A 288358-nucleotide genomic window follows, 5' to 3' on the forward strand; every position below is an offset into this window, starting at 1 on the left:
ACAAAGGTGCATCCACCGTTGCCAGATATACCGATTTATCGGTATTTATACCGATTTCCGAACTAGATACCAATATACAGATAAGGTTCCTCAGAATACCGATTTTTGAGGTGTTATACCGATTTATACCGATTTTTAAATAATCAAAATAATTATTGCCTGTCTGCACTCAGGATTTCGGAGAAAATTATTGTGTGAGACTTGTATCTTTTTGAATATCTCAAATTTTTTGAGTCTTTAAAAAAATCATCTTCAAAAATGTCTTATGGATACTCTTTCGATTAATGTTTCGATTTTCTCACCGTTTTTGGCTACCCATGAATCGATAAACAGTCGATGGCTCTTTCTGGTAATTTCGGGGGAATCAGGAAATACTTTTTAAACATTATTTAACTTCCTGGATTTTCTCCCAACTTTCCCCTGAAATTTTCTGTTAACGATTCCTCTCAGAAACTTATTTTGACTTCCCTTAGAAGCTTCTTCAGCCTTCACTCGAATGATTCTTCCCGGAACTTCAGGGATGCTGCTTCTAGATTTTGATTGCGGATCCACACTAGCTGCAGGAACTTTTAAAAAGTTCTGAAACTGAAAACACCGGAGCCGAACCAGTCTCAGACTGAAAGCATCCATAATAAAGAAAACTAACTAACTTCAGAAAAGGCCAGACTTTTAAGTAAGTTTTGATAAAATAAAGAATGTTTCAATAACTTCTGTTAAAATTCTAAAACTCGGTCCAGCGAGCTACAGTGATCTTAAGGAAACATCATTCATATTTTGTATACTTCACAAGCCCAAAGAACGTCTGGAAATTAATTCAATGGTTTTCGGGACAGTTCCATTAGTTTCAGGAGAATTGAGAGAACTTTGGGAAGCTCCGAAAACATCAGGACAATCAGATCAGATCAATAATTTCAAGGAAATCGCTGAAATTTTAAAGAAGTTCCCAGAAACTAAGGCGATTTCCGAAAATTCAGCAATGTTCCGAGGGGCTCATGCAAATTTAAGAAACGTGAGGGAAGTTACACGAACATCAGCACATTGTGAGAACATTTTATGGGAAGTTCCGTGCTTATTAATGGCAGTGTCGATAACATTTAAAAATTAGAAAAATCGGGAAGATCAGAGAACTTTAATGCTGACAATAAATTCAAGAAAATTTTGAGAGCGCTTAAAAAATTTCGCAATCTTCAAGAAAGTCTAGAGACCTTTAAAGTTAATTAGTGATATTCCGGTAGTCTCATCATAATCAGGGAAGTTCCAAGTATTTCAAAGATGATCAGAGTACTCCAAAACAGCTCGAGAACATATGGAGTAATCCTAAGTACATTTCAGGAATGTTCCAAAAACTTCAGGGCATTGCGGGGTCTTCAGGGATGTTTTATGACCATTTGGAATATTTTCTGGATAATCACATCCCACAAGAGCTCTTTTTTTCCGGAATTATGTCCTTGTTTCTTTCGACTGTTCCATTAGCGACTTCCGACTTCCTCCAGAATTTTTTTCCAATCTACATGCCAGCGTCTCTAGGAAGTTTCTTCTGTCTTCTCCAGGAAATTCATTTAAACATCTCCCAGAAATTTCTTTCGTCTAGTTCTGGAATTTTGTCCAGTTGGTTTTTTTTACTTCTATTGGAAGGTTTTTCCGAGCTTCTTCTGGCTTCCCTTGGAAAAGGCTACTTCTGGAATTTATTTAAAATTTCCGAAATCTCAATGTGAAATTTGATTTTTTTTTTTCTGAAAATTTCTTTAAATTTTCGCCAGAAGTTTTTCAATTTATGCCTCGGAAGATCCGCGGATGTTTTTCCGACTTCTCTCAGAACTTTCCTCAAATTTCCTCCAGGAGAGCTTATTTTTTCTTTCTATGGATGTTTTTTTCAGCTTCCTCCAGAAGCTTATTCAAACATTCACCGGAGTTTTCTTCCAGAATTTTCCGATCATAGTCCAAAAGTAAAAAATGTCGCTTTCAAAAACGGCAAAAATATAAAATTATTTAAAATAGTAAATACCGATAAATACCGATTTTTTAAAACCTTCGATACCGATAAGCTTTAAAACATTCTGGCAACGCTGGGTGCATCCTATATCTACACCCTAAAATATTTCGGTGTACGGCAGTGTAGCACCTGTGTAGCTACACCGCAAAAACGAAAACGACATTAGAAAAAATTACCGACTTCGGTAATTCATTTACCGAATTCTCAACAACTGAACGGTCGGTAATATGTTCGGTAATCGAGAACATTACCGACAAATCTGTAAACTGAATCAGCAAAATTAGCTGTCAAATTTACCGAACGATCGGTGACGTTTACCGAAAAAACAAACTTGATTTGTAATTGATTTTACCGGAGAACTGTAATTTTGGAGTCGATATAGAAAATGAAAATAACCGAAAGATCTTTAATTTTTAAAAAAGTCTACCGACTCAAATTTAATTCGCTTTAATATTGTTTCAAGGTGTTTTCTGGATTTTATCAATTATTTAAATTAAATACAAATACTCAGATGATTATTTTTTTAAAGTTCATTCAATGATGTCTCTGATTCACGGGTAGAACTTGCTTCATCGGCATTTCATGACCGATGAAAAGAGTTTCCCCGAGTGGATCGTTTTCCTTCGTGGTACTTCCGGCTGGACCAAAGCTTACAAGTGGATGCTTCTCAATGATATCGCGTTTTAAAGAATAGAAGTTTCTATATCTTGCATCACATTTCTGATATGTACAATCAAAAATTGTGTTTGCCGGTCTAAAATCTTTCTTTTTTATGTGGTCATTGATGTGACGGTGCAGTCCGGTAACATAACCTGGAACTTGCAACCGACAGAAAAAAACAAGCAACAGCATCGGCCATCTGTAACAATGGGTATTTATTTAGATAACGAAAGATCATTACTTATACGGAAAATATCTACGATTCGCTCATCATGGTGTTGCAGCTGGTCCATAACAGCCTCCATCATTGAACTTTTTATTTTTCACAAGTTTCCACTTACAAACTTTTTTTAAGAAGGTCGAAATGGCGAATTTGACGTTTCTCGCTGTAAAAACTACCGAACTCGGTAATGGAACGGTTAGTTTACCGGAACTTCAGTAAAATATTTCACCGAAGTCAGTGATGAAGCTGATTTACAGATCTGTCGGTAATTTTATTTACCGTCAGACGTCCAACTTCCACCAGAAACTTGTGTAAGATATGTGGGAACGTCGCCGTTGTTGTCAAAGAGGGTTTTTAAGTAGGGAGGTCGGCGTTGGTGGCGCTTGAATCGAATAAGAATCTTTACACAAGATTTTACAGAAATTTAGTTCGAGCCTCAACGTCTGTTCTCTGTGATTGAAATGAAATCACCGAAATTCGGTAATTTTATTTACAGTTTTCAGCAATAGAGCGAGAAAATACCGAAACATCTGTAATTTTTAGGAATACCCGATCTAAAACGATATTTTTTTTACCGAACTCAGAATCTATGTTTAAGTGTATCTGATCATAGTTGGACGTCTGTTCTCTGTGGCTGTAGAATAAATCAAGAGCAAATTTTCATTACGTCGAATGTAACAAAGGTAAACAAAGTCGAGCTATCAGTGTCAATCGATGCTCCTGCTATTGCACTATATACTGTCCGAATATAGGATCACATCCCATTTTTAAATTTATTTACCAGTCGAATTGCTTTTTGACGTAAACACCTTCCGATCAAAATAGTTTTCGATGTTACTTAAGTCACCCGATTTCTATGGAGATGCCGTTTGCCTTAAGTAACAGCACTGAGAAACCGGTGAAAAATGTACTTTCGTCGTTTCGCTTTCTCATTATTAAAGTGAATAAATCGAACTGTTTGTTGCTAAGATGATTTCGGTGGTCCTACAATGATGAATGGGCTGCACGTAAGGAGACGTAATTGATAATTCTCCCGAATATCCTGGTAAATACACTTTAACTTAAGTAACAATAGGGGCCACCAAACGACGTATAATAACTTTTGATTCAAAAACCAGTATTTCTTAGCATGAAAGCTAGCGATTTGCCTTTGTATGATTAAAACCTGGCTAAATATGTTAAACATTGCTATCACTATGAGATTATATGTGTTTAATTGGAAATAGGAATAACTTTTCGGTCATCAGAACAAAACTTTATTTTTCTCGGATCAGTGCGAATGTTACTTACGACATAATAAAAAAATTGCTCTTGAAATAAAGTGCCCGGATTATAATTGGTCCAGACTTTATCGGGGTGGTCTGAGCGGTAAACAACCGATAAGAATATTCTGTTTTCTTGAGGCTTTATAAAGGGTCAACAATGAACAGTTCTTTACACTTCGAAAAAAAACATGTAAATTTAGGTGCTCTGTGACTGACATATACGAGCGTCAATGTTGACATAAAATTGAGTCATACCAGACGCAAAATTCAACTCAATCAAACGTACTTTTCGTACAGTACAGCCACAGCTGCCATTGCCGATTACATTGTCGGAAATGTAACGTAATTCATGCGAAATTAAGGCCATACAAACGTATTACAAAAGTACTATTGCAAACAATGCTCATCATAGACACTGATTGTTTTACAGTACACTTGAAAGAGGTATAGAAGGCCAATAAGGTTATCTGGCAGATGAACCAATCAGTCTGAACCCATAAGACCTAAGTGTTTGCTTGATTTTTAAGTACGGATCTACGCTAGAAATGCATAGTTCTATCAGACTGCGAGACATTGTTCACACGAGTCAAGCCCGAACAGAGGGCTGTTAAATATAGTGATAACGTCATGCTCAGCACATGTTCCTGGTGATATCTTCAGCCAGACATTGGTCACCTCTTTTTGATAAATACCGCTCTATATGTTCGTCTACCAATCAAACTAATGGCACATTTGGCTCTCACGCACGGTCTTATTTTCAGGTGGTTTTCTTTCGGACATTCCTTTGTGATCGTTCCATTCTACGTTTGGAGGTCGGAATCGTTGGTTGTGTGTGGAGCCGAAGCCACAGTATCTGCTGGAGATGTTGTTGAAAGACTGCTTCCGCCGTTCATCGGAGGAGATCCTACGGAAAAAGCAGCTCGATAAAAGGCTTACAGAGATCAATCGGAAATTTATCGATTCGATGAAGATCCTGCTGCTGGGTGCTGGCGAATCTGGAAAGACGACCATCATCAAGCAGATGAAAATCTTGCACGTTCAGAATGGATTTAGCTTTGAGTGAGTTTTGCGATGGTTGTAGCATTACGAGCAAAGAGGTCTTAAGAAATTTGCTTTGTGGTTTGAATTTCAGTGAACGGTTGGATAAGTTACACGATATTATAGAAAATATTCACGAATCAATCTTCGAATTGGTTCAACAAGTGGTTTTAATGAACCTGCAGTTTGACTCGATAGAAAATGGTCGATGTGCGGAGGAAATTTTGAGAATGGGAAAACACGCCCCGTGTTTTCTGAGCATGGAATACGTTCAGCGAGTTCGAGCCCTCTGGGCCGACAGTGGGGTGAAGAGGTGCTTCAAGCGATCAAATGAATTTCAACTGATAGATAGTACAAAATAGTGAGTGATAGTTTGGTGTGAAACAAATAAAATAGGTGCGTAATTAATAGTTTGTTTTTTTAACGCTCATAGTTTCCTGGATAGAATCGAGAAAATCTCAATGCCAGGCTACATCCCCTCGAACTCGGACATTCTCAACTGCCGGAAGAAAACGACCGGTATACAGGAGGTTAGTTTTCAGATCAAAATGCCCAAATCGCTTGGCGGTGGATTTCAGGAGTTTCGCATATTCGACGTCGGTGGACAGCGAAGCCATCGGGTCAAGTGGATGCAGGTGTTCGAAGGTATCGAAGCGGTGCTGTTTATGATCGCATGCGGAAGTTTCGACCAAACACTAAGGGAAGACCCCAAGCAGAACCGATTGTCGGAAGCGTTTGAACTGTTCCGTGGAGTTTGGCACAATCGCTTCCTTGCGGACACGGGATTGATTGTGTTTCTAAACAAGCAGGATATACTGGAACAGAAGATTCTGGCGGGGAAATCGATAAAGCATTATTTTCCTGAGTACGAGGTGTACGTGGCGACGGCCGATAGTGATAATATGTGTGATGAGTTCACGCGAACGAGATATTTCATCAAATCGAAATTAGTGGTGAGTAGAATCGTAGGTTTCTTGTTTAAATATGTTTAGATTTAGGCATATCCAAATTCATTGATGCACTTAAAATAATTGTCACGTCAAAGTTACGTGAAAAATCACGTAGATCTAAAAAAAATGTTGTTTGTTGTGAGGCTACCTGACACAAGTAGAATTTAGTTGTCAGCATCTGATTTTTATCTGAAACATATTTCACATCCACCTTGTTAACCGATAACACTTACGTGAAAATCACGTACGTTGGGAACATCATCCTGCCGATACTGACAGTTCTATTTTCACGTACTTTCTACGTGTTTCACACGTATGAAAAAATAACCAACATGGCCACCGTACAAAACGCACTGCAAGAGCTGTTAAGTGATTTAGAGATCGCCGATCATTTGTTGTAGATTTTGGACGGTACATTACTTCTTCCGTGTCAAAAATAGGTTTAATAAAGATAATTCTAAACCGCTGTGAAATAGTTGAAATGAATACTTACATTGTCATTATAATAATAAACATTGGACAAATTAGCGGCTTTTGACGTAGAACTACGTCTTTGTCGACTATACTGGAGTGCAAATCGAAAAATATGTGTGGTGAAATAGTGTTACGTTTTGAACGCTTGTAACTTTGTCATTTATAGATAAAATTAAAATCCAAATACGCCAATCGATAGGATATTACTTAACGAATGTGTTGAAATAAATACTTTTCCAATTTTTAATCAAAAAACTTTTGAAAATTGCGCTAATGATAATTTTATCACTGTTTTCATGAACTAAACTTTTTTCCCAAACCCAGTCATCATAAACGAATACCACTTGGTTGCACATCATTCTGCTTGAACATGAGAAGATATAGAACAGCGCTGCTATCCTGACTCTGCTCATTACCGCTTCGGACGGCGTAGCACTAGGTCCTGCAGCAAGCAGGACCAAGTCAGCGGCTAAAGGTAGATCACGGCGTGACCATGACCACCACAATGAGGAATGAGACTTGGAAAAGTATGTGTGTAAAACCCCCACCCCTCCTTAACAACAACCTCTCTCCCCTTAACAACAACCCCCTCCCCCCCCTTAACAACAACCCAAAAAATACATGGACTTTGACGATCACTTCTTTCCGGGAAATAAATTTTAAGCAAACCATAATATAATTGTAAAACTAAAAACAATTTTTTACAGGCAGAGCAAGGCAATTTAAAAAAAAATGCTTAAGAGGAGACATACATTTAATGAATTACACACAACTGACTGTAAAACATATCTGGTACCTCTATATATGCAATTAGATTAACATCCAAAGTCCATCCTTTTTTCCATATTCTGCATAAAAGAAACGTTCTACTTCATCTTTGGTTCTACCCCGCCCCATTCTTAATAATAAGTATAATTGTCAAAAATGCATGACAAACATCAATTTTATTTGGTTCTACGTCATACTGCGGTCGTGTCTAGGACACAACCCTTTAATTTTTTTAATCCTGATAACGTTTCAATAATTGTGTAATATTCATATAGCAATTAATGCTTGCATTAATTGCTATGTAAATATCAATACAATTATTACAACATTTACTTTACATAACATCACTGCAATTCTTATAAAGAAGACAAAATTCATCAAAAATGTTATTACTTTTGATTACATTTTAACATAAATTGTATCATAAATTCATTGAAAATTTACTGAAAGATTTCGTAGATAATACTTAAAAATAACGCAATATTTACGTGAAACTCCAGTGGAAAAGGTGGGAATGGATACGTTCTTCGCTACATGAAAATCACGTAAGTTTTACGTGAAAAGTGCGATGGAAAAAATCCACATATGTTTTCACGTAGCTTTGACGTGAAAATTATTTTGAGTGTGTGATACCGATAGACTGTGTGCACTGAAACAAATCGACATGTACCGTTTATTGGATCCATCTTATAACAGAGCTATGTCAGCAGATTTATTCATTCTTTGTGATGATTGATAGATTCCATTGGACTATCACTTAAAAATTATGACTGCGATATGGAATGATTTCTATCGTAATTTCACATACTTAGTACTTGATAATACTTTGCTTCGAGCGTGGTTAGCGATAGATAAGATGTATATGAATATTTTCTGATATATTTCATGGTGAAAAACTAGTTATATGTGACATCTAGAAACTAATGGAAAATCATATAAGTTTGCAATACGAAAAAATTCAGTAAAATATACCTGTTTTCATGATGAATATTGCTCGCTGAAAGGTATATCTTATAAGATAATTATGTTTATTTTATTGGAGTTGCTTTTAACGATTTTTGACGTTTGTTGATATGTTGCGTGTAAACAGACATGTAGAAACTATAGGACAGTCATTTAACTTTGCAGTATAGGTAAACATGTATATCTCATTGTAATAGCTTTCTTTGATTTTTGACGCTTAAAGATTGTAAACATATCTATCCCAATCATTATATAGTCATATAGATTTGTCTTTTAAGAAATCCAACAGCAAACATTTGATTTGGCATGGTTTTCTGGGATGAATATCGCTCCCAATAAGATACATCTTACATGACTGTTCTTCATAAATTATTGAAACAATTTTCAACCATGTTATCGTACACTCATTAAAATGCTTAGTCGGACAAAATATAGCAAACAACAATGATACTGTATTGAATAATCCTTGTTTGTTATTGTTCCATAAGATAAGGGGTTTTCGGAAAAGAATGTATTGATATTGAAAAAAAAATGATTCTACTGCAATATTTACTTTGCTAAGATTCTAATTGTAAGCCTTCTACACACACATAGAAATTATCGCTGAACTGTTCGGTAAAAGCTAGTTTGAAACTAAATCTCTACTAAAATGACAAGATTTGATCATTTAAACAAGGTAGAACATGAGGTGGAAGCAGTACTATGACGAGCATCTCAACGGTGAAGCAGCAGAAAACGAAGGTGGCACGGCAACAGACCTTGGAGCACGCGCAGAAGACGACAGGCTACCCGAGCAAAGTCGGTTAACAAAATGAACGCAAATCGATATTAAAGTTTGCAGTTTCTATCATAATGAAAACTCATTTTGATTTCAATTGTCGCGACAGAAGTCTGATATCATATTGGGCTTTCATTATGCAGTCAAGACTTTTTTAATCTGCCGTTAATTTCGTGTTTAAAGTTTGATTTAAGTTCATCGGTCGTTGAACTAACGATTATTGTTTATTTGTTTTGTTTAACACATTTTAGGTCATTCGTGACTAGCCCGAGTGAGATTTGAGCTTAATTCTTTCAGCGTGAGAAGCATGGATGCTAACCATTTACGCCAGACCCGTATTCAGTTGAACATTATGAATGCAAAATCAGTAATCACATTGATTTCATTGAAAGCTGAATTAGTTTTCCGTTTGATTCAATAGTGTAAAATGTTGCTCTCATTTTTGCTGTGTTAACCGTTAAGTCAACCAAAATGAGATCAACTGGAGTATTCAAAATAAGTTACATCATAACAGCAAATTCTGATTTCAATTTGATCTCTAGCTTTGCTCGGGTACCGGTCCCTGATCTTCAAGAAGTTGTGGAGGAGATCGGTTGGCTGAAGAACAACAAAGCAACTTGTGTAGATCAACTACCAAGTGAGCTATTAAAATATGGTGGTGAAGCACTGGCTAAAGGGTGATACGGTCAAAATTTGGTCAAGGGAAAACGCGTGTAAATCGGTGAAATCGTTTATTTAAAAAATCAAATTAAATTTCTTTTTCAAGTTCAATTAGTATAAAATTCAGGAAAAATATTCAGTTAGGCTTCCGCTTTTCCAAATCCGAATTGCCGGGCCTTACGCTTGACCCCTGCCATCAGATTTTGTACAGCCACCTTGTCCACCTTCTTCGCCGCAGAATGTCAGTTTGCCTTGAACTGCTGCTCGCCCTTAGCAGTTTTTTGGTCTTCTTTAGGTTCCGCTTGACAATAGCCCAGTATTTCTCAATTGGGCTGAGCTCTGGCGTGTTGGGAGGGTTCTTGTCCTTGGGAACCACCTGCACGTTGTTGGCGGCGTACCACTCCATGGCCTTTTTACCGTAATGGCAAGATGCCAAATCATGCCAAAACAGTACGAAACAACCGTGTTTCTTCAGGAAAGGCAGCAGACGTTTATTCAAACACTCTTTCACGTAAATTTCTTGGTTGACAGTCCCGGAAGCTATGAAAATGCTGCTTTTCAAGCCACAGGTACAGATGGCTTGCCAAACCAGATATTTCTTTGCGAACTTTGACAGTTTCATGTGCTTGAAAACATCTCCTTTCCCCTTCCTTTTGCCGTATAAAACTCCTGTCCCGGAAGCTGCTTGTAGTCGGCTTTGACGTAGGTTTCGTCGTCCATTACCACGCAGTCAAACTTCGTCAGCATCGTCGTGTACAGCCTCCGGAATCGCGCTTTGGCCGTCGTATTTTGTTTATCATCGCGATTTGGAGTCACTACCTTCTTGTAAGTCGATAGTCCGGCTCGTTTTTTGGCTCGATGCACGGTTGTAGACGATACACCCAGCTTATTTGCGGCATCTCGGTGAGAGAGGTTAGGGCAAAGATGAATACTAAGATGAAACTGTCGGAAGAAAAACTTTCTATTTTAGTGTCGTCTTTCATCCAATGAGAACCCCCCGTATTCAAGGTAATTTTGTGGTTTTGCTGCCCCCTCTGAAGAGATGAAATTTTGCGCTCATTTTTATCAAAACAATCACACCAAAATCAGAGATGTCCCATTTTTTAATTACTCGATTAACAACTAATCGATTATTTTTTGTTCGCTGTGCTGCCATTTTTCCACCAATGAGAGTGCAGCACATGTTTGAAACGATCGGTGATGATCCTGTGGAGATGTTAATGCTTATATCGGCATGATCTAACTGATTGTAAATAGTTTACTTTTCGGTTCGTTAATCGATTAACCGATTATTCGAATGAAAACCGGACATCACTAGATGAATGTGAAACGTCATTTCAAATATAAGGCCGTTCATAAATAATGATACAATTTGAAAGGGACCGAGGCTAATCACAAATTACGTCTCCATGGTAACTGAAATAAACACGAGTGTTCACCGGTTGGTTAGGGTTTCGCTTGAAACTAACCGGCAACTCTCTTTGTCGTCTCAGCGGCTTCCGGTTTTCGATTTCCCCCCGATCCAGACTTCCTGGCTGTCGACAAACGTTCTCCAAACACTTTAATTACATTTGTAACGGTTGATTTGGCAACTTTTAGCGATTTTGCCAACTTTGCGTGCGAGTAGCTCGGATTTTCGCGATGCGCGAGCAAAATTTTGATACGCTGCTCTTCTTGCTTGGACGGCATTTTGACAACTGAAGAGTGAATTCCAAAATCAAAATAGGAGCAACATTCTACACACACACACCTTCAAAATGAGGGGTGTTCAGGTTTTTTAAATGCAAAATTTAAAGAAATACGTCAAGTTGATATTGACCAAATTTTGACCGTATCACCCTTTAGAGCGCTGCACTGGGTAATTGCAGACCCCCTTCACTCTTTGGAATTTATAGAGACAGATAACAGCGCCAATAGGTCTTTGACGATACAACGTTGAACTGCAGCGTTGGAAGAAAACACGCACACCATCATCTATACACTGAACCAATATGACATATTCCTGTTATGTGGAAATCTTATAAATTTGCGCTATAAGATAATCCATTGAAAATTATATGATTGAAAATGTGCCAGGTAAATTCTATATGAATATCTGATACATTTACAATGCTGATAATTTGGTAACTTTTATATGATCGTCGTATGATAAATGAAAATCGATCAAATTATAATAATTAACTGAAATGGATTTGAAACCCATAAGCATAAGCTACACTTTTCACCACAATATAATATATGTGTCATAAATCAATCGAAGTAAAGTTTGTGTGAAAATCACATGAAATTTACTTCTTCTTTTGACACATATATTTAATCGATTTCTAAAAATAAATCGAAAAATAAACATCAGGCAGTGGGAGCTTTCACAGTTGTGCCTTTTTTTATTGTAGCTGATTTGGGATTCGATCAAGGACTGTTGAGGTGTGATGCTTTCGGTGTCTGCGCTGGATTTCACTGGGCCACGACTGACTTCAAGATTGAGCTCGTTCAAATAGCATGAAGTAAGAACAGCTCTCCCGACATGGAATGCAGTGCAACGTTATGCTCGTTTTGCTAGAGTGAAGACAAATAGCACTGACAAATTTATGTTCCGTTTCGGCGGTGTGGTTTGTTCAAATCTTTCTTAATGCACCTGTGTGCAATAAATCAACGACTAAATTATATAAGTTGATGTAACTGGTTCATGAAGTTCGAGTACTAGGGCTGGAATCTGAATTAGCCGTGTAGAAGGCTTACAATTAGAATCATAGCAAAGTAAATATTGCAGTAGAATATTTTTTTTTTCAATCTCAATACATTCTTTTCCGGAAACAAACAAAGATTATTCAATACAGTATCATTGTTGTTAGTAGTATTTAGTTCAACTAATCATTTTAATGAGTGTACGATAACATCGTTGAAAATTGTTTCAATAATTTATAAAGAACAATCATGTAAGATGTATTTTATTGGGAGCGATATTCAGCCCAGAAAAACATGCAAAAACAAACGTTTGCTGTTGGATTTCTTAAAAGGCATATCTATATGACTATTAAATGATTGGGATGGATCTGTTTACAATCTTTAAACCTCAAAAATCAAAGGAAGCTATTCCAATGAGATATACATGTTTTCCTATACTGCAAAGTTAAATGACAGTCCAATAGTTTCTTCATGTCTGTTTACACGCGACATATCAACAAACGTCAAAAATCATTAAAAGCAACTCCAATAAAATATACATCATTATCTTATAAGATATACATTTTAGTGAGCAATATTCATCATGAAAACAGGTATATTTTACTGGATTTTCTCATAGTGCAAACTTATATGATTTTCCATTAGTTTCTAGATGTCTGTTCCCACCCATGACATATCAACAGTTTTTCACCATGAAATATATCAGACAATATTCATATACTTATTACCTATCGCTAACCACGTTCGAAGCAAAGTATTAACAAGTACTAAGTATGTGAAATTACGATAGAAATCATTCCATATCGCAGTCATAGTTTTTAAGTGATAATCCAATGGAATCTATCAATCATCACATAGAATGAATAAATCTGCTGACATTGCTATGTTATAAGATGGATCCAATAAACGGTACATGTCGATTTGTTTCAGTGTACATGTACGAACCCACACCTCTGAGCGGAGGGTACAGCATGGTACAGCCACGTACAGCTCAAATCAAAACACGAAGCGGTGTCATCACTCATCGTCATCACTCAGCTTCGGCAGCTTTAGTTTACGATTTAATTCGCCGTCATTGAAAAATACCTTCTTTATAAAATAGAAAAGTAATCATTATTCCATCGTAATTTTTGAATAGCCAATAGCGTGCAGCGTTGGCCAAGGAAGACGGCATATTTTATTACGTTTGTTTAGCAATGATTTCGATACGTTGCGTTTTTTCCATGTATACTTCTATGCAACTTCTATTATGTTGAGCAACAGCTTCATAAATCATCAATTCTCGATTACTTTTTCGAAGGGACGTATCTGCATTTATTATTGTTTTCTCAAGCTTTTCTGATGCGTATAACGTGGTAATGTTTGAAAATGGATGCAATCATAACGAAGTGAGAATCTTGCTATCCCAATATAATGATGATGACATCGATCATCCTCTTCCCTCGGCTGATCATCAACGTCCACACTGGCATATGTCATAATGACATCTGTCATTTATTGAGCCCTGGTGGTAAAGTTGGCGGGGGACTCCCAACAGTTTCAATGTGCACTCACGAGATGGCACTGCGATCACATAAGGGTGGTGTATCCATTGCCTTGTTCGAGGAATTGATTTGTGGGATATCTTGTTAATGAAATATCTTTGGTAATTGCCAAGATTTGGGAGGAGGAGATATTACCGGAGGAGTGGATGGAAGGTGTCGTATGACCAATCTACAAAAAGGGTGACAACTTGGATTGCTGCGCTGCAACTACCACGCAATCACACTGCTGAGCGCCGCCTACAAAGTACTCTCCCAAATTCTATGCCACCGCCTATCGCCATTTGCAAGAGAGTTCGTGGGACAATACTAGACGGGATTCATGGGTGCCCGCGCTACCACGGACCAAATTTTTGCGATTCGGCAGGTTCTGCAGAAATGCCGCGAATACAACGTGCCCACACATCATTTGTCCATCGATTTCAAATCCTCATACGACACAATCGATCGAGATCAGCTATGGCAGATTATGCACGAGCAAGGAATCAAAAATATCTCCAAATGACAAAATGACAAGCGATCAACGAACCGAATAATAACGCTATGTCAGTAGTGGAAAGAAATAATGATATAATCTTCTTCCTTCTTTTTCATGACAAGCAGCCCGTGCGACACAACTCACTCGGGGAGGTAGAAGGAAACGAGCAAATTGTTGGCAAGCTGCTTCACGAAGTAAAGCCGACGATGATACACGTGTTTTAATGGGATTTTTTTTTGTTATGTCTTTTCTCGATTCATATCAAGCTATGTCCTCATCCGTGTTTATTGCAACAAAGTAGGCAAGCAATATATCATTATCCTTCTACCACTCGGATCGAGCTATGTTACAGAGCGAGTTTGTCATGGTAGTCGTAGCAACCGTTTTGTCTGTATCGTTGGTTGCTTTATGTCTTTGGATTCGCTGTGCACGAGTACGGATTTCCGGATAAACTGACGCGATTGGTCAAGGCGACGATGGATCCAGTGATGTGCGTTGTTCGAGTATCGGGGACACTCTCGAGTCCCTTTGAATCTCGAAGGGGGTTACGGCAAGGTGATGGACTTTAGTGTCTGCTGTTCAACATCGCGTTAGGAGGTGTGATCAGAAGAGCTGAGATAGACACGAGTGGCACGATATTCAGATATTCCATCCAGCTCCTTGGCTTCGCCGATGACATTGACATTATGGCACGGAACTTTGAGATGATGGTGGAAACGTACATCAGACTGAAGGCTGAAGCTAGACGGATTGGACTTGCCATCAACGCAACAAAAACAAAATACATGAAAGGAAGAGGTTCTAGGGAAGAAAATGTTAGCCTCCCACCCCGAGTTCAGATTGACGGTGACGAAATCGAGGTGGTCGATGATTTCTTGTATTTGGGCTCACTGGTGACCGCCCAAAATGATACCAGCAGAGAAATTCAAAGACGCATTATGGCAGGGAATCGTGCCTACTTTGGACTCCGGAGGACGCTCCGGTCGAATAAAATTCGCCGCCGCACGAAGTTGACTGTCTACAAGACGCTGATTAGACCGGTGGTCCTCTACGGCCACGAGACCTGGACTATGCTCGTGGAGGATCAATGCGCCCTTGGTGTTTTCGAACGGAAGGTGTTGCGTACCATCTACGGTGGAGTGCAGATGGATGACGGAACGTGGAGGAGGCGAATGAACCACGAATTGCACCAGCTGCTGGGAGAACCATCCATCGTCCACATTGCAAAAATTGGGCGACTACGGTGGACTGGGCACGTCGTAAGAATGCCGCACGATGACCCAGTGAAAATGGTGGCCATGGATCGAGTAGAGTGGAGACGACTTCTTCGGACAGCAGAGGACCTGAAGGCCTTGGCCTGATTGGTAAGGTAAAGGCCGGCGCACAATAGATACGTTTTCAGGTTTTTTGGCAGTTAGCCCATGCATTATCTGTCAAAAAACCCGAAAACGTATCTATTGTGCGCCTGCCTTAAGTGAACATGTTTTGAAACTATTTTCAAATTCAATTGCCTTTAAAATCGAGGGGGGCGACACATCTAAATCTCAATTCTAGATGCTCAAAAAATCTCACACTAGCGAATAAATCTTCGAAAAATCTTCTTTCATTTCGCGCATCTACTTGCATCGTGCATCATCTTTTTGCAGGAAATCTTCAAAATCGTGATAAATCTTTTTTCCATCTACTTAACGTCCGCGCAGCTATAGCCACAGCGAAACACAATATTTCCTGCATCCTAGATAGTGTCGTCCCCCTCGTTTAAAATAAAGATCAAAGTTTTACCGAATGTTCAGTTGTTATGATTTCGGTAAAATTTACCGAACACGGAAACAATATCTTAGTGTGCACGGCTAATTCAGATTCCAGCACTAGTACTCGAACTTCATGAACCAGTTCCATGAACTCATATAATATAGTCGTTGTTTTATTGCACACATGAGCATTAAGAAAGATTTGAATACACGACACCACCGAAACGGAGCATAAATTTGTCAGTGCTATTTTTCTTCACTCTAGCAAACCGAGCATAACCGTTGCACTACATTCCATGTCGGGAGAGCTGTTCTTACTTCATGCTAATTGAACGAGCTCAATCTTGAAGTCAGCCGTGGCCCAGTGAAATCGAGCGCAGACACCGAAAGCATCACACCTCAACAGTTCTTGATCGAATCACAGAGAACAGACGTTGAGGCTCGAACAAAATTTCCATAAAAACTTGTGTAAAGATTCCTATTTGACTTAGAGACACTAATGGCGACTTCCCCACTTAAAAACCTCTTTGACAACATGATGGCGTTGGTGTTGCAAAAATTTTACTAGACACTAAGTGCTGGTAGCGCCAAGTGGCAATTTTCAACAGATAATTTATCGATACTAGCGCCAAATTGGTCAAAAGTGATAAATTTATAGAGAAAATCAGGAGATGCTAGCGCTACGTAACGGCGACGTTTCCACTTAACTTTACACAAGTTTCTGACCGAGCTTGGACGTCTGTTCTCTGTGATCGAATCCCAAATCAGCTATAATAAAAAATGATACAACTGTCTGATGTTTTTATTTTTCGATTTATTTTTGGAAATCGATTAAGTATATGTGTCAAAAGAAGCAGTAAATTTCATGTGATTTTCACATAAACTTTACTTCGATTGATTTATGACACATATATTATATTGTGGTGAAAAGTAAAGCTTATGCTTATGGGTTTCAAATCCATTTCAGATAATTATTATAATTTGACTGATTTTCATTTATCATATGACGATCATATAAAAGTTACCAAATTATCAGCATTGTAAATGTATCAGATATTCATAGAGAATTTACCTGACACATTTTCAATCATATCATTTTCATTTGATTATCATATAGCGCAAATTTATTAGACTTCCACCAAATATATTATATTAACAATATGATCCACTCTTTCGCTTAGCTGGCGAACCGAATTTTTAGCGATGAAAGCACCTCTGTGGCCAAAAAAGGCTACCAATGTATTTGTTTATCGTCACGAGGGGTAAACCAAATGAAAATTTGTTCAATATTTCAAATGAATGTATTTCAGCATTTTATTTTATTTGATGACAGTGACATGACAGTGACATGTCATGACTCTTACTTTTGTAATAAATGCTATATTCGCACCCCTCGATTGTAATTGATTTATTGTTGCTGACCTTTTTAAACGCTAGATGGTGCGTGAAGCAATATTTTGCGGGTCGCCATTGCAACATTTGGAAAAGGCATGAATGGATCATATTGTCAATATGATATATTTGCTTCCACATAACAGGAATATGTCATATTGGTTCAGTGTTGCGCCGAGTGGTAATTTTCAACCGAATATTTATCGATACCAGCGCCAAATCGGTCGATAGTGCAAAATTTATAGGGAAAATCAGGAGATGCTAGCGCTAGGTAACCTTGAAGTTCCCACTTATATTTTCACAAGTTTTTGGTGGAAGTTGGACGTCTGTTCTTTGTGACTATACTAATTAGAAGAAAAAAAAATAAATTAAAGAAATTAATGTCTAATTTGCGTTCATTATGTGAGCCTGGGATTTTAAGATCGTGCTCCGCGGAGACCTCTAAAAATGTTTTGACCAGAATTCGTAGTAAATTGTGTGAGTTCAGAGTAGAATTTGCAGATAGTTATGTAGGAATATTCATGATGATTGTGACGAGAATTCCAGGTCCATTGCTAATGAATATTCAAGTCAAGTTAAGGTGTTTTCTGCTAGAGTCCTTATTATGATCATGCTTCGCAATTTCAAGAGCATATATATCTCAGAATTTATGGGGTTTATAAATCTGTAAATTTCAGACATTTCTTGCTTCTCCGCAGCAAACAACAAGTACCTAGTAGTTACAGGTACGTGCATTAAAAAAAATCCTTAATATTTTGACTTCAGAAATTGCAAAGTTTAATGCGAAAAAGGACGCTATAAGCAAAGAGAACAGACGTTGAGGCACAGAAAACAGACGTTGAGCCTCGAACTAAATTTCCATAAAAACTTGTGTAAAGATTCCTATTCGACTTATGCGCCACCAACGCCGACTTCCCCACTTAAAAACCCTCTTTGACAACACGGTGGCACTGGCGTTGCACAACTTACACTGGACACTAAGTGCCGGTAGCGCCGAGTGGTAATTTTCAACCGAAACTTTATCGATACTAGCACCAAATTGGTCGAAAGTGGAAAATTTATAGAGTAAATCAGGAGATGCTAGCGCTACGTAACGGTGACGTACCCACTTATCTTACACAAGTTTCTGGTGGAAGTTGGACGTCTGTTCTCTGTGGTTGAGGCTCGAATAAAATTTCACTAAAAACATATCCGGAGTGATTTGAGGTTTGGGCGTATTTGTAAACAAGCAGGTCAATCGCCGATTTCTCGTGAATAAAAGCTCAATCTTATTGATGAATCTACGTTAAGGTCGACCAGCAGATGGAAATGATGATAAAATGAAAATGACGTTTTGCTACCTGTCAAATCGTATGGAATATTTTTTAGTACATCATCACTTTTGTGGTTTTGGATTTAGAACCTAGGTGTCGCATGCACTGGTGCAGTTTCGCGTAGATTCATCAATAATCAAACCATACCAAATGATAGAGGAATCATACCTCTACCTCATAGTGTTATTAGTTTTCAAAATTGAGCTTTTATTCGCGAGAAATCAGCGATTGACGTGTTTGTTTACAAATACAATTACGCCCAAATCACAGAGAACAGACATGGAGGCTCGAACAAAATTTCTCTTTAAACTTGTGTAAAGATTCCTATTCGACTCAAGCGCCACTAACGGCGACTTCCCCACTTAAAAACCCTCTTTGACAACATGATGGCGCTGGCGTTGCACAAATTACACTAGACACTAAGTGCTAGTAGCGCCAAGTGGCAATTTTCAACAGAAAATTTATCGATACTAGCGCCAAATTGGTCGAAAGTGGAAAATTTATAGAGAAAATCAGGAGATGCTAACACCACGTAACGGCGACGTTCCCACTTATTTTACACAAGTTTCTGACCGAGCTTGAACGTCTGTTCTCTGTGCAAGTTTCTAGCCGAACTTGGACGTCTGTTCTCTGTACTATAAGGAATCACCTCAAGTGTGCTTATTATTAGGAAAAGGCTCTTGCGACTCACATTACAACTAATTTCATTGTACTGTTTTTATGCAGCTTTATAAAATCGTACTGAACAGCTTTATTATCATGTTAAATATTCTCATCTCACATTAAATCTTTCGTTTCATTCTGCTTACAGGACATCGCAAACGAACCCCCTCGAAGGACGTCACTCCTGGCACGAGGGAAACGATCATGTTACTATCACTTCACGGTTGCAACGGACACAAATAATGTGCGGATGGTGTTCAACGACGTACACAATATCATACTGGCACGAAATCTTCAAAGTGTTGGCATTGTGTAGTTTTTACTTAAATAATAAGATTTCGTAAATAAAATAATTTCCGTTTTATTTTTTTTTTATTTCAACACTTTATTTTATTTCAAATTCAGATGTCACTCGCATGCATGTTTTTACGAGAGAAAAATGCCACAATGTGCGCTCCCATTCTCTCGTGCTATAAAATTGCCGGCTTTTCATTGGAAGAGCTCGCGAGAGAATGGGAGCATAAGAGAGAATGCAGCCCATCGCATAGAGAGGGAACACCTTGGAAGACGTATAGATCTGTCACTTTGCGAAAGTTTGGAGTTTTGTGCGAAAGTGTGCAAACACGCCCGGGGCCACATTCCCTGCAAACTCGCGATTTCGGCATTTATATTTTCTGCGGCTGTACACTGTTTGACAGAGAGGTAGTTTTCCGGTTTGCGTAAAGTGGAAATTTAGTGGCATTTTCTGTTGAAGTTAGTGAAACCCGATCCCGGCAAATGGTGAGAAGTTTGACGCCGCAAAGGAACCACTTTCCCTTGGTTGAGCAAATTTTATTGAACGGTTCTCACGCCGCCTGGTGCCTGCTGGATGGTCGAAGATGTGTGAGTGGTTAGTGCATTTCCTCGGTGCTAGTGTATTGGTGAATTACGATATGATATCATTCGCACACTGGGAGGTGAACGAACTATGAGGATCAAAATTCAGTGCATCTGATGTTCTCGAAACCGGTATTAAATACCATCACGATTAAATATTATCAAAACAAAATACGAATTCTTGCATGCCGGCAAGAAAAATTACCCGAAAAATTAAGTACCGCAAGTCGTACTTTTGCTGGCTATCCATGCAGATGACGTCAGAAGCGTAAAAACTGCTCTTGAAGTTTTCGAAAAAAGCATCAAAGTAAATTGAACCTTGTACCAACCCAGGGGGACTCTGGCCTATTCTGCGTGGCGAGTGAGGTGAGGTGACACGCTGTCACTTGTGAAGTGACAATTCTAGAGCAACATGTGAAAAGGGCCTATGTTTCAAATGTAAACAATGGCTTTAAACATCGATTTGTCGCAGGGGGCTGGCAACCCTGTATCAATCCTATACGTTTGACAGTAGGCAACATCACGGGCCTTATTTAAATACGGCCCGCCTGACGTATACATGGTGGAAAGGAACGGGAAATCGTGTTATAAGCAGGAAGACAAGAGCAGATGATAGCATCAAAAACATGGCCGCCAGCCAGGCCCCTGATTTGTCGTGGTTTGCGTGAACGTGTTGTGATTCATGAGCAATCGACGTTTAAAGCCATTGTTTTCATTCGGCACATAGAACATTGCCCTAGAATTGTCACCTCGGGTGAGATGACTGTCCGTGCAAATCAAATGAAAAGTCACCTTACCCGAGGTGACAATTTTCACTTCGTGGCGAGCTTCACGGTCATCTCACCTCACACGACGCGCAGAATAGGCCCATCTATGTGCATCTATCCCTGTCAACCACATAGATGCACCGTAATTCACATGATTTTGACATTTTTTTTGGGGAAACTGACAGCGGTAAAACTGACCGAGGTATGACAACTAGAAATATTTAGAGGGAGAGATAGGCGGAGAAAACAAAATACAATTCGGCAGAAGGGATTTGTACCTAAATTATCTTGCAACCCTAGAAGATGGCATTTCACATGACTTTTACTTTTGATTCGATTTACGTGTAAAACATTAATTGAGTGCATCATAATATTTTGCACATCTCTTGGTGCCATTAATTAACCGACTAAAATAAATTAATCAATAGCGTTAGAATATTGTTTTGATTCCAAAAACTAGTTGAATTTGAGAAGCACACGAAACATAAAGGTGATTGCATTTCTATTGGATTGCAATACTCTCAAATTTCATGTAGTAAGAATAATAAATCCTCGGAAAAATTCTAATGCGAATGTTCAATTGGCTCATTTGGCTCAAAACATTCTCTCCGCCCATCTCGCGTAACATTTGAAATGGGTCCAAAATGTAAACAAACCAGAAAATGAATTTTAATTTTTTCCGCCGCTATTCAATTCATATATGGGTCATTCCAGCTCAAGTGGGTACATAATTTTAAAAAGTTGTGGTCGATGTCACCGATTTGAGCCAAACTTAGCCAAAACGCTTATTTTGACTTTCTGCACACACGCTTTTTTTTTACTCTAAAGTGTCTAGATCCTTCTGGGCTACAACCCTGGATTTTCGAGATGTTTAAAAACTTCAACTTTCAGAAGAGATTACTCCACAGCCAAATAGACTATTCGTGATAATAGAACGTCAATTTGAAGGTTTTTTTTTAATGTAGATTCTTATAGATTTACTCACATTTTATTTTTGTTATAGTAACTACAGTAAACAGGCTGATTACCAGCAGATATCCAGATTGTCAAAAATGATCTATTTTCACCATGAGCGGGATTTTTATTTCTTAATATTTTCACCACACTTTGGAAAACTCTTCTACTAAATGTGTTTCCTAACGGCGCCGGTGGTGTAGTGGTAAGCGTGATTACCTCTCATCCCAGCAGGCCTGGGGCAAATGATTTGGACAAATAGTTTTTGAAATATGACCAGATGAGTGATATGAGTTTTTGAGATATGACCAGATGAATTGAGTGGTAGTTCTGGTGGAAAATCAATGCTATTTAATATTTTTTTTTATTTTTTCTTGAATTCCTTCACGCCTATGGAACAATAATATTTTTATGTTAGTTTTCACATGTTCTGGGCAGGATTCTCATTATATGAAATCATAACTAGCTCATTTATTTACTCCTGTCGATAATTTAATTGTGGACCTAAAAGTGAAACACACGTTCCTATGGGGTACAGCCAAAACGTCGTGCTTTAGAAGTACGATGAAATCAGATTGATTAGCAGGTAAAATAAAAAAGGCGTTTGTTCAGAATGCCAAAATAAGCGTTTTGGCTAAGTTTGGCTCAAATTGGTGACATAGACTTGAGCTGGAATGACCCATAGTTGAAATATTCAAAAAATCCTATGTTAGACTTTAGATAATTATTAATGTTTACATCGCGAACAGAAGAATCAGCTAAATTGATCGAATAGTCTCCGAGATCCCTGTCTCGCAAGATTTTTTTTTTTTTTTTCCTTTATTATAGAGATTTTTAGCCATAGGCTAGTTCATCTCTTAAAGTCTCGCAAGATAAAAAAGGTAGTTTCAAGAAAAACAGCACAAGGCTAACAGCGACTAACATTCATTCTGCTATTCCATACACAGCATAAAAAACATTCTAAAAGGAGGCCGAAATGCAAAAAAAAAATCGATTTTTTTAAACCCACCAACAAGTGTCCCTCCTTAAGTTCTTTTCGAATTATTATAGCTTTTAAAATTGAGCTCTCCTCAAAATTATATGATTGATTGATTAACTATAAAGAGATGTCAACCGTCATTAAGGATAGTGTCAGAATTGTATCCATATCATTCTGAAGTTAGTTGAAATTCCTTCAGCGTCGCTTGGAATTCTACTTATAATCCAGATAAAAGTATCTTCTAAACTACCTTCGAATCCACCTTTAGCTCTCCTGGTAATTTTCTTGGAATGCTTCTCAAAATTACCTGGAACTTTTAGTCCAAGTCCTTTAAAATTGTACTCAGAATTCCAAAAGAGAGTGAATTGTAGAAGACTACAATTCTCCTCAAAACTCATTTGACATTCTCATTAACATTATTCTGACAATGGTTCAATGTGTCAAAATCTTAAAATTTTATCTTAAAGACTGTATTTGGAAAAAAAATGCAACAGATAAAAATGATCACCAAAAATTCATTTTGGGTCGAATATTATTGAAACTCTTAAGGAATAAATAAACACATATTAGCTATGTTTTTGCAAACTTGGTTTATTCAACCTCCTTTCCTAGGCTAAATGCCCGCACCTTGGACTTAACGCTACCTATCAAATCCTGTACAACACTTGCACTATCTTCCTTACACACTTTCATCCACTCTTTCTTCAAATCCTTGTCGTTTTTGAAGACCTTCCCTGTTTTCCGGAGCTTGCCCTTCATAATCACCCAGTATTTTTCTATTGGGCGAAGTTCTGGCGAGTTTGGCGGATTTTCCACCTTCGGCACAAAAACAACATCGTTGGCTTCGTACCACTACATCGCCGGTTTCGCGTAATGGCACGATTCCAGGTCCGGCCAAAACAGAGTGTCACCTTCGTGGAACCGGAGGAAGGACAGCAGGCACTTCTGGAGGCATTCTTCTTTATATATTTGGCCACGGATTGTGCCGGTCGTTATGTACGGCTTGCTGAATTTGCCGCACCCACAGATCGCCTGCCACACTAAGTACTTCTTGGAAAATTTGTCGATCTTCTTCGTCAGGCACTTCTCCGGAATATTCAGGCGGGACTTGTCGACGAAAAACTTCAGGCCGGGGATCTGCTTGGCGTCCGCTTTAATGTACGTTTCGTCGTCCATTACGATTCATTTCGGCTGCACCAAACCACTCGCGGTACAGCTTCCTGGCGCGGGATTTGGCCACCGTATTCTGTTTATCGGTTCGGTTAGGCGCCTTCCTTACCTTGAAGACATGAAGTCCGGCCCGCTCATTGTCGGCTGGACGAACCAGGCTTAAGAATTGAACTTCTTGGCCACGTCCCGTATCGAAAGTTTCGGATTGCGCTTGAAGTAATCCCTCACCTTCCTTGCGTTCACGGTGTCGGTCGTCTTCGCTTTTATTCCGCTGTCAGCTCGCCGCTGGGCCGTCTGGGTCTCTTCGACCGATTTTACCACACGGGACACGGTCGAATGGTCGATTCCAAACTGTTTCGCGTACCTGGCCTGGATTTTCCACGACCGCTCCTATAATTTTTTGTCGAAGCACTTCTTGCTTTGAGCCATCACACTTGACAGATTGTGACGAGATTTTGCACATGTTAACATTCCATTCTAAACTAGTTTTACTCAAAATTTCATCTATTTTTATTCATGCAATAAAAGGGTATGCACAAAAGAAAGTGTTGCATTTTTTCGAGTACAATCTTTAGTTAAAGTTCTACGTTTTGTTTAATCTAAGATCTTAAAAAATACGCCATATTTAAAATTTTAGTTTTTTTTTAAATGAAATCTTGAAAAGTTCACATGAATGTAAAGTAGTGGCCTGCCTCAAATTTTCTCAAGTTAAACAAAATCTTATATCACTTTATAACAGCATTTTTCAACCGGTGGGAATTCTTCCTCAGTGGATATATTCGTTGAAAAATTACAGGAAAACTGTAAAAAATCACCTGAACGTTCGGTAAACAGTAAAATAATCTTAGTATGTAGGGTTACTAGAAGTTAAAATTAAAAGTAACCTCCGTTAATATGAATATGCACGCAGTGTCGTTCAGATTAACGGGGGTTCACGGTATTGCTATTTAATTTCTTAAATCCAGTAGCCCCTCTGGTTGAATATGCGGTGATTTATTACAGGCTATATATATCTTTCATTTACAAATTCTTTATTTCCCACGTTATCACATCAAACATCCAGAATCCCACTGTATGGATCTTACATAACTCTCTGCAAGCACATCCCATCCCGCATCCGCCGAACAAAACAAAAAATTACCCGGGAGATTTTCCGGAATCGGAAAAGCTTGCGCCACGTTTTTCTCCAGAATACATCCATTCATTATGCTACAGCAACATGTACATATACGTAGCGAAACAAGACCGGTGTTGTAGCTATGTGCCAACGTACCTATGTCTATGTGGGATTCGTCGAGGTAGATCAGCTGCCAGTCGCGCCCGTTCATAAGCTATCCAGAAAACGAGCGGACCCTTGAAGTGTCGCTTGGGGGGAAGCAGACTAGTGATATACGTAACCGATAAGCTTACAGCGGCAATACCGTCTTTCGTCATGTGCTTAATGTTCCCCGTCTCAAATTCGCACTGCTAAGAAATTTGCCAAAAAAATAGTTTGGTGTGTGATACGAGATATCATCGATGCCAGAGCTTTATATATACATATGCGAAAGTTTTGTTCGGACGCTGGAGATGAGAGCTAGGACGTCGGTAAAGAGAGAGGAGAGTTACCATGGAGCATAGGCATATAAAAGCGGAGAAAAGAGAACCTGTATTTCACGTTGGATATCGTACGATTTCTGTTTGTTTGAGTTTTAGTGTTAGTGAATAAAAGGGTGGATCTTAAAATGTTGACTCGAACACAGTCAGTTTTTATTTTAGAAAATATTCTTACTAAACAATCAACGTTTTCCAGTTCTAACGGGTGTTCAATAAAAAATGAGAATTTTTTCAGTCATATAGCTAGTGAAAAAAAATTCAACAAATTCAGTTTTTTTTATTAAAAACATAATGTTTATTCTTCAAAAAACGTCAATGAATATTGGAAAAGGGGCCCTGGTCAGCCGTACGACGCAACTTAGTCGCGATGCTCTCGCAAGAGCGCTGGACGGCATTGAAAACATTCTCATTTTTTATTGAACACCCGTTAAGTAAAATGTAGTAACATTTTTTAAATAGCGACATCTGCAGCAGTGCTGCGATTTGTCATTGTCATTGACAGACTTTCGCGCGATACTGAAAAAAATGTTTCTCACATAGTCACTGACAGACTTGATCCTCAAAAAAACCTTCGTCTCATTTATTTTTTCTTCCATGACAAAGATTCAACTGGTAACAAAAAGTATAAATTCGTGCAATCTGTGTCACATTATTGTTATCCAAGCAGATCAGAACGAAGATGCCTGTTCACTTTAACGGGTCAGTGTAATTGTTTGGCTCAAGTCATTTAATTTCGTTACAAATTCAGGTAAAAAAAATAATCTGCACATGTTCGTCGCTGACAGCATTGTCACTGACAATTGACATGGTTTGCCTTGACAATGACTGTTAGCTCAAATGAGTGACCAAAGCAAATTTTTTAATATCGCTGTGTATTGTCGAGATTTGGCAGCACTGCTCGTGGCCCCAATGATGGATAGTTAACACTACTGACTGTGATACACATAATATACAAAAATATACTATAATCTAAAAACTGCTCGTTACGATTCGTTCTCCAAGAATGTAGAGCAGAAAATTTTTGTGCCAGTAACTGACATGACACGTGAAAATCAAACACAGATGCAACTTTTTTGAATAATCTTTGAAGACCGATGAACTTCGTAGTTAGTACTAATCAAAGGGGCATGCAAAAAATCTAATTGTTGCGCAAGAACCTATGCTACACGTTGATGTTCATTTGTTCCAATACAGCTGGGCAATCATCTCGATTCTGCAGAACGTCAGCAAAAAACATAGCTCTTAGAGTGTTGAGAGGTTCTAGGTGTATTAATGAAAAACGTTCCTAATAGGGGGGGCGGCAGTCCAAAAAGATCACGCCACGGTAATCACCGAAGTGCGTAGCAAATGAATCTGCGTTTAACTGACACTTGTTGATGTCGTGTAAAAAATAATTTCAAGATGTTACAGGAATATCACAAGTGGGGGCCTCAAGGTTTTCTTCCTTAACTCGAAGTTTTCCGCTGCGAAAATTAAAATTTTGTTTTGGCACGTATTGATTTTTTTTAAATATTGTAAAAAGATATCAAAAATCCAAAAACATCAGGTTTACCTATGATTCTTAAAAAAATTACGTCCAAATATTTTCTTTTCTTTTTCATGATATAAAAAAATGGCTAAATAATTAAAACGTACGGAATACTTTTTACGTATTTTATACCCAAAAAGCAAAACTGTTTATTTTTCGCAGGCGTCGGTAAGCTTCGTCGTTAAGGTCCAAAACAAGCGTAAAAGTGGTCAATCCACGAAACGAATCCAAGAGCGTCACGGTTTTTTTTTAAAGCACTTCTTAATGCGTTGCCAGATTTTTTTTAAATCTTTATTAACGAGACTTTTAGCCGACAGCTAGTTCAGCTCGGATGTTGCAAGAAAACATTCGAAATTGTGACCGGAATATGAACCCTTGAGGTCACAAAATCCGGAACAACCGTAGAGCTGGGAATGCAATATGCACCCGGGGGGTGGTTCTTTCGGATTCTCCTGATAACGTATCAATAAGTGCAGTTTCATGAACTGACCACATTTACGGTTGTTCCGGTCCTTCTGGAAGTTCACCCTGTAGTCTTCAGGTTCCATATTCCAGTAACAAAATCTGAAATAATGCTGGTCCCTTAAGTTCATGTTCCGGTTACAACTTCAAGTTCATTCTGACAACACACCAAAAAGTTCCTTAAAAAAATCGTTAAGCTCTAGGACCTGTTTCATGAACATACCACTTCTACGTTCGTTCCAAATATACCAGAAGAAAATACTGTAGCCCTCAAGGTTTATTTCCCGGTCACAATTTGAAATTCACTCTGATAACACATCAATAAGTACTTTCGAAAAAAAAAACTGCGAAGCTTTAACCCCGGTTTTATTAATTGGCCACGTTTACAGTTGTTCTGGATCTTCAGGAGGGTCACACTATGGCCCAGGATCCTTATTCGGGTCACGACTCTAAATGGTTACGTTTTCTTTATTATGGAGGTATTCAGCCTGAGGATGTTTCGCCTCCAGACGACTCTAAATTAATTCCACTGTGCAACAAAACTTTCTAGGACTGAGAAAATTGACCATATTTGACTTTCTTGTTGTCCCCGGAGTAAAAGTCTAGAACATACTTATACGGGTCTGTACAAATACGCCACTGATGATCCTTGTACTTAACTGCATCTAAAATCTGTTTAAGACTATCGTAGGGTTCTTTTGTGTTTACGCAGGTTGCAATTGGCACAGGATTTTTCGAGTTATCAACGTATAGTAGAACAGCTTTAAGTGAAGTTTTACAACCATCGATAAAAAGGCGCCAATCATCTGCCCGATATTCATCTTCCATTTCAGTCATTAATCCATTGATGTCTATACAGTATGCGAAGGTATTTTCTCTGTTGCTCTTAAAAAGTGGAACAAATGATTTCTGGCGATGTCGGAAGGATGTAGTACTAACACCGGTAGCCAGGATATTAACTGATTTCAAATGACCTGCCAATAATTCCGCTTCGCGCTGGTATAGATTCAGTTGTCGGACTATTTTGTTCAAGTGATCTTGTGTTTTTTCGACATGGGTACACGGTGCACTAATCTGGGATGGTACATTAGCAGAGTAACTTTGTTGTTGTCAATGATGATAATGAGGCTTGTTCGAAAATTACATTGTATTGTAGGTGTTTTGGAACAGGAATAGCTTCCGAATGCGGCATTGGAATTTGAGCTGACGATACTTCTTTAAAGGTGATATTATCTCTCGAAAAGCCCAACACTTTATTTGTGCATGCATAACAGTTCTGTGTACACAGTGTACAGCTCCGTATCATCGGAGCTCCAAACGATAAAGGTACAGCTCTCCCGCATTCCCATTCTCTCAAGCTATTGTCACACGAAGTACACACAACGTTAGGAACCCAACGTACACCCGAAATTACAGGCATGTGAAAATACTGCTGGTATTTTTCGGCAAACCGTGATGAGATTGAACTTCTACTGGGCGCTATTATAAACTTGCTACAAGCGTAGCAAAACATTTTAATATTTTTCGGACAGTCACCCATCGTTTGCATTGAAGAACAGATCACGATACTCCGGTACACAAATACGACACTTATGTGTCGTTTAACATGTGTGGATTTGATGCAATGTGATATAGAGGAGGTGAAGAGATATTAGTGATATAGTTATGAGCAGAGCAAGGTGTGGTTTCATCATTACAGAGTCCTTCTTTTAGTTCCAGAACTTAGTGTAATATTTTATTTGGAAAATCATCAAAATGAGAGATAAAACGTTAAGATAATATTTACAAATTAAGATAGGGCGGGAATTATGGCGTAACAATTACTTCTCTCGATGATTTCTAGGAATTCAAGGCACGCCCACGCAAACCAACATAACCGTCGGATAAGGGAAGTCTTCCCCTACCCGATGGTGATGTTGATTTGCTTTGACGAGCCTTGACTTTCTAGAATTCATCGAGAAAGAAGTCATAGTTTACAAAAGCTGTTACGCCCTAATTCCAGCTCTATCTAGGAATGTTCAAGAAAAATGTTGTCGCAGAATTTTTTTTACAAAATACACTATACTACAACAGCACAATTATAATCTCAACATCCCATCGCATCCCAAAGTTGTTTACTGTAAATTTTCATGGATTTTAGATTTTGACGAGGATATCCAATTTGAAAAGATGGCGAGATATCGTTTTCAAATGTTTTAGGAAAGTGATTCTCTAGTAACTTCCTACAATAAACTTTTGAACGAAAATGTCATAACATACTTTAGCTAGGCAATATACTACCATCAACGGGACAACATACCAAAATTCATAAAGATGGCGGTACCAAAAAATTAGGACGTGTTAGCATATAAGTATGTTCTAGACGTTTACTCAGGGGACAACAAGAAAGTCAAATATGGTCAATTTTCTCACTCCTAGAAAATTGTGTTATTCTCATAATCAGGCAAAGCCAATAATATTTTTAAATTGAATAAAATACCAATAAAGTATGAATAAAATCATCGGATTTAGAGTGTTTTCTTCTTTTGGGATGTTGAAATAATTTCTTTATGGAGATCTCAACATACCAGCACATACTATGGTTTTTTTTACAGTGAATTTCCATGAATTTTAGATTTTTACAACGCGGTATAGTTTTTAAATGTTCTAAAAAAATGTTTTTCAGGTCATTTCCTACAAAAAACTCTTTGACGGTAATGTCGTAACATGCTTTAGTTAGGCAGTATACGACCGACATTGGGACAACATACCAGAGGGCGGTACCAAACGGACGTATTAGGATGTAGGTATGTTCAGTACTTTTACTCAGGGGACCACAAGAAAGTCAAATATGGTCAACTTTCTCAGTCCTAGAAAAAAAAGTTCCGATTTGTTCCAGTGTTCTTACAACACATCTATATGTGCTTTTAAAGAAAAAGAAAAAGCGAAGCTCTAGGACCAGTTTCATAAATTGACCACCTTTACGGTTGTTCCGGATCTTCCGGAGGAACACGCTTAGACCCTCGATGTCCACCACTTAAAATTAATTATGATATCGCATCAAGAAGTGCTATCGAAACAAATACTGTGAAACTCTAGGACCAGCTTCATGAATCAACCACATTTACAATTGTTCCGGAATTTTCAGAGGGTCACCTTGTAGCCTCCAGCGCCCATGTTCCGGTCACATTCATTCTGAAAACACTTCAAATAAAAGGGAAAAAGCTAAAAAAAAAACATGCCAAAAAATGTCCCGATTTTATCAACCCTAAATGCAACATGGGGCTGACAACATCGGGACATCACTGTATTTCAAGGTTTTAGAACTCTTAATATCCCTTTGAAGATGCTCTTTACAATTGCCATTCAGCATCAGCAATCGACATTCAATAGGTTGTAGTTGCGAACAAGTTGAATTGGGCGCTCTGAGCAAAAATCTAAATGTTTATTATTTTTCCAATTTTCAGCAAAAATGACGTACAGAATTGATGTCAAATTAGGCTAAAAACAATTGAAAATGCTGGTGTTTTCTTCAAAGTCTTTTCCATGGATGCTAAAGCTACTACAGGGCTGGTAGCGAGTCACTTTTTAGTGACTTGGTCACTTTTTCAAGTCAGTCTCTTTTTTTTAAGGCCAAGTCACTAAATTCACTTTTTCTTGTAATAAGTCACTATTTTCAACTTTTTCAGCGTGAATTTATTTCAAAATTGATTATTCTTTGCGTTGTGAAGTTTAATTGTCTTTCTCTATATACAGGATGTCTCCTCATTTTTCTGAATAAAATTACCTTTGTTTTCCAAGTAAGTAAGTCCAAGATCTAAAAATATTCAACGTCTTGAAGTTTCGTATTCCATGTACACGTTCAAGATATTGAAAATATTCAAAGTGCCAGAATTAAGTAAAAAAAAAAATATTTCAAGTTCGTAATTAACTTTATGAAAGACTAGAGATCTTCAATGCAGTTCCATTAACTTTACAACAATTGTAGGAACTTTGGAGAAGTTCTGAGAAATGAAAGGAAATGCTGAGAATTTCAGTGAAGCTCTATAAACAAACTGCAGGAAGGGAAGTTAACACGCTGAAAATATGGGAAACTTACTGGAAGCTGTAAGAACCTCAAAGCGGTTATTTCAGCATTCGAGACTTTTCAGGAACTTTTATGAAGTTAGGGAAAAAGTAAAGGGAAAACTTTATGGGTATTGTGCAAATTTTTAAGAAGTTCTAAGCACCTCAGAGAAGCTAGATAGATTAAAAATCTATAATCCTAAATTTAGATAAATGCAAGATAGTCACATGATGTGCTGAAAAACAAATCGAGAACAAGTACAGAGACCTTCAGAGAATTTATGAAAACTCCAAAAATATTTCGGAAACTTCACAGAAGTCCAGATAATTTCCGGTAAATTTAAAAGTGTTTACGGGAATTCTATTTATTTCCGAGCAGAACCGAGATTTTCAATAGAACTAAGAGCTTTTTGGAAGCTTCAAGAACATCAATACAGGTCAGAGAATCAAAGGGCAGTTCAAATAGTTTCAAGGAAATATTAGAAACTTTAAAGAAGTTTTGAGAAACTCAGTGGATTTCCGAAAACTTCTGCAAAGCTCCGAGAGAATTCCTGAAAATTTTATGAACATCCGGAAAACGTGAGAGTATTTAGCTAAGTTAATTAGAGAACATCAACGAAGTTCCATTAAAAAAAAAAAAAAAAAACGAGAACTTTTAGCAAGCAGCGATATCTTCAAGAAATTCCAGAGTACTAAATTTAGATATGTTTAGATAGCTTAATGATATTTAGCGAACTTCCGAGTACTTCGAGGACGATCAGACTGCTTCAGAATAATCCAATTAACTTAAGCAAATTTGCAGCGACTTACAAGGAGTTCCGTGGAATTATAGGTTATTCCAAGAATTCTATGATTAACCCTTAAACGTCAGAAGCGTCAGGGAATTATGAATATATCTCAGAAAATTATTAAATTATTAAACAAATTTAGAGAATTTCAGGTAAGCATAGATAAGCTCTGGGAAAAGCGAGTGTTAATAATGGTTATAATACGTAAGGAAAATTTTCGAAACTTCAAGGCAAATTAATTAATTTTAGTAAAGTTGCGGGTTCTTAAAAAATACTGATAAATTCAGGGCAGTCTAGAGAACTTTAAAGAAATTCAGTAATCGTTTAGGTACCAGGAAAGCCTAGACTATTGAAGAAGTTTTAAATGAGTGTCGATAATTTAAGGGAAGTTTTATGAACTTCAGAAAAATCTTTTGAACTTCAGTGAAAATCATAGAACTATATTAACTATTTCGTTCTAATTCCATGAAAATTGCGGAAGCACAAAAGTTCCATAAATTTAGAAAAACTTCGGAAACTTCACAGAAGGACAGTGGTCTTCAGAAAGCAACTGTGTATCTTTAATGTTCCAAGTGCGAATGAGAATAACGAGAAAAATTAAATGGTTGTATTTTAAAATTCATTATTTTCTTTAAATTATCCTTAGTAAGATTTTTTTTTAACTCTTCGAGACTTCCAGGTATTTTAAGGAAACAAAAAACTTCCTAAGGATTCCTGGTTTTCCTAACTAATAAACTACACGTGGGTTTGGTTATAAACTTTCTATTGAATCTTTCGCTTTAAAGGCTCATATCGTTCATAAGTGTTGAATAAATCTAAAACATCAACCATTTATTTGATGCGCCTTCTCTTAGGTCACTTTTTAGTCACTATTTTCACAACAATAAGTCACTATATGGTCACTTATTGATTGAACATGGTCACTAAAATCACTATTTCTGATAGCAGTGATCGCTACCAGCCCTGTACTAAGATCATGGAACAACTAAAAAATAAATATTTACCATGTGTACAAAAAGTGCGAAAAACCTGTTTTGTCACGCTGTACAAAATTTCTAAGAAGACCGAAATCTTTCATAAAGGTAGGGGAAAAGTTGGCTTCGGCAATACCTTAACCTATTATCGTCAGGGGGGGTAAACAACGTTCTTGAGAGCTCAATTTTGGCATGTGGATACAATGTGTTTCAGAGCAACTATTGGCCAAATTTGAGTGCTCTAGGACTTTGTTTACCCCCTGACAATAATAGGTTAAGGTATTGCCGAAGCCAACTTTTCCCCTACCTAAAAAATAGTTTTTTATTTGTTTTTTTTTGTGATGAACCTTTTTTTTCATTTAAAAATTTGTTTTATGGGCTGAAAACAAATATGTTTACAACTTATTTTCGATACAGTCTTTATTGTTTCTATTAGCCTATTCTATACATTTTTATGGTTATGTTGCTTAGGTTCGGTGTATCATCCAAACCATTTCACACTGGGTAAAAATTGACAAAACCGCGACTAAATTGAATATCTCGGCTGCCAAACGGTTTCAGCCAACATGTTATAGGGGAATTTACGTATTCTCGGCAGCCTAAGCAGCGACCTTCTTTCTATAGCCTTTTTCTCTATGGAACGCACACATATGCAGTATTGGTTTGTTTACAATCTTTTGCTGCCAGCTGCTCTAACAATTTCAGTCGAAAGAATTGTCAAAAACTGTTTTGAAACGTTTTTACAAAGCTCCAATCTTCTCTAGTGAGAGCGAGTATTGTCGGCAACCAGTTTTTCTTCGGCAACCGTTCCATTTGAACTGCATGTAAATCTGCTGTTCTATTATCGGCAACTCGAAATCAGCTACAATTTGTAGTGCGTGTGTTTCATTTCAAGAAAACCTTGCTAGATTGCTTTTTCTCAGTGGTAAAAATATAGTCAAATTGAAGCTGAAAGCATAAAGAATCGTTTGCATGCATTCAGCGAAGTGTTTTCGTAAGAAAATCCAGTGAAAATAGTGTTTCAATTTGGGTTGCCGAAAATAGCATGCCGAAGCCGTCATTTCCCCTACATATTCTCAAAGCAAAAATTCTGCTAAATCGATTGGCGGTGGTGGTCAATTTATCGGTCAATCCAGATTATCCGGAGAACCAGAATATGGCCACTATACCCCAAAATATAGTTTCCATATAAAATACGCTTTGATCATCTCTTGATTCTGTACAACATAGAAAAAATCACATGGTTCTAGAACAATTTTTATAATGTGGCCACTTTATCGGTCAATCCAGATTATCCGGAGAACTAGAATATAGCCACTATACCCCAAAATATAGTTTCCATATAAAATACGCTTTGATGTCTTGATTCTGAACATCATAGAAAAAATTGAAAGGTTCTAGGACAATTTTTATAATGTGGCCACTTTATCGGTCCTTCCGGATCCTCCTTTAGGCCAATAGAGTTTACCTGAGGGCGTATTTGGTGTCTTTACGCCATATATACTTAGTACTATCAATTTCCAGTAATATACGTTAAGTAAAGTGTAAAATTATGTCGATAAATAGTGGCATTTCCAACTTTACCGGGAATTCGGGTTGATCCCGGCCCTCTACCTCGGTACGCAAAAGTCTCCGGTCAACCACCGCCAATCGATTCAGTAGAATTTTTCCTTTGAGATTATGTATAATATGTTGACTGAAAAAAAAGCGTTGGAGGCGAACCAGCCCAAGGCTGAAAGCCTCCTTAATAAAGCTAAATAATAATAATGTTGACTGAAACCGTTTGGCAGCCGAGATATTCAATTTAGTCGCGGTTTTGTCAATTTTTGCCCACTGTGCATTTGTGGAATAGTTCTATCATTTGGGTGGTTTATTTAGTTTTTATTAGGGTAGTATATTTTTCAAGGGGTAAATAAGTTAGCTTTTCGAAAACCATTTTTTGCGACACGCGATGACCGGATAGGGTTAACTACCCCATTTCCGGCCTATTAAGTACAACCCACACTTAGTCTTTCTTAATCTAGCGCAATTTAGCACCAAACAGAAAGTTATTATTACTGATGGCTTCTAAATTAATTTACCTGTCCGTAAGTACCGTAAGATTTGATAAAGAGAGACCAATCGTTAAGATATTGTCAAAAGTCTAACACTGCTTCTTGACGCCAAACTCGGCCTAACGCATTGAAACGCCAATGAATTCACTTCAGCCTATCGGATGAAAATAAAAATTGATTAGGTCGGAGCGCTGCTTTTGTTTTTGGGAATAATGGGTGCAAACCGTCATATAACGCATTCTCATTCACTTCGTTTCGTAGCTTATTAACTAAAGTATCGTACCAAATGCATAATTTACTTGTTAACTCTGAAATCATAGATTTATTTGAAGTTTTCTGCTCGATAGGCCCAAAATGGGCGATTAGGCCGAAGTAGTTCCTACCCTACTACTTCTGAAACGCCTTTCCCATTACCCTCAAATGCTTCGCCATTTATGCATGTTACCCTTCAGCAGGCGACGATTTGTAAAAGACAATATTTTTTAGAAAAATCAAACCGAACTATAACCAATAAAAAAAAAGGACAGCGGTAAACTTCGCGTTGTAAGATATGCACATAGATATATTTTCAGAACCACCCCAGTGTACCAGTTACGGTCACAGCACATGTCTGCGTGCATGCAGCTCTGCTCTTCTGAATGCGTTTCGCGGGCATTCGCTCTTTCTGTGCTCAGCGTTTTGCTCGCTCCAGGTACTGTGCCTGAATCATCATCCACCTTTTGATTAGCGGCATCTGAGAGCTTACCAAGCGGCTGCCAATAGTTATTCTCCCTCTCTTGCACCGGAGCGCGTGTGGTGTTCGGAAAAGTTTTATAAAACCCCTCGCAACATAGCGTGACCGAGAGGAGTGCTAGCTTAAAATTGTGACTTGGCTCGTTCAACTTCCAGTCAGTTATCGACCGTACAACTGTAAACCGCACAGTGTAGGTTCCACACCGCTATCCACGCAGGAGTAGGGAGTACGCTGAGGACCTGCATCTAGGAGAAGTAATTTCAACCTTTTAAGTTTTCCAGGTGTTTAAATGTCCTGGTTTGGATTCAGCTCATATCATCAGTGTGCAATTTTTCGCTCCCTTATGGCAATAAATCATATCAGCAAGTTTGGTAGATAATCTCCCGGAAACTTCCGGTTGCTCTCCAAGGGAAAGTGGTATTTGTGAGTGGCTTTTATTCTTCCTTTTGTGCGATTGGCGTTATTCAGTAGACAAGGTCAGACACCGAGGTCTAGGATTCAGTTGTGCAAGTGAGCCTGAAGAATGCCAAGTCTGGCGAGCGAAAAATTTCTCCCAAGCCAAACAGGAAAAAGTGATCGCGTGTGTGATATAAGCTCTATCGAAGACGACTAGGCCTACGTGTGTGTCTATTTCAAAGAAGAAGAAATCACCACTATTTCTCTCTTTTTTCTCCACTGACAAGCGAAACACTCTTCTCTTTGGATGCCCCTCTATAAGTTCGGCTAAACGTGAAATCGATTAATAAATTTATGTGTAATCCTTTCGTGACTGCTTTCGGTTGCCGTAGACGCGAAGTTATTCGAGACACGAAACTTAATTGTTTCGAAACTTTGCATTAATTTAAAGAAATTTTCGGCTTCACGTTTAGGTAGGTGGTACGATGGGACATGCTGCTGCCGGCAACGGAGTTGAAAATATCCCCAAAAAAATAGTCGAGATTCGAGAGAAAATAGGAGAGATAGTGGTGTGGTGATCGTGGCACGAGAAGCCCATTGGTCTCTATCGATGTGTTGTTAGTGCTCGATAACTTGCAGTGAATGGAAAGAGTGTTGAAAACTAGTTCAAACGGTTGGATAATCTGTGAAGGCCGAGTGTAACAAAAATATTTTTTTTCTACTTTTTAAAGCACGGGGTTGTGATTAATTCAATAAGCGTGGCTAAAATCCAAAATCCAAAGTGATATAAGAAGAAATAAAAATCCATCTGGGGTAAAAAATAGTTTGGCAACCGCAGCACGCTAACAAGTGTTACCAAAAATAGTTTAACCAGCAACAGCACCGACGCAACAGTCAGCATCAAAACACACCCCTGAGACTCCGAGTACAACCACCGTCAGCTCCGGCACCACCACCAGCAGCAGCAGCAGCAGCAAAGATGATCACGCCAAACTATTCGTACATTTTCGACTTTGAAAATGAATTCATCCACCAGGATACTCGGGTCTGGATGGTCAAAAACTGGACCTACGTGTTCTACTACTGTGGAATCTACATGGCGGTCATCTTCGGAGGGCAACATTTTATGCAAAATAGACCGAGGTAAGTGGACGCAAACCTTATTCTACTGTCATGTGGACTGATAAGAAAAGATACGTTTCACAGCTGATTTATGACCGTGGCGTCACACTCGAGCGAGCGATTGTTGGCACAAGGTTTACAACAGGTGTTGTGGTGACTAAAAGTTAAGCTTTTGAGAGTGTGGCTTTTTTTTATTCTCATGAATGACCACACGCTATATCGTTCGAGTGAGGTTGAGAAAGCGACAGCCGTAATCGGTTATGAATTTTATGAATCAAAGACTGGTTTTTCAAGACGAGCCACATGGCTTCTCGTGGACGAGGATCTATTACCTTGGCTGTCATCCCCGAAGTGAGCTTCGGAAACCTTGCATAGTTTCATCGTTGCATATATGATTTATATTCTTCTTCTTCTTCTTGTTTGGCTTATACGTGCCAAATGGAACTTACCATCTGGACTTAACAATATTCTTTGAGCTTGTTGAGTGAAAGCTTTCTAAAACGGTGCCCTGTGTTTACATTGAGAGATTGTTTAGCACAAATTTGTTCTATGCCCAGGGATGAACGGAAATTTTTCAATCCCAAAAATAAACTTTGACGCCTTTACTGACGAAGTAATTGGGAGGCCCCTCATGACTCACATGAAGGTAGGAATATCCGCGAAATCAGAGAAATCGCCTAAGGAAGACGAACTATTTTTTGTTCATCCCTTAAATGCGCAGTCCTCTTTGTAAACAACTCTTTTAACGTGAAAAAATCGGCGAAAATCAAAACATTCTAGGAAACGTAAATTAGCTACATGCAAATTATCTGAAGCAATCACCTTCAACTGATTGTGTCCATTGTGTCGAAGACCTTCGAAATAAAACATGCACAAAGGTTGGAAGATCTGACAACCTCAAGTCCAGTTAATAAACACATAAAGATAGAATATGATTTTCAGAATGTTTCAAGTGCAATACGATGTTTAGTGATGAGGCATTTAGGAAAAGCATCAGGCAGAATGCGATGAGGCCAAATGGGCAACAAGGTCAAATGGGTCATAACACTGAAATTTGAAATATCATCGATACTTCGTCATTCGAAATCAGTATGCTTCCAATCATAAAACAAAATACATGGAAAAATGATGTTAATGGATAATCAATCAACGACCAAACACAAAAATCATTTCTACAAACCAGTCTTAAATTTTAGTGTTTTTGCAAGTTTCAGACACTTGAAAACAAATGTATGCCTGGAATCGTGCAAAATTTTCTATGTCTGAATTACTTGGTTATTTTCCTTGGAATTTTTCATAGTATTTCCTTGGATCCTATAATTTTTCTTTGTTTTCAGATTTCTTCTTGAGATTCTCTGTGGTATTTCCTTCTAATTTTCTCGATAAAACTCTAGAAATTATCTGTAGATCACTCTTTCTCCAGAACTGACTCTACAATCCTCTTTGAACTGTTATAAAAAATCTATAAATCTAAAATATATCGTCAAGCAAAAGTGGACTACATACAATGATTGTTTTACTGAAATGCTATGCATTATTTCTATTATGTTTTAGTCAGTTCTTGATTTATTCTTTTGACATAGTGATGCCAATGACTTCCCAATGTAGATTACCCGAGCAAAGTAAAATAACAACCTGATATCACCTTGAAAACAAGTCTTGTTTTTCCAGATATCATTTTGTTTTCAATTGTTATCGCATAACTAATTTAGTTATCAACCTCGACTAATTTTGTTATCAGTTGATATCATGAAATAATATGAAATGATGCAAGGTTAGTTCAAAACTTCAAATATTATACACATGGTGAGAAAAAAAAAACACTGCCAACCATATTTCAGTTATCAGCGTAAAGCTTTACTACCAAATCGATAAAATAATTTGGAATTTTGTTGAAAAAATTGGCATGGATCACAGGATTTGTTATCAAGATGTTTTCAATAATAACTAAATTAGTTATTTTTGTGATATCCCTGAAGTATTCTTTTGTTTTAATTTTTGTTATGTTGGCTGTTTATTCAACCACAAAGATAACATGTTCACTTATCAAATCTTGATAACCTGGTATCAGAACTTGTTATCAATTTGGTATAATCCTGTCGTATCATTGGATTGAAAGGGTTATTTTCTGTATAATTTGCTCTGTGTGGCTGAGAATAATTTCCGTGCCGACAGGGTGTGTAAAAGTTTAATTGTGAGAGTAATTCTGATGATTCTATTCGTTATGAAATAATGTCATTTATGAAAAAAAGCATTGCAAATTCGTGGCGTTCTTTGACTGTTTGAAAGTTGACGAGCATGCAGCGTACTTTATATGATGTACATGTGTATTCATATGCTTCATATATGTAGGGGAAATGGATGTAATGCCGGCCTAAATGTCCCTAATTTGGGCCAATACATTAATTCAGCAATCGACTAAATTTTCACTAGCGACCAAAAATATCCATTAGTACGGTCCCAATGACGCGTTCATCTAGATAAAATTGATAAATAGCAGGTTTTTAGCGATGGGCTCAATATTAGATCCATAGGTCAACATTAGAGCCATTTCCCCTATATGATGTAGTATTGCGTTACATTTTGTTACGTTGAGTTGGAGTTGACTTTTACTACACCAAGTGTAAAAGAAGTGGATTTCATTCTGGAATTCTTCTGCGTCGCTAGAATTACTTATTTCCATGAAGAGCTTTACGTCGTCTGCATATATAAGTACCGTAAAACGGGGTAACATAATAGTTTTTTAAAGTATATTCTAAATATTTTTTACGGCAATGAATGTTTTTCAAATTTTATATTTTTAAAACAAGTACTGAGGATCCAAGAGTCAATTCGTGTGTAATATGTTTAACGAAAATTAAAGCATTTGCACTATTTTTTAATTTTGTGACCGAACTTTAGTTTTTTGATTTGGGGTTACTTTGATAATGCTCGATGAAATGGGTGAAACTCAAACAATTTAGTTCTTTAAATATGAAACTTTGAAAGAGTATGTAATCAGAACATATCATAAACAATAAGAATACCACATTGAATTTGTGATGGCTATATAGGAAAATTCATTTCATAAGTGATGGTTTGAGTGCTTTTTCAAACAGGCGAAAACTCGAAAATTGTTTTTCAATACGTTTGTAAAATATGTAACACATACCATACAAAAACTGTACACGATATCAACGGAAATACCCTAAGCTACAATATCGAACCAATGTTTCTAGTTTGGAAAAAGCGCATCGACTAAATTTAATCTTTACATTATACTATCAAAGTTACCCGCATTATCAAAGATACCCCGTTTTACGGTACTTTTATTTTTTTAAGTATGTAGGAAATGTCATTTACGTTCAAAATGTAAAGAATTGGGTCTAAATTAAAACCCTGAGACACCCCAGAGGTGACCAAAATGGGTTCTGAAAGTTTATTTGTTTGCGTTATGTTAAGAATGATTGGAGCCAATTCAAAAGTCTAGATTTCATTCCTATTTTTGCAATTTAAAAGTAATAATGGTATGTAGATTCGGTACACTGAAAATAAAATTTCGTTTATACAACGAAATCGCTCGTTTGTTTTACGAATTTATTCGTTGTTTTCTGCAAGGAAATTGATTTGTACATTGTATGAAGCTAGTTTCGTTAGAACTGCCACACTCGCTATCGCTAGACCCAACCAGGGAGCCACAAGTGTTGGTTGTGGAGACCGAAAAATGTGGAGTGTGTTAGTGACGGTGGGTAAAAATAACTTCATCATTGGAAGGAATAAACATGACAAAAAATTAAAAAAAGTCTTCAGACCGGACTCGAATCATGAACTTTGTGATAGTTATAATTGTGCTTTATCCATCGCTCTATCTGTGGTACGAGTAATGGTAAGGTTAAAGGCAAATATGAAGCACTCATAGAACTTTAATTAGATTTCGTTTGCTTTTTCTGCTGCTTGTATGTATTTTTTTTGGCTGGCATAAAACCACCGCGACCAGTAATTTGATTTATTGTGGTAGCTTTGCATGTATTGGTCAAACCGAAAATATTTCAAGAAAAAAAGTAAGCATCTCCAACACTTTATGAGACAAAAAGCGCAGTTGTTGTTTGATTGTACGAAGTTGAATTTGTATATTATACGAATAAGGCGTAATACTAGCATTGCGCCATATGACAGGAAAAACGAATGTTTCGTACCATTTATGAAAGATGTGCTTTATGTACGATATTCATTTTTACGAAATGGTTTTCAGAGAAATAACGAAAATACATTTGCAGTGTAGAATGCTTTACTGAAGACAGTATAAAGAGCTTCTACGCGCTTGCCATTGTCCACTGAGTTAAGAATGAAGGTTACAAATTCAAGAAGATTAGAAGTAGCTGAGTGCAGGCATGGAAAATCATTTGCATTCATTTCGTGCATTCATTTACATTCATTTGCCTCTAACTTTTTTATTCAACAGCATTCCGCAAAATGATGTATAGAACTTTTGTAGGTTTTGTTATTAGCTACAACTTTTGTTAAGAAGCCAAATCCGTATCTCTTATGCATGACGAAGCAGAGTGAACAGAAGCCACTACTGTTTTTCAGTGAATGTATTTTACATTCACTGAAAAAACTGTAACAAGTTCTGCCCGCTCTAGTTCGTGATGCATAAGAGATACAGATTTGAGTTATGACCAAAACTTATAGCTAATAATAAAACCTACAAAAGCTCCATACATCATATTGCGGAATGCTGTTGATGAAAAAAGTTAGAAGCAAATGAATCTAAATGAATGTATGAAATGAATGCAAATGGTCTGTTTAAAAAATGTGGCATATACATACTTCATGAAATAAATTTGCTAAGAGATTTCACATTTCAGAAGGATTTTCACCAACATTTCCGTCTAAATGAATTCGTGACGGAAAATTATTACGTTTCAATTTCCTTGAAAAACTTCTTGGGACATAATTTGACTTCATTTTAGACTTTACTTTTTCTATAAAACTTATGAAATTCTCTGTAGATCACTCCAGGATTTCTCTCCAGAACTGACTCTACAATTCTCTTCGTGCCAGAAATCACTTAAATTAGATACATCTTCATAATTATCTTTAAAATTCTGTAGAATATGTCCCAGATTTCCCTGGTCGCCCTTACATAATCACCTTCAAATTCTTCTTAGAGTTGCTTTCTAGGAGTTCACCTCAGAATTTCTCCATAGTTCTGTTTAAGGGGAAGGTTACCGGCCCGAAAAAAAAAATCGGTCCGTTTTTATTTTTCTAAAAATATTGAGGAAAATTATCAAAAATCCAAGAAAATGAGTTTCTTTCTTAGATTTTTGTCAAAAATTATATGTGAACATATTTTTTTCTATCTCATCATGAAAAAAATGGACTCTCAGCAAAACCGAAAAGTCGATGTTTTGTGGTTTTTTGATTCCAACTTTATGCCATAATGACTTGTAAAAAATGTTTTTGCACGTGAATTATCTTTGAAAAATTAGAAAAAAATGTGTTTTTCCAATATTTTTAGAAAAATCAAAACGAAATTATTTTTTTTTCGGAGCGGTGAACTTCTTCTTAAAATTTCCTTTATCCTTCAAGTTACCTCAGAAATATCTAGGAATTAACCTCAGAGTTGCTTGGGAATTTTCTTCAGAATTATCTTTGAATTCTCTTCATAATTTTTATGAAAATTTCCTTGGAGTTCTATCCGCTGCATTTCCGATGTATTGTACCGAAATTCCCTTGAAATGCTCGCTGAAATTCCCTTGGAATTCAATCAGCAATTCCCTTGGAACACTCCCAAAAATTTCCTTGGAATTCTTCGCAGAATTCATAACACAACACTTGAGGTATTTTCTGCAAAACTTTCAACAAATTATCTCCATGATACTCTAGGGAATAATTCTACTATTCTCTTTGAACTACAAAATATAGTCAACTCAACTCTCCCATACTCGATATTTCCCAAAGGAGCGACCCCCTCCCCTCCCCTGCGTGATCAATCATCCACATATTTCTTTTCAAATTTGTATGGACCGTGGACATTTGTCAACCCCTAACTCGAGGGAAATCCAGGCTACTTATACCTTTTTTCTCATTCAAATTTCAAAAAATTTCCTTCTCAACTCGATAGGTACTTCAATATCGTGTTAGGGAGAGTTTACTGTATTATAATTCTATCAAGAAATCGCTTAAACTGTAATGTCCATCCGTAATGTTCCTTAAAATTCCCTGGAACATGCATCATATTTCCTTTACCCTTGCAGAGTTGTCTTCGAATGCTCCTCTGAATTTTCTAGGAATTATCCTCAAATTATTTAGGAATTTCGTTCAAAGTGATGGAACTCTCTTCAGAATCTTTCTGAAAATTTCCTTGGCAGTCTTTTCTTAGAATTTCCTACATATTTTCCTAAAATTCTCGAAAGATTTTTTCCCAGAACAGGGTACTTTTTAGGGCGTCCCACTGGTGGTGTATTAACCAGGTTCACAGCTGGGAGATTTTCAGAAAATCTGTGATTTCTCTACAAATATTGCTTTGTTATATGAACAAATTCCTACATTTTGTTGGTTGTTGTAAAAGTGATATGATGATAATTATTGATAGTTTTAATTAACAGTGAATTTCGCCATACAGTATAAAGTCGATTTTCTACCAGCCCTTTGAAATCTATTCTGGAATTCTCCAGAGAATGCATCTAGAATGTTTTGGAATAATATTTATAACTAACATAGAATTCTCATTGGAATTCGTCAGAAGTCTTCCTCACAATTCCATTGGAGTCTGTTGAATTTCCATGAAATTTACAAATTTAAATCTGAACTTTTAATAAAAAAAAATCCAATTTGCCATTATTTTAGAGCAGATAATTCAGAAGCCTCGATAGTTTGCCTAGGCCCAGTATTTAAATTACTTTTTAATTCCAGAACTTACAAACAAGATTGTAGGCTTGAAATCTAACAAAAAAATCGTACTATCAAAATCTGCACAAATTTATTTAAGTCTCAGAGCCTTGAAAATGTTCACAATTTCTAGAACCATAATATTTTTTCCTAGTCCGTAATCTTTAAAACCTAATCGAAGTTTATGAACGTCCTTTTCTTTTCACGTAGGACTACGTCTGTGATTTCTATATGGGGGTACACTTTGTGAAAACCGAAAATGGAACATGTAACAAAATTATGAAAGATTCCCCTAGACCAATTTCAATAATTTTATCACCAATTGATCAGAAATATTCCTATATATCAATAACAATGCTTCCGACTGATGATTCTCAACAAGAAACAATGTCAAGCATTTTCCAATGTACAAATAAAAAGTGATAATTTTATCACTGTTTTCATGAAATAAACGTTATTCCCGAACCCAGCCGTCATAATCGAGTACCACTTGGTTGCACATCATTCTGCTTTAACCTGAAAAGATATAAAAGAGCGCTGCTGTCTAGCCTCAACTCATTTTCGCTTCGGACGGCGCGGTGAGCAGGAAGCAGAAGCAGCAGTAGAAAGGTGGTGTAACCTGCCGTCCGAAGCGAAAATGAGTTGTAATCCACTCTTCTACATAACAAGCAACAATGACTGGTCGTGGCTAAGGAGGAAAAGGTCTTGGTAAAGAAGCCGCCAAGCGTCATCGCAAGGTTCTTCCTTGATAACCGCCATCCGTCGTCTGGTTCGGCGTGGCGGTGTCAAACTTATCTCCGGTCTGATCTACGAAGTGTGCTGAAGGTGTTCCTGCAAAATGTGATCCATGATGCTGTCACCTACTAAAGGGTGTCCACGATGAAATTGCCACACACAAAATTGATTCGCAAAATTCGAGTTTTCATCCGATTGCCATCAAATTTTCAGGGATTGAGAAATAACTATTAAACTTCATTTTACGATTTTACTTGTATTTTATTTACAGTCCATACGCAAATGCCCGCACCTTGGCCTTAACCCCGGCCATAAGATTCTGCACAACCTGTGAATCAACCGTTTTTTGCATGTAAACCCATACTTTCTTCAGTTCCTCGACTGTCTTCACTACCTTAGGTCGTTTAAGAAGGTGCTGCTTCATAATCGCCCAGTACTTCTCGATGGGGCGGAGCTCCGGAGTGTTGGGAGTACGTCCTTGGAGTAGTGGCATGAGGCCAAATCCGGCCAGAAGATTGTTGGGACGTTGTGGGCCTTCAGGAGAGGAAGCAGCCGCTTCTGGAGGCACTCTTTTATGTACATCTGTCCGTTCATCGTGTCCTGGGTCACGAAAGGTGCACTCCGCTTCCCGCACGTGCAGATGGCTTGCCAAACCAGGAATTTCTTCGCAAATTTGGACATCTTCTGAGTGCGGACATGCTCCGGAACGCTGAACTTATCCTTGGCCGTGAAAAACAGGTTGCCGGAGATCTGTTTGAAGTCGGCCTTCACATATGTTTCGTCGTCCATGATGCAGCATTCAACTTTCGTCAGCATGTTGAGGTACAACTTCCTGGCACGGGTTTTGGCGGACTTGTTCTGCTTCTCGTCGCGATTAGGGGCCTTTTGTACCTTGAACGTTCGAAGCCCAGCCTTAGTTTTGGCCTTCTGGACAACACTTCGGCTTAGGTGCAGCTTCTTAGCCACATCCTTAACGGAGGCGTTCGGATTTCGGTTGAAGGCCCCAACTACGCGGTTGTGATTTTTGGTGTTGTACGGAATACTTTTTCCTTCACTTCTGGGCTTTCGATCGGTGGTCAACCGTTCCTCGAACCGCTTAATCACTCGCGACACCGTGGAATTCGCGATTCCCAACGTTTTAGCGATGGAACGATGCGAGAGATCCTTGTTCTCGTGATGAATGCGCAAGATTTTATCACGCACGAGCTGTTCTTTCGACTCCTTTTCCGCGAGTTTTGATCACAGGACTTTAAAACTTGCAGGATGTAAATAATGCACTATGAACTAAATCCACCCAAATTTTCATTAAATTCTACCCAACGGTTAAAAAGTTAGAGCAATTTCATAGTGTGGCAATTTCATCGTGGACACCCTTTATGAACACGCCAAGCGCAAGCGGCCATCGATGTTGTATACGCTTTGAAGCGATAAACGCACTCTGTACGGTTTCGGAGGTTAAATCATCACCAACTTTGGTAGCAAAATGATCAACAAGTTTATTACAGCAAAGAGTTGGAATAGTATATGTGCCTGTTTGTCCATATTCAGCGCCACACGCCCACAACGACCACACAAAATACTCTCCAGAGTTGTAATCTTGTAACCAAACTTGGAAGCAGGGGTGCAAGTGATTTTGATCGATTCTCTTCATAAATTTTCCCTTTGAAAAAAAAAAATACTTCAAATTTAGTACGCCTACAATTCGATGCGTGTCCTATTTTTGCATTAGTATATTGTGTGGCAGGTACAATCATACTCTATGCCCAGAGAATTCGAACCAGAAAATATCCCAGACCGGACCGGGAATCGAACCCAGCCACTTCCAGCATGGTTGTGCTTTGTAGCTGCGCCTTTACCGTCTCACCAAAGTTATCAAACTGCAGTCTTGGAAGAATATTTGCGAGATGTCATTTATATTTTCTAACAGATCTTCAGAACTTGATCAACCTGAAGTGTTTGGAAAATATCCAGAGAACTTTACTAATATCTTCGTCTATCTGGAGATCTTTTAAATATTTCCTGCTGTCTAGGGAGGATGTCTGTTATTCTTATGCAAAGTTCGCTGAACATCTTAACACGCTTAAATTAAGTAAATATGATGCCTGCAGTTCTTAGAAGATCGCTGAATTATTTTTGGATCTTCTAAAAATTCCCTGCATTTATCTGAAGTTAAGTGCAGCTTCTCAAAATGGTAGGAAATTCGCAAAACTTATGATATTAAATCATGTTCCCTTAACTTCTACGTGTGCTTGGCATATACAGTTTTGGTCATGAACTGCTCATTTGCTAATAACTTTGCACAGAGTTAACGAAACATAGTTCTTTTTTAAGCAGTCGATAGAATAGAGTTTAAGCTTGTTATAAATATGTAAAAAAAGTAGTTTTTAATTCTAGTTATAAACTGTGTTTGATTTTGCGTTGCAAAAATGAAGTGAGAAATGCTCGCTGCACATCTCGGATTTTAAGTGTAAAAATTCATTGCTGTTGATTCATTTGTTAAGATTTACCTAGTCTTTGCACATGTATAGTAAACTATGATCCTAATCTATCAATTACTTTAAAGAAAAATAAATTTCAACAACTCAGTGAAATGTTATTAACTAATGAGCAGTTGGTGTGTATAAGTTGTGAGCAGTCGGTGTATATTGGTTTCCTTAATTTCTACGATGTGATCTTTTTGGAAGCCCCTAGTTTTAGGTAGTTCCCTGAAGTTAAAGATAAATTCCAATTCGGCCAATTTTTAGAGCCCGGAGAATTTTAGTTGGGCAGTTGGAGGCAGCCTTGATTGCTAGCTGCTTGCGGGGAGCCTTTCGTTGTGTACTGGGGAACACCACTACTCACCACGCGGTGATTGAATAAACATCGTTCGATGAGGCCGGATGGAAGTCAACTTTGAAATCTGTATTAGGGAAAGCACTTTTTGCAGGAAATCGGTGATAATTTTAATTATCATAGCAACAGTTGCACATTCGTGCAATTTTCAATAGTGACATTTTGAAAAATGATAAAGTCTTAATTTTAAAAGATTCGTAAAAATAGAAAAAAAATCCTATCGATTGGCGTATTAAGAATTAAAATCCATCATCTTTGGATCAAAATCAGACCAGATCAGAGAAATTGCACCTCCAATGTTGCTTTAAAATACATGGTATGTTAGATTTAAATCCGATTGATCCGATTAATGACCGCGACAAATGTCCAAAAAATACTGTTTAACATATTTATGGTGGTCCTGAAAAGGACAGTTTTGTCGTGATGGTTGAGTAATGCTGAGCTATTAGGGTGTTGACACAGAACAGATGAACAGATGTGGCTGGTGAGCTGTGTGTTGCTTGGAATGAGAGTGACGCTCTTGGCATAGATGGCCCACAGCGACTCACGAAGAGCTACTGATTCCGATCAACAGCGGTACGGCTTCTTCCTCCTTCTATGGATGCTCATTAGACTGATGCAAAATTTGAAATTTTCGCTCCACAGTGTTCAAACGGTTTCAAATCGGGTCCTGATTAGCCTCCGAAAAGTTTAAACACATTTGATAAAAAAATGACTGATATAGAAATTATTATGGGAAAACAAAACTTTTTGTTCATTGCATTATAGTCTTTTACATATTGTACTGTGAACAAATTCTATTGCTATTCTTATGGGATTTTTTATTAGCTGGAACTTTGCAGAAAATCGTTTTTCAGCCAAACGTCAAATTAAATAGTTATTAATTGTTTAAGAGATTGATAATCTTATGGCAAGATTAAGCAACTGTATTGTGGGCAATATTGTATTCTGCAGTGTGACATAGTAGCCATGACTTTTGTCCTCTATTCTACGCGCCAGAAACACCAATGTTGCCTGCTGAACAGTTGATTGAGCATAATCATGAGACATCAGTGACTTGAATCATTAATAATTTTTGTTCCTTACATTTGATCGAAAAGTGGTCTTTAACAAGTTGTAGCTGAGAAAATTTTCAACAAGCTCAGCTATCCTTTCTAAAGTAGAGTGAATTGGTGAATTTTGAGATAGATATGAACCGAAATTATGTTATCTCCATAGTAATTCCCATTTAAACTTCAAATGGTTTGTGCCAAGTCAGTTTCTCACTAAACGAGTTTAAATTTTGGGAGGCTAATCAGGGCCCAATTTGGAACCGTTTGAGCACTGTGGCGTGAAAATTTAAAATTTTGCATCAGTCTAATGCTCATGTGGGCTACAGCTTGCTGCTTGCGGCAGCCTTTCGTTGTATACTGGAGAACAATGTTCAACACAACGCACTGAAAGCACTACTGCTGCCGCTGCTGATGTCGACGACTGGACACCACCACACACGGTGATTGGAACTGAATCCGATCAGCGGTTGAGGGCAGCCTTGATAGTTAGCTGCTTGCTGGGAGCCTTTCGTTGTGTACTGGAGTACTCACCACGCGGTGATTGAATAAACACCGTTTGGTGAGACCGCATGGAATTCAACTATGAAATCTGGGAAACTGGGAAATCGCTTTTCGTAGGCAATCGGTGCACATTAGTGCACGTCCTAAATTTAAAAGATGCGTAGAAATATTTCTGATCGACTGATGATAAACTTATTGAAATTGGTCCATGGGCAGCTGAGTTATTAACGTTCAAAATCTTTCATAATTTATTACATTACATTTCATTGTTACATGTTCCATTTTCGGTTTTCACAAAGTGTACTATCATATAGAAATCACAGACGTAGTCCTACGTCAAAACAATTATAAGTCAACTAATGACGCCTTGCAAAAAAGTTAATGAAGATCATGTGTCAAATGAAATGTATAAACTATCACACATACCGTTTATGCATGCTTATAGGACCTACGTGATGTTTTGGCAAAAATGTGGAAGTGAAGCATATGAATAAAATAATTAATTTTTGTTTCGTGTAGATAATTCTGGAGGAGGCGTGATCCCTTTCCACCCCCATTGGTAATCCATTGTAAAAAAATAGTGCACCTTTGATTAATTAATGGTACGACACATCAAATCACATGAGAATTCAACACCAAATGAAGAATCGGAAAATCTCCACCTTCTCCGATTTTTATGAAACATTGGGTAGTTGTTTTTTTATGGACAATGACACTTTTGATAAAATTCGGTCATTTTGGATCTTGTAAAATTTTCAAAATAGCGCCTTTGATTTTTTTTCAAAAAATTGTAGCCCGAAAACGGCACTTCTGATCGAAATGACGTCTGAAACAAATTTGTAGAGAAAAATTATGTTATTCTGGAAAAGTATACAAAATATGCTTTTCGAATTTCAAGTAAAAAAAAATTAAACAGGGGAAATGTCGGTTTCGGCAATACCTTAACCTATTATCGTCAGGGGGTAAACAAGGTCCTAATGCACTCAAATTTGGCCAATAGATACTCTGAAACACAATGTACCCACATGCCAAAATTGAGCTCTCAAGGATGTTGTTTGCCCCCTGACGATAATAGAATAAGTTATTGCCGAAGCCGTCATTTACCCTATCTCAAAACGGCGTTATTCGATTTTTGAAACTTATTTTTAAAAAGACAGCTCATGAAAAATGCAAACTTCTGGAATATATAAAATGATGGACGCCTAAAAATTCACAAAAATCGTAATACAAGAACTTATGGTCAATTTTTTTAACTTTATGATGAATATTTTTTCATGTGATTTATACTCAGAAAATAATGTTTGAAAGATTTTCAACACTTTTCTGTGAAAATATACACAACAAATCATACTAAAAAAAAGTTCAAAAAATAATACCAAAAGTTCTTGTTTCACGATTCTTGTCAGTTTTCAAGTGTCCATGGTTTTGAACATTCCAAAAGTTTGCATTCTTCATTAATTTTTTTTGAAAACAAAAATTTCCAAAATCGTTCAAAGACATGTTAAAATATTTTGGTTTACGCATTTGCTTTTTTTTTAATTTTTACTGTTTATTAAAAAAATGTATATTTTTTTCCCATGAAGACATTATTTTTCTCTACAACATTGTCTAAGACGTCATTTCAATCAGAAAAGCCATTTGCGTGCTAAATTTGTTTGAAAAATTTCAAGTTTGCCATTTGAACATTTTACAAGATCAAAAACGGCCGGATTTGATCAAAAATGTTAATTATTGTCTTAAACAAACAACTACGGAAATTTAAGAAGGTCGCTTCAAAAATTCAAATTTTTGCGCTGTTTTGCCTAGAACTACTTCATTGGATGTTTTATTGCGAGTCTAGGACCGTATTTAAAACACATTTTTTTTGGGAGCCCCTAAGGAAGTGGCCATAATCTTAAATAAAGCAAAACCATTTCATTCGAGCAGTTTGCACCTAACTTAACTATGACTATTAGTTAAATGCACTATCTTGAAATGCTAGATAGATCGACCCGAGACCATTACGCAATATAATTTACATCTCTATGAGTGATCTAATAACTAGTCTAATCAGTCTCACATTGTCTCACAATCCAATACGTGCAACTGGAGTACATGTGTTGCTGAAATTCCTCCCGCACTTGAAGCGATAGATACCTGCAAGCAAGTCAAGTTCAAAGTCAAGACGCCATCATCAAAAGTGATGACTGTACGGAAAGCGACCAAGCCGCAACAGCAACATCATTTTCCCAACGATTTACGATCGCTTTGTGCAAGCTTCAGCAAGTGGCGACTAACGATGTATGTTTATGTTTACATCGCCACCGAAAGTTCCACCATAGGGTTTTAATTACATGATGACACTTTTAACGACGTTGTTATATGGGGCTTACTACCCTGCTTTTTGGTTTATCTAATGATTCTTACAAGCTGTCGCTTAATGAATTTTGTGGCACTTCTGAACATTAGTAGTCCGGAGTGTGAAAAAGTACTACGGATTGCCGGTCATCCTTGAAAAGAGTTCTTCCAATATCGAAGCAAAAACTGCATAGCAGCCGAGCCGAAGTGTTAGAAGCATCAAATGTAAACAACCTCTTTCAAAGTCACGTGGCTAAGTGGTACACGCGCGTCAGTGATCTAATCTCTTCCGTCACTTTTTTATTTGCTTTTGTTGTTTAGATTTTTGACGGTTTTTTTAGATACAAAACTAGGATAAGCCGAATTTGTCAACCTTAATTCAATGTACACTATTCAAACAATAGCGTAAATGAGTATTCAGCTCATTAAACACGTTTCGGTGGCGATTACACTCAGTGTTCTTCCACCGAGGCTGTCATGGGAATTATAAATATGATTCCGCACACGCAAGCAAGTATGTACGTAGTACTGGGATAGTAACGCGGAAAAGCTTTTCAGATCAACTGCTGCTCGCTCTATGAATATGTCTGATGGTGTTACTCCGCGGGCATCCTCCCTCGGCCGAGCGAGAGTGCCATCATATTATACAACGTCGAGAGGAAATGACCAATAATAATTCGCACATATGACTCGTCGGACGTTGTCGTCATGGTCTACATTGCAGTATTCGGAGCGCGAGTCGTTATCTCCTGACCCCCTATCACATTCGAGTGTGGTTCTGGTTGATACCTGGTTCATACCGGTTGAACGCAAAATTGAGCGATAGTTATTCCAGAAGTATTGTAAAATTTTCCATTCCGGAACTTCCGTCGAAATGAATCAACTTGTTATCGGAATATAGGTTATCTACCATTGCAATGGGTCGATTCCGTTTGAGTCGTTTTTTTTTGCAGGCCCGATTAACGTCTTTGTATGTAGGTATGTGTATTGGTTCAACAACACAGAAGCGTATATGCGATTCAACGTCACGTCAATTTATGTTTGAGGAATTTTAAGCTCATTGTTTCTGTCATGCATGTTTGAAGCTATGGTAGTAGCAATTTACATAATTGAATCGCTTTGCGCCTGCTGCCAAGCGTTCCAAATGCAAATTGAAAGCCGTCTAATTCGGCTGAGTATATCGCGGAACGTCAACCGATGCTAAAACATGGGTGATAAGCTGGTTTCTCGAATCGAGCCAAATATGTCCTCTAAACAAAAATTACTCAAAATAATGGTACTCTTAAAATTTAATGCGATGTATAACAAAAAAAAAATCACAATATTCTCGAATTAACCAAAATTTTCTAATTTTTTAAAACGATACTTGAAGGCAAGCAAGAACATGTGATTGGATGGTGAGATCCAAATTAAGAAAATTTATTTTGTTACTGAGTTATAGTAGCGTCTCGTACCCTTACTTTTTACCTGTGCACCAACTTTTCAAACCAGATTTAATGCCATATTCATACTCGAATCGGTTGAAAAATACACTTAATCTTCTAGTTTACTCGATATCTATTCAGTGAAAGCAATATTTTGTTAATTGTTTATGTTTTGAGAGTTGGGAGATTGAAGTAGGCCGTGCTGCGAAAATGACGTGTTTTTGTTTTGCTGCGTCGTTTTCGTTCTAGTGAAAATATTATAAATTTACAATTTCATTTTTAAAAAGTACAGAAGTGATGTTGAAAAGTGCATTAATTGCTAAGTTTTATTTCGTTCCTCTGTCCTCGATAGGAAATATCCATCTAATTCAAGACGATTATTTCAAAACTTACTAAATACGTGTCAATCAAGTATTGCACTACTGCTTGATTGAAAGTTTCAGTACATTATCAATGGTGTATATTTGCATCGATAATGTATTGGAGCGGGGCTTATCATGTGTGAAAATAGCTTCGGAATGCTTGCGTTCTTGAAATGGGCTATTGTAGCTGCGGTAGAGCTGTCACCTTCTAACTCCCGGGTTCAAGCTTCTTTGCATTCATAAGAATTGATTGCAGGCAGATTTTATCCACAATACCACTGCCAGACAGTAGGAGTTAGACCAAGGGCAAATCTTCATTCTAATCTACGATTCCACATACTATTAATAACCTTTTATACATCAGAATGAATTGTGCATATGTTTAGGATCAACAAACATTTTCAGGCGCAAAGGAGCAACAGGATCGAGCTGATAACGTTTCTTAATTCCAAAATCTGAAGACTGTTTTGAATAATATGTTTAGGTAATGGGCAGCAATAACGGACAGATAAACTACTTACAGCTTCTATTTATTAAATGCCTGATATAACGATTGCCAGCAACGCCGGCTGGGCGTATCCTATGGCTTACCCTCCCGACTAACAAAAATCCACCCTTCCCGTGACACTTATGAGGGGTCGTAGAGTTCTCTGCATCTCTCTTAAGTAAGTGTCGAACTAGCATTCCTCCCCTTTCCCCACCAGATGCAAGGACGTGGCCAGGACAGCTCTGGTTTGTTGGAGGGAGACACATCCTTTATCTAACAGGTAGTAATTAATCACAAATTACTATCTAACAGCAACGGATGAAGGTGGGTCTCCTTCTTAACAACAGTCTGGAGCTCGTACCACCTACGACATTGTGCAACCTGGTTTATGCTATGCTATGCAATGCTAATTGTTTATGTTTTGAAAGTTGGTGCACAGGTAGATTGAGGTTAAGGAAATGCCACAGCTGAGTTAGGAGGCTTATGGTAACCCTTCCTCCGTTAGGGTGCTTCATTTTGGGAAAGAAATGTTTGGAAACATTTGTCACAGGGTAAATGACGGCTTCGGCACCCACCCATTGACTGTTTTCGGCAACCAAAATTTAACCGGCCGGTAATTTCACTGCATTTTCCCACCAAAACACTTCACTTAATTTATTCAGACGATTCCTTAGTCTTTCTGCTTCAACCTGATTAGAGTTTACGACTGAGAAAACGCATTTGGTCAGGGTTTTCTTGAAATGAAACATACGCACTACAATTTTAAATGCAGCCGATAATAGAACCGCAGATTAACACGCTGTTCAAATGGAAAGGTTGCCGAAGAAAAAGAGGTTGCCGACAATAGTAACACTCACGTGAGAAGCGTTGTAAAAACAATTGATTTTTCTAAAAAAAGAAAATTATGTGTTTTCTGGCGAAACAATGGGGAGTGTGGGTAAGGTTGACACCCTGTTGGAGTAAAACCGACAAACCTTATCGGGGCCATATCGACACCAGCTGAGGTAAAACCGACACACCTCAAATCAACGCACACTGGGCGAAAATTTACAAAACCGCGACTAAATAGCATATCTCGGCTGCCAAACGGTTTCAGTCAACATGTTATACATATTCTCAAAGGAAATCTACTGAATCGATTGGTGGTAATCTCATTAGTCGGAGACTTTTACATAGATAGAGGGCCGGGATCATCCCGAGTTCCCAGTAAAGTAGGAAATGCCACTATCTATCGACATAATTTTACACTTTAACTAACGTATATTACTGGAAATTGATAGCACTAAGTATATATGGTGTAAAGACACCATATACGCCCTCAGAGAAACTCTACTGGCCTAAAGGAGGATCCGGAACGACCGATAAAGTGGCCACATTATAAAAATTATCCTAGAACCTTGTGATTTTTTCTATGTTTGTTCAGAATCATGAGATCAAAGCGAATTTAATAAAGAATTGAAATTTTGTGGTAAAGTGGTCATATCCTCCGGAAAATCTGGATTGACGTAGAAGTTGTCATAGCATGTAAATAGTCAACTTAAACTTATTTTAATCTTTTAACTAATTTTATTGAAGCACAATGTACTGAATCAGCTTTATTTCTCATGTGTAGTCAAAACATTGACCTTTGAAACATCGTGAGCAGATTTAAATCAAATCTAAAGCTTTTCTAAGAAAAAAATTTTGACTTCAAATATATAAAATTTCAGGTAATTCGGTGGAAAACAGTAGGCTGTGGAGTTTTGACGTATTCAGAAAAGTTGTTTATTTTATCAAGATAAACAACTTTGCTGAAGTCGTCAGGTCTTCAAAAGGCCAAAAATGCATTAAAAAAAAGTTATTGAAAAAAAAACATGTTTCACTAAAATGAAGAAATCTCCAAAACACCAAAATATACTTCTCTCAAATTTTGATATTTTGTTGATCGAGTATTGCTTAATTTTTGTTGAAAAGGTCAGGTTGCGATTTTTTGCGCTTTAAGAGATAATAAAGTAAAAAAATAGTTCTTTTTTTCGCTTTTTTTCAACAATATCTTCAAAATTTGAAGCTTAAACCAGTATGTTTCTTCACAAAAGTTATGTATTTAAAGCATCTGCATAAAAGAAAAATATAACATTATACGGTTGTAAGCAAAAAAACAAAATAGAAAGAAAAAACCATATTTTCGACCTTTTTTTTAACTGCATACAAATCGGAACCAGTAGGATGTGAAAATTTTACGTCTTTAAAAGATTTGTTTATTTTGTCATGATAAAAGTAGAAGGGTCTGTGCCTAGGGGCACGAACGGAAGCTTGACGTAGGACCGCTAGTGGACGGAACAAATGTGAACATTTAGTTCTTTTAATTGATCAATAATCAATTATCTTAACTCTTTCCGTTTTATATTTGTAAGCGTATCAAATTTGTAGTATTTATTTCAAAGAGAAAGTTGATGAAGAGAATCCAAGGGACGTCAACTTGAGTATTTTCGATTCATCTACCCGACTTTAAAAGGTGTATTTTGATTTTTTTGTTATTTATGAATTTTTAAGTTTTGTGCATTTTGGTATTAAAGTGTATTCAATTCAACCCTCACAGGATTTCCTTGCGAATTATATGAAAGGGGCGGGGCGGAAAATATCGCTTGTGCAGAATATGTAAAAAGGAGGGACTTCGAGAGATTGAACTCGTGAGAGCTAATTTTCTCACAAATTTGATTGTATTGGCTTTCTGGGGACTGAATATACACTAGAGTGATGCAAAATTTGAAATTTTCGCTCCACAATACTTAAACGATTCCAAATCGGATCCTGACTAACTTCTCAAAATTTGGACCCATTTGGTGAGAAACTGAAATGGCACAAACCATTTGAAGTTTGTATGGGAATTACTATGGTAAAACCAAGATTTTTGTTCATGTCTATCTAATAATTCACCATATCGGTCTGCTTCAAAAGCTTTCAATTTTACTTGTAGGAAATTTTCCCAGCTACAACTTTGCTCAAGACCACTTTTTGATTAAATGCAAGGATCGAAAGTTATCAATGGTTCAATGCGCTGATGTCTTATGATCATGCTCAATCAACTGCTCAGCAGGCAACATTGGTGTTTCTGGGGCTTTGAATAGGACACAAAAATCATGGTTACTATGTCACACTGCAAAATACAGTGTTGCCTACAGAGCAGCTGCTTGATCATGTCATAAGTTTACCAATCTCTTAAATAATTAATAACTACTTCCTGTCTCGTTTTACATAGAAACAATCTTGAGCAAAGTTGTAGGTGAGAAAATTTTCTATAAGAATAGCTATCGAGCTGTTTCGCAGCTCAGTATGGAAAAAGACTAGAAGAAAATGAACAAAAAGTTGAGATTTCCCATAGTAATTTACATGAAAACTTCAAATGGTTTGTGCGAAGTCTGTTTCTAACCAAATGAGTTGTAACTTTTGGAGGGTAATCACGACCCGATTTGAAACCATTTAAGCACTGTGGAGCGAAAAAGTCAAATTTTGCATCAGTCTAATATACACCCAAAGCGAATTATTCCCACTTCTCTCAAATTCTATACTTCCTACCAGCGTGTTCTGGAAAATGGTCGGACGATGATTAATCTTACCAATACATTCGGTCCTACAATTCCACACCTTCTATGGAGACCAGGTTGAGCCTTGATAGCTAGCTGCTTGCGGGAACTGATGACCTTGACCAATGTCCAAATAATACTCTTTAACAAATTTTTGGTGGCCCTGAAAAGGACCGTTTTGTAGAGTAATTCTGAGCTGGGTGTTCAACACGGATGAGGCTGTCGAGCTGTATGTCGACCCGAAATGACTCACGAAGAGCTACCGACTCCGATCCATAGCATAGCGGGGCAGCTTCTTCCTCCTTTGATGGTTGCTTATTTGGGCTCTGCAGCTCGCTGCTTGCAGGCAGCCTTTCGTTGTTACTGGAGAACAATTTTCAACGCCACATGCCGAAAGCACTGCTACTGCTGCTACTAAATTCGACGACCGAACACCACCACACAGTGGTGGGGTCGTTGGGAGCGTGTGGTTCTTAGTATGGCGATGAGTGTGCAAAATATTACGCAATTCCATTCTCCCTATTCGCACGCGCCCGAGGATCGGAGGCGAATGCCAGCCACTTCGACTTGTTTCATCTACTTACTACTCTCTGACGACTGTGCTGGGAAAGCAGCATATGCATGTAGGTAATTGGTGGATTTGTTGGTTAATTCGACGCTTTTGGACAATGCTGGAAATTTACAAGTTTTTCAATAGTTTCTTGTTGAACATAAACAGTCAATTGTTATCGCATTGTTATCAATGCGTAGTCATATTTCTGATCGATTGGTGATAAAATTATTGAAATTGGACCAGGGGCAGCTGAGTTATTAACGTTCAAAATCTTTCTTAATTTGTTACATGTTCCATTTTCGGTTTTCACAAAGTGTACCCCATATAGAAATCAAAAAAACTTTGCCCAAGGCATCAAGTCTCCAAAACGTCAGAGAAAGAAGTTATATTGTGGCGCCATCTTTGCGGAAGAGTTTTGAACTATTTGTTTATGTCTATATATATTTGTCTTATTATGGTTCTTATTATGATGGGTAACTTTGCTCAAGACACCAAGTCGCGGAAATGCTTCGTTTCGGAGTTATTATTTTCCTCCGCTAGATTGCATTCCTGGCCCAGTGTGAATCGATTCAGCAGATTTTTTCCTTTGAGAATATGTATAACAAGTTGACTGAAACCGTTTGGCAGCCGAGATATTTAATTTAGCCGCGGTTTTGTAAATTTTTGCTCAATGTGCAACGCCTTATAAATATCAAATGAACGTTTGTCGTTAATGATCTACAAGGTATCTACAAAAAAAATGAAGAAAACACAATAATTTTGCATTATACTTAAGGCATATCCTGTTTCTGAAGCATAATGCAAATGTCGATTTTCCGCCGACTGAAAGTGTCGATTTGACCCCGAATGAACTAAACATCTTTGAACAAAGTTTTTGAGAGTATATAAACTAAAAATCAGCAAACTTCGTACAGAATAATAATCTGAAAATTCAAAGGGTGTCAGTATTACCTACAGTGTCAGTTTTACCCGGATTTCCCCTAGCAGTAAAGTAGTAGTGAAATTACGTTTATGTCTGTTGATTATGATTTTACATTGATTTAACATTTCAATTGGTTAGCCTATCTCCTATCTTTGTTTAATTTGTTATTCTAATTTACGTTAATGAGTTTACGTTATTCAACGATTTAATTTCCTTACCTTCTGCCAGCTGTATAACGCTGCTCTGCTCCGAAAAACACGAGAAAAACTGTCTATTGGAAGTCTTGTGACGTGATGCTCGATCATCCATTTGCGAGATGAAGGCTTGTCCACTGCGGTAAAATCAATAGATCGACCAGTCTCCTCCTCTTGCTGGGTGACAATGTTTGCTTTCGAGTATGCACCATTTCTCTCACAATTAACGAATTTCTGTTCCTCCGCTAGTCTTGAAACATACTTCCAGCAACTCTTCCGAATATGTCCCGTCTTTCCACATTCAAAGCAAACACGCTGCTCGGATGGTACCATAGTGAGTTTTCGTTCCTTTGTAGGGGAGAACATCCCATAATGCACCCCTTGCGTAAAATGGCCCCGTGCGGTTTTTCGTTTTTGCTTTCCCATTAAATACCATGTGCCAGAATGTTAGTTCAAGCACTGAACTAGCAATGCTGATTGTTAAATTCACGAATTGACAATCGGAAAGCTATGAAAAACGACGCAGGGCCATTTTACGCCAGAGGTGCGTTTTGAACCATCCTTCCCTACTTGCAGCCTTTAGCGGTTTCTCCTTCTTAATGGTTAGTTTCTGCTGACGTTTTTCAAATTCATTCAGGAGTTTTGCCTTCAAGGATCTCATAGATAATCCACTTTCCTGTCCCTCAAGCATTGTAACGAAACCATCATATGATTCTGGCACGCGAGCCATGATGGAGCTTCCTTTCATCTCCTCCGACACGTCGCAGCCAGCTTCCTTCAGCTTATCAAGCAACTGCTGTTCGTAGTTCAAAATAGTGCTTTAAAAGCTATTTTTAGATGCAATTTTTATAAAGTTAGCTGAAGAACCTTTGAAGAATCTTAATCTTATGCATAAGGAAAAATTTACACATTGTGCATTAGCGGGTCAAAAAAGACTCAACTTGCAACTTGCTCCCAAAAATCCATTTTTGAACCGGTTTATGATCTATTAGCCTCAAATAAAAGATGAAGGTTTCTAAAATGGCACTCTGCCCACGATTTCTCCAATTTGACTATTTATGCTGCCTGGTACCGGTTCCGATAGGGCACACAAGGACACTTCGAAAACCTCATGTACTGGTAGCGTACGGCTCAAAATTTATGATTTTTACCAGGAAGTAAATAGACATCACGCCATGGACCGTAAGGTTAATTTGACCACTTCCGGATACCCGAAATCGGTTCCGATAGGGCTTCAAAAAGGACACTTCCTGAACCTAATGTACTGGATCGTCCAACGGCTCAAAATTTATGATTTTTCATCCAAAAGTAAATAGACATCATGCCATGGACCGTAAGATGAATCTGACCACATCCGGATTCGCAGAACCGGTTTTGGTAAAGCTCAAAAAGGACACTTCTTAATCATCATGTACTGGTACCGTCCGACGGCTCAAAACATTTGTTTTTTATCTATAAGTAAATATACATCATGTCATAGATTCCCGGAACCCGGTTAGTTCATGGCATAATGACAGGGTGGCCAGCAAACCGGGAAAAACCCGGGAATTCGGCAAGAGAACCGGGAAAAATAAATTAACCACACCATAGGAACAAATGTTTACACCAGAATTTAAGAATAAGCCAAAGAAAACAGATCAGATGTAAAGTGCATGGTCCTTAAAAGAAAATATTGAAGATGCTGGACTTTGGAAATAAATATTTAAAAAACGAAACTGAATTATTCTATTCCGGGGTTTTAATTTTTCGTTGTTCAAAATTCTCATGATATGAATTCCAGAATTAATTTGGAATTCTGTTCTGAATTATCATATAATTCTTCTGAAATAAACCAGGAAACACTCCGCGTAATAATTACCGTTGAATTCTTTTTGGAATTTCCTTGCCACCCCCTCCTGAGAATTTAGAATTCCCTTGAACCTATTCGGAGACTTTGATTCCTTTGAAAATCTTTTCAAAAATTATTTTAACTCAATTCAACAGAAATCTTTCGAAACTTTATTTAGAAACCCCTTGGAGTATTTTAAAGAATTTCTTACTATTTATCAGTAATTTTTTTTGCAATCAATTTTGTTGGAATTCTGTGATGAATCTTTCGCACTAGTGTTGAAATTATTGCCAGAACACTTACACACTTCGTATTTTCTACCGACCTCGGCTGTGCAAATCTCGGCAAAAACAGTTTCACTGAGATCTCAGCAAACATTTAATTTGTTTGCTGAGATTCAGCTAAGCATCTCAGTGAAACTCATTTTTGCTGAGATTTGCACAGTCGAGCTCTATAGAAAAAAACTAAGTGTGTATAACTCTGTTTCTTGTTGAATTCTGATCATAATTCTCTTGGATTCCTTCTTAAAATTCATCTGTCATTTTCCTCATGATCCGCTTACAAATCTCCTCAGAATCACGTAGGAATTTTCCTTGAAGTTTTGTTTTTCACAACTCCTTTTGAAATCTTCTAAAATTACCAAAGAATTTTATTTAGAACTTGCATTTTTCTCCACAGAAATCCCTCCAAATTCATCTAACAATTTCCAAGGACTTCATGTCAGAATAATTCTGGAATTCTGCTCAGAATTTTTCCTTCGAAAACTGTGTGGGAATCCTTCTCAATATTTGTTTGAAGTGTTGAATTCTTTTAAATTTTACTGAAAATTCCAGGATTTGTCCGCTAGATTGTATAGATTGTTCTGTAATTTGTTCTTCTTCTTCGTCGTCTTCTTCTTCTTTTTCTTCGAATTTCAAGCTTATTGCATATCTCATATTAGCTTATTGCGTGCTCTCAACTTAGTGTTCTAGATGCACTTCCACAGTTATTAATTGAGAGCTTTCGATGACTGTACCATTTCTGCATTAGTATAATTGTGTGGCAAGTACAATCATACTCTATGCCCAGGGAAGTCGAGATATTTTCCAACCCGAAAAACTCCTAGACCGGACCGGGAATCGAACTCAGCCACCTCCAGCATGGTCTTGCTTTGAAGCTGCGCCTTTACCGACTGAGCTAAAGGAGGCCCTTCTGTAATTTGTTATAACCCTTAAAATGCTCCCAAGTCTCAGAGCGTGACAATTTTGACTCCACGACTCATAAGTATGATTTTTTTTTCAAATCTGTGATCTTAATTTTTTTTTCAAAATCTCACATTTTTATTATTGTTTTCTTTAAATCTTGCATCACTAAGATTGTTATTAATTACAAATTTTGAAGAAAAGTTCTGGTTTTAGACTCTACACATTTCAGTCTCAGAATCTTGGGAATCTTCTTAATTTTTTTTTTATCCTTTCAGTATGTTCAATTTTGTTTTTTGTAGAATATTAACAACCAGGAAATTTTTTAAGATTTGAACCGGAAAAAAAACCTGGATGATCAATGTTGAGCTGTTGGACGGTACGGTTAGGTTTTGGAATTGTACTTTTTGGGGCCTTTCCAGAACCGGTTTCAGGTATCCAGATGTAGCCAGATCCACATTTTGGTCCATGGCATGATAACTATTTACTTCTGGATGAAAAATCATAAATTCTGAGTCTGATCTTCAAGTTTTGTTAGCTTCAAAGGCTCCTTAGGCTCTGGAAGTTTCTGGAATTTTCGAATATTATGAGGCTATCGAACTAGTAATAGAAATTACTGGTGTATCTGCAATGGAAGCATTGCCATGAATTCCACATGCTGGTCTTCCGGAAAGTCCGCACAAATTAAAGTTATGAAGCTAACCCAAGAGCTCCGCGATTGGTTCGAAAACAGTGGTGGTTGTGATAGTAGAAGTAATTTGGAATTCTCATATGAATATAGAATAAATAGATGATTCAGATCAACATCAAAAGTGTACATGGCCCTATTTGTACACTTGTAGTTGTTTGGAATTGTTACCTGTTTTGGAATTATGACCTGAATATAGACTCTGCAAATCAGTGGATTAGTTCTGTAAACACCTGGAAAACTTCTACAGTTTAACATTCTTAAACAAAAATCGTCGCGCCTAGGATCAGTTTCGGTGGAGAAATTCCGAAATAACAACAATTTTATAAGTTCTGGTTTCTTGGAAAATTTTGAAAATCTCTGCATTAGAATCTTGTTTAAGATTCTGCAGCTGTTAAACTGAGATTTTAGAATTTTAGAACAAATTTGAAGGTCCAATTCCAACATTTCAACATTCTGTAACTCCTAAACCATTTTTTTTTATCTAGTTCGTTTATTTGGAAGGCTCAATCGCGTTAGCTTTACGGAGCCGATAATTCATTGTTCACTGTGTGTAACAAGATTCACTTAATTCTATGTCTAGTAGGAGTTGGGCCGATTACTCGCGGCTTACTCGAGGTTAGAAGGGTACATTTTCGAAGGATAGGATCAGGGGAGGAGCTTGGGGTAGGGTTTCGTTGTCTCATCAGAGCGTTGTCGCCAGTATGAACGGTAGTGCTGTTCTAGCTTCGTCCGGAGTTCGACCGGCTATGGTGGGTGACCAGTGGGCGACGATGAGACTCATCGAGACGGGGGACAAGACAAACAAAAACTAATAAAGAGAGACAAAAGACAAAAGGAATTAAATTCTTATACTAGACATTTGAAGAAAGACATAAACGGACTGCATATAGCAGAGATCACGGGTTGCCAACACGTCTCTGATAGGAACATAGGGTTGTCTTCCTTGGGCCTCGAGGGTATTCAAAAGTCGCTCTCTGGCGGCGTCATTATCCGTACATTGCCAAACTGCGTGTTCGATGTCATCGTAACCGTTTCCACACCGACAGATGTTGCTGTCCACGAGGTTTATTCTATTGAGATGAGCATCTAGCGAGTAGTGGTTGGACATAAGTCTACTCATCACGCGAATGAAGTCACGACTTAAGCCCAAGCCTTTAAACCACGCTCTCGAAGAAACATTAGGAATAATTGAATGTAACCACCGTCCAAGATTTCCAGTGTCCCAATCGGTTTGCCAACTCGAAAAGGTACTCTGACGCACTAAATGGTAAAATTCATCGTGTGAAATTTGCCTGTCATACAATTCGCCTTCCTGCGCGCCCACCTTTGCGAGAGAGTCCGCCTTCTCATTGCCTGGGATTGAGCAATGTGAGGGGACCCATACAAAGGTAATCATATATGATCTTTCGACCAGCAAACTCATCTGCTCCCTTACCTTTGAAAGGAAATAAGATGAGTGCCTACCTTGTTTCATCGACCGAATAGCCTCAATCGAACTGAGACTATCTGTGAAGATGAAGTAATGGTCTGCGGGCATGTTGGAAATCATCCCCAATGCGAAGTTGATTGCTGCCAGCTCAGCAACAAAAACGGAACAAGGTTCCTGAAGTTTGCGGAAGGCGCTAGAGTTTTCATTGAAGACACCGAAGCCAGTGGATCCATTGAGACGGGACCCGTCTGTAAAATATCTTTTCATGCAATTGACTTGTTGGTACTTTTCAGTAAAAATACGCGGAATAATAATAGGTCGAAGTTGATCGGGAATCCCATGAGTTGCTTGTTTCATGGTCAGATCATATTCAATTGAGGAACTGCGATTGGTGAAGTGAACACGGTCTGGAGTATAACAAGGAAGACACATATCTGATGATATGTAGTGGTGGTAGATTCTCATAAATCGAGATTGTGTGTTCAGCCCAAGAATTTCTTCAAAATTAGCAATTATAAGTGTGTTCGTCACTCCGCATTTGATTAGTATTCTGAGAGAGAGCTCCCAGAAACGGTTCTGGAGGGGTGTTACTCCTGCCAGAACCTCGAGACTCATGTTATGCGTTGAGTGCATACAGCCTAGAGCAATACGCAGACAACGATATTGAATTCGTTCCAATTTTATTAGGTGACTTTTTCTTGCCGAGAGAAAGCAGAAAGAGCCGTACTCTAGAACAGAGAGAATAGTTGTTTTATAAAGCGTTATGAGGTCTCCCGGATGAGCACCCCACCATGTGCCGCAAATTGAACGGAGAAAGTTGATCCTCTGCTGACATTTTTGCTTCAAATACGTAATATGGGCATTCCAAGTGCACTTTGAATCAAACCAGACCCCAAGGTACTTGAAAGACAATGATTGGGTAATGTTTCTGCCCAAAAGATTAAGCTGCATTTGGGCTGGGTACCGCTTTCGAGTAAACACTACCAGTTCAGTTTTCTGCGGCGAGAATTCGATCCCTAGATTCATAGCCCAAGAAGACAAGTTATCTAAGGAATTTTGCAATGGTCCTTGCAAGTCCACGGCATGTGGACCTCTTACGGAAACCACACCGTCATCTGCAAGTTGTCTTAGCGTGCATTGTTCTGCCAAACAGTTGTCGATATCTTTGACGTAAAAGTTATAAAGAAGAGGGCTGAGACATGAGCCTTGGGGCAGGCCCATGTAGCTAATTCTGGAAGTTGTCAGTTGTCCAAGGGAAAAGTTCATTTGCTTTTCTGACAACAAATTGTACAAGAAATTATTTAAAATTCCAGAAAGTCCACATCTGTGCAGATTGTCTGACAGAATTTCAATGGAAACTGAATCAAAAGCCCCCTTAATGTCCAAGAATACTGAAGCCAATTGCTCCTTGTGTGCAAAGGCCAGTTGAATATCTGTGGAAAGCAGCGCTAGACAATCGTTTGTTCCTTTGCTCTTGCGGAACCCAAATTGTGTATTTGATAGCAAGTTATTTGATTCGACCCAGTGATCGAGTCTCCGAAGGATCATTTTCTCCAACAATTTCCTAATGCACGAAAGCATAGCAATCGGACGGTATGAGTTATGGTCAGACGCTGATTTGCCAGGTTTTTTAATGGCTATTACTTTGACCTGTCTCCATTCAGGCGGTACAATGTTGTTTTCTAGCAAGGAATTGAATAAATCTAGCAAGCGTCTTTTAGCGATATCTGGGAGATTTTTCAGAAGATTGAATTTAATCATATCGCTTCCCGGTGAGGAGTTGTTCGATGAAAGAAGAGCCATAGAGAAATCCAGCATTGAGAATGGTCTATCCAGAGAGCCGCCGCTAGGAGACGCTTCTCGAAGAATATTTTGTGCTGGAACTGAGTCCGGACAGACCTTTTTAGCGAAATCGAATATCCATCGGTTGGAGTATTCTTCACTCTCATTGAAAGATGAGCGGTTACGCATGTTGCGAGCCACCCTCCACAAGGTGTTCATTGAGGTTTCTCGTGAGAGTCCCTCGACGAAATTGCGCCAATAACCGCGTTTTTTTGCTTTGATTAATTGTTTCAGCTTTGTCTCAAGCTTTGAATATTCCTCGAAGTATGTGGAGGTTTTGTGTCTACGAAAAGCTTTGAAAGCATCAGATTTTTCTACATACAGTTTTGTGCATTCTTCGTCCCATCCAGGTGTGGCTGGTCTCCTTTTGAAGGGCGCACTTGGAACTTTTCTTTTTTGTGCTTCCAGTGAACTTTTGTAAATCAAATCGGCGAGGAATCGATATTCTTCCAATGGTGGAAGCGTATCTATTGATTCGACACCGATTGTCACCGCCGTTGCATATTTCTGCCAGTCGATGTTCCTTGTAAGATCAAATGGAACCCGAGATGGTTCTGCAGAGTGAGGGCCACACTTTATTGAAATGATGATTGGCAAATGATCGCTACCATGGGGATCATTGATAACCTTCCACTGACAATCCAATGATAGCGATCTTGAACACAAAGATAGGTCGAGTCGGCTTTCTCGAGCCGGAGGTTTTGCTATACGTGTCGCTTCACCAGTGTTCAAAATAGTCAAATTGAAATCGTCACATAAATCGTAAAAAATAGCCGCTCTATTGTCGTCATATAGATCGCCCCACCCAGTACCATGGGAGTTCATATCACCCAGAATTAATACTGGGGATGGAAGAATCGAAACTAGATTCCAGAGTTGACTACGGCTAATGGAGGTTCTTGGTGGAACGTATACTGAAGCTATGCAAAGATCTTTGTTCTTCACATTTATTTGGCAAGCAACGATTTCGACGCCGGATAGAGCAGGAAGGGAAATTTTGTAGAAAGGGTAGCACTTTTTGATCCCTAAAAGTACTCCTCCATAAGAATCGTCTCTATCCAGGCGTATAATGTTAAAATCGTGGAAGTTGAGTTCTTTATCGGAAGAAAGCCATGTTTCACAGAGAGCAAATATATCACAATCAGAATTGTGAAGTAAAAATTTGAACGAGTCTAGTTTAGGCACTAGACTACGGCAGTTCCACTGTAGCACAGTGATCATATCTTCAACCTCGTTCGACGAATTATCCATCGAAAGATATGATTGATGCAAGGAGGGGCCATGAAACAGTCAATTGCTTAAGATATGATTCTAACGTTGGAAGCAAGGCAGAAACTAAGCTTCTTAGAGGGTCTTGTATGTTGAACATGTTTAATATGAATTCCACAATGTCCGAAAAAGCTAGCAAACCTCGTTCGGACTTGGATTTCTTTTGAGAAGTTTGAGGAGCAGCTTTTTTATTTTTTTTATCTTTGTTGGGCAATGGCGGAAAATTCTTGCTGCATCCAGGGATTGGATCAACAGGAGCCTTCGGTTTTGTTTTTTCATCCCCATTACCCTGGGAATTTGGCAATCGTCTGGAGGTGACTTTAGTTTTCTTACGGCGCACTTTCGGGGAGGGGCATTTTCTTTTTGAGGAACCGTCTATTTTTGAAGGTGCGTGTACCACCGTAGAATCACCTTCATCGGATGAGTCAGAGTCCGATTCTTCAACTGACAAAACCGAAAATTGGTTTGCATCTTGGACGGCTGATGCAGCCTTCAACATTTGAGCATATGTCTGCTTGGAGCGTCCAGAGATTGAACGCTGCACTTTATCGGAGTGCTGTTTGTACATCGGGCACTCCTGCAAGGGGTGAGGATTCTCGCCACAGTAAGCGCATTTTACTGATTCTTTGTGGCAAGAATCCTCTTTGTGGTTTTCACCACATTTGCCACAACGAGTTTTGTTGCCGCAATGGCTGGCCGAGTGTCCCAGCCTTTTGCAGTTGGTACAATTATATACCCTCTGTACAAACAACCGCACCGGAAAAAAAGCACCATCAATTTTAACAAAGTTTGGGAGAACTGAACCTGCGAAAGTCACCCGGAACGAGTCTGAATGTTGATAAACTTTTTTACCGTCTAGCAAAGATGCTGAATGCAGTTGCCTTACATCCAGTATCTTCACTAGCGCGGTAGCGAATGTCGAGTTTTTAAAAGTTCCCGAGGCATGTTTCAAGTCCTCGACAGTCAGACTCGCGTCGGAGACCACGCCTTCTATCTCCACATCTCGAGAAGGGATGTAGATGTTGTACTCAACACTAAACAACTCGTGATCAGCAATTTTATTTGCCACATCATAAGTCGGTGCTTCTACACGCAGTTTGTTGAATCTTTCTTTGTGTACCAAGATTCCCGGATACTTACGCAGCAAATCTCTCGTTATGTCGAGAGTTTTCAAAGGTTTATTTTTGGGCCGAAAAAAGACAACCCATGGTCCTTTCGAAGACGGTTCATAGTATCTGGTTCGCGTAACGTAGGCATCGGAAGATGCCATAAGTGTTGCGCAAAAGCGGTGCGCAACCACTTAAGAAGGAAAAAAAAAATAAAACCTTCACTAATTAATTAATTTTAATTACTAGTAATTAAATTTTTTACCCGACGTACGAACAAATCAAAAAGAAAAAAAAAAATCGAAACAAAAAAAAAACTTATATCTACTTGCAAAAAGTTGTCTCACTATGACCCATACTCCCCTACCAGGGGTGAGAAACAGAGTCACGCGCCACGAGGCAAAATTAAACTACAATAGGGAGGCAATGGACTTGCAAAATGTATTGTCTAATACTTATGCCGGTTGTAAACAACCTATCAGCCGTTGCAGCTAGATGGTCCGTTTGCTGCTGCTGCTGGTGATGATTGGTGTTGGTGGGTCGGCACGATGATGAAAAAATGGCTTGACGACCGGATGGATTACCGGGGTGGATTAAAGCTGGATGGCAACTCCAAGGGGCTCGGCCCATGGAATTCCACTTCCTCTGTTGCACACTGGTCACTTGGGGCACCCAATGGGGGGGGTGAAAAAACCGCTCGGGCGGAAAAAACACCGAAAAAAACTAGATGCCGCGCGACTGAGACCGGGACGTTGTTAACCGACTGAGTGTTCAACTAGGAATCAACTCCTAAACCATGTTTACCCATATGTTTAAGGTTTAAGCCAAGACATCATATCAAGAAGATACAGACAGATACAGTACCATAGTAGCACGCTTGTCACAAATCGGATGTGGCAACTTCTATACAACTTATATCAGTCATAAACAAGTTGCTGCATGTGACGGAAATGTGCTATTCGGGTAGCGCTGCACTTGAGTGAAAGTGGAAGCAACGCATAAAAAAATGAGCAAATACACAAACCTTTCTTCTGAGGATATAATCTTTGCTATCAAATTCGTTCGAAGCATTTACCTTTGAGCGGCAGATGACGCAATTGAACCTGTCTCATAGCGGTCGTACGAGAAAATTGAAGAGTTGCCAGTCTTCTTGATATGTTGTCTTCGGTTTAAGGCTTATTCGCAGGGGAAGAAATCCGATCTGAGACTCATAATTAAAGTTTAAGGCTGTTGTATTCCTAATCTGTTGTGAGTATTCGAGTTGTAAATTAAATATTTTTTCTATGACGTAGATTTGGCATCCTGACGCGGATGTCGTGGATCAAATTAGGAATTTCTGTATCCATCCTGCATTAGTCATTGTGATACATATATTAGAAATTCGCTACTAAATGTCATCGCAGTTGTGTACGAAATTGCATTGGAATGATTTTGAAGTTTTTCGTGAAATACTCCCAAGCTTTCTATAATAAAACAGCAAAAGGGTTTATCTTCCATTTAATTCCACTTAATTAATTTTGGTATCCATGACAGATACGTATTTCGACTACAATGTGCAGTCTTCATCAGTGTCATTCCCACTAAAGAACTTATCAAAATCTAACCCCCTTAAGTACTCATCCCCTAGGTAAAAAAGTCAAGATCATAGGTATAAAAATGAAACTACAATGTGTTGAATCGGAACCTACCTAACTAATAAAAACCAAAGATTTAAGTAAGCTAAAGGGGAAAAATCTATACAACTCTCTAATAAGGAAAATCCCCAAAGGCTTGGTAGCCATCATAATGAAGTAATGAAATTGGGTTGTTAGCGGAATGCTAAATAAAACAGCAAAAGGGTTTATCTTCCATTTAATTCCACTTAATTAATTTTGGTATCCATGACAGATACGTATTTCGACTACAATGTGCAGTCTTCATCAGTGTCATTCCCACTAAAGAACTTATCAAAATCTAACCCCCTTAAGTACTCATCCCCTAGGTAAAAAAGTCAAGATCATAGGTATAAAAATGAAACTACAATGTGTTGAATCGGAACCTACCTAACTAATAAAAACCAAAGAATTAAGTAAGCTAAAGGGGAAAAATCTATACAACTCTCTAATAAGGAAAATCCCCAAAGGCTTGGTAGCCATCATAATGAAGTAATGAAATTGGGTTGTTAGCGGAATGCTAAATAAAACAGCAAAAGGGTTTATCTTCCATTTAATTCCACTTAATTAATTTTGGTATCCATGACAGATACGTATTTCGACTACAATGTGCAGTCTTCATCAGTGTCATTCCCACTAAAGAACTTATCAAAATCTAACCCCCTTAAGTACTCATCCCCTAGGTAAAAAAGTCAAGATCATAGGTATAAAAATGAAACTACAATGTGTTGAATCGGAACCTACCTAACTAATAAAAACCAAAGATTTAAGTAAGCTAAAGGGGAAAAATCTATACAACTCTCTAATAAGGAAAATCCCCAAAGGCTTGGTAGCCATCATAATGAAGTAATGAAATTGGGTTGTTAGCGGAATGCTAAATAAAACAGCAAAAGGGTTTATCTTCCATTTAATTCCACTTAATTAATTTTGGTATCCATGACAGATACGTATTTCGACTACAATGTGCAGTCTTCATCAGTGTCATTCCCACTAAAGAACTTATCAAAATCTAACCCCCTTAAGTACTCATCCCCTAGGTAAAAAAGTCAAGATCATAGGTATAAAAATGAAACTACAATGTGTTGAATCGGAACCTACCTAACTAATAAAAACCAAAGATTTAAGTAAGCTAAAGGGGAAAAATCTATACAACTCTCTAATAAGGAAAATCCCCAAAGGCTTGGTAGCCATCATAATGAAGTAATGAAATTGGGTTGTTAGCGGAATGCTAAATAAAACAGCAAAAGGGTTTATCTTCCATTTAATTCCACTTAATTAATTTTGGTATCCATGACAGATACGTATTTCGACTACAATGTGCAGTCTTCATCAGTGTCATTCCCACTAAAGAACTTATCAAAATCTAACCCCCTTAAGTACTCATCCCCTAGGTAAAAAAGTCAAGATCATAGGTATAAAAATGAAACTACAATGTGTTGAATCGGAACCTACCTAACTAATAAAAACCAAAGATTTAAGTAAGCTAAAGGGGAAAAATCTATACAACTCTCTAATAAGGAAAATCCCCAAAGGCTTGGTAGCCATCATAATGAAGTAATGAAATTGGGTTGTTAGCGGAATGCTAAATAAAACAGCAAAAGGGTTTATCTTCCATTTAATTCCACTTAATTAATTTTGGTATCCATGACAGATACGTATTTCGACTACAATGTGCAGTCTTCATCAGTGTCATTCCCACTAAAGAACTTATCAAAATCTAACCCCCTTAAGTACTCATCCCCTAGGTAAAAAAGTCAAGATCATAGGTATAAAAATGAAACTACAATGTGTTGAATCGGAACCTACCTAACTAATAAAAACCAAAGATTTAAGTAAGCTAAAGGGGAAAAATCTATACAACTCTCTAATAAGGAAAATCCCCAAAGGCTTGGTAGCCATCATAATGAAGTAATGAAATTGGGTTGTTAGCGGAATGCTAAATAAAACAGCAAAAGGGTTTATCTTCCATTTAATTCCACTTAATTAATTTTGGTATCCATGACAGATACGTATTTCGACTACAATGTGCAGTCTTCATCAGTGTCATTCCCACTAAAGAACTTATCAAAATCTAACCCCCTTAAGTACTCATCCCCTAGGTAAAAAAGTCAAGATCATAGGTATAAAAATGAAACTACAATGTGTTGAATCGGAACCTACCTAACTAATAAAAACCAAAGATTTAAGTAAGCTAAAGGGGAAAAATCTATACAACTCTCTAATAAGGAAAATCCCCAAAGGCTTGGTAGCCATCATAATGAAGTAATGAAATTGGGTTGTTAGCGGAATGCTAAATAAAACAGCAAAAGGGTTTATCTTCCATTTAATTCCACTTAATTAATTTTGGTATCCATGACAGATACGTATTTCGACTACAATGTGCAGTCTTCATCAGTGTCATTCCCACTAAAGAACTTATCAAAATCTAACCCCCTTAAGTACTCATCCCCTAGGTAAAAAAGTCAAGATCATAGGTATAAAAATGAAACTACAATGTGTTGAATCGGAACCTACCTAACTAATAAAAACCAAAGATTTAAGTAAGCTAAAGGGGAAAAATCTATACAACTCTCTAATAAGGAAAATCCCCAAAGGCTTGGTAGCCATCATAATGAAGTAATGAAATTGGGTTGTTAGCGGAATGCTAAATAATACAGCAAAAGGGTTTATCTTCCATTTAATTCCACTTAATTAATTTTGGTATCCATGACAGATACGTATTTCGACTACAATGTGCAGTCTTCATCAGTGTCATTCCCACTAAAGAACTTATCAAAATCTAACCCCCTTAAGTACTCATCCCCTAGGTAAAAAAGTCAAGATCATAGGTATAAAAATGAAACTACAATGTGTTGAATCGGAACCTACCTAACTAATAAAAACCAAAGATTTAAGTAAGCTAAAGGGGAAAAATCTATACAACTCTCTAATAAGGAAAATCCCCAAAGGCTTGGTAGCCATCATAATGAAGTAATGAAATTGGGTTGTTAGCGGAATGCTAAATAAAACAGCAAAAGGGTTTATCTTCCATTTAATTCCACTTAATTAATTTTGGTATCCATGACAGATACGTATTTCGACTACAATGTGCAGTCTTCATCAGTGTCATTCCCACTAAAGAACTTATCAAAATCTAACCCCCTTAAGTACTCATCCCCTAGGTAAAAAAGTCAAGATCATAGGTATAAAAATGAAACTACAATGTGTTGAATCGGAACCTACCTAACTAATAAAAACCAAAGATTTAAGTAAGCTAAAGGGGAAAAATCTATACAACTCTCTAATAAGGAAAATCCCCAAAGGCTTGGTAGCCATCATAATGAAGTAATGAAATTGGGTTGTTAGCGGAATGCTAAATAATACAGCAAAAGGGTTTATCTTCCATTTAATTCCACTTAATTAATTTTGGTATCCATGACAGATACGTATTTCGACTACAATGTGCAGTCTTCATCAGTGTCATTCCCACTAAAGAACTTATCAAAATCTAACCCCCTTAAGTACTCATCCCCTAGGTAAAAAAGTCAAGATCATAGGTATAAAAATGAAACTACAATGTGTTGAATCGGAACCTACCTAACTAATAAAAACCAAAGATTTAAGTAAGCTAAAGGGGAAAAATCTATACAACTCTCTAATAAGGAAAATCCCCAAAGGCTTGGTAGCCATCATAATGAAGTAATGAAATTGGGTTGTTAGCGGAATGCTAAATAATACAGCAAAAGGGTTTATCTTCCATTTAATTCCACTTAATTAATTTTGGTATCCATGACAGATACGTATTTCGACTACAATGTGCAGTCTTCATCAGTGTCATTCCCACTAAAGAACTTATCAAAATCTAACCCCCTTAAGTACTCATCCCCTAGGTAAAAAAGTCAAGATCATAGGTATAAAAATGAAACTACAATGTGTTGAATCGGAACCTACCTAACTAATAAAAACCAAAGATTTAAGTAAGCTAAAGGGGAAAAATCTATACAACTCTCTAATAAGGAAAATCCCCAAAGGCTTGGTAGCCATCATAATGAAGTAATGAAATTGGGTTGTTAGCGGAATGCTAAATAATACAGCAAAAGGGTTTATCTTCCATTTAATTCCACTTAATTAATTTTGGTATCCATGACAGATACGTATTTCGACTACAATGTGCAGTCTTCATCAGTGTCATTCCCACTAAAGAACTTATCAAAATCTAACCCCCTTAAGTACTCATCCCCTAGGTAAAAAAGTCAAGATCATAGGTATAAAAATGAAACTACAATGTGTTGAATCGGAACCTACCTAACTAATAAAAACCAAAGATTTAAGTAAGCTAAAGGGGAAAAATCTATACAACTCTCTAATAAGGAAAATCCCCAAAGGCTTGGTAGCCATCATAATGAAGTAATGAAATTGGGTTGTTAGCGGAATGCTAAATAATACAGCAAAAGGGTTTATCTTCCATTTAATTCCACTTAATTAATTTTGGTATCCATGACAGATACGTATTTCGACTACAATGTGCAGTCTTCATCAGTGTCATTCCCACTAAAGAACTTATCAAAATCTAACCCCCTTAAGTACTCATCCCCTAGGTAAAAAAGTCAAGATCATAGGTATAAAAATGAAACTACAATGTGTTGAATCGGAACCTACCTAACTAATAAAAACCAAAGATTTAAGTAAGCTAAAGGGGAAAAATCTATACAACTCTCTAATAAGGAAAATCCCCAAAGGCTTGGTAGCCATCATAATGAAGTAATGAAATTGGGTTGTTAGCGGAATGCTAAATAAAACAGCAAAAGGGTTTATCTTCCATTTAATTCCACTTAATTAATTTTGGTATCCATGACAGATACGTATTTCGACTACAATGTGCAGTCTTCATCAGTGTCATTCCCACTAAAGAACTTATCAAAATCTAACCCCCTTAAGTACTCATCCCCTAGGTAAAAAAGTCAAGATCATAGGTATAAAAATGAAACTACAATGTGTTGAATCGGAACCTACCTAACTAATAAAAACCAAAGATTTAAGTAAGCTAAAGGGGAAAAATCTATACAACTCTCTAATAAGGAAAATCCCCAAAGGCTTGGTAGCCATCATAATGAAGTAATGAAATTGGGTTGTTAGCGGAATGCTAAATAATACAGCAAAAGGGTTTATCTTCCATTTAATTCCACTTAATTAATTTTGGTATCCATGACAGATACGTATTTCGACTACAATGTGCAGTCTTCATCAGTGTCATTCCCACTAAAGAACTTATCAAAATCTAACCCCCTTAAGTACTCATCCCCTAGGTAAAAAAGTCAAGATCATAGGTATAAAAATGAAACTACAATGTGTTGAATCGGAACCTACCTAACTAATAAAAACCAAAGATTTAAGTAAGCTAAAGGGGAAAAATCTATACAACTCTCTAATAAGGAAAATCCCCAAAGGCTTGGTAGCCATCATAATGAAGTAATGATATTGGGTTGTTAGCGGAATGCTAAATAAAACAGCAAAAGGGTTTATCTTCCATTTAATTCCACTTAATTAATTTTGGTATCCATGACAGATACGTATTTCGACTACAATGTATAATAATGTATAATACTTATGCGAGTGAGGATTTTTTTTTTGCCTTTTCTAAACCGTGTTATTCAAATGGGAACTGAGTTCCCGGGTAGCTCGTCACGCACGTAGCTAATAAAAATCTTTCCAAATAGGGGAAATGGATGTAATGTCGGCCTCCATATGGGCCCATACATAAATTCAGCAATCGACTTAATTTTCAATAGCGATCAAAAATATCCATTAGTACCGTCCCAATGACGCGTTCATCTAGATAAGATTAGATCCATAGGCCAACATTAGAGCCATTTACCCTATATCACAGAATATTTTGTAGTAGTCTTGCTTCTTATGATTGCACTTTATGCAAATAATGAGATGTCAGAACAAATCCTCTAAATATCATTACCATCGTTTTTCTCCGACAACCTCAGCCTAAGGCTGAAAGTCTCGTTAATAAAGGAAAAAAAAATTTCTCCGACAATATTTACAATATCACAGCAAAAAGCTTCAATTACGTCTTCCAGTCCTAAGTTAGTTTACGCAGCCTCCACGTGATCAATTACCGATTTGTTTTGTATGTTTTCCATTCTCGTCAATCATATCCGGGCGAGATGTTTATCAAAAGAAACTTCAAGTGAATGATGACGACGACGAGCAACAGAACTTCATCTCGAGTACTCCGTCGCATTCGATAGGGTGAGCAAATGTTTGGCTAGAATGTTTACCTTGTGATTTGCTTCACACCCAACAAAGATGCTTGGATTTCACGTTGGAACGTTGCAAAAAAATAAAAAACGGCCATGATAGTGCAATATTTCTCTCTTCCATTCCACACGTTGAGTAAATGAAAGCCTTTTGAAAATTTAAATTGAAATCGAAACCGAGCAGGAAAACGAGATTGCATAGAAATCCAATTACGCTAATTGAAACATGGAGCTAAACCGTTTCGTTCGAACTAACACGAAAAAAGCAGTTCAAGAACAATCGAATTACTTAATAGCATCTCTTGCTGTTTCGACGTTTGTGTTGTTGCTGACCGGTATACTCAAATTGGTCCGTGTTTTGTAAAGAGAGAAAAGCACCTCTTCTGTCAAACCCAGGAGCATGCTGTGGCTGTCAAATCCAATATATAATTCTTCAACCTCTCATTAATTTTGGTACTTTGCGTTTTTGGTACCCACTTTCTGGTTGGTTTACCCCAAAACTGGTGCAACGGGAAAGGACTCATTGAGATCAAAGAATTATTCTCGGAATTTGGAAAGGAACATCAAAATCTTTGAATCTTTGATCAATAGGCAAAATTTTGTTCTTGACATTCCCCTGGTCAAAACACCCACGAGCTACACTATAGACCATACACACATAATCATAGTGGTCTGTTGTTGGGGGCGGCGAATGTTTTAATTCGATAATGTGTCTAATTTCATCAAAATGAAGTAATGAAGCCAAGCAACACGAGAGGCACGTATATGGCGATGTGAGAAAATGCCGGGTGTTCTGTTGTTAACCTCGACATCGACATCAACAACTGACCAGCGCTTACCGGCCGCTCGATCAAACGGGGAGGGGCGGGGGCTGAAATGATGGACACAATTAAAGTGCCATTCGGTGTCCACCCGTTCGGTCGGTGATGCTACCGTGCGGTATAGATTTTAATTAAAACGGTAAGATGTGGCGACGCAATGGCATAATCTGTTGCAATTTTCATTAAGTGTGTTTTAAATTAGGCCCACGCTGAGCGGTTCTATCGAACGTTAGATTAAATAGATTGAATTCCTGGAGGCACAGGACCGATTTGTGTTCCTAATAGATGCGTCCGGTACCGATGTTTTGCTGCCCCATACTGAGCGTTTGATGGATTAACATTACGTTCTGTGGAAACAATTCCCCAGTTTACCGATGAATACTGGGACCTATTAAGCTAAAATTACAACAGATCCCAAGGCACCAATAAACAATAGCGTGTGTAGGATTCAACCAAATGCGTGGTGAATGAAAGAGAAAGTGGCAAACTTGAGTTGGTATTAGATGCAAGAAGCTTGAAATGATTTTCATATTAATAAAACTTTTCAAAATAGTATTGCGCATTTTGCACCAGTTAGACTTATGTTTAATGCAGATACCTAATGAGGTCCAAATTCTGCAATATGCTTTCAAATTATAAAGGTTGAACACGAAAAAATCCGGACACGAAAATCTTGTTGGGGTTTGAAAATGCGTTTATTTTTCCTTTCCCCTAAAAAAAAATTTATGTAAATTTAGGTACTCTGAGACTGACATATACGAGCGTCATTTTTGACATAAAATTGAGTCGTAATAGACGCAAAACTCAGTTCAATCAAACGTACTTTTCTTCGAGTACCGAACTTTTCAGTCTCGGAGCACTTAATTTTACACGACATGTTTGTTTACGTCTCATCCTTTATGTCAAAGATGGATTCCGTCACGTGTAAAATTAGGTATTTCTAAGTGTGTAGTTCAATTTAACAGCTATACATTAGTAGGTATTATGCTTATTGTAAGACCATTGTTTCAGTCTTCCTTCTGTCTGTTCGAACTTTTCTTCGTACACGGCCCATAATTTTTTGCACGAGCCCTGTTTCCACTTGTTGGGCTGCCAAATTCCATTTCCGCTTGAAATCCTTCAGGTCAATTGTAGTTCCACCCTTTTTCTATGTGCTTCATAATTGATCAGTATTCCTCAATTGACCTTAGTTCCAGAGTATTTGCCGGATTCATCTCCTTAGGAACCAATGTGACGTCATTTCCGAGGTACCACTGTTTTGTGGAATTTGAGCAGTGGCAGCTTGCCAAGTCCAGCCAGAATAGGCAATCCACCTCATGCTGCTCCAGAAAAATCAGTAGTCTCTTCCGTAGGCACTTCTCCTGGTAAATTTGCTAGTTCATAGTCCCAGAAGTAACATATGTTTCGCTTTTCAGCAAACAACTACAGATTGCTTACCAGACAAGTAACTTTTTTTTGGGAATTTCGACTTCTTTTTGAATTTCATTCTCCCGGAGCACTATTCAAGTCAACCGAGGTATACTATTTCTGCCCTGGAATTTGATCCAAAACTGCCAGGAGCGGATAGACCGGGATTTTCGTTCCGATCGTGCAGGATCGAATCGCGGCGTGCATGCTCCGGTGAAGCCATGATGTAAACAAATGAACTTATCCTGACAACCAATGCCTACTGTGATTCTATAAACTCAGTAATTGTTCCGAAGGCTTAAACCAAAGTTGAATCACTTGAGCCGGCGCCGGTGGTGTAGTAGTAAGCGTAACTGCTTTTTCACCCCAGTGGGTCTGGGTTCAATCCCAGCCGAGGTCGGTGGGATTTTTCTGAGGCATAGAAATCTCTGGTCACGTCTTCCTTCGGAAGGGAAGTAAAGCCGTTGGTCCCGGCCTATGTGTGTTTGAATGGGTGCGATATCCTACGCAGGTTTGGAAGCTGCCTTCCTGCACATTCGATTATCGTCAATGGATGGCAATCGATGTCCGTCGGTCATTGGCACTAAATTGCGGAACAGAGACCGACGTTAAATAAATGAAAGAAGAAGAAATTTAAATCACGTTTTATTTTCTAATATAACAAATACAGTCGAAATTCGCTGGTTGGGCCCAACTAACGAATTTGATTAAGTGTGTCTGTCTGCCCGAATCCAAATCCACCCCCCAAAGCTATCAGATGGTCGACAACTCAGATACACATTTTTCCTAGCAGAACAGAGGCTGGTGATCCGAAAACCCAGTTTGTAATTGTAAATGAAAATAATCGATCTAATTTGATCATAATTTTAAGTACAGTCACGACATCAATTAATATACTTCCTATTCATAACTAGACCTGTGCGCCGCCACGCCACGCCGCCGCCGCCGACGATTTTCATACGCCGCCGCCGCCGATGAAATTGAACCGGCGCGCCGCCGCAGTAATATTGATCACGCCGCCGAATAAATTTATGTCACGCCGATGATAAATCCGCAACACCTTTTCGGTAAAATAGAAATTATGAAACTATGGGATATTGAAATAATAATTTTTATATGTAAGATACAAGAAGAGGAGGTAAACCTTGTGTAGGACACATAAAACCTGTCAATGTCACTTCCAGAGTGTCGCAATCAGCTATTAGTTATAACGAAGGGTATTCACTCATTGAAATCAAGGTTGCAAAGACCCATTTCAGCTAAAATAATGTTTTTCGGAATAATAAAACCAAAAGATGGTATGATGGCATGTTTTACTTGTAACTTACAAGAAGAGGTTACAAAGTATGCGAAACCTGTAAATTTTGCTTTCTATGAGTCACAAGCAGCGATTTGCTGATCGCTGAGTGAGTGAGTGAGTGAGTGAGTGAGTGAGTGAGTGAGTTAGTGAGTGAGTGAGTGAGTTTGTGAAAAATCGCTGATTGTGACTCTCATGAAGTGAAATAAACTGGTTTAATATGTCAAACACATTCTTTGCAACCTCTTCTTCCTACCAATTCAAAATTTGATCATGGCATCTAATTATTTCATAATTTAGAAAAACATTGTTTTAGCTGAAATGAGTCTTTGCAACCTTGATTGAAATATCTCATAAAACAGCGAAAGGGTTTATCTTCCATTTAATTCCACTTAATTAATTTTTGTATCCATGACAGATACGTATTTCATTACAGCTAAAATAGCTCATTGTGACCCTGTGAATGCAAAATTGACAGGTTTTATGTGTCCTATACAAACTTTACCTCCTCTTCTTGCATCTTACATAAAAAAATGTTATTATTGTTATATCTCATAGTTTCATAATTTTGAAGAGTGGCGTTTTAGCTGTAATGAGATTTTTCAAGCCTGCTCACAATTCCAGTTTGTTTCTTTTTGAGGGCTGAAAACTCAAAATTGAGATCCGCCTTTATTTATTTATTGTTGAGTCAATGTTGCTCATATTCAGAAATCCCAACTACTCATGCTTTGACGTTTCAAAAGAAGTTATGAAAATGAAAATGTCTGACTCATGTTTGAGTAACCTCAAACAAGCCTGAATGAGGCAACTATTTAGCGTCATTTATAGCGAATTCGTTTATTATCAGTTTGAAATCGAACTTTTTGACAGTGCGAACGTGAACCGGAGCTGGGTTTTAAAAACAAACGAGCAAACTGACGTTTGTCAGAAAACAAACAGACCTAATTTTGATACCCGATCCAGATTGGAACTGAATAATTGGCGTTGACGGCGACTCTGTAGCTCTTTACTCCTATGAGAAAATCCATAAGCAAACGTCAGACTGTGCGTGAAACATGGCGAACTTTGTACTATCCTTTCACTCCACCGAAAATTCCCATAAGAAACTATCTAAAATTTGCTGAAAAAGCAAATTTTTCGACGGTGCCGTCAACGCCAATTGGCGTTGACGGCACCGTCGAAAAATTGTCTCTTCTAGAAAAGATTGACAGTTTCTTATGGGATTTTTTAGTGGAGTGAAAGGATAGTACGAAGTCCGCCATGTTTCACGCACAGTCTGACGTTTGCTTACGGATTTTACCATAGGAGTAAAGAGCTACAGAGTCGCCGTCAACGCCAATAAACGAATTCGCTATTAGTTTTTTGACGTTTGTACGCACTTGCTCTATCTAGAGTCGGTGTATAATGAGTCACGCCAAGAGAAAAACAGTTGAACTCGCATCACGGTTTTCGAAAGATTCCAATTCTTTTCACTTGGCAACAGAGGACTTCTACAACAACTTCAAATGACTTCTAGCGAGAGAAAAAATACTGCGGCTGTAGTAAATCATTATATCAGTGATTTTGTCAAATTATCTTAACAAAAATAGTAGAAATTCTCATTACTAATCATTACCGAGCGTATCCCATGACAATTTAACGCTCACTGCGTGTTTATGCTCATTTCTTCGATTATATTTTATATTTTATTGCAATACCTTTCGTGAACCTTTCATAGCATCGTAATGTTTATTTACTTTGCACGATAGGTAGCCGCTTTGACAGTTCAATAGGTAGACTTGGCTTCACTCTTGGCGTGACTCATTATACACATTATCTAGCACACAGGGATGATTCACTATTTCTAGAGTAACATTTGAAATGTCCAAAACGTAAACAAACCAGAAAATGACTTTTAAATTTTGACCGCCATTATTCAATTCATATTTAAGAAAATTGAAGTATTTTAGGCATTTATATTGTTCACAATAACAATAGTAACTGTATCTCAGTATACAACAGCCAAAATATACGAAAAGCTTTCAAAAATATATGAAAATCGATATCAATATAATTTCATAAATTAATAAGCCTTTTTTGTGAATCTTTCGTGGATAGGCCCTTTTTGTTAAGCGGTTGTGCTTGTCAGCAGAAATGGTAGGCCCTTTGCTAAGCCTTTTCGCAACGTCAAATAAATTCAAAACAAATCATCGGCCCTGCCTCAAGCAGTAGGGCCTAGCTTTGGTTTGAAATTTTTCAATCATCGGCCCTTCTACGTCACTAGGCTTATCAATGAAATAAAATAAATGAATGCTTGGCCGTTTCAGCGTGCGGGCCTATTAATGAATAGAAAAATTTCGTTGATCGGCCGTTTCGAAAATCGAGTTATTTTTAATAATTTTTCTCGATTATGCGGAACTTTCTTACACGATTAGTAGCTATCAAGCGGTGCTAAAGAATGGTATCAAAACCCGATTTGTTTACGTTTTGGACATAGGCCCATTTCAAATGTTACTCTAGATTGGTCCTTCTGCTCGTACCTGTTCGAGATTGCGTTTTGGTACGCTGATCAAACGTCAAAAATCTCAGTTCACTGGTTTCGTCTCGATGAGCAAGAACGGCCAGATCTACAGGTGAGGCAGAAGGAAACTAGCCGACTCTTTCTTTCTCTCGATCCGACGAGAACACCGGATGAATGAAACAGTCGACTTACGTTTCCTTCTGCCTCACCTATAGATCCTGCGCATCGGTCTCGTTTTTACGCATTTGATTTTTGGAGGTTTTGTTTCCATTCACGACGCCTTCCGCGATGTCGAATTTGAATTTAAATAAAATTCCCTTGAATTTTCTGTCGATTGATACTTCGAGAGGAAAAAACCTTTCAAGTGAATCGTGGAAAGACTGACGTGAAAATACATATATTGAAGGAGAAAGTGATATGCTTGTTATGCATGTCAGAGGCTAAGAAGAGGTCGGGTGATACCGAGGTCGGGAATTGTAAGTCGAAATGGATAAAATAAACTTAACCGATATCGAAGAATCTGGAGATGGACTGGATATGGATTAGCAAAACTTGTTATTTAGTATGGAGGAGGAGCTAAATACTCAACTTCCGAGTTTGTGTGAAACGAATGTAAATGTTCCGTCAAGGACCTAAATAAGCCCCAAAACTTAAAACAATCAGCGTAACACGTTAGCATTACTAACGTAAGATGATGAAAAGTCTTGAACTAAATAGAGCTGGTGTGAATGCTTTATTGAACCGTCTCACGATCTCATATTCACAGCACATGAGTGGGCGCTAGTTGACTACTTCCGAAACTTTCTTGAGCCGTTTGAGGTGAGTTTCTGAAACTATTATTGTAAACTATTGTTGCTATATCTCTAGCAACCATGCCTACTAATAAGTTCCATCTAATCGATTGGTGACCATATAGGGTTTGAAAATTAATATCCAACCAGTGAATTGAAGATCATATGTTTGTTTACTGATACACTAGACATTCGATAGCTGAGAAAATAATGTTTGATTTTCACCTAACGAACGGAATTCACTAATTTAAATGCATTTAAAAAGCATCAGTGTTCATCCAATTCATCTTGACATTTTGAAATTGCATCATTTTGAAAGAAAATGTACTTCAACTGACAAATTGTCTCAGTTAGCGGACAAGTTAAAAACGTGCCAGTTAAAAGTCGATCACGTAGCGAACGTCTAGTGTGAAAAGTTTCATTTTAGTTCCAATGTGATTTTATTCTAGTCTGTTTCTAAGACATGGTGGTGAAAAGATTGTAGTAAAATTCCGTTTTGGTTTACAGATTATAGTAACTCTGTTGTCTGCTGAAAAGAATGCAACAGTTAACATTGTCATGCTCTTGCGATCTGAGATTGAAGCCCTTATCAGTGAAAAAAATGAGGACTTGCTTGCCATCACACACATGAATCTGGGGATGAAGGAGCGTCTGAATCGAAAGTTTCCTGTTAAGGACCTAATTTTGATTTCGACTTTACTTGACCCTCGATTTATGAACCTGAAATGCATTAAAAGTGCTTTGGATGAACGCTCGATTGCCAATTTCTTGTACCTGATATGAATTTATTGTACGGACATCATTAAAAAACGAATATTCAAATGGGTTTCTAATCGGTAACTACATCAGATGAATGCGATGAACTTCCTTCTAACTCATCTTTCTGCTCAGTCTTGCTATGAAGCACTCAAACGTTGAAGATAGTGTGACCTCTGTCATCGAGAAAGAGTGCACCGCATATTTGATTACGTCATACCCGAACAACGTTGTAGATGGAGATATTCTCTGCTTTTGGAAAATTAGAAAGCTTGGCAGCCTTGGTTCGCAAGGTCTCGCGAAAAGTATTGTGTGTGCACACCAAGTGAACGAGTTTTTTAACATAGCTGGGCCGATCGTATCTGCACGTCGGTCAGGCATCCACCATAAGAATGTGGATAAAACAATCTTAATTCATGACAATTACAGCATTTGCAAAAATAGAATTGTGCAATAATCACTGGCTTACTGACACAGGTCCAAGTTGTGCGGGATTCTACGTATATTCGAAAGACTACAAATATGCATCAGAGTAATAAAAGCACATCATTTATCACTATCAACATATAAATAACGTGTAATGCTCAATAAATGATAAAAGATTGCTTTTCAATACTATCCTCCTCTACATAACGTACTTTTCTTATGCTTAATAAAAAGGTAACGTAGATCACCCATAGAATGAGTCAATTTTCCGAGGAAAACTTCTCGAATATGAGGAAAACTGAATGTGGTTGTAGTCGTTCCACTAGTGCACTTCTAAACGTGTGTAAAATTTTCTTAAATTTTCCACATATTTAAGAAGTTTTTCCCGGGAAAGTGTCGCAAAATTTATTCACACTATGAGTGTCCTACGTTTTAGCGATTTTTAGTAATCCGAACTCAAATGTGGGTAGCATTTTTTGTACATGTGGGATTAGTTTGAAAAATATTTTTTTCTAAATCATTAAAAATAAACTCACGCCGACCCACGCCGCCACGCCGCCGCCGCCGAAATCAAACAGCGTGACGCCGCCACGCCGCCGCCGCCGGCAGAAAATAACATATCACGCCGCCGCCGAAAATATTTTGATCGGCGCACAGGTCTATTCATAACAAAAAAAAATGGCGCTAATTGTGAATTCGTTAGGCAGAACCGGAAATTCGGATCAATATCGACTGAAAAGAATACACCAATGGGGATAGGTCACGCAAACATTGCCCATGTAGCAATCACCTGGCGCCACGAATATTGACAACGGCGACGGCAAGGAGTCAACCAACCTGGGTTCACTTCGATGACTGTAATTTGAGGAAAAACATCATTACCGTGACTTACACGCGAGCATATTTGTCCAGTGCAGAAGGTATTTGCACGACTGTCATTGATTGACACAATTTCGTGACGTCTCGGTGGTCATGGGTCATTGGTTCTCGCTACCCTGCAGCAAATGCTTATCCAGGAGTAGGCAATTTGAATTATTCATTGCCACAAAGCTTGCCCGATTTGCTTCGTTTTTTTTTCATGCTTCAACATTGACTGAAATAGATTTCATATCGCTCAACAGGGTTCAATCAAGTCTTACCATGCAGCTAACCACAAAGCAATCGCTTCGAGTGTGGTGTGTATAAGTTGAGGTTATGTTACGTCAAAGCGGTTCGTTGTTTTTTTTTCGCGCCCGATGGCGTGCAGCGAATGGACCTTGTGTCATGCTGAACAAATCTTCGGCAAGATAAACACATGTCCATTGGCCAGTATATTAGATAACATCTACCGTAGTATGCACTACAATCGATACTCATCTGGTCCAAAACGAATGCCGATTTAGAGTGGATCGAGTCAAATTACTCAACCGTCCTATACCATCGTGGACAAATCTGGTCTATGCTTTGCTTGATATTGCGAGAGATTTCAGGGGGCTTGAATCGTATGCGTCCAGTTAATTGACTTCAATGGGCGTAAGTCTAGCGGTATTCGATTACAGCTAGGAATCTTTCAGCTTCAATTCGGAGGAATTTTATAACGAGCTTAGGGAACTTCAGGCGGATTTGGTGGTTTTTCTTGATGAATCTACAGGACATCGCAGCAGAGACTGATACATGTTGGGTGCGAGTCTGAAGACTTTGAGACTGGCGCAGTTTTATCAGAGTCGGTGAAATTCGGGACATATCGGTGAGGACGTATTGCGCTTCGAAACAGGTGTGGAATACTTCATGCAAAGGTCCGGGAGAGCAAGTTCAGTGACTCGACTAAACAAATTCAAATTAATCCCTACATCTACAGGATTTTCTGGTAGATTGAAAATTTACCACTGATTTTTTATGGATGCACACGTAACTTTTTCATATTTTTAACAATTACTTTATACACAGAAATACAAATATGCCTACATGTTCACTTATTATGTAAAAAAAAGCGGTAAAATACCACTACTAAGTGAATTAAAATTATTAGAATACTGTTTTGAGAAAATAGTGACATGAAATTTTATGTCAGCACAGTTCGATAAACTTGTGTCCTATGCACATGCACATAAATAACGTGTCATATACAATATTATATTATAGATTTGATAAATTTTATAACAATATTCGTTATCTTTATAGTTTGCATGATAAGAGATACAAATTTACATAAATTTTTACATCACCAGTAATATTTAGATTCCTCGAATCACAATAGATTAGATTTTGAAGTTTTCTGAAGTATATTCTGAGATTTTTTTTTCTCAACCTTATTCTGAAATTCTCAAAATCTAATTTTGGGATTCTCTTAACTATGTACTAAACTTATCTGAACTTCTCTGGAATTCTCATATCTCTAAACTTTATTCTGGATTTAACTACATTTCTTCAAGGACTCTTTGAATCTCATTCTGGGATTCTCTTAGTTTTATCCAGGGATTCTTTGAATTTCATTCATGATTTTATGAATTTCATTCTAGGATTCTTTGAACCTTATTTTGGGATTATCGGAATGTTTTTCTGGGATTCTCATTTTATTCTAGGGCTCTCTTAATTTCATTCTAGGATGTTCTAGGATGGTTTGATTCTAAGATTCTCATTTCGAGATTATCTTAATTTCATTATTGAGTTCTCTGAATACCATTTAGGGATTGTCTGAATTATATTCTGAGTATCTCTACATTTTATTCTGGGGTTGATTGAACTTCATTTTAAGATTCTCTGAATCTCATTTTGTAGAATCAAATTACACAAATTACACAATGGGATTCTCTCTTGATTTTAATTATATTCTGGTTTTATTTTTATTATTATTATTATTATTACTACTAGGGTATATGTCCCTAACCTCTGTCTAATATGAAGCGCTGTCATATCTAATTTAATAATTAAGCTGCAATCGATATTTCACTGTCAACATGCAAGTTTAGATATTCTTATTATTTGGATATTAATTAGGCAAGATGGAAAATTAAAAATTCACTATTTTATCCTTGATTTTAACAGGAAAACTTCCCAGGTACGTGGATGCAATGTCAGTCTACTGTACTCATATTGGGTCTATAAATGGATGCAACTTCTTCCTATCAAAGATGACCCGCGATCTACGAAGGTTCGGCATGTGGAATTGTGCTTCTTTTTCACTCCTTATCATTCATAAGTAACTTCATTGTAGAGTTCACATTTACTACTCGCGTAAGAACTGATGAGGAAGAAAGAGACAGTGTTTTCCTTTTTGTTGATCCAGATAGCATAAAGCACATTGCTTTCAGAGTCCAAATAAAAGCCAAATAGATCATCTCACTACCATACATACAAAAAATGTTAATTCAAGTGATAGTTCTGGAGCAACAATAGAAAAGGGCCCATCAGTATTTGTAAACAAACCGTTCTAAATCTCTTTCCTCAGAAGTCGAAGGCCACCCAAACAAACCAACAACATCATCGTGTAGGGGAATCTTTCCGAGGAAAGGGTCTAATCTGAATTACTATATAATGTACGACCCATGAGATTGACTCAAAAATGAGTGGTTTTTCTTTCAAGATCGCAAAAACGTAGGCTACTCATAGACTGAGTAAAATTGTCCTCGCTTTTCCTCAAAAATCTGCTCGACTAAGCAACAGTTCCATTTCAAATGACGATTTTTTTTTTTAATTTTTTGATCGACCTTCTACGATTATGTTGAAACTTTGCACAGTTGTTTGTCTAATCACACCATATCAAAGATATTCGATAACTGTAGGTAGTATTTTGGAAAATATTACTTTTTCAAAAATTCATAACTTTTTTATCCATGAATTGCCCAACAAATACTTATTGTCAGTGAGTAGCACTTTATCTAAACTACAATATAAATATTAAAAAGAAATTAAAAAAAAATGCAATTTGAGTAATTTAATAAAATAATTTTGATTTTTTTTTGTAAATAATAAATAATTTTTTTCCAGTGTATATTTTTCCTTGAAAGGCACAATACCTGTCCGCAACTTCGCCCAAGACACCATCTCGATCAAACAAATCGTTCGCGAGATATGTGTTTTTCTATTGATGCGGATCATTTTTTCATAATCCCTTTTCAAGTGTTTTTTTTTCCACTGTTCGGGACATAACACCACTGCGACCAGTAATTTGATCTATTGTAGTATATCCCGTGTCCTTAGTTTAGTGCATGTCGTTTTACTCCATCACTATTGAGAAATGATGAAGTATTCGATTTTGATACAGTTGTCATTCTTGCCTTCATCGCACGGAATCGATTCTAACTGAAAGGTTCCGCTATTTATACCCTTCGGAGTGTTGAAACACCCTCCAAAGGCGCTTTGTCAGTCAAAATTGGATTCCTTAACAACAAAAACAAGCTATGAAACCGATAATGACCATGCATCAGAACCCTAGACTTAACCACTTCAAACTAGGGAACAACGAATAGAAGATTAGGAATCACATACATAGGTGAATGATAACTAACTCATTTTTTCCTTGTTTCAAGATCATCCTCGGTCCAGGCAACCCGAGGACTTATCACTATCAACAAGGCATAAAAAGTAACAAGGACTAAGATATGTTCCTTTGATTACTGAAAAAAAAAACCTGTTCCCCTAGTTTGAAGAAGTCAGGACTATGAATCGGTGGTAGATCTTACATCCCGTAACGTACCACGAAAAGGTGATCTACCCACGTTACGGGGCGAGTGTTAGTCGTGTACAAAACTAGGGAACCAAATATGTAAAATGACATGTTGGACAATAATAAACAACTGTGTAAAATAACAAGTAATTCTAAAAACGAATCTGTGTGGAACTACTCTATGAAGAAAATCGACTAAAATTCTACTTAGTCTAGTATACTGATTGAAACCTTCCTCGATTTTCCTCATAATCGAAAAGTTTTTCCTGGAAAATCGAGGAACATTTTGCTCAGTCAGTGAGTAGATCCTACTCAAATTTGGGTTGTTTAAAAATAGCGTTTAGTGTGTACTGTTGCTGATTGAATGAATTATTTGCAAGGCTGACATTACATCCCGTAACCCTATATATTAGTCATCGCACTTTGTATACTACTAATGAAATTAGTAATGTTATGGGAAATGCCGGTTACTTGGCGTAAATATCAACGTAACATAAAATAAACATGATAACAAATGTATATACTGCAGTGAAAATAAACAGATGTATAATTTAGATATCTATCATTTTAAACAACCCACGTCGTCAGTGATGAAATGGAAATCGAAGATAAAATCCGGTACCATAATCCTTACAATTTAAGAGCAATGGAAACTTACCTATTCAATAAGGAAGCATCGTCCATCATATCATATCGGTACATTTGGTGGTTGAATGTTTTCACAGTATAGTTAAAGTCTAAGAGGATGTAGACTTCGTTAAACCGAGCCGGTGGGTAAGATTATGAAGGCCGTACAGGGAGCTCCGGGGCTCAAGCAGCAAAAAATCCGTTAACAAAGCGATCGTCCAGGAAGTTGAGTTGACCTCATCGGGATTATAATGAGTCAGTTTCTCCCGTGATAATTTTGACAACAAACATTACTTGGGCAATATTCCGTCACTGTTCCAGTGTCTGCAGTCCCAACAATCTGATCTTCATATTGTGTTAGGTTCAATGGATCTCGCCACGAAAGGGGTCGTAGGGCATATCTCACGAATTTTCTCTGAATTGCTTTGATCTCAGCTGTCCAACTTGCTGGTATGAGCACCATACTGCAGAGTTGGATTCCAAAATAACTCGCACCAGAGCGCAGTACAGAGACTGATGGCAGAGAGGATCGTTCAATATCAGGATATTTTGAAAATGAATCCCAGCTGTCGGTTCGCTTTGCAGATGATATAATTGTAATGTAATCTGAAAGTCAGCGCTGAATCCAGGATGACGCTAAAATCACGAACTTGATGAACACTCAAGGGTTGTTTGAATAATCGCGCCTTTTCGATTTGATGATGCAATGGAACGATATAATATTGCATGCTTGAATGGCCAGTTATGGAAACGTTAGATTAATGCTCTTTAAACCTTGGAAAAAATAATCTTTTACTGCGTAGCTACTCAGATTTACTGTCCTGACTGTGTTTTTTTTTAGTCAGGGGAGCGGAGCGACGGGTAAGCGTTTAGAATGAGATTAAAAAAGATGCTTATTTTATCATTTTCGTAAAAAGCTTCTTCTGGAAGCTTCCTCTAGAATCGATGCACTAAAGAATCTTCTTAAAATACATCCTCTAGAATCTTCTTAAGAAGCTTCTTTTAGAACCTTCTTTAGAAAAAAAAGCAGGATAAGAGCATTTTCTCAAGATTTATGGAGCATTTCATTGTTTTAATATTTCCAAAACCATTTTCTCGCGATGAAATTGTTCGGAAACAGCTCAACATGCAATGCACAACATCCTTTCGTTTGAAGATGACGAATTTCAAGATTTTTCATCAATGTCTGCGTACTTTCGCTTGATTTCATATGCTGTAGGGTTTGTAAAGAAAACGGTCCACTTAGAATTTGAACACATTGAACCAGGTGTTTCTCGGGATTGTTTTGACGTGAGAAAAATGTAATTTAGTCAAAATTAAGGTATTTTATTATTATTTATAAGAAAAAATGCAAAATTACTCCGACGGCGTTCGGATGAACTAGCGGACTTTTTTTAAATTCCCGCCATCATCTGCCGCATATTGGACTGGTCAACCTCAGCGGCCATTTTTTTTCCAACATCAAGCCACTTGTGCAGCGTCCTAAGTCGTATTCCAGATTTTCTTTAACTTCCGCTTGATAATTGCCCAATACTTTTCGATTGGGCGGAATTGTGGGCAGTTGAGTGGATTGACATCCTTGTCGACGAAATCCACCTTATTGTCGCGGTACCACTGTAGCACCTCCCGGCTGTTGTGGCAATTTTTAAAATCTGGCCAGAACTTCACTCGACTTTTGTGAGCATTAATGAAAGGTAATATACATGTCTCTCCAGGCACACTTGCTTATACAGAATCGAGTCTATCGTTTTGTTGGTTCGCAGCTGCAAATTCCTTGGCAGATAATCAATTTCGGGGTGAATTTATCGTCAAAAACAAACTTAAATTTGCTGGGAAAATCATAAGATAAAACTTTTGTCCGGGAACCAGCCTGATATCCAATTTTTTAACTTTTTCGCGATATTTCGAATTGACTACGTTGGGTTTTCGACGTGGGTGTGCAGAATCAATTTTCTTTTAGTTTTCCATCTAGTACAACTTTTTTAATACTGCATGTATCAAGGCGAATCTTTTACCACTGAAACACGTGTACTTTCAAAACAAATCGCGGTCAGAACATTACAAATCCGACCACTAGAGGCACTGCTATAGAATCAATAAAGTGTCCGTATTCTAGGTGGGCCAGTGGCGTCGTGTAAGCTCTCTTTTTACCTGTGCACCAAGTTTGAAAACCAGATTTATGGCAATATAGTCGATTTGACGACCAAATAGTCTATTTGACGATTCTGTAAAAAACACTAAGTTATGGGTTACTGTAACTTCCTAGCTTGGACGTAATAGGCAATATAAAGTAGAAGAATATAAATTCAATATTATAAAAACACTACACGCAGAGCTTCAATCAACACATTTTTAAAGTGCCAACAGACACCCAAGACGGCGGTACTGTAAGAAATAGATCTAGCGAGCAAACAATTCAGTTCAGTTCAAGGCAGTTACCTACCTTGTATTGTAAATCAAAATCAAGAGCATGCAAACACGAATAAATGACAACATGTTTAAATTTTTGCAAATGGAATCCATTTGTGCAAATACGCACATCAATGGGTGCGTTGTTTGTGTTTTGCTTTTCTTTGCAAAACATCGAACACTAACGGATTGATTGTTCGCATTGCCGAATTGTACGCGTTCGTACGTTGCTACATAACGAGGCAGTCAATGTATGCATTTCGTATGTGTTAATGAAAGGTGAGACGGACGGACCTCTTCTCGATGCATTGGCCACTGCACTGGTTGTTGTTGTTCACCTATTGCTCACTGGATGTTCGTCGAAAGCATGGACTTGAGGTAAAGTAGGTCAATCGCCTTGCGCGTATCGTAATGCTTTCGCACATACCTACACACATTATTCGCGAGTGAGCGCTCAACAACAAAAAGGCAGCACAACGAAAACACGTCTGCCTGTCGAGGTTAGGTTAGGATAGTGACAGTCAATGTAGAGGTATGTACAAGCGAACTCGACTGCGGTCTTAAGAAAGTGATTGGCTGGGGCCTAGTAGGGTGTGAAGCAATCAGCTGAGCGAATGTTGATTATAACTGGCAGTAGGCACATGCTTTTAGCGATTGGTCGTCGTTAATCGGTCATTTGCTTAAGTTTCTAGACCTGGCAGGAGCTTGTGAAACTGTTGTTTATATACGTACCGTTTTTTTTCTTAATTAAGATGAATTTATTTACTAGACTATTTTCCAAAATGTAACGTGGCATTTTGGTCCTTGTTAATATTATCCTTATGGGGCATAACTTATAGATTCATAATATGTGAAATAATTCTATTGCCTTATATCCATTCCATACTTGTATTCCATATTATCACGTCTCGTACGATAGTGACGAGAAATCGGAATGGAAGTGAATCACCACGACATTACGTCATAGCGTTTGTCATACGATATGGGAGAAAACCAGTACCTATCGGTTGCAAAAAGCAAAACCAAACAACAGGCTTCTCTTAGTATCAGTACACTGTTTGGTTAAACGACAAATTAATTGTGCGTTTTTGCTTTCTTAGAAATGCTTACTGTGTCGAAATTTTGCTTGTTATAAAGTTTCTCAAATTGCCCATCACGAGCACAACTTCCATCCCTTCTTTAATTCATGATGGGATATTCCCGGTATGACGTTCAAAACGATTCCATTTCCATTGCTGTGTACAATGGTACTATCGCTATATAGATACAGCAGCTTGTGCCATTATCATACAATCTTGATGACATTTTCGCTTGCAATACACTTTATCGAGCCCGCAGCAATATGGGGAAAATAATCGACCTTGAAATTTCAACAACTTCTACCATTACACATGTACCGCCTTATCTCTCTTCGTTCCTCCTCCTTAGTGTAAACAACTATGTTGCTGGTATTCCCTCTTCATTTATTCATCTACACTTCGCCTCACCTAGGCCCGTCGTGCGCTGTTCACCGTCTACAGATATTTTCAGTCCCTTCCGAAATTCGGCAAAGCAATGGAAAATCGATGCTCTAGGAACATGTAAGAACTATGACAGTGATATTCGACGTGATAAACCTCCTTTTCTGACGGTTAACCGGGAATCGGATACACATATACCATATGTATGCCATGGTATAGCCTTATACGTGCACGGCTCGACCGATATCGAAGTTTAAACAGGTTCATTGATGCCACCTAGTGGAACTCTGGATGAGAATAGAAGAAGTAAATCACAGACACGCTCCGAGACCTTGCACCAAGCGAGAGAAAATCATCGCGATGTGATGCGACAGATAATCTCACGGTGGATCGCGAATAGAGAAATGTAGGGCATAACAGAGTTTTGAAAATTAACTGTTCAATATTATTGGTTTATTTTTTGGTATCCAACGTGATATGTGTCTACGGTCCTACAATTTTCCAAAAAAAATGTATGGCTGGTTGCCTAAAAGGAGAGAGGGGGAGGGGGTCGAAACCTCTCAAGAATAGTCTACTTGGTTTGTGAACAGTCCCTGAGGGTGGTAAAATCACACGGAGCAATAAATCAAAACATTGATTAAAGGAGCCAGCGAGTTAGAAAGATAGTGGTGCTTATGAAATTGAAGGGACCTTAAAAATCATCGAGTTAAATAAAATATAAAATAAGGGATAATTGACTATACTAGAACTAGACATGCGATATACGTACGTTTTTAAAAACTTTTCCAAGTAATCAAAACATTTTCTATTCCTAATTTTTTCAATCATTTAGAGTTATCGGAAAAGGAGTCCCAGAACTTATACAAAATTTTGCTCAGTATGGGATCTTCCTTTGATCTATTTTTTCCTGCTTTAGGTTTTTGAAGTCAAACCATTTCGTCATTCTATTAAAGTCCTCCGCCAATGATTTGTATAAGAGAGAGTGCTTATTAAATGAAGAAGATTGAAAATTCCTGGTGTAACTTAAGTTGATTCATCTGAATCAGCGGCTTACAAAATCTCTTTTTTGCAAAACTAAGTGAAGCTCAGGGTGAGCAGTGAACCATGAAATCTGGAAAACTCGAAATTTGAAGTCACTGGGAAAATAAACCGAGAAAAATCCGTGAATTGCTATGACAAATTGGGAAAAAAATACACTGTCGTCCTCTCTTCGATAAAAACATTAGATTTTTTACCTAGACAAAATGTCAAGTCCCTTGAACTGGACTAGATTTTCAGGATAAAGTCTCCTTTGAAGAACAATTAGGAGGATATTTGATTTTTTTTTTCAATTTTTGGTCTACTACACAATCCGAACTTGTCTCTATTTTTGAGCGGATTTTTTTCACTACAGACTTCTAAATTTATTATTTTTTCCATGCATAAATTTACATAGGTTTGATAAGGAGTTACAAATTATTGAGATATTGATAACAATTCAACACTTTTTCTTGATTCCAATATCGGCTTACGGATTATAATTTCTTACGGACACATTGAAACATCATCGAATTCACTTTGACCTACGGCCTTTGTTTTAGAAAAAAAAATGGGTGTAAACATTTATACCATGCGTTCTTATAGACATTGTTTGGTAACTTTTGAACTAAAATATCGTGCCGAACGTATTATTTACTCGTTAACGCCGGAATCATGGATTTATTTGATGTTTTCTAAAATGGGTAATTAGGCTGAAGTAGTTATCTACCCTATATGAGATTTTAGAATGATATTACTTCAAAGAAAAAAAAATTCCGTGAAAGTTTAGACTAGAACTCCAAGTCAATTGTGTGAGTTCATAGTAGCATTTTTAAGTAGCGCTGACAATTGTGAAGAGGTTCAATTCGCGGTCCGGTTTAGGAATTTTTCGGGTTGGAAAATTTATTGACTTCCCTGGGCACACAATTATACTAATGCATAAATGGTACAGGCATCGAAAGCTCTCAATTAATAACTGTGGAAGTGCGTCTAGAACACTATGTTGTGAGCACCCAATAAGCTAATATGCGGTAAGAAATAGCTTGAAATGCGAGATGGAAAAAGAAGAAGAAGCGTACAATTTCAAATAAATTCTGTTAAGAGTCCTGAAGGAATTCCGAGCAGCATCTCGAAAATTTACTTTATTGAATTTTAGGGAGAATCCCAAGTAAAGATTCAGAAAAATCTAGAGGAGAAATCCATGATAATTCTAAGCAAAATTTGAAGACAATTTTTACGTGAATTGCATGAGAATTCTAAGAAGAATTCAAACGAATTTGAAAAATAAATAATTGATGCATGAGTGGATTCTTAGAAGAAAAAGACTTTGAAATTCGAACGAATCTAGAAACGAATTTAAAAAATGTTGATGAGTGTTCTGCACAGAATGTCTGAACTGTTATTAATATATTTGCAAGATAGAGAATTTAAAACATATTTTTCAAAAAATCTGAAAAGAACTTTGTAATGGGAAATGATTAAAAACAATGTATTGAGATCAACCCTATACAAATTTTTGAGCGAATTTCACGGTAGGTACTTAAAAGAAAGACAAATTTTGAAGACTTCGAACGAAAAACCTAATTCAAGTTACAGGAAAAAATACTGCTGTCTTAGTAATGGCTTGTGATATCTTCTGATTAATCGCATTCGGTTTTATGTTATTAAATGTAGGGTAAATGTCGACTTCGGCACCTACTGGTAATTTATCTGTATTTTGTCACCAAAACTTTTCGCCGAACGTATTCAAAGTATTTCTTAGACTTTCAACTTCAGTCTAATATGGTATTTATGGCTAAGAAATTGTATTTTTTCTTAAAATGAAACACAAGCACTACAAATAGCTGCTGATTTCGAGTTGCCGATAATAGAACAGTAGATTAACAAGCAGATCAAATGGAAAGGTTGCCGATGAAAAATATGCTGCTGACAATAAGCACACTCACCTGAGAAGTTTGAAGCGTTGTAAAAGTGGTTTAAAACAGTTTTGAACAATTCTATCGATTGGAATGGATAAAGTAGAATGTAAACAACCAAACACGGCAAATGTGTGCGCTACCTAGAGAAAAAGCCGTACGCTGCTTAGATTGCCGAGAATACGTTTCATGCCTGTTGAGCAGTTGACTCTTCCCAGTAATTTATATAGGGGAAATGTCGGCTTCGGCAATACTTTAACCTATAATCGTCAGGGGGTAAACAAAGTCCTAGAGCACTCAAATTTGGCCAATAGTTGTTCTGAAACACAATGTATCCACATGCCAAAATTGAGCTCTCAAGGACGTTGTTATCCCCCTGACGATAATAGGTTAAGGTATTGCCGAAACCGACTTTTCTCCTACAAACGTTAATGGGCCAGTGACTGTACTGGGGTGTACTGAACCACCGAGCCCGTTCTGGATAATTTTCAGAGGTGCTAGGAGTGGGTGGGCAGGTAGAACAAACATACCTGGTTGGGCCAGTCAAAGCATTGTTCTACTCACGATTTTATAGAGAAAATAGATAAAAATCTGAATCAATCCACCTATGGTGAGATCTTACTTACCAATATAAATTCCGACAAAAGTGCTCATATGATGTAATATGATAGATGAATTCTCATGTGATTTAAGGTGATGATGATGATGATGGTCCCACCTCTAACCCATACAAAAGTTTGAGCTGGACGATCTTTAAGATAATTAAATACATCCAACCGGGAAATTCGTGAAAAAAACGGGAATTTGGATTTGCCGGGAAAAATGCGGTAAAACCCAAATCGCACCGGGAAAATCATATATATTTCTCCTAAGTAACAACTTTGTTTTTAAATATCATAGTCTTGTAGGCCATAATATGGTCTTGAAGAATCATTTAAATCTTTATAAAACATGCAATGTTATGAAATCAATCAATTTTATATCATGTGCATAATTATTTTTTGTTTTCACATCTGTTCACAACTTTCATATTATGCCTTTCATTGAGTTAATGTATCAAAATCCTTAAAATTACAAAAATTATATTCTTTTCTTTCACTCGCCATCTGTTTGCGCACGGGGCAAACGGTGGTTTTGCCGTTGTTCCTACCAAGATAGTCTGTAAGCTAAATTTTTACGAAGCTACTTGAAGATAGAGAAGTAGATTAATGCCAATAAAATAATGCCTGATCTTAAACTCCCGGTCATGCTTGCCATGCAAATGTTTGGCACCGGACAGAATGAACATAATTGTAAAATCATGAAATGATCGGTTCAGAGATAAATTAAAAAAAATGTCTGCATTTGTGCTATCCAAGTACACAAGATTAGTCAGGACATCGTAGAATACCTTGATTAGTCTGTAAAACATTAAGATCTGAATCCATACCTCTCACGCCAAGGTCGAAGTACTTAATTGTCTTAGCGATAAATCTTCTAGCTCAAACCTAAGGGAAATCATCATTATCCTGAGTTCAAATCTAACCGGGATACGTCACGAATGATGCAAGAGTGTTAAACTGACTATAATATAAAAAAAGATCTGAACTCCAGGCATTTTAGAAAACCTAACAATCCAAACCAACGATATGATATTGCTCGAAATGCTTAACCTGTAAAATATCTCTAAGACATTTTGGAGAATGATAAATATATTGGTAACACTTCTTTGTATCCCACAAAATGTTGTTTGGCTTATAAAACTTCAAGATATAAACTCCAGGAAGATTTTAGGAACTTTTAATACTGCGTTTCTCCTGCTCCACTCTGTTGTATTGGTATATCAAGATCAACAATTAAAAAGGCCTCAACTCCATTTTGTAAATAAACCTTGTAAGGTAATTTTCTTGTGAACCGCAGTCCACTAATGCAAACCCAAGAGAGAGGCGCCAGTTAGCTCTGAAGCCGATCGCGTAAACGTCAATGCGAACCAGTCATGATCTGTCACTGCGAACCGAAATTTTGATTCAATAAAGTGGGGGAAGTATTGTTAATCGGAAAAAAAAAATCTACGTATTTTTTTTTTCAGATAGTTTTTTTGAAATGGCAGTTAATGACGGTGCAGAATACAAATGTTTTTGGACGTTCGGCGTTTCTGTTACTTATTGTGAAGCAGGGAGAGGGTGTTATTAGTAGTTTTCACGCAAAGGATTTATTTTCCATTGAAATAGAGACAACTTGTAGGGATTGAAGTAAACAATCGTTACGTAATTAAAAATTGATTATCGTCTATCCACTAGAAGTATGAAAATCGGAGCAAGCAACAATCATTTTGATGCCGAAAAAGCTAGAAGTCGTACCTAATGCACAATGTTGCTCAAGTATTCGGACGCTGCTACTCCGAGCTATTTGGCGACAACTGTGAAGGAGTGGGTGGTCTATTTCAGATTTCGGACTAAAATAATTGTTAATTTGTGAAATAAAGACATATTTATTGTGTTATCTCTTGATTCTTATTTGAAGTTTTTGTTTCAATTTAGCATACTTCGACTATCATATTTTCGCCTACGCGATTTCTTCGTACGATTGGACTTTGCTTTGAATCTCAAAAACCTTTTGATAATTTTGGTTTTTAAATTGTGGCAACCAGGAATTTCCAAAGGTAATGATTTTAAAGACTTTTCAAGAGAAGAAAATTGATGCTTGGTTAACTGGAGGTGATTTTCAAAATGCTGGTTGATACTTTCTTCCATACAAATAAAAAAATAAAATATGGATCGTGTAACAAAAACGAATGGCTTCTGACGAGCTCTGCCCAGTAGAAATGAATATTTTCCATAATTTTTATCATATGGAACAGGCAAAACACATTGGTTGACGCAAGTTTCACAAACATTACTGTTCCTGCTAATACTACCCATGATATATCCAGCAACATGATACATAGCATTAGCTTCAGAATTGCAGTAAGATACTTGCTCACAACATACAGTTCACGACAAGTTTGAACACTCCGACGGCAAAACTATATCAACAAACCGAGTGACAAACGCGCATCCTCGCTTGAATGATTCTTTCCATCAACAATTTTTTCAACAAAAAAGAAGAAGAAGAAGACAACCAAAACAAAGCATCTGTCATTTGAGCTGGCTCCTCTCTCTTGGATGCAAACCAACAAAACGAACAGGTAGGGGAAATTCTCCTCTACCCGATTGTGTTTAAGGTTTGCGAATGTAGGTTTCGGTTCGCGAGAAAATGGCCTTCCAATGCTTGTTTAAAAATGGAGTTGAGGCCTTTTCAATTGTTGGTCTTGATATACTTTTTTCGACATAACAAAACCACATTTAGGCTCATTTTTTTCAGGAGACTCTTTGACGGAGACGATCTAGATCATCAATGCCCAGGGCTAAAAGTATCCTTAATAAAAAAAAAAAGAAAGGATCATCAACATATTAATGCAAATCTCATCTGTGCCGGAGACGAACCAGCCCAGGGCTGAAAGTCTCCTTAATAAAGATTTATAAAAAAAAATCTCATCTCATATATTTTTACAAAATAGACGTATTGTAGAGCAACTCTGGAGCAATTCCGCTGAAAAAATATATGATTATCTATAAACGGTTACTTTTGATCGCCGGGAAAAACCTGGAATTGAAAAATTGGATTTGAATGGACACCCTGTAAATATGACATTTTAACCAGGTTAGCAAAAAAACGAACTGGTTCAAGTTACAAATGACCCTAGTCAGAAATTGGCCACTTACCCGGAACACGTCTTTATGTGGCCAGTGTGGTCTTGAGCACACCAAATGGCTTCCAATGAACTGGTTTTTTAATTATCATGTAATTTGATTATGTGTCACATGATGGGTTTTATTCGTTTCAGGTCGGATTTAGTCTCATGGGTCATGTGCCGGTCATATATCCGGAACCAGTTGAACGATTCCAAAAATAGTCTATAGCGTTCTATGGGCCCCACCCACATCTTTGAACGTGTATGCGCCTCTGCTAATTTTGTACTGTTTTTTTTTTGACAAATACTGATGCACTAATAATGTCTACCGTTTCTGGTTACTGTGCAGAAGGTCAGGATTTCAAAACAAAGCCTCATGTGTATCATATTATTAACCCAATCGTACATATATAAGCTTTTTCTCTTAAAATTTTGATATTGCCCACATTTCGTAAGTTCTTGACGGATGATGAATGACGGTCTCCAGTAACAATATCTATAAATAAAATAGATTGAATCAGTGGACTTGCACAATGATGATAGCCACTGCAGATTCCAAACTGCATCTGCGTAGTTTCCATTTACTATCTCTGATCCATCACGCAATAGAACTAAGAAATGTTTGGTCATTGAAAGTCATTGAACCTAAAGTAAAATTTCGACGATTTAAAAAAAACAACTACAAGGGACAGCCCAATGGGGTTGCACAAACAGTTGACGTAGGATTACGCTCACATATGTTAACTATTTTGAACGAACGTTATTTAAAATTCCCGATATTATTATGACATTCGTGAATTTCTTCCGAAGTACAATAATTGGTCAGTGTCCCTTTTCCGTTTAATACTAACAAAATTCTCTTTCAGTTCATGTGTAATTATTCTTGTGTTAGAAAATATTAGAAACTAACTCTTTCTTTGAAAATTGTGGTGGCCCTGAAAAGGGCCGTTTTGATGGCTTGTGGCTCTGAAAAGAGCCGTTTTGATGTTGCATGGCCCTCAAAAGGACCGTTTCTGGTTCCTCTATATATTCATTTCGATCAACATCCGAAATCCCTCCATTTTACATATTCCGGACAAAGTATGCTGTGCAGAATATATAAAAAGGGAGGAACTTCGAATGTTAATCTAAATGCATATATAGAGGTACCAGACAAGTTTTGCACTGCACTGTCCTCTGTGAACAATTAACGGAGTGAACAATTGCGTAGTTTCAAACAACAGCAGTGATATATGATGGAAAATGAATGCAGAAACTTGACAAAATGGTTAATTATCAAAATCAACTCTTTGGTGGTAAAATTAATATTGGCGCCCCGAAAAAGACGGTTTTGTGTGAATTTTGTTCAGGCGGGTTTTGCTTCTAGAAAATTTATGAAAATTAACTCTTTAAGAGGAATTATTTGTGTCGCCCTGAAAAGGACGCTTTTGGTTTGATACGCATCGTCGTCTTTCGAGTGGCTAGCAAATTACCCGGCTGTTTGCCGATGAACAACACGCACTATATCGTGACGTCACTTATCACAGGTTCGTATTCTTCTGGACGCGGCAGGTTTGATGCACATTACCGGGTTGTTCGGTCTTTGTCGTGGTTGGAGAATTCTGAGACCTCCACGGATACGGTGAGCTAGTTAGAGCTTGGGTGAGCTTCGACATAACGATAACGTGCTTGATGACGGTGGCCCACAATGCTTTCTCACGATGAGCAACTGTACCCAAACAGTGACAGTGTGGCTTCATCACTGCTACTTGCAGGCAGCCTTGGAAAGGAAATGCGGCAACGGCTTAATTAGTTTGGGACCAACTATGTGATGTCTTTGTTAGGAAATTCACCTTATGGTGTAAGCAAATGTATGAGAAATTTTGATGCCACAAATTTTAGTTAAATTTCTTAGTTGTTTAACTATTTGTACTATTTGTTACTATATGCCACAAAATTGCTGGAGTTAGCCCCCGTCGAATGGCATATTGCATGACATATTTCACACTAATGCTTTGGAGATATATGCGTTCAAAACCTGACCCTTTCGTTACATGCTCATTTTTCGTACTCGCAAAGTGTACCCCCTTATAGAAAACAAAGACGTAGTCCTACGTCAAAAAATATTCTACCGAATTGGTTGTTGATTCAGTTCCAATCTGGATCAAGACTGGATCTGCGTGTTTTCTGACAAATTTCAGTTTGATCGTTTGTTTTTAAAACCTACTTCAAGTTGAGGTTCGCACTGACAAAAATTCAAATCTCAGGTGGTACGCTTCTGGCGTAGGGGTTAGTATTCATGCCTCTCACGCTGATGGTCATGGGCTAAAATTAGAGCAGCCCTGGGTCCCAGAACAATTTTACGCATTCGAAAAATCATGCATAATTAATCATCATCTTGAATTATTTTAACAACCTAAAATTTAGATCCCAACCTTCCCCAGCCTCCTTTATGATGGCCTTGAGACGAACTTATCATATAATGGCCATCAAGCCATCAGGGTAGGTCAAGTCCATCCATTATAAATAGCCGTAAATGTCGTAGCATTAAAAAAACAGCGCCTTTTGGTGGAAGTAGGTATCCTTCCATCCAAATCTCTAACATCTTCGATTACAACATAAATGCAATCAATAATGACCGCACATGCTCGACATGTAAAACGGGAAGTCAAGATAGGGTAGAAAGCAGCAAAACCACGTTGCACGAGAGGAGGTTTTGTTAAACAGAACAGTGGAGAGTTACAAAAGAGAAAGAGAGCACTCGAGAATTGGAGAGCAATTGTGTATATTCGCCATGTGCTTTTATGTAGAAGTGTGCTCTCAAGAAAAGAAATTTCCCGTTCATAAAGTTCATTCTGTATCCTCAGGGAATTACATGTAGGTATGCCGGGAATCAATACATGAAAGGCAACGAGAAACTCAAACCGGGAAAAATGCGCGCGCAACCGGCGGCATTTCTACAGTCGCTGCCGGGGGAATTTGCCTGCCCGTGTCCGGTTCAAGATCCTGATGTTAACAAAACCCTCCGAACCGGTACGGAAATTTCTCTTTCAACCACCTCGCCGGCGTCACCCACGTCGCATTTTGCTTCCTGTCGCCCTGTCTCCGATTTCAGTTCAGTCAGCAGATGACAATCAGCTTACTTCCACCACGGTAGACTATGGCGCTCTCAGGCACGTCGAAAGATTGGCTGAATTTTCTTTTCACTTGGCGTCTCCCGGTGTCGGGGTTTGTGTGTGCGTCACATGCATATCGCATCGAATGATGTCGCAATGGGAGTGTGAAATGAGCTAATAAAATTGCTAACCACGTTTGGTTCGTGCCGGTTATGGGTTTTTTTTTTTCGTTAATGGGAAACACGTTACTCGCACGTTCCTACACTTGAGCGGGTCGAGAAGGAAGTGCTGTAATTATGCATGGTGTATTGTTAACATTTTGGTGTAGGATGTCATCTATTTATGTTCCGATATGCGGGGGTTTATATATTTGTAATTACTATAATTGTTTGGGATTCCTTGGAAAAGTGTTTGTTCTGCATTAGCAACCGTCCAACTATAGATCAGATCTAGTATATTTTTAATGAACTTGTAAATCATACACCTTTGTTCAACTTTGAACCTTCATTTACACAATATGAACGAACCCGGTTCCGACGGCTTCTACTGAATATTCATCATTTCCGCATGTGCTTTTATTTTTCCGACTCAATAAATCTGTAATTAGCCAAAAACGGTCAACGTCGCCGCCGATCGATCGCCGTACATGCACAGGTCGCGGTTAATCGCTTGCAAATTGAGACAATTAACCTCAATTTCTTCCTACTACCGGCTTGCAGCACCCTGAAGTTCAAATATGCCATTTAATCCGAACGCGAACGTATGCGTTTACACACGTGGGTACTCCGGCCTTATGTGACTACATTATGCATAATAAATAATCAACGAAAAAAAAAGTTGTTCATTCTTTTTCCTGGGTGTGTGCCGTATACTGTGTGTTTATCCCTTTGACCGACCTATGAATAAATTAAAAGCCTAGGTGTCCTGGGCAAACACATGAATCGACCTCCAAGTACTTAGTTAAATTGTGTAACTCCCAGAGAGGCAACAAAAATCAGTAAAACAAACCTGAACGCTGCAGGTTATTAACTTTTTAATCACGAAGGAACGGGTTGAATTATCTGATGTTTTTGATTTTGCTTCCGATAGGGATTCACCACGTGCGAACAGATGCAAAAATAGCTAGTTAGCTTTAATCGTTACAGCAGCTTTTTTACTTTTTTTGCGGTTTGGAATAATCGATCTACTTACAAGTGCAACGCAAACACACTAGCCCATACACTGACAATTGCAATTAAGTTCTAAGCAGTAAGTAAAGCAATGCTTCGATAATTGGTTCCAAAACGATACCGCCACATTAGAGGTAAATAATTAGCAAATGGATAGTATCGTGCACGCATAGGGTTTTTGATACAATTTCCGACCTACTAAGCACAACCCGCGCTTTACCACTCTTTTTCGAACGGATTTGAACTTAAAATGAAATGCTTTTACTAAATATGACTTCTAAATTGATTTCCCTTTCCGTTCCCTTACCGTAGGATTCCGTCCAAACGCGTTGAACCGCCATTGTATTTTCTTAGTCTTACGGAAAAAAGGCAGGATAAAGTGATTCGCAAGGAGTGCTTCTTTTGTTTTTGAGAACAATGGGCGTAAATATTCATACCTTGCGCTCTTATAGGCTGTAGCTTTTGAACTACAGTATCGAAAGAAACGTATTATTGTGTAGTTGTAGATACATTGCGTCATATATCAGACTTAAAGTGGTCATTTTATACAATAGATGAGGAGATGAAAGTATCATCTCTTTTGCCAGTGGTGGCGGGGGAGATACAATTGACCTTTGCTCGCTTTCTACTCTCTATATACAATTTTCACACTGCCGTACTCTAACGAAACTATGAACTCTATACTTTCATCTCATCTATTCTATAAAATGACCGCTTTAAGTCTGATATATGACGCTAAGCATCTCCAACTATGTAAATCTTTAACTTCACGCATGGAGTAATACAAACATGATTAGTTAAAGTCCGTATTATCGATTTGTGCACGTCGTAATCATTGACATTTTTTTATGTTTTCTACTCGATAAGAACTAGGCGATTACGACAAAGTAGCGCTCTACCCTATAGTAGTAGCGAGATAGAAGGTAGAATACGCTGAGACTATAGAGGGTAGCTACTTCGTTAGCAGCCAGTGATGGAGATGATGCCGATGATGATATAATCATGGTAATGAATTGCAACATTCCCGCCTTCAAAGCAAAAGGTTATTTAATGTTTATTTTACGACGAAGCTCATTACGATCAGAAGGCTCAACTTTTTGACGACGATATTTGCTCAAATTTGATTGAAATCCATATAATTTTAGAAAATCCTAAGACGTGTGGAGATTATTAATTTAACACACATATTATGAATATTATAAAACTGATTGCTTGAAACAGTTGAAAAAGTATTCTCTTACTAACAGAACATATAAATTCATATAATGGAAGGCTGAGAAAGTTCTCAATTTATAACTGCTAAAAATCGTTTAGTGCAACAATTTGTCAAACGAGCATGTGCCTGGAAAAAGTCATGTGTTGGAGAACAGGAAGTGAAAAGGTCTGGGGCAGAGAATTTCAGTAGCTGAATTTAGTGGAAAACCTGGAATCTTCAAGGAATTTTATTTTACCTGGATTAGCCTGGAATACTCAGGTTATTTTCAAATTCCAAGCAAATTTGTGTTATTGTTATTAAAGTTATTTTGGTATAGTTATTAAAGTTCGCCAGAGAACTTTCTCAGGAATGTTAAAACATTGTATGACACAGCCAACTTTATCCTCATAATTAGATATTTTTACTCTTTGGATATAAAGATTCGGAATGGATTTATCATCAGTAACAACATGAATTCTTAGACTTGAATTGTGTTTTTTAAGGTTCTTATGATTTTTTTTTATAATTTTGGACATAATTAAATCAAAATTCAAGACTACGAATAAATTCCCAAAACAGATTTCAAGGGCCTTGTAAAAGTTTCACAGCCTATGAACTTTAATGAATAAATTTGATAAGAATTTCAAAGGATCTCTAGGAACAATTTTAAAGAAATTCTGAAGAAAATATCAAAGGATAAACTTGATAAGAATTCCAAGGTATTTCTAAAAGAATTCAAAGAGCGAGAACTAAAAGTAAATTCTAAGAAGAGCCCCAAGGTACTTGTCAAAGGAAATTCTGACAATAATTCCATGAACACTCTGACAATAATTCCAAAAGGGGCCCATCATAAACTAAGTAGACCGATTTTGAAAGGTTTTCCCCACGTCGAAAATGATACATCCATTTTTTTTAATTTGTTAGGACCATAGACACTCGCCAACTCCACCATCTAAAACGTCTACGTAGTTTATGAACAGCCTCAAGGTATTCTTAGGAGTATTTAATAAAAGTTTCAAGGAAATTTCCATAAGGAATTCTGAGGACCATTTCAAGGAATTGACGGTACCAATCAATATATTCCACACCTGGTGTAGTAAAAGTGTACTACAACTGAACGTAAAAAAATGTACCGCAATAGCATTTAGCAGAAAAATTGAAACACCGCATATTGAAATATCATTAGGCAACCAAATAGTAGAAAAACGCAAAATTGTAAGAGATCTAGGTGTAATCCTAGACTTCCGAGGTATAATCCTAACTTTTATAGAACATTATAATACTATCATTAGTAAAGCAAACAGAATGCTAGGCTTCATTAAAAGGTTCAGTCATAATAAGACCCATACACTATTAAGCTATTATATACCACATATGTAAGGACAATTCTGGAATACTGTCACCTAGTATGGAATCCATACATTTCCATACTTTATATGGTTTGCCATATATCGTGAAGTTTACGATTTTCAGAGATGTGAGTCGCCCTTCGCTCAATTTCACCTTCTAATGAATTTTCACACTGTCGTACTCTGTAGCGGAACTATCAAGCTATCCTCTTCAGAACTTTCTCTAACTAATAAATTATCGCACTGAAGCTTCATGTTGATATTAGTATAGCATTCCCTCCCAACTCTGCTTATAACACTTTACAGGCCCTTACACTAAGCATGTCAACAATGTTGATCAGTTTTCATAATACATTTATTGGTTTTTTGTTTATTAGTGTTCTGCTCTTCAACACAACAAAGAGTATTTAACTGTTCTTTTCATATGAAATGTTAAAAAAATGTGAATATTACTATAAAGAATTATCACGGAATTCTCTTTAAACTTACGAGAAAATTATGTTGGAACTTTACTCAGAATTCTCTTTGGAATGCTCCTGAAACGATCCTAAGAATTTCCTTGGAAGCCTTCATAAAATTCATAAGTAATGAGAAATAATTCCCTATGAAATTCTTCTCAACATTTGCTTTGAGCTTTGACTCATCACAAATTCTTCGAAATTCTCATCAGAAATCCGTTGGAATCCTTTGCAGAATTTTCCTTAAACTTTATGGTCTGGAAGCATTGTGTGTTTTTTACTAATGCATTAGAAAGGTTACATTCTTATCCAATTTATTTTCAGATTTACCCTCAGAATACGATTCCTTTGTTATATTTTTCGGAATTTGTTTGAATTTCTTTTCTGAAACTTCATCAGTATTCCATTGAAAATGTCCTCAGAACACCCGTTTAATTCTCCTTATTATTCTTTTTGAACTTTCTGCTGAATTCTCTTGAAATTCTATTTAAAATTATCCTGCTATTCTTCTCACGATTCTCATTATATTTTTCTCATAATCACCTAGGAATTCAATTCTGAACTTCCTCCTTTCTTTCCCAAATCCCTTGGAATTCATCTCAGACTTTCTTAAGACTTTATTTAAAAAATATTTGGTCACGAACTGCTCATTTGCTAATAACTTTGCACACAGATGACGAAACATAGTTTTTTAAGCAGTCGATAGAATAGAGTTTAAGCTTGTTATAGATACGTAAAAAAAGATTTTAATTCTAATAATAAACTGTATTTGTCTTTGTGTTGTAAAAATGAAGTGAGAAATGCTCGCTGCACATCTTGGACTTTAGGTGTAAAAATTCATTGGTGTTGATTCAAATGTTAAGATTTACCTACTCTTTGCATATCTGTAGTAAACTATGATCCTAATCTATCAATTTCTTTAAAGAAAAACCAATTTCAACAACTGAGGGTAAAGTTATTAACAAATGAACAGTTCGTGTATACAACTGTGCATGCCAAGCAATAATTTCCCATTTTCCTTCTCAGCATTTATTTAATTCAGCGTTTCTCAATTCATGGGTCGCGAGTTCGCGACCCACTGGTGTTTTGCAGACTGTCCGTAGGTTGGTCGCAGCACTAGATTTAAAATTTTATTGTTTTTATTTTATTTTACTTAAGAATCATGGCAACATATAATTTTATAATAATTAATCAATCGGAATCAATTATGACCAGGCTTGGGTATTGATTTTGTAATATCGTTTTAATTTCCTTACTTAACAAGTGTTATCAAGATTATTGGCCATATTAGGGCTTTTAGGGTTAAACTGCCCATTATTAGGTGATTTTAGGTATTTTTGGCATACATAAGATCAGTTTTTATTATTTTTAAATTTCAGTGATTTCAGAATATTTTGCCATTTTAAAATCGGTTTTGTTATATATATGCCAACTTTGGTGATTTAGGGCTCTTCTGGCGATTCTAGGCTATTATGGCTAGCGATTCTAGGTCATGATTCAACGCTTTTTTGGAGATTTTCATTTTGGCGATCAGGAATTGGCGTTCCAGAATGGCCCAAATTGTTGATATTTTCGTGTTTTTGATTGATTTGATATCTCTATTCGTCCAGCATTCGTCATTTTTAATTGTTCTCTCCATCTTCCGGCATTTTAGCGCCATTTTGTTAGTTTTAAAATCTAATTCTATTTGTTTGGTGATTTCATGTTGTTTTGGAGTTTTCAGACAATTTTGACGTTATAATGGTGAAAGTTATGAACTGGGTTGCTAGTGGAAATCTCATAAGAGCAAAACAAAAAGGTGATTATTTTCCAATTAATTCCACTTTGCATTTCGATTCAGGGGTTTTAAGGGTATTCGTGAACGTATAAATGAACGCTTATTCATATGTAGCATAGCAAAATGGGAAATTTCTGACCCATTTTGAGCTACTAAATGTATTGCTTAGGGTGGCGGTCATACTCCGTCTTCCCCTAGACATACATTTCATATGCAGTTGTAAATTATCGAACTACTTTCATGGTTCAATGTTCACCATTCGAACAAACAAGTTGCACAAGCTCCATCTCTGCATTCGCATTCTACAGATAACACAATTTTCGCTCTACCTTAATGCAATGCAATTACAGTCCGATGAACTTTCGCCCAGTTTCCCACGGCAACCGTCCAGTCGTTCAACAACCTCTTTCTACACACTTTCAGCCTTCCAATCCTACTAAGGAGCGAGCAAGTCTGTGTCGTGCTTGTGTCATTTAACTCGTTCAGTGCAAACCCCATTCATATTGCTACATCATTCTCCAAGAGCAATTGTGGCACCATGCTGCTGCAGCTACAGAATCGTACCAGCTAGTTGCAGCAATATGCTGTACCTTGCCATATTTTTCATAGTACCGCTAACCGGTTTATGAGTTTAGTACCTTCCGGCACGTGCTCCGTATCCACTACCTGTTGATAAATACCCATTCGATGAATGACAGTCCTAGACTACTCATAGTATACCGTGCTGACCGCAGACGTAAATCAATACTAATCATGTCCTTTCTCTCCTTCCGTTTTTGCAGATTCGAGCTACGTGGATTACTAGCAATATGGAATACATTACTAGCAATGTTCAGTATAATGGGTGCCTGCCGGACAGCGCCAGAACTGGTACACGTGCTGAGGCATTACGGTCTCTTCCACTCCGTGTGTGTTCCTAGGTAAGTCAAAGTCCGTTGAGTCAGACAGCATTATATCTTATCAACGAGACAGCTGATAATCCGCGAAAAAATAATTGGAAACATCTGCTGTATTATCACGCCGGCACCTTGTGCACTCATTTTATATTGGGCACTTTCCACAATCTACGAAACGCTGTAAAGAATATAAATGCCAAATCTAGACAAAACCAAAGGAACAAAGGATTGCATGTTTTGATAGAAGCTAAATTTCTTCACCCGCCAAATTATCGATCACTGTCGCTGTGCACCTGAGCAGTGCGTGCGTCATGCGAGAACTTACGACTTGAACGGACTTCAATTGCATTGGAGTATCATCTGAAATGCATTAGACGTATTGTAACAATGACAGGTAACGTGACAATCGTTGAATAAACAGCCGGTGCCACGTGTGATTCAACAAACGGTTTCGTTTATTTATCGAAATAAAGAATAGTACATATTTGTGTACAAGCGTCATCAATTGACGATTTGTTGGTAATGATTGGAAGTGAGCATGTTTGTTTTGATTCATGATTCAAGGGTCGACTAATATCATCTGTAAAGGCTCAGCTACAAAGCGAGACCATGCTGGAGGTGGCTGGCTTCGATTCCCGGTCCAGTCTAAAAAAAATCGGGTTGGAAATTTTCTCGACTTCTCTGGGCATTGAGTATATGATTGTACTTGCCACACAATTATATTAATGCAAAAATGGTACAGGCATCGAAAGCTCTCAATTAATAACTACGGAAATGCATTTAGAACTAAGTTGAGAGCACGCAATAAGCTTAAATGCGAGCCAGAAGAAGAATTCTCGGATAACCGGGATTGTTGTTGGGTGAAATAGCAAAAAATGTAGTGTTGTGGCATCCGAATTCCATTTTGCTCCATGCTTTCTTTTATTATGGCAAGCAGTCAGAAAGAGAGAGGAACTTTTACTCAGATGAAGAAAATATTTCTAAAAAGGTAGGTTACTCAGAACCATCTAGAAATTCATCTCAGATTTTTTTTTCTATGACTTTATTACGTCTCCACTGAAACTTTATGCCGGCTCTCAACTTAGTGTTCTTTGAGCACTTGCATAGTTTCTGATGGAAGACTGCACATTGTAGTCTAAATACGTATCTATCATGGATACCAACATTAATTAAGTGGAATTAAATGGAAGATAACCTTTTTTGCTGTTTTACAACTCATTTTGATTTCAATTGTCGCGACATAAGTCTAATATCATATTATGCTCTCATTATGCAGTCAAGAGTTTTTTTAAATGAAAGCAATTTAACTTCAAGTTCTGCTGTTACCGTCGTGAAAATTTAATTAAGAATCTATCGTTGGTGTCATTTATTTGTTTTATTTGACACATTTTAGATCATTCGTAACTTGTCCGTGCTGAAAATCTCTTTAAAAAAACTATAAAAATAAAAAAAAATAAAAACAAAAAAAACTTGTCCGGGGAGAGATTTGAACTCAAGTCTTTTAGCGTGAGAAGCATGAATACTAACCATTCACGCCAAGTCCATTTTTAGTTGAATATTATAATTTCAGTAATTCAATTGATTTAATTGAAAGTAGGATTAGTTTTCCGTTTGATTAAACAGTGTAAAATTTTGCTCTCATTTTTGTTGTGTTAACCGTTAAGTCTGTGATTGCCTCGCACCCCAAAAAGCCTGGGTTCAATGCCAGTCGGCGCCCCCGGGATTTTCTGAGGCATAAAATCTCTGATCACGCCTTCCTTCGGAAGGGAAGTAAAGCCGTTGGTCCCCGGTCTGTGAGTTGTTAGGTCGATAAGTGGTAGGGTCCAGGTGTGGGAGCTGCCTCCCTGGCGTCGGTAGCATTGGTACTCATCACGGAAAATAAGATAGACGGAAAACAAATCAAGGAAAAAAAACCGTTAAATCAACCAAAATTATATCAACTGCAGTATTCAAAATAAGTTTTATCATAACAGCAAATTTTGATTACAATTTGATCTCCATCTTCTCTCGGGGAAGCATACATGTTCAGGAAAGTTGAGAAATTTTCGAACCCAAAAAATTCCTAGACCAGACCTCGAATCGAACCCAGCCACCTCCAGCATGGTTTTGCTTTATAGCTGCACCTTTACCGACTGCGCTAAGGGAGGCCTCACGGCTTCATTTCGAGCAATATCATTTTCGTGTAAGTTATCATGTTTCTTGTTATCGAGCTCCTAAAAAGGTAGGTTCCTCTTTTCAAACATGACTGGACTATCACTTGTTTCGTTCGTCAAGTGCTTCAGTTCATTTCATTTGAAGCATAGACTTGTTTCAATTGACGCAATGAATGACTCGAAAACTGCTTCCTTCTTTTTTCCACTTTCACTTCAATTCGGGGCTCATTCGACTTGTCACGACCTGACGACGCAGGCATCAAACTATAATATCCGGATAGTATCCACACAATATCGGTTGCCGATAGGGATGGCATCCGGATTATATGTAGTAATAATATATTATTTTATATTAAACGAAAATTAAATTAACGAGGCCATTCTGGAGTCCAAGATGGCAGCCATCGGGGTCATAGAAAGTTTCAAATACCCTACAATACGGGTATTTTCGGAACGGGGACGACGCGAAGGTGCCGAAAATCGATATTCAACGTTATTTTGGAATCCAATATGGCGGCCATCAGGATTCAGAAAGTATCAACTATCCTACAATATGGGTATTTTCGGAACGGGGATGCCGACAATCGATATTCGACGCCATTTTGGAATCCAAGATGGTGGCCATCGAGCTTCATAAAACGTGTCAAATACCCTAAGATATGGGTATTTTCGGAACGGAGACAACGCATGGCTGCCGAAAATCGATATCCGATGATATGTTGGACTCGGCCATAAGGTTTTAGACAAAGTGTCAAATACGCGTAGATGCCAAAAAACGATATCAGATACCACTTTGGAATCCAATATGGCGGCCATCAGGGTTCAGAAAGTGTCAAACACCCTACAATATGGGTGTTTTCGGAATGGGGACAACGTGTGAATGCCGAAAATCGATATCCGATGCCATTTTTGAATCCAATATGGCGGCCATCGGGTTTCACAAAAAGAGTCAAACACCCTAAGATCTGGGTATTTTCGGAACGAGGACGACGCGTAGATGCTGAAAATCGATATTCGATGCCATTTGTAGGTTATTTGACACTTCTTCTGGAATCGGAAGCCACCATCTGGAATTTCAAGATGGCGTCGGACATCGATTTCTTTCTTCTGATGTCAGCCCGATTCCAAAAAACCCACATTGATCGGTATTTGACAGTATTTCACAGTTTTTCTGAACCAAAGCCGCCATCATGGATTTAAAGACGGCATGACATCAATTTTTGGATCTACGTCTTATTCCCATTCAGGAAATAACCATATTTTAGGATATTTGACACATTTCCGCACATCGGAAACCGCCGCCTTGGTTTACAAAATGGCGTCGGATATCGATTTCCGGCTTCTATACGTTACCCTGATTCTAAAAAAAATTGTTTGTATGGGTATTTGATAGAATTTAAAACTTTTTCTCAAACCGGAAGCCGCTATCATGGATTTCCAAATTGGTGTCGGTTATTGATTTCCAATCTCCAGACGTCACCCCGATTCCAAAAATACCCATATTGATGGGACGGCATCAGTATTTCCCATTTTTTCTGAAATAGGAAGCCGCCATATTGGATTTAAAAATGGCGTCGGATATCGATTTACAAAAATACCTATATTGATGGGTATTTGACAGTATTTCCCACTTAATCTAAAATCGGAAGCCGCCATCATAGATTTCGAAATAGCGTCGCATATCAATATTCGATATGTAGACTTCATACCGATTACAAAAATACTAATATTGATGTGTATTTGACTGTATTTCCACTTTTTCGTAAATCGGAAGCCACCGATTTCAAAATGGCGTTGGATATCGATTTTCATCGTCTAGACATCATCACGATTCCCAAAATACTTTTATTGATAAGTATTTGACAGCATTTCCCACTTTTTCTTAAACTGGAAGCCGACATTTTTATTTCAAAATGGCGTAGCATATCAATTTTCGATCTCTAGACGTCACCCAGATTAAAAAAAAATACACATATTGATGGGTAAATGTACCAACAATGATAAATTTGACATCCACGTGCACAGATCTATGCGCACAAGCAACAAAAGTCATATAAACTGCACGAATTTGGATCGAACAGCTTCGCTTCAATGCAAAAGTAAGTTGATTTGACAATGAAAGAAGAAATGAATACGAGTCAAGCCAAAACAAACAGCATGAAAACTGATCGAAAGTGGTTCAGTTGATGTTGACGGGGATCTGCTCGAAGAGAAGACAGAATGGGTTTCAATTGAAAGTGATGGTTAACAGCTTCATTGTCACTTGACGATTTTTCGATTGAAAGTGACTTTTTGGGGCCATGCTCACGACTATCACTCACTTAGTTGTCCTGAATATCGGTCCTATCCTGGTGCATATTTAGTACTGACTTGTTGACTGGATACACAGAAACTAGCCCGGGCAACGCCTAAATGTATGTATCTTCCAGGTGTACATCGATGATCAACCAAAGATTTTCATTCATTTTAAAAACTTCTACGGATTGGCTCTGCGTAAAACTTTGCAAAAATCAAGTTTAATGATTATTTGAACTAACTCTTTGATTATTTTGGTGGTGACGTGTTAAATTATGCTTCGAAAATGACCAATTTCCCATATAGTTTTGTATGGCGTTCTTACCTTTATTTCCCAAGGAAAAAAAAAAACACATTTCCACTACGTACATGATGCATTTTTTTTTCTTTCTTAGGCTCATATTGTGACATCATAATGCAGCTTCTAAACACACTTTTTAAAGTGTCCTTATATTAATTTCCACCAGTGTATTCGACACTTTTATTAATTGCCAATGCCACATGACCTACATGGCAGGAATATCCTTTGTTTATCCAACCGAGAAAAAAAATAAGATGAGCAAATATAAACACTCTTCTTAAAGATTTACTTTTGCAACCCCCAGTATTTGTCATCTCAATCTCCATTATATTGAAGCTCCAAGAAACGTCAACACACTTAATTTCCCCCACGAATAATTCTACGAAAATCCCATCGAGTGAGGTTCTCATATCGAAGTCAAGCGGATTCATTCCTTGCGTCAGTCCATCATTCGGTACTTCTTGCTACTGCTGCTGCTTCTGTTGCTACCTAGTCAAAGTCTTTTGCAAACAAAAGTCTGCAAATTTCGCAGTTCAGCTCTGCCACTGTCTGTATATCGCAAAAAACCAATTATCTACCACTGTCTGCGTATCGCGAAAAAAAAACCAATTATCACACAACGTGCGACTATGTCGTCATCATCATGCCGAAGACGTACTTCCACGATTTGACAGCTCCACGGTTACCGCTCTTACATCATCGTAGAGCATCATTTAAAAAACTACAAACCCGGAACGAAACCAATCCACACACCAATTTTGGAAGCATTGACGAAGAGTGACTCGCACTATCAAACCTACACTAATAAGGCCTTTTGTATACGCCAAAAATGGTTCGACAACTGGTTTCCCATACCATCTCTATACTGTCGCAATCGTGCTTGTAAGGCACGCACTACGCAGCTTTTTTTTAGTAAATCTAGGTTGAAAGCGAAAGTTTGAACTTGAACGGAAAAGTGGGCTGATTTTTTCCATCAAAACTGCACCGTATCCGAATGCAGGCTGCTGGTCATGTAAAGTTTATAATTATTGATTTTATACAGACGAAAAAACTTGGCACCGGCAATTAATCCGACGGGTTTTCGAATGAGAAAGAAATATGACGATGAAACCATAAAAGATAAATTAAAATCAAGCACAATAACTGACCTTCATCGCAGATCGCTGTAACTGCTGCTTAAATATAAGCGGGGGAAAATAGTGCAATAAAGGTCAATCTTTTGCATCATTTCACAGTTGTGCACACTTGTGTGCATCATTTATCAAAAAATCCCCGGTTGGGCTTTGGACATACAGCTGAGTGCGAATCTTCGCCAAAACAATGCACTTTCGACTTCTTCTGAGTAGAGGGAGAATTATAGATGGTATATAAATGTTGCACTTTAGTAGAAATCAATCCGCCCAACTGTCCAGAACTTCGCCGAATAGGCTCTGGTTAAGCGGAAACTATTCGAAACAAAGAGGAAAGCAAATGGCATCAATGATTTCAAGAGGAGATAGAGGCACGGCGTCACGTCTGATGGCGGGTATCCCACAGAAAGTTCGATAGATTTAACGGACAAAAGAGTTAACATTCAAATAAGCTACGTTTGCTATCGATATAAGTCTACTTCACTGAAATAAACAATCGGTTTTGTTGTATTATGTGTAGATTTTTTCCCTGCATTATCTTAGTACCCGAAATTTAACGTGGACAGGCTTCCTTCTGATTAAAAAGATCGATTTTCTACGGGCACTCTATTAGTCTGCTACCCGAGCGTTGATGGATGCTGTGGTCCGTGTAGCGTACAAACCGAAAATGTTGCCCCCTCCGTCGTCCGGTCCTCGTCGCCGTCGTCGTCGCATTCTTTCCAAAAGGCGCTATGCAGCGACAATGGACGGCCAAAAACCGCACGCCGCCTGTTCGGCTGGCGGCAATAGCAGCCGCAGCCAGCCGACAGAGCAAAACAAGTTTAACTTCATTGCGTAAGAAAAAGCCTATGTTTTTGTTTGGTTTGCTGTTTCATCAAAAATTAAATAATCGATCCGGCGAAACCGGATGGTTTTCTGGGTTACGTCGCAAAAATGTGTCTCTCTTGTATCAGTGGGACAGAGATGGGTGGAATCGGCCTCGGAGTTTTTCGAAAAATGGTACACACACACACATGGTGGGTGCATGAATGCGGTGTGGCTGGTTCGGAGGAACCGCTGCCCGTAGCGTTTCTTTAGATTTGTTGAATGTTGCAAAATTGTTTGTTTACGAACGCGAACGATGGTAATCTTTGCATTTTGCTATTATATTACAGACATTCGCATTTGCAATGCTATGTCAAAGTGTTTTTAGCGATGAACCGTTTACGCATTACATCAGTTGACAAGACCTAAATAACTCCATTTATGATGGGTGATTACAATCTTTGCGTATGTTTATTTCTAGCGTTCAAAATCATTAGGGTCCAACTGCAATGATCTTCATCGATTTTCGCTTTTTTTTTGCTTTTGCAAACTAATACAACTTTTAACTATACAGTATTAGAAAAATCTCGTAATATTGGTTCACTTTACTGTAGTAATGGAAAAAAAATAAATCTATGTAAAGAATCGATCATCATTACATTCTACTCTCCTGTTTTTTTAAAAGCTGAGTGAACCTTAGCTAAAACAGAGCTTTTTTTGCTACCAGGTTAAGTTAGCCCAGAGAAAGTAAGTTAGGTTAAGTTATTTCCTCTAATCGAATTATTGTAATCGCTTATCCTTTGTGAAATATGCGTATTTCCTTTATTTCTTGGTGCCTTTCTCAAGGTCAAGTCAAGCACTTTTAATGGAATTAATCGATAATCACTCAACCCAGCCCAAAGGCTCTTCATAGAAGACTTTGTTAAGATTTACAGCTGAATTAGGATTTTACGACTATACACGTTAAACAAACAGCATATACATAAAATGTATGTTAGGATTTTTTACATCCTCTGTATGTTTCTTACGAGAGATGTAATTCATTTATTTATTTCGTCAAGCAAAAGAAGACTACATGCAATGGTTATAATGTTTTACTTACATGCAATGCATTATTTCTATTAAGTTTTAGTCACTTTTTAATTTTGTTCTTTTGACATAGTTATGCTAATGACAGTGTAGATCAGGCCTGCCCAACCTTTCTAAACTTGTTTTTTTAATGCTGCAGTTTTTTATTCCTCATTAATTCCAAAATTCATAATGATGAATAAAATTGGTTTAGAATGGTATGGTAGTACTTACAACAGATTTGTGAAATTTTTGCGTGAGTTGTGCGTTTGTAACGGAGTAATTCGTTGATTGCAGACTGGCAGCTGTCATGTATCTACTTTAACATTGTTATTCTGATTGCTTAAGACAAACTATTTGAGAGTGAATATCTCTCCAATCAGACATCAAAACAGGAAAAGCATGGCAATTACCATTACCGATAAAAAAGTGGTAGCCACTTAGCTTGCCGAACTCGTCAATTTAAACTTTGAGACCTGATTTGGTAAAGTTTTCAAGAATACTATAAGTATAAGGCTCAGCGCTGCAACATGCACCTCGACATGAAGTCGAAGGACGATGGGACGTCACGAGTCCGATGGAGGTTCCTCTTCATTTTCGAAACCGCTTGTCATCGAAAAACCGCAGGGACGTAGAGCCAGTATGCCTTCTGGGACGGGATACAGCACTCATAAGACATTCATTCTCTTGATACTTTCAGTAATTTTGACTGGAAGTATGCGAAAAAAATCCGAATAGTTAGCAGTTAGATTAGTTTTCTTTATTAACGAGACTTTCAGCCGTGCGCTGTTTCGAAATTCGAAGAAAAAACCTCGCGAAACATAACGAAATTTTCACTTTCAGGTACACTTGAAGCTAAAAACTGAAAATATGGCCATAACACTGGCAGCACTTCCGATGAATGTATAATGAACTTTGCCCATGCGTAATTATAAAGTTTGCCATGATCATAACGTAGAATTTGTTTGCCCTCACACAAATTGGCATTACAAGATAGCTTGGGTCAGTGGGCTAGCTCCTGCTTTAGGATCCAAGGGTGCTGTGTTCGAATTGATAGAGGGCAAAGAATTATTTCATCATACAAGTATGAAGAAGAATTAAGATATGATTGTTTTATTGTTTGCAAGCGAGCGTAGGTGGATGAACGGTAGATATTTGTAACACCTGACGATGTCCGTCTCCTCTACAATATCTCACGAGAGTGGAACAAGGAAGAACCTAAAGATGCCAGTAAAAGAAGCAACTAATCATTTTCTAATCGAAGCTAGCAGCTAGTCTAGCTGAATTAATTTATCAGCCAAGGAATGCATGCACCAGTTGCGTGAGTTCCGATGATCCATCATTGCAGAATATACAAGCAGCAATATGCTCAAAGCTATCCATGCAAATGTTATTCTGCAAAATCTGGACGCTTTTGTTGCACACCATCTTAGTGGAGGTCCTGATAAGCGGGATCTGGTTGTCACAATTGGTGATGATGAAACTGCGTATTGTTCTCAATTTTCTGTATAAATTTATTTTGAATTGAATACAGGAGAAGATCGATGCAACTTAGGATTCATTTCGGGAAGATCTTGGGCGTACCGTATTGCTACGCTAGCGCCAGACGATGAGACCAACAGCGGCATAAATGCAGAATCAGCACCAACAGCGGAATTTCAAATGCTGAGCATTGATGCCAACAGAAATTGTAAGTGGAGTTGACTCGGCCACATACTACGAAAGGGTGGACACAAAATCTGCAAGCAAGGGCTGGATTGGAATCCGGCAGACCATCGCAGCAGAGGCAGGCCAGGAGCCGTGTAGCGGAGACTCACCAAAAACAAAAGAAATCTGACTTAGGTCCTTGTCAAAGTGAAAGCTGCCACGAAGGTAAAACAAAATTCACGTTGTCTCTATGCATCACTATAGGTGGAGCTGTAGGACAATCAAAATTTCGGACAAAACCAGCAACATTTTTAAAGTATGGTGGCATTCACTTACGAAGGTTAGGGTATGAGATCTAATCTCTGTCTATACTCCTAATTTATATTTTTGGATATTCAAAAGAACGTTCCTCAAAGCTTGAGTGGTAACGATAAGCTTAAATATCTCAAACATAGTAATTTTTATCAGACTCGAGTAGTGAACGAAACTGTACAGGAAAGTTAATATTGCGATTGATTTGTGTAATTTTTTCATGAAACCGATATTTTTTCGACTGTTAAATGTTCATGAACAAGCCTGACGAAGAAATTGGAACGTTTAACCTAAATCGTGTTTTGAAAAACTTTGGTGACCTTTCTTAAAACGCGGTTTTTGTAAAACAGTGCGGTTCACCACGGTTTTTTTCATGGTTGGTGATTTACACCAGTTCTATTTTTTCCATGTTAATTTTTGAAAAATTATTAATTGAATAAACATTAGATTTATTAAAAAAAAATATTAATTTCAGTGAGCCAGGGGGTTATACACTCAAATATTTTTTTACGTCCCATTACAAAAAATGAACATCTAAGAAAACATTGTAGATGAAGTCATTTTAAGAAACCTTGTCGAAGACGAAAATTGTCTATCTCTTAAGTGGACGAAGTGGTATAGTGAAAATGAAGTACAAACGGTAGTTCCCCCTTTAAAAAGCGTTTTTTTTATCAGAACTTTTTTGTTAGAATTTTCACATTTTTTAATGTTTTACAAAGCCCTTAAAAATACATATTTTTGCAGAAGGAAGTAAATCTCTATCTGTTCGTTTTAAAAATTTAACTTTTAGTAGCTAATGTCAATGTAAATTTTATTCAACAACTTATACCCTACTGTTACATAAACAATTCATACAGGGATCCAAAGGGATGCTTTATATTTTATAATAAATAAAGTACCTATGGTAAATGATGGCTTCGTCAGCCATCGACTGTTTTCGGCAATCACAATTTAAACGTAAATTTCGATGTATTTTCTCACTAAAACACTTCGCTGAGTGTATTTAAACGATTCCTTAGTCTTTCAGCTTCAATCCTAATACATTTTTACGACTGAGCAAACCTGTTATGCCAGCTGTTTCTTCAAAAGAAACATAAGCACATTAAAATACGGCTGATTTCGAGTTGCCGATAATAGAACAGCTGGTTAACACGCAGTTTAAACGGAAAGGTTGCCGAAGTAAAAGTGGCTGCCTATAATAGTCACTCTCACCTGAGAAGTTTGGAGCGCCTTAAAAACGTTTTCAAACCGTTTTGGCCAGTTTTTTTGTTGGAATGGATAGAATAGCTAGCAGCAGATGAACGTAAACAAACAGACACGTAATATGTGTGCGTGACACTGAGAAAATGCTAATATAATTGCGGAAGCTGCTTAGATTGACGAGAATACGTAAATTCCCCTAAATTTTTCCAAGTGTGTACATTTGGGTGAGTCAAGTTTGTATGATGGATTACAACCCCTTGTTTCCTAATGCTCTTCCGATGCGTATTGAAGTACCCAATAACTATGCACAATTTTAACGAGTTTGGTTATAATATCGATTTGCGGGAGAATTTTAAATTGTGTATAGGAAAACGAATGGGAAACGGAACGATTCTATTCATTTGCTTACCAAAAATCTAAATATTGCTTAAATTTCACCAAATCTCGAACTTAGATTGAGAATACTATACAAAACAACTTTGTTGAAGACAGTAAATCGATGTGATCTTCGTACAAAAAGCTACTAATCTTTAACTCTAGACCAAGTTTTCACCACGTACCTACAACCTCATATAAACGCTTGTAGGTATGCGCGGAGCAATAGGTCTAATTTAATACATTTTTTTTTCAGAAGTCTAATCGATTTGCAGTCTTTGACAAAGTTGTCCTGCATAGTATTTTCAATCCATGTCCAAGATTTGGTGAAATTTTAGAAATATTTTTGACAATACATTGACATACATTTCCCTATACAACATTTAAAATGCTCCCGCAAATCCAGATTATAACTAAATTCATCCAAATTTTACACCGTTATTGCCCTAATATACATACTTGGAAAAATGGTCACGAAAACAGCAAAACATGACAAAACATCAAATTGTACATATAACAGTAGGGTATACGATGTTGAACAAAATGACCATGAGATTAGCTGCTAATACCCGCTAACCTGCTAGATATACCCCTTTAAAGATAGTGTTAAAAGTAGTGATGCAATAGAAAAACGGCCGTAAATCCTTAAAACAAAGAGATAGCTATTTGCTATCTTCTGCAAAAATGTGTATTTTCAAAGCACTTTGTACAACATTTAAAAAAAAATAGATAATTCAAAGAAAAAAGCTATGCTAAAAATGCTTTTTAATGGGATACTACCGTTTGTACTCCATTTCCACCCTATAACTTCCTCCACTTGAGGGAAAAATTTTGTTTGTGTTCGATAAAGTTTTTTAAAATGACTTCAGCTACAATGTTTCCATAGATGATTATCAATTTTAATGAAACATAAAAAAGTTTTTTTTTTATTTGAGTGAATACCCCCCTTAAGCAAAAATGTTTACTACTCAAATAAAGCACTCACAAAATGAAGAAACATTCTAGAAAACATCAAAATACTACACTAAATAGTTTCGTCACAAATAGCCATGTCCCACTTTTTATCATGACGAAATTTATTGCGCTTAGTCCTACCCAAACCTGACTATTACACGTGTAAATAGGGGAAATAGCTTAAATGTAATCTATGGATCTAAGATTGGACCCATCGTTAAAAATCTGGTCTTTATCAATTTTATCTAGATGAACGCGTCATTGGGACGGGACTTATGGATATTTTTGGTCGCTATTGCTGAACTTATGTATGGGCCCAAATTAGGGGCATTTAGGCCGGCATTACATCTATTTCCCCTATTTCTTTTACGTTAGATTACTTCTCATTTGTTCAGTATCAAAAAATTTACAGCGATGTTTCGAATTTCGAGTGTTCAATGTATTGGTAGAAATCATAAAATAAGTTTACAAATGTGTTTACATAATTAATGGAAAAGTTTTCTAACTACTGCATTACACTGTATGGAGGAGAGTGGACACACGTGGTCCCCTGTTTTAATTTTGGAATTTGTTTTGATTATGCAATTTTTATTTTTTCCCCTTGCCTGTGATCTCGAAATAGCATAGACAATTTTATCACAAATTATCTGATGTTTCGAAAAAAAAATCTGATCCCAATATCCGGCTTTTGTACTTCGTGATCTTGAATGTTTTCTAAGCCTTAGATTTCCGAAAAATGGTCTAGGAAAATGTTCATTCTCTAGACATATTTTCGAAAACTAGAATTCCTAACATCGAGGAAAAATCATATTGCAGAATCTTGAATTCTTCCATTAAATTGTATTGCTTTTTTTCCGGTATGAAAAAGGTGTTTTTTGATAATTTGGATACCTTCCAATAATCTGGCCCTTTTACTGTAGTTTAAATAACACAAATTAAATTTTGATAAATCTATTTGATTCTACAACAAAAATCCTTGGTGGGTCAAGAAGATATAGAACTTGTTTGATTGCGGAGTAATCTCTCTTAGAAAATATAATTTATATATATATCTCAGAAATCCAGGGTTGTAGCCCAGAGGGAACCAAGAACTTTAAAGCAAAATATGGATGAACTGAAATGACCCATATGCATTAAGGGGAAAGTGGGGTGTTTGACCACTTTAATGAAATCATCACTAATGATACCAAATTCAGTGGAAAATTCGAATGGTGTTTAACCAAATTGATAGTTTCAAACCCTATAGGGTAGGGAACTACTTCGGCCTAATCGCCCATTTTGGGCCTATCGAGCAGTAAACTTCAAATAAATCCATGATTTCAGAGTTAACAAATCAAGTATGCGTTTGGTACGATACCCAAGTAACCATCAAGCCCACTAACTACCCGATAATCGCCCTTTTTGCGATATAAAGTAAATACACTCAGGTCTTTTTTTACACGGGGGATACGGTCCGTGTAAAAAAAAACCTACGAGATTTTGATTTTTCGCATGCTTGAATGTTTTAAAAAAATCGGATTTTGATGCCATTTGTAATTAAAGCATGATATGGTCCATATAGACATATTTTAAAAATTTCTGTATTTACACCAAAAATTGTGATTTTTTTTTTAAGTATGCCATTCGATTACAAATAGCTTGAAACGGATAATGTGATTGGAATCAAGTCGATAGGTTGTATCGTTGTCGAGAAATCGTTAAAAACGTACCGTGTAAATCGTGGAAAACCGTGTAAAAAAAACGTGTAAAAAAAAACCGCGTAAAAAAAACCGTGTAAAAAAAGACTTCAGTGTATAGGATTTGCGAACTTTGTATCAGTCGTACGTCAGCCTTATATTGCAAAAAGGGCGATTAGCGGGCTTGTTGGTTACTTGGGTACTTTAGTTAATAAGCTACGGAACGAAGTCAATGAGAACGCAGGATATGAAGGTGTGCACCCATTATTCTCAAAAACAAAAAAAGCGCTCCGACCGAATCAATATTTATCTTCATCCGATAGGCCGAAGTGAATTCATTGACGTTTTAATGGCGTTTCAATGCGTTAGGCCGAGTTTAGAATCCATAGGCCGAGTTTGGCGTCAAGAAGCAGTGTTAGACTTTTGACAATATCTCAACGATTGGTTTCTCTTTATCAAATCTTACGGTACGTACGGAAAGGTAAATAATTTTAGAAGCCATCAGTAATAATAACATTCCGTTTGGTACTAAACCGCGCTAGATTAAGAAAGATTAAGTGCGGGTTTTGCTTAATAGGCCGGAAATGGGGTAGTTAACCCTATACATCATTAATATGACTTGAATATTAAAATTAAACCAAAATAAAACAGCTGTAATCAACCGGTAAGATTATTCTGTTCTCTTGCGGCTTTATGAAGGGTAAACAATGAACGGTCCTTGCATAAAAAGATTTATAAGAAACAATTATTTTTTGTAGTACAAATTAAATTTAAGGTGATTCCTTGTAGAGTCGACAAATGGCCGCCACGTAGGCTATACATGCACTTCCATTTCGAATTTTAAATTACACAAGTCTCGGAAATCGGTGCCCAATTTCACCTGAAATTGCTACTTCATGTATGCTGCAGTGCAGCAAACGTGGAGTAACAATTTGAATGTTGCGTGTCATAGAAGCTTATATTTGTGCACTTAAAGTTTCGAAGTGGTTCCGAGAATAAGGATGTCACAGCAATTCACCTTAAGAAGTACTGCCTATTTAATGCTGTATTGTTTATGTCTTGTGAATGACTGATATTTTACCTGCTTCAGTGAAATACAGAAATATCAGTGATGCTCATATTGCCCGAATGGACTTAAGTAATATTTTGTTAAGGAAAACTTTTCTTGTTTATTGAAAACAAGAAAACCATCGTGTGATATAAGAAACCAATGTCCATTTATATAGCTGCTGAAGAAATATTAAGATATTATATAAGAAACTACTTCTTCTTCTTCTTCTTCGCATTTCAAGCTTATTGCAAATCGCATATTAGCTTATTACGTGCTCTCAACTTAGTGTTCTAGATGCACTTCCACAGTTATTAATTGAGAGCTTTCGATGCCTGTGCCATTTTTGCATTGGTATAATTGTGTGGCAAGTCCAATCATACTTCTATGCCCAGGGAAGTCGAGAAATTGTCCAACCCGAAAAATTCCTAGACCTGACCGGGAATTGAAGCCAGCCACCCCCAGCATGGTCTTGCTTTGTAGCTGCGCCTTTACCGACTGAGCTAAGGGAGGCCTTATAAAAAACTACTGATAGACCTTAGTTTCTGATTCAAAAATGTTATAAATTTTTTGACATTTTGAGCAAGTCTAACATTTTTCGAGTATTCGCACTAGAGAAAAGTAATTTTTTAGACTAACATGAAATGGATAATTCAAGTTGATTTCAAGCATTAAGCCTGCAACAGATTTATGGTAAAATATGTTCAATATTTTTTTTTTTAAGCGAGTGGCCATATTGGCCCATTGGTGAAATTGCCACACTTTCCTCTAATTATAAATTTTTATACACATCCATCCCGGAAATGTGTGAAAATTCTGAGGGTTCAAGTATCTAAGTTTTATTTTATTTTTCACTCATATTTCAGGATTTAGTGCGGCTAATCCATGGAGAATTCAGTCTCCCCTAACTGAGTTTTCAACTTCAAGTAAAACTGATCTAAATATCAAAATGAAAAGCACCAATAATTGATTCTTCTTATCCATAGATTTGAGCAGTAAAATATTTATTCGGTTGAATATCCACAAGTTCATTTAAAAAATCATACTGGCTGAAAAAAAATCTTAGCTTAAATATATAAGGTAAAGGTTGAAATTCTATTTGTTTGCTAAAAATGTGATGTTTTCGAAATTGGGCAATTTTATACAGATTTTTTTTTTTTGCAATTCAATTTATTGTAAAAAGCTTTTTCTAAGAGTCAATGAGTTTTTTAGAAGTAGAATGTAAAGATTCATCATAAATTTTCAACCGCACACATGTTTTTGAGTACGGAATATCAGTTTATACACTTTATTCGCACAATGAAATTAATAATGATGATGGAAAAATGAACAAATGCCATTCGTTGGAAGGATTGAATCCATTTATAACATCTTCAAACAGTAGTTGCGTTATAGTTACACATTAGTTGCGCAAGTCAATCATATATAACTTGACACATGTTATGTATAGATCCCACCTCTTGCGCTTTTTTTGTTATAAATAAGTTGAATATAAGTGACTAGATGTAACTTTTCACAGCTGAGATTGTCATATATAAGTTATGTAAACCAGTTTATGACAAGCTGAGTTGCTGGGGTACCTTCCATCCAGACCAAACTTTTTAGTAACTACGGTTAAGCGACTTTGCAGTCAATTTAATTGTTCAATTTTTTTCATAAACTTTTTGGTAACTTGCCTGAAAAAATTCCTTCTGAATTTCGAGAAAACAGGTGGGGATCAAGTGTCCCCAGGGATCAAGTGTGTCCCGTTTCCCCTACGGTTATTTACTATTATAAATTATGTATATCTGTCATGTAAGAGAACTTTACATACTCCGATTGGGTGCAAACATCCACATTCCCATAAACTCCTTTGTCCTTTTATGCACAAAAAAATGATTCGACATTTTATTTTTACTTATAATAATCAAGTACACTCAGGTCTTTTTTACACGGGGGATACGTACCGTGTAAAAAAACGTGTAAAAAAACCTTCGAGATTTTGATTTTTCACATGCTTAAATGTTTTTAAAAAATCAGATTTTGATGCCATTTGTAATTATAGCATGCTATGGTCCATATAGACATATTTTAAAAATTTCTGTATTTACACCAAAAATTGTGATTTTTTTTTCTAAGAATGCCATTCGATTACCTATAGCTTGAAACGGATAATGTGATTGGAATCAAGTCGATATGTTGTATCGTTGTCGAGAAATCGTTAAAAACGTACCGTGTAAATCGCGAAAAACCGTGTAAAAATAACCGTGTTAAAAAAAACCGCGTAAAAAAACCGTGTAAAAAAAGACTTCAGTGTATTAGATTAAAACTTCTGCACTATCGCATTAATTAACCCATGTAGCAATATTTGTGCTAGCTTTATTCCTGATGTAGAATGAACAACCACAGTTTTTCCAAGTTTGGCATCATGCATGCGTACCGTGCACCTTCAGGAACAGTGTGTTCAATTTATTCCAGTGCATACTACCGGCAATTAAGTATTACAATATCAGCGCCCGTACACCTTATAAACTCGTACAAGTGAGTCAACAGGTGGACTCGGTGTTTTTCCACTTTACAAAATCAAAACCGCCAGCTTCAAAACATTCGATTCAATCTCGTGACGCAAATCTCACCACATCAGAGCAACGCAACGCGGTGTACCAACCGAACAGCAGCGGAATAATTCACTGTGCCTCTGCACACTGCCCGTCGAATCGAGAACTAGTTTCAAAGCCTCGCTGGAAGGTTCTCTCCAATCATGACCATTAAAGGTGGCTTCTTCTATATTCTGCAGATTCACTTCTTTTTTGGCCGTTCCGCTCAACTCTTTTTATAGCTCTAAAATTCGGCAACTATCGGGTTGTGATTAATTTAAGTCGATTGTCTCTATAATATATTTTAGAACTTCCGTAAATCGTTTATTTTGGATTGACTTAATGGCATGAGCTGATGCCTTTTTGTATCAACTGAAGTCGGTTAATGCTTATCTCGGCACATTGATTAACATTTTGTAGTCCTTTGCGACTTTCTCCTCCAAAATCGGCTTATCATTCCCCCTTTTTATCACTATGCAAATAAAAAGTTGTCTAATGTTTTCCACGGAACCACTGCTTAGTTATCAGCTTTGCACAAATGTACATTGGCCCCATCATGGATGGTGTTGTCTACACAGGCTAGCATCAATCTTACTCATAAGCACACAGGTGACTCTCTGGGTGGCTGTTGTTTCCGATAACACCTCGAGCAGTTAACCTTGGGCACCCCCTGGCAGATAAGAACCCTCGAGGATGATGTATGGCGGAGGTATTAATCTTAATGTTTCTCGGCACATTCAATTCTCGTACTTGCTTCCTGGCATCTTTTCAAATTCGGTGATCCGGTTTGTGTCATACTTCAACGATTTTTGTTGTAGGAACTTGAGTTTTAAACAAGATCTTTGTTTTGCAATTAATCAGCAAACGAGAAGGCATAACGGTGTGAGCAATTTTAATCTGCATCAATCATTAGTTGACAAGTGAATTGTTCGCGCACGCAAAGTTAATATCATACGCTAAAAACTGCCAAGAACAGGTTCTACATATGCGGAGCTCCTCGGTTGAAGAAAAGTTGTTTTTTTTTGCGATTTGCAGTTCCTGTTATGTTTCCTATTTAGTATTGAATGAACCGTTCGGGTCATTGTCTTCTTCTTCTTCGCATTTCATGGTTATTGCGTGCTCTCAACTTAGTGTTTTAGATGCACTTCCACAGTCCATACCTTTGTCTATACCTTGGGGTCAATTTGAACCCAGGCCACTCTGAAAGGCGGGAACTATTTTATTTGTCTATGGATTTTACTAACTATTTCGTGACTAGGTGTGTCCACCGGAGCTCCGTAATATTAGATGAAAGCAACACAATAGTTGGGTAAAGAAGAATTGCATTATAACACACCTTGGACTGGAAATGCTTTCGGCAACGTCGGACTATAGGTAGTAATGAAACGTCGCTAGAACTATTCCACAGCCGCACGCAGTATTTGAGCAAAATCAGACGCACACTTTCTGCCTGTAGATTTGAAGACATACTTCAAATCCCCGCGTACATCGTACGGGTTAGGCAAAGAGTGTGCGTTTTTTCTTGCACTGTCGCATTTATGACTTTTCGCTCATTTTCAACTTCTATTAAATTTTTATAATGCCGTACTCTAACGGAACTATCTACCTACCCTCTTCTAAGATCAATCTCTAGCTAATAAATTATCACATGTTAGATAGCATTTCCAACCAACTGTGATTACAATTTTTTTTTTCATTGAATTGTTTCCGTCGATCTTATTTTCCGTGCTGAGCACCAAAGCTACCGACGCCAGGGAGGCAGCTCCCACACCTGAACCCTACCTATCGACCCATCAGCTCATGAACCGGGGACCAACGGCTTTGCTTCCCTTCCGAAAGAAGGCGTGATCAGAGATTTTATGCATCAGAAAATCCCACCGGTGCCGACTGGGATTGAACCAAGGCCTTTTGGGGAGAGAGAATCACGCTTACCACTACACCACCGGCGCTGCTTATTAGATGAAATCTGCTCCAAAAAACTTGAAAACACATTTATTGGAATTTTTAATTGAAATACTTACGTAGTCTGTACCCTAGGGTCAATGTATTTATGAAATTTCAAATGATTTGCAAAGTAAATTCAGTGGACCGGTTAAATTATCAAACTTTTTTGGAGGGGCAGATCTCTCGGGGGGAGCGTTCATTGTAAAAATATACCCATGAAGCGGCATATTTTGATGTTAGAGATGTTTATATCGAGATCCCAACCATGTAGGATGTTGCTTCTTTCTGCAAAGATATTAGAGAATACCAGATCTTCAAAACTATGGATAGTTATGACGGAATTTACTCACTAGATGGTGCTAAAACGAAAATGATCAAGTTACGCCATCTTAAATACATATTATGTAACACACTTAGAAACATTCATGTAAATTTAGGTGCTCTCAAAGTGACATATACGAGCGTCAATTTTGACAAATTTGAGTCATAATAGACGCGTAATAAAGAGTGTCCACGATGAAATTGCCACACACAAAATTGATTCGCAAAATTCGAGTTTTCATCCGATTGCCATCAAATTTTCAGGGATTGAGAAATAACTATTAAACTTCATTTTACCATTTTACTCGTATTTTATTTACAGTCCATACGCAAATGCCCGCACCTTGGCCTTAACCCCGGCCATAAGATTCTGCACAACCTGTGAATCAACCGTTTTTTGCATGTAAACCCATACTTTCTTCAGTTCCTCGACTGTCTTCACTACCTTAGGTCGTTTAAGAAGGTGCTGCTTCATAATCGCCCAGTACTTCTCGATGGGGCGGAGCTCCGGAGTCTTGGGAGGGTTGAACATTTTCGGCACGAAATTGACCTTATTGTCCGCATACCACTTCAGCACGTCCTTGGAGTAGTGGCATGAGGCCAAATCCGGCCAGAAGATTGTTGGGACGTTGTGGGCCTTCAGGAGAGGAAGCAGCCGCTTCTGGAGGCACTCTTTTATGTACACCTGTCCGTTCATCGTGTCTTGGGTCACGAAAGGTGCACTCCGCTTCCCGCACGTGCAGATGGCTTGCCAAACCAGGCATTTCTTCGCAAATTTGGACATCTTCTGAGTGCGGACATGCTCCGGAACGCTGAACTTATACTTGGCCGTGAAAAACAGGTTGCCGGGGATCTGTTTGAAGTCGGCCTTCACATATGTTTCGTCGTCCATGATGCAGCATTCAACTTTCGTCAGTATGTTGAGGTACAACTTCCTGGCACGGGTTTTGGCGGACTTGTTCTGCTTCTCTTCACGATTAGGGGCCTTTTGTACCTTGAACGTTCGAAGCCCAGCCTTAGTTTTGGCCTTCTGGACAAAACTTCGGCTTAGGTGCAGCTTCTTAGCCACATCCCTAACGGAGGCGTTCGGATTTCGGTTGAAGGCCCCAACTACGCGGTTGTGATTTTTGGTGTTGTACGGAATACTTTTTCCTTCACTTCTGGGCTTCCGATCGGTGGTCAACCGTTCCTCGAACCGCTTAATCACTCGCGACACCGTGGAATTCGCGATTCCCAACGTTTTAGTGATGGAACGATGCGAGAGATCCTTGTTCTCGTGATGAATGCGCAAGATTTTATCACGCACGAGCTGTTCTTTCGACTCCATTTCCGCGAGTTTTGATCACAGGACTTTAAAACTGTAAATGATCTAAATAATGCACTATGAACTAAATCCACCCAAATTTTCATTAAATTCTACCCAACGGTTAAAAAGTTAGAGCAATTTCATATTGTGGCAATTTCATCGTGGACACCCTTTATAGCTTAATCAAACGTACTTTTCGTCGAGCAACAAACTTTTCAGTCTGGGAGCACTTAATATTACATGACATGTTTGTTTACGTCTAATCTTTTATGTCAAAGATGGATTCCGTCACGTGTAAAATTAGTTATTTCTAAGTACAGATAAAAAGTTTTCCGATAGGGTTTTTGATCTAATTTACGTCCTACTAATCACATCCTGCACTTTACCTCTCTTGGAATGTTTTCATCAAAGATAACTTATAAATTTATTTACTTTTCCATACGTACCATTGAATTTGATAAAGAGCCAAACAATTTTGAGATATTAATAAAAGTCTCACAATGCTTCTTGATTCTAAATTCGTCCTACGAGTTTCAATTCCGTCCAATCGCATTGAAACGCCATTAGATTTTCTTCGTCCTACGGATAAACATAGAAAAAGGGGATTCGCTAGGAGCGCTTCTTTTGTTTTGAGAACAATGAGCGTAAATATTCATTCAATGCGCTGTAATAGGCTTCATGCTGTGGCTTATGAACTAACGGATCGGAACAAACGTATTATTGATTTCTGCACAGTGAAATCATTGATATTATTGATGATTTCTGCTCGATAAAACGGAAATGGGCGATTACGAGGAAGTAGCGCTCTTCCCTAATTGATAAAATGACAAAGAGGAAAAGATGGTAAAACATCCATGTTAAATAAGGTCACAATTTAATGCATAAAATTAATTGAATTTTTAGTAATGACCCGATTTTACCAGAGCGCATCAGTCTTATATCTTTCAAAAATTTCACATTACCGCAAGTCCAAATCTATCTCATTGATTTTCAAGATTGATGTTTACTTTGGTGAAATAAGAGCATTAAAAAATGCATGGTTTTCGTAGGAAATTAGAAAAGATTTTCAAAAAACGGGCTGACAAAATCGGGTCATTACTGTACCCTTTTGCCAGGACTTTTCTTTCCTCCAGACTTAAACACTAAACACTTCACTTTACATCCTAAATCGTACTAACTTTATTCAAATGATGAATTACAAGGTATTACAATGAATGTGATGAATAATAATTGATTAATTGATTAATGAAATGAAAAACGTAAACAGGAACCTGTTTTCCAAATAACGGGTGTTCAATAAAAAAATGAGAATGATTTCAGTGCCGTAAAGCGCTCTTGTGAGAGCATCGCGACTAAGTTGCGTCGTACGGCTGACGTTTTTTTGAAGAATAAACATTATGTTTTTAATAAAAAATACTGAATTCGTTGAAAAAAAAATATCACTGAAAAAATTCTCATTTTTTATTTAACACCCGTTACTACGGGGAAAACTGCGCATTTGGACATGAGTCGTATTCTTCCACTATTGAATTCCAATCGCGCGGATTTGTAAAAAAAATGAGTTCATCAGCCTACGATAATCGAAGTATTTTGATAACCAGATGCACGTCATTAAAGTAGAATAAGTAGAAGCTAAATAGCGTATCTGCAATCTTCTATGGAAACCATAAGCTGGTGACCAGTAAGATATGGGTGAAACCTACTCAGAAGATAACAGCTCACACCAAGCCTGTCGAGTTTTGCAATCGCAATGGCATGAATCAACTTATCTAATGCCGAGGATAGGTCGGTAACATCCGTCTGAACCCGCTCAATCATACTATCGGTAATGATTACGATGTCAGGCACAGCTGATTGGTGGTGGAGCGACCGTCAAATGAACCTGAGCTAATCAACACTCAGATACCGCTTGCAGTGTGAGCGCAACGGTTCCAAAATTATCAGCTCGAAAAGTTTTATAACAGGATTCAAGGTGCTCAAGAAATTTGATGAGTCTAAGCATCGAAAAATGTAACATTATTTCCTATCACCGTAAAATCGAACCAATCATGTTTGACTATGTTCTCTCCTGACGCTGTCTTGCTCGTGTAGAGCACATGAAGGATCTCGGCGTTACCTTGGACTGCAGACTCACTTTCAGAATCCACTACAATGACATCATCTCCAGAGCTAATCGACAATTGGGATTTATTTTCAAAATTGCTGACGAGTTCCGTGACCCGCTATGCCTCAGGTCACTCTACTGCTCGCTTGTGCGATCCTTATTGGAGTCAAGTTTAGTTGTTTGGTGCCCTTTCCATGCTAGCTGGATCACTAGAATTGAATCCGTTCAACCCAAGTTTGTGAGATATGCTCTTCGGTTTCCTCAACTGGCGTGACCCAACGAATTTGCCTCCGTACGAGGAGCGTTGCCGTCTCCTGGGAATCGAACCATTAGAGGTTAGACGGACGGTCGCTCAAACTATGTTCGCTGGAAAGCTGCTTACGGCCGAAATTATACACAACACGAGCCAATTCGAGCAATCAGCCGGCAATTCAACAACTTCTTTTATATGTTCGACTTTCATGTATCAGCTGACGTGTTTCACCATCGGTTACTTGGCCTTTTCCGTACCGTTGACCGTAACTATTTAGTTTAAGTTTTATTCATTTAGACAATAATTGTCAGCTGAATTTTTCAATATACAAATAAACAAATAAACAAATGTAACTCCTCGACAGTTATCCTCGGCTCGTTTGTTTAGGAAACATGTGTCACTGGAATGTCAATTTATCCAGTAGGACAATTATGTTTTAGTAAGCGTACCATAGCGTAGCTCCAAGTATGTTAAACCTTTCAAATTCCTTATTTTAGGGTGTCCTACTGAATAGACGGGTGATTTTTCGATCTTCATAAAACCTTCCAAAACCTTTACAAATTGGTACACTACATAACGTACCTTCGGAATCTGAGGTTCATTTTTAACGTACTTCAAAATTTACCATACTATAAAACTCTTTAAAATACATTATATGTGAAATCTGACCTCGGGTTTCGATTCCTCGGAAAATTTTAGCCCGATTTGACTCAACAAACATATTACTTAAGTGGATTCTACGCTACTTTATAACCAAAAACGTATAAACAACAATCATAAGACCACATGCGTACCGTGAAATCTGTTCCGAATGTTGCGGATTGTGGTTCTATATGGTCAAATTTATTATCTGCCATAATCATATCATGTGACATCGACAAATCACATCTACTTGATGAAATATGACCAATGGCACTCAAAATGATAACCATAGAGACATATGGAACCGTAGAACCGGTTCCAGATATTCCGGATTATGGCTCCATATGGTCAAATTTGATGTATCTCATAACCATATCAACTCGCCGAAATATGACCAATGATACTCAAAACAACAACCACGGAGCCATATGGTCACCATAGAATTAGTTCTAGATATTCGGGATCATGGTTCCACATGATCAAATTTGATATCTCTCATAACTATATCAATCGACATATCAAATCACATCTTCTCGACGAAATATGACCAACGGCTTTGAAAGCGAAAACCATAGACCCACATGGCCACCGTAGAACCGGTTCTGGATATTCCGGATGGTAAATTTCGTAATCTTTCGGAAACATATCAAGCGCAAAATCAAATCACATCTACTCGACGAAATACGACCAATGGCTCTCAAAACGACAATCATAGAGCCATATGGTCACAGTAAAACCGGTTCTGGATATTCCGTATCATGGTTCCACGTGATAATTACTGATAACCATATCAAATCACATCTACTAGACGAAATATGACCAATGTCACTCAAGACTACAACTATAGAGTCATATGGCTTACGTAGAACTGGTTCCGGATATTCCGAATCATGGTTCGACAAGGTCAAGCCATCTCTCATAGCCACTTTAGAAACGGCTCTGAATATTCCGAATATGGTCGAAATGTCATAGTTAGGACAAGTGAAATATCAAATCAAATCTTTATGAAATATGACCAGTGACACTCAAAACATTATCCATATAACCATATCCAGTTCTACGGAGGCCATATGGCTCTATGGATGTCGTTTTGTGTGCCATTGATCATATTTCGTCTTTAGATGTGATTTAATATGTCGCTTAACATGGTTATGAATGATATCAAATTTGACCATGTGGAACCAAAATCTGGAATATTCAAAACCGGTTATATTGTGGCCATATGGCTTAATGGTTGTCATTTGGAGTGCCATTGGTAATATTTCGTCGTAGATGTGATTTTATATGTCACTTGATGTGGTTATAATAGATTATAAATTTGACCATATGGATCCATAATCAGGGCTGGTAGCAGGTGACTTTTAAGTGACTTGGTCACTATTTTCAAGTAAGTCACTAAAAAGTCACTTTTTTCACCAAAAAGTCACTTTTTTACGACCTATGTAGAGAGTAAACAATTTGACTTTAAAAACTGCGAGATGCAAACTGTTAACGGAATCTAATATTTTTTGTTTTATTTCCGTGATCATTCAACCTGGGAATATTTTCCACGTGTCATATAATGAGATTTTTTTCCTTAAACTGCGATCATCTTTTTCTATGTTTGAGGTGTTACAGAAGATTCTATTCTTGGGAGAAATTAGCAAAGAAAAAAGACGACCAGTTCGTTATAGCGACTACAAAGAAGAGAAGGATCTGCAATTCTTCATGTTGATAAATACATCGCTTCACATATATCCTAGATCTTCAAAAAATGTTGTCCTAAAATTGAAAAAAAAATTGTCTAAAATAGGTATTTTGAACATTTTTCTCTTTGCCTCAAATTCGCGATCTAATAACGGTCCTTATTACCGATGTCACTTCACAGTGAAGTGACTCTCATTTGATTTACACGGCAATCACTTCACCTTGAGTGACAATCGGTCACTTCACTTCGTTTTCACCGTGAAGTGACACCCGTAATAGGGGCCAACAAATTTATGATCTGTAGAGTGAGGAAATGGAGGTTAGAATTGGAACGTGCTCTTGCTTATTCAAATCATACTTATTTTTCTATAACAAATTTATGTGTGAACCATATCTTTCCAATCAATAAATGTCACTATTGGTCACTTTATTATTGTTTAAAAGTCACTATTTTCGTAATTTTAGTCACTAAAGTCACTACTATTACATCATATACCCACCACCAGTCCTGATAAGTAAGATATATGATAAAGATTGAAAAAAAAACACCCCCGTGCCAACACATTCTTGGGGGTGTCATCCAACGTATGTAAGAACCACTCACCGGAATGATGATAAACAAATTTCAATTTAGGGTAACTGATGATGGTTGGACCTATTTAGGCCGGTTTCACACGACGTCAACATTCATATCGTATTTTTTTTATGAATTCAACATATAATTATGAAAAATGCGTGATTAGGGGAAAGATCTACCTTTCTTGTTTCTAATGATAACATAAAAAGTTAAATATTGTGAACAAATGATTTTATAAAACGTTTTTAACAGCAATGTAAGTGCTTAATGCTTAATGTAAATTCATAATAACAGATTCTTTCGGCGCTTTCGTGGTAGTTCGGAAATCGGTGGTTACCCTTTCAGCCAACCTGACGATGGAATTCCTCCTTTAAATTTACGCCCAACTAGTGACTCAAGGTCTTTAGCAGCTTCCAAGATCTTTTTGATCGTCTTGGGACTGCCAGAAGCAGCGCACATACAAACCCAATCCCCTAACTGACTCTCCAAATCAACACTCAACACTATTTCCCTTCCATATTTCTTGCCGTGGCTTTCCTTAATTTTTGCGTGAAGGTTTTCGGAATATTGTACCTTTTCTGTGCCTGATACGCGGTAAGTGATTTATTTCTTACTAAAAAAAAGGCAGCCCTAAGTATGCACCTTTAGAATTGATAAAACGATCCATAAAATATTGAAAAACGTTCCATTCCGAAAAACATCCACATGATCCATAAAACATCGATGAAAATCCCTAAAAAAGTGTGGATGATCCATAAAAAATATCAATATTATCAATATTTTATGTGAAATTTAGCAACACAATTGTAAAAATGTACCGCTAAATTTTTAAATAATGTACATTGGAATTGTACGAATTACCTATACACATATTGCAATTGATCCATAAAACATTCAGCAATGAACCCTAAACTAAAGAAAGAGATCCATAAAAAAACAACTTTGCGCACTTAAAAATATAGGCATTTCCATAAATTAGGCGTATATTATTCATGTGTAGGACATTATTTTTAAAATTTTGATCCATAAACCATGAATAATTGCTCCACTGCTTATCTACTTAGATTTACTGTCCTGCCCGTGTATTTTAGGTAGAGGTGCGAAGCGACGGGCAAGCTTCTAGAATTAGCTTCCAAAAGAAGATTATACAATAATGTTCTTAAGAAGCATCTTATGGAAGCTTCATTTAGAAACTTCTTTAAGAAACTTATTCTAGACGTTCGCCCATCGTTCCGCTCTTCTGACAAAAATAAAACACGGGCAGAACAGTAAAACTGAGTAGCTACGCAGTAATGTAGCAATTTTCCAATGTTTATTGATCAAATTTAAAGAAGGGTCCAAAACATGAAAAACAAATGTATATCCTAATTGTAACTATAATTGGAACACACCATAATAAGAACGTCTACCAATAACTGGAACACATACCCTAGGTAAGCTCCAAAAAATTAACATTTATTTTTAATATTTTCTTCAGAAGATTATTAAAGAAGCATCTTTTGGAAGCTAATTATAGACGCTTGACCATCGCTCCGCATCTCTACCTAAAAAAACACGGCATGACAGTACATCTAAGTAGTTTCGCAGTAATACAGCAATTTTTCATGGTTTATGGATCAAAATTAATAATATAGTGTCCAAAACGTGAATAATATACGTCTAATTTATGGATCATGGCCGTTCGAAATATCGGGATAACCCTGTACCGCCAAGCCCAGCGACAATCCTGCGGGAGATTCGGAGAGTTACTGTCACTGTTAGTTAGTTACGGTTACTGTCAAAAAAGACAGATGTCAGGTTTGGTTCAACGGAACTGTGAACTCACAGTTCTATATTTGCTTAATCTAGATACTACAATTTGTTCCTAAACGCTATATACTTGATTTACCCTAAGTAACTACCCTAATAAACAAATACCATAAACAAACTGTATCCTGGATGGGTAAACTATCCCACAAATGGTTTGGATGATACCCCGAACACGTCGTTAAGCTCTCTTTTATGGTTATTTTTATTAGGGTAGCGTTCTTACTAAAATAATAATTGAATCCTAAATCTAGCCAAATATTTGTTGAAAGAGTGACGGAAGATAACTCTCGTTTTGAAAAATCTCCCGCTCAGCGTCCTATCGCTTTTCATGGAGGAATTTCTCTTCCTCCAGCGCTTTCTCCTTTGCGCTTTTCTCCTGCTGCAACGGGTCTAGGGATTCCTCCACGCTGACGTCATTGGTACTTCCTTTTCCAGATTCGGATCCGGCATCACTCCTCGCACTATTCTTTCTGCTAGGTGATTTCTTCGGGACAGACTTCTTGGTTCATTTCGGCACCTTCATTTGTGCACTTTGAGCACGTCTACCGAACCTCCTTTACAGCTGTTGTCATACCAGCACAACTATAATGGGTCCATAAATCTCAGACATCACACTGGACCATATCACCTACGTGGTCATGACCTTCACAAAACTTACAGTTTCTATCGCTGTTCTGTTCTTCACTCAACGGTGGTGTTGATCCCTTTGACATTTTGAGGTTATATCCGATGTTGTTCTTCAAGAATGTTCGGATTAATGAAAGCAACTTCTTCAGAGCAGTCTCATTTTGGAAAGTTTGAAGCTGAAATAGGTTTTATTATGAGCATTAAGATTGGTTTAGACTTTATATTAGTTTAATCCAAACATGGCTATATATTTAAGTGCGCAAACTTGATTTTCTATGGATCACTTTCTTTAGTTTAAGGTTCACTGCTGAATGTGTTATGAATCAATTGCAATATGATTATGGGTAATTCGTACAATTTCAATGCTCATTCTTTAGAAATTCAGCGGTACATTTTTACAATTGTGTTGCTAAATTTCACATAAAATATGGATCATATTGATATTTTTTATGGCTCATTCACACTGTTTTAAGGATTTTCTCCGATGTTTTATGGACGATTAGGATGTTTTTAATGGAACGTTTTCCAATATTTTATGGATCATTTATTGGATTTTATATTCAAAAGTATGTTTGCCCTAAAAAAAACAGTCTCTTGACGATTTTCGACCGTATAACTCTTTTCTTTAGTTATTTTTTCAATCGAAGAAACTGATCACTCGGCAAAAACGAAATCGAATTTCAAATCAGCTGCGCATGAAAGATGTACACAAACCGAAGCGCACCTAGCGGCCGTCTTAGGAAACACATAGGTCCAACCATCATCATGCGTAGGTCCAACCATGATCATATTTATCTATTCGAATTTCGTCAATTATTCAAACATTTTAGTGAAACCAATGGATAAATGACGTACTAACGTGTTGTTTACACCTTAAAGCAGTATTTTACTGCATGAAAATAAAAATAAATGTAAAAAATATTCCTTTTTTGTATGTTTGAAAGTAAGGCATGATGACGAGCTAATGCGTGGAAAATGAACTGTTTTGAAAACACATTGAAACTCAATTGTTATGAAGTTTTTTCAATAAAACACCCATGCAAATTGAAGAAAAGGAGTTTTTTATGATAGTAAAGTGATCTTTGAAAAAAAAATTAGCGAAGATTGACTAAACTAGCGATTGAAAAAATAGGTCCAACCATCATCAGTTTTTGGATAGGTCCAACCATCATCAGTTACCCTAATCGGCCATGGCATCCCTGAGATAAAATTTTTTCAAAATTAAAAGTTTGTCCCGTGGTTTTATGGGTTAAAACAAGTAAATCGAAATACCCTAGGATACCTACATGCAGCTAAACATTAAGAGGGACATAGTGAACAGGTGGGGCATAGTGAGCATCCCATGCCCCAGCTTGGTCTTCCGGTCGTTCGGATCAAATTGGTTGGTGATAGGATCAATATCATAATGATATTGAACTTACTACCAGTTGATTTGTTTCATGCAGCTGGAGATCCAGAGCCAAAGTGTGGAATGCTCACTATGCCCCTCCTGCCCCTATACAGAATCAATCTGCATGGGTACAGGTTGAACGTACCTCAGGGCAAGTCAAGTTTATATGGATGGGATGGATAATTTTCTAAGGAAAATTAATGTTGATGATTATTTTAGAAAATACGTAGTTAGTGGAAAATTTTGTTTCAGAGACAATATGAATATGTGCAGTTTGAACGGGATTGATTATCTAAGGAAAAATGAATTTTTAGAGTTATTTTGGAGGCCATTCAATGGAACGTTCTTGGCTCAAGGTTAACATGGTCGTCACTTAGTTTACCATCACTGGCAAACTAGTCAGAAAGAAGGTGCCAGATATCCTGTGGAGTGGAAGCGACTTCACTGTTGAAATGCATTCAATTGTTGGCGATGGGAGGCCGGAATCCCTGCGTTGCTTGTTTACGCAGTTTCACAATGATTTCAGGTGTAGTTTATGTTTACCTCGTTGAAATCACATAAAGCATCGGCGAGTGGCTCTCACGTAGTGATGCTTCAATTTACAAAATACGTTGAGAATTCAATGTATGGTAGTCATTTTTCGGGAGCCTCCCTTATCTCAGTTGGTAAAGGCGCAGCTACATAGCAAGACCACGCTGGATGAGGCTGGGTTCGATTCCCGGTCCGGCCTAGGAATTTTCCGGGTTGAAAAATTTCTCGACTTCCCTGGACATTGTGCTTGCCACGCAATTATACTAATGCTAAAATGGTACAGGCATTGAAAGCTCACAATTAATAACTGTGGAAGTGCTAGTGCATCTATAATATTAGGAGCACGCAATAAGCTTGAAATGTAAAGAAACAGAAGAAGAGGAAGAAGCAATTTTTCTCCATTCTAGCGACTAGTAGCTGAGATATGGGGGTGGCGCATTTTTCCCGCCATTTACGGTTTACATTTAATAGTCATCTCTTCATAACTCGAAATTTAAGGAACCTTTGAAATAACGGTACCGTGCCGATTCAAATTTCGGACACTTAAACTCGAATTTCGGACACTTTTAAAAGTTGATTATCTCGGTCGAATATGATCCACATGTCTTGTAAATTTTAAATTTTTTTGACTAGTGCCCTCCACGATCATCTAACATTATTACTTTGTTTCTAACTGGATGTAATATTTAATTAAAAATGAAAGTGTCCGAAATTTGAATCGCCCGAAATTTGAATCGAAACGGTATATCGACAACGATTCGATATTTGGAGCAATATCAATATCAGTCCACAATCTAGATGCTAATCGGACTTATAACGCTTTATTATTAAACCCGTTTTCAAAGAAAACATCGTTTAAGCGATGATCGATATTATTTGACATTTAACCCTAATATGACAAGGTCCACTTAGGTGTACTTACAAACCAATCAAAATAGATCAATCCATGCTCTTTTACCGCATTTACCCGATCAACATTAAGTGCTATTGTAGTCTATCTATGCAATAGTCATGCACAAAGACAAGTGAATACGGGATTAACGTTTGATGTATTTCAGTTTTTTCTGCTCAAAATCGGGTATTAAGTGTGCACTTCCAAGTATTTTCCGAGCATCCGAAACTGATGGTCATAATTTTCATAATAAACAGTTGATTCCTTCAAGTAAGCTATACTCGCAAATAAAACTCAATCGTCCGAACAAAAAGCTTATGACCTTTGCCAAACTCCCGGCTACGGCATGATTGGCAAAATGTGCTAAAATAATTCTTATACGGTCTAATGTAAAGATCAAGTTTATTGCACCACCAGGAAATATTGTTCAACAATTACTGTCTTGCTAAGACCATCGTCATTCATTAGCACCTGCCACCATTTATCATTTTTTACGGTCTGTCCGATCAAATAGATATAACATAACGAACTTGAAAATCCCTAAGACCTGAATCCTACCAATTGACGACATCTTCAGATTGTTTTAAACCATGATTTCTGGTGACGAAAGTTTGATCACCTCAACTGGTATTCGATCATTTGCACATCAAATGACGCAAATGTGCACCCTAAACCAGCTTCTTCGAAGCAAAAACGGAATTTTTTTCTCCAATCTCCGAGAGTGCCACTCCAATCAAAGCAGCAAAAAAAAAGATCGGTTGTTTCAAGTACGTGTATGTGCCTATACTTTTTTTTTTTTTGATCTGTTGGCTAGTCAGTACGACAAAACAAAATATCCTGCCGCGATATGTTTACCGTGGGGATTTACGTGGTCATTAATCTTTTCTTCACTCGTTCTCAGGTAGATCTTGCGTTTTTTGCCCTGGTATTTTTTTTTTGTTTTTTTTTCTGTAAGAATCATCCAATCAATGGCCAACAATTACGTGCCATTGTATACGATGTTGTTCGCAATTGCTGGCAAGCAAGAACAAAACAGTCGCTTCCAGTAACTCGCTTCAAGGTCAAGCACGGATCTGAAGCGTGCAAAGTAAATTCTGCACTCCAAACGGGAAGTGAAGCCTTGCATTATGGTAGCAGTCAACTTGTTCTAGACAGGAAGATGAAGGTGCAACTATTTCTCTTGGGCAAAAACAACTTTCACTTTATTGATAGCAAATCGAATGTTCATTAGAAGCGTATCAACTCGGATGTTCGCATGTTCGGATGTTCGAGAACCTTGACCTCTTCTCTGGTTTTCCATGTACGCAACTCATATGCATATTATGCCATAGCATAACGTGATCAATGTCGATTCTACAATAAAATAGAAAATTGATCAACGTCAAAAACTTACTCTTTCTGTGTTTCTTTTTTTTTTCGTTTCTCTTGTTTAACTGACAACCCCAAGTCATCGAAACTTATAGCGAATTCGTTTATTATTCAGTTCCAACCTGGATCGGGTATCAAGATTGGGTCTGCTTGTTTTCTAGCAAACGTCAGTTTGATCGTTTGTTTTTAAAACCTGGCACGGGTCGAGGTTCGCACTGACATAAAGTTCGGGTTCGCACGGGTTGGAACTGGTTCCAACCCCGATAATAAACGAATTCGCTATTACTCAAAGTACCAAGGCTGCAAAATGCGTGTCGATTCTTGGTTGACATGGCTGGTTATCAACAATGCAATGATCAATCGTTATGATTCCGCCACCATTCGAAAGGTATTGGCTTTAATTTAGGACAGGCCATCCGGAATGGAAAAACCGGGTAAAAGTCCCGATTAAAATGCGTGTCGATTCAGGTTGACATGACTGGTTCTCGGCAATTTGGTTACCAAATTTTAAGATGGAGCCACTATTTGAAAGGTATGACTATCTACGTAAGACAAAAGACAGGGATCCGATTGTACCTTTTTATAAATTGCATACAATCATGAGTTTACAGCCGTTCCATAAAATTTGGTAGTTTTGTTCCTTATCGTAAAAAAATTAGACCCGATTTATTTTAGGGTGACCATTTCAGGGCTGCACTTTTTAGTGTCTTAGTCACTTTTTACGGCTAATATTGAGAGTAAAGACCTGAATGCAATGCTAGTGGAAGCGGAACGGCAGTGGCAGTGGAAAAGCCCGATCTGAGTAAGCCTACTTGTTGGTAGGAAACTAGTTAAAACCAAATTGACTCTGGTTAGACATCTTGGCTTCATCTGTGACAACTGTTAAACATTGCCAGTGTCATTCCGCTTTCGCCCACAAGGGGACGTAATTCAATTTCAAAAATTCAAGAGCAGGTTTTTCTTTGAAAACGAAAATATTGTTCATGAAAATATGGTCATTGCATTCTATTTGCCTACCACAGTGGACACATTTTCGTTCCGTTAAAGAATTTGCCTTTAAAAATCTCATCAAAACGTTTGATTTCGCAACAAATTTGTTTGCCTCGGACTGAAAGTCTCCTAAATAAAGACATCCAACCAGCCAACAAATTCTTGTTAGGCCGATACCATAGAGAGAGCGAAGATAAGCGAAGAGGAGAGCGAAGCGTTGAATCGAATTTAAGGAATTGAATTATTATTTATTGTTCCATAGATCTAAGCAAATAAAATCATGCAAATTTATTCCAAATTAGAGATAGGCCCTATGGCCAAAATCTATAGCACTAGTGCCATACCTGACTCACATACCCTAGACATATTTTTCATGGCCTTTATCTTAAAAATTTACCCAGATTATATAACATTAATTAATTCCCAGCTTGTGATCTCGAAATAGTCATAAACTTATCACAAACTTTCTAAGGTTTCAAAAAAAAAAAATCTGATTCAAATTCTGTTCCTGGCTTTTCTACTCCGTGATCTTTTAAGAGGTCGAAAAAAAGGTCCAGGAAAATTTCCAAGCTCTACACATTTTCGCAGGAACCAGAACTTTGTATTTATCTAAACATCGAAAAAAATATATCGCAGGATCATGAGTTTGTATCTTTTACAAGTCCAGAATCAATAAATTTCCAAGTCCAGATTTTAGTATAAAAAAAAATCTATGTCAATCTAGACCATGAAATGTTTTCTATCTTTCCAAAATTATTTTCTGAAATTTGAAATTTTTGAAATTTAAAAAAAAAATTGGATTTTGTATTGAATAACATTGATTGTATTTGTATTTTTTTTCCTTGAAAATTTCGGCTTTTTTACACAACATACTTGATACCATTCATAACCCAAAACTTGATATAACTATAGAACTATATATAACTCAAAACGAAAAAACAAACTCATTTTTTGACCACCTTAACAAAAAAATTGTTACCTTAATTACATTTTTTTACGAAATTCTGAGAACCACTATATCGTTTTGCTATGGAATTGGCTGTATATAGAAAATATACCATCGATTCCTTTGCCGGATGGCCAAAATATGGTCCTGTCCAATTCCTGAAAGTAGACCTAGGGATCCTCGATTTTTTGTAAATCAACCACTTCATTTGGGCAGTTAAAATGACGTTTATTACCACTCAAACTTTGAAATAAAACATTATTTTTAGATTTTTTTCTTCTAGAACCACGAGAACATTTGTGCATTTTATAAAAAAAAAATAGAAATTAGTTGGTCCATTTTTGTGAAATCGCTGGTAGAAAGTCACGCAAAAATTGGTTGACAAAGTGGTCAATTGTATGCAATCATAAGCATAGAGGAAATATGCCATCACCATATCGATTCTGTCACCGCGTGGCCAGAAAACAGACCCCTGGATATCCCTGTGATTTTTTTCCAAATTGCCTAAAACTATGAGCATCAGACTTTTCGATGAATATTTCAAATGGTCCTATCTGCTTTGATCGATTCTCTCCATCGACTTTCTCTTTTTGTAACCACAACAGATTTTGTGTTATTTTTACCCCATAGTTTGATAAAGGAGGTTCTTATCTACCGTCCAAAACGTCAAATACAACAGGCAAAGGTTTTGCAGCTGAGTTATTAACGAAAGAGAAAGTCGATGAAGAGAATCAATCAATGCAGATAGGACCTTTTGAAATGTTTATCTAGATTTGTCAAAACACCACAAGGTACCGCGCGCCGTGCTAAAATATTGCTCTCCGTTCGAAGCGAACACCGAGGGGGGCGACACATCTAAATCTCAAGTTTAGATGCTCAACAAATCTCACACTAGCGAATCAATCTTCGAAAAATCTTCTTTCATTTTTCTCATCTACTTGCATCGCTCATCATCTTTTTGAAGGAAATCTTCAGAACCGTATTCAATCTTCTTTCTATCTACTCAGCGTGCGCGCAGCAAAACACAAGCTTTTTTGCATCGTAGATAGAGTCGTCCCCCTTGACGAACACGCACTTGATTTCGGTACCTGTTCCCGGCTCGCCACCGTTGCGAAAAAGAAACCGTACCCAGGAGCCGTTCTGTTTTGCCTGGTGCCGTGCTAAAGTTGTTCGGTGCGCACCGTGCCTAGGTTCCGTACCTCTATCAATTGTCGATGAACATTTCAAAAGGTCCTATCTCCTTTGATCGATTATCTTCATTAACTTTCTCTTTTGATAACCATGCCTACACACTAAGAAATTATTATTTTTACACGAGACGTAATTCAGCTCTGACGTAAATCATGGAACGTAAACAAACATGACATGTAAAATTAAGTGTCCTGAAACTGAAACATATGCAACTCGCCGAAAAGTGCGTTTAATTGAATTGATTTTCTCGTCCTTTTCAACTGATTTTTATGTCAAAAGGGCCGCTTGCATGTGTTGGTCTCAGGACACTGAAATTTACATGTCTTTTTCATAGTGTGTACGCAAACACATTTCATACTAATTTTGCAACACAGTTTGATAGCAGAAGTTATTATCTTGCGCGCTTAGAACTTTGAACACAGCAGGGAATGGTTTTGAAGTTGAGTTATTAACGAAAGAGAACCGATCTATACATATAGGACCTTTTGAAATATTTATCTAGAATTGGCGTTGATGAGTGTGATGATTTTGTTTGCGGTTTTACGTGAGAAAGTGAAAGAGAGGATATTGAACGGCCTATGATCGATTCTCTTCATCGACGTTCTCTTTTACTAATAGCTCGGTTGGATTAATATTTATCGGTGCGTTTGATGTTGCTTTTGCTACTTTTAATACAACCTTTTAGTGCACTGCATTGGAACAAATTCGGAAAATTGGTTCACTAAACTGTAGTAATGCAAAGAGAAAACCGACGAAGAGAATCGATAATCGTATGATTATCGAACGCTAGAAATGATTGGTGTAAAGCTAGTGACCTGGCTTAGACCTAAGAGGAAGAGGATACAACAAAGGTAACTCTAAGACTAGAAGGTCCCGAAATAACGTGCTGAACTTTTTGGCTCAGCTCTGGTACTCTCTTCGGTCCCAAGCTAATCGATTCATCCCTCGAAACATAGGAAAAACCAATAACCCCTCATTTTACCTGTCAAACTTTCATAGCGAATCAAAACAAACATTGCGTAGTACTACAATTTCGACTAGAATGGGGTACGTTAATCGTTTGCTTGGGACCAATAGGCTAGTCAAGTAGTGAGCCAATTTAAAATCGTTAGTTTCGTATTGATTGTTGATACAACTGGCTTCTTATCTCTATCTCTATCTTACGCACTTCAAATCGGCCAATCACGAGCTGGTTCGCGTTTGACAGAAAAGTGGTTCGTATTCGCCACCGTATTGTCTCCTCTTCCTCTTAGGCTCAGACATACTAAGGCTGTGGTACATTTGGTGAATTTTCACTTAAATTTGACAGATGGAAATTTTCAAATAAACCTACTATTCCAGCAGACTTATTTCTGACAGACAAGGAATCAATTTTGACACAAACCTTCTCGAAAATCGGCCGATCAACAACAGAGGGATTTTCGAACATCTTAATTAATTTTCGAAATGTCAAATTAAAATGAAAATTTACCAAATGGAACACAGCCTTAGGCTGTGAACCATTTGCCGAGTTAAATTTAACTCGTGGTTAAAAGTGACATTTCGAAAGTTATTTTCTATGTTCGAAAATCCCTGAGCTATCGATAGACCTGTTTTCGAGAAGAACTTAGCCAAGGTTGTCAAAATTTAATTTCTTGTCTGTCAGAAGTAACCACGCTCGGATAGCAGGGTTAATCGATAACTTTCCATCTGTCAAATTTTAACCAAAAGTTAAAATAATCCCCCAAATGGTTCAGAGCCTTAGTCGTCAACGCCAATCTACTGATGGATATAGGATGGATGTCTCGCTCCAACTTATGACCACCAAGCATTGGTGAGAAATAGATTTTCATCCTATGGGGGTCATCCACAGGTTATTTAAATAGGTTTTCATACAATTAATCAAAATACAGTGCTTGATTTTCCTAAATTTTGCATTACGTAATGCATGTTTACGTTACATAATGTATGCTTCTCTTGTGCTGTTTGCCTGTTGCCACTTCCGTTGACATTAATAGACAGTTAAGGTGATTCCTTGTAGAGTCCACAAATGGCCGCCACGTAGGTTATACATGCACTTCCACTTCGAATTTTCAATTACACAAATCCCGAAAATCGGTGTCCCATTTCACCTGAAATTGCTACTTCATGTATGCTGCAGTGCAGCAAACGTGGAGCAACAATTTGAATGTTGCACGTGTCGTAGAAGATGATATTTGTGCACTTAAAATTTCGAAGTGGTTCCGAGAATAAGTATGTCACAGCGATTCACCTTAAATCGCCGTGATCTGAGCACACTAAATTTAATCCGTTTTGACAAAATGAAACTATGGCGGTTTTTTAAATTACTTCCTAACAATGATGTTTGACTATTGCACCAAGAAATTGGGGTTTTATGAATGGTGTAAATCTGAGTGGCGCGGAGTCACTCGAAACGGTTGTCAAAAATATCCAACTGGTGCTGTAAAAAATAATCCAACGATCAGGACCAACACCAAGGCTTACGTCCCTTAAACAGATTCGTTCTAAAGATAAAGTATTAGGATCAACACTCAAAATTTTATCCTTTAATTAAATTGCAAAGTAATAAGACAAATGTATTTTAAAAGCTGGCCAAATTTATTCATACCAATGAAAAATTACGATTAATTTTTAAAGCTTATTAGAAGATAATTCGAAACATTGCATATTTCATAAAAGTTCAAGTGAAAGCAAACCCTCTGGCCGCCCAAAATGTGTTTTGATTGTGCATGCGGATCTTTTGAAAGATTTGTTTCAATTTCATACAAACACATAGGAATGCCATTGGATTTATTCCGCCATTAGGATGAAGGCAAACATGGAATGGAAAAATGTCTTCGCTTGAAATGCTTCTTTTGTTTTTGAGAACTCAGGGTGTAAATTTTCATACTTAAGGAAACATACATTAATGACGTAGCAGTTGAGGGAGAGGGAGTTTAGAAATTGTGTTTAGCAAAATACGCTACGAAGGGGTGGGAGGTCTAAAATTGGTCAAAAACAGTACGTCATTTCTGGATGTTCCCTAAAAGTTTTGTGTTGTAGCTTTTGAAGTAATGTATCGTACCAAACGGATAATTGAATCATTAACGCCGAAATCATAGATGTATTTGATGTTTTCTGGTCGATAGGACGAAAATGGGCGATTGAAATGTCAATTTTTAGCCTATCACCTTTCTAAGAAGAGTAAAATAACAAGTCCATACAATTCGCCTTAAAGAGTCCCTTTGAACTTATTCATAAAGTCATCCAAACTTGTATCTTATGGTTCGCTACACTCCCTCCAAGATCAAAAACTGTAATTTGGGCGGTAGATCAAACCAAATATTTGGTTAATTAATCGATCTCGTTTCAAACAAACATCTTCAAACTTCGGTTCTTAAATTAAATATCTATTATCAGTTCCCATTTGACGGTAAGGTATGTTTATTGTCGGTAGTGACCCTGTCGTATCATTAGCTATTCAAACAAACATTGACGAATCATCGGTTAGAACAACAAACTCTTCAACGTTCGCAATCTTCACATAATGATGTACGACCACACCGAGGTTTAGCTAGTTGATTAATCACCCTTCTTCGTCGCGTATGTTCTCGAGCTGCACCCGTAAGTACTGTGTCAGCTCTTAGTCGGCAGTTTAGCTTTATGGCTTCTGTATAGCTTTCCGTGTCGTAAACACTGCTCTGCTATTAGGAAGAACTGTTGGCGTATTATAAATACGAACCTCCTTTGCTTCTTTGCATTTCAAGACGCATTAAACTGTTTTGTTCGCTCAGAAGCAACAGTAGGTTTAGCCCGGATACCCACAGGACTTGTCAAGGTCCTTCGAAACAGGGCAAAATCTAGACGAACATGTGAAAAGGGCCAATGAGCCATATGTAAACAATGACTTCAAACGTCGATTTCTTTCGAATGACAACACACTCAAGCAAACATGCTATTGTTGGTTTGCCTGAATGAGTCTTAATCCGCGAAAAATCGACTTTCATTGTTTACACATGACTCATTGGCCCATATCAAATGCTCGTCTAGAAATATACCCAAGTAGCATTCGTGATTAGAAATGTAAATCGCTTTCCACCCCATGTCTACACATACGGCGGGCAATGATGAAGCAGGTTGGTGAACCATAAATATAAATCAGTCAGGTGGACAAAGCGATAGAACGTTCAAGATTGAGAGCTGAACTTTCCTGGTGGTGGTAATTCATTGTCCTTCTGGGCGTTTATTGCCACACTTTTCCTTTGAACGACTGACAGCTTATAACTATTTTTAGGTCTTCTTTTTTGCTTGAAAGTTCTAACAATATTCAGATTAAAATGTTCCAATAAAAATTAGCATTTATATTTTTTGCTAGATCACCTTTGTTGAAACGGGTTTTCCACATGAGTTGCTGCATCACTCGGTAACGGAAAAAAGCTAAAGTCCTGGTCCGTGCTCGTATTAAAGAAGCTATTTTAGTGCTGGGCTTCTGGGCTGACTGCGAGACTGGAGTTGGATTATGAACACTCATTATTTTGCATTCTATTCGTAATCAAGTTCTGGAGATCTGTTGCCCATTAGCTTGGTGTTTGGAAAACGCACTGTATAAACGAATAACGTCAGAAACAAGAGAACTGGGTCACAATATATAGGGTGAATGGTGGCTCCGGCAGACAGGGACTATTTTCGGGAACCAAAGTGAATGCGTAAATTGCAACTCATACCACAACGCGTGACCAACTGTATCTAGGTACACGATTCCTTAATGTTTTAGCTGATTCACTTTTCACGACGGTGCACATTTTACCACATTTCTTGAAATTAAACATATCTATTGTAGCAAGGTGCCTGCACATAGCAATGGACTATTCTTACCACATGACCATTGGCGTAGCTACTGGGGGTGCCAAGGGGGCCAGGTCCCCTCCAGAATTATCCAGGCACCCCCTAGAATTTTTGGTGTTTTTTGGATCGCCGGTATTTTGCCAGGCTTGTCAAGTTCGATGTTACTATTTAACGGCGATTAATAAAATTGAACCTCCAATAATGATTTTTTTAAAGTCCTTTCGGGAGTCTCTATATAATTTTAGGGCACATTGTTGTAGCCTCATTGACTTGGAATAGTTGTGGAAATTACGTACAAATTCAATAAATTTCGTTCGTGGAACTTCACAAGAAACGTAGAAGTGCAGCAAACGTTGTTGAAGGAATTTTGAAAAAGTTCAGGGAATTTTGTAGAAGATCTAAAAATTGTTCAACAAACATCTAAGAACTTCAGGGATCCTCGCTTCAGTTTAGGGAACTTTGTTGCAGTTTGTCAGAGATCTTACTTCAAAAAAGCTTCATGAACATCTTGGAGGTTATGGGAACTTCGTTAAATTTCAAGGAACTTTCCATGCGTTCAAAAATATTTGTAGATAATAGGTGTCTTTCCAGAAGTGCAAATATGTTCAGAGATCTTCGTAGAATTACGATAAATGTAAAGAAAATATGGAATTTGGAATAAATTCAGGGAACTTCGTAGAAGTTGAGGAAATTTTGGAGTTCTGTAGCTATTTAGGAATCGTTGTATAAGTTACAGGATATTCTTCGAGCCATCCTTCCTAGACAGCAGGAAATATTCAAAAGATTTCCATATAGACGAAGATATAAGTAAAGTACTCTGGACATTTTTCCAAGACTTCAGGTTGATCAAGTTCTGAGGATCTCCAACTGTTTAAACATTCAAATATTCTTTCAAGACTGTAAATTGTTCAGGAAGTATTCAAAAGTTTTCCAGCTAATTGAAACTAATGCTAATGACATTCGAAATCTGGTATCTTAAAAACCTTATAAAATTAAATTATAACCTGATTTTTCATAATTTTAGTTAAATGTCTAGATTTTTCAAAACCTTTGCATTTTATTTATTTTTTACTTTCATATCGCTAAGAATTTTTCCGTCGAAAAATGCTGTAAGTATCAGAATTTTGAAGTCCAGGAGATTCAAAGCTTATCGAAGCCTATGATATCAAAACCTTTTTTAATACTTAAAATTTATTTTGAAAAAAATTGAATCGAAATTTTTTTCAGGCATATTTATTTTGTTGAAACATATTATAATTATAGAAATTCTTATTTCATTTTAATATTCATCATAGAATCTTTATGAAATGACTTTGAAGGAAGGATCTCAATTTTATCTTAGTCTTAGAATTATGACAATTGATCTAATTTCGTTGGCTTTACCTAATATTTACAATTGAAGAATTTATGCTTATTTTTATTTACAAAATCAAGAAATCATATGGGTGTGGAATCTCAAAACTATTTTTATTTTAATATTCAGAATGTTAAGGATTGTGCATTGACATATATCTTGAACATTTTCCTAAGTCCTAAATGTATGAAATTTATTATGTGTGCACTTTACCACGTTCCAAAGCCAGAACTTTATAAAATTATAAAATTCACACTCTTAGAATTTAATTGTAGCTCCTATGTCTGAGATTTAACTGATAATGAAATATTCAAAATCTAAATAAAAACCTCATAACAAAATTCATGGAATTACCTAACTCTGAGAATTTTCTTAAGTTTGAGATGCTTAGTTTTATGACATACGGAAGCTATGTGATTTCATTACAAAAAGCATGAACAAACGATCATTGCTTGTTCAAAATCAGTAATCTTTTAAGGCTCCCCCAATCGAGGTCCCAATCGTTGTTATCAAATAAATATAACCAAATTTATTGTTTCATCATTAAAATAATAGTAAGGCTCAATGTCACACCCAACAAAAATTTGCCTTGACGCAATTTGATTGAATAGGTAACATCTTCGCGAGTTTTTATTTAACCGTAGTTTAGCTAAATAAAATAAATGCAACAGCACCCCCCCTCCCCCTTGCCCCCTCCAGATAAATTTTCTAGCTACACCAATGAATTGATTAAGGTGTGTTTTCTGGTCGTACTTATGATACTCCTGTGTGAAGGGCCAAAACCGGTGGGCGGACCCGTAAGCAGAGACACTTACGCGAAATCCACGGGAGAGATGGAGAATCTTCTTACGGAAGTAAGTTCAATTCATACCCAAATCAAGTCACGTGTAGAGAAATATCCCAATAAGCGGGGAGAAGAGCCCACGCTCAATTCACGGAATGTTAGAAACAGGGAGTTGGCAATCCCACTCTCTCCATCCAAATCGCTTCAATCGGTCCCCAATAATTGAAAAAAGAAATTGAGCAAGAAGCCCCCCACTGGAGTTTTTGTAATATTTTTAAAAAGTGTAAAATTATTTCAAATTCTAAAACTTACCCAATCGGTATCATGTTTCTATTTTTTTATATATTGAGAAGCTTTTTAGTCGATGAGTATCATAAAAAATACATCGAAAACATTTAAATATTTTTAAAAAGAAAGTAAAAGCACTTTTTTAAATAATGCGCAGCTGAGTACTTTTTGTATTTAATCAATCTTGAATCAACTTTACCTTACCTATGTTGTCATTGACATTTTTCCATTGACGGATACCTACTTCGTAGACAATTATCTTTGGATGATGAACAGTTCCCATTTCCGGGAATTTTCTTAATGAGCATCACTCCATTGTCGCATCGCATGTGCCTAATTTTGCTGCTAACCCTTTCACTTTTACTTTGTTGACTCCATGGTACATTATTAGCAATGCTGTGATATAACCACAACGGAATGGCCGTTAGAAATGGTTCAACGGATGTGAAATGAGGGAACATTTAAATTTAACACGATTTAAAATATGTCAATGCAACATTAAATTTGTTGACAAACAATTCACATATTTTTCAATATTTTATCTTAACTAATCATTTACTTGTGTTTTATCGAAGACAACATATCAAGAAGACTGGCAACTCTTCCATTTATTCAAACGGTATGAGATAGGCACACTCGCGTCATCTGCCGCTCAAAGATAAATGCTCCGAATGAATTGGATAGCAAAGGTTCCATTTTCAGAAGAAAGGTTTGCTCATTTTTCTATGCGTTGCTTCCACCTTCCCTCGAGCGCAACGTTACTGTGTTTGTCGCTCAGATTCAGGCAAATTTGCCAGTCTTCTTGATATGTTGTCTTCGGTTTTATACAATTATCTTCAAGTGATCTTCGCAAGCACCACATTTCATTCAGGCCCTTTGGAGCTACATGTGGTGAAATATTAAACGCTCCTTTTAAAGTGAATTGCACAACAATGACCAGTTTCATCACTTACTCATACATGAAATCTGCCTCGACCAACCTGGCAGAGAACGCGCCCTAACACTCACTGAACCAAAGGACAGGGTTTCTTGAAATGAAACACATGCCTACGAACCACAAAATACTTAAATAAAACAGCAAAAAAAAAGGTTATCTTCCATTTAATTCCACTTAATTAATTTTGGTATCCATGACAGATACGTATTTCGACTACAATGCAGCCTTCATCAGTGTCATTCCCACTAAAGAACTTATCAAAATCTAACCCCCTTAAGTACTCATCCCTTAGGTATAAAAGTAAAGATCACAGGTATAAACATGAAACCACAATGTGTTGAATCGGAACCTACCTAACTAATAAAAACCACAGATTTAAGTAAACTAAAGGAGAAAAATCTATTCAACTCTCTAATAAGGAAAATCCCAAAGGCTTGGTAGCCATCATAATGAAGTAATGAAATTGGATTGCTGCTTATTTCACGACACGCAGTTTAAATGGAAATGGCTGCCGAATTGAAATAGATTGCCGACAAATAGTCACACTCAGTTGAAAATTTAAGAGCGTTGTAAAAATGTTTTACATCAATTTTTGACAATTCCAAAGAATGGGATAAGCAGCTATCAGCAAGCAAATGTACCCAATTGGGAAATGTAAGATTCTACTACATATTTGTATAACATATGTACTGAATTTGTCATGTTTCACCGCATGATCAGGTTCTGAACGGTCTGCATCGGAAGGCTTTTTTTAGGCTTTGTAAAATAAGGTTCAAGCGTCAAGCGTGTTTCGAAAGGTCTCAATTAATCACTGTGGAAGTGCATCTGGAACACTAAGTAGAGAGCCGGCAAAACGCGTAAAAAGCCTAGAAGAAGAAATTACACAATTGGAATAGCAGATACGGCTATTTGAACATTAATTCTTGATGTGTACGCTGTGCAAAGATAATTCCCATAGAAGTGCGAACGCTGCTTTTGATTGACGACCTCAAATCAATGCTTACTCCACCTTTCCATGTTTTGATTCATTAGATAAGAAAACACAGGTATCAGCTCATGTTACACCCCAACATTCATGGTTTTCAAATCAGACTTCTTTTTCATTGATACGCCTATATCTGGTTTATCACAAAACCGGACAGCACACCACCCCACTCCCATGCCAGTTTACCGTATTTGGAAATTGAAGCCTACTTTTTGGCAACCCTAATCCTTGCTGGCTTAGTCAAACACGTGTCTATCTGTGCATATGCAATCATTATTGATTTATGGGAAAATGGTGTAAAACGTGCCGGCAATGTAATACGCGCCACCATGATGTTTCGCATTAGAAGACATTTTGATCAACTTTTTGTTATATGAACAGGTAGTTAAGAGTATTAAGAGCATTCCCAACTCATGATACATGAATCAACTTGCTGCATAATCCGATCTGAGAAAAAAACAGAATGTTTTTCGATCACAAATAAGTGTTTTAAATGTACATATAAAATGCTGAGCAGAGATGGGGAAATAGGCGCCGTGTGGTTTGGTAACTCCTAAACAACCTTTGACGTAAAACAGGAGTTATAGAAAGTGTAAACCTTATAACTTCCTGCAATAAATAATAACGTACGGATAGCTCCTACATGAATGCAACCTACGTAACATCAAGCACCGAGTAAAAAAATGCTATTTTGAGAAGATTTTTTGTAAAATCATTTTCTTGGAGATAAAGGCATAGTTTCATATGATGTTTACTAAATCATCAAGAAGGTTCATAAGACTAATGAATGGAATTAAATGGAATGTATATTTTTCATCAAGAAGTAGAGTTGGTTGGAAATGCTAACATGAAGCTTTAGTGTGATGATTTATTAGCTAGAGAATGATCTTTAGAAGAGGGTAGGTGGATAGTTCCGTTAGAGTACGGCAGTATGAAAATTGAATAGAAGTTGTAAATGAGCGAAGGGCCATTAAAGCGACAGTTTTACAAGATAGACGCACATTTTTGCCTAGCCCGTACGATGTACGCGGGGACTTGAAGTATGTCTCCAAGTCCACAGGCAAAAATGTGCGTCCCTCTTGTTGCTCATAAACTGACTGCGGCTGTGGAATAGTTCTAGCGACGTTTTCATCACTACCTAAAGCCCCACGTTTGCGAGAGCATTTCCAGTCGATGGTGTGTTATAATGCAGTTCTTCTTTACCCAACTATTGTGTTGCTCCTCTCGTCATGACCAACGTGATCATCTCTCTTCTATTCAATTTTCATACTGCCGTACTCTAACGGAACTATCCACCTACCCTCTTCTAAAGATCATTCTCTAGCTAATAAATCATCACACTAAAGCTTCATGTTAGCATTTCCAACCAACTCTGAAAATCGTTAACTTCGCGTATGAAGTAACATAAAAAAACACTTTGAATCAAGAAGTAGTTACAATCTACAATTTCCGTATTACTCTACGTTCCCCTACTGTGCGGAATCTCTTCTTTTTGTTTAGACATAAAAAGTGGTAGGATTGGAACATACCATTCGTCTCTGCCGCTGAACTTCACCCAAATGCAGAAAAAAGCCTCAGATGATGTTACGAAATAGTTCGTTGCGTATTGCTTTGCCTTGCACTCGCGCATACTGAATTTGGTCCACTAGCGTTCAACAAAATTGGTGTATATTGCAAATTATGCTCGCCTTGGCCTCTCACCGGTGCACAGCCGATTGATGGAGAGACCTTGAAATGTTTGAAATCTAACGGTAGTGGTGCGTTTATGCGTTGAAGCGAGGGGTGCGTCACATCCAAATCTCAATCCTCAATGAACAATCTCATGCTAGCGTAACATACGAAAAATCTTCTTCCATTTGTAGCATACATAAGGGGTTTCAATAGTCTATCGTCATTAGTTTAATTACTTCGCGTCCCTGGTAGATGTAACTGTTGCGTTTTGCTGAAAATCTTGGGCAAACTAATATCTCGGCACGATCAAACTGAAATCTTACATTTACATTTACAAATAAGACAAATGATATCCAAAAAGTTGCAAAATCTAAGGCTAAGGACGATTTTTAACATTTTGCTATGTGTACCCACCGACGAACCGACATCCCGAGCAAAGTTGAATAACAACCCGATATCATCTAGATAACAAGTCTTGTTATCCCAGATATCATTTTGTTTTCAGTTGTTATTCCATAACTTATTTAGTTATCAGCCTTGATCAATTTTGTTATAAGTTGTTATCATGAAAAATTCACTATATATTTATTAACGATGCAAGGTTAGTTCAAAACTTTGAATATTATTCGCATTGAAACAATAAAAAATAGTGCTTATAATCCCTAATCATATTTCAGTTATCAGCGTAAGGCTTTGATATCAAAATGATAACATGATTTGAAATTTATGGAATAAATTTGTATGGCTTACAGAATTTGTTATCAAGATATTATCAATGATAACTAAATTAGTTATTTTTGTGATATCCAACGAGCAATTTTTTGTTATCATTTTTATTATGTTGGCTGTTAATTCAACCATAATGATATATAGTTGAGGATGCTAATTTCAAATAACAGACTAAAGTGGTAATTTTTATACGATAAATGAGGAGGAGATGAAAGTATAGAATTGATAGTTCCGTTTAGAGTACGGCAGTGTGAAAATTGCATATAGAGAGTAGACAGCGAGCTTAGGACAACTTTTAGGATGGTACAAATCGGTTTTATCATCTCTCTTTACCAAACTCCCCCTTTGGAGAGGGATGGTGAGGGGTGTCTCCACTTTTTAAGATATCTTCGAGCATGAAACTAAGTTAAACTTCAATAAAATCACTTGGAATAGTCAACCCTTGGTCACAAAGTTGGTAGATAACACATTAAGCTTTGCTATGAAAGCAGCAGCAGTTACAGCAGTTTTCGTTGTTTCAGTCTCGAGATACAAATTTTATAAACCGTAAATTACCTTAAAAACATAAAATTAACTTGAAGCACCTCTAAATCATCACCGATTTTGCTGAAAATTTACACAGAAGTTCAAATTAACATGACGAACAGTAATCACGGTTGACCCGGTGCATCCCGAACATTTATATTAAAATGAACAGGTCTAATGTCTATAATAATGTATTATCATAATCATGGGCAAGAAAAGTGCCTTGAACATTGTGCGTTATTTCATTCTTTAAATAATATTTAAATCTCTTTGATATTTAATAGAGCAGGACATATTCTCTTCTACTACTCCTTTTTTTATTACGATCTACCGCGAAAATACCCCATCAAAATTATTTTCCCTCCTTTTAATCATAAGCTGTCCTTTCATATTCCGTACAGTGCTTGTTCTTCAGCTCATGATAAGAAGAAGGGAAAATAATATTGATAGAGTATTTTACTTTCTTTTGAATATGAGCTGTTGTTCAATGGAATACGAAATTACAGCTCATGATAAAAAGAAGGGACTTTAAAATTATATTCTCTTGTTTTTTTATCATTAGCTGTTCGTATTCCGTTGAAGAATAGCTCATGTTCAAACGAAGGGAAAATTAAGAACTGTCCACTAAAGTGCGCCCTACACGAGAGAAGTGTCGTCAATATTTCCAGCAATATTTTCAACAATAGTATCAGGGGGTCATCAATACAGGGTCACTCCTCACTAACATTGTTGTATCCGATGGAATATTCCGAGTAAAATCACACCACCTTGACAAAAGTTTCTGAAGAACATGTACCATCTGCTGCTGTAGTAAAACAGAAGGGGAAAATGAGGGGAAATATTTAAACATGGAATCAAACCTTTTTTTATATTTTGCATCAATCATCAATATTTTCGTCATCAATTGGCAAATCAAAGTTGGCCTCGGTGGAGAATAGAAGAAAGTGATGATGGTTTCAAAATTTTGCACGATGAGGTATACGAGTGCAATCTTAAAATGTATTTATTTTGCGAACAAATTATTTTTATAAGATCTGGTAGTTGCTATGTTAGTAGAAAACTTAAAGGCTACTCAATATACGTGTACATATAATATAGAAAAAAAAAAACCATGTGTGTTAGATGGTTGCGAGATGCTCAAAGCTGACCCCATGCTATCCTCACAAATGTTGCATCAACTATTCGTCAATATCTGGGACACCGCGACTTTTCCGGCCTACTGGATGCAGGGCGTCTTGGTAAAAGTTCACAAGAAGAGGGATCAAACTGTATGCGACAACTGACATGTTACTATGTATTGTTCTCAAAGTTCTGTGTAAAGTTATCCTCAATCGGATACAGGAGAAGATCGACGCGACTCTCCGACGACAGCAGGCAGGATTCCGTGCTGGAAGATCCTGTGTGGACCATATTGTCACGCTCCGCATCATCTTGGAGCAGGTCAATGAGTTCCAAGAGTCCCTGTACTTGGTATTCATTGACTACGAAAAAGCTTTCGACCGACTAAACCACGAAAACTTGTGGGGCGCTCTGAGACGCAAGGGAGTCCCTGATAAGATCGTCAACCTAATCGAAGCGCATTACGAGGCTTTCTCATGCAGAGTGTTGCACAACGGAGCTGTGTCTAACCCGATTCAGGTAATCGCGGGTGTGAGGCAACGATGTATATTATCACCGCTACTGTTCCTCATCACAATCGACGAGATCATGGTTTGAGCCGTTGACCGTGTACCGAACCAAGGGTTGCTGTGGCAGCCTATTACTATGGAGCGCTTGTGGAACGCTCCTCTGAAGCAGGTCTAACCATCAACGTCAACAAGATCAAATCGTTGGATGTCAACATGGAAAACCGTTCCAATTTCATGGTAGCTGGGCAGGCAGTGTAGAAAGTCGAAAGCTTCCAATATCTTGGCAGCCAGATGGCGTCGGACGGCGGCACCAAGAGCGACATAGGTGCTCGGAATAAGAAGGCGAGGGCTGCTTTTGTCAGTTTGCGAAATGTATGGAGAGCTAATCAGATTAGTTTAGTCGACGCACCAAAATCCGAATTTTTAACTCGATGGTGAAGTCTGTGCTGTTATACGCCAGTGAAACATGGTGTGTATCAGCGGAGAACACTCAGAAGCTGCAGGTGTTTATCAACCGATGCCTGCGGTGCATAATGCCTGGTGCCTGGTGGCCCCACAATTGGATATAAATTCCGAGCTTCATCGTTTGTGTCATCAGAAGCCGATAGAGACAGGAATTCATGAACGCAAGTGGAGGTGGGTCAGCCACACACTACGACGGAGCGGAAACGAAATCTGCAAGCAAGCACTGGACTGGAATCCAGCAGGACATTGCAGCAGAGGCAGACCCAGAGGCTCGTGGCGGCGGAGCCTAAACAGTGAAATTAAGAACGTTGACCGAAATTTGACTTGAGCACAGGTCAAGGCCAAAGCTAGTAATCACCCAGGATGGAAATCTTTCACAAAGGCCCTTTGCACCCCTGGAGGTGCACAGGATCATTAAGTAAAGTAAGTAAGTAGCAGCAACCAGATTTAAAAAAAATGCTTCATTTGAAAAATAATAGCATTTTAAGATGGCACTCGTACACCTCCCCGTGGAAAATTTTGAAATCCTCACCCCTTTTATAGTTCTTCTATTATCCACGGGAGCAAACTTTGATTTCCCAATATTTGCATCAATATTATTGCTTTTGAGTATTGACAATATATTTGCCCGTGTGGTGCTTGCTGTAGAATCTGTCTGTACATGTTGTATATTTTGTAGCGGCACGCTCAGTGACCGCTGCAAGCATTTTTTTTTTGACACCGATTTGTTTATAAAGTTTTGATAGAGCTGGAATTAGGGCGTAACAGCTTTTGTAAACAATTACTTCTCTGGTTGATTTCTAGCAACTCAAGGCACGCCTACACAAACCAGCATAACCATCGGGTAGGGGAAGTCTTCCCCTATTCGATGGTAATGTTGATTTGCCTTTCGAGAAATCATCGAGAGAAGTCATTGTTTACAAAAGCTGTTACGAGCGGCGCCGGTGGTGTAGTGGTAAGCGTGATTGCCTTTCACCCCAGCAGGCCTGGGTTCAATCCCAGTCGGCGCCGCCGGGATGTTCTGAGGCATAACATCTCTGATCACGCCTTCCTTCGGAAGGGAAGTAAAGCCGTTGGTCCCCGGTTCATGAGTTGATGGGTCGATAGGTAGGGTCCAGGTGTGGGAGCTGCCTTCCTGGCGTCGGTAGCATTGGTGCTCAGCACGGAAAACAAGATCGACGGAAAACAAATCCAAGGAAAAAAAAAAAAAAAAAAGCTGTTACGCTCTAATTCCAGCTCTATCTAGAAGTAATCTAGTGAAAGTTTCACCACTTTTCGTGCAGCGAGTCAGAAGTTATTCCAGATGGAAAACGAGAGAAGAAAATTAATCTTGCACACTCACGTTGACAATCCAACGTGGTCAGGTGCGACAATCGCAAAAAAGTTGAATATCGCCAAAACTACCGTGTGTGATGTGCTCAGACGTTTCCGCGAACGGCATGAGGAGATGTCCTAGGCAAACTTAAGTTCGCGTTCATTTATAAATTTGCTCGGAAGTTCATGATTTGGAAAGGTATTTCCACCTGTGGAGGTTTTTGTAACAAACAAGACGATGGACTCGAAGTTGTACAAGGAAGAATGCCTCATAAGAAACGCGTGCTGCTTTTTATAAAAGCACACAAAGGACCTGTGAAGTTTTGACCTGATTTAGCGAGTTGCCACTACAGCCGGCAGATTGTTCAGTGGTACCGTGACAATGGGGTGGATTTCATCGACAAGAACCTAAATCAATATGCTATTCTCTTTGTTTTATCATGAGCTGTTCTTCAACGGAATACGAAAGAACAGCTCATGGTAAAAAGAAAGGAAAATAATGTTGATGGGGTATTTTCCTTTCTTTTGAACATGTGCTGTTCTTCAACTGTATTCCGTTGAAGTACAGCTCATGTAACAATAAGGCATGTTTCTCCCGTTTCTCCACGATTCACCGTTTCTTGCTCAAAAGGTTGGATGTTTAGAAAACTGCTAGAACAAAAGATGTTCCATGTAGCTTAAATTTATAGAACTCATCAAAAAAAAATTGTAGCCTTGATAGGTTGACTTTGTTTTCAAGTAACTCCTTATATTTTTTGCGATTTATCTGCCATAAGCTGTTATTTATGAATAGTTGGAATCAGTGCTGAAAATTGTCACCGTCACTGCATACATTTGGGCTACGATGACGACCATCGTCATCAAATCAGTGCTAACATTTGAAAACGGCACAAAAGCCATTTGTAAACAAATGGTTTGTGGGCCCTTTACTCACTATTTGAAGTACACCCACGCGACACAACAGCAACATCGGGTAGGGGAAATTTTCCCCTTCCTGACGATGCTGTTGGTTTGCGTGGGCGTTCTTCGGGTAGCGAGTAAAGGGCCCACAAACCATTTGTTTACAAATGGCTTTTGCGCCGTTTTCAAATGTTAGCACTGAAATGACGTGCGAGAAAACAAAAACTGTATCACAAGTGCTTCCTTTAGAGCAACCGTACCAGTCGTTGCCATTTGCGGCACTATTTTTCTTACGCACAGCATTTCCATTTTGGCTTAATCACTCCTCTCCACACCGGTCGTTGCTATCAGAGTCATAATTTAAATTACCGTTTTCCACACCGGCAAAACAAACTTTTGGCATTTATTCAAAATAGCAACCGTCTGATGCGTTGCTACCGGGTTGCTAAATTTATGAACTCACTACTTCCCAAGGTGCGGATTGCTATTTCCCCAACCTGAATAGCAACCCCCGGTACGCAAGTAGCGTTATGGTAGAGGTTGGTAAATGTGCCTTATTTACTCATTGGTACGGTTGCTCTTAGTGCTGATAAACAGTCTGTCATTTCACGATCAAAGCATGTTGCTAGTCATCTCACTATGATCGCCAAGACAAGAAATATCATGCCACTAAGGGTTTTCGTATGGTATTTCGATCAACAGTTTGATGGATGAAGCTATTATCTGGCAAGTAACACGACAAACATAGCCAGAGGCGTTATTGTAGCCAAGTTATTAACGAAAGATAGGGTGGCCAGCAAACCGGGAATATCGGAAAATTTCCACGAATTTTAAAAGTAACCGGAAAAACCCGGGAATTTGGCAAGAGAACCAGGAAAATAAATTAACCATACCATAGGAACATTTTTTACACCAGAATTTCAGAATAAACCATTAAAACAGAGTGATTCTTTACCAAATGAATATCTTCCTCTATTTGCTGCATAATTTCCTACAGTTTCTCGTCTTATTGTTTTTAGAATTTAATCACTCAGCAATATTGCAAATTGATTTTTGTCGTCTCAATTTCAGATGTAAAGTGCATGGTCCTTAAAAGAAAATATTGAAGATGCTGGACTTTGGAAACAAATATTTGAAAAACCGAAGCTGAATTATTCTTTTCCGGGGTTTTAATTTTTCGTTGTTCAAAATTCTCATGATATGAATTCTCGAATTGGAATTCTGCTCTGAATTATCTTGAAATTGTTCTGAAATAAACCAGAAAACACTCCGCGTAATAATTACCGTTGCATTCTTTTTGGAATTTCCTTGCAACCCCTTCTAAGAATTTAATTGGTATCCTTCTTAGAATTCCCTTGAGCCTATCCGGAGACTTTGATTCCTTTGAAAACCTTTTCAAAAAATTTCTTTGACTCTATTCAAAGCATTGAAGTAACTGAAGAAATCTTTCGAAATTTTATTTAGAAACCCCTTGATGTATTTTAAAGAATTTCATCAGCAATTTTTTTGCAATCAATTTTGTTGGAGTTCTGTGATGAATCTTTCGCACTAGGGTTGAAATTATTTCCAGAACATTTTAGGAACTCTGTTTCTTGTTGAATTCGCATCACAATTCTCTTGGAATTCTTCTTAAAATTTATCTGTCATTTTCCTCACGATCTCCATACAAATCTCCTCGGAATCACGTAGGAATTTTAAAAAGGAGTTGTGAAAAACAAAACTGTTTTTAGCAACTCCTTTTTAAATATTCTAAAATTACCTAACAATTTAATTTAGAACTTGAATTCTGCTCCATATAAATCCCTTCAAATTCATCTAACAATTTCTAAGGATTTCATGTCAGAATAATGCTAGAATTATGCTCAGAATTTCAACACTTTGAATTCTTTTAAATTTTGCCAATTTCCTTTTTTTTTTTTTTGAATATGTATTAACAACTGAGAATTTTTTAAGATTTGAACCGGGAAAAAACCGGGAATTTCAAAATGAAAATTCACTGGCCACCCTGGAAAGTCGATGAAGAGAACCGATCAATGTAAATAGGCCCTTATGCATTGTTCGTGTTGAAATTTTGTTATTGAAATACAACAAAGAACTAAAGAGCTTTCGATGTGAAATTGATCTGAATGGTTTTCCGAAAACAATCTTAAAACTACAAATATTATTTTTAGGTTAAATGTATTTTAACTGGAGATCAAAAAGACGCCTCCCTGGCACTCGATTTCCATCGGCTATAAATCAACAATTGGCAATTGGGTCACTTTGGTGATTAGAATAGAAGGATTATAATAATGCTAATAATAATAAAGAGTTCCCACATGACCAAAGTCCACACGAAGCATTAAATAACATCAAAATATTCGCCAAGTATGTTGCTTTGACGTAGTAAAAGTTTTTAGATCCTGGTAGTGTCGGCCTTTTGTAAGGAATAGCTTCTTCTTCTTATTCGCATTTCAAGTTTATTGCATATCGCATATTAGCTTATTGCGTGCTCTCAACTTAGTGTTCTAGATGCACTTCCACAGTTATTGATTAAGAGTTTTCGATGCCTGTACCATTTTTGCATTGATATAATTGTGTGGCAAGTCCAATCATACTTCTATGCCCAGGGAAGTCGAGAAATTTTCCAACCCGAAAAAATTCCTAGACCGGACCGGGAATCGAACCCACCCACCTCCAGTATGGTCTTGCTTTGTAGCTGCGCCTTTACCGACTGAGCTAATGGAGGCCCCTTGTAAGGAATAGCGCAGATGGTTATTATTTAGTGATCATTTTATGTTATCAGGATTACGGTCTTTTTCTCTATTAGAATATTCTTCGATGCCGATCCATGCCATGATGCAGAACCTAGCCAAACGACATTGGATGGCCAAACGGGATACACGGCCAACTACACACTAAGTTTTTGTTGCTGAGATGGGCACCACCGAGCAGATCGGCATTTTATTTTGCTGGATCTCAGTGAAAAACTTGCTCGGTGGTGCCTATCTCTACCAACAACTCAGCGACTGATTCCAATTGACTCAGCATTATCTTTCCATACGAAATTTACTTATTACTTACTTAGCTAATGAGTAACTACAGTTTTTTTTTTCAAATATGAGTAAATTTCGTATGCAAAGAAAATGCTCTGAGTCAATTGCATTCAGTTACTGAGTTGTTGTAGCTGGACGTGTAGAGCCCTGGTTTTGGGTCAAACGAACTATCAAAGTCAGCCGAGATTCAGCAAGCAAAATGTATGTATGTTAAATGCTGAGCTGCTCAATGGTGCCCATCTCGGCAAAAAATCTAAGTGTGTTTATTATAAAATTTACTGACTTATTACATTTTGTATGTATTTTCATCAACATTTTTTAAACAATGAAAAAGACTCGTTCTCGAGCTCGTTCTTTTACAAGCAGGGTTAGAAGGACCTTCAACGGGGTAAAATGGACCATGACGTTTTTTTCGGCATCCACATTGGACGCAACAAGTATCACATGAAAGATACTTCGTTGGTGGTTATATTGAGTACGGTGCACCACATTACATTGGCCATAGACCGACATGTTCCGGATACTGAGTTGCCACACAATATTGACCTAAAAGTTACGACCTGTCAAATTCGTGCGGAAAAGTATTTACGCTGAAACTTGTATAGTGCTTATAATGCCGCGGATACACTTGGGTGACACACTATGAACATGAGCATTATTTGTATAATAAATTGTGAGCGCTTCCATGGTCCAACTTGTATAGTTGTTGTATAGTGCTCATAATGATTATACAAATCATGCTCATGCTCATAGTTTGCCATCCAAGTGTATACGCGGCATTATGAGCACTATACAACAACTATACGAAAACTATACAATTGTAACCATAGATATGCTCATAATTTATTATACAATTAATGCTCATGTTCATAGTTTGTCATACAAGTGTATCCGCGGTATAACTAAGTCATTTTTTCCTTGTTTCAAGATCATCCTCGGTCCAAGCAACCTGAGGACTTATCACTATTAACAAGGCATAAAAAGTAACAAGGACTAAGATGTGTTCCTTTGATTACTGAAAAAATCCTGTTCCCCTAGTTTGAAGTAGTCAGGACTAGTAATCGGTGGTAGATCTTACATCCTGTAGCGTACCACGAAAAGGTGATCTACCCACGTTACGGGGCATTAATGTGTTTACGCTGGTTACCGTGTAGCGTGAGAAGTTATGTGCATCGTAGTAATCAAACTTAGGCTGTGTTCCACTAAGAGGAAGAGGAGACAACTGGCTTTTTTGTCTGTGGCGTGTTCTTCTTCTCTCGCGGAAACGACCGTGCAAAAACTATTCATCGTGGGCGACGCAATCGACTGTCAAAATACAATAAAATAGATTCCCTGTTGTAAAAATTCTCGTTTTTCTATACGTTCACCCGACCAATCAGGCACTGGGCTGCGTTTGACAGAAAATTGGTTCATAAAAGTCCCCTTATTGTCTCTTTCTCTTAGGTGTTCCATTTGGAGAATTTCCACTTAAATTTGACACTTCGAAAATAAATTAAAACGTTCGAAAATCCCTCTGTTGTTGATCGTCGGATTTTCGAGAGGTGTTTGTCAAAATTGATCCCTGGTCAATAAGAAATAAGTTTGGTACAATAGCAGGTTTATTTTAAAATTTTCCATCTGTCAAATTTAAGTAAAAAATCACCAAACGAAACACAGCCTTAAGCTGTGAACCATTTGCCGAGTTAAATTTAACTCGTGGTTAAAAGTGACATTTCGAAAGTTATTTTCTATGTTTGAAAATCGCTGTGCTGTCGACCTGTTTTCGAGAAGAACTTAGTCAAGGTTGTCAAAATTTAACTTCTTGTTTGTCAGAAGTAACCACGCTCGGATAGCAGGGTTTTTTTTTCCGTGTCGTGGACATTTACCACTGCGACCAGTGTTTTGATCTATTGTGGTGTATCCTCTTTTTACTATTTGCCGTGTGTTTTGATGATCAACCACTATGTAGAATGATCTTCATCATTGATCATCGGCATTATCCCAATATGGAATTGCACTTCGAATGAAGTTTACAACTTTATTGGGTATACTGGTCCAAATTTCTTCAGGTACGGTGAGTCCTTTATCAAGAAATCTGCATCGTTTATTAAATAAAGCAGTGCAATCACACAATAAATGTTCAGAGCTTTCGCTCTCCAAATAACAAAAGCGATATCTATCGTCGCTAAGCTTTCCAATTTTTTTTTTTTTTTTTTTTTTTTTTTTTTTTTTTTTTTTTTTTTTTTTTTTTTTTTTTTTTTTTTTTTTTTTTTTTTACTAAGTATGGTTTGTTTTAAACAGATTAGGGTAAACGCTCTTATAGTTGCGGATCGTTAGAAGCGTTACCCGGAAAAAAATAACCATACAATTACCATAAAATAAAATACAATCACAACATAATTCATTGCCAACAATCGATCCTATTGTACGTATATCATACAAGTAAATTTAAAATATTGTTATTACAACAGATCTACAATCAGGGTGTCGACTACCTGGAAAAACCTGGAAAGTCAGGGAATGTCAGGGAATTCTATTTATGATCTGGAAAGTCAGGGAATGTCAGGGAATATTAGTGTAGGTCAGGGAAAAAAATAATGTTGATCACATTGCTAAAAATTATGTGTGGGACACATAAAACAATCTTTGAAATTTTATCAGTGCATGACGTCAACGTTTTTGGGAAGGTCCCGGGCATCAGATCTACTCGCTGCGTTTATGGACGCCCTTGCCGGTATCTCTTCGAACAAGTTGCTGCAAGTGTCCATGGATGGGCCCAATGTGAATTGAAGCAAGAGGTACAAAAAGGTGGCGAGAAGCTGATAGATCTGGGAAGCTGTGGGTTGTATATTTTGCATAATACATTCAAGGATAGTGTTTGCAGTATCAGTTGGGATGTTTTCAAATATATGCGTGGTATCCAGAATATCTTCAAAGATGTACCTTATCGCATGGCAACGCCAATGCAGAGAGAGGTTTTTAGGTAAATGTAGATAGATCTGGAATTAGGGCGTAGCAGCTTTTGTAAACAATGACTTCTATCGACGATTTCTAAGAACTCAATGCACGCCCACGCAAACCAACATAACCGTCGGGTAAGGGAAGCCTTCCTATACCCGATGGTGCTGTTGATTTGCGTTGGTGAGCCTTAACTTTCTAGCAATCAACGAAAGAAGTCATTGTTTACAAAAGCTATTACGCCCTAATTCCAGCTCTATCTAGAAATGCAGAATATCTTTTTGAAAAAAAAAAATAGCATCAGCATCAGTCCAGCATCAAAATGAAAGCATATTGAAATCAAGTTTTGATATCAACATCAAACTGAAATCGTAATTTGATTTCAGTTTATGCAATTGATAAATTTTGTTTTCATTTTGCTGTACATTTGCTCTTCAAAAATATGTTGTTGCGGGTTTGATTTCATTGCCTTAACATAACATCAAATTGAATACTTGTTTTTTTATCAACATGAAAAATTGATATCAAATTGAGTATTCAGTTTGCTCTCACTGATAGCAGAAATAGTTTTCAATGTGATGTCACAGGAAGATATGTTTGCTATCAATTTTGATATTTTAACCGTTAAAACGACCAAAACGACAGCAACCTGAGTTATCATTATCAGCGAAATCACAACATCAAATTTAGATCGCAATTTGATCTCAGACTTTGCTCGAGCTGTGTCCATGATCGAGGGAAAAAAAGTTAAATAATACCACTGAACTGTTCAAAAGTTCATCTAATTGAGGTTAACCACTAACGGTGCAAATCCTGATTGGCGGGCAAAAGTTGGCGCTACTTAGTGGCGTAAGATAGAAATTTTGACATGATGGTGCTTTCAAAATTCTTTCACGGTGAGGTATGGGAGAATAGTTTGAAATCATATAAACAAGATCGACATAACTTCAGAAAGTACTGGTTTCAATCAATTCGGAAACTACTGAATCATTAGGAATGTATTGTATCACTTTAGAAATGTTCGAAATCACTTCTGAACGTACTGTATCGATTTAGAACAGTGTGGAATCACTTCAGAGAGTCTTGAATCACTTCAGAAAGTCTTCACAGCAAAAAAAAAGTTCATGATCACTTCGGAAAGTACTGAATTATTTCAGAAAGCACTGAATCACTTCGGAAAGTGTTGAACCACTTTAAGCTCGGAATCTCTTGGGATAGTATTGAATCACTTCAGAAAATTTCGGATTCACATTGGAAAGTACTGAATCATCCCAGAAAGTTTGTAATAATTTCCGCAATAACAGCGCCGGCCGCTTCATAATGTAGGTCAATTAGACCGTCAAAAACCGAGAGATCCTCCTCACTTCCAGGAATTTTTCAACAGTTTCTCAGCAGGATTTATTTCAGGGAGTATTGATTATTATCGCTAAGCTACTCAATTGTGACACATCGAAAAAGATCTCGACTTTGGCGACATAGATGAAGAACAGCCAACTCTTCACAACTCGATGTCAAGTTACTCGATATACAGTTATATAACCATCATAAAAATGAGTGTCATGGCTACTGAGATAGCGAATTTGTATGAGATTGTTATTCTATAACTCGATAATTTTATAGGTACCTCGAGTCGTAGAGAGTGCACTGTAGTTACGTTTCCAAAAACGAGATCTGTCTATACTGACATTACATTCCATTAGGAAAGTTTAGAATCACTTTGGAAAGTTAAGAATCCCTTCAGAAAGTACTGAATAACTTGAGAAAAGATTAGGATCACTTTGGTAAGTACTGGACCATTTCAGAAAAAAAAGCAGCCAACAGAATAACTTCAAACAGTACTGAACTTTACAAAAGTTTTGAATCACTTCGGAAACATTGGAAGCACTGGATTCGTGTATTCAGCTCATAGCATATTTAATAACTTCAGAAAAGCTTGAGTTCAGTAGGGAAAACGTTGAATCGCTTAAAGATAGACTCACTTCCGAAAATGTTAAATTTTTCGGGACTGATTTAATACTTTCGGCAGTAATGTCACGAGTTCTTGGGAACGTTTAAAGCAAGAACTTGTTATAAACGTGAAAACGTGGCACTGAAACAGTAAATGTATTGCCTAATAAGGTTTCCAAAGATAACATCAGTTGTAACAACACAAACATCTCTGGTTCTTATTTCAAAGATTTGCGTAGCGACGATTGATGGTAATGATTTGTAAAACGCCAGAGGTGTTCTGAGTAAAACGCATAAAACGAATCCATATTTATGTATCTTTATTTTTTGTTTTTTTGATTTTAACTATCATCATATCCATAATCTTCCCCTTAATTGGCCTAGTACTTGTGACTTAAGAAGGGGGACCGAGTGTCTCGGAGAAACAAAAGTTCGTTGCGCCTTTGCGCAGTTGGGAGGTTTTGATTTGATAACATACTGATAGTTTTGGAAATTTTGCTTTGTTTAGGAAAATTTTAGAAATTGTTCAAGGTTTTTCCTGAAATTAGGAGAAAGTCGAGCAAGATAAATATGATATAAATTAGAAAACACAAATGATAGTACTGGGGAAATGTTGACGGAACTTTCATAATCGAACTAATCATAATTTCAAGAAGAAAGGGTAAAGGGACTTATAAACTAGATAAAACACTATGTGAAACAACGCCATCAACGTCGCGGGCGAATGCATCGTTATTTTAGGCAGATTTATATTTTAAGGGCGCCGGTCAATATTGGGTGCGACTACTTAGCTCAAATTTTAGGAACACAGCACTGGGTATAATAAAGCTCATCACGTTGTAGCTTCTTAGGTTAAAATAACGTAGTTTTGTGGACTGGAAATTTTCTGAAAACCGACTGGAAAGTCAGGGAAAGTCAGGGAATTTTGTTTTCGACTTTGAGTCGACACCCTGTACAATACGTTCCATGTAGTATGAATTTTCAACAATAGAAAAACAAAATTAATGGTTATTATTAATGGCTCATGTTTGTTCGGGAAAAAAGTGAATTTTTGTACGGTTAGGATACATAACAACCCCCTTGTTCTATTGTAGATTTCTCCATTTACCATAGATTCAATTGTGGAAACAATTAATCCTATGGTTGTTTTAACGTTGTGGACAGTACAATTTATTGTAAATACAATAAATTGTAATGTATGGTTACAATACATTTCATTGTACTTCTACAGTTCTCTTTTTACGTTGTGTTGTGTATTGAGTTTCCATGCACAACTATAGGAACCTAACGCTTCGAACGTACCGCAACTATAGTAGCGTTTTCCCTAATACTTTGAACAGAATTGATTGAATGGCTGTGTTGGATCGCTTTCAACTGAATGATACGAAAATCAATAGCACTGCACAATATACAAATGTAAAAATGGTACTGACTTGAAAAGAATCTCTCAATTAACAACACTCGAAGCAGAACATCTTAGTATGACCATTATTAACAGCTTTCTTCCCGTTTTCTTCCTCTCATTGCAGCTTTATCGAGCATGACCGTGTGAGCGGTTTCTGGACGTGGTTGTTCGTGCTTTCCAAGCTGCCTGAACTGGGCGATACCGTGTTCATCGTGCTCCGGAAACAGCCGCTGATCTTCCTGCACTGGTACCACCACATCACTGTGCTGATGTATTCGTGGTTCTCGTACACCGAATACACCGCCTCGGCCCGTTGGTTCATCGTGATGAACTACTGCGTCCACTCGGTGATGTACTCGTACTATGCGCTGCGTGCCCTGAACTTCAAGCCTCCCCGTTCGATCGCCATGCTGATCACCACCCTGCAGCTGACTCAGATGGTCGTCGGCTGTGCGATCAACATCTGGGCGCACGGGTTCCTGCAGACCGCTGGCAAGGGCAGCTGTAACATCTCCGAAATGAACATAAAGCTGTCGATCGCCATGTACTTCAGCTACTTCGTCCTGTTTGCTCGTTTCTTCTACAAGACCTACCTCTCGACGAACGCCCGCAAGGGCAAACGCTCGGTCAACTCGGCTTCCATTAACGGAAGTGCTTCTGCCGAATACAGTAGTAAACATGCCTCGATGGCTGCTATGAATGCCAATCTATCGACGGCAGCACAAACCGATAAGGTTAAAGCACAGTAAGATGGCTCCGGGCTGCAGCACATCTCCCGTGGCAAATGCACACAAACACAGCAAAACCAAGAAAACAAATTTCAACCAGGATCTTCTCCTATCTATGTACGTTGTCGCTGTTGCGTCCGCAGCAGCCACGCCGTTGTGCTTCTTCTCATGTTACCTTCCTGTTTCCCCAAAGAGAAGGGATTGTCACTATCAGTTTTGAGGTACCATGTGAATGTTTGCGTTTTCCCCAGTCATAAGCTGCTATTCCATAGGATTATTAGTATAGCGGCTTTTAACTGAAAACTGAAAAGAGTAGGTAAAAGTTCAAGCTAATCAATAACGCGGAAGCAGAAAATCAAAGAAACAGTGGCTCAAAGAAGGATCCTGCCGTAGTCTACCGTGTGCGCTGCTTCCTGATGTGCGTGTGTGTGTGCGAACAGGATATACCTAGAAGTAGTTCAACGTTTTCAAATCAAGCAAACCGTAGGCTTTCTTTTTGTTACGTTTGTTTCTTCGGTTCAAAGGAATCATATATAGGAGAAAGTAAACTAGCGTTAAACAAACATTCAGGTGAAATACTTTAAGTCAGGAAATGTTTAGTGTTGTATAAGCTAAAAAGAGAGAGAGGAACAAAAGAGAAGTTTTGTAGGAGGGAGAAGATTAAAGTGTTGGAGGGATATCTAGGCTTAAGGGTGTTTTCCTGGCCACTTATGGAAGATGGACCTGGAAGCGGACGATACGGTACGAGACAGAACAAGAGGACTGACAGGAGTTACAAGCAGCTGGCTTCTTATTTATTTCCCTCAAATGTAAAGGGAATCGTGTAAGTTTTTTTGTTTATTACTTTTTTCTTTTGGTTATAGTTCTCTCCTCTTGAGACATGTTAGAAAATCTCTTGCAAGTAGACTTCATTTTCCAGACCGGAAATGGTTTTCGTAGAAAACAGAAAGACTCTGATGTGTGTATGTAGTAATCTGTTGTTTCGTAGTTGTAGTTTTGAAAACTTTTCAATTGTTCTTACTAGATAGCATGGAGTTTGTGTAAATATAAATCAACTGTAACATGACTTCCGGAAACACATTCCAGACTTCACCAAAACAAATTTAAACAGCTGTACTGAGTTTAACTTGGTGAAAACTAACTTACTACGGTTGTTAATGGGAACAGGCAGTGCAAAACTGCTAGTTGAGGTAAAGCAAATTTCAGTTTTCAAGCCCCTTTCTCAAACAAAACGATTGTACAGTCATCACGCAACAAAAAATAACTGGGCAAGTATTTCAGAATGTAAATAAATACAGCTCTGAAAATCGAACGTAGAAAAATCCGAGTCGCACATATTCGTTCCAAAATTGCTTCTTATTGAGCAAAATTTGTTTCTGCTTGTTCCCGCATACATTTTCCATTATCCTGTTGTTACTCTTGTAGGTTGTTTTTACTTTTAAGCTACCTTTTTCCTTTACGCCGATTTTTTGTTCAAATTCAATCAATTAAAGCAGAACCGGATCAGTTTTCCTCAATAACCGAGAAGGTAGCTCGTGCTAGTCCTTACACCGATAGTATGATTTATGGATGCTTTCCAACGCGACTGTGAGACTTGCGTGTGCACAAGCAGTTGAACTGTTGTGATAGGAACAAAGGTCGTCGCCAATCGCATCCGTAATTGTAGATAGATGGTCTGCAAACAATCAATCTTACCTCCTAGCCAGAGTCCTGCTAGTCCACCAAGGAAATCAGCAGTAAAAGCAAATGAAAAGCATTTAATCATCTACTTTACGAAACATATTCCATTCGTACTCTATAGGGCCAAGCCCAATCAATTACTATTTTCTCTCAGCTTGTTTTATAGCTTTCTTGTTTGATATTTATTCCTATTGTGGTGAATTGCGTTGCTTGACTCGACCATTCGAGTAAATGCAATACTATCAAGTGCAAAAACAATCTGCTCAAAGACGCTGTCAACCTTTTGTTAGCAGCAACACTCTATTGTTAATTTTCCATTTAAGCAGTTTTTCCAAACTCTAGTGTAAATAAATTATTTCCTTCCCTAGCAAACCTACCGGTAAATTATGACCCTTACCAACAGCTAGGTAAACAATCCATCGCTGACACCACGTGAACAAAGAATGAAATTCAGTTTTAAAGTAATCAATCCCACAATTAGAAATTCTAAAATCATACAATTCAAGAAACAAATGAACGGTGTACCACCCGTCCCAAAAGTAAATCATAAAGCCCTCAAAGATGAAAATTCGTCTCATTTTTCGCCTTAGTAAAACCAAAATGTCAAATCAGGAAATAAGTAATGGCGAAAGTGATAATGCAATCCTCTAATATTCGAAGTTGAAATACTTATTTAGTGTGCTATACTGAAAAACGGTTCAAATTTCTAGTAAAGTTCAACATATACAACATACACCAGACAAACACACACAATACACACGATCACACTCAAAGTAACAAAATGACAGGTGCTGCGAAGCAGAATAATCAACACAAACCAAACCAAACAGTGCTAAACTAAATAAAAAATCCTATTGTAAATATTCCTAACATGTATGCGCTTTCACTGTCGTTACGCTTCATTTCCCGTTATTATTTTCTCCTGCAATATAAAAAGGTTCCTTTGCAAAATTGCCTACCACGAACAAGATTTTACTTAGAGAAGAACATTCTTTTGCAATGGGTGTAGTTTGAATTAAGAAGCTTAGGAAAAAAAATTGAACAACAAAACAGTGGTCGCATTTATTAAGTAACGCACTCATTCATACTAATTCAAAAACCTACCTACATTCAGAAAAGCCAGCACACAAATCGCTAGATATTTCCACTCAATCGTGAACTCAGTCACGTGAGCAGGAAAAATGTGAGAACATGACATTTATCGAGAAAACAAAATAAGCTATCAATACTTTAACTGAGTGAACTTTGTTTTTCCGCTTTGTAACCTTTCATTTTCGTACATTCTTAGCCTTTTTTCAGTTTGACGTGTGAAATACACAAGCTTTAAAAAAAAATACAGACACAAATACACAAACACAAAGCATATTTATAATTATTACCGGGAAATTTCCATCAAACTTCGCTATACATTCGTAACTATGACACACCATGGTGGTTGAATAACAATTAACAATTAAAAACAACAGTAAAAAAAACATGAAAACGTGTTAACAAAAATATGGTTCATTTACTAGCAGTGGTATAAGAAACAAAAAATGAAGAAAACCTACCTATAGTTCGTAAAACTGTAACGTTAAAACAACAAAAAACAATTCAAAGCAAAAAATGAGTAAAGCATTGCAACTAGTGAAAAAACGGAAAAGGAAAAAAATAGAATAAATAAATGAAAGTGGTTCTGTATTGTTTCTTCTGTTTCTTATGTATGATAAAAAAAAACTACAAGAACAAAAATTGCGAATGAGAAAAAAAAACTTATAAATTTACTGAAAAACTATTCATTTTGTATCAAAATAAATTTATTAAGATTGAGAAAAATAACAATGCCTATTATGCCTGTCTGTTCTGTTGTATCACAGTCCATACTTCACATCCTGCCGGCTCTTTGCTTACACACCAAGGGGTGGTCATTCAACACACTTATTTTGCGTCAACATTTTTCTCAGTGTGCCTCAAACCGCGCTGTGCCGAGAGTACCATCAACAATCAATACGAAACTAACGATTTTAAATTGGCTCACTGCTTGACTAACCTATTGGTCCCAAGCAAATCGATTAACGTATCCTATTCTAGTCAAAATTCTAGTACTACACAATGTTTGTTTTGATTCGCTATAAAAGTTGACACATAAAATGAGGGGTTATTGGATTTTCCTATGTTTCGAGGGGTGATTCGACTAGCTTGGGACCGAAGATAGTACCAGAGGTGAGCCAAAAAGTTGAGAATATTTCTTCGGGACCTTCTGGTCTTAGAGTTACCTCTATGGTACCATGTTATCGGACTGATTTTTTTGTGTGAATAATTGTATGTTTGGCAACCCAGTAGTTTGACAATTCCAATGTTTTTTTTTGTACATCAAACCGTACGAGCTGTCGATGATAATGATCACGTCAACGCCAGATCGACAGAATGGGCAGCCCATCAAGAATACTGCTGTTGCGCAGCAGTTCCGTCTCTCGTATGTCGCAGTGTGATGAAGATTTGATCCACGGAGAGTACAGCAAACATTACACGCTGGTGAGAAACATTGGGAATGCACTCATTGAACATTCTGCACCGGGACATCAAAGATGAGGACGTTATCATCGATCACCATTTCCATATCAAGCTGATTGACTTCTGATCGGCGACGTTCGTACAGGAAGGACAACTTGTTTCTACCGTCAGTGGTACGACCGAGTACTGCAGTCCGGAAGTGTTGGCAGGCAACCGCTACTCCTACCCTGAACTGGAAATGTGGGCTCTCTGTGTGACACTGTTGTTTTTGTTCTTCGAGAACCCATTCGTGGACGTTGAGGAAATCCGTTGACAAGAATCCCACAACTCGGATCACCATCCAGGAGCTACTGGAAGCGTAATGGATGACGCAGGAAATCAATTCTAGATAGAGCTGGAATTAGGGCGTAACAGCTTTTGTAAACAATGACTTCTTTCGATCATTTCTAGAAAATCAAGGCTCGCCAACGCAAATCAACATCACCATCGGGTAGGGAAAGACTTCCCCTATCCGAAGGTTATGTTAGTTTGCGTGGGCGTGCCTTGAATTCCCAGAAATCATCGAGAGAAGTCATTGTTTACAAAAGCTGTTACGCCCTAATTCCAGCTCTATCTAGAATTAGTCGCAGTTCAATGTTCCCAAAATCGTCCACTGCTAACCGTACGAAATGAATCCGTAGAAGTGCTACGTAGATGCAAATATCTGCTCCATCCAGACGGGACTGTCCACGTCGCCGCACAGCCTTTCGATATTGGACTATTTCGATGGTGGAGATGAGGATGAGCATGTCCAATGTCGAATAAGTCAGAGAATTTATTAAAAATAAAAATGATTTACTGCTATTTAATGAATATATTTTTGGATTCATTTTTAATTATTTTTATTCGGGGACTGTCTACTTAGTGACGGAGTAGCAGTGATTCTATTTTAATCAATCCTGAACTAGTCCAGGTTGAGCGTTAAATGCTTCCTGGTGATTCGGCCGATTGGTGGTTCTGTTGGTGTGTCGAATAGCGTATCTATGTCTGAAGTTCTACAACAGGCAATGTTAGTGAATGTTTTTGCTTCAAAATCCGTGAAACATCTAAAAGTCAATACAGAAGTGCACAAACTTGGTGTAGAGGTTTAGATGCAAGAGATGAAAAAAGATTTTTCGTAGATTGATTCGCTAGTGTGAGATTTAAGACCATTTAAAATCGAGATTTAGATATGTCGCACCCCTCGTGAGTGACCTACACACTCAATCCTATTTTCACTGCTCGGTAATATTTTTACACATGTTGCCCTGTAAACTCACGAGTATGACGAGTAGTCAGTTATAATTATGCATTTTACAAATTTGTGTTACTTTAATTACCGATGTATCTGCTTTGTACGAATCAAAACTGATTTCGGTAATTATTTGTACAGATGTGTTCAGTTTTTTTTTAAAAAATCGGCACAATCGACAGCCTCAGTAAAACAGTACCGAGTTATCGCTAAACTGTATTTCACTGTGCTTTTGTTTACGTGTGTACAGAGCTCTCGGTAGTTGAAAGTTTGCCATTTTCATTCGCTCCTTAATCTTTGTCCTTGCCGCTGCCGAAATTACGTTGATTTGCAATTAATTTGATTTCTACCTGTGAGTACAATTCAGTGATATGGAGGTAACTATCGGAAAATTGCTAGTGGTAGATGAAGCTGCTGCGGATCTCTTTAGTAAGTTTTACTGTTTCAATTATTTATTTGGTTTCTATTTTTTAGAGAAATATTTCAAAATGGCTGATTTGGTTTGCTGTTTCTGTCACCGCCCTGTTCCGGGCTATGTAGAAGGCTTGGGTCACCATATAGCATGGCATATTCAGAACAGTGACTTCCTTCCCAATGCGTGCCGGTCGGTAAGCAATGAGAACCGAAAAGATCAGTAATTTTAACGAATGGCTCAGTAAATGTTGACACATCGTTCGAAGTGATAGAATACCGAGTAACCGGTAATCGAAATTAATTACCGAATTGAATACTGAGCACTCGTTATAATTTCGGTAATTTTTTACCGGACTCGGCAATATCGATTGAGTGTGTACCCCTTGTTACACACTTAAACAGATACCCTGAGTTCGGTAAAAAAAAAAATACCGCCTTAGATCCGTCACGGATACGAATTTTGTTCATTTAAAACAAAAATATAGATGTTTATACTCTAAAAACATGAATTATTCAAAGTAAATTGTAAGCCAACTAAAATATTTATTTTTGAATTAAATGCAAAAGTATGCTTATTTCAATAATATATGATTTGGGTAAACGGTTTTGTTCACGCCCAAACGCGAACGATAGTCAGTGACCGTCGTAAGCCCCACCCATTTGTTAAAATTCTCTCAACCAACGATCGAGCATGGCGAAACTAGAAGATGAAGAAGACGCAGTACGATCAACAATCAATACGAAACTAACGATTTTAAATTGGCTCACCACTTTAGTAGCCTATTGGTCCCAAGCAAACGATTAACGTACCCTATTCTAGTCGAAATTCTAGTACTACGCAATGTTTGTTTTGATTCGCTATGAAAGTTTGACAGATAAAATGAGGGGTTATTGGTTTTTCCTATGTTTCGAGGGGTGAATCGATTAGCTTGGGACCGAAGAGAGTACCAGAGCTGAGCCAAAAAGTTGAGCACGTTATTTCGGGACCTTCTAGTCTTAGAGTTACCTCTATGGTACGATAGTATATAAGCAGCGAAGCTAGTGGCATTAGGATGAGTATGATTTTAGTTGTCAAACTGTATACAACAAGAGGAAAATAAATAATTGAAGCTATCCTAGTTTTTTTACAACATCCTCTGATCCGGCATTGTGTTCAACTGAGGAGGAGCAGTACACCGTTTTTAAATACAGTCCACCGCTGGTTGAGTGCTTGCTGTCGACGGGCTTGCGGAATCCCAACCGTCCTTATCAGGGCAAGAAGAGTTTTTGTTATCCCAAGCGCCTGAGCAGAACACTCATTTTACGAAGACTTCCTGTTTGAGCGGCACCCTTTCCCTTTCCTGTCTTGCCAGGACACGATTAGTTTTGCCGCAAGAGAACTAGGAAGTCCCACCATTCCCTTCATTGGAGTCTGGTACGGCTCCGACAGGTTTTTAGCGTGTCATGTCTTTTTATTTCCTTCTTGTTGCTTTCGGAAAAAGTTACCCCAGCTTTGCTAAACTCAACAGAAAGCTGCCCGAGAGTGGCAAAACCGAAGATGGATCCGGAAACCAGCTCTACAAACCCGGCGGAACCCCACTGTATCAACTTCACTCCGTCTTTTCTGATACCGATCCCTAAATCATTCTCTTCCACACGTGACTTCAAAAGAACAACGAAAATCAGAAATGGATTCTGAATCCATTCCGGATCCTCTTCCGAAACCGAACGTAGAAAGAAACCGGTTGAGGACCAGTGGCATAAATGACAAAAGGCCGCTAATATCACAAATTTTCACCGACTCCACTGAACTGGAACCCCCGGACAACTACCCCGACGGGACCCTGCATTCCGGACCAGAAAAAGAGCAGGCGAAGATTTTTTTTTCATTTCTTTGCAATCCGTTTTATTTTGCTTTACCCTGCACTCAACTACTAAAAAAATTTCAAAATATGTATGTTTATTTTAAACATGAGAAGCATGTTTAAAATAAAAATATTTATATTTGTTCGCATAGCTGCCAAACCAAACAAAAACAAATACGTTTATTTTCAACACAAATATTTTTAAAATAAACGTAACATAATTTTTATTTTAAACACGGATTTCACATGACTTTAAACATGGAATACGTTTGAAATTAACCTACTTTTTTCTGGCCAGGACAAACTGAGTTTACGTTTAAATTTACCTCAAATATTTTTGTTTCGGCGATAGTTTTGGTGTTTCGATATTTTCTCGCTTTATTGCTGAAAACTGTAAATGAAATGAATTTCGGTGATTTCCTTCTCCTTTTGATTTTTTTTTCAGTGATTGTTTAGTGAAAACGGTAAACATTTTTAACAACAGATCTGTAAATCATCTTCATCACTGGCTTCGGTGAAATGTTTTACTGAAGTTTCGGTAAACAAAGCGTTCCATTACCGAGTTCGGCAACCACCCGTAATTTTTAAATTTAAAAGTGGAACAAAAATGCACAAGCTCTACATGTGGACTTTTGTAGAGGGTCTCACAGTTTCTGCCGCTGGAAGCCATGACAACTAAAGGCTGACTAAAAGTAAATTGGTACGCCGCTCGCGCGCCGCTAGCACGCCTCTAGCACAAACGAAGTGACAGACGGAGCGGCTCGAAAACTTTGGTGACTAACCTGCTATTTCAATTTTTCAGTGTACCACATGGCAACACCACTACTACTGGATTGTACCACATGGCAACACTACTACCATAGAGGTAACTCTAAGACTACTGGGTCCCGAAGAAAATCATTATTATGTTTGGCTCACTCAGTACCAGAACAACGGTCCCAAGCAGTCCCAAGCTATTTCACTCACCCCTGCATGTTCTGCATGAATCCACACACCCCTGATGTTATCTGTCAAACTTTCATAGCGAATCAAAACAAACATAGTGTAGTAATAGAATTTCAACTAGAATAGGGTACGTTAATCGTTTGCTTGGGACCAATAGGCTACTAAAGTGGTGAGCCAATTTAAAATCGTTAGTTTCGTATTGATTGTTGCTACTACTGGATTGTATTAGCATTTTCACCAAATGTATTAGAATGTTTTGGTTCTATCTCTTTCACTCTACTCAAAACTGAAATGCATAAAAAAATGACAAAATGATACACTCTTTGCACACTGTCAAAGAATCATTGTACACAAAATCAACTTTGTTCAAATCAAAACAAAAAAACCAACCCATCTGGTGGATGATGGCACAAGCTTCCAAGAAAATTCTATTACAGTGAACCACATTATTTTAATGGATTTTTTCGCCAGTTAGTCGTCTGTCACTTCGTTTGTGCCTCTAGTGTTGAGAATCGAGAATCTTTGACATTTCTATAGAGAACAACTGGTGCAAGTTTGATCAAAGTAGTCGATCGCGTTCAGAAATAATGTCAAATGGAACTCGAAAGAAGAAAAGGTATTGTGCACTAACACCTGGAAAATCCGGAGTGGTCCGGTTCCAAGCTGCCGAAATGTTAATTATGCTATCGCTGACAATGCCTGGAACATAATTGGATTTGCTAAATAAACAATTACTCACGAAATATGTCGGTGATCCATTGATCGTGATCAAGAATTTTTATCCTTACCTGCTCCATCGTAATTTTTGTAAACTTTATTTGCACTTGATTCCGGATGCACTATTTACCATTCACTAGTAAATAAAGCCTCTCCAGATTTGACAGTTTGATAGTACAAAATTTCGGTAAAATTACTTGTGTTCGGTAATTTTTTACCGAATTCGGCGTTTTGGCTTATTTTACAGCTGTTCGGTATTTTTTTACAGAGTTCATCAAATTTATAATCAAACTACCGAAACTTCGTTAAAATTTGATCGAATATTGGTAAAATTATTTTTGTTAGCCGAAAAATCTGTAATACACTAGGGGCATCCCACTCTAAACTTTTGCTCTAATACTCGTTAAGTATTTTTAAATCTCTCTTATACCCCGGACAGACTATGACTTATATCATGTAATATAGGCTGTCTTGCAATGAGCACTCATACATCTAGTTTTCACTGGAAATCCTATGTATGAGTGCTCATTGCAAGACAGACTATATTACATGATATAAGCCATAGTCTGTCCAGGGTATTAAGTATTTTTAAGTATTTATTAATACTTTCCCTTGACGTGATTTTGATCATAGTAAGTCTTGATTATAACGTCAGTTGCTAGTGAAATCGAAGTGTATTGTGCAAAATGTTTATAGTAGAGTTCGTCACCTGTACGGTAAGTAAAATATATATTCACTTTACATTGCTATGATACTATGTTGATTAGTAAATTTATGATTTTGTTTAATGTAATTGGCTACTCATGTTCCTCATTTTATTTAATATGTTATTTGCAAGCACCATTTTGGGATGCAGTTCAACGAGACTTTGGTCAGGTTCCTGCGAAGGTGCAGAAGGTGTTGGAGTTGGACATTCTGGCATATTCAGGTAGCCTGACCATAGATTTTACCGCCCAGATGAAATATCTATCAAGCAAACAAGCGATCGTCAACAAAACAGTTTATTAGAAGATATAAGTATGGGAGACAAGATGGGAGATAGGATTTTATTTGTTGCGTAAATGGATTTTCGTTTAAGACAGGTAAAAGGGAGATTTGTTATAGCATGTATTGCAAATAATATAAAAAATAATAATACTACGTTCGGACATAAGCTGATATTACGTAATATAGGCTAACTCGATATCAAAAGTCATATGTACATATGATTTCCAGGAAAAATTTCACGTCTTGTTATGATATCAGCTGTAGTCTGAGCGTAGTAGGAGCAACAATCAATACGAAACTAACGATTTTAAATTGGCTCACTACTTGACTAGCCTATTGGTCCCAAGCAAACGATTAACGTACCCCATTCTAGTCGAAATTCTAGTACTACGCAATGTTTGTTTTGATTCGCTATGAAAGTTTGACAGATAAAATGAGGGGTTATTGGTTTTTCCTATGTTTCGAGGGGTGAATCGATTAGCTTGGGACCGAAGAGAGTACCAGAGCTGAGCCAAAAAGTTGAGCACGTTATTTCGGGACAGTCTTAGAGTTACCTCTATGGTAGGAGTTCAAACTAAATATAAAACTATATTTCAGGTAGAAAAAAAAATGTGTTCGGTTCAACAGATTCCAGTAAGCGCCATGAAACTAGAAGAAAAAGAGGAGTATTAGTAAAAGGAAGCATCTTTAAAATTATGGATGGTGGAGGACTGTTGAACGCCAACGAGAGCATTATTGGAATTGATGTTGATAAATACACATCGCATATCAAACCACCGGATGCTACAGGATCTTTAAGTGCTGAAACTATAAAATATTTAAACGAATGCAATTTTTGAATATTTTTGTGTTTTTATTAAATGAACATAAACCTATTATTACAGTTAATATTTATAAAGCAATGTGTCACTAATAAGAAATAAACAATTAGTTTACATCCATAATAAAAAAATACCTGAACGATAACCCAAATCATACAACTATTCGACGAATAGTTGATGATACCCCAAACACGTCGTTATGAAAAATAATCATACAATTTTAAGGAGGGAATGCACAAATATTGTACTTTGCATGATAATTTCGCATAACCATCTAAGCACGATGAGGATAACATATAAGCACGCATAGCATTTTAACGCTTATGAGAAATCCACATTTATCTGCGTATATATCGTGTATGCGGGGTTCTATGTTCATTTTTATTAGAATAGCATAATGTGATTTTTAGTAAGGAGCACATAATAATAAATTTAGAAATACGCTTTATTTTCTCCAGAAAATGGGATGTGGGATATAGAGGACCACTTTCAAGATAAAATCAATTTTTTTTTCTCGTATTTCTGAGGAAAAGACACATTATCATAAGCGAAAGACTTACTTTTACATACTAATCGTCTTTTCCGCTGAAGTTGGAAATCTTTTATTTTAAATGATTTATTCATTGATACGTTAACGCTCACAATGCACACAAACCAGCCTAACACATAAAATTCCTGACAACATTGAATAAACAAACTGCAGAAATTCACCTAGCAACCAGGTAAGCATACTAGTACTAGGTATTTCTTAAGTATTTTTAAGTATTTATAGGTATCTAAGATATCAGTCAGTACACCGCGAGAAATATAAAGTTTAGAGTGGGATGCCCCTAGGAGAACTCTATTCCGACCGAGGGGGGCGACTCTATCTTCGATGCAGAAACGATTTTGTGTTGCTGTGCTTAGCTGCACGTACGATGAGTAGATTTTAAGAAGATTGATGAAGATTTTGAAAATTTCCTGCAAAAAGATGGAAGTCGATGCGAGTAGATGGATTTAGATGCTTAAAATGGCAAGAAGATTTTTCGTAGATTTATTCGCTGGCTTGAGATTTTTCGAGCATCTATGATTGAGATTTAGATGTGTCGCCCCCCTCGATTCCGACTAGAATTGGCGTCCTGCAGTGAAACTTTTCCAAGCTTTCGCCACCTACATTTCGAAGTGACAACTACTAGAAAGAGGAGCATGAGCATGATTGACCGCCCACGGTTGCTACTCTATTATTGCCAGACCAGCTGTAATTACACAGAGAACCAATAGACGCTGCTTGGGACTAGCAATCATCATCAATGTGTAAAAACTGGTGATCTCAAACTATGCAATACCAGCGCCGGCCGCGCCCGAACACAGGTCAAGAAAGGAAGGGGTATGAATGTGTTGACGTGACACTCGCTTTAATGGAAGCCGAGAACACCTCTGCACTTCCACGAGGAATTACTGGGATATTGGGTAATAGGGTTGGGTTTGCAGCAGGGTTCGTTTTGGTAAACGATAAGCTGAATTGATGTCCTAACCATCATATAACGCGAAGGAGCTTGGGATTGAACCCACGGTCTTCTGCTCAGTAAGCAAAAACGTTTGCCACTAGGCTGACGAGCTCCTTTTTAATCATCGAGTTGCTGTTATTACCATGTAGTCATGTTAACAAATAAAACGATTGAAGAATCTTGAATGTGGATGGGCTTGAGATTAGACTCATGATGTTCTGCTCAGTAAGCAGAACCGGTTGCTCTAAGGCCACCGAGCCCCTCATATCACATTATAGCGTTACTCAAGTTTGTATAACTATTCAAACCCGGCACCGACGACACCGAAAAGTTAAAAAAAGGAAAACGTTAAACAAGCGATCTTACCATACATTTTTAATATGAAAGGACCTGGGACCGTGTTTTTCTGCTCAGTAAGCAACCCTAATGAAAATGTTAAGGTTAATTTGCTTAACGACGTGTTCGGGGAATCATCCAAACCATTTGTGGAATAGTTCAATCATTTGGGTTATCGTTCGTTTATGGTATTTTTTATTAGGGAAGCCACTGCAACCGACGATCTTTGAAATCCTAAAACTAAAAGCTACGAAAGAGTACTTAGGCCTTCATTAAGATCCACTTTTACGCGACGTTCAATGTTTCGATTTTCTCTTTACGCATGGTTCAGGCAATCATAACAAGCTATGACCGACGTGACGATAGTTTAAGACCTGGTAAAACAAGCTATTCAAATGAAATTACGTTCTCGAATTTCACTTGGCATGCAATGAACAACAGAAATACGCGATAATTCATATTTTCAGCGGTTGGTGGTTAATTTTAAATATACTAACGGTACTGCCTACGACTACGACGGCGATTACGACAGCGACTACGACGGCGCCTACGACAACGACAACATGGAATTTGTAACTTACCATTTGTCTAGGATAAACACCTTTGCCCGGCACTTCCACTGGTTCTATCTGTCACTGTTTGCAAAATATCTGATAGCAATTACCTTTGTTGTAATACTTCCTGTATTGCCATGGTCATCTGGGAGGAGGGTCGCATCTAGTGCTTTCCCCAGGAGCCGTTCACGGCCACCAGCTACCGCCCGTCCAGTCTTGGGCGTATCCAGCGAGACCCACCTGAAATAACTAACGTATGCAATAGTCTCATTCCGTGCCTTATGGCAAATTGATGATTCTATTGCGCTCATCTTCTGGCACCACCCAGGGGAGACTTGGTCCTGTACCCAATGCTTAATTTATCTCCATTCCACTCAGCTACTCGCAATTTCTTGTGATATAGTGGGCGGAATATTATTATATGAGACAATTCAATGCAGACGTCTTTCCAAATTTGGAAGATCGACAGGTAATCGGTGAGTTACCACGATAGTTGCTATTCAACAACTCGACAACGTCCCATCGTCAACGCCTGCTATGAGAATTTCCCATTGCAGACGCCAACGAAATGACGTCATCGAGCTATCGATCAACTACCCTGGTTATCGCCTGGTACCTTATAGCACGATGCTTGGAGGCGAACCGGAAGAATCGATGAGCTATCTCCCCCTGAGAACTACTAGAAGGAGGATAGTATCCAAATTCTCCAAGTAAAACAGACGATTTTTGGGGCAAATCGGTACTTAAAAAAAAATTAATAATTTCCGGTGGAAACTTTTGCTTGAATCGTGTAAGAAAACGTGTTTGCAAACTATCTGTTATTATTTCATTTTTTTTTCATGGAAAATTATGCATAACAAGTTTGCACCCACAGGTAGAGGTTACCTCCTGCGCAGCTGCATTTTTCGGAAAATGGTGAATATGTGCGATTTCCACTAGGATGAAAGTGGAAATTAAGTGAATTTACTTAGGAAAAATTGTATCATGATACTGGTATCATATGGATACATGATATCTGGTGATAATGGAGAAATGGTTGTATAGGACACCAATATTCAATAAATGTTAATTTTGGCCTTTTTTAGGTAAACATATTGATACTCACAATTTTCGACGGAAAACGCAACGACATTTTGGAGTAATTGAGCAATTTACTTCTGTTTACATCATATGTACGATGCAGCATTGATGGAGCTATGAAATGAAATGAATATATCTTATGAAAGTTCATCTGGAAAAGTCAAAGATGCACATCAGTCTGATCGTGAAAACATTTTCTTCTTCAATTCGAATGTTATATTGGAAGGATTTTACGCAGGATTGATGAAAATTATAATTTAATGCTAATTTTCACGAATTTTATATGCAGTCTGTCAACATTATCATCATCATGAAGTGGCGACATCTGCGTCGAGCTTTTACGGCAATCTCCCAATGGGATACGGTAATCGTTTGCTTGGGACCAATACTGCCGCTATTCGCATAACAGTCCTATGTAGATAGGAAATCCATAGGACATGGGACTGTTATGCGAATAGTAGCAGAATAGGCTAGTCAAGTAGTGAGCCAATTTCAAATCGATAGTTTCGTATTGATTGTTGCTACTACTACGCCCCTAATGAACTTCCACGTTTTTCGCACCGCTCCACATGGTTCTGGATCTATGATTTCTGGCTCCAAAACCAACCACAAAAAATCACATCTACGGTCACCATAAGCGAACAACGTGTCCAGCGTTCAGGCTCCGACTACATTCTTCGGCATTCGTACAGCTCTACATCGGATTCATGCTCTCTGGCTCCAAAACTAACAATAAAGGTCTGGTAGAAATACCAATTATTTTGTCAGGTAACGAATACTGGTATATGTCTGGCCGAAGCCAGAGATACTACGCCGCTAATAAACTTCTACGTTTTTCGAGTTTCCATCAGCACTGTTTAGCAAAGCAACATGCTCACCGGCTCCGAAATTAACTGGTTTCCGGTTTCCATTAACGCTCTTCATCTTTTCTATGGCTGCATACTGCACCCCTAATAAAGTAAATCAATAGTTCCAGAACTCGCACCACCTAGACCGTTTTCAACGTCATCATCATTTTTGTTGGACTGGTCTCCAAGTAGCAACTCGGTTTATTATAAGATAGTCAATAATCTCTGCTTGTGAATTATTATAAATTATAAATATTGAATTATCAACGGGGCCGGTGGTGTAGTGGTAAGCGTGATTACCTCTCACCCCAGCAGGCCTGGCTTCAATCCCAGTCGGCGCCGCCGGGATGTTCTGAGGCATAACATCTCTGATCACGCCTTCCTTCGGATGGGAAGTAAAGCCGTTGGTCCCCGGTTCATGAGTTGATGGGTCGATAGGTAGGGTCCAGGTGTGGGAGCTGCCTTCCTGGCACGTCGGTAGCATTGGTGCTCAGCACGGAAAACAAGATCGACGGAAAAAAACAAACCAAAGGAAAAAAAATATCCTCCCCATACTATCGATGGTTTATGTCTTGTCAGCTAAGGACATGCCCCTCCCACCCCACTAGCCTAAAATCCAAGTTCCACCTATGCAATTTGAAGTGAAAACTTGAATTCTTCAACGAAGTTCAAGAATTTCTTGCGAAAAGTGTGAAAATCGAAAGTGGTTACCAAACATTTGGCAGATCTTCCAACCAGTGCCGGTATTATTTGATGTTATTACGTCCCCACTGGGACTTTCACCGGCTCTCAACATAGTGTTCTTTGAGCACTTCCAAAGTTGTTCATTTGAGCCACGGTCGAAAGGCAAACATAAGGCAGATTTTGTAAGGCCGAATTTCAAAAGGCAAAAACAGTCACGCATTGGCGCGCGCGTTTAATTTTCTTTCTTTCAATGCAAGATCGTTAGTTTGACAGCTGCGCCTTTACCGACTGAGCTAAGGATGACTCTAGAACGTATTGTAGTGAGCAAATACAATTAATATATTTGTTTGTCAATATCAACAGGTGCAATGCAATCCCAGTGATGGTTAGCTTTTTTTCAGCCTGTTGATGTCAAAAAAAAAAAAAAATATACATAAATCATGTGGCATGAGTAATGCCCACCTTACCCTGTAATAAACAATAAAAAATGTGTAATGGGTGGTAAAGGAGTTCACATAGCTTTCGGAAGAATTATTAACTAAAATATAATCTTTTTGATTGAATTCTATTTTTAAAGCATATAAACAACAGAGTATAATACACACAATGCCTTAATAATGAATAATTCGCATATTCAATAGACAGGATTAACTTTTAAGCTACCAGATTTTTGCTGAATGGATTCTATTTTTTATTGTGCTTATTCACATATCTTAACAAAACCATTTACTGAATTACTATATTAGCCTGATAATGTTCCGTACGAAATCCACAACGCAAAAACCTAGACGCTAATCCTATTTTTCAAACACAGGTAGTGTTCTGAAACGTGTTCCTATAAATTTTACCTGTTTCGTGTTTCTATTCGGCCTGTCTCAGTCGAGCTAGACGAGCCGTAAGTTCGTCCTGTTCGGTCGAAGCCTGCGTGGATGCTCCAATAGCGGTGGATGCTGGCCCACTGGGTAGTTCCATATTTAACTCCAAACTAACGAAATTAAAAGAAGAACAATGTTACTTTCTTTGTAACAAGAACCATCTAAAGCACTTGACTTACCCGGCTTCATCAGCAACCCGCTGCATAAGTGATTCGACGTCGTTCTGTGGCACAGACGTAGTCGTCGTCTGGGACATTGTATTTTCCATGTACGAGCTCTGGACGTCTAGATCCTCGAACTGCGATTCGAACTTATCCATAAGTCCGGAAATTTTCTCCAGATTCATACCCTTCATCGCAGCATCCATGGCTTTCACCACACCGGCCATCGAGTTTGTGACCTGGCGAGTCGTGAGGGCCGTCTGCACTCGGCTTGCCACTGCGTCCACCCGGGCACTCATCCGGAGATAATTGAGCGACTGATTCTTCTGTCGAATAGCATTTTCTGCATGAATTCTAGCCACTTCCGTGTTACCCTTCTGAATGGCTTTTTTCGTTTTAAGAATTTCCGTCTTTTCCTCCTTCTCGCATTTTTTCGCGTTCCGCTCCAGGTCTTTGACGGCAAACTTAAGGTTAAATAAATGTTCTAAATAACAGCATAGTTAAGGACAATATAGATGTAAAATGAAAAAAAAAAAATTTAGCTGAAAGAACGAATTATTCAAGGACAAAGGGTAAACAATTTGAAAAGGATGCTTTCCATCGCCGACATAGACATCTCGTTCCCCGTTTTGATTTACTTTTCTAGAAACTGAACAAACAATAATTTAGTTAATTATTCGATTTTGTTTTAGATGATCACAGCAAAATTCAGAATAATAATTAAATAAATTGTGTTGCAGATGAGTCACGATCGCAAAATTTTATGTTTTCGATTGTTTGTGATTGAAAAATGACATTAATGAAATTTCAAACTGTTGAAGATGCGAGCCGATATGTGGCGGGATTGATAGTTACACTGCATAAAACGCTGATCTAAGATTTGCATATAAAAAAACAGTGGAGCTTATCTATAAGAGGAAGAGGAGACAACTTCTTTTTGTCTGTGACGCGTTCTTCTTCTTTCATGGAAACGTCCTATTATAAAAATACCATAATCGAATGATAACCCAAATCATAGAGCTATCCCACAAATGGTTTGAATGATACCCGGAACACGTCGTTAAGCCTTGAGTATTTTAGATTCATCTATCCGACTTAAAAAGGTGTATTTTGTATTTTTTCGTATTATGTATTTTTAAGTTTAGTGTATTTTTGTATTTAAGTGTATTAAATTCTTTATAAAATGTATTTATATACACAAAAAAAAATTAATTCACCTTCGAGTAATTTGAATTGCTGAATAATGTCCAGAAAAACGATTTTTCACTGGATACCAGCAACGCTTGCACAGCAAAAAAAGTTGTTGAATATTACATCGAAACTGATGCAACCAGGTCAATCCATCGGTTGTGTAATTTCACATTGTACGATGTACATCGATTTTGCGAACAAAATTACATCCATTCTCGCGTCACTTTTCAAATAGACCAATGTAACAAATGTAAACAAATCGAGTTAAGCGATACAAACTATTGCTCTTCTATCATTGTATGTGATACAAAAACATCCATCCAAATTTACTTTCATTTATTTAAGATAATCATTGATCAAAAATTGTCCAATGTACAGTATGAAATGATGGGTATATAATTGTTACTTCGGTCATTCGGACTGCCTAACATGATTGGTGCTCATTTTCCAAAGGCGGGGCCAATCTAAAGTTAGGTACTATACTCTGAAATCTGTGAAAGGGAATCTATTATCATGTAGACAAAACGTCCAATGTAACACTCATTGATTATGTCATTGAGAAAAATCGTCCAATGTAACATGTCCGATGTACAACTCGACTTGTCAAAACGTCCTATGTGGTTTTTTCTATGTTGTAGCATGGAATTCAAAGTAAAATTGTGATTTTACCGTTTCTTCTGAATTTTCAACGTTATTATACACTGACTACGTTAAAAATAGTATTGTAAAATGAATTGTTTTTAAACAGCAAAAATACTTCAACTTCGATTTTCTTAAAATGATGGATATGTTACATTGGTCTATTTGAAAAGTGATGCGAGCATTGATGTAATATTGTATTTGCTTTTTGCTATTACATCATTATTTCATGCATCAGCTTGAATTACGTTGATCGATATTACATTTTTTTTTGCTGTGTGGTTTGAAGTGCTCCCTAATAAAAAATAACCATAAACGAACGGTAACCCAAATCATTGAACTATTCCAGAAATGGTTTGGATGATACCCAGAACACGTCGTTAAGCAAATTAACCATACAATTTTTATTAGGGCTGGAATTCAGTAAACGTATTTGTATTACTGAAACCAGTAAAATACGAGGGGGACGACTCTACCTACGATGTACATAAGATTTCTAGTGAAAACTAGATGTATGAGTGCTCATTGCAAGACAGCGTATATCACGTGATATACGCTGTAATGTGAACGGGGTATTACCATAGAGGTAACTCTAAGACCACTGGGTCCCGAAGAAAATCATTATTATTTTTGGCTCACTCAGTACCAGAACAACGGTCCCAAGCAGTCCCAAGCTATTTCACTCACCCCTGCATGTTCTGCATGAATCCACACACCCCTGATGTTATCTGTCAAACTTTCATACACGGTAACCGCGAAATACCCAATAATGACTACAAAGTAAGTATTTTCGAGGGAAACTGGGACTACCCATTAAATGAGTAAAATTTGACCCATTTATGAGTAATTACAACTACAAAAACAAGTAGTAAGTTTTCATTTTTGAGTAACAAATACTCATAAATGGGTAATATTTTTACTCATTTAATGGGTAGTCCCAGTCTCCCTCGAAAATGCTTACTTTGTAGTAATTATTGGGTAATTTGCGGTTACCGTGTAGCGAATCAAAACAAACATAGTGTAGTAATAGAATTTCAACTAGAATAGGGTACGTTAATCGTTTGCTTGGGACCAATAGGCTACTAAAGTGGTGAGCCAATTTAAAATCGTTAGTTTCGTATTGATTGTTGGTATTACCATAGAGGTAACTCTAAGACCACTGGGTCCCGAAGAAAATCATTATTATTTTTGGCTCACTCAGTACCAGAACAACGGTCCCAAGCAGTCCCAAGCTATTTCACTCACCCCTGCATGTTCTGCATGAATCCACACACCCCTGATGTTATCTGTCAAACTTTCATAGCGAATCAAAACAAACATAGTGTAGTAATAGAATTTCAACTAGAATAGGGTACGTTAATCGTTTGCTTGGGACCAATAGGCTACTAAAGTGGTGAGCCAATTTAAAATCGTTAGTTTCGTATTGATTGTTGGTATTACCATAGAGGTAACTCTAAGACTAGAAGGTCCCGAAATAACGTGCTCAACTTTTTGGCTCAACTCTGGTACTCTCTTCGGTCCCAAGCTAATCGATTCACCCCTCGAAACATAGGAAAAACCAATAACCCCTCATTTTATCTGTCAAACTTTTATAGCGAATCAAAACAAACATTGCGTAGTACTAGAATTTCGACTAGAATAGGGTACGTTAATCGTTTGCTTGGGACCAATAGGCTACTAAAGTGGTGAGCCAATTTAAAATCGATAGTTTCGTATTGATTGTTGGTATTACACACTTAGATTTTTTCACCGAGATGGGCACCACCGAGCAGCTCGGCATTTTATTTTGCTGGATCTCAGTGAAAAACTTGCCGAGATTCAGCTAACAAACGGGAATTTTGCCGAGATCTCAGCTAACAAACATATTTTTTGCTGAATTTCCAGTAAAATAAAATGCCGAGCTGCTCGGTGATGCCCGAGGTGGTGCCCATCTCGGCAAAAAATCTAAAGGCCCAAGCGCAATGACAGCGGAAGCGGAACGGCAGCGGCAGCGGAAAAGCCTGATCTGAGTAAGCCTACTTGTCGGATTGAAAACTAGTTAGAATCAAATCGACTTCGGTTAGGCATCTTGATGCCATTTGTGACTACTGTCAAACTTTCCGTTTCCGTTCCGCTTCCGCCCACATTGCGCTTGGGCCTTAAGTGTGTACACAACCGATGGATTGACCTGGTTGCAGCAGTTTGGATGTAATATTCAACAACTTTTTTTCTCTGTGTGATCAATATTTACATCAATGAATAAAAGTTAACCAGTTTCGAGAAAAATGCTTTTATTCATTTGATGAGTAAACAGCGTTTATTAATTCAGTGTCAACATTTCAAAGGGGCGTAATTGCATTTATAAACAATGGCTTTAGCCGTCGATTTCTCGCGAGTAAAAGCTCACCCATGAAAAATAATTACACCAATAGGTAGAGGAATGTTTCTTCCACCATCTAGCATTGTTATTTTGAAGGAGTGAGCTTTAAGATGCGAGAAATCGACCAGCCATAGAGATTGCTGACGTTTGTCGTACGTAGTGTGCGTCAAGTATACGTATACGCAAAATGTTTTCATCGGGAAAAAAAACTTCATAGCGGAAAATTTTCCCGATGAAAACAAATCACTTACACAATCATACTTTAGCAATCTCTATTGTTTACAAAAGCAATTACGCCCCTTTGAAATGTTGGTACTGAATTTTATAAATATGTGCAGGTTTTCTTAGCGTGTAGACGGGTTTTAAAAGACGGGAGACGGCAATGAGCTGGATTACCGAGGTGAAGCAGTCGGTTAAGTTGTGTGAGTAAAACCCCTGTACGATACATGCAATTGGTGACGTAACTAATTGCGTTTACGTTGATTTTTTGGATTACTAATACAACCATATTTCACGATCTGCTTCACCTCCTTTGTACTCATTGGGGAGACGGGTTCTCCGGCGGGCTCGAAAGCGGGGTTGTAATGTAACTACCAACTTGACATCAAAATATTCTCAAGTTTTGTTCGCGTTGTCTCGTGTTTTTTTTTTTCTCTCTTGAACGTTGACGTTGAACAGCGCGCAAACTCTTTTCTCTTTTGACGTTCCTGCGACAGCACTGGAAACGTGAGGTAGTGCTTGGTTTACTTGAAAAACGTGGTTTGTAGGGAAAATCAAGTGTGTATTCGCATGTGTACGTTATTTTATGTAAATAAATCACAACTACTACTTGACGTGCTCCCCAACATCGAGCCAGCCTGAAGAGTAATCGGCCGCTTATCGTGGAGCGAGAGAGCCCCAACGGCTCCAAACTACGTTGTATTCGTGTGGTTGTGGTAGCAAACCTAGCGAGTAGTCTCCGTCTTTTCACTCGACAAAAATGGCTGCTGCTAGTGAGACCATACTGCAGGCGCTTGTTTGGGATTATCTTTCTCGGAAAGATAAAACCCTTGCAGAAGTTTACCAGAAGAAATTCAAATCGGTAAGTGTGATCCATTCGTGTGAATATAAAGTTTTGCGGATAACGGTATAATTCGGCCAAAAATTAACTGTTTTTGTGAAGGGAGTTTTCCCCGGCACCCGAAGGGTAGATACACGTGTTTTTACTACGACGCATTTTCAGCTCTGATAAAAATGATTTCCGGTTAAATTACTAACTAGTTGCTTAAATTATGTGGTACCTTTTTGTGAAAAGCAAATAGTATTTAGAAAAAGATTTTTTGATTTGAGTTTGAAAACAAAATTCCTGCAAATGGCGTCGCTCGGTCGACCGCGTGTTGATTTGGGTAGACCTTGAAGTGGCAGGGCAGGCATGGATATGCGTCGAAAAGAAAACACTGAAACATCATCAACATTACCTACAAACATTAGGAGGTGTTCAGGAGTGCGTCGTGGATTATTGATTTCCTTAACACTTAGTAAATCTCCTAAAGCAAAAAGATCCGATCATCTTGAATATTTGCTTTGTGTTCATCCCACTAACACATTTTGAATATTTTTTTAAATTTAATTCCTCTTTTTATCCGGCAGCCCGTCATCGGTAAAGGATCGCCGCGTTTGGAGGATGTCGTGAAACAGTATCAGGTCTCAGCGCCCAAGAAGATAGCAGTGTCGAAGCCATCTGCAGAATCTAGCTCTGAAGATTCCTCGGAAGAAGAGGAAGAACAGACAAAAAAGGTGATCGCGAATGGAAAACCGGCGACGAATGGTAAAGCAGCAGCCAATGGTAAAGCTAAGACCCCAGCTAAGGCTCAGAAAAAAGAATCCAGCAGTGAAGATTCGTCTTCTGAAGAAGAAGAACCGAAAGCTCCCGTGAAAACTCCGGCCAAGACTCCGGCAAAGGTTACTCCAGCAGTTGTCAAGACTCCGGCAAAGGCCACACCAGCTGCTGCCAAGAAAGCTGATGCATCGAGCAGCGATGATTCCTCATCTGAGGAAGAAGCGGCTCCTGTTCCCGCTAAGACTCCAGTGAAAGCAACTCCGGCTAAAGCAACACCAGCAGCGAAAAAGAAGGAAACATCTAGTGAAGATGATTCATCGGAGGAAGAGACCCCTAAAACTTCAGCTAAGCCAGTTCAAGCCAAGTTGTCAGCCAAGGGAACTCCGGCGCCGGTAGCCAAGAAAGCCGAAACCAGTGACAGTGAGTCGGATTCGGATGATTCCGAGGCAAAAACGAAGACCCCAGTTAAGGCTCCTGCCAAGGCTGCGCCAGCAAAGGCCACTCCGGCAGCGAAGAAGGTTCCCGCAAAGAAGGCAGAGTCGTCTTCAGATTCCAGTTCGGAAGAGGAAGACACACCAGCAGTGAAACCTCTGGTGAACAAGAAACCTGCCGCAACCCCGGCAAAGAAAAAGGAATCCAGCGATGATTCTTCTTCGGATGAGGAAGAAGCACCCAAGAAGGTTGTAGCTACTCCTGCTGCCAAACGATCGGCACCAGCCAAGAAGCAAGAATCATCTAGTGATGATTCGTCAAGCGATGAAGAACAACCACCAGCAAAGAAGCCAGCTGCTGTTACCCCCGCTAAGAAGCAGGAATCCAGTGAAGATTCATCAGATTCTGACGACGAGGCACCAGAGGAGAAACCTGCTGGCAAGAAGGCAGTAGTTGCGACACCTACCCAGAAGAGAAAGGCTGACGAGGACAATGAGGAAGATGAAGAGGAGGAGGAAGAAGAAGAACAGCAACCTCCGGCCAAGAAGGCCAACTACAACAACTTTGTCAAGGCTGGAGAAGGAAACAAACAAAACAAGGTAGGTGTGATGCATGAATCCACTAAAAAATTTACAGCAGAAATGTATCGTTAGGCTCTTGTGCCATTTTTTTTCCTACGTTTGCACTGTGATAGATGTACAGCATTGAACCGTTTTTGTCAGCCCCTCCGCGCATCATACTATTTATTATCTTTCAATAATTTCACATATTTCAAATCTTTATCATTCATCTTCAAAGGTGGATGTTCAAGGTCATACTTTGGTGCAATTAGGCAACTAAAAAACGCATGGGTTTCTTAGAACTGTAGAAATGATGTCCAAAAAGGAGGCTGACAAAATCCGGTCATTACTGTAATATCAATGCATATCTCAAACATCCGCACATCATGGTTACTACTGAGAATTATACGGGAAACGTTCAGGAGTGCTTTGTGAGTACTCAATTTGCTTAGCACTTAATAACTTTCCCAGATCAATTAGGAAGCAGATGTTAATTTGGCATATTCTATAAATGATTATGTTGAGGACATAAGCTTCGCACAAAATAATGCTAATTACCAGTAAGATTACTCTTCACCCAGACTATGTTTTTGTGGGTTTAAGTATAGCTTTAGCTTAAATAGTTTCCTTTCTAAAAATAAATCTGGAGTTTCAAAATCCGGAAAAAAATCCCTGCTTCTTAAACTTAAGAAATGATTTGGTCTGCAATCTTTATAGAATTTCTTAATGTGACATCTTGAAATTTATCCCTGGATCTATTTTTGTCTCAAGTTCAAGATAAATAAAAAAAAACCTAAAACCTTCGCGGCCTTCGAATATTTTCGTGATTCCGGAACTTATGGAATCTCGACTTTCGAAAAATTATCGTATGGGATTTGTTGGGGATGTTTTAAGGTTATTTAGCATAACGGACGTTTGGTATAAAATATTGAATTAAACAAACAACTGAAGATTATCCTTCCTTTAAACTTGGGTAGTTCTTTCAAGTTTTACTGTTATTGGTTTTGTGAGTATATTATTATGTTCAAACGTTGGGGAATTTTTGATCAATTTTAGACTCGTAACGCATTTTGCAGTTGTTTTGTTACTAAATTAAGAGAAGGAATGCGTGCTCTCCTTTTTCTCTTCAGGACTTTAAAAAAATATCCTGGATTCCGAACTATTACAAGCTTTCAGAATTAAATGATTTAGGATTAGAAAGTTTAAAGGAAAATGCTTTAACAATATCAACATCATGAGACTTAGTGCTAGAGCTAGAAGAAGATATGAAGACCCTAATAAAAAAATTACCATAAACGAACGATAACCCAAATAATAGAACTATTTCACAAATGGTTTGGATGAGTCCCCGAACATGTCGTTACCATAACAATTTTATTAGGGGAGGGTAGTTTCGTTAGAGTATGGTAATAGGAAAAATGAATAGAAGTTGTGCGAGGGCCATTTGAAGGACCGTACGAATCAAGGGAGTTTTTCTTTTGTCAAACTTCCTAGTTGCTAAGCAAAGGGGGTGTTAACGTAGGGGTTATCCCAACTTAGGATTAATTGTGGTACACGCTCAGTTTCACAAGTGTAGCAGCTTCTTCTTTCTTTATAAAAGAGACTTTCACCCATCGGCTGGTTCATCTCTGAGTGTAGCAGCTATTGTGAATATGAATGGAGAAAAATATCGATTCTAACATTGTACGGGAGATGTTCAGGAGTGCTCTGTGGACAATTAATTCTCTTGGCACTTAATAACTCTCCCAGAGCAATTCTAGGAAGCAGTTGTTAATTTGATGTAATCTACAGATGATTATGTTGAGGACAACAGTTTCGCACAAACCTTGTTAATTAAATAATTTAATTAAAATATCACTGATTGCCAAAATCGCTTGAAGTTGATAATGAGAAACTTTCCATTTTAATCGAGCCACAGAATAGGAAGGAAAGAAATAGAGAAAAGCACTTGAAATAACAAGCCAGTTGTGGTCACTATTGCAACTCTATTGGAAAAAAATCTCATTGTTGAACCAAAAGCATTGCGGAAATTAGTGAGAGAGTTCGTTATCATGTGCTAATTTTCTCCATTTCTTTCCTTTCTTTTCATATCTGAAACGCGATTGCCGTCTCCAGGAGCAAAATGATCGCAAGTCGTTCGGTGGTTTCAACAAGGACCAGGGTTCCGCCTGGGAGTGTGACAAATGTCAGTTCTACAATGACTCCGATGTGCGGTCTTGCGGACAGTGCAAGAACTTCAACAAGAATGCTGATGATTCCAACGACTGGGAGTGCGCTTGCGGATTCAAAAACTTCCCGAACCGTAGATTCTGCTTCAAGTGTAAAACGCCTAATCCCAGCGGTAAATCACCTGGAGGGCGCCAAAGCTTCGGAGGTGGAGATGCCGGAGGTGGACGAAAAAGCTTCGGTGGAGGCGCAGATGCTGGAGGCAGGACTTTCCCTGAGGATTGGGACTGTCCCAGCTGCGGAGTTAGCAACTTTGCTAAGCGTGGCACTTGCTTCAAATGCTCTGCGGCCAATCCCAATGGAAGCTTTGGTGACAATTGGGAATGCACGGAATGCAACTTCTCCAACTTCCCCAGTAGATTTTCATGCTTCAAGTGCAAGCAACCGAATCCCAACGGAGGCGGTGACGGAGGTGGTTTCCGCAAGAGCTTCGGTGGAGGTGGCCGAGGAGGAGGTGGTCGGGGAGGTGGTGGTCGAGGCGGTGGCGGTCGCGGAGGTGGTGGTCGAGGCGGTGGCGATCGCGGAGGTGGTGGCCGTGGAGGTGGTTTCCGAGGAGGAGCTCGGGGAGGCGGTGGCAATAGGAGTTTTTCGGGAGATGATTCATCGAAACAGAACAAAAAGATCACTTTCGACGAGTAGAGCGTTATGATGCGATTTATGTTTGCAACATATAGTTTTATTTTATATTCGTTTTTTCTCAGAATAAGATACGTGTAGAGGAAAGCATTTAATAACTTAAACTCTATGCCACGCCGTTATTGCTACTGTATAAAAGATTGTTCTCTCCAGATGAGAATACTTCTTGATCCATGAGTCGTGAATTTTAATCATTCGTTCAGTGATTGTCGCACTCGCAGTGTACAACATATAATATACTATGTATAAAAACACGGTAACAATACATTACACATAACAACAACCAAGATTTTAGTTTTTATTTCTCATGCTGCCATCCCATAAGGCTTTACTAGGTAAGCGGATTCTTTTAGGTTTTTTCATCTACTTCGCAGTGATTTTTCAATAGGTTGTAAGTAACATTTTGATTCATCAACAGTATTGGAACTATGTGCAGAACAGTTCAGAAATTCCCTCCAAAAATAGCTGGAAATTTGCTACACATTTATCTTCGTGTTATTAATAATTCTCGCGCACTCCTGATCAACCTGCTATTTTATAAGAAAATCTATTGAATGATTAGCTATCTTCAGAATAATTACTAATCAACCAGGATAAGTGCCAAAATATCCAGAGAACATTATGCAGATATTTGATCAATTTAAGATCTTTGGGAGCATTCCTGATCCACGGACTATCGTGCAAGAATTTCTTATGGGCATGATTTGATCTATCGAACAATTTGAAATCTTCGGAATAATTACTAATCACCCAAAGAAAAGCCAAATATCAAGATAACAATATACATGTATTTGATCAATTGAAGGTTGTTGGAATAATTTCTGGTCAACCAACTTTCTTGCAAGAATATCTTAGAGGCATGACTTCTAGACTAACATTTGAAAAGGGCGTAACTCCAAAATGACCATATCGAGAAAATCGCTTCCGAATTTTGATGACCTAAAAATTAATCCTTTTTCACGACTTTCCATTTTCTGGATGATTGTATAAGCTTGACATATAGTTCATAGTGTAATACACCACTAAAAACTAAATAAAAAGCTTTGTCGTGAAATTGAGAATAAAACAACGTGTAGGAAAGTTCCGCATAATCGCGAAAAATCATTAAAAATAACTTGATTTTCGAAACGGGCGATCAACGAAATTTTTCGATTCATTAATAGGCACGCTAAAACGGCCAACCATTTATTTCATGTCATTGATAAGCCTAGTGACGGTGAAGGGCCGATAGTTGAAAATTTTCAAACCAAAGCTAGACCCTACTGCTTGAGGCAGGGCCGATGATTTGTTTTGAATATATTTGACGTTTCTGATGACAAGCACAACGGCTTAACAAAAAGGGCATAAGCATTGAAAGATTCACAAAAAGGCTTATTGATTTATGAAATTAAATTGTAATCGATTTTCATATATTTTTGAAAGCTTTTCGCATATTTTGGATGTTGTATACTGATATGCAGTTACTATTGTTATTGTGAACAATATATATTTCTAAAATACTTCAATGTTCTTAAATATACATTGAATAGTGGCGGAAAATTTTTAAATTCATTTTCTGGTTTGTTTACGTTTTGGACATAGGCCCATTTCAAATGTTACTCTAGATTTCTTACATGTTGTTACCACTTGGACCTTCCATCCTTTGAACTGTCAACACTGGTGATACGCCGTGGAAATACACCCTCGTGATTTTTTGTTTGTTGTTCCGCCTTGGTTCTTCGTTTGCAAATTTTGTGAGAGTGGAATTACACACGGAGATTTTTTTTTGGTCTTTTTGTTCGTTGTTTACACGTGAAATATCAATAGGATGCATTTCAAATGAATCCGGCGTAACTAGTACGTTTGGCTATTAAAACAATATAATTCGTAGTTCTGGTACAAGGCGTAACAACCAGATGCATCATAGAGTTGAAAGTTGGAAATACGCCATGTAAGAAGAAAAGTTTTTGATGATTTGAAGTGATATTTCCTTCTACTTTTTCGTGTTTATCGAGTAGTTTGTGAACTGTTCTTTCTATATGTGGCAAAATATGGATTGTTTACATTATGGAGTTACGCCCTTTTCAAATGTTAGCCTAGATTTTTCACTGATGGATCACGCATTGATGAATCCACTGGCTTCAGTGTCTTCAATGAATACTCAACCGCCCTCTGGAAACTTCAGGAACCTTGTACCGTTTATGTTGCTGAGCTATTCGGTCGATGAAACAAGGTAGGCACTCATCTTATTTCCTCTCAAAGGTAAGGGAGCATATGAGTTTGCTGGTCGAAAGATCATATATGATTACCTTTGTATGGGCCCCCTCACATTGCTCAATCTCAGGCAATGAGAAGGCAGACTCTCTCGCAAAGGTGGGTGAACACGAGAGGCACGCAATACAAAGAATCGGTTTATTGAAGTTAAAATTCAATTAAAAGTACTTAAAGTAATGAATGCGTTTTGAAGTAGTACTGACGGTAATTAAAATTAACTATCCGTACTTAATGTAATTTACGTACTTTAATTACGAAATTTCAACTGTAATTAATTGACTTAAAAAGTAGTTAATGTTCTACTCTGTGTAAATAATGTAATTAAAGCAGTAGTTACTGGAATTAATTTAATTACAGCCCTTGCCTGCGTTGGAGTTAAAGGTTATTGCTTGCCCCTAGGGTGAACAACAAGGCGAGAGTACCGGTGCGGTTCACCAGAGCACAACACGTGTTCTCGACTGCTACACACCGTGTTTGGTTTAGATGCTGGTTGTGTTTCCATCGAAGCTTGTAAACCAACGAGAGTTGCGTTTACACGACACCCTGGTTTATGTATGGTTTTCGTTTACCGGTAAACGAGTTTGGTATGTAAAAAATGAAAAACACAAAACTGAACCAAGGTTGTGTAGTGGTTGTGTTTTCGGCTTGATATTTTACGGACGTGCAAGTGGTGCTAGAATTTTTTTTACATTTTATATGATTATTTTAAAATTATCTCAAAACATCTTACCCATACCAACAATTTATGACCGCCACCATTTTAAAATCCAATATGGTGGCTTCTGCTTAGAGAAAAACTGTGAAATACTGTCAAAAATCCTACAATATGTGTATTTTTGGAATCGAAATGACGTGCAGGGACCGGAAATCAATGTCTGATGCTATTTTGAAATCCAAGATAGCGCCTTCCGGTTAGAGAAGTTTAAGTGTTTTTCAACTATGATTCCTAAATATCATAGAAAGAATGTGAACATATCCTGCAATATTCTGTGATGTCTTTTATTGGGCATTAATGGCACGTGTAGATAGAAGGTTTTTTGCGAAAAATCAGCCACGATTATTTGCAATCTTGGGATATATTGTAACATGAAGATATCGAGTTAATATAGATCAATCTCACACAAAAATGTACAAAATTGCTTTTATTGACGTCAACCTTTGCATTGAATTTCACAGATAGTTTTCCAATAACTTATTATAACGATCTGCATTCACAATTTAGTCAAAAAAGGGCTGTTTAAACTTCAGTACCAACTATAGGCAGCATTAAACTGAAAAAATATATATATGTAAAAATTGTTAGTAAAATAGAAAAGATATCAATAAGTGTCATGAATTTATTTTAGTATCTAATTTTCCCATCTAGGAGTTAAACACAAAGTCGTTGGGAATCATGCAAAGTTATCTTAAGCTTAAAATAAAAATACAGATGCAGACAGTGTAGTTTGCTGCGAAGTTTATCAAAAAACTAATTTAAAATTTATCTTTAATTTAAGTTTTTTATATTTAATTATTTATAGTATACACTGTTCTCAACACTTCGTCCTTTCGACAGTATCTTAGTTCTCAACACTTCGTCCTTTCGACAGTATCTTAAATTGAAGAATACTTTTCGATATACAAATTTTTGAAAAAAAAGCTTCCTAAAAATCCCTTCCTCCAAAAACAGGACTCCATCCATATTTGACCTAAAATCATTATAAATTCATGAAAAAGGAGTGTTTTTGACTAGATGGGGTGGTTTAATATTTTTGGCCAGCTAGAATGGCGTCAGACATCGATTTTCGGTCCCTACACGTCATCCCGATTCTAAAAATACACATATTGTGGGGTATTTGACAGTATTTTCAGATTTTTTTTCTCATCGTAAGTCGCCATCTTGGATTTAAAAATGGCGTCAGACATCGCTTTCCAGTCCCTACCTGGCATACAGATTACAAAAATACCCATATTGTGGGGTATTTGACAGTAGTTGACAGTTTTTTCTCTAACCGGAAGCCGCTAATCTTGGATTTCAAAGTGGCGTCAGACATCGATTTCCGGTTCCTACATGTCACCACGATACCAAAAATACCCATATTGTGAGGTATTTGACAGTATTTCCCAGATTTTCTCTAACCAGAAGCCGCCATATTGGATTTCAAAATGGCGTCAGACATCGATTTCCGGTTCCTACATGTCACCACGATTCCAAAAATACTCATATTTAGAGTCGGTGTATAATGAGTCACGGCAAGAGAACTCGCATCACGGTTTTCGGAAGATTCCCTTTCTTTTCACTTGGTAACAGAGGACTTCTAGCGAGGAAAAAAAGTAACGACTGAAGTACATCATTAAATTAGTGATTTTGTCAATTTATCTTAACGAAAAATATTAGAAATTCTCATTACTGACCATTACAAAACGTATCGCATGACAAATGTCATGCTCACTGCGTGTTTATGATCATTTCTTCGATTATATTTTATATTTAATTGCAATACCTTTCGTGGACCTTTCATAGCATCGTAATGCTTGTTTACTTTGCACGATAGGTAGCCGGTTTGACAGTTCAATAGATAGATTTGACTTCACTCTTGGCGTGACTCATTATACACCGACTCTACTTATATTGTGCAGTATTTGACAGTTTGGCACCTTGAATTTTGATCATCTAAGCTTTAATTCACTTGCACATTCGGCAGCACTGCAGCTCCATTTACAGCTTCTTCGCCCAACCATGTTCAGCAAAAACCAGGTTCGGTTTGCAAAAAACTGAACCGAATCGTAGTTGATATTCTATACACCCGACCCCAAACTCGTTTACACGTGTAAGCGGTGCTGATAAATTCGGTTGTGTTTTCGAAACCAAGGCCTGGTTTTGGTTTCAGTTTCGTTTACCGTGTAAACGAAATGAAAACTTTACACGGTGTGCACCATTCGTTCACACGCGTTGCGATTTTGAAGACCGTATCAGTACATATGTGTACCGGTTGGTTTTCTTGTCCACCACGGCACACTGGGCCAGGAACCGAAATTAGCAAGACAAAACCTCTAGCGCATTGGGTTTGCATTATATTGAAATGGTGTCTTTGGCAAAGTTTCTTGGTTTAACATGCGCCTTCATCTGGCAGTGGAAATTAGTTCCAATTTTCTCCGCATAGATGGTGCTGCTATACTAACTTTCTTATTTTACATGCTAGAGGTTTTATGTCTTCGGCAAAGTTGTAGAACATTAAAAAATATAAAAAAAAGCCGCAGGACTCAAAGTTCTAGGTCTTCAAATAACAAAGATATAGTGAACATTGTAAAATTTAACTGAAATTTACGTTTTTTGTACTAGTTTCCATACAAACGACAAATCCTTAATTTTTAACGCCGTTTATCTTTTAAGTCGGATAATTTGCAAGTTTTAAGGAAGAGTTCCCAATGTTTTGGGTCGATACAAGCGAAATATTAGCCAAAATAGTGAAAATTACCATGATTATTATAATCTGGTTTCTCGAAAAGTAGCAAGTTTTAGCAAAAAGTCATTTACTTTCCGAAATGTACCATTTATCATCAATCAAAGGTGAAAGTTTGCCGGACATATAATTTTATATATTTGAGATATCTGAATTCATAGACTACAATGTTTATTCAAGCAGCGTTCGCCAACGCACGGCTTACTGGCTGCATGCGATGGAAACGATGGAATATGTTTCTTATGCTTCGCTAGCTGCACGTTGGTGAAAGCTGTACTTATGTATGCGCAAAGCTTCTTCATGTATCTCTAGATATCTAGATTCAAAGTATATTTTTTTATTCTAACAACTACCTGTTCTCTTGTATTGTCGATTATTGCATCAGCATTTCCACGGGTCCTGGAAATTGCTCTTTCTTGTTTTGAGGAAACTGTTTCTGCACTGTCATCACCGGTTAAGAGGTCAACAAAAGTCGATGGAATACGTCCTCGATTTTTGCAAGACGACTGAATTGTCGAGAATGGTACTCCCGATATTTTCTAATGGATTTGTTTCGTCGCTCTTGCGCCTCTTCGGATAATAAACCAATCGGAATATCACAATGGCTTATAATTGTCGGTCCATGCACCAAGATCCTGTGTACCGTAGGTGACAAAGTGTAAAAATTATAATAATGGACAAATAACCTTCTAGTCTCTTCTGCGTAGGTTTCGAATGCCTTTACGTCGATTTCAAGCTTGCTAGATAGCGCACACAAAATTGTAACCAATCAACGAAGGATATCCTTCTCAATTCTTGTAATTCTTGCCGTTATTTCTGGATTCTGAAATAATCTTCTGGCGGTGTTGCCATCATTTCTATTACATGTTCGAGAATGAACATGAACATGAAAAAGCTTTGTGCATACATAAGTACAGCGTTCCCCAACGTGCAGCTAGCGAAGCATAAGAGACATATTCCATCGTTTCCATCGCATGCAGCCAGCAAGCCGTGCGTTGGCGAACGCTGCTTGAATAAACATTGTAGTCTATGAATTCAGATATCTCAAATATATAAAATTATATGTCCGGTAAGCTTTCACCTTTGATTGATGATAAATGGTACATTTCGGAAAGTAAATGACTTTTTGCTAAAACTTGCTACTTTTCGAGAAACCAGATTATAAAAATCATGGTAATTTTCACTATTTTGGCTAATATTTCGATTGTATCGACCCAAAACATTGGGAACTCTTCCTTAAAACTTGCAAATTATCCGACTTAAAAGATAAACGGCGTTAAAAATTAAGGATTTGTCGTTTGTATGGAAACTAGTAAAAAAACGTAAATTTCAGTTAAGTTTTACAATGTTCACTATATCTTTGTTATTTGAAGACCTAGAACTTTGAGTCCTTCGGCATTTTTTTATATTTTTTAATGTTCTACAATTTTGCCGAAGACATAAAACCTCTAGCATGTAAAATAAGAAAGTTAGTATAGCAGCACCATCTATGCGGAGAAAATTGGAACTAATTTCCACTGCCAGATGAAGGCGCATGTTAAACCAAGAAACTTTGCCAAAGACACCATTTCAATATAATGCAAACCCAATGCGCTAGAGGTTTTGTCTTGCTAATTTCGGTTCCTGGCCCAGTGTGCACTGCTCGCTAGACGCACATCTCTACAGAAGAGGTTGACAGCAATATATGTAGGTGCAGAACCGGTTATGATAACATCGATCACGCAGTTTGGCATTGAACTATTGGATACCCTAGTGGCCCGAGGTAGACAACCCTTCCGTGAAGTAAGAGATGTGTTGGGAACCCGTGATCTTCCCTACATGCAGGCGATCTACGAATTCCTTTGATTGTCTGATGTTAGAGTTTGATGTGACCATCCCCTCCTTTTCACTCATTTTTCAGCCATTGTGTCCCAGTCTTATTATCCACCTGTTTCTGTGCTAGTTGCCCCTGGACAACCGTTCGAGAGTAGTATCTGAAGGAGGCTTCAGAAACCTGTTTCCTACCTAGATCCTTCCAATCGAAATTGTTACCCACTACGCGTAATTGGGTTCTCGAGCCCACTACGCGTAATTGGGTTCTTTAGGGGTATTGTGGTAATTGCATATTCGTAATCTGCTTGTGAATTGGAACTGAAATCCAAAATTTCATCAATTTTGAAGCACTGGAACCATTTTAAATCAGTGTGGTTACATTAACTAAAATCACCATCTTAGCGCCCCTCGATGGCACTATGTATGGGAGCGAGCTGTCAATTTGTGAGTTTTGCGTCAAACAGTGAAGTGATTATTTTGCTTTAAATCTTGATTTACAAATCGAGATGGAGGTAAATGGGATCGAAAAAATATCGTTGTGCTCAGAAGACGAAGCTCTTTCAGATGATGTATAGTAACCGATAGATTTTTCAAAATTAAAGAACCCATTTGGTACCCAATACTAACCTAGATTTACTGCTGTTTAAAATATTAGTTAAAAATACGGATTTTTGGCTCCGCAAAGTGTCACACACGACTGAGCCTAGTAAATAAACGAACTAGTAAAAAAAAAGTATGTTGTGTTAATTCTCCAATCCCTGATGCACTAACAATAGTAATAACAATTAATAGCGCTGACATAATATAAGAATTCAATGTTTGAACCTGAAAACTCATTGGTGATTTTTGCGACGTTGAATTTTTGAAGGCAAACTCATGCATGAGATTTGAGTTTTTGAGTTTTTTTCCGAACACATATCAGAAATATGCAATGATGGTCAGAGATGATATGCAAAACTTTGAGAAGCTTCTTCAATTTTAGATAAATTCACATATGAGCAGACCTTTCTAAAAATTTAAAGAAATTTTGTGTGGCTTTGTGCACTTCTCTGAATGTTGTTAATTTTTTCTGAAGCTCACAGAAGTGCTTCGAAATTTGTAGTGAAGTTTTTACTTATTTTCTAAATTTATAAGATCGTTTTTTGAAGTTCTTCGAAGTTATTTTAATTCCACAGATTTGTCTGAAGTAAATTTTCTTTGGATTTCTCCGAAATTCGATGAATTTCTCTGATGTTCCAGAATGTCTTTTAAATTCGTATAACCCTACCCTCTTATTCAACATCCCAGTGATTCCTCGTGGAAGTGCAGAGGATTTCACGGCTTCCATCAAAGCAAGTGTCACGTCAACACATTCCTACCCATTCCTTCCTTGACCTGCGTTCGGGCGCGCCCGGCGCTGGTATTGCCTAGTTTGAGATCACCAGTTTTTACACATTGAGGATGATTGCTACTCCCAAGCATCGTCTATTGGTTCTTTGTGTAATTACAGCTGATCTGACAATAACGGAGTAGCAACCGTGGGCGGTCAATCATGCTCATGTTCCAGAATGTCTTTTATATTCGTATATTATTTCCTTTGAAGTTTGCCAATTTTCTTAGATTAAAAAAAAATCCTAAAATTCACGAGCTTCTAAGAATTTGACAGAAATATTCTATAAAATTTGCTGAACTACTTTGGCTTCCTGGCTTCACCTGACTTTTCGTGAAGCTTGCATGTCTTTGAACCGCCGTAAAAATTACAAATCTTGCAGTTTTTACCTCGTTGTGCGTAAAGTTCTTAAAAGAAATCTATGTTCTGCCTCCCATTTTTCACTAGATGACCTTTTTTTTTTCATTTTGTTTATCTGGAAGGCTCAAATGTTATAAAAATAACTTAGCGGAGCCGAGTACATGGAATACCAATTTTGGTACTCAAAATACAAAAAAAATATATATATATAAAAATGCATTTTATCATAGGATTTTTCTGGGTGGCGATCGAAGCGGCGACAAAGCGATCTTCTCCCGTGCACGCAACTTCTTTCTTTCCCGAATTTGTTCCTCATTTTCATTCAACCCGAATCGTGATCACTGCTGCTGCTTCTGAACGTCGTTTCCCGTTGCATGCTCTCCGCTACTCTCGTCGGTCGTCGGGGTCGTCACGTCCATTTCGTTATTTTCATTCAGCATCTCCAACCTCGTGTCCGTTTCCTGGTCGCTAATGACTAGCGACGCACCTTCCACCACTACACCAGCATACGTACTGCTGCTGTTTTGTTTTCTTTCACTTTGCTTTCCTTTTTCCTTCAGTTGCTTCTCCGGTTCCTTCCGAGCCTTCCGCTTGGGACAGGAAAGCTTCCGGTGTCCGTCCGCCTTGCACAGAAAACATTTATCTTTGTTGCCATCATAAAAAATATTTCCTTTGCGATTGAAGAAATGTAATGACGTGGGGATTTCCTTCTTCACATCCATATATACACCGCGTATCCCTGTATATACCTCAAAACACAGATCAGTTGGAAATTTCTCCCGGATGATGCGTTTAATTTTCCCATATTTCCCCAGCACTTTATCCAGCTCGTTGTCGGGTACCTCTGGTGGCAAGTCATACACACGCACATATTGAATGTATTCACCAGCATGCGACATGCGTACCTTTGCCGTCGTTCCATTCGCATAATGGAAGATTAAATCCTCCGAATTGTATGTCAGAGCATGGAGCATCGCTTCCTCTGATTTGAACTTTATGAAGACTCCCCTTTCCTCACCAATGCGATAAACAGCTTCCATTTCAGCCGGATCCGCGTCGAGTGCTTTGGCGAAATTTACAATCTCTCCGATGTTTGGTTTAGCATCATGGTGGCTGAAGCTAAACTTGATGGTGTTTTTTACTTCACACATCTTGCACCGTAGCAACAAAAGGTACCGAACTGCTAGCAACGAACAAAGAGCAACTATATAATAGCGAGTCTCGAAAACAGGCTATCGCGTGGTTCACACCGAAATAAAAAATCGACTGCTGCTGTAGACAGCTGTGGGACAACTGCACTAGATGACCTAAAGATCCATTCAGACCGATCGCATTTTTCCTAGTAGTGATTTCTGGGAATTTGATGAATTAAGAGATGTCAGACTTGGTAATGACTCAGCAAAACTAATTTTTTTGTCTCGTATTTACACGTTCTCTATTTTACAATCATAATATGAGCTGTAAAGCTACAGTGACCTAGTGAGCACCATAGCTCGACTCCGTCTGTCAGTATTGTATATTACTTGGAGAGCCCAACCGAGATAATAGTCGATTAGGACTGTAGTTTATTTTTTTTTATCTAGTTCGTTTATTTGAAAGGTTCAATCGCGTTAGCTTCACGGAGCCGATTAATTTATTGTTTCGTAACAAAATCTACTTGATTCTACCTCTAGTAGGAGCTGGGCAGAATAGTCATGGCTTACCCGGGCCTAGTTTAGAGGGGTACATTGTCGAGGAATGGGATCAGGGGAGAAGGTTGGGGGTGAGTTTTCGTTGTCTCATCAGAGCGTTGTCGTCAGTATATGAACGGTAGTGCGGTTATAGATTCAACTTCGTCTGGAGTTCGACCGAGTGTTGTAACCAGTAAGACTGCTACTATGTCCAGTAAGAATGCTACTAGTCCAAATATAATGAATATTTCCTTTAAGCATGAGTAGTTATTTATCCCGCACTCCGGTAAACTTCTTAAAACCAGAATTCGAATGCTAGGGCCCTGTTATGTAAGTCGAGTCGAGCGTCACTTCTGGTCACTGGTCTATTGTGGCGTCACAGAAATAATAGAAAATTAGACCGGTGATCAGAATTTACGCTCGACTCGACATACATAATAGGGCCCTTCTTTGGACGTTTGCATTCGTATTTTATTGTACACATTCATCTGACAAATTGTCTTCATAGACTAAAATTTAAAACTAAACAATTTGAAAAAGCGAGAATTTTTCAACCGGGTTTACAAAGCGGGAAGATGATTCTCCAAACTAGTGCGATTTTTTCACAGTCGTTTAATTACGAACCATAGCCATTATCGGCATCGAATACAGTACGATGGAAGCAAAGTTGTAGAAACGATCTGTTTGATAATATCCTGTCCAAACTCAGCAGTCTGCAGCGGTCGAAGGTCGATCCTCAAATTCCACGTTAGTTGACATGGAAACCATACCAAGGTAGCGTTTTCCAGAAATGGCCGCTCAAATGAGCAGCTTTAAAGTAGTACGGAACCGAGAAATCTCTTGAAATTGTTGACATGAGGGTTGGCTTTAGCGATCAATGCAAGACGGAGAATGTCAAACGTTAGTTTGTGGCCAAAAGGCACTTTAAAGTCGCCGAACCGATCGATTATTTGAAGAGCAATGCCAATGCAAGCGACATTTACCGGCTTGACTATAAGTAGAATAAATCAATCTTAACAATCGTTAGATGCCATCACTTGTTCATACTGTTACTGTTTCTCTGTACCATATGCTCTCTCTGAAATACAAATACAATAAACATACTAGAGTATCATCTGCCTCCGCCATGGCAGGACGGCCCAAATCATCATCGTCTTTTATCAATTATCAAACCACAACGTAGATCAGCCATTGATAGAATTATAGAACATGATCGGCTGTTTGATACAGTAGTAAGACATAAACACGCTCCTTGGGGAGCTGACAGTTAGCTTATTACGGTTGCACAAATCAACGAAAAGATTTAGTAGTTCGCACTACGAAGTTTAAATTGAGAGATCATCGGCATACGCGAGTCTAGATCCAGGTGCGAGTAACAGCATCACGTCGTTGCAAGAACAAGGAGAATAACAGTGTGCAAAAAATATTGCCTTGAGGATCATAAGTTAATAATTCTAGAAATAAGGTTTACATCTGAGAATTCGAGAGTCAAAAATGGATTTTGGGAAATTTGTGGGTACTAGCGTATTGTCCCTCTCCAGTGTGTGTAGGTACACCAGATCATTAACATCCTAACGATTGCGCTAACTTTTCCAGTTCTCTACACCAAACAACAAGAACGAACAGTCATTCGAAGCTAACGGAAATGGCAGTAGCATTAAAAAGTTCACTAACAGTGACGAAAAGCGTGGAGTTAATCGATTCCGTCGAATCAAGGAAGAGGATGTCTCCATCGATGACCGATTACAGGACAACTCCTTCGATGCCAAGGTAAGTGTACTGATTCTTGACCATTTGCAAGGTATGCTGTCATAACAATCAGCGATTAATTGATCCCCTCTCGTGCTTGTCGGATTATTGTTGGAAAATTGCTTACGAAGATGTCTGCCAGTAATTTCTTACAAAAAAACGAACAATTAAAAAAACCTTCGGGGATTAACAGTGACACTAGCATCCCTGGCCAAGAATCAGGACACTTACCATTGGTGTTATTTAGTTGTTCTTTTTTTTGTGTATGGGATTACTAAACATCTTTTGTCTCGTTTTGGCAATTTTCCAGCAAAAATTCATCAGTTTCGCTAGAGATGTTGAATATAACGAAGACGAGGCTCATCCGAATGCAGATTGGAAATGTTTGATCTGTCAGACTTTGAATAAGGTGGATCGGAGAACCTGCTCCCAATGCAAAACCATTAAGGCATTGGCTTCTTCGAAAAGATCGCTGAAAGAAAGTTGGGCTTGCTTGGACTGTGATTTTTTAAACTTCAACTGGAACAAAAAATGTGTCCAATGCCAGAAAGATAATCCTGATTATTCGAACATTCTGCAGCGAGGATATTGGGAGTGTGCATCGTGCGAAACCTTTAACTTCGCCAGCAGAAAGGAGTGTCACAAATGTACAAAAAACAATCCGAAATTCAAACAAGAGCAATGGGCTTGCGCGGGTTGTAGTATGCTCAATTTCAGCCATAGACTTCGTTGCCTACAATGCAAAGGACGGAGAAAAGATTGGAAATGCACGGCCTGTGAGCATAGCAATAGTACTCGTAAATTTAAGTGCTCGGCGTGCCAAAAGGATGCTCCCTTCAAGTCTGCTACGGGTGAAATTTCAAACGAAGCACCACCATCCAAATCACGACGAATAAAAACAACGCTACCCGGTGATTGGAAGTGCTCAAAGTGCAAGCGAAACAATTTTGCTAGACATTTGAAATGCTACAAATGCCTCGAGTTGAAGCCTATTCAGTAAGATCTTGCATAGGGGATCAATAAATCGTTCGTTGGAAATTAAATTCGCTACGAGTAGGATTGATTAATTGATTTTTATGTTTTCCCAAATTTAACAGAAAAACGCACGTGGTTCGTTTGGTGAACGGGCTAATGATATACTGAAACACACACGTGGTAAATCATTCCGTCACGAAAAAACGAAGAAGAAACGCAGTGGTTATCGTGGAGGGTTTATCGATAAGTCGGTTAATTCGATCAAGTTTGACGATTAGAGAAGTAGAAAAGTTCAAACTATTTGGGCTTGGTACAGTGATTATTTTAGGAGTCCTATTGTCAGTGAGTCAGTATCTTGAACTACCGTTTCATGTAATCTTGTGTTGAATTACTACAATTATTCTGATAAGCAAGGTTAATCCGATGTATAGGCGTTTTTATTAAACGATCCAAATGTATGTATCTTAAAACTATCAACGTCTTAATTTTTTGAATATCACCAGTCCTTCCTACTGATTTACAAGGTTTGCCAACGATAGTCCCCTTTTTTGCGAAACATAAGTAAATGTTACATATACCACGAATTCTGGTAACGGCTTTGTTCTTGATATCCCTTTTTCTATAGACCATAATGCGGCTTGAAAGGATTGATAAGATGTGCATATCGGTTGCTACGCAAACTTCAGAACAATCTGGACATACTTCACCGACATCCTACCTGGACGCCACCAGTAAAGACAAATTCATTACAGTTGAATCTCCATTTCGTGCTGCTATTCTAGGAATGCCCCGTCGATTAAGTATCTCAGAATATTGGGTTTGTCTGCAATGTGCCAATGTCAATGTTAGGTCTCGGAGGAAGTGCTTCTCTTGCGAAAACAGAAAGGCGGTTGTCAGTAAACTGCGCCAATATGATACTAGCTGGCTATGCAGAAACTGCAATAAGCGGAATCTCAAGAAGGACACGTCTTGTCGCTACTGCTGGGCATCGATATCTATAATCCGATAAATAAAGCTGTTTCCCCTTCGTTACGTCACGAGAGTTTTGCTCCAAAATCGACAATTTTGATTTTGTGTGGATTGTATCACATTACCCTGAAAGCCGTTCCCCAGAATACTGCTGGCCAGAATGCACCATTCTCCAGAGAAAAACAATCCCCAGAATGTACCATTTCGTAGAAATTTCCATACTTCTTTTTATAAGTTTACTAGCTGAGTGTGCCCGGTCTTGCTCGGGATTCAATATTAGCTTGAGTTTATGCGCCGATTTAAAAAAAAGCATGCTTTATTGTACGTAGCCCCCCCCCCCTATTATCTATGGGGCTACCCCCTATGATTATCTCCTTATACCCCCACATGCCTAATTTGGTTCCATTTGCTTGATTAGTTCTCGAGTTATGCAGAAATTTCTGTTTCATTTATATGGGAGCTCCCCCTTACAGAAGGGGGAGGGGTCTCGAACCATCATAAGAACCTTCCACGGCCCCAAAAACCCCTGTATACAAATTTTCACGCCAATCGGTTCAGTAGTTTCCGAGTCTATAAGGGTCAGACAGACAGACAGACACAAATTCATTTTTATATATATAGATTTTTGAAAGCAGAAAGGACATGTGCAAAAAAATTGTTTCCGATTAAAAAATAGCCAGAAGAACGCGGCAAATTTTGTCGAAGACAATTCGGACACGGAAAACGTTCACGACTACTTCAAGCGGTTGAGAGTTGAATACGACACTGAGAGCGAGTCAAAAGATTTCGTTGGGGAGCCATCTGATCTCGGCTCACAGGGGCAGATTAATCTGGACAGTCAAGATGATCGTCGGCGCAAGGTGGCGCATCGTTCGGTAGAGGAAACGGAGGAACGAAGAAGATGCGAGCTAAATCCGAGGATGAGTGTGCTTTTCGGGGGTTTCCGCCTTCACAGTTACAACCACCCCCAGCACGGAGCGAAATTCATCCTCAAGCATTAACCTTCGGATCCTCCGAAATCGAAACGAAAAGCTACATATTGTCCGCGGGATACTGATAACGAGGTTGATAACGAAGTGAGAAGGTCGGCCCGTATCCGGAAACAGAATAATGATGAAATGTTTGTGTATTACAAATAATCGAATTTTACTTTAGGAATGTTGTGGATTAAAGAAGAATAGCTTCGTTTATTATAATTATAAGTTGGATTAACAATTCTGAATTTAAGTGATTCATTCGAAGATAAGAATCTAAGCTAGTAATATTAACTCGTTATTAATTACAACAGATTTCTAATAATTCCGTATCAGATTTTGAACCTTATGGGGGAAGGTATTGTAAAATTCGCATTTCGGTTTATCTTCCTTTTCGACGATTAGGTCCGAACCCCCTTGATCGATCAAATATCAAAACGCGATATGAAAAACGCAAACACATGTACACACTGTATTGTAATGCTTGATCGATAAGTATATAAATGCCGAAGCAATAAATGAGCCGTGATCAGATTCACGACAACTTTCAAAGTGATTACAAAGTGAATTTAATATAACGGAAGAAAAACTTAAAAGTTGCATTTGTGATAATATCTTTTTGAGTCACGTTCTGTTTGTAGTTTATATTTTATTTATTTCATGTAATTATGGTAAATAATAGTTATTCAATAATAGATAATTCATCCATATATTCAATAATAAATTTACGAATGACTATAATTTGGATACCTAACAATTGAACAGAATCAGTAGCAAGAATTGGTTGCGGAGTGTTTGCCTTCGAAAATACCGATACGTTTTTCGGGGTTGTAGTTTTGGGTTTCATCAGTGGCCCGGCTGTGGTTGTGAACGATTTAGGTAGCATTTTTAGGTAATTATTTGACCAACTTATTGTCTAAAATTAAAAATCACATTGAACAGATATTAGTCAACAAATGTGGATAGTAACCCGAGCAAAGTTAGAGATCAAATTGAAATCAGAATTTGCTGTTATGATGTAACTTACTTTGAATACTCCATTTGATCTCATTTTGGTTGACTTAACGGTTAACACATCAAAAATGAGAGCAAAATTTTACACTGTTGAATCAAACGGAAAACTAATCCTGCTTTCAATGAAATCAATTTGATTACTGATTTTGCATTCAAAATGTTTGACTGAATACGGGCCTGGTGTAAATGGTTAGCATCCAAGCTTCTCACGCTGAAAGACTTGAGCTCAAATGTCACCTCGGGTTGGTTACGAATGACCTAAAATATGTTAAACAAAACAATTAAACAATAATCGTTAGTTCAACGACAGATAAGCTTAACTTAAATTTTAAACAAAACGTTAACAGCAGAACTTCAAGTTAAGTTGCTTTCATTTAAAATGTCTTGACTGCATAATGAAAGCACAATATGATATCAGACTAATGTCGTGACAATTGAAATCAAAATGAGTATTCATTATGATAGGAACTGCAATCTTTAATATCGATTTGCTTTCATTTTGTTAACCGACTTTGCTCGGGAAGTTAGACATGTTATGGTATGATTTTTTGCTATCATTACTAACAGGTAAATATTCATTTTATTAAATTACTATATTATACTGTCATTACTGTTAACACTATCATTACAACTAATTCAATTAGGCATATTAAATTGACCTACATTGGGTTATTATTTTGCATGCAATGATATGGAAAAAGGTGGAACTCACGATTCAGCACTGAGAGTGTATGGGAGCCGTTCTAGGGGTTGGTTGGGGCATGTGGTTCATTTTTTTTCCTTTGGTTTGTTTTTTTCCGTCGATCTTGTTTTCCGTGCTGAGCACCAATGCTACCGACGTGTCAGGAAGGCAGCTCCCACGCCTGGACCCTACCTATCGACCCATCAACTCATGAACCGGGTACCAACGGCTTTACTTCCCATCCGAAGGAAGGCGTGATCAGAGATGTTATGCCTCAGAACATCCCGGCGGCGCCGACTGGGATTGAACCCAGGCCTGCTGGGGTGAGAGGTAATCACGCTTACCACTACACCACCGGCGCCGTTTGTGGTTCATTTTAGACATTATAGTTTCTTAGGCTAAAAATCTCTAAAATAAAGATTTAAAAAAAATAAAAAAATAAACATTATAGTTTGACGTGATGTTCCACTCACGTTCTGGAATGTGGCCTTGAGGCTTGAGAGCTGGCCTTCATAAGACCCGCTTTTGTCTAGCAAAATCTAAAAATCAATATAATGAGAGAGAGAGAGAAGGATTAGTAATTTCCATTTAATTCCACTACCTTATTTGCTTATCCTTGACAGATACGCGTATTTCGTCTACAATGTGCAGACTTCTTCAGTGTTTTGTACTAATACTCGTCTAGTACAAGACACTGAAGAGGTCTGCTCATTGTAGACGAAATACGCGTATCTGTCAAGGATAAGCAAATAAGGTAGTGGTCAGTGGAATTAAATGGAAATTACTAATCCTTCTCTCTCTCATTATACAGGTATTCTACTAAGACGCCCACATTCATCAGGATTCAAAAAATCAAATCAAACATATGGTGTCCGTATAAAACAGTTTGCATAGCGAAAGAGGAAATTCGTTCGATACGCTCTTCGCCACCGTCCTTGGAATGATCCAACGAACCTTCCAATCTACAAAGATCGTTGTCACATCCTGGGTATTGAAACTCTTGAACGTAGGAGGAAGATTAACCAGGCGGTTTTTGCAGCAAAAGTACTGATAAGCAAAATCGACTCTCCTGAGTTGGCAGAATTCGAAATCTATGCACCTGAGTTCTAAGATCGAGGAGTTTTCCATGCATGTCGGACCCCGAGCAGCTAATTACGGATTTCGAGATTTAAAGAACAAAAGTTCGATGACGAGTATAATAAATAAATAAGTATGAGGGGTAGTAGCAAAATATTTACAAAGTCGTATACTGCCTATAATCGCATATCAGTCCCATATGAATTTTTATCGCATATCAGTCCCATCCTAATATTCAGGGGGAGGTAGCTCATCGATTCTTCCGGTTCGCCTCCTAGCATCGTGCTATAAGGTACCAGGCGATAACCAGGGTAGTTGATCGATAGCTCGATGACGTCATTTCGTTGGCGTCTGCAATGGGAAATTCTCATAGCAGGCGTTGACGATGGGACGTTGTCGAGTTGTTGAATAGCAACTATCGTGGTAACTCGCCGATTACCTGTCGATCTGCCAAATTTGGAAAGACGTCTGCATTGAATTTTCTCATATAATAATATTCCGCCCACTATATCACAAGAAATTGCGAGTAGCTGAGTGGAATGGAGATAAGTTAAGCATTGGGTACAGGACCAAGTCTCCCCTGGGTGGTGCCAGAAGATGAGCGCAATAGAATCATCAAGTTGCCATAAGGCACGGAATGAGACTATTGCATGGCTGGGTAGTCAAAGTCTTCCATTCGTTAGTCATTTCAGGTGGATTAGAACAGGTTTAGGTTTAGGGTGGGCGTTGGCCAGATTTGGATTTTTCAGATATAATCCTTAATAGGACCTAGATTATTTAATACACTAGTAACCTCAACTTCTGTCAATGTTTCATTGTGACTAATCAACACTCAATGGGTAAAATATCAAATTTGCGGTAAATTTGAAAAAAAGGTAACTTGGAGTGTAGAGAACTGGCCACTGGACGATTCTGAAGCCTGACCAGGTGAGTGGGTTACGGGTTTATTTGATTGTACGTCATATAGATACATTCATACCATTGGCATTTTGTATTTGAGATAAGACAGAGACAGGATGCGGAGGGCCTTCTTAGGGGGAGCGTAACCTATCTTATGGCTTCCATTTATTAAATAGTTCAGATAGGCTGGAAAAGATAGGCTCATGGTGATAAATTTACCATATGGTGCCCGTTCACTGATCAAAATTAGATTCCAATCGTCAGGCCCTGCCCTGGAATAAGGGGATTGACGATGATTTGTCAAGTTTCATTTTGCATTTGCATATAATTGTAAGTTTAGGTTTGCTTTTGTAATTGTAAGATAGATAGTTTGCCTCAATTGAAACATTGAGTTGTATAAACTTGACGAATCATACCTCTAAAATAGTAGTAGTTACAGTGCCGCATTATCTAACAACCACTGCCTGCAACTAATGTTGAGGGGTCGGCAGGGCTGATTACGGATCAAAACTAACATAACTCTAACACTGAAATGATCCTGAAACTAACGCTCATTCATTGCACTTTGAGTCATAAAGTAGTTTTATTTATTTTCCTACTAATCTATCTACACACTTAGTTTTTTCTACCGAGCTCGGCTGTGCGGGTCTCGGCGGGGTGGGGGTTTCGCTGAGATCTCGGCGGGAGTGACATTTGATTGCCGAGTCTCGGATAATGCCTTTTCTAATAATCTGCCTACGTTTCTTTTATTTGTTATCTACTTCATCCCTTTTTTATTTGTCTGCTCTTCTTTCCTCTTCTCTTCTTTTGTTTTGTTTGTTTACATATATCTAATACTAATACCTCCTTGTTTTCTCTCTAATTTGTCTACTATGTCCCACCATCACGATGAGAGATGAGCTACCGTACATGGTACACGCTCATATACACTCCCAAAATAGTATGCCGCAAGTAAGTATATCACAGAGGCAACTAAAGATCCAGAAACGAAAACCGATAACGCTGAAGATAATGAGCTGTGGTGATTTACATGACTAAATAGTATTATTTATTAATACTAACCTAAACACAACGTGGGGTGACCCAAATCCAAACGATCACTAACCAAAATAATAGACTTATCTTTTTTCAGCAGCACTACACAATCCATCGTTGCTTATGCCTTTGTTGTCGTTTGGAACCAGTTCTGCGAGGTAGGCGACGATTGTGCGTATTTCTCGCGTAACTTTTGCAAAGAGCCTATTTATAGCCTGAACAATACGTAAAGAGCAAATTGAAACATTGAACGTCGCGTGAAAGTGGAACTTAATGAAGGCCTAAGTACTTTTTCGTAGTTTTTAGTTTTCGGATTTGAAAGATCGTCGGTTACAGTGGCCTGCTTACTGAGCAGAAAAACGCGGTCCCAGGTCCTTACATATCAAAGAGATTTATGGTCAAATCGCTTGTGTATCGTGTATTTTGCGAAACTCGTTGTTGTCGTTGGTTCCGGGTTTGAATGGATACAAAAATTTGAGCAACGGTATTATGTGATATGAGGGGCTCGGTGGCCTTAGAGCAACCGTTTTTGCTTACTGAGCAGAACATCATGAGTCTAATCTCAGGCCCATCCACATTCAAGATTCGCCAATCGTTTTATTTGTTAATATGACTACATTTTTTTTTTTTTGTCTTTATTTTAGAGATTTTTAGCCTGAGGCTAGTTCATCTCTTAATATGACTACATGGTAATAATAGCAACTCGGTGATTAAAAAGGTGCTCGTCTGCCTAGTGGCAAACGTTTTTGCTTACTGAACAGAAGACCGTGGGTTTAGTCCCAAGCTCCTTCGCGTTATATGATCGTTAGGACATCAATTCAGCTTATCGTTTACCAAAACGAACCCTGCTGCAAACCCAACCCTCTTATCCAACATCCCAGTGATTCCTCGTGGAAGTGCAGAGGTGTTCTCGGCTTCCATCAAAGCGAGTGTCATGTCAACATAATCCTTCCCATTCCTTTCTTGACCTGTGTTCGGGCGCGGCCGGCGCTGGTATTGCCTAATTTAAGATCACCAGTTTTTACACATTGAGGATGATTGCTAGTCCCAAGCATCGTCTATTGGTTCTCTGTGTAATTACAGCTGATCTGGCAATAACAGAGTAGCAACCGTGGGCGGTCAATCAAGCTCAAGCTCAAGCTCAGTCCCATCCTAATTTTCACTAGTTCTTAAGTTAAGTTACAGTTCTTATATTTGAATTGCTATATTTTTCGCTGATACAACCAAACATTTAAGCTTCATTGCAGCTAATTTTAAATTGAAAGAACTACCAATAAATTTACTATGGTATTTCAAATAATTACATGCGTATTGTGCTTCGTAACTTCGACTGCCATTTTCTCAATGCCTGGAAGGGTACACTCAGGTATTTTGTTTACACGCGGAATATGTAGAGGAACTAGTGGCATTATGGAGACCCTAAGGATTTTGCCAAATTTGGCTTGATAGGAATCAAAATATCTCTATGTGTTATTTACTAACCACCTTTGTCACTAATTTAGCAGCACTTACACTTTTTTCTACTTTAACTAATTATGTTGTATTACTCCATGCGTTAAGTTGACGATTTACATAGTTAGAGATGCTTAACATCAAATATCAGACTTAAAGTGGTCATTTTATACGATAGAAGAGGAGATAAAAGTATAGAGTTGATAGTTCCGTTAAAGACGGCAGTGTGAAAATTGCGAACAAAGGTCAATTTTGAGGAAGGCACGGATCGGGTTAATCATCTCCTTTACCAAACTCTCCTGTTGGGCAGCAAGCCTGTGCGTTTTTTTCAAGAATTTACGGTGATTAGGAACATCTCACTCGTTAAATTACTTATTCAGAAGAGGAATGAAATAACTGTTGCATCCAAATTGTTGTGTAGTTCCCACCGTGAAAAAAAAACTTTCCAAGATTTTGATTTTTCTCATACTATTTTTTTTTATTTTGATGCCGTTTGTATTTATACCAGGTCCATATAGAAATATTGAAAAAAAAAAATCTGGATTTAAACCAAAAATTGTGATTTTTTAAAAGTATGCCATTCGATTATCTATGGCTTGAATCGAATAATGTGATGTGAATCAAGGCGATAGGTTGTAACGTTAGCGAGAAATCAACGTACCGTGTAAATTGCAACTCAGCGGCACCAACTGTACCACTGTTTGGTGGAATTTGAGTAGTGGCAGCCGGCCAGATTAGGCAATCCACCTCATGCTGCTCCAAAAAAGGCAGTAGTCTCTTCCGTAGGCACTCCTCCTGCTAAATTTGCGTTACAAAAGTAACGAAAGTTTCTTTTTTCAGTCCACAACTGCAGATTGCTTGCCAGACAAGGAAATTTTTGGGGGAATTAGATTTCTTTTTGATTTTACAATCTTCCGGGGCACTCTTCCGGTCAACCGAGGTATAAAATAAGGAATTTTATCGAAAACTGCCAGGAGCGGTTATACCGGGATTTTTGTTTCAAGCGTGCAGGGTCGAATCACAACGTGCTTGCTCTGGTGAAGCCATGATGTAAACAAATGAACTCATCCTGACAACAAATGCCTACTGTAATGTTATACACTCTTAGCTTGATTCAGTAAAATTTCGAAAAAAAAACAAATTAATCTAAAATGCCTTAATGCCAGCGTTTTTAAGGTGTCCGGATTTTTTTCATAGTAAATATAGTAAACATAGTAAATGTCAATCTTTTTAATAAACCAATTTCATTATAAAACTAAGATCATCCTTCATAAACGACTTATATGTACCAAATTGAAAACAAGAATTCAAATTTTTCAGGTACAGGAGTACCATTTTTCATCCCAATGGGTCTGGGTTCAATCCCAGCCGAGGGCGGTGTGATTTTTCTGAGGCATAAAAATCTCTGGTCACGTCTGGTTCGATCTTGAAGAATCGAATGGAAGAGATTTCGTTCTGTTAAACATACGGGAAGTAGGGATTTCAGTGGTACCAAAGAATGGGGTAAAAAGTATTATTTTCGCCTCAAACTTCCCGAAAATGATTCGTGCTGATTCATCCTATTCCTTGAAAATAGTTATTTTTAATGTATACACACTTAAATTACTTTACAGGAGTCAGTATTTTTGACTCTGGTTTTAAATTGCTGAAAAAGTCGGTAAACATTCAAATGACCGTGAGGTTAACAGAACTAGGTAAGTCTGTACAAGTTCGGAATAAATTTTCTCATTTTTGATATATTCTTAAACTTTTAACGAACAGTTCCGCAATTCAAGATCCCAGTAAAAACTTACTGACTGGATTAGTGTGTAAATATCCCATCATGTCCTGTGGCATTTTGAGATATTGAGTTAAATGATTGTATTGTGGATTGCGGGTGGATCGACAAAAGTTTGAGAACCACAAAACTTACTGTGATTCAGCCGTTTGAGCCCACAGTTTAATCATCTATGGTGGAATCAGCAACGATGACGGACGAAGGTGTGTGGATGATACCAATGATCAGTGGTCGTAACTGGCAAAACGGCGATGACTTGAAAGTGAACTGGCCACGGACATAAGTGTGGAGAATCAGGTACGTTTTCCACTACAAGTTATACACCTTCTTTTGCTTACATTACTTCCTCTCTCCCTCTCATTCACAGAGTGATGCAAAGTGCTCCGTCGATACTCTCGCAGCTATAGCGTTAGCGTATGATGACGGTGCAACGGAGTATGTAGGTACATACTGCTCTTGAGCTGAGCGCAGAAGAAACCACCATCCCATTCCCATCCAGCCAGCTAGGCAGTTTGGACAGCAAGCAAGAAATCAAATTCTTTCTCCTTACTTATACTCATCTTCGATTGCGGTTCCGGGCTGTCGGTGTTAATTTGAGCAGCGGCTCGCCATTCAGTCGTTACCTGGCGGTCGTACTGGTAGGACGCGTAGGATCTTCAAGTCTGATACAGCGACAGAAACACATCTCACTGGAAATTACCTGTAAAGTTTGATCACCTGTTTTTGCTGTTATTATCCATTCCTGCTGGTCTGGGATAGAGTTGATTATCTCTTTGTTCCTTGCCACATACGCACGTCGTGCCTCAACAAGGGACTCTGGATTGCAGATATATCTGGCAGTTTTTGGCTAGCGTGGCGTGTACAGTCGATAAGTGGAACAACCGCCAGGCAACGCAAGCTAATTATAGTAACAGATTTATGACCTCCAAGCAGTTATCGTTCCTGGCATCGTATCAGTGAACCGACCGAGAATCGCGTTTATGAAGAACGATTCATAATTCGATCCATATATCGCGTTTCTGGGCGTACAAGAAATAGGAAAAAGCAATTCAAGTGTTTGTGCATTTTGTGCTAACCCCCTAGGAGAAGAAATTCGTGCTATACTATTTGGCAAAACCCCGAAACGTTGCTGCTCTGGAACCCGTATTGTTCAGTGTTTCAAGACAGAGAAACTGGAGAAATTACTCGCTTAAAAGCATTTCGATTGTTGACTTGCTGATTAAAGTGCTAAAATTTGCTGTTTTCGAATTTTGACCGGCTTTAACGACTACTTCGGCGATTTCTCTGATCACTGAAGAAAAAAGAGGAAAAACAAAAGAGTTAGTGTTTGTGCTGGTGGGATATAAAGTCAGGATTGCAGAAAAGGCTGAAACAAGATGGAATACCGATGGATCTATCTGGTGGCTCAGGTATGTTGGAAATAGATTTTTTTCAAGGTTCAGATAATGGTGAATGGGTTCCCTTTATTGGTTCAATTTGTCTGAAATGGAATAAAGGAATTTATTATTTGAATTTGCCAAAATACAAGAGATTTTTACATTTATATTGATAGGTGCGGTGCCTAGTTGTATTTCTAATTATTGAAAATTATACCTTTGAATAAAAACTTCCATATATTTGGTACCACATGGCAATTATTCTCAACCGAGGATCTGCGAACTGCAGGGTCCTAGAAAGATCAATTAAATGCCTAGAAACTCCATAAGTATCATGAATGATGATACTTAATGAAATCGTGCTACTGTTTTAGTTATCGATGATATTTCTGTGAGCCGAATACAGGACTATTTTAACCCTTTATATGCAGAGGGAACAAAGCAAGGATTCAACTACACGGCGATTGAGAACGACCCAAATTTAGGTTTAGTTCACTCATAATCGCCAAAAGTGCAGGAACTCAGTGATGAGTAAATTTACCCAATGTTTTCCAGTGGAAAACCTAAAAAATCTGCCTGAAAATGAGGAAAATTGATGAAACTTTTACTCAGTCTAGGAGTAGTATCAATAGACTGAGTGAATCCAATATTTATTTTTCTCATATTCGGGATTTTTATTCCTGGACAAACCTCGGAACACCTGAGGCAAATTTACTCATCGCTGAGTTCCTGCACTTTATGTGATTTATGAGTTAACTAAACTCAATTTTGGGTCGTTCTCATTCGCCGTGTAGCAACAGTAAGGTTCAAACACAATACAGTTTTTGTTTTGTAGACACACTTCTTTTCAACTTTCATTAAATTTTCAATAACTTTTTGGATATTCAGCCAGAACGGATCAAATTTTCGCAGCTCAATGCTGTGAAAAAGTTAAATCAATTACAATCATGAATTGACGCTGTTTATTGTGATCTTTAGTTCAGTTTGATTTGAAGATGAAATCTCAATTAGGGGAAACTAGATTCCCCACTTATTCCTGAGATATTGAGTGTGAAAAAACTAAAACTTTGTTTGGGGATAAGGTCACTTTATAGTGGCCGGGTAACTATTTTCAAGTCAGTTTCTAAAAAAGTCGCTTTTTTCACTCAAAAGTCACTTTTTCAGACCAATAATGTTGAGAGAAAATGATTTGCCTATAAAAAATCAAACCAAATCACAGCTTATTATCTTGTTAAGTTCAACGAGAAGAGTTACGAAAAGACCAGAACTGTGAATCACTAATATTATTTTATTTTCAGTTCTGTGATCTAGGCATTCAAGTCCGTTATCTTCAAAATACAACAACTTATAACGTTTTCCCTTGCCTGTGGTCTCGAAAAATTATCTAGACAATTTCATCACAAATATTCTGATATTTTGATAAAAAAATCTGGTCCCAATATCCTGACATTTTTACTCCGTGATCTTGAATGTTATCCAAGCTTTAGATTTCGAAAAATGGTCTAGAAAATTTTTTCGCTAGAAATTTTTTTATAGACTAAGATTTAAAAAAAAAATGATGCTCGGTAGTTTTAGTATTCGACCAAACATCGAGAACAAACCATTTCGCAGAATCTTGAATTCTTTTCTTAGTTCATTAAATTGTATTGTATTTTTTTTGGACTTGTAATTTGGAATCAAAAAATTTCAAGACCAGATTTTAGAAAAAATGTAATGTTCAAGATCATAAAATGTTATTTACGTTTCAGAAGCATTTAAATTTTTTTAGGACTGTGAACTTACTTTAAATATATTCATAATATGAAAATTTCTCCAAACATCACAGCATTGAATAATTAGTCGAAAATCTCTAAAATTTGCCCCAGATTGCATGCAAATTTTTCTATGTTTGCGATATTTCCATCTGAGCAATTCCGTATGAATACGCAATTCGATTTATTTTTGTATGTTTTGATTTGGTTGCAAATTTGCAGAAACGTTCCTTATGACCGATTATGCCATTTTGCATCTTCATATCGTCAATTTGAATACAGCCTTATTTTTGAAAAGGGCATATAGAAAAATATCAAGCTTATCTTCAGAAAAATTTTACTCAAAAACTGATGTCCCGATCGGTTTGGTGTCCTCGGCAATATTGCAGATAATCGATGATACTATTTGAAAAAAAAATAGCACTCTAAAAAAAAACCCAATTTTTAAAAAAATTTCAAATGGAATCTTAAAAACAATTTTTTTAAAGAAAATATTTTTGTTTGTATTTTTTTATTTGTTGATATGTTTTAGGGGACAAAAAATGTCATCTATTGCACTATAGGTCAAGATGGAGAAATGATGGACAAAAAAGTTATGATTAAAAAAAAACTCAAGTTTTTGGAAAAAATGTCCAACACCTGGTCCAACTACTTTTTCGACTTTATATAATGAAAGTACACAAAATTTACGATAAGCACTCAAGTATATTTTTCTAAGTCGCACCGTTTTTGAGATGTTACGGTTTGAAAGTAGATATAGTAGATAAGTAGATAAAATGTTGGTAGTTTTTCGCCTTTTTTAAATGTATTTCGCGGTTCTCCAGTTCCGACAATATTTTTTTTTGAAAGATCAGAAAATTTTACAAAAATAACTCTACAGTAAATTAAAAATTTGTGATTCTTATCGTATACAGCTTTCTAAACGTACCGAACTATCAAGTAGCGACGAGTTATCGAACTGCGATGAACAAGATATCAACAAGAATGTTTCAAGTCAGGAAAACTTTAGTAACTTTACCATCAATAACATCGGTAGAAACAATCGACTCTAATGTTGGCGAATTTTCGCAATGCGTTAATATTGAACTTTTCATCAAATCTATATCTAGTATTTTGACATCACCAATTGAAAGAAAAAAAAAATTAGTTGTGTAAATTATGCTGGGAAGAAATATCATGAAATTAATCAAAGAATTAGAAAGCACATATTTGCACTTAATGCAGAAGCAAACTTAGATTATAACAAAACTGACGATTTTAATGAAATTTTTGAACAGCTAACAGAAAAGTTTTCGAAAGAAGATACAACGAAAACTGAAAAATTTCAGCTCTTGACGGTATTACCAAGATTATGGACAGTTCAGAAAATTATGGAAACATTTAACACAGCCAGGTATATGGCAACACAATCTAAACAACTTTTAAACGATAAAGGTGTACACTCAACTATTACTTCGAGGTTAGGCAGTGGATTGAGTGATGATACGAAGGAACTTGTTCTGCAGTTTTTTGAAGATGATGAAACCAGCAGAGCAATGCCTGGATTGCGTAACAATAAGAAAAGATGGTAAGCGTCAGTCAGTTCAAAAAAGGTTAATGACGACCACTTTACGCGAGTCCTACAACCGATACAAAGAATTAAATAGTGAAGTACAAGTTGGTTCAACCTTTGCGAATCTCAGGCCTAAGAACTGTAAATTGTTAACTAGTTCAGGGACACATAATGTGTGTGTATGTACTCTTCATGAAAATGTCAATTAGATTATTCACAACTTTAAGAAATTTGATTTGTCCATTGATTTGAAGTCGATTACAGTTTGATATGTGAAAGAAAAGCAATAGATTACTGTCTACGATGCTTAGAAACTGAATGGATTCATATTTTTTCGAACAAAAGTTATTGGAAGAAATCGTGGAAAAGACATTAATGAAATACAATTTGAGCAATGGGTCACAACCGACAGATGAGATATGAAAACATTAGTTAAATAGCCGGATGAATTTGTTTCCTATTTAATAGAAAAATTATAGAAATTAATACCTCACGATTTTCTAAAACAACAGCATTCTATGTTTTTGCAGAATACGAAACACAATTTACAGGAAGGTGAATTTGCAGTAATATGTGATTTTTCAGAAAACTACACATTTGTATTACAAGAAGAAGTACAAAGTCGGAGACGAACCAGCCCAGGGCAGAAAGTCTCCGTAATAAAAATATATTTAAAATAAAGTACAAAGTCATCCATCACTGGAATAATCAGCAAGCAACTATTCATCCATTTATCATTTATTTAAAACATGAAGGAAAAATTAACCATTTGAGCTATTTAGTAATTTCAGAAGATTTGCGTCATGATTCAGTATCTGTAAACTTATTTATCTAAAAAAATATTGCTTTTATACGTACAGAACAGCACTTAACTGTGAATAAAATTGACGGAGCTGCATCCCAGTATAAAAATCGGGATTTTTTTTCTATAGTCTTTGCCAAATCAAGAATAAAAATGGTATAGAAGTTGAATGGCATTTCTTCGCAACATCGCATGGAAAAGGTCCATGTGATGCTATAGGAGGAACACTGAAACGTATGGCTACCAGAGCTAGTCTAGCTAGAGAACGTGAACATCCGATAAAAATGCAAGGGAACTATACAATTGGGCTCAGACGTGAAACGAGGATCAGTTGACTCAAATTTTCTTTTGTTATGCAACTACTGAAGAATATGAAACTCATAAGCACGAGCTCAACGAACAATACTCAAGAGTTATAATCATTCAAGGAACTCAAAAATACCGCCCATTTATTCCTATTTCTGAAAACCAAATAGAAGTCAGACACTTTTCAAACTGTAATAATGAAAATAAAATTGTTGATATTACTAAGAATCAAAGTATGGATTTCTGTTACAAATATCAATCTAACAATGTAAAAATAAATTAAATCATTCTCGAAAAATCGCAATTATAAGTTATATGCTAACGAGCGAAATATGTATTTGCAAGAAAATAAATTGTTTTAAAACATAAACATTCCGGATAATGTGGAAGTTTTGGATATTTTTCCTAAAACTTGAGTTTTCTCAAAAATCATAACGTTTTTGTCAATCATTTTTCCATCTTGACCTATAGTGCAATAGATGGCAATTTTTGTCCCCTAAAACATATCAACAAATTAAAAAATATATTTTTTTTAAATTTTAGTTGAAATTTTAAAAAATTTAGTAATTTTTTTTAGAGTGCATATTTTTTTTTCAAATAGTCTCATCTATTACCTGCAATATTGCCCAAGACACCAAACCGATCGGACAAACAGTTTTCGAGTAAAAATTTTCTGAAGATAAACTTGATATTTTTCTATATGCCCTTTTAAAACATAAGGCTGGATTCAAATTGGCGATATGAAGATGCAAAATGGCAATGTCGGTCATAAGAAACGTTTCCGCAAATTTTCGAATTCGTAGGGAATTGCTCTATGTTATATTCTTTAGTTCTTAATGCTAATTAATAAATTGATCAGGTAGGTAAATACATAAACCGCAACATTCAAATACTATCGGGTAGGACTTCACAGCATGCAGAGAGAGATCGCAACATCAGTAACGCACGAATGAAGTTACGTATTAAGGATTTATACTTATGTGACCAATCGTACCCATATTCCGCGAGATAGAAGTGGAAGGACCAAAAACCTATCTATGGAAATTTTTTGGTCCAAAATCCCTCAAATTTATTCCGAAACCTTAAAATGTCTTTTCAAGATCGAGATTTTAAGTCCTAGACGCATGCACCATTTTCTATGCCCGTGATCTTTCTATCTAGGGAAATTTTCTTCGTTCCACAGTAATGACTTTTTTTTAAACTACGATCTTGAAAAGTCGTCTTGATCCCAGAAGCACAGAAGTTTCTTTACCCTAGATCTTTAAAATTGTCAACATTTGTCAAGTTCGACTGCTTGAGCATCTCAATTTTTCGTTCTAATTATCAATTATCTAAACCTAGGATCAACTTAGTAAATTGTTTATTTTCAGAAATTTGAGGTAGAAAAATTAATGCATAGTTATGTAATGGAAGTCATAATTGGGCCGTATATATTCTATTAATACTGATTTTTTTATGGTATCCTTAAACCACTTGCTTTATTTTAGAGAAGCATAAAAAATGCTCATGATGGGTTTTAGGGTTGGAAATCGCCTAGAGCGTTTGCAGAGCAAATTTTTACGTACATCGCACAGAACTCGGCAAAGAAAGTTTGGCTCTCCCATTTGCTTCGTACTCTTTTCAAACTTATCTTTGAGGAAGCAATCCACACAAAGAGTGGTGGTAAAATTCACACAGGGAACAAATGGTATACGGTGGCTACACTTCGCATCTTCGTTATTCCTGGGTGTGTGTGCAGCTTTTGTAACTAAAACTTGTAATGCCTTTTATACGCAAACCGAAGCTCGCCTACGCAAACCAACAAAACACTATCCTACCCGATAGTGTTGTCGGTTGACCCTTTTTAGTTGTTGGTCGAGACTTAACCGAGTTGATGTTTGAAATAATTTTGTTTTCTAAATTTCTAGACTCAGGGCTCAAACAATCATTACATGGGACTGAGAAGAAAATGAGAATGTACGACATGCATAAATGATGTAGCATTCGAAGAGTAGGATGGTGTTGCAGAAGTTCTGAATTCAGAATTTAGTTTATAGATGTTCCCCAATAAATGCTACTTCACAAGTTTTCCAAATGCCGTGGCAGTAACTACAAAAAAAAAAATCAGCACGGTTGATTGGAGGACAATCGAGAAATAGCGAAGCTTGAGCTGAACCACCCATTGTGCTCTTCTGGGGATTCCAGTAGTTATTTCTCCTAATATGGCTGTAGTTTAAAGTGCTATTACTCGTCCTCACAAGGCACCCTGAGTCTGTTAGCCACCTACTAAATGTCAAAATGAACCTGCCTACCGTGAAGACGCCTTTTTTTTCAACCAACATAGCAACCCAATTATCTACACACAAAGAGACTTGAGCTTCCTACCAGGCGAGGAACCCGATTTCACCGTAGGCTTCTCTGCACCGGCGAGACGAGCGAATCACCCTATTTATCTCCCATTTGGTTGAGTGGCCACTGGCTACCGTGGATTAGGTCAATTTTCTTGCGACTAAAAGCTAGGGTTGATAGTAGGCAAAAAAAAAACGATCATCAACAATGATTTCGGTAATTTTGTTAGACCAATTTTCCGATTCGTTATTGATGCGGATTAATCACACCCGCCCGATCGTCATCATTCATAGTGAAAGCGAAGTTTTTTTTTTATAGCTTTGACTTCCGACTACAGCTACAATGGTGTGTCGTTTTCTTTTCTCACTCTTTTTTGCACGATTCACATTGGATAGCTTGCAGTTGTGGTAATGTTTGGTCTGTGCCCTCGCGGGGTCCACTGGCCATGTGTGCTTGCCTATTCTGGTGTTGGATTAAACGTCATAAATTCACCGAACTGGTGACGTTAATCGACGCGGAGGTTGGTTTGATTAGTATATAATTATTTATGCGTTTTCCTCCTGTACGGACGGTACCGTCCTAATAACACTGTTTTCCTAATACACACAGCCATATATAGAGATCTGAAATCCATTAAAAGCCGAGCAGCGAATGGCTTTCATCGCGCACTTTGCATTGAATGAAAGCAAAATGAAGCCAACCAACACCATCGTATCGTCCGGCGCACAACAACAGTCGGTAACAGAATCGATTGTACATTTCTTTCGAAGCGTGTGCCAATTCAGCTTCCTTTCTTTTTTCGCCTCCACCGATTTCGTTTGTACACTCTGGGTCTGGGAAGGAAGAGCCAATAGAGATGCGTAGTGCATTGTATACAGTACTTGCCCGTTTACGCGGGTGGTTGGTTTTGGAAATATTTTATGATTTTATTTAATCTCGTACGATTGAGTGACAAACTAAATAAACTACTTTGGAATTTATGAAATATGCAAAATTAATAAGTTTTTTGCCGAATTTCGACAATTTTTTGCCGAAATTTGCACAGCCGGGTGCTCGGCAATCAATTTTACTGAGATCTCAGCAAAGCATTTCCTGCGACTCAGTAACCAAACGTCACTTTTTCTTATATCTCAGTGAAATAGATTGCCGAGCACTCGGCTGTGCAAATATCGGTGAAAAATTGCCATGATTCGGCAAAAAAATAAAGTGTGTAGCAAAACTATGGCAATTTTAAAGTTGCTTTTCAAAAAACTGTTTAACTAATAAATCGAAACCCCAGATTTGAAAAATAAATAAATAAAAATTTGAGATTTCAAATTACTCATAAAATGTTCTTTTAAATCTAAACGTTAGTGTAACGTATATCCACCATATAGTTCAGTAATATTTGAATCTGCCTATTGGATCTGTTATTGGTTGTAATATTTATTCCCTTTTCCAAATATAAAATATTAAAGATAATTACGAACAACATGGTCCGTGCAGCATGGTCTCAAAACTTTTCAGCTAGTATTTTAAAACTTATAAATCTAGAAAATGTAAATGGGTTTCTGGTAGAAGTTTTGGTGGAGTTTCAACAGCTGCGGTATGGGACTTTTGCTGGAATAATGACGGATTAACATATTCAATTAAAGGTTTAATATTTGTTCGGAAAATAATACATTTTTAATAAGATTTTGCTTCTTAGCATCTATAGAATAGTGTTTATAGAATAGTAGAATCCATAGGAAGTAATAATTTCCTCTACCATAGGAACCAGAATTAGCAACTAGCACAAATATACAAAATGGTGCCTATTAATGGATGACGAGCTTCATAATTTAGATAGTAATTAAACCATAAAGCTATAATTTCCCATTAAAGTATAGTTTCAAAAATGTAGATTTACTTATTCATCTTTAATCAATATGCTTTATTTATTTTGTTATTTCCTTTTTTATCATCACTTCAACCTCGCCTAGAATTTTTCATGAAAACGACTAGAAAATCAGGGAATATCAGGAAATGTATTATTCATTATTGACCTTACACCCTGTTTAAGATATTCGAATGAAAGTTAATTAATTAATGAACAACCGTTAAATTTTTATTAATTAATGAATAACCGGTAGGTTTGAACTGGGATATCCGGGAAGAGTTCGGGAATTCCAAATTGAAAATTTTGTGGTCACCCTGCTTTAAAATCAATCCCAGTAATTGTTGATTGCTCATGGCTATGAACCATACTCTAGAAATTCGTTCAAACATGACCACCACCACACGCCCTTTGTTGTCCCAACTTTTTCTTGTCCATTTGGTTTGTTATTGTGTTTTTAACTCTCCCAAAGAGAAACCCACCGAAAGTGAATGTCCACCGATGAACGAAAATGTCACAGCTGTCCCAAGTCACGTTCTTTGCGTATGCCATTTGCAATTATCTGCGCCCACACGTCCACTTCGGAGGAATGGGGAAGTGCATTCTTCGCAACATTTTGCCAAACTTGATTTGGCTGTGCCCGGGGAAATTCACCTACACATTGGAATATCATGACAAGATATTCCGGATACTCACACAAATGTGTCACTGACTGGTAGCTGTGACCAAACTGGTACCAAATTAAATTATCAACCATAACAGTACATAAATGAATGGCGACTGTTTAAAAGTGTCTTCTAAGTAGTCAGGTTGCTTGGGAGAAGATTTCTCTACCGGCAAAAATATGCGTATCGCGGTCGTAGCTCAGCGACAGGTTCTTCGTTCATTCTCCCGGCTCCTCGTTGAGTAGCCTACCGTGAACTTGAAAAGCTAGAAGGCAGAGCAGAGCAGTCGTACCTATCTACTTGAATTGTCTTGATGACGCGCTGTGTTGTAGAGGCACATGTAGCAGTAGCTGGCATATGCTGCTTTAGTCCGCGCGTAAACTTGTCTGACAAGGTTTACCAATCAGTGGCCAATGTAGTGGGCCTGGGCATGCAATGCTGTTTGTCAAGTTGAAGACCCCGTGAGTTTAAACGGTTAATCGAGAACTTGAAAGAATGGTGGCATTAATAATCCAGTGCCATGCTGTGGCTAATGTATGCATAATGCTAGTGTTGTGATGTTCAACTGTCTGCGTTAATCGTCGTTGTTGGATTTGGAATTGAATTGGATACGTATTTTGTTCTTATGCATAAATAACGCCATTGGTTGTTGATAAGTCGTGTTTTACTCTTTGGGAGATTTATCAGATTGAAGTTTTTTTGTATGGCCTAACGATCATCTTTTGCTTTATTATTGAGACTTCCAGTCCTGAGCTGGTTCGTTTCTTGAAGATCGAACGATCTGTTTTACATTTTCAGATCTGCATAATCTAACGAATGCTAGTTGAAGGTTGCGTCCCAAACAGCGAAAGTTAAATTTTATAGAATGCTAGAATTTCTATACTAATGGCACCCCAAGTAACAATTTAAGTATTGATGCTATAGATATGATATAGATAAAAATTGTCAAGTATGCAAAGTAATCACATATTAGTACCTTTTATCTTTTAAAAAAGAATAACTCAAACCACTCAAAAACTATTCGCATATCAGTCCAATTCAGAAATTGAAAATTTTGTAGACCAGGCTACGTAGTTCTGCTTTTCGAGACCTCTTGTTAGCCATGTTCTAAATATAAACTTTTCGCTTTTGGATCAGTTATAAGATTATTAGCTGTATAGGTCTTATACATTTTGATTACAGTGAATAACTTTCGGCTCATGAAAAACGTGTAATTAAAGTAATGCACCACTGCTTCTACACATATAAGTATAAACATGTGTTAGGGTGGAGCGTATCGTATATGGAAATAGCTCCGGAATGCTTGCGTTTTTTTAATGGACTGGAGCAATGGTGAAGCTATTCTCTTCTAACTCCTGAGTTCAAGCTTCGTGCTGTCATTAGATTAATTGCGGGATGATGCCACTGGCAGCTTGTGGGAGTTGAGTTTTACATACTTATAAACAAGGTTGTACATTTTGGTTACAACTCCTTACTTCCAATTTTTCTTTCGTTTTATACGGATGTCCTCAACAACTATGCAACAAATTTAAACGAATTTAGCTACGATCTAGATTTGTGGGAGAATTTTAATCCGCAAAAAACGTCAAATATCTTCAAAAGTAAACAAGATACGAACTGGGTATATGGAGATTTTCACGTTCGAATGTATTGGTTAGTGAAAATCATTTTGACAGATCTATGTTCATACATTGTTTAGGTTAGCTAGAGGAAAATAATAAACAACTTTACATGGTGGTGCGCGCGCTAGTGTGCTTGCGTTAAGCGTCACTAAACTCTCTTGAACAAAGTTTTTTGCAAGAGTATTTGCTACTACAACATTAACATGAATAATCAGCAATAGAAATTTGCCAAAAGCTATAAGGAGATTTCTATCCGTGTGGGCGTTGTTCTCAAAATGTCAAAGGGTTCTATCAGCCCCTTGTCGAAAAACTTATGCCTTTTATTGAAAATTGACGGACAGTGTTCTAGCAAATGTTCCGAGTCTTCCTTTTCTATGCCACAGAAGCGACATACAGATCTTGAAGTTTTCTAATCAGTTTCAAGTGATAACGGCTCGGACAATGACCTGGTAGAAGACCTGTATATATGCTAAGATCTTTCTTAAAAAGTTCCAGTATTTTGTGGGTCACAGAAATGTTTAGATTAGTGAATCGCTTCGACTGTCTAGCAATGGAAATGTTTTTTCCAGTTTTCCTCAACTTTTGAAGATTCCCACGCATTTAGCTCCATTCTAAGGGATGCTACCGATAAGCCACAAAAGAGCTCTGGCCCTGTAAACTTATGACAAAATCCGAGTCTTGCTAGTGTATCAGCTCTTTCATTTCCGTCAATCCCGCAATGACCAGGAACCCAATATAAGTTGACTTGATTATGACAAGACAATTTGTGAAGTGATTGAACACACTCTCAAACAAGTTTTGATGTACATGTCACCAACATTAAAGCATTTAGAGCAGTTTGACTGACTGCATATATTTGAACTCTTATAGTTTCTACGCAAACATATAATAGAACACTCTAAAATTGCTTGATTTCAGCTTGGAACCCAGTTGGCCATCGGCCGATATGTCTATCCCAGGGTTATGCTTGGCATGCACAGTTGTACACACCAACTGCTCATTTGTTAATAACTTTTCACTCTGCTGTTGAAATTTGTTTTTCTTTAAAGTTATTGATAGAGATAGATTAGATCATAGTTTACTAGAGATATGAAAATGAGTAGGTAAATCTTAACATTTGAATCAACACCAACGAATTTTACACTTAAAGTCCGAGATATATAGCGAGCATTTCTAACTTCATTTTTACAACGCAAAAACAAATACAGTTTATTACTAGAATTGTAGTCGAAATACGTATCTGTCATGGATACCAAAATTAATTAAGTGGAATTAAATGGAAGATAACCTTTTTTACTGTTTTATTTAAGCATTCCGCTAACAATCCGATTTCATTACTTCATTATGATGGCTACCAAGCCTGTGGGATTTTCCTTATTAGAGAGTTGAATAGATTTTTCTCCTTTAGTTTACTTAAATCTTTGGTTTTTATTAGTTAGGTAGGTTCCGATTCAACACATTGTAATTTCATTTTTATACCTGTGATCTTGACTTTTATACCTAAAAGATGAGTACTTAAGGGATTTAGATTTTGATAAGTTCTTTAGTGGGAATGACACTGATGAAGGCTGCATATTGTAGTCGAAATACGTATCTGTCATGGATACCAAAATTATTTAAGTGGAATTAAATGGAAGACAACCTTTTTTTGCTGTTTTATTTAATCATTCCGCTAACAACCCAATTTCATTACTTCATTACCACTATTGTTTTTTTTTTACGTGTCTATAAAAAGCCTAAACTCTATTCTATCTACTGCTTCAAAAATAACTATGTTACGTCAACTGTGTGCAAAGTTATAAGCAAATGAGCAGTTCGTCAACAAAACTGTGTATGCCAAGCATGCCCACGGCCAGTTACTCCTGCTCCCACCTGATTGTTCAATCTTGAACCATCTGTATAAAAAACAATCGATCCTGAACGAAGAATCGTACCTCAAAATTGTCATGAATTACGCCCATCTCCATCCAGTCTTCGTTTTCCCTTTTTTTCCCCTCTGTTCTAACTTTCTCTGAGCAACACTGTCTTTTGTTTTTGGCCACCAGACCAAGTGTTACACAATTGCCGAATAAATCCAATGGATCATTTTCTGTTTCAGTTCCCACTGTTTACCGAATGTTCTTTTGCATATCCATAGACCATTAGTAGCTTTGTTTATTGCCTGCTCGAGATGCATGTTCCAATTTAGTTTACTAGGATTACTCCAATCTATTTGACAGCATTAGAAAGTTCCAAAAGTGTGCCTTTCAATCTTATGTTGTTTAATGTCAATTTATTCCTTCGTATAAATGGCACAATAGTAGTTTTAGAAGGATTTATGTTCAATCCTTCACTATCACACCACGATGAGACTAAATTTAAGGCAATTTGCATTCTGTTAGCGATAATACAATCATATTTGCCACGTACAATTATGACTATATCATCTGAAAAGCCAATTATTTAAAAAGTCTTTGGTTATTAAATTTTTGAGAAGATCATCAACTATTTTCCTTGCGGGCATCCTTTGGTTGTTGTTGCACTGATGAGTGAGCTTCCAAGGATTGCTGACATCTCATTGATTCAATTAACAATGCTTAGTCATTTTTGAATTATCGAATGCACCCTTCAATGTCAAGGAATGCAGCAAGTGAAATTTTTATTCGACAGATAATGCAAACTGCTGGTGGATGACGTTTCTCTGCAATAATAGAGCACAAAAATCATGGCTACTATGTCACACTGCAGAATACAGTGTTGCCCACAAAACAGCTGCTTGATCATGCCATAAGATTATCAATCTCTTGAACAATGAATAACTAATTACATTAACGTTTGGCTTAAAAACTATATTCTGCAAAGTTGTAGTTGAGAAAAATTTCCAATAAGAATAGCTATAGAACATTTTAACAGTGCAATATGGAAAAAGGCAAGGAGACTATGAACAAAAAGTTTGGATTTCCCATAGTAATTTGGGTGCGAAACTTCAAGAGGCGCTATGATGATGACGTCGAAAATTTGTGGTGAAATAAAACAGCAAAAAAGGTTATCTTCCATTTAATTCCACTTAATTAATTTTGGTATCCATGACAGATACGTATTTCGACTACAATGTGCAGTCTTCATCAGTCATTCCCACTAAAGAACTTATCAAAATCTAACCCCCTTAAGTACTCATCCCCTAGGTAAAAAAAGTCAAGATCATAGGTATAAAAATGAAACTACAATGTGTTGAATCGGAACCTACCTAACTAATAAAAACCAAAGATTTAAGTAAGCTAAAGGAGAAAAATCTATACAACTCTCTAATAAGGAAAATCCCCAAAGGCTTGGTAGCCATCATAATGAAGTAATGAAATTGGGTTGTTAGCGGAATGCTAAATAAAACAGCAAAAAAGGTTATCTTCCATTTAATTCCACTTAATTAATTTTGGTATCCATGACAGATACGTATTTCGACTACAATGTGCAGTCATTGTAGTCGAAATACGTATCTGTCATGGATACCAAAATTAATTAAGTGGAATTAAATGGAAGATAACCTTTTTTGCTGTTTTATTTAGCATTCCGTTTCATTTTTATACCTATGATCTTGACTTTTTTACCTAGGGGATGAGTACTTAAGGGGGTTAGATTTTGATAAGTTCTTTAGTGGGAATGACACTGATGAAGACTGCACATTGTAGTCGAAATACGTATCTGTCATGGATACCAAAATTAATTAAGTGGAATTAAATGGAAGATAACCTTTTTTGCTGTTTTATTTAGCATTCCGCTAACAACCCAATTTCATTACTTCATTGTGGTGAAATGTTATCTATCTATATTATATTATATATTAAATATTAGCGTTGTGGACAGTGTTGAGTCTTGCAAGCAAAGATTTTTTCATATTGTTACCGAAAACGTATTTACGGTTGATCAGTTGTATAATGCTGACGAGTCCGCACTCTTTTACAAAGCGCTTCATGGCCATACTCTCGCTCATAGCGATTAAATAGACCTCAGCGCCAGCTTTCAAACGGGCTTAAGATCGTGTTACGTTTATGCCATGTGCTAACTCTTTGGGAACTCATAAATAACCAATGTTTATAATTGGAAAATCAAAAGCTCCAAGAGCTTTTAAAAATGTCGAACTGTGCCAAAATCGAACGGATGTGTTGCCAAAATCTAAACGTGCCAAAATGGAACCGTGCCAGAATCGAACGGGTACTGTACTTTTGAGAAGAAACCAACCTTAGTTACCTTACCAATCAGGCTAAGGCCTTGTCCTCTGCTGTCCGAAGAAGTCGTCTCCACTCTACTAGATCCATGGTCACACTTCGTCAGCCTCATAGTCTGCGTAGGATCCGCAGGTCGCCTTCTACTTGACTTGGTCGATCCACCTTGCCCGCTGCGCGCCTCTTCTTCTTGTTCCGGTTGGGTCGCTTTTCACTGGGTCGTCGTGCGGCATTCTTACGACGTGCCCAGCCCACCGTAGTCGCCCAATTTTTGCAATGTGGACGATGGATGGTTCTCCCAGCAGCTGGTGCAATTCGTGGTTCATTCGCCTCCTCCACGTTCCGAAACCAACCATGCATATTGAAAAAACTGATAAAATACATTTTATCTCTCATTTTAGAAGGATTAATCATTGGTATGAAAACTTTGAAAGAAACGCATTTGCATATATTCTCCGAAGACATCATACCTCTACAATATGTCTTATTAAGGCGCTACATTTTCAACCACTTGGTGAGATCGTTGCATATTATTATTAATATTCATATGTACACAACTTACTTCTGCTTATAATAAATACGCGCCAGAATCAACGGTGTAAATTTTTGATTCTAGAAGTGTTAATTCCAGCTACAGATTTACAGTAGAGCAGTTTCAGGCCAAATAGCGAAAAATAAACAAATTTTAGATTTTACCTCTCAGAATTCCATGAAACTTCGCAAAACCTACTGTGCAGTCATTATTAAGTATTTTGCGATTACCGTGTAGGAAACTCAATTGCCTTTTCAGAAAAAAAATACAAATTGAAAAAGATCATAAATTCTTGTCAGAAAACTACAAAAACTGTAAAACAAAATACTTCAATAACAAGAAAAAAGAGCATTCTATGATCTAGGAAATCGCTATTTTGGGCAAACTAGTACAGGTTTTTCAACGCTTTTTGAATCGAACACACATTTTTTATCAATTATTTCACTACGTGCTGCAAGTATGAAAGAGAAAATTGTGAGCTAACCTGCCTGCCATTCAGAAGGTTTCAATCATCTGAACAAATTTTCCGAAGAAAACAACTTCTTAGATATTTTTTTTTATTAAAGAGATTTACAGCTTCGGGTAACTTCATAGATGATTAGGACATCCACATGCACACTAGCGCCGCGTAGTGAGATAATTCTGAACCAATCTGCCCACAGTTTAGAAGACCATGGTCAGCTGAAACGTTTTTCCGAAGACAGAAACTTCCTACATATACAGTAAAGATCTCGAGTTATATTTTATACAGGAAATTAACTTGCACATTAGCACCGCATAGTGAGAAAAATCTGAACTACTGTTTTCTAACCAATCAGCCTTAACGCACAGTACAAAAAATTTCCGAAGATAGAACCTTCTATATGGCCAGGATCATGTGATATTCAACGTCTTACTCCTAGAAGCGGTCAACATTAGGGGCTGACCATATATCACGTGGACAGTTTAGGGGGGAAGGGGATGTTCACGGTCCATACATATTTTGGAAAATTCATATGGATGATTGTCCAAGCAGGTAGAGGGAGATCATAAACCGCTCAAAACATGTCCACATGGTATATGGACAACCGATGATTCATGATTTTTTTTCTTGAATTAATTAGACTTCTTTGACATTATCAAATGAACACGAACTTTCCTAAAAATCAATGCAATTAGGGAAAGTACTTAGTTTATCGAGAAAATTGTATCTAGTTTTGGTTTAGGGTAGACGTTTTATCCCGCCGTCCCCTACTTTAGTTCAATAGCTACAATAATATGTCTATATTTCATAAAATAAGCGAATAACTCCCAGCGAATCATTTTTTTTTCTACCTAGCATGTACGACGAAGGAAATCAACTAGCGTTAGGACAGCATTGAAACTCATACACTCCAAATCTCGCAAAACAATTTGCTGAAATGGGGTCAGTAAAACACCTCCCCGAGTAGCACACTTTCATCACAATAAGTTACAGCGACTGAAATAAGTCGAATATAAGTTTCTACAATTGATTTGTGATAAGCGTGCTACTAGGGTCTTTGCTGGATTTCAGTATTAGCATTTTTAGCATTGCCGAAATCCAGTACAGCTTGAGCTTGAGCTTGATTGACCGCCCACGGTTGCTACTCTGTTACTGCCAGATCAGCTGTAATTACACAGAGAACCAATAGACGATGCTTGGGACTAGCAATCATCCTCAATGTGTAAAAACTGGTTATCTTAAATTAGGCAATACCAGCGCCGGCCGCGCCCGAACACAGGTCAAGACAGAAATGGGAAGGATTGTGTTGACATGACACTCGCTTTGATGGAAGCCGAGAATACCTCTGCACTTCCACGAGGAATCACTGGGATGTTGGATAAGAGGGTTGGGTTTGCAGCAGGGTTCGTTTTGGTAAACGATAAGCTGAATTGATGTCCTAACGATCATATAACGCGAAGGAGCTTGGGACTAAACCCACGGTCTTCTGCTCAGTAAGCAAAAACGTTTGCCACTAGGCAGACGAGCACCTTTTTAATCACCGAGTTGCTGTTATTACCATGTAGTCATATTAACAAATAAAACGATTGACGAATCTTGAATGTGGAAGGGCCTGAGATTAGACTCATGATGTTCTGCTCAGTAAGCAAAAACGGTTGCTCTAAGGCCACCGAGCCCGTCATATCACATAATACCGTTGCTCAAATTTTTGTATCCATTCAAACCCGGAACCAACGACAACAACGAGTTCCGCAAAATACACGATACACAAGCGATTTTACCATAAATCTCTTTGATATGTAAGGACCTGGGACCGCATTTTTCTGTAACCGACGATCTTTCAAATCCGAAAACCAAAAACTACGAAAAAGTACTTAGGCCTTCATTAAGTTCCACTTTCACGTGACGTTCAATGACAGGGTCCTATCCAGGATTACATCTGAAAAATCCAAATCTGGCCAACGCCCACCCTAAACCTAAACCTGCTCTAATCCACCTGAAATTACTAACGAATGGAAGACTTTGACTACCCAGCCATGCAATAGTCTCATTCCGTGCCTTATGGCAACTTGATGATTCTATTGCGCTCATCTTCTGGCACCACCCAGGGGAGACTTGGTCCTGTACCCAATGCTTAACTTATCTCCATTCCACTCAGCTACTCGCAATTTCTTGTGATATAGTGGGCGGAATATTATTATATGAGACAATTCAATGCAGACGTCTTTCCAAATTTGGCAGATCGACAGGTATTCGGTGAGTTACCACGATAGTTGCTATTTAACAACTCGACAACGTCCCATCGTCAACGCCTGCTATGAAAATTTCCCATTGCAGACGCCAACGAAATGACGTCATCGAGCTATCGATCAACTACCCTGGTTATCGCCTGGTACCTTATAGCACGATGCTAGGAGGCGAACCGGAAGAATCAATGAGCTACCTCTCCCCCATTTAGCATTGCCGAAAACCAGTAAAACAGACAAACTTCAGAGCATTTGCTGATGATCCTGATGGCGAGCATCCTGTCTACTTATATGACAGGTCGCGCAAAACCTTTCTACGCTATCTGACAAAAAAATTCAACTTAGTCATTGACGGTTTCCCGTTGCCTAGTCCATTGCCATGATTCCGGGCACGGAGCGTATTTTTTAATAATCATACCAAGTTACAATGTTTAGTGTGAAAACATAAATTCTTGTCAAAAAATTTACAAAGGATAGCTGAGATGTCAAGAAATCGTTTGGTACTGATAGTAGAAAACTTATGGCATAACAGCTGCTCCAGTACGTCTTTTGTAAGCAGCTGTTGAACAATACGAGGATTGATTTTTTAAGTAAAGTATTATTGCTGCTGGTTTAGAAATATACAGTTGAAAATTGCTGAAGTATCAGTAGAAACGGATTTAAATAAATTCACTGCTATTTCAGTAATATTTTGCTAAGCTAGTGGACAATCAGTTAAACGCTTTCATTTTTTTCATGTGCTGTAGCTTCAGTAAAAAAAATGTCAAATTTACTGAAGATTCCAGCAAAATGTGGTCAGTTTATGCAAAATTTAGCTTACAAATACAAAATATCATAATAGAATCTTATGATTCCATAATACCATAACACATTTGTGTATGGTAGTATGTTTGGAATAAACAAGCAGTGATATATTTTTAATAAAATAAGAACAATTTGTAACTTTTCATCAAATTAAATAACACACATGTCACAATTTCAGTAAACAACGTGTATATTTTTCCTGAAATTCAATTATTGTTTCCTAAAACGTTGTCTCACACGTCATTTCGATTAAAGGGTGACGTTTTCGAGCTATATTTGTACATTAGACTGATGCAAAATTTGAAATTTTCGCTCCACAGTGCTCATATCGGTTTAAAATCGGGTCCTCATTAGCCTCCCAAAATTAGAACTCATTTAGTTGAAGTTTGTATGGAAATTACTATGGGTAAACATTTTGTTTTGTTCATAACTATGCAACAATTCACCTTATTACTCTGCTTTAAAAAATGATTACTATGCTTGTAGGAACCTAGTAGCCTAGTAGTAGCCTACTTTTCGATAAAATGTAAGGAGCTATTTATGATGAACAAAAAGTTTGGGTTTCCAATAGTATTACCATATTAACTCCAAATGGTTTGTGCCAAGTCAGTTCAAATGAGTTAAAATTTTGGAAGGCTAATCAGGACCCGATTTGGAACCGTTTGAGCACTGTGTGATTCTCTTCATCGACTCTCTCTTTTGATAACCACAGATATAAACAGATTTTGCGCTATTTCTGCCACATAGTTTGATAAAAGAGGTTCTCATCTAGCATCCAGAATGGCACACGAATCAAGGTATGTGTTTGCAGCTGAATTATTAACGAAAGAGAAAGTCGATGAAGAGAATCGATCAAAGTCACTTACACCCTCCTTCTAACCCCCTCATGTATAATGAGATTCATGAGTTAAACATTATGTTTTATTTAGATTCAGATTAACATCTTTTGGATTTAATCTTTCTGAATTTCTGCCTTTGATCGTTCGTATCGAAACATAGGCCTGCTATCAACATTTCTCTTTCTGCAGTGAGCAATCTTAACATACTATTGCTTGATTCTTGTGTATTTGTGTTTAGTGGCAAGCACAATTATCTTATGTTCAATGTCATAAAATAAATCACCATCACCACAATTTATTATTAAACGATCAAAGCCATTTACTCGGGACTCTCACGGCCCACTGTCATTGCCAAGGCCACACGGTGATTGCAAATGGTTATAGTCGCCGGACAAGCGCAAGCATCTAATTTTGCTACCTATACTAAAATTTCCGACAGCAAACAAAAAGCTCAACTCCCTGCCTGTGAGGGTCCCCGCCAGACCACCAACGGCCGGGCCGTGCCATCACGTGCTCCCAACAGCAGCAACAACAACAATAGCAACAACGTAGCGTTAGGTGGATAGAGAACACGAACATCAAGCTTAATGGCTTTTAAGTTCGCACCGTGGTTTTTCTATGCCGGTAATCATTTTTGCCTTAACTGCTGTATTTCCGCTCTAATGTTCATTTACCGCATAGTAGAGACTGGTTATTGAAGCCAATAACCTTTCATTGTGGACCCTGCTATTTCTATGACTTTCTTCGATAGTTCTTGATGTTTGTTTTCTTTATGGTTTGCTTTTATTTCCATTCGTGTTCGATTGCTGAGTACAATTTCTCCGCCTTACGCAAACTTCCCAACTCATAATCTTTCACGTAACACTACTATCGCAATATTGATTTATGCTCGCGGTTTCTTGAGCTATTATTGTAGGGTTTGTGAAGGGGTTTAGTTTTTGAGTTTTCTTTCTTCGCATTGAGTCTAAGTATGTTTAACACCTGTGCCTACAAGCGTTGATCAGGAGTAATTTGGATCTTTATTTATAAACCTGAACATATAACAGAATAATACGCAGCTTGGAAGTGCGTACCGCTGAATTCCGGAAAATTGAGCCTTTGTTGCAATTTGGTACCTGGTTTAATAGGTCATTCGCAATTAGCTGAGCATAATTCGCAGCTTACACTTTTGTTAAGCGAAGTGAAAACGTAATATTTATCGTCAGAAAACGTTAGGCTTAGTGGGTTTTTTCCCGGTATTTGCCGAAAATTGACCCTAAAATGCTAGATGTAAAAACCAGGTGGCATAGCATAAAAAAAGTGGAGTGATATATTGAACATCTTCATGATTGTGTCGGACGGAGAGAAAGTCCCCAATGAACTGGGAAACAAATCCATTGCAGCTCATGGAGACGTTATTTGGATGTTCATCTGCTGCGTTATCTGTTATTTCACAGAAGCAACTGCTCAAATCCTTAGAAGAAGAATACCATCTGCTTTTCACTTAGACTTTCGTTGAAAACAGCTTCTGAGATGGACAAGAACTAGATTCCAGATATGAATTCAAAAATCAAAATTTTCAGTCCTCTTGAACGTGGAAAAATATTCCCGATTTTGGAACTTCTTAAAGTTACTAAAAGAATTTCGGTGATATTTGCCTTAATGCATGCATAACCGATGTAACATATTTTAACCAATTTTAGACCCCCACATACATGGTGGGGCAAATCATCTGCAGAAATCCCCTTCCCTCTAAAATTCTATGTCAATTTTGTCTTGTCCCTGAGGAATTTTAAGGTGAACGGTAAATGAATGCTATTGAAAGTTCCAATGAAATTCTGAGAAGAATTTTCATGGAGATTCATTCAAGAGAGAATCCTTAGAAATTTTTAACTGGAATTCCAAGGTAGTTTGAGAAGAATGCAAAGAGAATTAAGAGAATTTAAGAGAATTCCAAGCTAATTACGAGGACCTTGTGATTCCAGATTATTCTTAAGGAGAATTACAAGGGAGTTCTGGCACTATTTCAAGGTATTTTTGAAGAAAATTCTAATGGATTTGTGCGAAGAACGTTAGTAAAATCTAACGACAATTTCAAGGTAACTCTGAGTAGACTTCCAAAAAAATCCTTTAGGGAATTTTTCAAAAAATATGAAGGTGAAACGAAAGGCAATTCAAAGCAAATTACGTCGGGTAAATTCCTATGAGATTTTTAAGAATATCACATAAATTTCTAGGGAATTCGAGACATAATTCTATGTGAATGCTAAGAAGAATCCAAGGGGATAATTCCATGTTAATTTTATGGAGAATGTCAAGAGAATTCTGATTTATAATAAAAAGGTAATTTCGAAGAGAATCCCAAAAGAATTGGAAGGAGGTCTTCAAGTGAATTTCAAGGAGAATTCTAATGTAGTGAAGTAAAAGTAAGTAAGTAAAATTCTATCGGAATCCTGAAGAGAAATAGATGTAAATTTGGACAATAATTTTCAAGGATTCCAAAGGATTATTCCAAAAGAATTTTGAGTTACGTTTCAAGGAATCTCTTAGCAAAATTTGAAACGTAATCCCTAGAAGTTTTGAGAAGAATTTCAATGTACTTCAAATTAGAGTTTCAACACAAAGAAGTTTGTCTAGAAACCTCACAGAATGATGAAAACGATGCAGTATTCTAGCCAGGGCTGGAAAATGTCATTTTCAATGAAAGATCTTACGTGATTTTAGAGATACTTCTGTTACTGTCACTGGATGAGAAAACCGACGATAGAGATTTGTGAACAAACGTTGTTGTGTGAACATCGCAATATTAAGCTCATTTGTTGATATTATTGTTACGTGTATCACGGAAATCTTAAAAATATATTCACTCTACCGATTACATACTATTGATTATTAAATTCAACTAAATAAGATATAAATTTTGATGTCAAAGCCGTAAGAAAATTGTTCTCATGAGTGTTTTAATCATTGGGGAATGACAAGAAAGCTCATGATAAGTAGTTTCGTCTTATGATAATGAGAGGACCTGTTTTCTCGTTGTCGCATGACCGTGGCCGTGATATTTATCATTCGAGCTTGCCTTTTGACTGATTGGAGTGATTACTTGGGATTGGTGATGAAACAGTCAGCCGAACAAAAATTAAAATGATATGGATAAAAAGTTAATCATACCTAATTATTGTGTGACTGTGAGAATTTGCAGGAGGAAAATATGGTCATTGATGCCATTTCATCGGTGGTTATCGTGCGAAGCCGGGATCCGTACATGTGCCGATGGGCTCGACAGGTTCCAGGTGTGGAAATCCATCAGTGGTTAATCATCAATTGGCAATCGACGCTCGTCTGTGATGATCTTGAATTCAGAACAGAGACCGACGTCAAACAAAGCAAAAGAAGAAGAAGAAGAAGCAGAAAAAGATTTAAATGAACGCAAAAATGGTGCAATTTTAATTCATATAGTGTATGAATCCGCACCATTGGGCATCGATGAAATCAATCCATTTGGTGAGATCGTTCCAGTTGAAACATACTCTTAAATGTATAATCATTGTTTTTTTCTGATCTATTTGAGCGGTTGGGTTGTTCATGTTGATACAGATCAAATAAAGGTAAAGCTGGTGCAATTTGATTTCGTAGTATTTGTAGCGCCCCATTAGACATTGATGATGTATTTGGTATGTTCTTTCCAATTGAATTAAAAATATAAAATTTGTTATATCTTGTTGGGATAACCACGTGAGATCTATTGATCGGTTTGATATGTGCTCTGAGTTGGGGTTTTATGCATGCTGAGATTGAGGGGCTTTGAATAAAAATAGATTCCACGATCGAGTCTGCAATGGCACTTGGCTGATAGCATTTGAAATGGCATCAATTCGTTGTTTATTTTTATGATTATTTGTGATTTTTAGCTGCTGCTGTACGAGTACAATAAGAAAGATATATTTCTGATTTTGAAATACCATGTACCAAACTTTTGGAATTTTCCTCATTTGTAGCATGCTTGGCATACACAGTTGTGCACACCAACTGCTCATTTGTTAATAACTTTTCACTCAGTTGTTGAAATTAAGTTATCTTTAAAATAAATGATAGATTAAGATCATAGTTTACTGTAGATATGCAAAGAGTAGGTTAATCTTATCATTTGAATCAACACCAATGAATTTTTACACTTAAAATCCGAGATGTGCAGCGAGCATTTCTCACTTCATTTTTGCAACGCAAAATCAAATACAGTGTATTACTAGAGTTAAAATCTCCTTTTTTAATGTATCTATAACAAGCTTAAACTCCATTCTATTGACTGCTTCAAACAGAACTATGTTTCGTAAACTCTGTGAAAAGTTATTAGCAAATTAGCAGTTTGTGAGCAAAACTGTGTATGCCAAGCATGATTTGTAGCCATAATAGGGATCTTTCATATGCCACAAAATCCATCCATTACAAAAAAGTTGAAAATCGAGTGGTTTACTAAAATTACTCAAACTTCATATCGGCTCTGCCAATAAAGTCCAAAACTATACCGATAAATCAATAAATAGGGTAGAAAACTAATCCAGCATTAAAGCACGTATTTCCGTCATATCGAGCAGAAACATCGAATATATCAATGATGACGACGTGAACGAATCAACCATACCTTTTTAATCCTACCAATGTCCCTATTGGACCCTGACCTCTGTCGGTCAAAGTGTTAATAATATTGTCACCATACAAAGATTTTGAAGGAAAGCTGTTTTGCCAATCTATTTGCATCCAAAAATATTAATTTGTATTGTCCAGATGAAACATTGGTCCAAGAATCATTGAAAAGCAGGAGATTTTTATCGATAGGCCTAATCTTTAGATCCATAGGCCAACATTAGAGCCATTTCCCCTATGACAGTTAAGTTCAAAAGCTACAGTACAAAATCTATAAGAACACTAAATATGAATATTTACATCTATTATTCTCAAAAAACAAAAGAAGTGCTCCTAGCGAATCCACTATTTCTACTTTCATCTGTATGCCGAGGTGAATCCAATGACGTTTCAATGTGCTGGATGTTTAATAATATTTCATTAATTTGTGACTCTTAATCAAATCCAACGGTACACACATAGAAAAATTCATCTAAATTTAGGTGTTCTGAGACTGACATATACGAGCGTCAATTTTGACATAAAATTTAGTCACAATAGAAGCGAAATTCAGCTCAATCAAACGTATTTTTCGTCGAGTAACGAACTTTTCAGTCTCGGAGCACTTAATTATACATGACATGTTTGTTTACGTTCAAAAAAAAAATGATTTTGTATGGTTGGAACGGTTCGAACGCACACAAGAATATTGATTGAATATGATTGGGTGATTGACAAAAAAACGTTTTGTACTTTGTGTAGTCACCATGTCCCACGGCAAATAAAATGGAAGCTGACGATATACGCATAATTCCAGTTGGAACATAAAAATGAAATTTGGAATTAGTCGTATTCGTCTGATCAACTTTTCCAAAGACAGCAACATTCTATGTAGCAGAAAAGTTAAGTTAAAGCAAGCAATCAAAAGCCAAATGGTACAGAACTGCTGACAAATATGATCTGTGCAGTATGACCTAATCCATCTGAATAACTTTACTAAAGACAGCAAGCTCCTAACTAGTTGAACACTGAAATCGAAACTAATTCAGAGAGTGAACCACTTTTACTGATTCATATGGAGACATTTCTTAAATCGTAAGTCACTCAGTGCATGAGTAACCTACGCTTTCTCCATACGAATGAGTAAAAGTGACTCACTCTTTGAATAAGATTAGTTTTCAGTGAATGCTGCCCTAATAAAAATAACCATAATAGAGAGCTTAAGTATCATCCAAACAATTTGTGGGATAGTTTACCCATCCGGGTAAATGCGGGTCCCATACAGTTCGTTTATGGTATTTGCATATGGAGACAGCTTAAGCAAGGCTTTTGGATCAAATAACACTTGCGCTGCTTGGTTACAAAGTTACGAGCGTTCAAAACATAACATTAATTCGTCACACTTTTATTTGCACCCATGTATAGTCCACAAAGACGCAGTTCAACATCAAAAAATTCCAATCAGATGAAGGTTAATTTGGCGATACACTGTATGCTAAACCCTGGCTCGAAAATATAGTTGTTGAAAAGTTGAAAATCGTTACTGATAAAACTCGGTCGGAAAGAAATGGCGTATGCTTGATCCGGCTTAGAACACATTGTTGACTGCTTTCGGGGACTTCATTTAATCCTTGGTTCCGATTTTGAACGAACGTCGTTCGTAGCGGTTCGTTGTGGTGTGAGGAGCTCGGTGGCCTAGTGGCGGCCGTTTTGCTGACTGAGTAGAAGATCGTGGGTCCCAAGACCTTTTTCATTACTGAATTGATAGGAACCGTAATCCGGGGGCAAATTGATCATTAAGCGTTGCACTTTTAATTGTCACGTATAACATTTTTGGTGCTAGATATCAAGAGAAATCTTAAAAGCATATCATCATGACACTCCTCTGATGTTTATTTCATAACAAAAAAATGTATTTTATTGCACAATTTCAATGTCGTTGACGTTAAGTAGCATAAAATATCAACATCCAGGCATGGAAGATCATTTGCATTCATTTCGTGCATTCATTTACATTCATTTGCCCCTAATTTTTTTCATCAACAGAATTCCTTAAAAATGTGTATAGAGCTTTTGTAGATTTTGTTATTAGCTACAACTTTTGTTAAGAACTCAAATTCGTATCTCTTAAGCATGGCGAACCAGAGCAAACAGAATCCATTACTGTTTTTCAGTGAATGTTTTTCAGTAATGTAATGTACATTGACTGAAAATCAGTAACGAGTTCTGCCCGCTCTAATTCGTGATGCATAAGAGATACAGATTTGAGTTACAGGCAAAAGTTGTAGCTAATAACAAAACCTGCTAAAGCTCTATACATCTTTCTGTGGAATGCTGTTGATAAAAAAGTTAGAGGCAAATGAATGTAAATGAATGCATGAAATGAATGTAAATGATTGTCCATGCCTGTCAACATCCAAACAAACGATCATAGGACTGCAACGATTGATGTCATTACTATTCAAAAAGCATTTTTTACAAAACGAAGTGTCAATGAATCCGATTTATTCAATAAATTACGGTAGAATGTTTAAATTATCAAGAAATCCAGGGTTTTTCGCAAAATTAACAGTGATTTTGAATGAAATCGCCTACATTTAGGCACAACGGTGGATTTAAAACATCTTTTTTTTTTTGCGTTTCTACTGAAAATACTTTTCACACAAGGGTTTTAGTATATGAATAGGATTCAGGGAACCCACATTTAATAAGAACAATTACTAGAAATACACTGGGAAGCCATTCGAGGGGTTGATCAAATTCACCCCATATCGATATTTTCAAATTTTAGGTTTCAAAACTCTCCTAAAAATTAATAAATCATCCAATATTAAAAGAAATTATGCAGGACGATGAAGCCCTCATAGCAACAGATTTAAATACCATTAGTTTATTGTAGAAATTTATTTAGATATTTACGTTACGGGGACAAGGATTACGGTACTGATTCATCTGAGTTTGCACACTGAAAATGAATTGCCAATCCCATGCCCCATTTATTTGGTTTGTGTAAATTTCGCTATATTTGGTCAACCACGAATACCAACTACGGATGGTACGGTCAATAATGCTCATTAGGGTGGGTCAACTTTATCACCCTCTATTCCCCACTGACTGCTAGTTCAATGCGTATTGCGGTGCATCGCAACAACTGTGAAACATTTAAACGAATTTGGTTATAATCTCGATTTGCGGGAGAATTTTAAATTGTGTATTGGTCATTCCAACTCAAGCGGGTACAGAATTTAAAAAAGTTTTGGTCGATGTCACCGATTTGAGCCAAAGTTGGCCAGAACGCTTATTTTGGCATTCTGAACAAACGCCTTTTTTGATTTTTCTTTGAAGTGCCTAGATCCCTCTAGGCTACAACCCTGGATTTTCGAGATTTTTAAAAGTTTCATCTTTCAGAAGAGATTATTCCACAACCAAATAAGCTATTCGTGATCTTAGAAATTAAATTATGGACAGAAGTAAATAAATTAGCTAGTTATGATTTCATATAATGAGAATCCTCCCCAGAACATGTGAAAAATAATATAAAATATTATTGTTCCACCGGCGTGAAGGAATTGAAGAAAAATATAAAATTTCATTGATTTTCCACCAGGAAAGCTCAAAACTATCACTCACTCATCTGGTTTTATCTCAAAAACTATTTGTCCAAATCATTTGCCCTTGGAAACACATCAAGTAGAAGAGTTTTTCAAACAATGGTGAAATTTTGAGCCCAAAATATTAAGAAATAAAAAATCCAGCCCATGGTGAAAATAGACCATTTTTTGACCATTTGAATACCTGCCGGTAATCAGCCTGTTTACTGTAGTTACTGTACCAACATCAAAATGTGGGTACACCTAAGTAAATTAACATTAAAAAAAAACCTTCAAATTGACGTTCCAAGATCACGAATAGCTTATTTGGTTGTGGAGTAATCTCTTCTGAAAGATGAATTTTTTAAAAATCTCGTTGGAGGGTTGGAGGATCTGGGCACTTAGGGTTCATGCATTAATTATATCATGCTAAATCGAGCAAAAAATTACCCCCTCCCCCATATCGTGACGTTTTTCCTATACCTAATGCATTGCTTGTCACAAAATCTTAGAACACCCCCCTCCGCCCTTAGAGCGTGACATAATATATGCATCAACCCTTAAGAGCAAAATCAAAAAAAGGCGTTTGTTCAGAATGCCAAAATAAGCGTTTTGGTCAATTTTGGTTCAAATCGGTGACATCGACCACAGGTGGTGTACCCACTTGAGCTGGAATGACTCGTATGGGAAAATGTATGGGACATGGAACGATCCTATTCATTTACTTAGCAGAAATCCAAATATTGCTCAAATTTCACCAAATCTTGGATTTAGATTGAGAATACTATACAAAACAACTTTGTCGTGGACTGTAAATCGATTTGACCTTTCTACAACCGTACCGTAATTGGAGGGTCTTCCACTTTAGACCAAGTGCTCCACACGTACCTACAAGCTCATATATACGCCTGTAGGTATGCGCGGAGCAATAGGTCTAAATTAATATAATAATAACTTTTTTATTTTCAGCCTAACTGATTTGCAATCTTTCACAAAGTTGTTCTGAATAGTATTACCAATCTGTTTCTGAGATTTGGTGAAATTTTAGCGATATTTGAGCCTTTGGCAATCAAATGATGAAGGTTCGTTAGCATGCCTCTACCTGTTGGAGACTAAATTTAGGTACCTGGTTAGGTAAATTGTGACATGGCAGTAGTACCTATTGATTAGTATTTAACTCGTAGATAAAAGATGGATTCTTCAGTGGTGTTGAGTACTTGGCACTGATGAAGTCTGCAAACAGTAGACGAAATACGCGTATCTGTCAAAAGATAAGCAATTATAACGGAATTTAAAGGAAATAAACCACCCCACTCAAAGCTCTTTATAAAGGGATTCCGTTAAGAAGTTCGACAAATTTAAAGGATCAAATAAATTCGTTCAAATTTGGCACCGTTGTGGGGACATCAATACTCATCTGAAGAGCAGTGGGAACAGGGGATTGTAATCCACCATACAAACTTGACCCACCCCAATGCTCGTGTTCAATACTTCAGGAATGAAGAAAATAATTCGAAGAGAATTTTCTGAAGAATTATTTCGTATCCGATGAGAATTGCAGGGAAAATTCCATGATTTTTCCATAGAGAATGATGATTATACACCCAACCGGGGGATGTAAGATTCGCTTACAATTATGAGGGATTCATCATCAGAGGATGTTAGTGGAGACCGCATGAACCAAGGATGCAATATACCTAGCTGCAGTCCAATGCAAGAAAATTGGAGACCGAACAATGTAGAGTTATGTAGGATTATGGGTTAAATTAGTTATGTCGAAAAAAATAGGAAACAGATTGTCGACTGGACTCGAACCATGAACGTTGCGATTATCAGACCTGTGCTTTCTCCATGCTTCTGAGTATGGATAGCCTAAAAGCAAACATGAAGCGCTCATTTTCTCGCATACTCGACTTCGTATGCTTTTTCTGCTGGAGAGATTCGATGCAAGTGTGTGCGTCGTTCTACAGTGTTCTACAAGCTTACTGGTATAGTTGAAAGCGTAGATAGAACACGAAGCAAAAAAAAAAAAACAAAAAACCATTAAATCGCATGCATGGTCAATTTCTAACATTCGTTGCGATGTTCATGAACAGAGGATGATAGGAAACGGAACTAACATTCATTGTAATAATTTTTTAGTTTGCGTGTAGTAGATAATTATAAGGGAATACCAATGAGTGTTCAAAGATGAATGTTGAGGAAATTCTGAATATGGGTTCTAAGGAACTTCTTTGACATAATTCCAAAGAAACCGTTTTAACAGATATCAGGGGAATTTTGACTCCTTTAAGCTTAGAAAACATTTCAAAATACCTACACGCAATCCAAAAAATCATTACATTCAATGTTAGTTGCATTTCCTATCATATTTTTTTATTTTTATGTTTATTTCGTGTTCTGTCTATGCATTCGACCAATCTTTTATGTATAACATTGTAGAACGACACACGCACTCGATTCCCTCCGATTTCCGTTCAGCAGAAAAAGCATGCGAAATCAAATTATCGTACTATGAGCCTTATTAGCTTTTAGTGAAGACAACATATCAAGGTGGAAGGTGAAAGCAACGTATAGAAAAATGAGCTTATACACAAATCTTTCTTCTGAGGATGGAACCTTTGTTATCCAATTCTATATGAGCATTTACCTTTGAACGGCAGATGACGGGATTGTGCCTGTCTAATACAGATTGTATGGGAAAATAGAAGTGTTGCCAGTCTTCTTGATATGTTGTCTTTGCTTTTAGCCTATCCATGTTCCGAAGCATGAAGAGAGCAGTGGAGAAAGCACAAGTCTGCTAATCACAACGCTCGTGGTTCGAGTCCTATCGGCACCCTTTTTTTCGTCATAATTAACTTCTCTCATTTTTCGGTCTCCAATTTTCTTGCATTGGACACAGTAGTGCCAACCTGAGCAAAGTGTGAGATCAAATTGAAATCTAAATTTGATGTTGTGATTTCGCTGATAATGATTACTCAGGTTGCTGTCGTTTTGGTCGTTTTAACGGTTAAAATATCAAAATTGAGAGCAAAAAAATCTTCCTGTGACATCACATTGAAAACTATATAAGCTATCAGTGAGAGCAAACTGAAAACTCAATTTGATATCAATTTTTCCTGTTGATAACAAAACAAGTATTCAATTTGATGTTATGCTAAGGCAATGAAAACAAACCCGCAACAACATATTTTTGAAGAGCAAATGTACAGCAAAATGAAAACAAAATTTATCAATTGCATAAACTGAAATCAAATTAGGATTTCAGTTTGATGTTGACATCAAAACTTGATTTCAATTTGCTGTCATTTTGATGACAGTAATTTGAAAAGTTTTTACATTTTTTCGTTGAAAATTACACATCTTCCAATACCAATAACTTCTAAACGGGCAAAAACGAGCAGGCCATTCTTTGAGAAATTGAAAGTACAAAAAAAATGCAATAAAACGGTGAAGAAACCAGACCGCCCCCACTTGACTCTTAACCAAAATATTTGCATTAAAACTTGTCACTTTTCAGAATTTGAAATGCCGATTTTGTGAAACCACGGGACTGCTATCGAGTAGGTGTGAAAAGAGGCATAACCATGCAATTTGGGTTATTTCTAGTGACTAACAAAATGACTCGGGAACAAAACGTCAAACGAAATTAACTGCGAGAGGTTCGAAAGCTACGGAATAGAAACGGCTCGTAAACTAGTCGATCTATATCCATGGTACTATCTTCCCGTGTCTGTTCATAAAGTGCTCATACACGGGCGAAAGTGATTTCTTCGTTTTTAATACCCATTGGGCAACTGTCTGAAGAGGCCCAGGAAAGCAGAAACAACGATACCAAGCAATACAGAATCTACCACACGAGAAAGTTTTCCAGAGAAGCTACGAATACAGATCTTCTTCACCGTCTTCTGGAATCCTCCGATCCGTTAATTTCCAACATGAAGGAACTACCGAAAAACACAAGTGACGTGTGCTCCGGGGATGCTTTGCAACTTTTGGCCATCAAAGATGACAACGGCGAGAACAGGAAACTGCAAGCGCTCTTTGAGATTCGTACAATTTGAATCGGAACGTTAAACATGAATGATTTTGGTATTGTTTATTGACAAAATCGAAAAATATTTAAAGTAAATAAGCGATTCAGTCAAGGGTCGTTTGGGGGTGGTCTGGTTTTGATCCCGAGTCATTTTGTCAGTCATTAGAAATAACCCAGGTTGCTTGGTTATCCATTTGTATGCTTCTTTTCACACCTACTCGATAGCAGTCCCGTGGTTTCACAAAATCGTCATTTCAAATTCTGAAAAGTGACAAGTTTTAATGCAAGTATTTTGGTTAAGGGTCAAGTGGGGGCGGTCTGGTTTCTTCACCATTTTATTGCATTTTCTTGAACTTGCTCAAAGAATGGCCTGTTCGTTTTTGCCCGTTTAGGAGCTATTGGTATTGGAAGTTGGGTAATTTTCTGTTACCATAAGAAGGAGTGTTGTAACTCGAGAAACTTCTCAGAAGACGGCTAGTACCTTTAATCAACCATTTCAGCGTAAATAAAAAAGCGCGTGTTTTGATACCCTTGGCACCACTGTGCGCAGCTCGACCTCATTCTCCATTCATGCGGTCTCCACTTACATCCTGCGATGATGAATCCCTCATAATTGTAAGCAAATCTTACATCCTCCGGTGGGGTTTAAGAATTCCGGATCTGATTTTTTTTTCAAAATTTTGAGGAATGAGAAGTAAGAAATTTCCAAGAATAAAAAACTAACAAAATTATTCAAGATGTTGGACTAAGAATAAAAAAAAAGATTGCGTACTTAAAAAAAAAACAAGTGTCTGGAACTCAAGATATTAATAAGGATCCAGGCACATTGAAATGATTTTTTTTTTCTAAAATTCAAATAGTCAGTCGTTGGATGTTATTTTGAATAAGTTTGGAATAATTCGTTTAGATTGGTTTTACATTAAAGTATCATAATTTCGTGCAACTCACGGTAGGTACTGAAATACACTTTATTTCACCTTGCAAGCAAGGTATAACACTATAAATTAAGCAAATCTAGTTCTATCGTAATTCAAAATTTTTGAATTAAGTGCGAAAACTGCGAATTGTACTGGTATGAAATATCGCAAAGCTTCCAATGATACTTTCTTTGCCTGTTTCTTGATACAATCATGCCAACGTGCATCGATTAACATAAAAGTTCTCGTGTTTGCACACTTCAATTCGATTCATATTAATGGGGTTATTATGGCTGCTTATAATTCGGCTTTCTTCAACGTTGATTTTGTGTAATCGCTGTTGATCCTACTCGGCGTGAGAGATGCCTTCGTATCTCAAGTGCGGTAGATGGAGAGAATAAAATAAAAGCTGCAAACTCACCATCAAACAAAGAAATTTGTTCAACATGTGCTTCTTATGCTTTTAACATAGATCCACTATGTGGTGAGGAAATGCTATCGATACCGTTAAATTGATCTCTTCCTTCTTTGCGAGCGACGCGTGGCTGCCTAAACAACACCACACCACACTGTTACTATTGTTGATGGCGATGATGATGGGGCTGCACATGGTCATCATGACTGAGCGTATGTAACTTATGGTAGCGACGCGTTTCACGCTCAATAGACTCTCGCGGGTATCCGGTGGTTGTGTGGTGAATGATGATGGGCCAGGAATCCACTGATTCATCCTCCAGCCCAATCAATCAGCTGGTTAGTGGGGGGAATGATGGAAAGGCAATCAATGCGGTTCTTACCGCAAATGCCGACGACCCACTGTGCCAGTATAACACTGAGCTAGTACATACATACGGCGGATGGGCAAAACCTAAAGCAAGAGCTTTGACCATTGTTTCCGATAATCATGAATTAGGCGCGCTTTATGAATTGGTTCATAAATCAATCAATGAAACCCAACAAGCCGTGTAATGTTGGGCGGGAAGTGTGTTTTTGCGTTTTGAGATACTGATTTGATTATAGAGAAAATTTGTGTGTAGTTCAGGTTGTAGAGTTGATTATTGTGAGTTCAGAGGGGAAAGTTGATTTTAATACTCATGCGGCTTAGAAACTCGAAAGTGAAATTAATTTCGACTTAAACCTTTTTGGAAAACAGTTCCGGCAGCTTTTCTTCGTTTGCCGAGTGGAAGCTGGTACGAGACGTATGGAACATTGTGAAATAAAAAGTAGATGCATTGTGAATGAATGACTAATGTGTTATGTTTTAAATCGATTATAAAATTAAAAATATAGATTTAGGATATCTGATTTTGATTGTGTTCAATCTTATGAGTTGTAAAAATTACTTCAACATAATTTGTCATATGTAAAAGTGCTTGAAGTACATGTTTTTAGAAATGAATCATCCAAAAATACAATAGCTCCTCGTAACTACTACCTTTGCATACAAATAGGACTTAATAAATTATTAAACTAGAGTCTAAGGTCACTTTATGCGGAGAGGTAAGTTAAGTTAGTGAATTCAAGCTTTTTCAACACATCAAATAAATGATCGCAGCGCTAAAGTATCCAACAGCCTCTCGTGGTGTAATATATGGATAAAGCCCTATGTATTACATGCACATTAGACTGATGCAAAATTTGAAATTTTCGCTCCACAGTGCTTAAACGGTTCCAAATTGGGTCCTGCTTAGCCTCCCAAAATTTGAACTACTTTAGTAAGAAACTGACTTCGCACAAACCATTTCAAGTTTATATGGGAATTACTATGGGAAAACTTATGTTTTTGTTCATATCTATCTATCAATTCACCACATCACTATGCTTTTAAAAATGATAGCAGTGATTTTAGAAAATATTCCCAGCTACAACTTTGTCGAAAACCACTTTTCAATCAAATATAAGGAACAAAAGTTATTAATGATTCAAGTCACTGATGTCTTATGATTATGCTAATTTAACTGTTCATCAGGCAACATTGATGTTTCTGGTGCAAAGAATAGAGCACAAATATCATGGCTACTATGTCACACTGTAGAATACAGTGTTGCTAACAGAACAGCTGCTTGATCATGCCATAAGATTATCAATCTCTTAAACAATTAATAACAATTTAATTTGACCTTTGGCTGAAAAACGATATTCCGCGAAATTCCCATAAGAATAGTTATAGAACTTTTCGAAAAAGCAATATGTAAAATGGGTAGTAGACAATAAACAAAAAGTTTGGTTTTCCCATAGTAATTTCCATACAAACTTCGAATAGTTTGTGCCAAGTCAGTTTCTTACCAAATGAGTTTAAATTTTGGGAGGCTAATCACGACCTGATTTGAAACCGTTTGAGCACTGTGGAGCGAAAATTTCAAATTTTGCATCAGTCTAATGCACATATAAGTTAATATGGGTTTTATTCATTTATTTATTTTTTTAGTCCACTCAATTGATGATGAAACGATAAAGATGAGTGCGTGTAACTTCATTCACTAGTTCAAAGTGACAGCTTAGTAAAAAGTGTTCCCTGGAGACGGGGACGAAAACCATAATCATTTATTGTATGCGATAGCACTGCATCTTTCATCTTCGGGTTTGACCCTAGAAATTCCTGTTAAAAAGAGTTATATCCACCGTTCTCATTTGCCCCGGTGTACCTTATATTTATCCAATAATTTTGGAAACATTGAAATGTGCCAGGAAAAAAACTCGTTTTTTTGTGAGGCAAGCTTCCCCTTATCCCCTTAAACAAAATTGGAGATTTTTATGTACTGTCTATATTTAATTTTTTTGCTGGAAAGGTCTTTCATATTCCTAGAATTATGTCTCAGTCTTCATATCAATTAGTCAAGTCTTCATGCTATGGTTTTATTGAAAAATATCACTGACTTGCGATGAGCGGTAGTGTAGTTCGTGAACCATAAGAGCTTGAGCTCTTTAACGTACATTTCATGCTGTTTGAATAAATCATATATTGTTTCGGATTATAAGAGTTATTTATGCAACAAGTTGCAAAATAAAGATCGTACAGACTCGTGCTGAAAAAAAAAAATAGAATTTTGCAACTAGATGCATATATAATTTTTTGCAAACTCAAAAGAGCGTCGAAAAGTAGAACTTTACGATACATAGTGCCGCAATATAGCACTTCTCGGCACTGATACTTTAATTAGGAAAAGTAGGCCGTTATGTTATTCTAAAGCGTGTCGAAAACTAGCATTTTTTTTCGGTGCAGCGTGCCAAGAAATATTGTTTTAGCTTTAATTCCTACATTAAACAAAAGACAAACAGGAAACGACACTTTGGTCGGAAAGTCAGCGTCATCCACTCCAGCCGACCACCCACGCCGTATAGTGGCGCATATGGAGCCAGAAGAAGACAAAAAGAAGCACAGTTATTTGACCACATTCTCACTCTGAATGCTCTCTTTCATCCATTCTTATTCCACTCGGCAAAATGGAAACGAAAGGAAACAAAACCGCCTTTTGCCTCCAAAAGCTTTCCGTTCTGTTTTGTTTAGTAGGTATATCTATTTCTGTTTACTTTTCCTCCCTTGTTTTGCATCTCATTACGAAGCCTTCTTATTCCAGTGACCTATATATTTAAACTTGGAGATTTTTGTTTTCGAAAGCTGAAGCGTATCATAAACACAGACAAGTCGCCGTCGACGCTACCGTCGTCGTCATCTCTCTACGCGGCACGCGGTTCGTCGCCTTCACACTGTTTTCTTATCCGCGTAGCATTGATGCTCTTTTCAGACGCCACATCAGACTTATAGGCATGCCGCAAGCGAGATGAAATGGGTCGAGCAGAGCTTGTAAATCGTGATGTACGGATAGTAGTGGACTTGTTATACAAGTTAGCATCATCAGCAGCAGCGGATGCGGTTCAACAATCTTCATGCATACTTGGAGGAGATGAAAATGCCTTCGAATTGGGAAAATCAATCGATCCAAATTGATTTTATGCTCAAGTTTAATCGGATTAAGTGCGAATGCGAGAAATTGAAAGGCAGTGTGAGTCTACGTGCACTTCTTGATATTTGGGTATTCAGTGCATCAATGGGTTTGGATTGTTGCACCACACGTGCTGGTAGATTTGGTGTTCCGTTTCATAGCAGAGAAAGAGTTAGAGAAGGATCATCAGACGTACTTTTACTTTCCGGTACGTTGAAAGAATATATTACATGATCGCGGTTAACCGGCGATTGTGAAACATTAATATATGTATATCCAATTATCTTTGATTTGCTTATCTGCCACTCATCACAGGAAATAGTTTAAATGGAAAAGTTAAAATCTGGAACGATATATGGTTACGAAATAGGGGTAGCATGGAAGATTTGGTGCCGCAGAGGTAAATTATGACTCGAAATGATACTCAGGGTGACCATTGACTAGTGAACCAGGAAAATCCCGTGAATTTTGATAAATCGGGAAAAAATATATTTCGTCTCTTGTTGGACCTTGAACACATTTTAAGACTCTTGAAATTAACTAGCTTTTAAAAGTAAAGTCACTTTGAAGAAGTATTGAGATTATTTTTGAATTTGTTTTTCCAAAGCAATTTTGAGAAGATTTTAGAGTGAATTCTAGGAATAACAGCAAGGTATTTCAAAGAAGATGTCCAAGGGATGGCGGTTTGCTTCAATTATTAACTGTTAAATAATACCAGCCCTAATTAGAGAATCTATCAAATGTTTGTTAAGGATCGTATTGATTAACATCTAGGTTGACAGAATAACAACGCGACCCCGGCGTAGTGGTTAGCATCCATACCTCTCACACCAAAGTCACGAGTTCAAATCTCACCCCCGGACAAGTCACAAATGACCCAAGAGCGTTAAAGTGAATATAATAATACAAAAAAAAAAAAAACGCGACATTCGTGATCGGGATTTAATTGGTCGGACCTTACCACCATAAGAAAGTTTTAACTAAAACACCAAGCCAATTGTGAGAGTTCAGAGTAAATTTTTTAATTAGCTCTTTGGAACATTCCATGACGATTAAAAAGAAGCTTCCAATATGCGTGAAAAATGCGAAGGGAATCGAGTTTTGAGGGTACATACAGACATTTTGCAAAGAGTTTTAAAGGAATTCCGAGGATAGTTCCATGACCATGAACACGCCAGTTGCTAAAATCTATGATAAAGAAAATAAAATTTCTATGAGCATCTCAAAAAGACATTTTAGAGAATTTTTGGGAGAATTTCAAGTAAATTTTCAGAATAATTTAGAGGAGAACTTTACGATCATACTGAGCAAAATTTTAAAAATTCTGAGGTGAATTGTATGGGGGGAGTATGTAAGGAATTCAATGAATACTTCGAAAAAACATTAAAATTCAATGCGATTCTAAGGACGAATTTCATTATTTTTTGAGTGTTCTAACTTTCCGGGCTATTATAAAGAAACTTTCAAGGGATTCTCAGACAGAATCTAAAATTTCTTTTAGAAGAATTTTTAAATGAACTCTTAAAGGTAATGATTCTAATGGAAATCCTATTAAAAGCTCTGAGCGAATATCAAAGCTAGTTAAAACATAGACTCATTTTGAAGATTTCGAAAGCAGTATTGATGTATTTTCGAAAAAATCCAAAGCAGTTTTTTTTCGATGCATCACTTCAGATTGCAAAAGCTCGCGTCATTCTTTTCCCTTTGCTATTTTACAGAAAATGACGCGAGCCTTTTGGAATCAGAAATGATGCGTAGAAAAAACTGCTTTTGACTTTTTCGAAAATACATCAAAGTTAATTGGACCTTAATCTAATACGTCGATTGTGGTACTGGATTAAAGGAGTACAACCAACCGGTGGAAACTAACGATTTTAAATTGGCTCACTACTTGACTAGCCTATTGGTCCCAAGCAAATCGATTAACATACCCCATTCTAGTCGAAATTCTAGTACTACACTATGTTTATTTTGATTTGTTATGAAAGTTTGACAGATAAAATGAGGGGTTCGTAGATTTTCCTATGTTTCGAGGGATGCATCGATTAGCTTGGGACCAGAGCTGAGCCAAAAAGTTGAGCACGTTTCTTCGGGACGGTACTACAATCATGTCTGTCGATGGTATTGGACATCATTTCAAAGAGCCGATTTCGTGCTGTAATTTGTTCAGAAATGTCGTGCGCTATTTTCAAAGGTTGGGAACAAGTGGAATGGCCAAGTTTCTGCACTGATTTGCCCATTGGTTCATTCGGTGATATATATTTTTTTCTGTGGCTTTTTATGTAAATGTACTTTTTTCATGTGTTTTAACATTTAAATCAAAACCAGTTTATTCTTTGGAAAATGTTCTGTGTTTAATGCATATGCATCAGGAAAACTATAAGGTGACATGGTTTTGATATAAATATCGAAACAAAATATAATACTAGTTTTTTCAATAAATTAATTTTTGTTTTCTAAATAAATCGGAAAGAGTAGGCTGTAGAATTTTGACATCTTTATGAGAATTACTTATTTTCAAAAGATAAACGAATTTAGCGAGGACGTCAAGTCTCCAGAATGTCAGAGAGAAAAGTTCGATTTTTGCGCCTTAGATGAGTTTTGCACTATTATACAATGCGATGCATTCTTTTAGCCGCACCAACATATTGCTTTATTTCTGTTTGAAATTAAATCCAAACCGCTTCGACTTTTCTTTATTTTATTTCTCTTTTCAAGCTCAAACAAGTAACATAGTTTCTCCAAAAAGAGTTCTACTTAAAAAGTTCGAATCATAAAAAAAAACAAGGTGTTGCATTCGTTTAGCCGCACTGTTGAAAAAGCAAAAGAAATTCAAATTTTTCATGAACTGTTGAATCTTTAGTATTTGGTAGCTCCTCCTTTGTTATTGTTCTTAATGATTTCGAAGAATCGCTTGGACATTGTGGTAGCAAGATTGATAGTGCTTCGATTTGCCCCCAGCATTTCCTAATGCATGCTTTGAGGTTCAGCACGGTGTTGAACAGACGACATTATTCCCCAATGGTTCTCAGTAGGGCTATAATCCGGACTACAAGTTGGCCATTCAAGAACGGTGATTTCCGTTGCCTTAAACCATGCCTTTGATTGACGTGATACATGGCTTCAAGCGTTATCCTGCTGAAAAATCGGAATCAAAACTTCTTCCAGAAGCTCACAGAAAGTGGTCGAGTTCATTCTCGTGGATAACAAGCAAGATGGAAAGCATAGCATCGTAGGAAAATGCACCCCATACAATTACCATTCCTCCTCGAGTTTGGTAATAATCTGGCGGCAACTTAAGTGATTTTACGTTGCTTCGGCCCGAATTTGTCCTTTTTTGTGGCTGTCAATTTTGAATGCCCCTTGGAAACCATATTCCTTCGGATTTTTTTCAGATAATTCCGAACAACCTTTTCAGATCTGTTGATCTTCCGCGCAATATCACGATCCAGAATCTGCCAGAACCCGGATTTAGTGCTTTTCGACATCGTCCAATCGTTTCGCCCTTCCCATGTCTGGAAAAATCAAAATCAATGACATGTACTGCAAAAATAACAAAGAGCAGACTTACTTTAATGCAGATATCTAGATAGAGCTGGAATTAGGGCGTAACAGCTTTCGTAAACAATGACTTCTCTCGATGATTCCAGTAACTCAAGGCTCGCCCAAGAAAATCAATATCAACATCAGATAGGGGAAGAGTTCGCCCAGCAACTACAATCTTCAGGAGACATCAACGAGGACGAGATTGTGGTATCTTTCGACGTCACAGCTCTTTTTCCCAGCGTACCGGTCAAGGAAGCGATCAACCATTTGGAGGACTGGCTATTAACACAACGAGAGGATGCAGCATGGAGAAACAAGGTTCGGACGTACCTTAAGCTGACCCGCCTTTGTATGGAAGAGAACTACTTCTCTTTCCGAGGTAACTTCTACAAGCAGACGAAAGGAGCCCCAATGGGAAACCCCCTATCCCCCTTCTTGTGTGAACTTTTCATGGCCAACTTGGAGACAATCCTGAAGGAGAAAGGACTATTACCAAACCGTTGGTGGAGGTTTGTTGACGATATCTTCAGCGTAGTTAAACGGGAAGCCTTTCCACAAATTTTATATGAGATCAACAGAATTCAAAAGGATATCAAATTCACTCACGAGGTAGAAAAAGATGGGAAACTCGCATTTATCGATCTTCTAGTCATCAGGGAATCGTCATCATCTTCCTCGCTTGAATACGAAATTTACAGGAAACCAACAAGCACCAAAAGAGTTATCCCCTATACTTCCAACCATTCGTTCCAGCAGAAAATGACCGCCTTTCACCACATGATTCATCGAATGCAGACTCTTCCACAGGAAAGGTTAAGGAATTACAGTACATCTTCGAAACAGCAAGACTCAACGGATACAAGGAGACCACAATCCAGGCAATCATCGATAAAAAAGCGAGAATTCTACAAAGGAGATTATTTACAACCCTCACCGCAGCACCTGAACAATTGAAACGAGTGTCCGTTCTATTTGATCAAGATATTACTTGTAAGCTAAGACCACAGTTAAAACAATTCGGATTAGATTTAGTTTTCACCAGTAGACACAACCAGCTGAAATCATTGTTAGGATCCACTAAAGACCCAGTTAATGTTTTAGGTAAAGCAGGTGTATATAAAATAAGCTGTAATCATTGTAACAAAGTATATGTAGGACAAACCAAGAGAACTTTAGCAACTAGATTTAGAGAACATATAGCGGAGGTTAATAAGGCCAAAAAGCAAGAGGAAAAAGGCCTAACATATGATTTCAAATTAAAGGTTGCAGAACACATCTTCCCAGAGGACCACCAACTATCGACGGAGGACATCACGATTTTACGAACCGTATCTACACCATGGAAATTGGATGTCGCAGAAAGCCTCGAGATCAACAAAAATATGAATCATCAGGGGGAATCGACTTATGAAGAGTAAGATACATGCAAAAATTAAGGGATTGCTGAATCCATCGAGTTGTAGAAAGTATCGAGTTGTTGAGAGTTGACTGTATATCATTGGGTGTAGCTTCTTTTTCTTTTTTTTTCAGACGATTTTTTCATAGCAAATTCTGACTTTCATGAAAAAAAATAATTAAAATAGTTGTACGCAAAAAATTATTTTCAGAGGGCTTGGAGGAATGGAGTTTTTGTGATTAAAAAATACCTTCTTTTGGTACTGGTCAACATTAGGGTGGCCCTCAAATTAAATTATATGCAAAAACTAATTTTTTTAATTTTTTTATTAAATAAAGTCATAATTTTCAGTAAAGCTATAGCTGAGTAAATTTTAAGCTACTTTGCTGAAGAAATATTTCTTCTACCTCTAAACGTTCTAATTTTTAATTAACTTAAGGAGACACATATATGTAAAATCGACCAAAAAAACGATTTTTCAAAAATAGTCGAATTCGATTCGTATTAGTAAACACTTGTTAGTATTAGTATTAGTATACACGTGTTTGCTAATGCGAATACGTGTATACTAATACTAATACTAACATGTTGCTGTTTGTAAATAATTGAGGTCTAAAGATGGATCAGCATAAAGGTAATCGACTTTGATTTACGGGTCCCACGATATCTCTGGACTGGATAGACCAATTTGGGATGAAAACTCATAAGATGTATCCCGTGTGCATGACAAAGATTTAAATTTTTTTCTGCGAGCGGGACCTATTTTACGAGTCTTCACCCCAAAAATGAACTGATTTGGTCAAAGCAGTGATTAGATATCGTGGGACCCGTTTTTTCAAACCACTATCTTTAAATAAGAATATCTCAGCAATTTCGTTACCAAATGTCTTCATATTTATTTTGTTTACAGTTGAAACAAAATATTTATTTTGTTTACAGTTGATGCCCTAAAAACAAGTTAAAAAAATTATATGTGTGCTCATGATATGTATGTAGGGGATTTATTTTTTTTATTTTAGTCATTTTAACGCTCTTGGGTTATTCGAGACTTGTCCGAGGGTGAGATTTGAACTCGTGACTTTGACGTGAAAGGTATGGATGCTAACCACTACGCCAGGGTCGCCCCACCATTAAGGAGAAGTTTACCGCCCCGAGAATATTTTTTTTCGGTACGTTTATATTTTTCTAAACATATTGGAAAATTATAAAGAATAAAAAAACCATTTTTTCCTTAGATTCCTGGGAAAATTTACATGTAAAAATATATTTTTTATCTCATCATGAAAAAATGGATATTCTGCAAAACCAAAAAGTCGATGTTTTGTGTTTTTATACTTTATACCATGATGACTTATAAAAAATGTTTTTGCACGTGATTGTAGAAAATTTAAAAAAAAATTAAAACCTAATTATTTTTTTCGAAGCGGTAAACTTCCCCTTAATGTTTTTTTTTCCTTATTATAGAGATTTTTAGCCATAGGCTAGTTCATCTCTTACCCTTAATGAATTGAATTAGGGTGTGTCTGAATAATTTAGTTTTTGTAGCACTCACTTTTTTAATTAAAATTTTTCATGAAAGTCATTTTCGAGAGACGCATGTTTTGCTATCGTCTGTATCTCTTTTTATAAAGAAGTAATACTCAACTATATTTTAAAAACTGATCAAAGTCAAATTGATTTTATAGAAGTTATAAAACTAACATATCTCTAATTTTTTATTTGATATTGAATGCTTTAAAAATGCATTTATTATGTTTGCTCCAACAAAAGATATTAACATTTAGACACAGCATATTTTTAAAATAAAAATGTCTCTATTGACGATTTATGTGCGACAAAACTTGCGTCTTTAAAAGTTCTAAAACTTATGTGAAGACAACTGAGAAATTTGACTTAAGAAAAAAGCAAAACTACTGTTTTTTTTAGAGCCACCCTAAGTTAATTTAGGAGTTGAGCTACAACTTTGCCCACGAACGTTTACCTTTGTTTCTACCAAGGTTGCAAATACTCATTTCAGCTAAAACAATGTTTTTTTTTTTAAATTATGAAATAATTAGATGCTGTGATCATATTTTGAATTAGTAGGATACAAGAAGAGGTTGCAAAGAATGTGTTTGACATATTAAACCTGTTTATTTCACTTCATGAGAGTCACAATCAGCGATTTTTCACACACTCACTCACTCAGCGATGACCCCGCGCTGTTTTTCATAGCTTTCGGATTGTCAATTCCTGAATGTAATAAGCAGTATTGCTAGTTCATCTATCAGTTGAACTATCAGTCTGGCACATAAAATCCCAGAAATAGTAATGAAAAAGCAACGAAAAACAGCGCGGGGCCATTTTACTCCAGAGGTGCATTATGAACTGTTCTCCCCTATCTTAGTATACCTACAATGTATCGTTGGCTTCGATTGTTTTACTGTAAATCATCTGCTTGCATGTCTATGAACCCTAGGGGCATGCAAAGCAAACGACACGAGACATTAGGAGCAAGGAAAAACTTGCATGCCGTGAAGCGACGAACTTTCTACGAGTCACCAAAGCTGCAATCCAACAGCAATTCAGCATACGTTCGTGCTTCTCTCGCGCGCGGGGTGCCCCGGAGTCATAACGATAATAAGAACTTTCTTCGCTCGGTTTGCATGCACATGAATAAATTATTGTAAATTGCGAAAAATACTCTATCATACCGGAATGTTTTCCAAGCAAAAACAAATAGAAAAATAAAGTACAATGAGTTTCATTTTCTCGTTCCGCTGCTGTCTGTCTCTTTGAGAGCCCTTTTCTCCGCGATTAAGCAGCATCACGAACGGGGAGTCATCGTCACCGCCGTTGCATTACTCTCGGAAAGGTATAAGTATCTTATCGACTGATGGTAGAGCTCTCAAAGAGTAAGCCCGTCTGATATTCGATGCCACCCGGTGGACTATGCGCCCATGACGCAGAGAAGCAGGTCATCAAATTCTTTCTTGTACAATCACTGTACCTACCTATATTGCGAGAAACACGTTTTTGTAGAAAATGAAAAGCATGATTCGTTTTACTGCCTCTGTTGTATGCACGTTCATACCCCGCCGAACACAGCACCACAACACCAACAATGGACAGTCCATAATCCCGTCGTAGCCATCGCCGTCGTCGTCGTAGTTGGGGGAGGCAGAGGAGGAGGAGGCTCATGTTGTCTCTAGATGGTCTCGACATTATGGTGTTTTTCATTTTCATTTCTACCGGTCCAGACGTGGGGCTGCCTATGGTGGTGAAAAGTGCAAGTAGCAAATCTGCTTCACAGATCCATGGGAACCGGCCAGCTGCTCTGCTCTTTTCTGAACAGATAGTGAAAACCGAGGAATGTTTGATTTGAAAATGAAAACCACTGACCCCTCCATCCCCTGATGGGTGACGAACCGGGGGGGCGAAGAAATATGCTGGGGGCGCGAAATAGTTGGCAAAACAAAGTTTCCGAACGTGATTCACGTTACATCAAGGTCTTGAGTCGAGACGTTTGTTTTTCTTTCATGGATCGAAAATTATTCCATTGATTGCAGCCAATCAAGTTGGGTGGAATTTTCTGCTGATAATCAAAGGCAAAATTATGAGAAATTGATTCATTTATCAATCGATCATGGGTAATTGCTCCAGGTTCAAGTTACATTCATTAATATATTGTGTACAATGTTGAACGTTAATTTGGGGAAATTTCGTATACCAGCTAATGTACAATCAACAAATTATGATTTCAGTATTGAAGCGTTTTCCATTTATCAAGTGGAAATGAGTCAAATGAGTAGACTTGTCTAAAGTACACATTTTCGGAGTGTTCAACACGCGATTGGTGCCCACATCTGGAGAAATCTAAAAAACACTGCGTATGATAATTCACTTAGTATTTAGGGTAAGATGACCAGTAATTTGATCTATTGAGTATATCCCGTGTCCTTAGTTTAGTGCATGTCGTATTACTCCATCACTATTGAGAAATGATGAAGTTTTCGTTATTGATACAGTAGTCAGTTTTTGCATTCATAGCAAGTAATCGATTCTAAATGAAAGTTCTAGCTATTTATACCATTCGAAGGGTGAGAGCACCCTACAAAGGCACGCCTTTTTGTCAGTCAAAATTGTATTCCTTAGCAACAAGTTAAGCAATGACAATGACGATAATGACAATGCTTCAGAATTCTAGTCTTATGCACTTCAAACTATAGGGAATAATGAATAGAATTTTAGGAACCACATAGATGAAGCCTAACCAACAAATTTTTACCTTGTTTCAAGATTATCCTAGATTTAGCCCCCCCCCACCAGTAAAATTGCAAGTTTTATAAAAGATGTATAGCATTCTACAAGTCCAACGCATGCTCTGCAGAACACGGATAATACCAAAATTGTTACCATTTACCATATATTCTATTGTGAAAACAATAAATTATATGACATTGCATGGTTACAATACATTACATGCCCCACACAACGTGATCGTTCGAGCTCGGAGGCATCAAGCTATTCAAATTAAATCTCTGTTTTTAATACATTGGTGTATGTAGTAGTTTCGTTAAGTATGTTTGTTGTTGAACCTAAAGAATAATGACAAGTAAAATGCTGCATTAATTGTCGATAAAACAGTAACAATGCTTCGGGTGTTCGTTTTACCCTCCCCTCCACTATGTTCTTCTATTTGTTTTTGCTTTGCCAACGTTAGCCGTTTTGCCTCCTCTTCATTCTTTATCCGCTCCATCTTGATATAAACTATTAAGGTTCCGTCTAGAGAGGGTCTAGAATAAGAGAGGAGCGCATCTACCTCGCATTGATTTTGGTACTTTGCATTTTAGTACTCACTTTCTAAATGGTTCACCCTAAATATGGTGCAATGGGGCAAAGGGTTGATTGAGATAAATTAACTAGTTTTGGAATTTCGATGTGAAAAATCAATGTTTCAATAAGTTTTCTACGTTTTTACAAGGTAATAAGTACTGATGAACGATAAAATGATTAATTAGAAGCCCAATCAATATTTTAGTAGTGTTTTTTACGATGCCCGAATGCGTAGGCAAAATACTGTCCTTCGCATCTCCTGGCCCTAGCTGACAAGACATAATCCATCGGTAGTATAAGGAAGTCCTAATAAAATGTATATGGTTATTTTGCTTAAAAACGTGTTCAGGGTATCATCCAAACCATTTGTGGAATAGTTCGATCATTTGGGTTATCGTTCGCGTATGTTTTTTTTATTAGGGAGGGGATCGCTTTATCCTATTACTTTACTCATTTATTTATAAGATAGTTTGAACATACTGAGAGGTAAGCACATATCATCGGTAAGAGACGTGTGTGTGTGTGAGAAAATTTGCGAAAAAATCTAAGGGCAATTCCCATTCAGTACACGGGTGCATTGCCAATTATACAACGGTGGACCTATATGGTCTACGGATATATTTGGCTAATGACATTTGCCATTTGCCATTTACTGGTAAAAGTTTTATCAACTATCCTGAGAAAATTTATTTATTGTTTGATGCAAAATCATTTATTCTATGATGACTCATTTATGAGTAATGAGTTTTCAAAATTTTGGATATTCAGTTTTTTTTTCGGAAAATTTGAGTAACATAACGTGAAATTAGGCATCTCTTTTCATTTCTCAAATTTTAGTTTTACCACAAACCTTTTTCACGTGCACAATTCAATAGATTTTTGTTATCTTTCTGCTAATTGGACAGGAACAAATTTTGCTTTGTGATAAAATTGATATTTTTATTTATTTTTTAATCATTTACGATTAATTCCGAAACAATTTTTCCGATTTTACTCAATTTTTCTTGGATCCTCTCCCTTTTAATGATCCAAAGGTGGGGCAACAGAAAAATTTACTTCGGCAACATGTACTACAATAGAGAAAACCCTTCTTAATCATGAACCACTTGCACTATTCATAGGAATTATGTTGACAAGTGAACATTTCCTGGAACTTTGGAAATATTTCATACCCAGATTATACATACAAAATTCCAAAAATTTAAATGGAATTTATCCGATGTCCCTTCTTATTGCATGGGAATCAGCTCCAATTATTTGTTTTTACACTCTGACTATTGACATTTTTTTATTATGTTTATTTTAATTGATGTCCAAGAATGTGCAATTTTGTAATGTAATGTGCTGTATTGTAAAATAAACGGGGTTTTACGCCAAATCAAATTGCCTTTCCTGATCATACACACATTTATTAAGACTACAATAAGTCTCGTGAATAATAATAATAATTTATATCCTTATTCCCCTCATAACATATATTCCCCTTCCGATCCTTTTTTACGTGTGTATTTTGAAACCAGACTCCGCAGTGAATTTCACCCGGATAACACGCTTATCTTTACCGTATTTCCCCAACACCAGTGCTAGATCGGGGTTTGGTAACTTCGGATGGAAGATCATACACTCGCAAATATTGAACGTAACCCCGAAAATGTTGAACATACCTCCACTGCCTTTCCATTCGCATAATGGAAAATTAAATCTTCCGAGTTAAACATTAATGCATGGAGCATCGATTCTTCAGAATTGAACTCTAAGGAAAATGTTTTTTTCTCCGCGATCCAGTAAGTTGCTTCCATCTGAACGGAATCCACATCCAGTGCTTTCACAAAATTAGCAATTTTGCCCATGGTGGGTTTCGCACTTCTATTTGTGAAGCTGATAGGTTTGTTCCCGTAATTACTTCTTTGCTTTTGTAGTAAGGGAAATCATATGCTGAAGAAATAGACTGGGCCACATTTATATGGGGGAGAATTTTAATCTTTTTTTCAACGGGCCATTAGACGTGAGAAAGCCACTCTCTGAAAATTTCAGCTCATTCGGGTGTAACAAGAGATGGTGCTTTTGATTTAAAATTTATATGGGGATGTCTAATCTAATCTAATCTAACACCAACACAGCCAGTTCATGAAAGCATCATGGAAAATGATAGATATACCTCCATCCTTTTTCTTGTTTATTTGGTATATTTTGTACATCAGAAATGCGCAAAATATATCAAAACGGCCAGGCCTACTGTGCAGCAGCGATGCTTCAGAATCCAATAAATGGGTGAAACGTGGACATCTCGTACCGTACGTTCCGTTATTATAAATGATTGGTCGTTGGGAGCATTTAATCTAAAAACAGTTAAATGATGCTTCATTTTCCTCGAGTGGTTGGGACATGAGCACTAGCTCTTTTCTTAGCCATATATGGCTTATGGTTATAGCGCCATTACTCGCTTTCTGAAAAGAAAAAAATGGAATAAAAGGCCGTAGGAAAGTAAAAGGAGGAAGGAACCCTAGTTCTGAAACTGAAAAAACACGTGTCTCTAATCAATCCACAGGAAAAGTTCGCTAAAACTCACAAAGACTCGCGAACTTTTCTTTTTGTGTGCCTATATTTACCGAGAGGCCACCGAATCAATGACACCCTCATAAGTACTATGGAGTTGGAGTATTGGGTACGGTATTAGGTCAGGATACGCCTCAACCAGGCGATACAACCAAAAGCATATGATAGTTTTTTTTTGGAGGAATTTGAAAATAAACCCACGATCTTATGCACAGTAAGCAAACGCAGCAGCCACTAAGCTAGCCGAGTTCCTCAATTTGTTTTCTTAGTACTGTATTAGTGAAATTTATATGGAACATAATGTTACGAACTAAATAAATAAAAAGGAAGGATCTCACCCGAATAATCCTTGAAGCTCCCGAAAACAGTTCAGAAAAGTTTCTTAGATCTTGATTAAGGAAAACCGCTACGCATCACATGCAACAGTCCGGCATCTCTCGGTATCACTATAAGCCTGCTGGATTCACACCATCGTGATCTTAAGATCTTCTTTGCCCATCAGCTAAGACAGCTCCCAACAAACACCGCTCCTGGAGCTTCCTTTTTTCATTTTCTTTTTCACTTATCATCTGCCATGGTCTGATCTATCCAATCCCATCCATGAGATTTTGATTGATTTTTAATTGAACAGTCGGAAGTTTGTTTAATCACGATTAAAATAGTTAAAATCACCAAATGAAAATCAGCAGCAAAATTAAAAACGTGTCAACTTTCCAGCGCGACCTACTTCGATCTTTAAAATTTATATGGGGATGTTGGTTAAAATGTATGGAGAAATAACATTCCTTCAGCTAACTCGATTAAGCTCAGAATATCAGCACACGTGGCGTAATAAGGAACAATTTTGCTGAAGATCACGATTCATGTTAGTATTGTGGAGATATTAACTATTTTACTTATATGTAAATTTTGCTCGAATGTTGCATCAAAATACAGACAACGTATCAACTAGATTACCACCAAAAATAAAAGTTGATATTTTCCACAGCCCAACATCCAGGCTCGTGTCTTTTGGTGCGATAACCACTATCTGAATGTTTCAGCTCTTTTTGACGTTACACGGGCTGGCGCTTTTGGTTTAATGTTATACAAAATGCTCATATGCATTTAAAAGCGAATATCTCAATAAAAATTAACTGGATTCATGGTGCAATCTTCAGAAAAGTTGTTACTCATTAACTGAACTATAAGTTTTGAAAATCAGAATCAAAGCGAGCATAAGGACACTTTTTTATGATCGATAGAGTGTTTGAGTGTCATTTTGTCATGTATTTTATCCACATTCTCCATACAATATTCAAACTAAAAGCGTCAGCACGTCCTGCAACCAATTGAGCTAAACTTTCAGAGAATGGTTTTCTCACCTAAAGGCACAAATCTAGAGGGTGGCCCGTGGAAAATTAGAACTTTTATTTTTGTGGACCAGTCTACTGAAGAAAGTACGGGAAAAGACCTAATACAAATTACCGCGTGATTCATACCGAAAAACACAACTGCTGCCGTCGACTGAGTGGAAGCTGAGGAATTTTTTTTTAGTTGGAAAGAACTTTCAGAGATGTTGGAATAAACTTCGGGGGGAAGGTGATGTAGGCATGAGAGAAATATATAAATAATTAAATATGATTTCAAATACAAATAATAATAAAAAAATATACATCTATAAATAATTATATATAAATATAAATACAAATAATAATAAATATATAAATAATAATAATCAGCAAACAAATAACAAAATAAAGTGAGAAATACCAATGCAGTTCTAGTAGATTATATAGCAAATTAAAAATATGTAAAAGATTTAAGTTTACTCCCTTTTGAAAAGTCGAAAATAAATTGGTTAGAATGCTTTTCAATTTCGAAGCAGATGCTAAAAAAAAAATATTTCTGAGATCTCAGCAAGCCGTTGTAAAAAATAGAAAATAGGATCATCAGTTTTCAGACGATTGTAGTAACGAGTGGATCGAAAACAGCGAACAAAATGAAGAGAGGCGAGAAATCCGACAGGTGATACCATCTGTTGCTTGCTAAACATCCAGGAACAGTGAAAGTGCTTTCGGGGCAAGTCTCGGAAGAAACGTTCAGAGACTGGGGGATGTTTGAAACAGCTTCCAGGATAAATCGTAAGAATCTTCCGGTGGCAGTCAGAAGAAACTTCCGTAGGAAATCTGAAAAAAAAATAAACTCACCGATGGGATAAATCGGAAGAAATCTACAGGCGTGGAGGAGGACATAATCCGTTCGCTGGCATCTAAAAAATATTATAACCCTACGTCGCAGTATGGTTTGTTCAACGTGTTGATTCAATTTTTTTTATATGTTGCCGTGTTGATGGCAATCGAAAAATCATCCAGTGTACCTTCATATTTCAGCGCTAACGTGCATGCATACCAATATGCCAGTTGCCAGTCATGTCGGATCAATCCTTTTCAAGGGCCAATTCACACTCCACTCTACAGCGAGCACCTCCTGGAGCGTGAAAACTGGCTGCAAGAGCTGCAATTTGTCTGCACCTTGAAATTACCGTCAATTTCTGATGCACTTTAGTTTCTTTCTTCACCTACATTGCGCCCATTGTTTTCCGACGTTGCGTGTTGAATCCTCCATATCACGTGATACAAATCTCTGGGAGATTCAGTCGCGGAGATAGTTAATTGGCTTGGGAATTTACAATCGGGCTTGTGATACAGCTAAATAATTCACACCGTCACGCTTCTTTTTTCCTTCCTTCCATTCCGGTCGTATTTTATATGTTTCGAAACGCGACAGTGAAAGAGACCCGAAAGTAGGCCACCCGGTGGCATTGCCTTCAATTCCAACCATTTCACTGACTATATCACTCACATCACAACAGAGGTAATCGAACTCTGGATGGATGCTGCCATCATCATTATCATCACCAGTCCATCGTCATCATAAGATCAATATTCAAATTTTCGCTTATCTCGTTAACCCAGTTTGAAGAAACGGTTCTCTCCACGCACTCTTAAACATTTATTTCAACATATCAATTCTCGCCTTGCCTCTTTTTGCATTTCTTTTATGGCTTCTGTTTGGGTTCAATCAATTCTGAGTCAGCTCCGTCGTCCGATTTCAATTCTCATTTGCTAACAATCAACACCAGAAGAGGCTACCGGTATGTGGCCACTCGAACCATTATATACTTACAATCGAAAAGAGTCTTAATTAAATGTTCACATTTTAACAAACTTTTCGTTCTTTCTTTGCAGATATTTACGTTACTTCTCACCTGCATAGAAATTACACGGGCATCACAGTCGTTGTGGCCGAGCCTTTCGACAGATAAATGTTCCGGCAGCGGAAGCCTGAAGTACATCTCCGGTAATGCTCTGACAGACAGCGCGAACTGTTTAGGACCGAACAATGCTCCGTATCCAAGCAACGTGGTGTCACGGACGTTCTCCAACTGGAATCCTAGCGGGTCGTCTCGGCGGGGGCGCATGAGCCAAGTGCCTACCGTGGACCCGAAAGTGATGCAGCAAACCCTGATGCAGACCTACAGCGACGTCAATGAGGTGTCACAGCATGAGGATGTCCGCACGCGATACAGTGAGTAGGATTGATTTGTGTTTTGGCAACGAAATAAGCGTTTTGGTCCCCGTGAGCTTAATTGGTACCGTAAAGTATTGAAATCCAGTCACTTAGGGTAGAGCACTACTTCGGTGTAAGCGTCTATTTCCGTCATATCGTGCCAAAATATTAATGGTTTCGATATGAACGAATCAATCACTAACGTATGATAGTTTGGTTCAAATTAAACAAAGCAAAGTCTATAAGAACGCATAATATGAATATGTACATCCATTCTTCTCGAACACAAGAGAAGCGCTCCTAGCCAATCCCTTTTTCTACCACCCGTATGCTGAAGTGAAGCCAATAACGTTTCAATGTGTTTGGATTTGAAACTCGTATGACGGAGTTGGAATCAAAAAGCAATGTTGGATTTTATCATTATCCCGGTAATTGGTGACTCTTTATCAAATCCAACGGTACGTATGGAAAAGTAAATCATTTTTTGATAGAAACATTAATTTTTTTTTTGTTCAAACCGGTTCGAAAAATAGAGGTAAAGTGCGGGTTGCTACATAAATTTGATCTTAACCCCATAGTACACAAATGTGGACACTTCTAAAAGTCAATTATTAATGTCTTGAATAGAAGTCAGAAATAGTTTTTGCAGACCAACAATAAGGTCGGAACAAATCACAAGTTTTTATTTTGTCACTCGATGCTCGCACCAGTCGAGGGGGGGGGGGAGGGATAAAAAATAAACCAAAAAAAAATAAAACATTTAAAATTCGTTTTACATTATATCTAAACCGTATATTTCAAACGCTAAAATTTTTTCTTAGCCTCCGGTTTAGCCTTATACTTCTTTGATGCCGTGATTTTTGACACTAATGCCACAAATGTTGACTTTATTATGTGTAACACTCGAATTATCAACAAGACATTGGTAATAATGTAGATGAATAGGATCAAAGCAATTGATTTTTGGGTATTGATAAATTCCGGATAAACCATCAAGCGGAATAACACAAACGTAACAGTTCTGTTTTCGATACTTTCTCCCTATCCAAATATAACTCAGTTTTCTCAACAATTGTTCGTGCTTCAAAAAATCTAACTAGACGTATGGATTTAGGAAGATCTATTCAACAAAATCCAAGCGTAATATTCAAAGAAAGGAGCCAAAATCCATCCTGGCTGAACATAAAAACCAAATTTTAACAAAAATACGTAGTTTTGTCAATTTAAACCTGGCTTTGGGTGTGCTTGAAAAAATAATCATCACATATGAATTCAGCAAGGTCAATTCTATAAAATCTAAGCATAACTTTCAAAGGACAGTATCAAAATCCAACTTAGCAGAAAAGGAAAACCAAAAAAACAACCTTTTTGAATTACAAACCCGGTTCAACCTTCACATATGGATTCAGTAAGGTCCATTCTAAAAAATACAAGCCTATTTTTCAAATATATGAGCCAAAATGCAATTTGGCAGAACCGAAAAACCAAATTTCTATGAAAATACGGATGGATTCAGCAATTCAGTAAAATCCACGTCTATTTTTCAAAGGAAGAAGCCGAAATTCAACTTGGCTGAACAAGAAACCCAAATTTCTATAAAAAATACGTACTTTTGAGAATTCAAACCCAGTTTTCTAAAAAATTGTGCATGCTTCAAAACATTTACCATCACGTATGGATTCAGCAAAGTCCATTCTATAAAATTCAAGCCTATTTTCAAAGATCGGAGTCGAAATTCAACTTGACAGAACAGAAAATCAAAGTTTTTATGATAATACGTACTTTTGTGAATTTAAACTCGGTATTCTCAAAAAATGAAGAAATTCAACCCTCATCTATAGATTCAGCAACTTCTATTAAAATACAAGCCTATTTTTCAAAGGTAGAAGCCAAAATTCACTTTGGAAAAACAGAAAAATTTATTTTCTATGAAAATACCTTCTTTTGTGACTATTAACCAGGTTCGTCCTTCCGGTATTCAGCAAGTTCCATTCTATGAAATCTAAGCACAAATTTCAAAAGATTGAACCGAAATCCAACCTGGTTTCAAAAAAATCTACCATCACGTATGAACTCATAAAGGTCTATTCCATAACATCCAAGCCTGTTTTTCAAAGGACGGAGCCAAAATCCAACTTGGCTGATCAAGAAACCCAAATTTCTATAAAAATACGTACTTCTGTGGATGTAAACCCAGTTTTCTCAACAATCGTGCTTGCTTTAAAAAAAAATCTACCATCAGGTATGAACACATGAAGGTCCATTCTTTAAAATCTCTGCCTAATTTTCAAAGGATGTGAATTTCACAAGAACGAGGAAGGGATCTAAGGGAGCGGAATCTACATTAAAAGTAAGGTAAATCACTTCAGGAAGGTTTTGAAACACTTCAGAAAAGGTTGGACACCATTTGGAAAATTTAAGCTCAAAAAATTGTCGGTTCACTTCGGAAAACTTCCTACACTTTCACTAAGCAAGATTGTGTCCTTGCCAAATGCCAAAGCAGTTAACAAAAATCTGAAGCTCACTTAGGAAAATATCAAACCCGTTCTGACTAGTTTGGTTTCAGTTCGGAAAAGTTGAATCAATGCAGGAAACCTTGGATTCATTTAGGAAAAGGATTAATCAGCTAATGTTGCCTCACTTCAGAAAATGCGAAACCAATTCTTTAAAGATTGGATTTGGAATATGTTGAATCACTTCAGGAAAGTTTAGACAACTTCAAAAAGGATTGAATAACATAACAGAAAAGTTTAGACTCAGTTAAAAATATTGATAACTTATTCGAAAGTTTGAACTCGCTTCAAAAAAGTCCAGACTCAGTTTTGAATCTGCTTTGAAAAGTGTCACCTCAGTTAGGAATTTCCTGAATCGTTTCTGATTTGGTCTCACTTCTAAAAATTTTAAACCAATGTTTAAAAGATTGGATTTAGCTCGGAAATTGTTGAATCACTGTAGAAAAGAAGTGAATCATTAAGTATCATTGTAGAAGGTTTGTAAGTTAAGAAATGTAGATCGAATGCAAAAATCTTGCGACTACGGTGGGCTGGATACATCGTAATAATGTCGGATAACGACCCACTGAAAATGGTTCGACTGGGACAAGACGAAGATGTGCGCAACGAACAAGAGGGATCGATCAGATTGAAGGTGGCTTACCTAGTGTGTTGCCAAACAAGATTAGGAATGATGTTCGATAAAATCCGTTTTCAACAACTGAAACCGGCTGATCCGATTTCAAGGACCTGTCATGCCGTACTGGTCAATTACCAATTTATGTGAAAATTCTTTAAAAGAACAAGGTGATACAACAACAACAACAACAACATAATACAATCTAGCAAGTATCCATACCCAAATGAATTTGCGAAAAATAAATATACACTGAAAGTTTTATTTTATTTTTATTTTATTTTATATGATATTGCAAAATTTTGAAGGGGGGGGGTGACAAAAGAAAAACTTGATACACTGAAGTCTTTTTTTACACGGTTTTTTTTTACGCGGTTTTTTTTACACGGTTTTTTTTACACGGTTTTCCACGATTTACACGGTACGTTTTTAACGATTTCTCGACAACGATACAACCTATCGACTTGCTTCCAATCACAATCCGTTTCAAGCTATAGGTAATCGAATGGCATACTTAAAAAAAAATCACAATTTTTGGTGTAAATACAGACATTTTTTAAATATGTCTATATGGACCATATCATGCTTTAATTACAAATGGCATCAAAATCCGATTTTTTAAAAACATTTAAGCATGTGAAAAATCAAAATCTCGTAGGTTTTTTTTACACGGTACGTATCCCCCGTGTAAAAAAAGACCTGAGTGTATTTGTTCCGGCCTAATTATTAAAAAAAAAGTCGTTATGGCAGCTATCCATATAAAATAATCCGTTAGAGATAACTTCGTCAAGATACAAAATTTGTCAATTCATAAAAAAATCACTGGATAACTTTTCAAAAGACAGTTTTAACGTGTGAAATTCAGCGTCTTTTTAATTCTGTTAGTGTTGCTGAACGTTTGATAAATATGTCTAGGCATCGAATTGAAAACATTTATTCCTTTAAAATAGTCAATAAATGTGGTGTTATTATTTCAACCGCGTTTCTAGTATTATATCTATGAAAACCACTTCCTCTTTCAATTCGATCACACAAATATCGAGGCAGCAATCCGTTAACTACTTTAAAAATGAACACCATAGTCAAATACACTATTCTTTGCTTCACCGACAACCATTGTAAGGCGTCTAGCATCAAAGTGAGGAAGTGAATCAATTATATCTCAAAATCAAACGCATTATTTTTTTCTGCAAGTGCTGTAATCTCGATATTTGTGTTGCATTGGCTTAAAATAAAATGGAAGGTCAAAAGTCTAGATGACGAGAGATGATTGATTTGTATAGCTGTATTTTACTGCCAATAGTTAAATCGTTTTTTTTTCAGTCGACTTAGAATTCCATACGTCTTGGCAATTTTCTTGATGACATTGTCAATGTGAGAGTTGAACTTAAGTTTGTCATCAATAATCACGCCAAGATATTTAATCTCCCGAACGCAATCAATAGTCTCATCATCAATCACCACAGAGACGTTCTCTCTTGGGGGCGACCCCGGCGTAGTGGTTAGCATCCATACCTCTCACGCCGAAGTCACGCGTTCAAATATCACCCCGGACAAGTCACGAAAGAGCGTTAAAAAGGCTATAATTTAAACAAAAAGACGTTCTCATTTACTCGATTCCGCGAAATTACCATAAATTTAGTTTTACTTGTATTCAATTTCAACTGTTAGTTCAACCATCTACTTAGAGAACGCAAATCTTCATTCAAGTGTAAAACGGCATCATCTAAATCCTTAGCTGCAATGAATAACACAGTATCATCTGCTAAAAGATTAATGTTGCAAAATCGTAAAAAACGTCGCAAATCATACATAATAAATAACAGGGGCCCTAATACACTTCCCTGGGGCACTCCAAGGTTATTCCCCACGGGACTGGAAATAGAATCATTAAAAACAGTCCGTTGAGTTCTGTCAGACAAATAGCTTTCAAACCATTGCAGTACTCGTAATTCTAGTAATCGTACCCACCACTCCTATTACAATATTTTCTAGTAGCGTAAATGACGGCTTGTGGATACATTGTGTTTCAGAGCATCTATTGGTCAAATTTAAGTGCTCTAGGACTTTGTTCACCCCATGACGATAATAGGTTAAGGTATTGCCGAAGCCGACATTTCCCCTATATAATTACCAATATTATCCGTCAATTTGGGAGTACAAATTTCGTCGTGACTCATTCCTCAAACACAAATGTGGTAAAAAATTAGCACAAACCTACGACTACCGCAAAAGGAAAAATTAACACATTATTTTATTGGCTCCGCATACCGCACGGTACGACGATCTTCACACGTTACCGTTATGATAAATCTTTCCCAGCATCATCAATCTACGCGATTTTGAGCCATAGACCCATCGCAGCGTGCTACTCCAGCTTTATGATGAAAGATAATACTTTTCGCGTTCCACCAAGTGGTTACTGAATGGGGTATATAAAGCTGAAAATAATTATCAATTACTGGATTTTGTGGTGGTCCCGTTTCCAAGACCGCTTGCCTCTCCTCTCTTCTCGATTCGACAGTGTTCAAGAGATGGTGATCACCACCTCAATTCTTGTTTCATCTGTACAGTAGTAACCGCATCATCCGACCGGCCGATGATGAGCTCGCGCCAAGCTAAATCAACCGAAAATCGTCATCTGTAAAATTTATATCCGGTCGGTCGGATAGATAAAAAGTTCTCTCTCTCTTCTCTTTCTGTTGCCGCCTTAGCATTGCCGAGCTGGGGTTAAGAGCAACCAATAACAATGCAGCGAGGTATCCGCCACTATTCCGAAAACTTTCTTTTTCCCCAGCATGGCCAAAAAGTTTTCCAACGCGCTGGGAAAATTCAAATTTTTCGGTTCAATTTGAGCGAAATTCGACTGTGAGCATGACCGTTCAAGAGTTGTGTGTGTGCGCTCTCAAAGTCGAAGGCCCATTAAAAGAGCATTGTCTCGAGATAAGTAAGTGTGTTACGGTTTGTTTAATTGAAAATCGACCAAGTAACCCTCAAGAGTGATCGGGAAAGCATGGTTTGTGGGAATTTATGATCCTGATAGGCGATGTATGTGAAGTGCAAGCTGCCCTGTGCGGCATAACAGTCCTATTAGCATTTTTTGGCGAAAATGAGTTATACATTGGAATCGCTTGTCACACTCGACATTACAATGTACACAAAATGTTTCCTACTTTGTTCAGAATATTTCGCGTTGTCACATGCATAAGCGCACATAGAGAAAAAAAAATCTATAATATTTTTCTCAGCCTGCTGTTTTACCGAATAGGGCAACTATGCTGAAAAAAGGATCGAAGTAGGTCGTGCTGGAAAGTTGACACGTTTTTTTTTATTTTGCTGCTGATTTTCATTTGGTGATTTTAACCATTTTAATCATGTTTAAACAAACCTCCGATTGTTCAATTGTTCAAAATCTCATGGACGGGATCGAAATATGGCTAATGATAAGTGAAACAGAAAAAGAAAAAAAGGAATATCCAGGAGCGGTGTTTATTGGGAGCTGTCTTAGCTGATGGGCAACGAAGATCTCAAGATGATCACGATGGTGCGAATCCAGCAGGCTTATAGTGATACCGAGAGATGGTGGACTGTTGCATTTGATGCATCTCTTTCCGAGGGCTGGCAACGAGTAGCGGTTTTCCTTAATCAAGATCCATGAAGCTTTTTTGAACTGTGTTTGGGAGCTTCAAGGATTATTCGAGTGAGATCCTTCCTTTTTATTTATTTAACATTATGTTCCATATAAATTAACTAATGCAGTACTAAAAAAACTAATTGATGAGCTCGGCTAGCTTAGCGGCTGCTGCGTTTGCTTACTGTTCATAAGTTCGTGGGTTTATTATCAAATTCCTCAAAAAAAAAAACAATCATATGCTTTTGGTTGTATTGCCTGGTTGAGGCGTATCCTGACCTAATACCGTACCCAATACTCCAACTCCGTAGTACTGATGAGGGTGTCACTAATTCGGTGGCCTCTCGTTGAGTAAGTACTACATCAACATTTCCTTTCCTATCCCTAGTTACGGTAAATATAGGTGTGGCCAGGAATAGTAACAGTCATGCTTTTGGTATTCTTATTTATATTGTAAATCATGTTAACTTCCTAGCATTATTCCTGAACGCAGTCTGACTAAGAATTTCAAAAGAGACGTGAGTGTCACTAGTATCCGAAGTATACCGTAGCAACGCTGACGCTAATGCTAATGTGTTGATCGGAATTACATATAAAATCCTTCTCAAGAACAGTTTTTGTCGACGTCGGTGAGATCACCACTGGGATCGAAGTTGAACGGGAGCTTGATCGTCATTTTTCTGTGATTTAAGGAGCTCGTTGACCTTGTGGCGACCAATTGTGCTTACTAGCATAGCATAGCATAGCATAAGCGATTGCACAAATCGTGGGGGGCTATATAATGGTCAACCAATACATTTTGTAGAAAATATCGTGTGTTGCCGTGAAAAAAAAACACTTGGGACTAATGTTTTTCCCACACATTGAAATCTACAAATCAAGTATCGCATTATACACCTGGCCACATCCTTACAATCGCAAGGGATAGGAAGGAAAATTAGTTCAACATCTACTTAAAAAGGTGCAGGGAACCCATACTACCTTCATATATGCCACGGGAGGGAACATTTGTGTTAGTAGAAAATGGAATATATTTAGGAATCTCTATTCGGCAATATAAAGTAAAGGTTATGTGAAAATGTAAACAAATTTAAATTAATATAAAAAGCAAGATCTCACCAAAATTATCTGCATTAAGCCTGTCTTTCTATGTTTTCGTAGCTGTTTCAAGCATCATCCTTGCCAATACTCTCCAGCAAGCGTTTTCTTTTCACACCGAAGCATTGAGACCATTCATCACTCTTTCACCTGCGCTACTGTATTGGAAGCAAACCGCAGGATTCACAACAGAATGCACAGACCCTTCAGTGTTTGGAGTACATCTGATGACCAACACCATCATAGAACGATTAGAAAACCGAACACCTCCGACGCAGGAATCGATCGCTTCACTATGCCACACATTTCTGGTCCGGGAGCACACGCGAAGAAAATAAAACAAGTTTGCAGATAGCGACATCTCTTCTGATTCTTGCAAACACGATGAATCACGTTTCCTTCTCGATTCGAAAACTTCCCAGAAAGTGAGAAAACCACCACAATCACACACGCATAACCGTCCGGGAGGCAGAGTGCCAGCGCTAATCAGCCAAATGCAACCGAAAACAATCAAAGCGAACGCACGCACAAAACAGAGAGCAAACTTAAAGCAGAACCGTATCCGACGGGTTTCGAAACTCGAATCTTGTGGCGACCAATTTTGCTTACTGAGCAGAACATCATGGGTTCGAAAATTTTAGGCTTTCTTTTTTCTGTCATTGATTTTTTCATCGCGTTTTAGCCCGACGCAATGTGCCACTCGATAACATAGTTCTAGAAAAGAACTTTAGTGCAAAGCAAGTGCAAGTGACGGGGTAAAATGCATTTCAAAGTGTTTTTTTTTTTATCAGCATCATTTTCGTCAGAACTATTATTAGGTAAATTGGCAAGTTGATTCTGATTGGATTGGAAGCGGATTGTGCAAGAGTTTCTTTGAAGATCTGATGGAATGGTTTGAAGTGTTGAGCTAGAACTAGGAGATGCAAAAGTCTTGCAAGTTTTGGCTTCACGGGCAAACCATCGTTCATTTGGTGAGTTAATTGCTGTTTATATATTCACCTGTTTCGGTTTCTACAACTTTGTCTTATAGCGAATTCGTTTATTATCGGGGTTGGAACCAGTTCCAACCCAGTGCGAAACCGAACTTTTTGTCAGTGCGAACCTCAACCTGAGCTGGGTTTTAAAAACAAACGATCAAACTGACGTTTGTCAGAAAACAAGCAGACCCAATCTTGACACCCGATCCAGGTTGGAACTGAATAATAAACGAATTCGCTATTAGACATAATTTCAAAGAGCCGCTTTCGTGCTGTATTTTGATGAGAAATTAAATGTCGATTGCGCTATTGTCAAAGGTTAGGAACGAGTGGGTATGGCCAAGTTCCAATTGGTTCATTCGGCAAGTGCTTTTTTTCTGCTTTTAGACGTCTGATATTTTGTACCTTGAAGTTCCATTTTTGTGATCATGATTTGCCTGAAGATTTTTTGAACTAGTTTCGCAATAACCCGGAAAAGCAGGACAGTAAGAGTACAAAATTCATGAAACTTGCTGAGATCTTCTCTTTATTTTCATTTATATGTTTTTAAATTTATAAAATATATTTTCGTTCTGTTCCTCTCTACTGAAATCTAGCTTTCACCTATTCGTGTTCAGCGTTGGACAATTCTGCGAGGTTTTATGAAGCACACAAAAGTAAAAGTTCGCGAGTCATTGTGAGTTTTAGCGAACTTTTCCTGTAGATTGATTTGAGACCCGTTTTTTCAGTTTTTACACAAGGGAAGATAGAACTAGGGTTCCTTCCTCCTTTTCCTTTTTCCTACGGCCTTTTGTTCCTTTTTTTTTCTTTTCAGAAAGCGAGTCATGACGCTATAACCATAAGCCATATAGGTATAAGACAAGAGCTAGTGCTCATGTCCCAACAACTCGAGGAAAATGGAGCATCATTTAACTTTTTTAGATTAGATGCTCCCAACGACCAATCATTTATAACAACGGAACGTACGGTGCGAGATGTCCACGTTTCATCCATTTATTAGATTCTGAAGCAACGTGTTTGCAAGGCAAACAAATGTTCAAAATTGGGTGTTTTACGCTTCTTACAGTAAAGGGTATACATTAGGGTTGGTAAACTTTATAACACTATGTTTTTTTTTCTGTATACAGCTCATTTTCATTCTGGTGGTAGAACTTTGACAGCTGCGGTAGAACTCTGTGGTAGCCGCCGGATATATTTTTTTCTTATGATCCGCAATATTTGAATTTTATCAAAACCTTTGAAC

The 288358-nt window shown here is 37.6% G+C and overlaps 4 protein-coding genes across 6 annotated transcripts in view; 3 read left to right on the top strand and 1 right to left on the bottom strand.

Moving 5' to 3' along the window:
- Positions 1-4899: 4899 nt before the first annotated feature.
- On the top strand, positions 4900-19919 carry Galphaf (G protein alpha subunit f). Its single transcript, XM_065227018.1, has 4 exons — positions 4900-5200; positions 5274-5540; positions 5613-6132; positions 19744-19919. Exons 1-4 carry the CDS (start codon positions 5004-5006, stop codon positions 19909-19911), a joined length of 1152 nt encoding a protein of 383 aa, XP_065083090.1. The 5' UTR covers positions 4900-5003; the 3' UTR covers positions 19912-19919.
- Positions 19920-20186: 267 nt separating this feature from the next.
- On the top strand, positions 20187-173665 carry Baldspot (elongation of very long chain fatty acids protein baldspot). Of its 3 annotated transcripts, none has more exons than XM_065227764.1 (4): positions 20187-20297; positions 37648-38059; positions 110729-110866; positions 172814-173665. In XM_065227764.1, the coding sequence occupies exons 2-4, from the start codon at positions 37896-37898 to the stop codon at positions 173436-173438; spliced, it is 927 nt and encodes a 308-aa protein (XP_065083836.1). In that variant the 5' UTR covers positions 20187-20297; positions 37648-37895; the 3' UTR covers positions 173439-173665. The 3 variants fall into 3 exon arrangements, with proteins under 3 accessions (XP_065083836.1, XP_065083827.1, XP_065083843.1); XM_065227755.1 differs by lacking the exon at positions 20187-20297 and adding an exon at positions 36609-36774; XM_065227771.1 differs by lacking the exon at positions 20187-20297 and adding an exon at positions 36609-36710.
- A 16523-nt stretch (positions 173666-190188) lies between these two features.
- On the bottom strand, positions 190189-191311 carry Chmp1 (charged multivesicular body protein 1). The gene is made up of 3 exons (XM_065220802.1): positions 191208-191311; positions 190632-191097; positions 190189-190562 (listed from the first exon to the last, which is right to left on the bottom strand). The coding sequence occupies exons 1-3, from the start codon at positions 191227-191229 to the stop codon at positions 190439-190441; spliced, it is 612 nt and encodes a 203-aa protein (XP_065076874.1). The 5' UTR covers positions 191230-191311; the 3' UTR covers positions 190189-190438.
- A 4223-nt stretch (positions 191312-195534) lies between these two features.
- LOC135698167 (uncharacterized) overlaps positions 195535-288358 on the top strand; it is a 106210-nt gene continuing 13386 nt past the window's right edge. Inside the window, exons 1-8 of the mRNA XM_065218097.1 lie at positions 195535-195883; positions 196432-197652; positions 199729-200474; positions 211991-212129; positions 212979-213152; positions 224354-224425; positions 225363-225395; positions 277959-278298. Coding sequence (XP_065074169.1) covers positions 195782-195883; positions 196432-197652; positions 199729-200474; positions 211991-212129; positions 212979-213152; positions 224354-224425; positions 225363-225395; positions 277959-278298 — 2827 coding nt within the window. The 5' untranslated portion in view covers positions 195535-195781. The remainder of the gene's footprint in view (positions 195884-196431; positions 197653-199728; positions 200475-211990; positions 212130-212978; positions 213153-224353; positions 224426-225362; positions 225396-277958; positions 278299-288358) is intronic.

Source organism: Ochlerotatus camptorhynchus, unplaced genomic scaffold (genome assembly GCF_037179485.1).
Source record: "Ochlerotatus camptorhynchus isolate MF236.1 unplaced genomic scaffold, CSIRO-AGI_Acam_v1.1 ptg000002l, whole genome shotgun sequence".
In the NCBI taxonomy this organism is placed as follows: Eukaryota; Metazoa; Arthropoda; class Insecta; order Diptera; family Culicidae; genus Ochlerotatus; species Ochlerotatus camptorhynchus.

Coding starts and splice junctions, on each gene's coding strand:
- Galphaf (XM_065227018.1), top strand. CDS start 5,004: ATGTTGTTGAAAGACTGCTTCCGCCGTTCATCGGAGGAGATCCTACGG. Junction 5,541..5,612: donor CTGATAGATAGTACAAAATA/GTGAGTGATAGT, acceptor TAACGCTCATAG/TTTCCTGGATAGAATCGAGA. Junction 6,133..19,743: donor TCATCAAATCGAAATTAGTG/GTGAGTAGAATC, acceptor TTCTGCTTACAG/GACATCGCAAACGAACCCCC.
- Baldspot (XM_065227764.1), top strand. CDS start 37,896: ATGATCACGCCAAACTATTCGTACATTTTCGACTTTGAAAATGAATTC. Junction 38,060..110,728: donor TTTATGCAAAATAGACCGAG/GTAAGTGGACGC, acceptor CCGTTTTTGCAG/ATTCGAGCTACGTGGATTAC. Junction 110,867..172,813: donor CACTCCGTGTGTGTTCCTAG/GTAAGTCAAAGT, acceptor CTCTCATTGCAG/CTTTATCGAGCATGACCGTG.
- Chmp1 (XM_065220802.1), bottom strand. CDS start 191,229: ATGTCTATGTCGGCGATGGAAA. Junction 191,098..191,207: donor GTCTATGTCGGCGATGGAAA/GCATCCTTTTCA, acceptor GCTGTTATTTAG/AACATTTATTTAACCTTAAG. Junction 190,563..190,631: donor CGGGTTGCTGATGAAGCCGG/GTAAGTCAAGTG, acceptor TAATTTCGTTAG/TTTGGAGTTAAATATGGAAC.